General features: G+C 48.8%; 1 protein-coding gene across 2 annotated transcripts; it reads left to right on the plus strand.

The window, feature by feature from the left end:
* The first annotated feature begins 410 nt into the window (after positions 1-410).
* On the plus strand, positions 411-172,473 carry Sobp (Sine oculis-binding protein). 2 transcript variants are annotated; one of them, XM_075695603.1, is made up of 3 exons: positions 411-1,743; positions 84,111-84,441; positions 169,937-172,473. In XM_075695603.1, exons 1-3 carry the CDS (start codon positions 1,597-1,599, stop codon positions 171,655-171,657), a joined length of 2,199 nt encoding a protein of 732 aa, XP_075551718.1. In that variant the 5' UTR covers positions 411-1,596; the 3' UTR covers positions 171,658-172,473. The 2 variants fall into 2 exon arrangements, with proteins under 2 accessions (XP_075551718.1, XP_075551719.1); XM_075695604.1 differs by lacking the exons at positions 411-1,743; positions 84,111-84,441 and adding an exon at positions 159,616-160,542.
* Positions 172,474-288,358: the final 115,885 nt, after the last annotated feature.

Raw genomic sequence — 288,358 nt, forward strand, 5'->3', positions numbered from 1 at the left:
GTGCTGCGCGCTTGGTCTCGGCAGCTGCAGCGTGTATGACTTGAACATTCTCTCCATCACTGTGCTCTAATTAAAGACGAAAAATAATTTTAAAAGAAGAAGCGGCGCTAATGTCAAAGTGCAAGAACAAAGAAACCGAAGGAGGCGATCTGTGGAGGAGATGATAGAAAGGAGATGAGTGAACAAGAAAAACGTATTCCCAAAAACTCGATTGCAATCTTTTCTTTTTCCCCTCCGCCTTATTTTGAATCCGAGCCTGCCTCCGTCACCTGACACCGGAGGGCGCTTGCGGCGCTGAAGTTTCGCCGCACAATGTTCTTCGTTCTCTCTTCATTTCTCATTTCTCTACTCGCTTCGGGACAGAAGTTGCGAAGTTTGGGGGGTTGTTCCTTCTCTCCTTTTTTTTCCCTGCAGTTGGTTGTTTTTTCGCCGTGTTCACACTGCCTTTTAGCAGGCAATAAACAATGATGAAAAAAACAATAGGACTCTGACGTCATTCGTACGGTGCTCGTTAATGGCCGGAATTTCCCTGTGAAATGTTTGTGAGGGCGCCTTTGGTAGCCTATGGAGACACTATTCAATGGCAGTATGATAGGACACCATGTTGCCGTTAAATAACCTGCACCATTAAAACATAAAAACATAACGTCGTAATAATAAACATTCCTCGACACAACGAGACAGAAATTGAAAGAAAGCACTGTGCTGACTGGCTCTTTAAAGAGCGAATTAGACATGATATGCAACATGGTCACTTGATACCACTTGCATGACACTTGTAATGGTCCTTAGAGGATAAAGCGAATGAGTAGGAAGAATATCGAACTGATGAGGATACTGATCGCACTGTGAGCTTCCATTCACGTAAACAGGTCATGATTTGTTTTACGCCTATCTTCTTGCGCCCAGTGGCCGATACTGAGGTCCTGCGTTTTATCGGCACGAGAGTGGCGGTTGGCTTCACTAATCAGATGTCACCTGTTTCGCTATCAGGTGTACACGTACCTACATCTATATATACTTTCTAATTGAAACAAGTCCATCCGTCTTCCGTAATCATTCCACACGAACGCATCACGGACAAGCGGATGACTTATATAAACGAGCTGAATTCTGCTTTGAACATTAATTCAAAAATCGCGCGTTCTCTCTTTTCGCTTTAATTTTGGTTTCTTTTCGAGTTTGACGACGCGGTGTTGCAATGAAGGTCTCTGAGGCCTTCTCGTCATGTCGGTAGACTCGGCGCGCCGCCACAACGCGGCGCCACAATTTCTCCTCCGCGCGCCGGAAGCTGTAGCAGACGACGCCGACACGACCGCAGCGCCCCTGTGACGCGCGCGCCACATCCGGCCCGGCTCGGCGTCGTCTGTTCGCGCCGCGCGTCGTCTGCGCTTCGAGGTGGCAGCGCTAAAATCGAGCGGCCGTTCCGTCGCGATGGTGGCCGGCGCCGCTGGCGCTTCCCTAGCCGTGTGCGTGTCGCCCCGTGTGTCCTGAGCAGCGTGTCGCGAGTGTTACTCCCAAAGGGTGCGGTGTCTTCTCATCGGGGTCGACTCGCGTACCCGGGAGCCACGCGCCATCCGTTCGCGTCCCAGTGAGATGAGTGCCGGCGCTGTGGGCGACAGCAAATCGTCACCGTCGTCCAAGCGACGCCCCAAGCACCGCCGTCCGCCGCCGCAGCCACCGCCGCCGTCGACGACGTCTGCGACGGTTCGAGTGAAACCGGAACCCGTGGACGACATCAAGGTGGGCATTCACGAGCGAGCTTCCAGCCGCGCGCATCCGGCCTCCCCTCCCGGAGGCTGTCGTTTATTTTCTGCTTGGCGCAGTTTCGAGTGTAAGACGATACTGGGACCCGCGTGAACCGCGCATCGGATGCGCGACGTCGGGTTCGCCGCTGTCTGTCGTATATAGCGCACGTGCGTTTCTGAACACCCCCCTTCCCCCATTTTCTCCCCCTTCCTCGCTGGCGCGCGCCTGTCTTCTAGTGAAGCGCACCCGGCCGCCCGTCATCGACGACCCTAGCCTTTCGTCGGAGGTATTAATGACCAAGATGACTGTGCGAATACTGAAATCGTGCGAGTTTTGCTGTTCTAAATCGAACAAGGAGACGTCGGGGCGGATTTTGTTTGTTTATTTCTTTCATAGAGCTTGAACGCGCGCTGAAGCCGGGACCTGTTCACGCTGCAAAGCGCTCAACGGGCTCGGAAATAGCCTTAGCTTCTGTTTTGCTTGTTCAGACTTTCTCTGGTGCCGCCACGGAGCAGCTGATTCCGGAAGCGTTCTAACCGCAACTGCCGCCTATAAACGCGCAGCGTTTGGATGTTTCGCATCCCCTTTGCAAGAAATTATTTTCCCAGTCAATATGAAGTTATATAATCACGAAGTTATGTGGAATACTGGAAATATGTAAATTTTCTATGTCAGATGGGCTATCCATAGAGCGCACGCCAGCTTACGCATGCCTTACCTATTCGATCAGCTGTTGTTTGTACAATGTCTCTAGATTAGATGTCGGCAAAAAAAAAAGTTTTAAACAGGTGTAGAGAACTAATAATACTCGGAAACACATTCTGTAGATTTCCTAAGGTTACTTTTATGAAGAATATCTTCGCTTAGCTTCACCACATTCGTAGCGAATATAGAGAGAAATTTTTCAAGATGGCGGCGCTTATCGTGGAAGATTAAAGCGCTCTATTAAACTGAGACTCTGCACATGGTTCCAAGGCACCCTGCAGGTGACGGTGTCGGTGCTGTACATCATCGAGCAGCGGGTGAGCTGCGTTAGAGTACGCGGACGCCTCTGATCCCGGGTTTAGCGCCGACCACGTGGTCGGACTGACTGCCTTACACGCCCGCGTGTTCCCCGTGAGCAGCAGGAACGCAGCGCAGAAGTTTGCAACGAATGCAACGAAAAACAAGCACCCCCTTGAACAAAGTGTCAAGTAACGCATAAATTTGAATTCAGGAGGTCATATATCATTAGGAGGTCACCTACGCCTAAAATCTGAGTGCTTTACGAGAATAATGATTCAATAAAAGTTAAAATTGCGCGTTGCACGCATGACTCAAGGAATAGGACTAGACACACGAGCGCTAACTTTCCACTGACAATTGCATGAAAACACCGGAGATGGCAGGGAGTGATAAACGTCTGATGGGATACGGGAACGTGTTGCGCATGCGCACGCTGCACCAACGCGTATAGTGGAAATCTCCATGTAACCGTCGCCGCTTTCGGATGACCAAGTCATCTTCATGTACCCATATTTCGTTAAATGAGACGACAGTATGTTAGCACAATCGTCTAACCGCATGAACACGAACTGCACCAGTAAACATGAGCAAGAATGCGCGGGTTTGTGTTTCTATGCTTTAATGTCCGATCAACAGCGCAAGAACACCAGAGAGGACAGAAGAGAGTTCTCTCTTCTGTCTCCTCTGGTTGTTAATCGGACTTTAAAGTACGTTTCACCAACAAGCCCAATCTTACGCCATTCTTGTTTATATGCACGGTCTATCGTGTTAACAGAAATGCACGAAGTAGCCGATCGAGATTCCGCACTCAAAACGGCGATAAGCTTATCAGCTACATGTCGGTTCTCCTACAAATATAGTTTTTTGGTACTTTTCTTCCACTGCGCACTGTCGTTTGTCAACACATTCCAGCTCAATTCAAATGAGTTCTGGGGTGTTGCGTGCCACAACCACGATACGGTTATGATCGAGGCACGCCGTAGTGAGGTACTCGGTATTAATTATGACCACCTGGGCATTTTTAACGTGCAGCCAACGCACGGTACACGGCCGTCCTTTTTTTTTTTTTTTTTTTTGTCGAAATGTGGCCGCCGCGGCCAGGATACGATCCCGCTCCTTCGCACTTAGCAGCGCAACGCCATAGCCACTACGCCACCACGGCGGGTAATATTTTCCCATCAACTCCTCGCTGTTGACTCCCACATCTTCTTTTCCTTTTCTTTTACAGGCCGGCCTCGTCGCGTCTTGTCAACAGAGCTAGACTTAATTCATTGCCTTCCTATGACGTACACGCTATCGCCAGCCATTCACACGGGCTGATTAATGATCAAATCGTTTCCTCCTGAACTCTACGCTCCTCGGAGAACGAGGACGTGTGCGCCTCTCAAGTTACTGAAGTCTGTGGCCTTACTTGCATTACTTTGAGAACGCTGCCTGTTGCCGCTGGGCTGTGGGCGCGTTTTTCGTATAGTTTGTGCTCATCTCCCCTCCTTTTGTTTGCTACGCCCTTCACCACGTACAGGGCAGTCAATCAGAACTATAGCTCTGGTTAGTGCCCCTGGCTTCTTATGTGTACGCCCTTTATACCTCTTTCTTAACTGTACTTTTCCGTCTCGTTGTACGCATTAATCTCGGGACTCTCATTTCAGACACGTGGATCTTTCGAAGTTTGCATTTTTTTCTCGTCGCTACTCTCTCATTCCCGTACATGACTGCTGGTCGTATACCAGTCTCTCGTATTTGGCCCTGAAACTGACTGTGGATTTGATGACTCAGAGCCACAGCATTAGCAAAAGTTTCTGCTTAACACCCTGCTTGATTAATTTTTTTTCCCCTCATATTACCGTCGTGTAGTTTACGTTTGAACGAAGATGCCTGAATCGTCTGCCCAATTTCCGTACGGCGCCCTCTAATTTCTTCATGTGTCTGACTTCCTGTATTGCGGGCAGTTCACTCAACGTCCCGCCTTTTTCCAAACAGTTCATTTTCACAACCAACGTTACTTAACTGATTTCTTTGTATGTCCCGACAAAAGTTTCAGGCGTTGCTTATCTGTAAAATAAAATAAGAAAAAGAAGGAAATGAATCTTCACGAGGAAACGTTGGAGGAACGCTCCAGGAATTAACATATACCGCTGACGTTCGTGCTATGAAAAAGGAAGCCGCATAGGACGAACGGACGAGCGATTCCATCATGTGGCATCTATTTATCTATCCATTTTGTTATTGTCATGGCAAGCGGAGTGTCTCAATGTCTCCTACATGTTATACAGAGACTACTAGGCCTGGATGGTCTGGACCACCATCTCACACTACAGCGGTGCGACGTCCCTGCAGGCTGGAACGCACGCGCGAGGGACGAGCTGCTAACCATGGCCTCCGAGATTACCTCCGAGGTGATCTCGGAGGCCATGTAGCAAAAAAAAAAAAAAGACAGAAATGTAGGGCTAGATCGCGCGCGCGACAAGACGGGAATAGACGGGAAGGAGCAGACCGGCACTGCGCCGTGCGCATTCCACCTCCCACTGTGTGCCACCTCTTCGATTGCATCTGCTGACGCTGTTTGGCCTCTGTATAAAAAGGCACAGCACGATAATAAACGCGTGCGATTTGCTAGTCAGCGCAGCGTTTGTATGCGTCTCCCTGTCCCGTCCCGTGGTCTTCCAGCGCTGCATCTCCGTGATCGTGAACCAACTAGCCCCCGCCAGTCAATCATTGCTGTAGATTCACAGAAAGGCAGATTAAGTCGGCCTGAGCTGGGACTTGCTCTGGCATCCTGTACTATGTACTGGAAAAAAAGAAAAGGATGGGTAAGGAATGGAGTAAACGAGATGCGTACATATATAGGTGCATTAGCGCTTCGGTATTTCTAAGGACACCTTTACATTGTGCACAACGCCAGAAAAAAATTGTACGTTCACAGTACGCCTCAGTACTTTACATACATGTGAGAAGTCGAGCAGTATTTTTTCAACTCGCATACGTGTCTGAAAGGGAAATATTCACATCAACCCGACAGCATGCAGCCGAAGGTGCAAAGGAAGCCCACAGCAGTTTCTCAGAAAACAAACCTTCATATTTGAAGAAAGATTTGTCCCGATCCGCGATTCGAGCCGAGGACCAAACGACTTTCCGGAGTGGTCGCTCTACCATCTTAGCTAACCGGGAGGCTAGCAGGTCGCGGAGCGCGGGCGTATTAATTGACTATTCGAAGCACAGGGACACAGAGTATATTGCAAGTCAGTCCCGTAGAAGCCCGCAAGGTGGAAGAAGACTCATAAAAGGAAAAAAAAAATCCTTCCTTTGTAGCTTCGGCTACTGTCACGTGGACGGCAAATTTTTTTCCCCTTTCATGATTCTTCCTCCACCTCGCGCTCTTCCGCAGAATTGATCTTCCGCAACATACGTGCCTATGCGCTAACATACGCCTTTCATTTACTTGTTTTTTGTTTATTTGTTTTTCTTTATTTTCGTGTGCGCTCTTCTTTCATAGGCTTCGTTGTGACTGAACACAGATATTTCTTTTTTTTTTTCCCTCAGCCGCGTGTTCCTATTTACAATGGTCTCGCAGTTTCAGTGTATGCAGACACACGCGCGCACGCAGTAAAAGTGCACAGATAAGCGGTATAGTAGACCCGATATACGACGAAATTGCGAGAATTCTAGCTGTCCGTCACAGCGGAGTATGTTCACTCTGTCCGGTACCACTTATATCAGATGCAGTCCGTCCGGGATTGTATGAACACTCTGAACACTCTTCAAAAATTGAGTCAAATTAACACGGGACCAGCGCGGTTACTCCATCAAAAAGCTAGCGGCCTGCACGTTTCTCGGACTCCAACCGGTCGAGAATGTAACTGGAAGAAATCAAAGGCGGCAGCCTACGCGATTTATCCTGAGAGGCATGAATTTGAGGCACGCTGTAACGAGTCTCGAAAACTCTCTATTTCGTTAAAGAAATCATTCTGATTTTGCGACACCTTTGCTTGCTGTTCCCGAGACTGATGTAATGTTGCGGCGTCGAAAGCTCCCGTCGTCGTAGCTCAGCAATATGGCGCGTTCTCTCGCTGAGCACGAGGTAGCAGGTTCGATCCCCGCGGTCGCCACGGCCCCATTTCGATGGTGGCGACAGCAGAAAAACGCTCGTGTATACTTAGATTTAGGAGTAAGTTAGAGAAGCCCGGTAGGTCGAAATTGATCCGGAAACCCCTTACTATACGTGCGCGCACACACGCACGCACGCACAACGCACGCTACGGAGTCCATCATTGTCAACTGCGGCATTTCGGAACGTTTTAAACCTGCACAGTTTCACTTTTTGATCCTGCGCGAAAACCTTGGAAACGCGGGTGGAGTCGGTGGTTGAATGTCTAGCAAACAACAGTGGGTGAAAGAGTAGGAGTCGGTGTAATCCAAGAGCAGGCCAAAGGAACGTCTACTCTGGTAAGCGGCGTATACGACGGTATAAGGCAATACGAACTGCGTGATGAAAGAGACGCAGGAATATGCCAAGCAAGTTTTACTGGGCTTGCTCTGTCGCTCGTCCCATTTACGTTTGCAAGTTTCTAAGTATGCTAACGTTACCAGTATACGTGTAGGTTTACACCAGACTCCTTGTCAAAAGAGAAACAAACTGAAATGTGGAACAGAAAGATAAATTTATATTTATTTGTAAGGCCCACGCGCGATGGCAAGAAATAAAAGCTATTCGAAATAGGAAACGCCCCGCATAATACCTGACACCGATCGAGCACTGGTGCGCCTTACTGGTTGAAAAACAGAGTTACACACACATACATTATATATATATATATATATATATATATATATATATATATATATATATATATATATATATATATATATATATATATATATAGTATACAGCGTTAGAGGTTGGACCAAACGTTGATAGAATTATAACGAACTGAGTAGCGTCGACTTCTACTAAATGTACTCCTATCTGAGTTGAAATGTAAAGATAATGTCAGCACCTGCCTCTCGCAATAGTCTACATCTAAACTAGATAAAGCATCGATGTTAACAGCGCTGTTCCCAAATTAAAAGCCGCGTTATAGTGAGCTTTAATCTAATTTCCGATATCTTGCCTTTTTTGCAACTGTCTGCTACTCCCCTTCGTTACGCTTCAGATAAGAGGTACACGATCCACGCCCGGTAGCTCAGAACGCTGCATAGCAACGCGAAGGGCAGCGATATTATGAACGTGTACACGAGCGCTTATACGTCGAGTTGTGGCGAAATCCTCCCTAAAACCTCCGCGTAAAACGGCAATTACGCATCCGTTAAAAGCTACCCGCATGGACGAGTATATAAGTGCATAAGTTGCGTTACTCGGTGTGATTTACTCATCACACGTGTCATTTAGCATGCTGCTCAATTATCGAAATGACTGCAACTTGTGGCTCCTCGACAGCTTCAAAGCTAGTGGAAGCTGATGCAATGTCAGCGTAATGTACTTTCTTTTTTACTGATTCGGGAAGATTGTTTGAGAGAGAGAGAGAGAGAGGCAGTGAATTCTGCCGACGCATACGAAGCCACCTACATGCATGAGGGAAGGAGATTGGGGATAGAAAGGCCCTATAGAAGGAGAAGGAGGGGAGGCGCGAAAACAAAAACAAACAAGAAAATGTAGGATCATGGTATGCACAGGTGAGACAGATGCGATAATGTTTATGTACATAGGTTAGAGCATGTAACTTAAGGGAGCGTCTCGAAGGAATGAGAAAAGGCAATCGTCAAGCTTTGATCCTGGTTTGAAGGAGAAGGCTAGGGACCTATAGCATTCTTTGTATAACTAGTATTTTAATGTAATTACGTGTCTGTAACCAGGAAATCAACAAAAAAAAACACTTTTCCTCGGCCACGAAGGCACTATCACGGTATAAGAGTTCGTGGTCAGCCCGCGTCAAAGCAACGCACTGACACGGTCGCGCTGTAACGGTTTAGCACTTTGAAGCACAAGCGCTCGCGTTCCAATGCTGCCGTGGCGCGGACTCTGGGTGGTGCCGTACCTATATAGCCGAGCATCTCTACAACTAAGTGGCCCGTACAACGAAGAAATAATTTTGTCTCGCTTCTATTGCGAGCTGTGCGGTGCGCGACCTTTACAACGAAGCGGCCTGCATAACGAATGATTCAGGAGGCCCCGTGGCACTTCGCTGCAAAATGCGTTCGACTGTATAGCGGAGCGCTCCGGGTTAGTTCTGGCCATCCGGGGTCCCTGTACCCGGATCCAAGGATACAAGCCTCTCTGCATTTTCTATCCCGTCGGAATGCTGTCGCCGGGGCTCGGAGTCAAACCTGCGACCTCGTGTGCTTAGTTGCAGAGCGCCACAGAGCCAGCGCTGCGCGTGCTTATTTCAATTGTTGTTCGCTGAATAAGAAACAGTCGCATGTGCAACTTTATTCCAGCAGATCACTATTTAAATAATATATCTCGCTTACCCTAAATTTATACGTCAACTGAACACCGCATCCATTTAGGGCATGTCCCCTTAACGAACGATATATATATATATATATATATATATATATATATATATATATATATATATATATATATATATATATATAGCCTGCAGTGCGATTTTGTTTCGTGATCTTGAAATGGTGTGACGATGCGGCGAAGTGCCTCGACGTGTTTAAACGAAACGATGGCTCCGCGTATTGAACTGTCGCGTTGCTGACAATGTTCTCGCCGTCAGTCAGTGGCCCACAGACCTCAACACTGTTGTTGGCGCTGAAAAAAATGATTCTCAGTAGAGTCGAAAGCAGTAGCGCCCTCTGGTGAATTTCTTGTGTTTTCATGCTTTTATAGTGACCGCCGCGCGCATGATGGGCCACTGGTGGGCGTTGAACTAATCGAAGCGGCAGGTTTTTCGCGTTCAAACTAAAAGAGTTTTCTTTCCAATGCAATGCGTGGGAGGCGTTCCAGTGCGTTCGAATTAAGCAAAAAGTCGAATGAAACATGACCGAATTATCGGGAGTCGACGGTATATAACCTCTACCAAGAGCGGAGGCCTGGTATACCAAGATCCCGCTCCGAAATGAACAGGTAACCGGCGACGCCAACTGTTAAGTTTTAGCATGCGCTCCCACTGACGTACGTCGCGATAGTCTTTGAGCGCGTCGTCCCAATGAGGGATGATACATTGCTTTCGAAAATGAGCTAACGAGAGCTGGCTTGGCAACCTTCTCGGCCTTTTGTTTCCGCAAACAAACTCAAGAAACACGTGACTTAGAAACGACGTTAACGGCCCCAATATTTGGGTGGTACCAATTTGCTATTCGGTTGCTATTCAGCTGCTCGTTGTGCATCTCCAGAAAACAGCAGGTTAAGTGGATTAAGACCATTCGCTGGTCTTATATAATCATCGCAAATGTCAGTGCGGGCGTGTTGCATGCAATCATTGCTATTGAAGACCAATGAATCAATAGACGAACATACTGCTTGAAATGGTGTGATGACGAGCGCCGCCACGGGGACATATGTGCTCACAGTATAGTAGATTTGGCGAAAGCGGTGGCGGCGGCGGTGGTGGAAAAACAAATGTGAAAAATGTTGTACGCGCGTGAAAAAGCGTTTCCGGTCGCCTTTGGCGTTTTCGCTCTCTTTTCACTCTCTTTTCGCCTTCCAAGTGTGAACGGTTTGCAGAGGCTGAATGGATTTCAGGCTTCGCGGACTAAGCACACTGGAGCTGCACGGTGCAAGGGCTCCGTAGCATAGGGCAGTGAACTCGTTCGTGAGTCCAAGAGTCAACTCATTCAGACTCGGAGTGGGGGGGGATGAGGTAGATGGTGATGATGATGATGATGATGATGATGATGATGATGATGATGATGACGACGACGACGACGACGACGACGACGACGACGACGACGACGACGACGACCCGCCGTGGTTGCTTAGTTGGCTGTGGTGCTGGGTTGCTAAGCACGAGGTTGCGGGATCGAATCCCTGCCATGGCGGCCGCATTTCGATGGGGGCGAAATGCGAAAACGCCTGTGTACTTAAATTTAGGTGCACGTTAAAGAACCCCAGGTGGTCGAAATTTCCAGAGTCCCCCACTACGGCGGGCCTCATAATCAGAAAGTGGTTTTGGCACGTAAAACTTCATAATCTAATTTTAATTTTAAGAATGATGATGATAATAATTTATTGACTAGAATAAATGTCGTACCAACTATTTTCCGAGTGGGGGACAAGCCATATATATACGTATATGGAGAGAGAGATAACCTTCGTTACGGAAATCTCTCTCCCTCTATCTCTTTAAATATAAGAAACGGATACGATTTGTACGGCTTCACGTGACCTTGCTCAGCCGCTCCAATATTTACGCCTTTCTAAATGTGATTCTGTAGTTGACCTGGCTTATTCACATGCTGTGTTCTTAATCAGAGCAAAAAATTTATTTCAGTTAGTTCTGGGAAAATAGTTTGCTGCTACGCTTGCGAAAGCCGTGTACTTAGATTTAGTTGCACGTTAAGGAACCCCAGGTGGTCGAAATCTCCGGAGTCCTCCACTACGGCGTGCCTCATAATCATAAAGTGGTTTTGGCACGTAAAACCCCATAATTTACGCTTGCGAAAGCCCACCTATCGGATTCATTTAGTGATGCCGCAGAACCCGCAGCGTTTCAAATCGTTTAAATCGGTTTCGTGAAGAATAAGAAGACATCAGTTTAGTGAGAACAACGTGAATGAAGTCTATGATTGACGACTGTGCTGCGAAGCCCAATTACAATGTGAATACTACCAATGTGAAGGCAAGCGTGGCTTCGCCATTGTCATGGAGCTTATACGTCGTACAGCGAGTTTCGGTCGTTTACATAAGGCTTACGAATAATGAACTGCGTTCTAGAAACTCATTTTTAAAACAGATTTTCTTACTTCTAAGTCGCTAAAATGTCGCCAATTGTTCATTCATGTCGCCAAAAAAAGACGATGGCCCCTAGGCACGAGACAATGTCGCCAAATCTAGCGACAACATTGCTAAAATCGGAAACTGATTTTGTTTTCCCAAAGATAAAGGTTTGGGCTAGACGGCCCCAACAAACGCGGAATGACGCAAGCGACCGAAGGCGAAGCTTGTTTCCTACCGCTCGGCGACAGACTGTTCTTCAATGCAGGCGCTTTCCGCAGACGACTCGCACCGAGAAGAACCGTACTGCTTAGTTCTGCGGGCCGAGCGTCTTCTGCTACAGCATGGAGTGGCGAGCGCCGAAAGACAATCCTCGCGGCCTAAGCAGAGAATGCGCAGTAAGAAAGCACACTTATACGAGGCCGCTGTTTTGAAAGACAACTTGACCTCAGCTCTTTTGTTGCTTTTTCCAGTGTGCAGCCCACAGTGGAGCGCTCTCGAAAGTGAGAGGGGTGTGCAAACGGCTTAGTTTGCCCCCATCCCCCACCCACTTCGTCCTGTGGTAGGGGACAAGTGCCCGCCTGGTACGCCCATGACTAGAGTGCTCATCGTGCATTTCACACCAATTTAGCTTACTGGTGGTCATACCGCAGTGGTATTAGTACACACTTGCTTTGAGTGAAGGGCTGTGCTGTATTTTGAGCGGTCGCTGAATGTGGGTATACGTGCCGGGCAGCCTTATGCAAACTCACCGCTTCTGGCTTTTCGGCCTACTCAACAGGCCTCTAAAAAACGTCCTCCCTGCTGAAGGCGTTCATGCGGAATACCGCGATCGCTTAGCTATAGATACGAATGAGTTAAAAAATGAAAATAAAGCGCCAGCCGGAGTCGTTATAGCCCTTTTCCCTCTATTTCTAACAGCACGTCTGCAGAACTTCGCTCCAAAAAAAGACGGACCCTTATCTGGTTCCGCCCGCGCCGTAAATAAGTTCTTGCGACTTTTGCGCGCGCTGTTTTCTGGGTTGACGGCGCACAGCAGAAACATTTGCATGCCTGGGGCGCCCTACAATTCAGGTATATATATGTAATGACAGCCTTCGTTCCCCCCCTTTCCCTTCTTTCTTTATGTTACCGCCTTTGTGATCGGGCCGTTTTTATTTGCCTCTAGGCAACATCTTCTGCATCTATGGACACTTTGAGCTGCAAGAGCAAAAAGAAACACGGCCGAAAGGGATAGCAGCGGAGTGAGCCATAATTGGCGTTGAACGACGCTAAGCAAACGCGGTTCGCTTGCGGAGCTCGCCGCAGCTTCGCCAAATCTGGCTCCCTTCGAGAATGGCTAACACGTTTCGTTTTGCTTCGTTCTATTGGCGCATATAAAATCTCGACGAAGCAAACTTCTTGGGGCATCGAAATACATTCGTATAATCCGAAATTCGTGTGATCCGTAACAAACCACAAACACCCAGCACCGCAGTGAAAGTATGACATTCTTGTTCGTTTATCGCGATTAAATTCAGTTGAATAAGAACTCGATGACTTCGGAATCCTTTATTCCCTCAATCGTGGCCGAATAGAGAACTAAAAAATGAAAAAAAAAAAGAAACCTGGGGTTTTACGTGTCAGAGCCACCATCTGATTACGAGGCATGCCGTAGTAGAGGAGTCCAAAATAATTTTGACCACCTCGGGATGTCGAAATGTGCGCGTAATACGCGAGCGTTTTTCTTTCTTTTTTTTCTGCATTTCGCCCACGTCAAAATACGGCGATTGCAGCCGGGATCGAACCCCCAACCTTGAGCTCAACAATGCAACGCAATAGCAGCATCGCCTGTGCAATACCTCGGAGGGGATACAGAGCAGAGAATTCCGGAATTCGTGGATGGGGAATATATATGATGCTGACTTGGGAACATGAAAAAAAAAATCACTGCCCCCCTTCCAGTCCATGAAGATCGTCGAACAGCAAAGCTGTGTTAGTTACACCGAGTGTTACACCATGCAAGTCAGACTTCGCAAGCACTCCATATTGTAAATCTTTTGTTTCACCATTCTTTCACCTCATTTTCACTTTGCGTGCTTCGCGTGGTGAGCATGCTTTAGGAGCGCTTTTTTTTTTTTTTTGCGGTTCTCTCAGTGTTTCTTCCTTTGTTTTTGCGCACGTGAGGCAGGCCCTACGACGACACGCCCGTTCACGAGCCGGCTCTCGCTGACGCTCGCGGTAGGCAGCAGCACGCACTACTCGTTGTCTTCCCGTATAGTTGTAGCTGGGATGGAATGTGCGGAACCACTAATCAAAAGCTCCGTACATTGGGCGCAAGGCCCACCACTGGAGATGCGGGCGCTGCAATCGTTCTTACGATTGGTAGCTTTGGTTTGACGATTGACGTCTCTGTGTTTCTTAATGAGGTTACACACACGTTCGGCTGCGACGGAGAGAACGACGTCAGTGGCGGTACATATGGCCGCAGTCCGCCGTTGTCGCTTGCGTTCGATGTCTAGAGTTTGCTCGGTGGCGTGGTTATCAGCATCCGCCCGGCATTGCCGCTTGCGATTCTTCAAAATTAAATTGCTTCAAAATTAAATTTGTCCGTCACATCAGACAATGAATGGCTCATACCCCCTTAAGCAATGGCTCATACCCCTGTAAACGTAGCCTCCCCATTACGACGACAGAAGAGAAGTGAAACTGAAACTGGATTGGGATGTACGGTGGTGCGGGACACCGCATGGCACACGAAAAAGACATCTGATTGTTGTCACCTGAGTGATACGGTAATAGAGTTCAAGGCTAGACATGCAATAATAACACGTTTCGATTGCGAGCAGAGCTAGCTGCGGCAGTGCCTCTAAGACCGTCGCCATTAGATATTGCGGCTCTATCGCAGCTCAAAGCTTAGTAACGCCAGGCTAACAAGTTCCCCAATTGCAAGAACTTGTTGAGACCTTTCAGGAAAACGCGAAAACTTGCCACTCGTCGCCAACAGCATGTTCGTCCTGCACCTTCCAGTGCGGTCCCACATACCAACATGGCGCCGGACGATAGACGGAGCTGTGATCGCAAAATGGCGACGCCCTCAATGAAACGGTCTAGAGGGTGCTTGTATATCGAAGGAATGAATTGGCATTGAGTGAATGAACGCTTCAGCTCCCCCGAAACGTGGGTGCTGCGCAGCTGTGAAGGCCGGAGCTTTCTCGGCTGGGACGAGCGCCAGAGAATGTTGGACATCGGCCTTCTCTCTTTCACGCGCCCGCATTTCCGTTAACCTTTATTTTAACCACTCTTTCATTCACGGAGCGCAACACCCTGAAGGCCGCGTGCTATTCGCTCGCGGAGCAGAACGCGGGGAGACGGGGGATTTGCGGCAGTTCCGAGGTAATCGGATATGGTTCTGTTCTCGAGTATTTTGCTCGAGATTAGAGAGCGAACTCCGTATAGTCTAGCTGAGATTGAGAGCAGCGAGTGGAGCTCGGTAGGCCGCGTAATGTCAGCGGATTGATGGATCCCCCACTAGCGCGGTCTGTGTGTGCGTGTCAAATGTGCCTTGGTCCTTGTCGTTCAACTTTTGCTACAACAAAATAGGAGATGCCGTACCAACAAGCCCCTATAGCTACCCTCATCGTGTAGAAAGGCGATGTTGTAAAAGAGATTGTATGATTTCCGTTTGCTGTTGCGTATCAGTTTTCGCATCGTTGGGGAAAGGAGAATAATAGAAACATTGTATATCTATTACAAACTCGGTTCAAGTGTGTGAGCGCTCCCTCTCTGTTCCCAACAGGAACTTCATTTCAGTTTTTAGATGAAGAGTGCCGTGTGTACAGTAAGCGCGATTACCTTGAAGTGGCTTGCAATATGCTTTCACGCATGCTTCGTTTGGTCTAGTGGGGTGTCGTTTCCACGAAATAAAGTCGGTTGTCAGTGGCAGCACCCTTCTTTTTCATTTGTCTGTTTCTTCCTCGTGGTCTTTCCTGGTTTCCTTCCCGTTTGCCGGCATTCCACTACATAATACCGCGAACCAAGTTACCCAAAAAGGTCACCCTTATGAGGCTTAAAGCAACAGTGTACGTTGAAAAGGTAGCCCAGGCGAAAAGTTTGTCCTGCTTCTACTATCGAACCTCGCGCCGCCTCATTGAACGGTAAACTCGCTCGACTCTCTGCACTAACCAGGTATTTGGCTCAGATATGGTATAGCGCGAGGGCGAAGCAATTTATAGATGCCAAGCTGAGCGTAGAATGAGTAGCGAAATGAATTCGGGGCGGAGATTAACAATGTGGAGAAGGTTGCGCGAAAGGGATGTGTGTCGTCCAACTGACAAATTACGCTATAGTAGTATCAGAAACCTCCTTGCCACTAAGTATTTACAACAAAGCTCATTTCGCCACTCTATTTTTGTTACCTGTGCTAAGGAAAACGGGAAATCATGGGTATACACGCACACGCAGATTACTTTATCCTACCTTTCCCTGTACATCTGCGGCACGGGGAGATGGCTCATCTTATGAATAAGAAGAAATGCAGAACAAGCTTGTCTCGCTCTTCAAATTTTCGCTCAAATTGCAGTGTCAAATAAGACAACACAACATCACATACTTCGCAGAATCCTCGCGTATTCGAGTCCTGGTTGCGCAAGAGAAAGCAGCAGAAATTTTCAGGTGTATAAAGTATTTGATTATTTTGAACGCAGTGTCACCAGTCGATGAAAAATTTAAGAAGCGCCGTAAACTTATGACGTCATGAAAAACTGGTGCGGTGCTTTCAAGGTGCATGCGTCGCCACTTTCGTTCTTTCCAGACTATGCCAGGTCTCCGCTGGAGCATGAGTGACCTTCGTAATTGCAGAAATCGGAATCTACCGGTCTCGCTTTGTTTGTGCCGGACGTCCGATTGATGTATTTCTTGGTCGTCCTTTTGTATTTCGGATTCTGGCAGTCTGCAAGCGTGTGAGCTTTGAACATTGATTGATTGATTGATTGATTGATTGATTGATTTATTTATTTATTTATTTATTTATTTATTTATTTATTTATTTATTTATTTATTGATTGTAATTTTCCAACGCGCACACTAGCCTTCTTGTACTTTGCTTTGGGGGTTCCAAGGAGGTCAAAGAGAAACTGCTGGAGTGGAAACTATGTCCCGAAGGCGAAGCCGTACAGGAAAGGCCCGATAAAACTATAAATAAACGATAAAAATGGTGAAGCAGCGCTTTTCGCACACTTCCCACGCGTTAATCAACCTCCTTGGTTAAATATTGGCTTATTTTACCAGGCAGATACTCATGTGAGTGTATCTCCGCATTACTGGTTTTAGTGTCAAATCAGACTGTCCTGGCATAATGTATTGGACAGAACGTCATCAACATTCAGAAGTAACTATTTTCGTCGGGAACAACCAGCTTTTTCCTAATTAGCCTAGCATGACAATACCAGAGCCAAATCACTTAATCTGCAAGCGGACATCACCCGACAAGGCTCTATTTCAGGTGAAGGAGGGGCAAGCACTGGCTTCATCCTCCCTGATTAAGAAGCTAAACGGGAGCTTCCACTCCAGCAGCTCTTCTTTAACCTCCTCGGTGGGGGACTCGCTTTCAGCAGGGCACTGCTGCATCCACTGCGCAACCGCGAGTGCTTTGAACGGAAACGAGCAGCAGCATATAGAAGGGCGACGCATCAAAGTCGCGAGTGCAGACGGCGACTGCGCGTCGTATATGGCTAGCGAAAATCGACGCCGCACTCTCGCGGCAAAAATACAGACGGTGCTGGGCCCCTGATTGCGCGCTGTCCGGCAACAGGGGGCAGTGGACGAGGCGCGCCGCGCAGTCTTGCCAGCGCGTGGTACGCTATAATTCACCCATAATGCTCGGCTACGCGTCTTGCCAGACGTGCGCCGCGATGCATGCAAATGGTTCGACACTCCTCCCGCCGTTATACTTTCCTGTTTCGCGTGGTTGCCCTCCCCCCTCTCCGCTGGCACAGTGCCGGTCGGATGCGAGGGGGGGGGGGGGGGGGCTCCCTCCGTAGCGCGGGCATTTCGGCTGCAAAATATAGAACCGTCGCTACTTCGAATGAGCGGGGGGAAAAAAAAGAGCCGTTAGTCCGGTCGGGTAGTCTCAGCCTGATGACACCTGTCTCCCTATTATGTACATGCATGTGCGCTCCCTCTCCGACAGCGTCGCCCCGTTTCAACAGAACACTATTTAAGTCTCGAAAGCTGGGTTGGACGGGATGGATAGACATCCTTTTCCTACGTTTCGAGCGGAACCATAGCACAGTGAAAGCTTTTATATCCTCAGGGGGCTGGTTTGTCGCATGGGTAACGGCCTTAACTTTTAGCTGTAAAAGAAAACAAGAACAATAACATTGTGCACGGCATGGAGCTCAAACTAAACCTGCGATGAGGAAAGCCGTAGTTGAAAGCTGTTGACCTAACTATTCTGAACACCTGGTGTCGCGCCGAAATGTCTGACACGACAGTTTGACAGTGATAGCTGTGAAATGTTATTTAGTTTAGCTTTTGTGCCGTATGTCGCAGCTATTTATTCGTTAATAATTAATTAACCAATAACATACTGCAGGCCCCGGTAAGGGCCCGAGCAGGGGGGACACAAGGCAAAAAAAAAGTTCTTTCACGAAAGCCGGTCTTTTATGAGGTGGCCAGAAGGAAAATCGGCAGGGCAGGATGTTGCGGTGGCTGCTACCGAACTTGCACTCATAATAATAAAAAAGAAGGGCACTCTAACACTACCATACATACACACTAACTATAAACACTGAATCAGTTTACGCCTGTTTAGTGATAGGCCTAGGTACTTGGCCAGTAGAACTTTTCGAGACTTGCCAAGTTCAGTCCTTGGCTCCTTTGTAATACAATCCAGTTCATCCTGTAGTACAAAAAAGGCAAAAAAACACACTGATCCAACGAACACGTTGGAATCTATGCGAGTCGAAGCTTGCGTAAAGAGGTTAATTAAATTACTTACAACTAACGGCGATGCGTGCAAGTTTAATTGCTTACTTTCATCTGCGCAACGTGTAATATTATGGAATGTTGCTGTTTATCCACCACAGAAGGTGACGACTCCATTGTCATGCATATTTTTTATGTACTGCATCGTTCACAAGCTATGCGGAACTACAAACTACTGTGTCAGATACACACGCAACGATGTCACGAGAATGAAAGGCGATGTATGATACGCTTGTCGAGGGAAGAATGGGGATGACAGGTGTATGCGCAGAAAAATACGGCACGTATGAAGCAACATTTAGGGATGCTGCACCTTTTGTGTCCCTGTGGAACATGCCCGTTTTGGAGGAATGGCCAAGAATGGGCACATCCCAGTGACACATACATGTCTGATGGCTAAATCGCAGAAAGTAAAGCAAATCAAATGATCGCTGACATATAATTCGCCGTTCTGTTAACAGATCGGTGTACTTGAGGGATGCCTATGAGTCGACGTTCTGTGTTCAGGTTTTACGTAGGAAGTTATTTTTCTGTACGCAGAACAGAGGTAGGCATACTTGTTCAACATACAAGGTCAACATACAAAGGTTATATAAACCACTTCGCGGGAGACTTTCATAATACATCCGCAAATACATGCGCCGAGATAGCGACCGACGTTCTACCGCAATAACTTTTCAAATTGGTCCATTAATAGCCGAGATAGAAATATTTCTGTGTCGCGAGCCCATGATTTCAGGAGGCGAGGGTCACCGCCCAACATAGACATTCTCTCCACTTGCCCCCGTCTAGCCTCCGCAAGCGAAATTTGTTCCCTGCGTTCTTCCATACTGGAGCTGGAGGATCGCATGAGGCACGCGTCACGGGCCCTGCCTTTTAACGCGATAGCGTTAAGGAGCTCGTGTCGCAGAAAAGCCGGTGTCGTCGGCGTCGGCGTCCGCGGCGTTGGCCGTGAGCGATAAATCACGGCAGGCACTTCATAAATAAAAAGCAACTTCCAAGATGGGCTGGGTGGGAATCGAACCAGGGTCTCCGGAGTGTGAGACGGAGACGTTGCCACTGAGCCACGAGTTCGATGCTTCAAAGCGGTACAAAAGCGCCTCTAGTGAACGCGGTGTTGCCTTAGAAACGAGCTGTTTCTAAGGCTCAGGCGTGCGTCGCTTGCTCAGGCGCACATTTCGTTGTCGCGCCGAACGCTGCGTTGCTCGACGCTCACCGCGCCCGATGCGGGGCGCGTAGTCGCTGCGCCGTAGCCCATTGTCTTACACCCCTTGGCGGGTCGACGGGAACGCTGTCGCGTTCCACTCTTGAAGGCGAAGCTTAAGCGTCCTCCAATTTTTTTTTCTTTTCTCGCTTTTCTGCCGCGTGACGCACTTGCGCTGACGGTCTCGCGCGCGAGCTGTGTTGCATTTGTCTCGTTTCGCTCAGCGCACGATTTCGAGCGCTGTGCACGAGGACACCTGACCATCGGTATAAGCCAGTGCTACACGAACACTGACTCAGACGCAAGGAGATCACAGAGCAGGATCGCGCGCTGGAACACGGTACAAAATGACCTAGTTTTGCTCTAGGCGCGCGCGACTGCACGACATTGAACAAGCCGACGAAACAGAAGTACATCTCTCTCGCTACGGTACGAAGTAAAACAATGACACGCAGACATTCGGTTTGTAGGTTTTATTATTTCTCTAAACTTTAATTGGTCTATTGAAGCAACCGATCGAATAAATAACTCTTGTTGCATTGAATAATTCTCAAAGTCACAGGCCATTGTGAGTGACGTCACGGTACGGCGAATTACGTAGGCGCACTTGGGCGATTGACGTCGACTCTCCGGCTGGGAGCGCGGCGCCCACGTGGTGATCGAAGGGCGCAGGGCGTGTGGCTTCAAATTTCAGCACTTTTCGCGGCGCGTGGCGGGGTAATACTTTGCAGGCACAATCGTTACCGCGCATTGTACGCACTGCGCTTGTGAGTTCGAAAGAACCAGATCCGGTGAGGGGCCCTTTAAGGAAACCTAGAATGCGGCGTCGACACCCGTACGTACTTCGTTCTCGCTTCTTTTCTGGCCTTATAGCAAACCTCCTTTCTTTACGATAAGAGTGTCCGTTTTGGTGTCGCAGAAGTTCATTCTATACTAATACAGCTCGGCTTACCTTACTCCCACTTTAGAGTGCCCGTTAATGTGAGACGCGGACTAAGGGAGCAACGCTTTCATCCGACCTCGCCCGACACGAGGTGACGCGTAAGGAGGCACTGGCCCCCGGCTCGCGTACATTGTCCCGGTGGTGTTTCCGCAGAGCGCGCGAGAGCAGTTTCGCGTAAGGAACTTCTTGGAAACGGCCCTCGCGTTATGCAAGCCTGCCGAGGGATGCACGCCTGTAAAAAAGAGGAGGCCGTGGCCCCCCCTCTGGCACCCAACGCGGCGTTTCGCGCGAGCCGAAGCAAGCGCCACCGATTTAGCCGCTGCCGGTGCGTGCGACTCGCCGAGCTGCAGCCACGACGCGCCGGGCCCGCTTCGCTATGAATAGGACGCCGTGCGGCCCCCCCTCCCCCCTCCCACACACACACACACACACACAGATGCGCATCCGTCGTCCCCTGATCGCCGTCATTCCGCCCCTCGCGTTCTGCACAACGTACGCCATGGGGGAGGGCTTCGAAGGGCTTTGGCGGCCGTCGTCGATGGAACGGGACGAGCGAGATATCCCGTCCCGTGAACGGAGAGCACTGTTCGGCGCATTCCCGTGTCTCCCGATCAGGTGTCGGTCACATCTAACTGTTCTCCTGTTTGGCTGTATGTTTGGCACGAATACTTATTAGGTGATACGTTACGCTGCCTGGTGCACTCTGGCCTCGATGAAAGAGAAACTAAACTCGAGGAGAGGAAGGCAAAATATTGTGCAGATCACGCGCACCGTGAGAATCGAGGTTATTACAAGCACTTTGCAGACAGTTGGCTATGCGGCTTTGTTTGGGGCTCCGCAAAGCGTTACCAGGTTGACCAATGTGTCTGCGTGAATCCAGTATTTGCGCGTGTGACTAGAGTACGGTGAACTAGAATTAACGCCAGTGCGTGTTTTTGACTACAGCAGCAAGACGGCAATGACGGCAATGACAGCGATGACGACGGCAACGACGATTTGCGTGATTTGCACGAACGATCGAACTGATGTGCGCGAGCGGTACGGAGGTGCGAGATGAGCAAGAAACGCAGGAACTCATTGTTCACTGACGGCGGCTCGTGGTCATCAGAGGACACACGTTGGTGACATAACTGCGAAATTGTAGCACATTCTGAAAACCGTGTCATTAATGACGACCATCATGGCATCAAGAACTCAAACATGCCTACGCAGTCATCGACCCAAGTTAGTGGACCACTTGGTCCACAGGGTCTGCGTAAGTTCTTGTCATGTTAATGCCATGCCGTGCGTGCATGCATGTCATGGCATTCATGGGAATCATCTCATCCCTTACATATAGAGCATGGCGTTCATGCCAATAACTTTATGACATACATGCCATCACATGACATTATGTCACACATGCATGTAATTCAATCCATTGTAGTCCTTTCATTGCGGACATTCATGTAATGACATGATTGTCATTCACGTCAGTTCCATTCTCTGATTAATTATATATCAGTTATATTCATAACATGACACCTGTCGCATGAATTACACGACACGCATGTCATGACATGATTATCATGAATGACACAAATGACGTGAGGGGATGGCATCGTGGTAATTTCTTTAATTGAACATGTATCAGGATATGTGTGGCGAGACATGCGTGCATCACCTGACAAGAATGACATGGGTGACAAGCTCATGCATGTCTTCTCATTAATGTTATGTCATTAAATTTATGGCATTCATGTCACGACACGGATGTCATTCATGTGATAAAATTAATGTCCGATCATGCACGCATTCCATATTAGTCATATCTGGATATATGAGTTAAAGAAACGACCACGACAGAATCATGTCATTCATGCATTTATGTCATGGCATACTTGCCAGGACAAGCACGTGATCTCATCGATATCATGGCGTGACGTGCGCTTGCAAGTCTTGTCATTCATGTCATTTCATCCATGTCATGCATGCGTTTAATTCATATCCTGATATATATTGAGTTAAACGACCACGATGGCATCACATCATTCATACCATTCATTGCATGACAAATATGTCATGTCATTGAGGTCATACTGTGTCATTTATGCTATGTATGCATACATAATATTCTGCCCCATGCCTTCTCTGATATATACAGTTGAAAAAACGACCACAACGGCATCACAACGTAGGAGACTAAGTAGATACAATGAAAACGCCTGATGTTCGCAAAGTATGCTTTGAATTAAAAAAGACAAAATCAATAAACAGAATGAATGAATGAATGAATGAATGAATGAATGAATGAATGAATGAATGAATGAATGAATGAATGAATGATGTGCCGATATGACCAGTGTTTGCCGAAGTAATCATGTAAATCAAAATTAACCCGTGCATTATTCACATTTCAGTGAGAACGGCAATATTCCTCTATTAAGTGCACGATCGCTGACTCCGGTAGTCAATTTCAGGGCCGGCCAAGCCGGTACAGTCAGCCGCGTGCTATCTTCCCACTCATTTTCTATAACAATAATCAAACATCTCAGTGGTTCGTATACGTTTCTGCGGCTACTGGCAGAGGTGTTCCACTTGAATACAAACAGTGACCGAAAAGTGCAATCGCCCGAGCCTCAGCGTCGAGAAAAAGCGAAAAAAAAATAAAAGATGCTGCTGCATACCGTCCCGCGAAAGACGCTTCCCTTATCTCCTGTAACAAGACATTTGCCCAAGGAAAGCTTGCCCCCATGGCATCCGATCCCGCGTCTTCCTCCGCCCCTGTCGACAGAAATGCTCGCATGCAGACCCGAACGCGTCACACGCGTGACGCAAACAAACAAACACGCGCGCTTGAGTGCGCGCAGCCTTTCTCCAGTTTGACTTATCGCACATGGGGTAATCTCGTGCGCCGAGCAGCCGGGGGAGCAACCGGCAGAACTGTTCGCTTGCATCGCTCGCATTGTCGGTTAACGCTTTTACGCCTCTGGGTAGCGTTACGTGGCTTGACTCCTGGCAGGCCTCGGGCTCCAGCGCTCCGCACTGGGCTCTTGGTGTCGCCACGTTGGATGCACTCTCTCTGTCCACGGCAGTCCTCGTGGAAGCCTGCTGCTGCGCCCGCGGCGCACGTGCTGGCTTTTCTTGACGTAGTAGCTGGTGGGGGCTGCGCCGTCTCGCCCTCGAGCAGGTTTGTTTTCCGTCTCTCGTCGACACGCACCGCGGAGGTCGGAGGCCGGACGGGCGAGGGTGCGTATACCTGCACTGTGTCACTCGGCCTCGCCCTGGAAACGCGACCCGCCTGCTGAGCCGCTGGTGAAATGCCAAGCAGGCCCGGCCGCGCTTCTTCTTAGGGATTTTGGGAGGGAGGGGGGGGGGAGCCGCTGGAAAGAAGAAAAGCAAGCTGAAAATGCGAGTCTCCATGCTAAGAAGGTCCTACGGCGTACATCCGAGCCGCGAAGAAACAGTCTTCTCTGCCTTCTTCGGCGTCCTACCTGCTAAGTTACTCGTTTTTAGTCTGATCGAAACGGCCGGATCGTCATGCTATTGGGACAGCCGAATAAAAGTTGTTCAACTGAAAAGCCATGGTACATGCAGGTCATTCCAGTGTGTCAAGCTGAAAGGGCACTTCGATTTAAATGTCCATGGGAGGGGAGAGGAGATCTGTCGCAGAAAAACGAGCAAGTTGCAAAGGCCTAGCCGTAAGCTACCTCTGTCATAAGAAAAGAAAATCAACGGCGATAGAAATGCGAAAGAAATGCGAGAGACATGCGTTAGCCTTATGTCGCGCCTCCTTGACGTCCCGATTCTCATTTAAACCGCGTTCACCCCATTGCAAGGTGTTGTTCAGGAGATCACTCGACGTACGTCCTGCCTCTTTGAGGAGTGTGGTGCAACTGACGGTGGTCCGAAGGAGCAGACCAGCGCGCCGAAGCAGTCCTTATACGTGCAGTCCGCACAGAAGCGACTTGTGACGCGATTGAGTGCCGTGCGCAGAGACTCCGCCCGACTCGCAACCCCACTCACTCGGGCAGATGTTGTCTTTCATCAGCTTCAACTAGAGGTTGAATTGCTTTACAACCTGTCTTTTTTCTAATGCGTTAGCATTAGGAGTGTCAAAGTGAAAAAAAAAAAGAAAGTATGTGCGGGAAGTATGGGAAGCCGGTTACGTGGTAGAGGATCCACTTCGGACGAATTCACTGGATGAAACCAGTTTCGAAATATTAATTCTCTAACCCTGCGGGAATGTTCTCCAATACGATAGCGCATGTACGCAGTCACCTGGTTTTATTTCATATTTCGCGGGCTTTCTTTAAACGCCGAAAAAAATCGCCACGCAGCATGTGCGTTGTCACAAAAAAATTGGTCGTTTCTGAAACTCCTCTACAGCACAACGAAACGCACTTGGCCCTATAATGAATATTAAGAATTTTGCATAATTCATCTTACTTAGTTAACTAAGCGGCCGAAACGTCAGTAATGTCGCGTTATTAAATGCGAAGCATTTCTTGGCGAACATGCGCGTCAGTATCTATCTAGCCACTTACGTCTTGCTGCGCTCATGGTCGTTTCGTTAACTTCGTATGTACCAAAATTGGCATAGTATGACAAGAGCATATGACGAACATAAATGATAGGTCATGACATGCGTGTCATGTCGGTCATGAAAAAGCCGCCTACGTCTTGGTAGGTACTAAAATTAGCATAGTGTGACAAGAGTGTATGGCGAACATAAGTGATAGGTCATGACATGAATGTCACGACATGCGTGTCATGTAGGTCAGCATACATGCACATGCCCTTCTAAGCTCTCCCATCCCCTCTCTACCTCCACCACGTGACCGGCTTCCCACACTTCACTCACGCACTTTTTTTATGCTTTGACATTCCTAATGCTAATGCATTGAAAAAAAAAAGTTGTAAGCCGATTCAATCTCGAGTTGAAGTTCATGAACGACAATAACTTCCTGAGCGAGTGGGGATGCGAGTCGGGCGTAGTCACTGCGCACGGCACTCTATCGCGTCACAAATCGCGTCTGTAAGGACTGTACGTATAAGGACCGTACGAATGCTTTACAGCGTAGCCTTTCGAACCGCGTTACGCTTGCCCTTAATACTCATCGTGCATCCGCTCTCGTGAAAAACGATCTGTGGCTGTGCCACCGTTTCCGATGTCTTCATCTGACGTCATCGGGAAGGTCGCCGTAGTCTCGTTGTTGACCTCAGATGCTCTTTAAGCGAACGGACGCGCTGACGAAGCCCCAGCGTTATCGGAAAGCAACGAAAGATACCGGCCCGTACGATAGCGCAGAAGTCCGAAAGAGAGGACGGCGCAAGAGTGGAGATCACCGACGTTATGACGTCACCGCCCGGAAGGCCGCAAATTCTGTGCTGCCACCTTCTGCACAGACGCGAGTGGGACCCATAGCGGCGTTAATCAAAGGAAGAGTCAATGGTAGGCAGTACTTGTGGTCGAACGTAACAAGTAACCGCACGGACCTTAGAATGTTTAGCACGCTGCTATTGTTAGCAGTTCTATTCTAAGCACGGTATGCTGCCTTATTATGTTTATTGCTATCGACTCGTATTCCCGAGGAAGCGTTGTCCACTGATGCAGGCTCTACGCTTCAGGAACCAGCTTACATAACTGACAACTTTTAATGACAAGGCATTCGTATGTTGCTGTTAGGTTAGTTCTGACGTCTCTGGATTCAATACGTATCAGTCTGAGGATGCCCGTGCGCATTTCTCTTTATATGAAGTTGGAATTTTCGCATTTGTTGTTCTTGCGAGCTTCAATGCTTCTGGGTGTCTAGCCATACATAGATTTATTCCCAACTTTCTTGTTCACCGTTTCTTGGACTTCATAAAAAAAAGAAATAGTTTCACAGTTTCTCAGATGGGCAGCGCGTTCTCACTTCCACGGTCTGTAGTGCTGAGTAACGGGTTGATTACGCCTTGGCCGCACTGTATTGGTTGAGGCACCCTTACGTACACCCTATTCGCCCCAATCCTCTCTGTGCTTGTCTTGCGGTTGTATCATCGCTTTCCCAGGCCCAAACAAGACACGTTTCCCTCAGCCTATACTTCCTATTTCACTGTTGTGGCGTTGTGATTTGCGGCGAAGCTCTCATCTTTCATGCGATGTACCAAGCAGGTGGTGACGCTGTAATAAATGATTTGCACTGATTGCAGTTAATCTAACCGTAGTGCAGAACTGTCTTACGGTTATTTTTCCTGAGCATCTCCCTGTAACTCACGCAAAATGAAAGTGGTGCCACTGCTGGCGTCCATCGGAATCACTGGCCCATAATATAAGTATGTCCAAGAGGTTAGTTCGAGATGAGTGTTGGCCGTTCTGCCATGCCATCGGTAAAGGCGTAGCAATGTTATGCCAACTCTTATTACTATTATTTTTTCTGTCTTTCAGGTTTGGTTGCATGCGAATTCTGCAAGCTGGTGCAGGACAGGGGTATTTGTAGACCGCTGTAAGAGGGCCTTCGTCTTGCGCACTGGCCATAAAATATGAGAATGATAATGATGATGCTGATTTAATGCAAAGCTGAATGCACCTGTATCGATTTAGTATTTTTTTTTCATAAACTTCTTCCTGGCAGTGACGCTCACAGGACGCGAGCTGCGCAGTGAAGTGCGTCTACGGCATGGAAACTTAATCAGAAGGGGGGGGGGGGAAATGAGCTATTTACGGCTCGTCACCAGTGCACGCGTTATGCAAAAGGGACCTGCGGTCGCTCGAGGTTCGGGTTAAGGCGCGGGTGTATCGGGTTTCGAAACACGTTCTCCGAGCCACGGGACGAACCGGAAGCCTTGGGCGTGGAGGCAGGGGGTGGCTCCAGGAGAAGGCGGCTGGGTGTAAGCGGAAAGAGGAGACGAAGGGTCGTGTTGCCGCAGCTCCGAAGGGCTCCTTCTTCTTCTTCTTCCTGGGCTCTCTCGAAAGACGGACGAGACGTGCACGTTATTTTGGGGGCCGGCAAGCCAAGCCAGCCGGCCTGCACAGACCGGCGGCCGGCTTCGGCCAACGTCTCCTCTCCGGCAGCGGCCGGCGCGATCCGCCCCTCCGACGAGCCGAGCTCACGCAGCCCGAGCACCTAGGACGACGGAGTTCGACGCTGCCGCGCTGCCTAGCAGGCGTGGACCACGAAGAAGAAGGCCTCCTACTATATACTTGTACGGGCATACTGCCGGGCAGGAGCGTAGCCGTCGTCCACCACGGAAAGGGGAGGGGTCCGAGTCGCCAACTGCCGCGCGCGCGGCCGTGTTTATTTCGTTCTTCTTTTCGGCGTTATTTCTGCGGCTATACGGCAGCTCGTCCTCTACTCCCCCCCCCTCCCTCTCCTTTCATTTTTTTTTTTTTATCCACGGCTGCCGCTGCTTGTTTTGTATTATATTTCCCGTGGAACTTGCGCACGTTCTCGTGTGCTTGAGTGCGCCGCTATTTTCGGAGCTCCTCACGTGCTGCCAGAGCATTATTATTACGCTTGTCTTCTTCCCAGCAAGATATAGCCTTATGCTACGCTCGGCACTGTTTGGGCGCGCTTTTCCATCTCCTCCCCGCAATCCGGCGACCTGTCTTATCCCACCCCAACACACACACACACACATACACAACAGCCTCGCCCCCTTCTTCTAATCCTCCCTCGTTTCTTATATCTTGTCCCTGGCGGGGGCTTTCGTTTTATCTTCTGCTGCCACTCCAGCAGCCGACCGCGTACAGTCAAGGGAGGGGCACATGCTCTCTGCCTCGTGTTTGTGGCCAGCCGGCCGTTTTCGCGGCAGACGCGTAGGGGAAGAGCGAGAGTCTTTTTTTTTTTTTTTTTTCTCTGTCTCTCTCTCTCGCGACGGGGCTATCAAACGACGCGCGCTTCTCCATTAAGCGGCCTAAAGGGGGCGTGTTGCGGGACGTCGTCATCATTGTGGTTGCAGCGGTCCGGAGGTTTGTTCGCCGGCGCCGTCTGGCGGCCAGCACAAGCGGCAGCGTGCGTATACCTCACTGCAGGCAGGGGGCGTTTCACTATACGTAGTTTCACTTTTGTTGCGCTCTGAGGAACCTGAGGTAATGCGCCCTGGAGGTGAGGGTAGGTTACACGAACCGTCATGAAAGGTAGCTCTAGCGGCGACTTATGCATATTCTCGCGCGCTTTTTCGAACGAGCCTTCTTCCAAGTCAGCAGCGTAAGTCGTCCCCTGTGCTCATATATCCAGTACGTGCTCCGGCGCTGCACTATGGCTGCACTATTAATTATGTTATACAAGCGACAACAGGTATCGAACGCCGAGTTGCTTTGTGCTTCCCTTCCCACTTGGTCACTGTGTTCGATCCTGCCGCAGGGTGTCTCTTCAAGCGCAAACGGCGCACTGACTTTCTTGGCAAACGCCCTGGGCATTTTCCGAAAAAAACGGCTCCGAATGCAATGCTTGTCGCTAACGCAGAAAGTCTGCGAGTGCTTCATACACTGGTCAGCTTCGTCACGTGATCCCGTCCCTATAAGACTCCGAACCACGCATATCAGCGCAGCGCAGTCTTTCAGGGAGGCGCATAGAAAGCTCACGCGCGTTTATGTTGCGCTGAGCTGTCTTTTTTAGTCGTTAGAGAACTAGGCACTTCGCACACGTCAACCGAGCACCGCCTCGTTTTCTAGTTCCTTCTTTGTTTTTCACTTTGCTTCGTTCATCACCGGCGGCATAGTGTCTTTTACCATTCTGCAGACGCCCTACAGCGCGACCACGTTGTCGCATTTCATTTGATGCGCGGACCAAGAGGAGCAGAGGCCATTAATCATTCACCTAAACCCGCAGCTTTGAGACGGCTGCGCAAGTGTCAGCGTCATTCTCGGACGTTGTGTGTATAGCTCGACTGACACTCCCCGCATTTTTTTTTCTTTTTTGTCATAACGAAAACAGATGCGAGAACACGACGAGCTCACAAATAACATAGCTCGCGGGCGGTGACCGACGCTTGCCCCCGTCCTGCGCGCGCCTCGGATATCTTGTTTCACGTAGTAAGTCGCCGGGAATTCTAAACTGACTTAGCGAAAATGCTCCGAGTCGAAGACGCGCGGTTGTATTATTATTATTTTTTTTTAGAGTGGTCGCGCGCCACAATGGCGCGTCTCTGTCGCGCGCACTGCACGTCAGGCAGGCGTGTTATTAGAACATCTCTATTTTCGCCCAAGCCTTCTGCACTCCCTCGGCTCACCTCTCTTTCTCTCTCTTTTCTTTCTTTTTTTTTTCAAGTACGCTTGCCAAGGAGCGTCAGCCCTTCAGGCGCCCAAATCATCTCTTCCCCGCGCTCACGCAACCAACCAACCAACCAACCGCGAACCCTCGCGTTTTGAACGGTGTACGCGCGTGGACGCTGCTTCCCTCTCCCGTCGCATGCTGCTCCGCATCGCACCACGGAGGAGGCCTGTGGTGCGCTCGGGTTCACTGGACGCGCGGCTTAAAAAGAATGCTGCTGGCGCTGACCGCGTGCGCGCGCCTGGGTTTGTTTGTGTGTCCGGCGAATGCCGGCTTGAGGGCAAGCGCCGAGGCTTCTCGCTTCGCGAGCCGAGCCCCGCTTTTAAACAAACCCTGCGGTTCACGGCGTTTGCGACACCGGTCGAGACATGTATACCAACCACGTTCTTGGTGTTATATGAGGGCCAGTGGTACGGGAACCTGACGCTATCGCATCAGTGGCGCTGCTACTGAACGTGTCGTTAAATTGTCAGACGGACCTAGGTTCTCGATTGTGAGTCGTTTAGCTTCGCTAGATGTCGGCGCACGTAATTGCAGTTGTTATTGGCGAGTGTGCTCGGCATTCTAGAGATAGAGAAAGAGAGAGAACATGTTTAAAATGTATTTCGAGGGCTATTTGGGGAAAGGGTAAGGTGAAGGGAGATCGAATATAGTATGGCTCAGAGGCTTCTAGACTCCGAGCCATACTAAATATAAGTATGCGAATATAAAAATTTCGCATTTTAAGCGACACCCGGAACTTTTACAAAAGAATACCAGGACAAAAAGTCTGGTATATGAATTGCGTAACCTCGACCATATCTGCGGCGGCATTGTTGCCATTACACTATAGCTGAAGACTTCACCAACATTGCTTTGGTATCCGGAAAGACGAGTTCTATATACGTGGTCGCGGGCTGCCCGTCACGACAATCTCGAAAGAGAAACGGCAAGTTGAGCCCGCGCAAGTTCCGTGAAATGCGGCAGGGTCGGGAAAAAAAGGGGGATCCCTCGCCACACACGGGGAAACGCATCGCGTACGTTCCAGGTGGAACAAAACGCGCCGCGCCTTGCACGCCGCTTAGCGTAAGACAAAAGGGGGGCGCCCGAATAAACGGAACGGGGGAGCGAACGGGGCCACATCGAGGGGCGCTGAAGGGCCGCCGTGCGCGGGAAAGGGGAAATAATAATTCGCTCCGCGCCGCCATCTGCGCGATGGGGGCGTGAGGCGCACGACGATGGGAAATAAGGGAGCGTATAAAAGAGGGAGGGGGGAAGGCAGAGATGGGGAAAGCAGAAATAAGTTACACTTTGAGTGGCCGTCGCTTGGCCGCCGCGTGCTCGAGAGGGTCATTGATTTCTCATCAGTCCCCTCTTTGCGAGGTCGGGAAGTGAGAGGGTAGTCGCGTAGGGGGAAGCGGGGAGTGCATGGGGGGGGGGGGGAGTGAGAGCGCTTCCTCGAGCCCTCGCTGAGTCTAGGCGGTGTTGCCTCGCTCGACGTCGCGCTGGGGAAAACTGGAAAGGTGTGGCGAAAGGGGCCGGGAGGAGAGAGAGACCCTGGATGACGGGAAAGGAAAGTTCCCGATGATGGCTGAGTTGTGTGTGCGTATGTGAAAGCACGGGCAAAAGAGGGGAAAGATAAGGCATAGCATAGAGGTTCAGGAGCACGCGAGAAATTTGTCGAAGGGACCGTCGGAACAAGGAATGGAAAGGGGAAAAAGGTATTCAAACGTACGCAAGGAAAACGAAAATAGCTATCGCGGGTCGCTGAATCCGTGCTTCCCTAAATGCACAGACAACTGCGCAGCTTGTGACGCGCATGGTTGGTAAAAGAAAGGCACAAGGTGGCGTCGATGATTAGGGAGCATGTGGAGGTAGAGTTGGGACGTTGAAAAAGAAAGCAGTTACAGCACAGGATCAAAAGAATAAGGATGGTAACGATGAAAATTTGATAGATGGATATACTTTAGGTGGCACACAACAAGGAGAAACATGCCGAGACTGGAACTGGCTATACGGAAGCGTGGCTTGTGCGGTAAGGGGGAGCACGTGCGTCTCCCGCTGGTCGTCGTGGAGTAGGCGGGAAGGGCGCGTCGTGACAGTATATGCGCGGGGAAAATGGGGAAATCGGGAGGCGCGTGGTTGTCGACTCGCGCGGAGGAGGAGGGTTGCTAGGGGCAGGGCGTAAATGCCGCGTGAAACGGCACGACTGTCAAGCGCCAGGACGCGAGTGCAAGGGCCGCGAAGACGCGTATACTTTGTCATCTTCGCAGGTCGCGGATGTGGCGCCACAGCGAGCTCAACGACTTGAGACTATGTGAGCGCGTCGCCGCGCGCGGCGTTGCCGTCGTTTCCGCTTGTCCCTGCGGCTCCATTGTCACCCCCGAGGGCACGAGCGGGAGAAAGACGGGCGCGGCTAATGACTCGAGAAGAAGAAAAAGGGAAGCGTAAAAAATGCCTAGTGGCAGCTCTCTGCCGATGCTTCTTCCTCGTGCTGCGTCAGGCACTAAGTACAATGCGCACCGTTAGGGTGCAGACTGCGCTTTCGCTTTTCTTGCTGTCGCTGTGAAACTAATGTCCGTTGCTCATGTCCGAGAGCTGCACAAATTATTGCGTGGCGTAAAAGTTGCACTTCCGAATAAATAAAGAAGACGCGAGAGAAATGAAAGAACGGAAAGAGGAGAACTATCTCCCGCCGAGTTTTCTGACAGCTTTCGTTGTTGGTTCGATTCTAAAACGTGTAGCAGCAGTATTCTTCCTGCGCCACCTTGTTTGTTCGACTGCTACTGGACATCTCCAAGAGGCAGATTCGCTCCCCATGTCTCGCGGGTTTACGATCCAACGCGGGCGTTAACTGCAATTCATGACATCGACTAGCCTCTGCGACCGATTGTAGGCAGCCCATCACGCCTGCTCGCACTGCTAATGCTTCGCCCGCGTAGGGTATCAAACCGAACGTGCGTTCGGTTCACCTCACTACCGTTTCCATCTCTCCTCCTCCTTGATCGTTACTGGTCTAAAATAAAGTGTAAGTTTTTTCCCATCACCCTAGCGTATTGGGATGAAATACGGAGCACAATTGGTGTTTTTACGCGCGTTGAATCAATATTCAATGTGTCTGTCTGGCTTTCCTCTTGGCTCCGTGGAGCTCAGCATCCGCATACCGTGACACTTAATGGCCCCCAAGTGCCAGTCAGAGTACACTGGTACAGCACGGAGTAAGTGATCTGGTATGTTGTCCTTGCGGTCGCTCAGGGCATGTAACAAAACAGTATGAATAGCTAAACATATAACGCAATTTATTGCGAGGGAGAGTGGCGAAAGGTTTTAGGGAGGGGGATATATACGCGTCAAGTAGTGACAAAATCAGGTGCCAGGTGCTGCTACGATAGCCTGTTAAGTGTGATCGGGCTGTTCCTATGGTTGCCAGCTACCTTCTAAAGAAGCCGAGACGACTTTATAAGGGCGTATGGAGGAACGTTAAGTGAATATAGTAATCGGAGGGATGTGCTAGGTAGCGAAATTCGCGTATTTTCTTTCTGGAGTTCTCGCTTTGTACATCAGGACAATTCTGGCTATTAACCGCCTGCATTGTGCATATGTTCAAATGCGCGTCACTGGAATGCGTTCCTTTACGCAGACCATGGCTATATTAAATACACAAATGATCCTTTAGACAGAAATATGATATCGCGGGTCAGCCACTTCGCGACATGTTATTTCTCTTTCTTAGGGCCCTGCGCTCAAAAGACGCGGAAGCCTAACGGAGCGCTGCTGTATGCTTCCCGACGCCCAACGGACTTTGTCCGCGACTACGCGCGGCACTGATTCGTCAACGGTCACGCGTTTGCTTGGTGCGTGCGTTGAGCGTCGTTTCTTTTCGCATGTGTGGCCTTCCCCGCTCCTCGAGAGTAGAGAAGTCAATCGCGTTCGCCGCTAGTGAATCTGTCCATTGGTTTTCCTTCTATGCCGTCGTAGGAGGTTGTTCTAATTCAGGTGAGTTAAAGAGTTCGTGGTGCTCTGTCACTTAAGCAGCACTTCGCTACCTTCAGTCTGCATATCTGGAAGCACTGTGCTATCTGGAAGCACGTGCGCTGGATATATCGGGAAAACGAATGATGCAGTCAAATATAGTAGCGCATCCATCCCAATTTAGAGCGTACTCGAAAAATAACGGTCTGGCTCAATAATTCGCACAGCTAGAAACCAGCGTTTCTTCACTTGACCGAACCTCCAGTGTCAAAGACTGCCAAAGTATATTCATAAAAAAAGTCGGGGAAGTTTTGGAAAATACTGAAGATGTACACGATATTGCAAGTACACGATATCGCAAGTACACGAATATCGCGAGTACACGAATATCGCAAGTACACGCCGTGTATAGCTGAATTGTTAGCAGTTCCCACCTGGCGGCACGCCTATTCGTCCACTTCCGTTTCACTTTACTTTCGCAGCTGTACGTTTCGTTTGAGCGTACCAATTGAGTCCCTCTATGTTTTTTCTCTGGATTCATTACATGTTCCTTCGTACGATTGTGAATAATAAAAAATATAGACCCGAAGTACTCCGAATTTTTTTCGCTCCAAGAAACGAAAAACAACTGAAAAAAGGAATTGCCCACATAGTAGACACCTCCAGGCTATTGGCTTACGATAAAAACAAAGAAGGCTTGGTATACACTAGGAAATAGTGCAGTCTCTGGGCTCCTTCGCGGACTGGTCGTTTCTGCAGCTCCGCGCCAGTGACACTCCTGCGCTCATATTCTTTTGTCGTCGTCGTTTTGCTCCTCCAGCGCCCCGATTTGTCCTTAGGTCGCCACTCCAAGGCTTTGTTTCTTTTCATTTCGTTTTCTTTTTTTTCCCAACATTTGTTTCATCTGTTCTCTCTCTCTCTCCCCCCCTCTCTCTCTCTCCCTCTCTCTCTCTCTCTCTCTCTCTCTCTCTCCGAACACCGGCGCTATACGAGGACCGGAGCGCACGCTGTCCCGTCGCCCGAAACACCGCTCGACGAAGTGCTCGACGCCGGCTGATGCGAATGTGGCGTGCGCCACACGTCGCCGTCGGGCTCCACTTTTGCTGCTGGCGGCGGTGCGCGTACGCCGCGGGTCCCGCTAATTCGATGCAGCGAAGTGGAAGGCTGCGTGCGCGCGCGAGAAGGTGCGCGTGCTTCATACGGTGCGCCGCTCTCCGGCTACAGTCGCGGGCGCCTTTTACGCAGCGTCGAGGTGACGCGTATACGGCGAGTGGTTCGCGAATACGCATTGCTCGCCGGGGCTATCGGAGTGCAGTGCGCAGGGAGGCGCGTTATGAATTTAGTGGCAGCTGGGCCCGAACGCGGAAGCGTTGTCTGTGTGAGAACAGAATCAGGATTGGTGTAAACTAGCCGTACGATTGTCGTAGCACGTTTTGATCCGTCCGTCCGTCCGTCCGTCCGTCCGTCCGTTTGTCCGTTCGTTCGTCCGTCCGTCCGTTCGTTCGTTCGTCAATCAATCAATCATGCACTCGTCGTCATGGTCACGTCGTCGCAGTGTCATCGTCGCGGCCCCGGGGTCATGGCCGACCCTGGTGAGTGTGTCGATCATAGAAAGCAGGGTTGGTCTCATATAGCCGAGGCGATGGAAATCGCAACATTGGCCACTACAGATTGTAAATAAAGGCGTCCTCGGCAATACGGCGTGCCGCTACATTGTTGGAATGCTAATCGAACAAAGTCGACATTCATTGTGAGATGGGTTCTGCGGGAATTCTTTATTATTAATATTTTACTTATTTCAGTTTTATTTTTCAATTTAGCCTACTTAGCAAGTGTCCTGCGCATTGTCCCATCATGCCTAGATGTACCGGAAGGGACATCTTGCTTGATTCATATTTTATTTATTTAAGTCTTATTTCTCATTTTACCCGCTTAACAACTGTCCTTATCGCATTTCTACAAGCTGGGCTTAGTTTTTTAAATTTTTTTATAGAAAAGCCTGAAAGCAGTCTTCTGTAGCAGATCAAGTGTGGGGGAGACAGGGATTCTACAGACACGGACAGCGGACACACATGCGATGGTGCTCCATGGAGCCAACTGCCAGCTGAGTTTTATTCAGAAGAAAAAAAGCATCGGCTTCAAGCATACACGCCAACGATCATGGAATCGCGCAGAACATACCCGCTATTGAAAGGAACAGAAAAGCGCGCGCTAAGCAATATGTTAACCGCCGATTATGTGAGTGTTGTCTCCATATATAGTTGAAGCGAATGTTTTCTTTCTGTTCTTAATAAACCTCAATTAACAGTTGACCCGCCGTGGTTGCTCAGTGGCTATGGTGTTGGGCTGCTGAGCACGAGGTCGCGGGATCGAATCCCGGCAACGGCGGCCGCATTTCGGTGAGGGCGAAATGCGAAAACACCCGTGTACTTAGATTTAGGTGCACGTTAAAGAACCCCAGGTGGTCCAAATTTCCGGAGTCCCCCACTACGGCGTGCCTCATAATCAGAAAGTGGTTTTGGCACGTAAAACCCCATAATTTTTCTCAATTAACAGTTGGCACCCATTCATTAGCACGTATTCTTTGTGCCGTCACGCTGTTCCTGAATTACTCGATTGTGCATCACTACATACAAGTGAAGCGAAGGTTCTGCGAACGATCGATAAAAGGACGCAAAAGGCGCCCTGCCGGCTGGGCATAAAGCATTATTTTATTCAACGCCTACCCTCAAACTTGTGGCTTTAGGTTATAGAAGCTGGAGTCGGCATTTATTTCTTCTTCTTCTTCTTCTTTCTTTCTTTCTTTGTTTCTTTCTTTGTTTCTTTCTTTCTTTGTTTCTTTCTTTCTTTCTTTCTTTCTTTCTTTTTGTTTATTGCAAATACGGCCCGCGCGCTGTTTCGTAAGATAGGTCTGGATACCTTCGCTGTTGGTTCACCGACATATGCTATAAGGAACCATGCACTTCGGCGTGCGAAGTACCTTGATAGTGCATTTATGTGCATTTTCGTATGACAAACTATCTAACTATATCATAACCTTTTATGATACCAAGAGTCAGTAAAACAATCCGCAAGAGCCACGAGATTTAAAATTACAGGTCTAAGTCGCATCCAATGTCCACTTCAATAGTTTGAGAACCTCTGGTCCAGAACACTCTCAATGTTCACTGGAGGAGTTCGAGAAGCTCTGGTTTAGGTCTCTCCTAATCTTCATTTCGAAAGCTTGAGAACCTCTTGTCTAGGGCATTCGTAATGTTCATTTCAACAGTTTCGGAACCTCTGGTTTTGAGTACTTCAAATATCCATTTCAGGTGTTCAAGTTCTTTGGGCAAGTGTTTTTGGAAGTCGTACGCATCCTTTAAGTTATTCCAGCCGTTTGTTTCGCCTGTACGTAACCAGCTACCGCGCTCAACCTTTTTCCTACGCATTTTAGACATGACGTAGCTGGACATCATCGCATCCATTTCAAATTGTGCACTGACCACGTTGAGTGAAGCTGATACCTGATTTACATACAGTGACCACGTTTTGCGTTAACAACAGCGTGGCACGTCTTGACATTGATTTCCAGGCAGAAAGCGAAGCCACCTGCGCGACGCTAAATATACGTCGTAAATACGTACACGGTATGCCGTCGACACCGTGAACACCTTGGACGGGAAGGTTATAAGCAGGGATAAGGCGCCTCAGGAAGGCTGGCCAACGTTTCGATTGGAGGACCTATCTTCGTCGAAAAGTTGGTAGGGGGTGCGCAAATGGAGCGCCCAGTCGTTGGTTTCTTGCGCCATGAACGCTTTCGATGGCTGCTTTTGCCATTTGTTGAGCGGGGCATCGCGCTCTCTACCAGTTATACTTCGATTATTCAGCTATTCCTTTCTAAAGAGGCGAGGACAGGATGCTCAAAAGTTAACACCTTTACTCAGATGAGTTAATGCCTACCAGCATGAAAAGCACAATGCCAGATCTTTGTGGAGGTTGGTGCACGTAGAAATGTTAAGTGAGTAGTAACAGAAGGAATGTGCTAGCTAGCGAAATTTGCATGATTTGCTTTCTGGAGTTCTTACTTTGTACATCAGGACAATTCTGCTGGCTATTAACCGCCCGCATTGCGCGGATGTTCAAATGCGTCACTGCACGTTCCACGTGCATTCTTGAATTCCACCGACGTGAATTTCTTAAGATAACGCATTGACACGTAAATTGATGCTCACATTTCTAGAACCATGGCACGTCTTTGTCGTGTCTTTGATTGTGCTTTAACGAGCATTGAAAAGAAATCTACACATTTATGTTTTGATAGGTCCTCCTATTGTAACAAAAGCGAACTTTTACTTAGATTTCGTTGCTCGTTGAAAAAAATCCCAGATAGTCAAACCTTATCCAGAGACCTGCACAACGGCATCTCTCAGATAACCTCACGGTTCCTTCGGGACATTAAGGCCCTGGAGCCAGTCAATCGACGAACACATTAACGTCGCTGTATATGGTACCTCCGCGACGGCAACGGCTGCGTCTAATGACCACTGCACAGAACTAGTGAGACGTCGTGTAAAGATGGCATGTACTGCGCGTGCGCTAGCCATGTTGTTCAAAAGCGTATAGGCAGCACCTTGGACAAGAGGACGGGCACGGCTCTCTCTGCAGTACTCGGTTCAGCGTTTTGTGTTACCACGTGCCGTGAGTACCACGCGCTGCAGTTCGCGGTTGAGTGTCCCCGCATTCGTTCCGCGATTGATTTTCTGATGTTTTGTTTCTCCGTTTTTCGCGCCTACAGTCATTCGTTTCTCTGTCATGTATTTGTCGCCCCACCCCCTCTTCCCCCTTTTAGGATTTTTTTTTTCTGGCGCGCTATTAGCACGCGCTTTTTTTTTCATATTCAACGCCCTTCTATATAGGGCCTTTATTCCACCCAGACCGGCTGATTAATAAGCGCTTAGACGTCGCGTTTCTTTGTCTAATTGTTCTGCGTCGACCTGTTCGCGTCGCTTCCATACTTCCGCCGTCTTTAGCTTTCGTTTCTGTTGACGTCCGATTTTCAGGCATACTTGAGCTGATATTCAAGGAAACACATTAAACCCGATAAAAATAAATAAAAACGCGCTGACATCTGCTTGAGGGGTACTGCCTCTGAAGACCTCGCTTGGCTTCGGCAGGAGCACTCTCGTATTTCGGTATTGCATCTAACAAACCTTAGTCAGGAGCAGCAATCATCTGCTTACATATACGAGCTCTCTTAATGAGGCTAAAAAACAAAAAAAGAAAACGGATCGTTATTGCGTCGTTTATTATTTCCTCATTCTCTTTGTGTCCCCTTCTTTTTTCTTACATAAGTGGGGGGAGGCTTTCTTTTTTTTATTTTTGGCGTGAAATAGCCACGATCACCACGTTGCCATAACGGCGATGCTATTTTTTTTTTTTTTTGCTATAGCTAACTAAAGATCAGTGAAACATCCATGATTAAAGAAAGGAAGTCTATTGAGCTGGTTTGGAATTTCGAGGCTGAAACCAAGTCATCCAGATTCCTTAAATTACATTTCTTACTGTGGGAAACAGTGTCGCGCATCACACCGAAATGACCCCAAAGGCACCCTCCACTGTGATCACACTCGACTTCCTCGAAAGATCATACCATACGGCATAGCGTGTGTAGTAGAAAAACAATAAAGACTGCCGAACTAATGGATACATGTAATAACGACTCGCATCAGCTGCAACGAGGGAGGGAAGAGAGGGTCACGGTGTCAGGAGTTATGAAATGTCGGCAAACGATCGCGAGCTCAGCGGGGGCCAGCAGTACGTCCCTCCAGCAGAGAAGGCCCACTCATTTTGCATTCCTCGCTTTGGAGTGCGCCAGCGTGCCTACCTGCGTCTCGTGTCTTCGGTTGCCGGGCACGTGCACATTTAGCGTTAGATAACTGCGAGCATGTCTCCACCGCCTGCCAGATGATAACGTGCACAGGACCCTTCCTCATCCGCGTCGATCGTCGAGGTCACGTGACGTCCCCCCCCCCCCCCCCGGAGCGGAGTCTCGAGCCCTCTCCGACCGGTTCCTATATTCCGTGCAGCAGTGATCGTCGCGCTGTCACAGGACCTTGACTCGTATTCCCGAAGCAGTTCTTACTCGAGATAAGTTTGCAACGGGAAGTACCAGCCAATATTGACAGGGAAGTATGTTATTAGCAAAGGGGCTTACTGATGAGAAACGGCTCGTAAATGAAAGGCGTTATGAATTGGGTCCCTGGGGATGTTTTATCTCGGCGTTTCGGAGAATACATCATTCGGGTTTGTGCAGGTTATCTTGTGAAGATTGCCCTCCATTTTTGGCAATCTTCATTCCTTCTATGCGAAGTCGCTTCGTCGCATATATATTCGAGAGCAGTTAAGCTTCTTCAGCGTTGCCATATCTGCATTGCGAACAATTGCCCGTACGGAACGCTGAGAAGTTAAGTTTCATCGATCGTTGTGCGGGTGAGTGACAACACTTATACTTCCTACTCCATTGCAGTGGCCGCGATCAAGCCACACTGGTCAGGCGGCACGCTCCTCTCTCCCCCGCGCTTTTGTGGCCTGATCGCGGCTCCATCCTACCAGTTTAGTATAGGATTCAATATGATCACGCGGCATCATATTGTATGTGTAGCTCATGGAGATATTTTACACTGGAATCCTTCGACAAAATTTCATCTGCGTGTGTGCGTCCCGAAAACTGCAGCCTTCAGAACCGACACGGAGACCGTTTTGCGCGACGTTACTTCGCGGCAATGCTTTCAGCCTTTAGAGCGGCCCATCTGAGTTGCCCTTTGTCCTGTCCATGCGTTCGTTCAGATTGCTTTCGATAGATTGTTTTCTTATCTCTCTCTCTTTCTCCCTAGCTCTCCCGTAGGCGAACTCGCTTTTTAGCCCGTGATTGAGGGCGTCTCCTCGTCATCGCGCGCTGTGCGGATCACTCGGCGGAGAATCGTCGCGCCCTGCACACACGTAGACACACCGGCACCGCCCGCCCGCCCGCCACCGTAGTAAAGACCCCCCCCAAACACGCGCATGCGCACACACGCACGAGCTATAGGGAGTGCGGAGCGCTCACGCCATATCTGACGCGGCTGCGCCGCGGTGCCAGTGCTGAACGGAATGCTGCAGGAAAGATTCTTTGGGGAAAAAAAAGAAGAAAAAAAAAATACGGAGAGAGAGAGACTGCAGCAGCAGCAAAGCTGGCTCTCAGCAACGACGATGACGAGTAGTTTGAGACAGCGGCGGCCGCTTCGAAGAGGAAAAGGGGTGTGGGAGGCACGCCCCATCTCGCTGTCCACCCACCGTCGTCTAGATCGCTTGTTTTTCTTTATACTTATTCCTTCACCCCCCCCCCCCCTTTCTTCTACTCCTCTTCTCGTCGTCGTCGTCGCTTGGCCCTTTCAGGCACCCCGCTTTTCTTCCTTTCAGGCCCGACCGGAGACCAAGAGTGCTGGCCTCACAACCGCGTTTTGTCGAATATAACACAATCCGTGGCTTTCCTGCGCGACTGTCTGCGCCCCGTGCCGGTTTTCGCAACTTGCAGGTCATGGTCCATACAATCGTTATGCTGCTGCTGCTGATGCTGTCTGTTGAGAATGACGCCGTTTCCGTCCGTCAAGCACCGCGCCCGAGGCCCTGTGACACGGGACTGTCGTCGTCGAACTTGGGGAGGCTCGTCCATGGTATGGCGTGACGGCGTGCGTGTCGTGCGGCGTGAGAACCCGATCACCGTACCTCGCAGGGCCGGCCTCTCGGAGAACGAGAGGAGTACAGTCGACCAGGAAAGTTTACGGGACACAGCATTCGAGAAAGAAAGCTGAACCTCCGCGAAGCCTGGACACATAGCTTGCAATTCAAATTTTAAATGCGTAACAGTTTTTGCGACCTACGCAGTGATTCGTTAAGTTAGAAGCGCCACGTCCTGACAAAGCAGGCATTTACATTTGCCCTTGAACCTGTGTCTGGTGAACTTTTGGGGCCGTCTGTGCCTTCTTGTCTGGCATCTATTCCTGGTCTGAGTACTTGGCGCTGACTTATGCTTTGCAGGTCGCATATTAATCACGATATTAATCTGCGTATTCATCTGTTAATCTTCTATCTTGCTGTGACATTTTGTCGGCTAAGGTTTGTTGCAAGTGACCACTAGCAATGCAGAACAGGACAACGCTATCTGCAAACCGTAGGTAGCTATAGATATTCGCCGTTGATCTTCCATCCTACTCCTTCCCAGTCTAATAGCTTGACTTATAGACGTACAGGGGATGTCATGAAATACTACAACTACACATATTTTAGTGCATACTTAGACGAGGAAAACATAATAGAGATAAACACGCACGATGGGCGCTTGCCGTGAGTGTTTATCCCCTTTTGGGGACGGTATAGTACACAGAGCTTGCTGGTACCTCTTTTCCCGCTCTCCCTTTCTTGGCGCAGCGACGCGCTTTCTTAAGCGCGTCAATTGGTAGCTTACATAATGGCGAATGAATAAATGGCGCGGACTTCAGCGTTGAAAACAAAGAAATAGAGAAAGAAAGAAAGGCACAGGCCCTAACTCGAAGGGAAAGCCCGCGACGCAAATTTGAGGCGCGTTATGCCGCCAACCTGGCAAATGACGCCACGATATGACGTGTGCCGTCGAGCAGTGTGGCCGTAGCGGCCGCAGGAGAGCAACAGCACACGAAAGAACCCAGATTCATTTATAAAGATATACGACAGAACCCGGAGTGTGTAACATACGGATGCATGTTTCAAACCCGACGCGACACCCAACAGTCCTTATGCTCCTAACGTGATGATGCTCTGCATTGGATTCCCTTTGATCTCTCAGTACATTTAATTTAATTATCGGTAATCTCATCCCTGTAGATGTAGTCATCCGAGGTGCATGGGTAGCGGCACCAAAGAATAATGAGAGGAAGATAAATCGAGGCCGATTACTTTGGGAGTGGTTAGGAAAAGAAGTTACGCGCTGTGCATGAGATTCAAAGAGTCGCGGCAGAGCACCTCTTCGTGTTAACCTCCTCCCGTTTATGTCGTGGCAGTAGGCGGATTGCAGGCTGGAAAAAGACGAGCGTTCTCCACCATCGTCATCGTCATTTCGCAGTGCCTGGGGCTTAAAGAAATTGTTTAACTTCACGCAAAATCGCAAGGTCCGACGGTTTCGACTTCTACTTTTGTAAATGTACGCTTACGCTGCTCTAGAACTACTTCACTGCTGTAGAACCTTTATGCCTTCTATAAAATTTCTAACGCTACCAAGAAGTCTGTAAGTCAGGTCCAGAAGTATTAACACGTTGTGAACATCTAAGAACTTCTGTACGACATGGCTTCTCATGTCGTGGCTTCTATATAGGGCTGCCCCATCAGAAGGCTTACAGCTGTCCACAATGCTTCTGAACGCAGTCCCGTAGAAGTCCTACACCTATGGAAGTCTAAGCAGAAGTTTTGTTTCCACTTCGTCAACCGAATCGTAAAATTCAAGTCCTGCGACCATGTGGCCGTCCATTCTCGGGTGACAGGACACACGGGGCACTCCTGGCGCTATATACGGACTCTGCCGGCAATCTCGAGTGCATCGTGCACAGTCCGCATACAAGAACGATGTGGCGGGACCTCTTGCCCCGCGAATCGGTGGTGCGCTGCCGGTGCCGGGCTCGCAGACGCACATGCGGCCGCGCTGCTCGCATGGCGGTGAAAGCGGCGCTGGCAGCGTCATTAGGTGAGCGCCTGCGGCTCCACCCAGCGCCAGCTGCGGGAAACACCACGCCCTCTGATGACTGCACGAGCTGCTAGATCTTCTTGTGGCCCACCCCGCCCCCTGTTTCTGCCGTGCGCACAATTCCCTCTTCTTTCGTTTTCTTCCTTTTTTGTTTTTCCTTTGCTCAGCTGGTGTCCGTTTTCTTTTGCTCTAGTTCGCGGCGTCGTCTCTGTCAACGTTATATAGCCGGTAGTTCTGCTGCTTCTAGCGCGCAACGCGAGCCTCAATGTGACTCTCAACCCATCTGCCACGTTCATTCGCCCACACCCATCACCTGTGTGGTTCGTCGGTGTTCGTTTTATTCTGGCGCTGCAGCTCTCTCCTGAGTATGCGTGCGAGTTACAACACGAGTGGGGATACCATTTAGGACACCGTCAAATTGCGCCGTAAGGTTGCGGTGACACAAAGAACCAAAGAAGACGAAGAACTGATTTTACTGGAAACGTCAGTGGCTAGAATAATAATAATAAGAAGAAGAAGGTTCTGTTGATGTCAGTGTTGGAATGTTACAAGAGTGACATCCGCCATCTTGTCGACTCTGATTGGCTGATAAGGCGGCTACGCCTTCTTTGATTGGTTCATAGAGCTAAAATGGCGTCATTCGACAGTGTGGCGTAAGTTTACAGTCATCTGAATTGTCAATTGAATACTGGCGTTTTACGGGCCAAAACTACGATTTTATTTGAAGCAAGCCGTATGTGGGGGATTCCGGATTATGCAATGTTAGGTTATGTAATGGCTATGTTACTATCCAATTAGGTTATGCAGCGCTGTAGTGATCTTGCCTCACAGCACCTCGTAATTCTTGTACGCTGCTTCAGAGTCCATTTTACTATTTTTACTACGTGATTAAGCCGGAAGCTGGTCGGTGCAATATGCATGCGCACCAGCAAACGGAGTGTGCGTTCTAATACTCCGTTTCATGCATATCAGACAACACTACGAAGGCTGCAGAAACTTCTCTCACGTACTGCTCCCATTTGCGACCAAGAAATAAGGCGTTACTTTAAAGGAAGTATATATATGTGTACACGTCCTTTAATTCGACGAAACATCGTCTCCCACTCTTGTGTCGCAAAGTGCGACAACTCTACGTGGAAGGCGTCGCAGATCGGAACCGATTTTGCATCGAACGAGCGGAGTGACACGTTTCTGTGACCAGCGGCCAAAGTGCACCGCTCGCATTCGCGACCAGAACGTAGTGCGTCGCATACTAAAAGCGCAGAGGTTCGCAAATCATGCGCACTTTGACGTAACCTTGGGTCCGCAAGTTGTAGTTGTGATATATATTAGGCAGTGAGAGAAAGAGAGAGAGAGCAAGGACAGGAGAGACGCGGAGGTCAACCAGACGAGCACCCCGGTTTGCTACCCTTAACTTTCTATAAAGCGTGGCAGGTCAAGAACAATTGCACTGCGAAACGCGCGGAGTGAGACCTCTACGACCGCACCACTCTACATTGTTCTTACGCCGTGGGCCGCAGCGTTGCCTCTTAAGTACGAAACGGAGTTGCAGACGCGCTTAAATGCGTCCTGACCTGTTCTGTGCTGAAGAAACTGACGGCGCTCTTCAGAATGTGCCGCCCTTGCAGATTCCGCCGGAGAGAGCTTGGCGAAGCGAGAAGAGGGCCAGTTCGAGGGGGGGAAGGCTGCTGCCTTCGCCTCCTCCGCCTTTCTTGCATGTAACCCGAACCCAGGCGCCGACCCGGGGCTCGGCGCGAGCCGCTGCCGACCTGTCCATTGCCGCGCTCGCCCTCGGCGCTTCTGAAAGCAACGCGTACTAGAAACACGGGTCGGGCCCCGCGGCTCCACTTGGTCCCGATGTTTGGGCTCTATGCGCAGCGCACGTGCCAGCGTTGCTTCTCAGAACCGAATGTATACATCGAGGGTCAAGCGAGGAGGAGTGGGGGAGAGCGTGTCGCGATATACCATGCGGGATGCGCGTTCTAGGCACTTACCCTCTCTCTATCCCCCCTCCTTTCCAGTCCAAGGCTCACCATTTACGCTTCCCCATCCTCCTCCTCCAGAGAGCCTGGCCAAGTTGAGTGCTCGTAGTTCCTCGAGGAAGTTGCACGCAGGATTAGTGCGGTGCAACTTTTGTTCGCGATCTCACGTTGCGTAACAGTGTCGGGTTCGGCAACGTCGCTAAATAAAGAAAAAAAAAGAAAAAGAAAGTTACAGGCATGATGTGGCGATGTAAGCCCATGACGCATCACAGGCACACACGAAGTTCGCATGAGAACATCCTTACGTGGCGACAGAGCTGGTGCAAATGCACCAGTACTGCATGGGATGAATGTTGGCGACAATTGCGCAGAACTTATGCCCTGCGAGTATTGCAATATTTCTTATGTGCGCCTCCACTGATGGACGTTCTACAGTCAAACACTTTTATAACGTAGTGCTCGGGACGTCCAAAATACTTCGTTATACAGGTCACTTCGTTGTAAAGATCGCTCTCCGTACCGTTCCCAATGAGGCAGGCTAAGCATGTCCAGCAAACTCAAACATTTACTTAAACGAATTGAAAAGACATCGAGTGAAAGAAGTCGCTAGTTTTCTTCTGCACACTTCCGATAGAACGCACAAGGTCGCCCGAGCTTACTGCATGGAAGTTCGTGACATGGTCCGTGACAAAGCGCGGGAGCGAAGCACAGTACAGCTGCAGGGCGTCAAATGCCTCTATTGCCTCCATTGCCAGAGCTCTGGGTTCGCCTGCAGGCTGCTTATCACTGGTGCCTTCGTTGACTTGCGCGTCCCTTTTAGTCATTGATGGCTTCGACGATATCGTCGGTCGTCAGTTCCGAGCAACTCGCGTCGTCGTCACCCGCGACGCATTCGTCAGCCGTCACACCCGCTGCCGTGTTGCAACAAGCGGCGTATGAGTTGAGCCATTTCACGCGCTATGCAGCAGGAATAAAATACTCGCGGTGAAGGCACACTTGTCAACGGCGCCGATAGTGCTGGTCGCAGCTCAGTGGCGGTTGACAAACGCGGTGGCGCCACCACTACCTGTATTCGTTGTAAAGCAACAAATTAGCCGAGCGTGAACGGCTAGATTCATTCGTTGTACCGGCGGTATGGTTGCAGTGGTCTTCGCTGTAGAGGCGTTCACAATGCATGTGAACCTTCGTCGTATAGGTAATGTCGTTGTAGTGGCGCCCGTTGTAGAAGTGCTCGACTATAGTGTCCACTAGCTTTCCATGCACGCATGACTATATGCCTGGAAGACGATATGAAAAGAGACGTGAAAATGTGTTCGGCTTCTTCCTCGCACATCGCTCACAGGTTTCGCCTGACTAGAGGGTGTCGACTGTTGGTGACGTCATTCGGACAGCCAAAATAACGTTACGCAACAACGCATTCGGGTGGCACCGAGACTAAACATCCCGACCGTTGTCCAGGCGTATCTCGTCTCCCGCACTTTTGTAAAAACTCCCGGTGAAGAGGACGGCCAAGTTTGCGGAAGGCCGTCAAGCAAACAACAGATACGTCACGGCTTCTGGGGAGGTTACTGCTGCACCCCGCAGGCTGTGCCGCCTCCCTCTCTGCCGTAAGGCTCGTGTTTCCTATACCACGGCGGCAGCAGCAAGCATTTCCTTCCAAGGCTAAGCGCGCACGGCGCGGCATGGGTTTCCTTTTTTCGCGCCCAGCAGCAGGAGGCTGCAAGGGGAGCGGCAGCACAACCGGGGTGGGCCTTGTGCTTGGCGCGCGGACTCGTGTGGTCTGTTTATGTCTCCGCGCGGGTCGGTTTAGGGTTGCCTTCGCGTGCGATGAACGGCGCCGCGGGTGCATCTTACTCGAGCGCCCAGCGCCTGACATCGGGACGCCCGGAGAGGAAGGATGCGCGCATCCCGGAGCGTCGTCGCCGACGAGATGACGGCGATGCTCGCGCGGGCCGTGTCCGCGGCTCGGGTTTTGCGGGGTGCAACCCGTGGATGCTGTAGTCCGTGACGACCAGCTCCGGTTGCTGGGTGAGAGCGAGCTCTGGGTGCGCCCTTTCGCCCTCCTCATTCGTCTCTTACGGCCATCCCCGCCACGGTCTTGCCCGTCTTGCGCATGGCTTTACTGTCAGCGACCCCCTTTCCCACAAACATAGTTTTTATCTTTCTATTTTTTCTCGTTTTTTTTGTTTCGTGATTGCACCGCAACCGATGTTCTCTCCGCATCACCGTGGCGATCTCGTAACGGTAAACTAACTCGGCGTGGGCGTGGGGAGAAGGTTTGTGGAGGACAGGACTCACGGGGGAGGGTGGTAAACACCGCGTGGCAGGGAGGTTGAGTTGAGAGAGAAAGAAACGGCGCCGTCTGAGGAAGGCGCACTAAGACGAGAAAGAGAGAAAGAGAGAGAGAGAAACAACAAATACGGCAACCATAGTATCTGCCGTCTCCTCGGAGCAGAGAGAAGGATCCCTCGCCCTAAGGGAATCCGCTGTTATAGACGGGCTTATATATAAACGGGGCCCCAGAACAGGAGAAGGGGGTTGCAGGAAGTGCATACCAAAGAAAAGGAGTATAGTAAAAGACGATGACGACGCTGATGGAGGAGTAGTAGAAGGGAGGAAGGAAGTGAGGGAGGGAAAGAGACGTGGTGACCGCCGTAGTTTCAGAAGGGGAGAGGGAGCCGCCGTCGAGAGAGCGAGCGAGAGAGAGAGAGAGACGTCGTGTGCGGGTTTGGATTACAATCTCGGGGGCCGCCCGCGTCGGATTACACCCCAGCAGCGGCGTCCGCGGTAATCCGAAGCGACTACCGTAAGCGCCGCTGGCTTGAATTCCGGTCGCTCGTCGCCGAAGGCCCTCCGCCGTGCATCTTCTCTCACTCTCCTCTTTCGGCTGCGGCTCGCGCGCGCGGTCATCCTCCTCGCCAGGCTCGCTCTGCAGCATGGCCTGGCCCGCGTCTTCGCTTTCGGTTGCTCGCGAAGCCGTTTGCTCGGCGCGCAGAATTTGACGCGTGCGATCGGGTAGAACGGCCGCCGCCCCTTCTCTCGCGCAGACTTTGCTTTCTGCTCGGCCTTTGCGCTCGCTGAAACACTGCGCCAACGAAGGCGCGATGGCTTGCGCAGGCACCGTTGGAGTTCTTGCTGATCGCTATCACATTTTGGCTGACGAGTTGTTAAGGTTGGCAGCGTCGGTTATGCAAAGAACCACGAGCGGGCGCGTCTTGACGGCGCACGCGGGCCCGAAAGAGCCGTCATTCACCCGGGCTCGTTTTATGGCTTGCGCAACATCTTCGGCTCGGCTGAGACGGGGAACGTGTACTTTGCGCCCGTAGGAAACGTGAGAAAGAACTGTCGTGAGATGGGGCGTTGAGGGGCAGACTACGCGTGTCTGTGCTCAGTCTGCGCGCGCGTGCACTCAGGAGAAAGCAAGCGCGCGTATATAGGATGCGCGCATAACTTGCACGGGATGAGGTGCCTTTTTGGCTCCAGTGAGTTCTGCTTCCGTTTCGGCTGAATTGTACTGTACCACACACAGTTGTGGCCATAGGTCGGCAGTGTAGGGTAATACTCACTCACACTCAGTCACCTCAATTTTTCCAGTTCCCGCACTCACTCACGTTCACGCTCACCTCCACACACACTCACTGGCACTCACTCGCACTCACCTCCGCTTACACTCACTGGCACTCACTTGCACTCGCACTCCTCTCCGCTCACACTCACTAGCATTCACTCGCACTCGTCTCCACTCACACTCACTGGCACTCACTCGCACTGACATTCACACTTACTGGCACTCACTCGCACTCACCTCCGCTTACACTCACTGGCACTCACTTGCACTCGCACTCCTCTCCGCTCACACTCACTAGCATTCACTCGCACTCGTCTCCACTCACACTCACTGGCACTCACTCGCACTGACATTCACACTTACTGGCACTCACTCGCACTCACCTCCGCTTACACTCACTGGCACTCACTTGCACTCGCACTCCTCTCCGCTAACACTCACTAGCATTCACTCGCACTCGTCTCCACTCACACTCACTGGCACTCACTCGCACTGACATTCACACTTACTGGCACTCACTCGCACTCACCTCCGCTTATACTCACTTGCACTCGCACTCCTCTCCGCCCACACTCACTAGCATTCACTCGCACTCGTCTCCACTCACACTCACTGGCACTCACTCGCACTGACATTCACACTTACTGGCACTCACTCGCACTCACCTCCGCTTACACTCACTTGCACTCGCACTCCTCTCCGCTCACACTCACTAGCATTCACTCGCACTCGTCTCCACTCACACTCACTGGCACTCACTCGCACTGACATTCACACTTACTGGCACTCACTCGCACTCACCTCCGCTTACACTCACTGGCACTCACTTGCACTCGCACTCCTCTCCGCTAACACTCACTAGCATTCACTCGCACTCGTCTCCACTCACACTCACTGGCACTCACTCGCACTGACATTCACACTTACTGGCACTCACTCGCACTCACCTCCGCTTATACTCACTTGCACTCGCACTCCTCTCCGCCCACACTCACTAGCATTCACTCGCACTCGTCTCCACTCACACTCACTGGCACTCACTCGCACTGACATTCACACTTACTGGCACTCACTCGCACTCACCTCCGCTTATACTCACTTGCACTCGCACTCCTCTCCGCCCACACTCACTAGCATTCACTCGCACTCGTCTCCACTCACACTCACTGGCACTCACTCGCACTGACATTCACACTTACTGGCACTCACTCGCACTCACCTCCGCTTACACTCACTTGCACTCGCACTCCTCTCCGCCCACACTCACTAGCATTCACTCGCACTCGTCTCCACTAACACTCACTGGCACTCACTCGCACTGACATTCACACTTACTGGCACTCACTCGCACTCACCTCCGCTTACACTCACTGGCACTCACTTGCACTCGCCTCCACTCACACTCACTGGCACTCAGTCGCACTCGCACTCACTGGCACTCACTCGCACTGGCATTCACACTCACTGGCACTCACTCACACTCGCACTCACTTGCACTCACACTCAGTGGCACTCGCTCGCACTCAGACTCACCTCCTCCCACACTCACTGGCGCTCACTCACACTCGCACTCACTTCCGCTCACGCTCACTGGCACTCACTCGCGCTCGCACTCACTTCCACTCACACTCAGTGGCACTCGCTCGCACTTAGACTCACCTCCTCCCACACTCACTGGCGCTCACTCACACTCGCACTCACTTCCGCTCACGCTCACTGGCACTCACTCGCGCTCGCACTCACGCCTTTAAAATGAGTGTGAGTGAGTGCACTTATGAGTGAGTGCGCCGACCTATGGTTGTGGCACGTGGCTTGTACTACTGCCCCCGCCTGGCCAATTTTAATTCGAAGCATTCTTTGCGAGAGATAGAATAAACTTTATTTTCCAACGGATAAGGTGGTCTACCCACCCCCCGACACGCAGGTCAGGGGGCGAGTGCCGCCGCCTCAGATCCAGGCTGAGCAGACACGCGTAGTCCCAGCAGCCTCTTCAACCAGTTGGACGAGCCGGAGCTGGAGCTCAGAGTCCGAGCTGCGCAGCAGCGTCTCCCAGGTGTCTCTACTACCTCTTTTGTGCGTTCCCACGGGAGAGTACGGACATTCCCATATTATGTGGTCGAGAGTCCCTCTCGCCCCACAAAGATTACATCTATCGCTCCTGGCCTCGTGGAACATGTGGTTCGCCATAACCGAGTGCGGATACGTATAAGTTTGTAGTCGTCTCCACGTGACTGCTTGTGTGTTGTTTAATTTTGGGTCTGGCGGGGATACCATTCTATGAGCCAATCTATAATGCTGCGTGATCTCCTCATATTTTAGCATGCGCTCTCCGCTCCCTCGGTCATCGAGGGGCCCCGTAGCGGCTCGGCGGTAGAGATCTAGAGCCAGCTCGTGGGCCACCTCGTTGCCGGGGACGGCTTCGTGCGCCGGAGTCCAAATTATTTGAATTTTTCTATCCAACTTTCTCTGGCTTAGGATTCTGGCCGCTAAGGGCGAGATCCTTCCCTTGCTAAAATGTTTTATGGCAGTTTTGCTGTCACTGATCACAAATTTCGCGTCCGTTCCAGCGCAAGCTAATGCGATCGCAATTTCCTCGGAAACTTCTATGTTGCGCCCGCGCAGAGTGACAGCGGTCACGGGAATACCCCGGCCGCTGACGGCCGTTGCCACCTTAAAACTGCCGCTACCTCCCGCCGCGTCTACATAGGCCACCTCATGTTCCGAAATGTTACAGAATCTAATTTTTAATGCTTCGGCTCGTTTATGCCTCCCGTCTTTGCTATGTTCCGGGTGCATGTTTTTTGGCAGGGGGGGGGGGGGGATAATCAGATTTTCTCTCACTTCCCTATCTGCTTCCACCTTTTGGGTGGGGCCTCTGTCCGGATTTATTCCAACTTTGGCCAATATGGCTCTTCCTGTCCTCGTGGTGCTAAGTCTCTCAATTTGAGAGGTTCGCACCGCTTCCGCCAGTTCTGCCCGTGTGTTGTGCACTCCTAGAGCCAGCAGTCTCTCTATTGATGTACACATGGGCAGTCCCAGCGCTCCTTTTACGCATTTTCTCATTAGAGAATCAATCTTTTCTCTTTCCACCGCTTTCAAATCGAGATATGGCGTTGCATAGCTCACCCGACTGAATATGTACGCCTGTATTAGTTTAATTAAATTTTTCTCCTTTAGCCCTCAGCCTTTGCTGGCCACCCGCCTAATTAGGCTCAGGGTCTGTATTGCGTGATTCTGCAGCCTCTTGAAGGTCTCGCCATTGTGTCCGTGTGACTGTAGAATCAGGCCCAAGATTCTAATTTGCTCGACTATTGGTACCTCCTTACCCGCCACTTTAATTTTGATCTCCGACGGTGCCTCGCACCTTAAGTGTTTCGGATTGTATATAAACAATTCTGATTTCTGCGGCGAGCATGCTAGGCCTCTCTCGGCCGCGTAATCGACTATGATGTCGGTGGCGGCCTGGAGCAGGCTTTCGACGGCTGAATCACTTCCCCGGTTGACCCAGAGGGTGATATCATCCGCATATATACTAAATTTTAATCCCTCGAGCTTTGCCAATTGCTCGGGAAGTTCTCTCATAGCCACGTTGAAGAGTAGGGGAGACAGCACTGATCGCTGGGGCGTACCCTTACTCCCAAGCTCAACTGTGGGGGATTCCAGCGCTTGGAACCTCATGCAGGCAGTTCTTCCCGTCAGGAAGTCCCTGATGTATCGATATGTCCTGGTACCTACATTAATCTTGTTCAGCCCTTCCAGGACCGCCTCATGCTTTACGTTGTCAAAAGCCTTCGTGAGGTCCAGTCCCAGAATGGCTTTTGCATCTTTAGACCTTGAGTCTAGTATATCATGTTTGATATGGAGCATGACGTCCTGCGTACACAAGTGAGGTCGTAACCCGGCCATCTCATGTGGCCACAGATCGCCCTGCTCCATGAAGCCCATCAGTCTGGTCTGGACGACGTGCCCCATCAATTTCCCCACGCATGAAGTTAAGGAAATTGGCCGTAAGTTTTCCAATTGCGGAGGCTTCCCGGGTTTCGGTATTAAAATAATGCTTACCGTCTTCCACTGTTGTGAGAGCTCGCCTTTATCCCAACATTCCTGCAAGTACTTCTTAATCTCATCCACCCACCTAACTTTCTGCCGCCCTCTGCTACGCTTCACTTCCCTTGGAATCCATTCCGTAACTCTTAATGACCATCGGTTATCTTCCCTCCTCATTACGTGTCCTGCCCATGCCCCCATTTCTTTTTCTTGATTTCAGGGTGTCTACCAACCGGAAAAACGTAGAAAACCGGGAATTCTCAGGGATTTTGAGTAGTCTGGAAAAAGTCAGGGAAAACTCAGGGAATTTGGGCCTCTATCAGGGAAAATTAGCGGCAATTTTATTGGAAGGGTCGAAAGTCGCGGTAATGCTGGCTCGAGCAACAGACAGGAATCGCAATGAATCGTCTTTGACGCCCTGTCGTCGGCTGGATGAGTTGCCAGTGTGCAGTCAACGACCAACTTTCCAGATTCCCGATAATTTGGACGGCTTCGCGGCACTGCCACGTACCCCATAGAGTCAACGTATCAGAACGTGTGAAATTTCGGACGCAAGAACCCTTCGCCGTCCGATTTTCCGGACGTTTTGCCGTGACCGCAGGTCCGTAACGGCAATAATCAAAGGCACCACCGCTGCCGTTTTGATTACTTCGCCACCTCTAACCGGCACTCTCGCACGCAGATCCGCTGGCAGCCGTTGCCACCACTGCGGCAACGCTAGGCCTAGCTGCTTCGACGTTCGCTATGAAGCTTCTTGCCGTTGGGTGCCGAGTTTTTTATTAAAAGAATTATCTGCTGTCAGCAATGGCACGGACACCGCTTTTGTGGTCCTCGTGATTGGCTTAGAAACTTAGAAAACACGGTGCGTTGCATAATGCCGGTGCCCGAAAGTCAGCTTCGCCTCTTTACAGAAATGTTACATGGTGAAGCATACGCAAAAGTATTGCAGTGAAGCATAACAAGCGTGGGAAGGGGCTATTGCCACGGAAAACAGTATGTATTCCTTAATTATACACACGTGCACCCGGTATTTCCTGTCGCAGTACGAGCGCCGATATGCCTAATATGCGTACCGACAGGCCTTCAGAATGCTTTCGAACGTGCCTGTGACGGTTTGAGCCCCTAAGGGCAGTAAATGACACGCATTTACTTTTTTCCAACTGGCCGATTTTTCTAACGTTTTCGCGACCCCTAGGGAGTTCTAAAAATTGGCCGTGGACTGTGCAACTGACCAAGATGCTTCAAATGGTCCTTGGGGCGAACGAGTAGCAAAAGGAGGACAAGAACAGAATTGATGTACGCATTGAGGAATAAACGGGAAAGGAAGCTTGCTGCCGCCGTTTTGAAGGAGCTTGAGCTCAAAAAACAAAGTTTTGGCTGATGCCGAGATGCAAGTGTCCCGCATGCAAACCAAAATAAACTCTTTAAAGCAGTGAAACACAACACTCAGGCATCGTGCGCGGGCTGAGAGTATGTCAGGACAGTTGAGGTTGACTTACGAGCGGTTGAGAGAGAATCTCAATTGTGACAGAGTTCGGGCCTCATACCACTGAGCTTGCTATCAGTTGATAGAAATAGCTCATCTTCGAATATATTTGCTTCTATGTGCATCTCCTTTTTATTAGTATTTGTGAATGTCCGACTTATCTGCAGGCTGCTGAGCACGAGGTCGCGGGATCGAATCCCGGCCACGGTGGCCGCATTTCGATGGGGGCGAAATGCGAAAACACCCGTGTGCTTAGATTTAGGTGCACGTTAAAGAACCCCAGGTGGTCAAAATTTCCGGAGTCCTCCACTACGGCGTGCCTCATAATCAGAAAGTGTTTTTGGCACGTAAAACCCCAAATATTATTTACTTATCTGCAATTTTTTTCGAAGACACTTAATTTGCTGTGCATTTTACTAACCCCTGCCTTCTATTCTCTTTTTGACTAACATAAACACTACTCCTTAGTATTCAAATTGGATTAAGTCGCTTTTAATTTTTTTTCATGTGCTAACTCGAGAGTGACAGCATCAGGCGATATGGTTTCAGCCCGTCTTGACATAAAACATAGTTCTGCATCACTCAGGGAAATGGGCAAAGGCACTCAGGGAAAACCTGGAAAACTCAGGGAATTTGGAAATGTCAAGTTGGTAGAAACCCAGGACTTCAACTAAGATATCATTAACTCGCGTTTGTTCCCTCCCCCAATCGCCTCTTTTCTTATCCCTTAACGTTACACCCATCATTCTTCTTTCCATAGCTCGTTGCGTCGTCCTCAATTTAAGTAGAACCCTTTTCGTAAGCCGCCAGGTTTCTGCCCCGTACGTGAGTACTGGTAAGACACAGCTGTTATAAACTTTTCTCTTGAGGGATAATGGCAATCTGCTGGCAATCTGCTGCTTGCTGATAGCTCCGTTGTTAATTTCAATTTCTACACGTGTCGCCGAGGCAGCGGGGCAGTGGCGTTTCCGTCGCTTCCTTTTGTACTCGTGCCGCTCAGCTGCAGCCTTGAGGGTAAAGTGCGGCCGTCTCTGGTTACAGCGGCTGTGGATGGGACGATGTTGATGCCACAACTGCGCAGTGGGGCCGGTTATCACATGCAGTTGCATACGTTCGTGGCAAAATGCGCGTGCTCGGGCTGACAAACAAAAGTCGGAATTAAGGGAGTAAGAGAAAATAGAAGTTCTCTCTGTGCACGTGTATGCACACATATGAACACATACCGAAGCCACGATATATATACTTTTGTTAGTCATGCCATAAGAATAAACAAATACGCCAAGGACAGCAAAGGGGAAATCACTTGTAATGCCTAATTGCAATAATAAATAAATAAATAAATAAACAAATAAATAAATAAATAAATAAGTGGAAATGTAAGGGGATGAAAACCAACTGGCCGCTGCTGGGATATATGGACGAACGTCTTCGCATTATGAGAGATATGGTCCTACCAACTGAGCTACCGTGGCGCCGTTTTCCCATCCACTTTTTAGGGTACTTATGTTTACCTACTAGAACTAAGAAGTGTTACACATTGCCACCGCTCAGAATATATATATATATATATATATATATATATATATATATATATATATATATATATATATATATATATATATATATATATATATATAACGGATTCTTCAAAGTTAGCATGCGACATATGGTATAGCACATATCTAGTTCTCGAGATGGAATACTCAGGAAGGAGACATCATTTGCGCAATAAATCAAAATGCATAACTGTTAACTTCACTGAATTTTAGTGATAAACGTTCTTAAATAGCGACATTAGGGCACACATTGCAATTTACGAATTCAAGCCAGTGAGTTCTCAAGCAATATCCACACGGAACGAATTTTGAAAGTTTAGCACCAGTCTTGAAGTAAGCGCTGTCAATGTTGCTCTAGAACACACTGTTAGCAAGTTAATTCGTTAACAGAGCGTCTTTATATGAGCGTTGAAGCGCTAAGATAGCTGGAACGCCAACGTAGTTCTTTGCTCATTTTAGGAACACGTGCATCAAAACTGGTGTCATCCTCAGAATTCATAACCAAGGGGATACACCTTACGAACTAGCCGGCTACCGCTCCTAGTTAGAAACATAATTGGCGAATATTTTTAATTAGTTCATTATGAATTTCGATTTGCCGCGTAAATAATGTCAACCTCTTAGAGTAATCCTGCGCAAGGAGTGAAATTTTAAAGACATTTTAAAGATTCTGTTTACTCTAAATGAAAGAGAAAATGGAAAGAAAAGCGACTGATATACTGTATATTTATCGTAAATATGGGTCTGGGCTGCGCACCCTCCATTGTTCCCACGTTATCTAAAATGGCATACCACTTTCCCCACAACCTCACTCATCTCTATGTATCCCTGCGCAAATTCAACAATTTTCACTGACGCAGAAAGCTTACTGCTGTTCGTGAGACCGTATGTCTTCCTTTCCCACTGTTGTGTCTTTTGTATCTGTTGTGAACTGCAATTTGGAAACGATCAACGTCAGATATCCACGAACTTCGCGCGACGTGTCATCCAACCCTCTCTCATTGTCATCTGATTGGCTGTGTCTTGCTGCTCGAGAGCGGGTTTGCAATTTCTTGCCGCACTGTAATTGAAGAGAATTGGGGGAGGGGCGAGGGGTATTGGCAACAGCGTTCTTGCATACGGTAACGTATACATAGCTTTGGGTGAATGTTAAGAACTCCAGCTGGTAAGAATGAATCTCACTCAATGTTGGTAACATAGAAATACACATACATTATGGGGCTTTACGTGCCAAAACCACTTTCTGATTATGAGGCCCGCCGTAGTGGGGGACTCCGGAAACTCCGACCAGCTGGGGTTCCTTAACGTGCACCTAAATATAAGTACACGGGTGTTTTCGTATTTCGCCCACATCGAAATGCGGCCGCCGTGGCCGGGATTCGATCCCGCGACCTCGTGCTTAGCAGCCCTTTAACTTTGAACTTAGAAATAAAGTCGCTGAATTTAGCGAGTTCTTATAGTGACCTCAACGACGATTTCGCATTCTATCGTGATGACAATTATGTGTACACTCCAGACGCACTTCTGCCGTCGGGATGCCGTGATGACATCGTCGCCGCACGCCGTACTGTGTATATGCGAGTGAAAGCGTGAGAGGGTGAGCCGACGATAGCTAAAGCCCCTTAAACTTCGTAAACTACTGCTACGCTTTCAACAATGCCGCCTCCTCCTCGCGCGCTCTGGCCGAGGCCGACCCCGCGTCGCTATTGGCCTAATACCATCACGTCGGCCCTCGCGCCGTGCATCAGCGCCATTTTTGCTCGAGCAGCGTCTACGGAGTGGCGAGGAGCGCATGTTGGCGCCGTTGCTACGCTCGAGCAGTGTAGGCGGCGCCACCGTCGAGGAGGTAGCGTGAAAGAGAGGAGGTACGAGGAGGAGGGAAGGCGGAGGAGGACAGTATCACTACTTTACGAAGTTTAAGGGGTTTTAGACAATGGCGGCTCAATCTCCCTCGCAAGGCTCCGGGGAGAGGGGGAGGGACGGTTATACCCCGGCTGCTGCCGCGTATGGGCTGTGTTTTCACCGCTTAGTTCGAGTTAAAGCCAAGAGGCAGCGCGAAGGTCACTTCGCTCGCTGCTGCTGCCGCGCTTCCTCACTCCAGCGATTTCACAGCGAGTGTCCGCGGACATCGAGTGAGATGTGTTCATGTGTGCTGGTGCGCGCGTGACACCATGCTTGTTAACTTAGTCGGCAATCAATGTTGACAAGTTTATACGGCCGATAAAGCTACTATTCTTACTTCATGTAGCTGTCGACTAATCTATTGCAATCAATCCTCGCCTTTCGGGCGAAACTGCGACTTTATGTTGTTTTTGTTACTTTTTTGATCTCTTTAGTGACGCAAATAGCTAGTACATTATCATAGCTAAATTTCTCTCTCTCTCTCTCTCTCTCTCTCTCTCTCTCTATATATATATATATATATATATATATATATATATATATATATATTATGGCAAAGAAGAGGGCTTGAGCTTTGTGACGATGACGCAGTTCTTGCCTCGGGAACTGTGCCACTCAGTTTTCGGTGTTAGCGGTAGAGGGACGTCGACGCATCGGGGAGAGCGAACGACGACGAGGAGAAGGAGAACGGTGGTCGGAAACTGGGCGAAGGCTTGGGCGGGGAAGGCAGCTACTGGCAAACTCCTGGAAGAGCTGGACGGCAGGCTGCTCGTGTACACGGATGGCTCCGTGCTCTCCAACGGCTCCGCAGCGGCGGCATGTACCATCCCATCTGAGGGCAGGAGCAGGCAGTGCCGACTTCCTTTTCGCGCGAGCTCTACAGCAGCTGAGTTGGCGGGACTCCACCTGGCTGCAGACCTCCTGGCTGAGGATCCCCCGACAAAACCAATGGCGGTACTAAGTGACTCGCGACCGGCTCTCCAGGCACTCTCCGATCACCACCGACACGGAGTCACTGAGACCCTCCTGAGAGCAAAAATTTCGGCCCTCTCTGCAGTGGGGGTAGCCATCTCCTTCCACTGGCTGCCTTCCCACGTAGGGATCGCTGGAAACGAGGAGGCGGATGTCCTTGCTAAGGCCGCCCACCACCCGACCGTTCCACTCACCAGAGCAGTCGCAGCATCGGACTTCTCCAGGCAGAGACTCAAACAGCTGCTCACATCCAGCCACCTGGTCCGGGGCAGCTACCAACCGCGCCCCAAAACACCTCCCTGAGAACGGCCTCTCGCGACGGGACCGTTCTACACTCCTTCGTCTGCGCACGGGCTCCGTGTGGACGGCAGCTAGGCTCCATGCCAAAGGACGCATCGCCTCGCCGGCCTGCAGAAGGTGCGGTGACGCCGATACCCTTGAGCACCTACTCTGTACCTGTCCTGCATTAGCCCAGGAACGCGCTCCAGTCACTGCCACCTACCGACGGTATGGACTTCCGGCTACGTCAGAGACACACCTGCTCTTCCCGGCCCGCTACCACCTCCCAGCTCTGGCAAGCCTGCTTGAATATGTTTACACAAACGGGCTTCTAGATCGCCAATAGACTTCGGCCTCACACGGCCTCTGCCCGAGCGCCGGCCATCGCCCCTGGATGATGCTGACGTCTGCTGCCTGAAGCCTACTCTCCCTTTCCCCCTCTACCCTCTCATCTTTCTTTCCCCGCCCCCATTCCCCATTACGCTGCGCCGTGCTCCCATATGGTCTGCAGAACTGAGCGTATTTTCCCTCTCCTCAAATCACGAAGAAGAAGAAGGGGTAAATCGCGGTCTGGAGCGTAAGACAGCGGATGGTCGTACGCGGCTGTGCGTGGGTCGTCACGTGGACGAAGTGGGCGGCGGCGGCACAGTCGTGCAACGTGTCCGGGAATACCGCACGAATAGCAGATGGGCCGATTGTCCGGTGTGCGCCAGGGATAAATTACTCGATGGGCTGGAGGTCGTGGCGGCGTGGGGGTAAAAACAGGGCTAGGCATCGGAGGCGGAGCCCGGAAGGTCGGCGTTCGTGGTCGTGCGACGGCGTCGGCGTAAGTCAATGGGGCGGTTAGTTGAGGCGCCCGTTCCAGAGGAAGGACCGCGGACACTTGCTCTTCTATAACATGTCGTAGGGTCGGACTAAGGGACGAACTTGACTCCAGCGGGTTGGAAATGAGGGAGAGCTGGCGAGGTACTTCTTCCCGTACGAAAGCCTTGATCTGCGAGAGGAGGGTGGAATCTTGAACAGGGGTGGTCAAGCCGGACAACGATTCCTGATGGGGAACAGGATGGCGGAGCTCGTCATAGCTTTGGCACAGTTCAATAACTTGTGCAACAGTAGAGTGGCTCTTTGAAATGAGCATCTGAAATGCGTCCTCGTCGCTACCCTTCATTATATGCTTGATTTTACTGCCCTCAGTCATGGATGCATCGACGCGTTTACAGAGATCGATTACATCTTCGATGTAGCTGGTAAAGGTATCACCAGGCTGCTGAGAGCGCGACTGCAGACGCTGTTCCGCAAGAAGCTTTTGAACAGCAGACCTCGCTGAACTTTGTCTTGAATACCGTCCAGCTTGGGACTTCGCTTTCGTAGTTCCGAAACCACAAGTGGGCAATTCCGGTGAGGTGAAAAGGGACGGTGGTCAGTTTCGTGATGTCATCCCATTTGTTGTTCAGACTGACGCGTTGGTATGATGAGAGCCAGTCATCAACGTCGTGGTCGTCAGTGCCATTGAAGATGGGAGGATCCCGCTGACGGAGTGTGCCGGGGCATACGGAGGACTGGGGAGCAGGTGGTGGTAAGCTCGTGGCGCTTGCGGTGGTCATGATGGCAGGGAGAGTCCGGCTGCGCAATTCCAGGATTAGAGGAGACCCAGCACCTCCACCAATTATGGCAAAGAAGTCCTACAGGGCTGTGGACAGCACGATGGACGCGGACAAGAAGACGCAACAGCGTAGGCTTAGCCAGTCACACCTGGAACAGCGTCTAGCCCGAGCCCCACTTCAGTAGCATTGGTGATCCGGCTGCGGAGCTCTGCGCGGCGCACTTCTTCCTTACAATATATATATATATATATATATATATATATATCATTCCGGCCGCCCGTCCGGGGCTACTGTACTCAAGAGACTATGGCTTAATTCAATGCACCTCAATGCACATTGCCCTTATATTATTTCCAATGGGAATATATGTGCCTCCATTTGTCATTACTTCTAAACGAATGCCTAATAGCCTACTATTGAGCTAACTGGGTGCATAAAAGCTGCTCCTCTAGGCGAAGCAAAATTTTGAGATATGTGATACGGTTTTAGAAAATCTGAAAATGTTCTTCCGCTTCCCATGCCGACCGCTGGCTCGCCGATATGGAGGATACATTAACGTTATATATCTTAAAAAACTGATACAGAAGATAACCGAGAGCTGCCTAAACATCTGATATATACAATCTCTGTCAAGTCATAGTCATCACCATCCCATAACGACTTTTCACCAACAATGGAGTGCTTCGGGCAGCGACCTGGCTACTTCCACGTGGGAGTAGCCTGGTGGCGCGGGGCAGCCTCCGCGTCTGCGGCTGACCCTTAATAATGTTGCACTCAGTTCAACAATTCGGTACAACGCTGCCTTCATTTCGTTGTATGTCGCCGCTCGTCCCACTCTGGTCGTCATTTTGGGACATCGCCCCGCGAGAATAAATCGATCTAACCGTCGATTTAAAAATGGCAATTGAGGTCGCGACGCCGTCAGCGCTCCGGCACTTGTGGCGCTATACAATTTAAACTCCTCGCTCCGCTCCTCCGCCCCGGAGACAACATGGCGGAGAGCTCTCGTGACCGCCTTCGCTGCACACTATCAAGAAGGCGGAGAGAGCCGGTAAATGAGATGTACGCTCGAGAAGATGGCGAAACAAGAAATAAAGTAAATGAGAAGAAGGCCGCCTAGGTATCAAATCTCTCGGCGAGAAAAAGAAAGAAGACACAAGCACGGTAGCGGACGAGCGAAACGCAATGCCCAGTTTATATCGGGTGAAAGCTTAGACGGCCCGCGAAAATTTCTCGGGCAGGGCTAGGCCGCCGGGCTTCGGGGCGGGTGTAGAGTTTCCTCGGACACCACCGAAGGGGGGGCAGCGCGATCGGATTTCCCGCAATGCTAGAAAAACAAAATGTATATGTGGGAGCGTAAGCAAAAATAATAATGACAAGCAGGCGCTGAGACAAAAAAGAAAAAAAAAATAGAAACACGAAGGAAGTACGGACGTAAGGAAACTAGACGGCCCGAAAGGGGGTGAGGCTGGAGTTTCTGGTTTGGCGTCAGCGAGCGGCGGCGGGCGGCGGCCGTGGATGCAAGCGGAGATCGGCCGAGAAACCCGAGCGGCTGAGTTTCGCAAATAAGTATAGGAATGAAAATGAACGCCACTGCGGATAGGCGTAGACGCCCTTTCCACCCCTCTCGTTCATTCACGTGCTCGCAAAATCCATTCTCTCCTCTCTCTCTATCTCTTTCATGACGTCTTCTTCGCTCGAAGTACGTTGCCTTTCATACGTACTACCTCCTCGTGCGATCATTCGTTCTTTCTTTTTTTGAGATCGCTGATACCATTTCTGTCTTGCTGTCTCCTTTTCAGCATTTCGCATGATAACGTATCCTCTGCTGAGCACACTGCTAAACGCACGCTTTGCTGCTGCCTGTCTCAGTCGCTGTGTTTGTCTTACTTTTCGTAGTACATATCTCGTTCCTTCGTTAGATTGTACCATCCAGTTCCCTCGGTTAAAGTGATCGTTCGGTGGTGTCATATCCACCGCGAGGTTTCGAGTGCTCTGCTGCGCATAGAACTACTGAGGGATAGGGCGCCCATCTTTTTTTTTTAATTAACTAACGGGTCACTGAACTTTGTGCCACAGGCTTTGCTTCGTGGAAACGAAACCTTATGCCATGTGCGTCGACTCACATGTGACGTCACACACGGCTTATGGTGCCTTACGTACTTGGTTCCAAATGAATGAATGAATGAATGAATGAATGAATGAATGAATGAATGAATGAATATTGAACAGGAGAGGGAAATACACTGCTCTACTAGAAAGAAAATAAATATACGGCGATAAGAGATTAGCGACAGACATCTTGGAGGCGGTAGGGCGTAACGTCGCGGTTTGCTCTGCAAGTGGGCAAAAAAAAAAAGTTCTCAATTTAAGACGTTCTTGGGATATTCCCAGCATGTGCACAGCTGCTGTTGCCGTCCAATCGTTGACACCATTATTTATTTGATGCATGGAGTGTCTGAGTTTGTTACTACATCCGCGCGTTTTGGCCGTTCTCTGTAACATCAACCATTTGGGGGTGTCATATTTTCGGGGCTCATTTTCGACGTTGCGTCATCCGGCGTCGATCGACGCGTCAGTTAGAAAGCGCTCAATAATAACGCCACTATCACACGGCCGAGGCATGCGTTACCGGGCGCCTACTTTAATCGGTGACCACGTGAAACGCATTACCGCCGTAGTTATGGTGTCACGATGGTCAGCTATATACAGGGTGCCTTTCTTTAGCTGCACCAATTTTTTAAAAAAAGTTGTCTATGGCAGATAGCACAATTTTAACCCTTGATCTAAATTACTCGATGAGGCGGACATTACTTCTACGAGAAATTAAAATGTTAAATTTAATCATTAACGTTTTGCGCAAAGTAACTTTTATTGCGATAGCAATTACATGGACACTCCAGGCACATTTCTACCGTCGGCGTCGCCGTCGCCGTGAGGTTCCGTATGATTGGAAGCGTGTGAGGGTGAGCCGGCGAACGCGGTTCAATCTCGCGCGTGCGAGCGAGGAACGCAGCCCGGATGCCTGCCCTCTACTGTGACGCATGAGGCAAGGGGGTGAGGCGAGGGAGGAGGGTCGTTCTTCTCCGGTGGCTGCAACGGCGCCTCGATGTCCTCCTTGCCCACCACTCCGTACAGAGTGGAGGCAACCGCGGCGTTTGCTAAGGCGTTGGCAACGCGAATCGCGGACGCCGTAGTAGACGCCTTGGGCGGACACCGTAGGGAGGCGTTGCCGGCGCTCGTGTATACCTTGAAAGCGGTCTGCTATACGTGGCTAGAGTGCGCGCCCGCGCGAGCCTCATCTTCAAAGCGACATGGGAAGTTCGCAGAGTGCGCGTAGTGCCGGTAGCTTCGTATGCGCTGTGCTTTCGACGTTTACTCGTTGAAGCGACTGATGCATGGAGGCCAATTGACTCGCGGCTGCTGCCACGATTCCTAACTCCAGCGTTTTCACAGACAGCTTACGCCATCGTCGAGCGATGTGTGTTCATGTTTATCTGTGCACGCGTGACACCGTGCTGGTTAACTTAGTTAAAACACGTCGACGGGCTAGTTTGTTTGAATCCATGATAGAATGTGCAAGCGCGACTGAACAAGGATGCAGAAAGAAGCAGACATACAAAGGCAGCGCTGTCTCCGTGTGTCTGTTTCTTTCTACGTCCTCGCTGAGTCACGCTTACATATTCTATCATTGTTTTAATTTAGTAAGCGAATGTTTACAAGCATATATGTCCGACAAAACTACTATCCTTACTTCGTACAGCTATCTGCTAATTTGCTCGCAATCGGTGCTTCGCCTTTCCGGCAGAACTGAGATTTTTTAAATTAATTATTTTACGCCAAATATTTCAATCTACTAACTACAGCCGGTTCGCACGGCGTATCCGCTTGGAGCGTATTCTCTGGGCAACACCAGTTCCGAGATATTGATTTTCAATGTGTCCGTCGAAATGCATTGGCGTTCCAGTTGTGGGGTTCTCACCTGTGCTCTTGGAACAAAGGAATGACAACTCAGTAGTGCAAACAGTCACAAGGGAATAATTTGCTGCACGTTTCATACACTAATGTTTGCTAGACGAGTTGCTAGCCACAAAACACGCCGATGGGCGCGCGACAAATCGAGGAAGTCCGACTCACCGCGACCGGATAGCGAGTGAATATGTTTCAATCAATCAATCAATCAATCAATTTTTATTTTTGACGAAATCAAATACAAGGTGGGTATAAGTACACATTCGGAGGTCCCGAAGTAACAACTGTCGGGGAGACCTCCGAACAAGACATGAAAAGGGGATGATAGGATCATGGCAAACAGTGAGTCATGTCATATATTATACAATGTCTGCATCATCATCGGAAATAAACGGTAAGAGCGAAAAAGAAATCTTTTAAAATATCACAAGTATAATCACACAGTTAAAAAGAAGAAAAGTAATTGAAGAAATCTTAAAGATAACTTGCAGAAATTCAAACGAGGGTAAGTGGCACGTAAAGCTAACAACGAGAAGCATCAATTATAAGCAATATTCAGTGACTCGGTAGTTGAACAGTACATTGCATAATGGTGAAGCAGAACAAAATCTAATTAATTCTAGGTTCGTTAAATTATACTATGCGTCAGATAAAGTGTTTATGAAATGTTCCTTCGTTCTACGCTTGAATGATAATAATGTAGATGACTTCATATCAGATGGTATTGAATTCCAAACAGAAAGGCCTGAAAACGCGACGGTAAATTTCCCATAATTAGTTTTTTGCTTTTGGAAGGAGAAGATTGAGTTGTGCTGAAAATCTTGTGTTGTTATAATTGATGAGGCTAGGGCGAGTAAAACCTGAAATATTAAACTCGGTAGTTATAAGACGAAACATAAGTAGTGACGCCTCATGCTGGACACTAACGCCTGGTCACTCACGCATATGGCCACGCGAACGGTGGCGCTTTCGAACGATCGTGTTCTTTCATTCTGGTGTAGGCATCGTGAGACGTTCTCGCAGAAGCATGGATCGACGCACACGCGGAACGTCTGCGCCGCTTGCCGATCCGGAGCCAAAGGGGAAGAGCCTACTCCCTGTCGCGCCCAACCCTGTCGTTAGGTGGCGCTAGCAGCGCAACACTTCAGCCATCTCTCGTAATGCGCTGAAACCAGACTGCGCCGGCTCTAAGCTACGCGGAGAAGCCGGATCACAGGAGACGCGAGACATGCGGAGAAAACAGCATATTAGGGGACGCGTGACAGTCGACCGCGCATCCCCACACAGTTACTTTTGCGCTTAAATGCATAAAACAGCGGTCTCTTAAAAAAGGTTACTGGAATGCCAGCGCATATTGTCGGACATATTGAAAATTAATATCTCTGGACTGGTGTTGTCCAGAGAATTATTTCCAAGTGGATACGGCCTGTGAACTCGGCGGCTTTACATCGTAGATAGAAATATGTGTCGTAAAGTAATTAATTAAAAAGTTAGATAGCGTAATTACGTTAAATATTCAATTGAGCATTTTGATTTTTCGTAGAATTGATGGCCGCTTCATCTAGTAATTTATATCAAGGCTTAGAATTGTGCTATCTGCCATATAGGCAATCTTTAAAAAATTTGGTGCAGCTAAAATAAATTAATAAAGCACCCTTCATATGTGCGCCGATGCCCTGCGACGCGGCCCCGCGAATACACTAAACGCTCGTAACAACGAAATCCTTTTATTCGAATTATCGCGTTATTCGACGTCATGCGAGGTTCCGACTGCAGTCCATGCACATTATGCCGGATTGTTCGAAGCTGAGCGGCTCCATGCATGCTCCTTTGAGTACAAAGTGCGAAGCGGGAAACCAGACGGGAAAGCTGTTAAAATTAATTCGGAGTCCCCCACTGTATCGTGTACCTCGTAATGATATCGTGGTTTTGGCGAGTAAAATCGCGGAATTAATTTTTTTTTTTTTTTTTTTACGTTCTGCGAGCCCCCGGAGACTGCTGGTTCCCACGCTATAGGAGGTCTCTGTAGAGCCTCTCAGTTCATACCGGAATACTTCTTACAATGAAATTAATTTTCTGTGCCGAGGATTTCGTTATAACGAGGGTTTAGTGTACATCGCAGGTGCGCTTGTTATGTATACTGGCGCTTAAGGGGACGCAAAGAGGAAGATCATAACTGTTTATGTTGATGAAATATTCTTGAGAAACCCTATTTTAGTTCATTATGCGGTAATAGGTACTCGTAGGTTAATGTGTCGCTACGGATATTGAAGTGCTTTTTTGTACTTTGGCCGTATAGTAGCTGAGTAATACTTCTTGAAGCTTGCTCAGTTCAAGCTTTGGCTCTTTCAGAAAAAAAAAAAGAATAAAAAAGACTGGGGTTTCACGTGACAAAACCACAATCTGATTATGAGACATGCCGTAGTGGGGCGGTCCGGATTATTATTTTGGAATTAAATGTAGTCCATCTTTACCGATAACAAGTTAAAGGTCCGTTCAGACGCTGAAAAAAATCCATGACGTCACGGCGACCTGCCACGGGAAATTCACAGTGGCGTCAGCGGTCTGCAAGTAACCTGAACAAGCCTTTTCTGGCTTGTTAACCCTCTTCTCGATGTTAGAGAGGCTGTTTTTGGAATTGTCGATCGGCGATTCACTAGTATACAGCTCCAATTACTTTTGTTCGCAGTGTTCCTTCAAGGAAGGCGAAGTGGGTCGTTATCGCCCGCGCGACTACCCTGACTAGAAATTTATAGTTGATCATACGACAATGAGGGCGGACCGGTTCACAAAAAAAAAGGAAAAGAAAGAAAAAAGCGTACTGATTGCCGTTCTTCAGTCCTGAAACGAAAAAAAAAAAGAAAATAGCGCAGTCTGGTGCCCACCTGTAGAAACAGCGTAAGAAACGTGCACGAAACAACAGCAACATTGACGAAAAGCAGTAAAGACAATAGGTCTGGGGAACGAGCTTTTATTTTATTTTTTTGCTGCACTTTCGCCCAGTCTTAATAACAGAGGGCGGCTCGGATAATGGTCCGGCCACAAGATGATGAAGACGTTGAAGCTAAAAGCGTCCCGTTGCGACGACTCGCTGTGCGATTTCACGGAGGCGCGGCTATAATACGACGGCCGCGTTGATGGAAGGGTATATAAACGCGCACCGGCGCACCGCGTCTATAGCGACGCGACAATCCAGAACGCGACGACGACAGTTTACGTACGACGACGCGTCTCGTTGCGCAAGGTGTGGCGGTGGCGCCTGAGACGAGCTAAATTTTGCGCCTCGCCAGCTCCAGGCGTTTGTCCACGCACGCACGGGCTGCGACGCCGGATTTGGGCACACTTTGCGAGGAGCATTCGCCCTGCAAGCTTGCACGCAACGACCAAGGAAGCCTGCGCAGAGCGAACGCGCTATAGGCACGGAGCAAACGTATAGGAGAGGACCTGCCTGCTCCTTTTTTTTTTTTTTTTGTCCTCGTAATTTTCTTCAAGTGCAAAACAGCGCAGTGCTCTGCAAATCAGGCTAATCTCTCTTCGTGGTAGGGCTTTTGCTTTGTTGTGCTTCCTACTGAAGTGCGTGCGAAACGAGATGATGTACTCAGTATACTGCTGAAGCCGTTTCAGCATTCGTGGCATTTATCAGGAAAACGATCCTTCTAAGGATTGCTGGGAGCAGGTATACATGTTATATTGCGGAAATTAGAACTTCATTCCCTCTCTAATTAATTAACGAGTGTAACGTTACTTCAAACTGCGAGGGCGATAAAGAGAGCAGCTCACCAAATGAGACTCTGAGAGAAAGGACTGCACATGAGTCCTGCGCTTGCGTAATTTTCTCAGATTCGGGGATTTTCTTATTTAAGCCCAGGCTCCCAATGAATCAGTGTCAAACTCCCGAGACTTTTGGTTCATAAGATATGAGTGTCGTTGCCTGGCTACCTTCTCTAATACTAACATGCGCAGATCACGATTTGCCGCCTGTCGTCAGCAAGCGAACTCCTTTCAACATTACAGGCCCAGCCAGTTTCTTGGTGTCGTCGACCTGCTAACAGTAACCGCGATCAGGTACCGCCATTTTGGGATTATACTGCCCGCCATCGGTGGCGGAAAGCGCACGATTTTTCCTCGTCTTGACGCGCAGTCTTTGTATAGACCGTGGAGTTTCCCGCTAAAATTACTAGCGCGAACTCCGGTTTGACGACCGTTCAGCCACCGTGCATGCGTGGCGGTTGTTAGCACGCCAATTTCTCTAATTATCGTACTTGTGGATTCAGACGTTACTATAGCTGTACTCAGTATGCTTTGTAAGCCTTTATTTCCCAAGATTTCGAAGTGGTTCTATACTTCTAAACGAGAAGGGACTCGGTGAACGAGCATAATCACCGCCGCAGTTAGTGCATTTATAACGCAATACCTTGTCGAAAACAATCAGTTTTCAAAGTCACGAAGCCGTCTCAAGCCACATGAGGAGACGTTTTAGACAAATCTATGCACTAGGCATCGTTCCCGTGCTGGCCGAACAGCCATATTGCAGTTCCCATAAACACTAACACCACGTACACTATAGTGCCAAGAGTTCAGTTTAGCGATTTGTTATGAGAAACTCTAAATAGTGTAGACCAGCGCACAACTCTGCAGCTCGGTCGATGGCTTGTCGCACAAACGCGTCGCCGTCGCGTGTCTTCGTGGAAACAAATAAAAAAAAAAGAGGAGGGGTGGGGGTGCGATGCCAGAGTCGCGTGATTGCCGGGGTGCCGCCTTCTTCCCTGTTGCTTCCCACCGTATACGTACCCTCTCGCCTCCATCGATTGTTGAGCGCCGCTGCGTAGCGACGTCTCGACCCGCGTCGTGGACCCTTCTTGGCCGCGCGTTTACGCCTCTTCTCGTCTCCGCGAGTTGGCCTCCGCGCGTAGAGATGATGGGGACGCGTCCGTTCACGCAATTTTGTCGTTAGGCGCGCCCCTAATGAGGCGCCACTCGCTGCCTTTGTTGTTCGACGTCACGTGACGCGCGAGGAAATCGACTGCGTGCTATAACGCCGCGCGTTTGGCGTGTGACCGCGTGCTGCTCGAGGCTGGCTGGCTCGCTGTACGCCGCGTCGTAGCTGTATACGAAACTGCAGACGAGACTTCCCGCTCGACAGCGGCGACGCGAAGTCAGGCCCTGACCGCGTCGCAAAAAAAAAAAAAAAAAAAAAAAAGAGCGAGCGAGCGAGAGAGAGAGAGAGAGAGAAACACCTAGGAGCGTGAGACAGAGGTGTCAAGCTTGCGCGACTGAGCCGACGTCATCGACACAGCGTATATTCGAATCGCTGGTGAGCTATGCTTACATAAAGCAAGGCGTCTTAACCCCGTGCAGGTGTCGTCTAAATAGCGACATCAACTGTAGGGTCCGCTAGATGGTGCCGCTTCTCGCCTCGGCGACGGCTCCTTCGGAGTAACGGAAGCCGATCTCGAAGGCGACGCTTTTGTGTGCTGCAGGCGCCGGAAGCGTTTGCGGAAGGAGAGCCGGAATACGTCGTGGCCGCTGTGCTTTGGGCACCATCTATTGTTGGACGTTTTTTCCACTTCAACTCCGCCAAATGAAAGTCAAAATGAGACGAGGCAAGACGGCAGGGCAGGAGGGAGAAACAGACGGACGAAAAAAAAATTGAAGAAAGAAACAAACAAAAAGTCAGCGAGGTAATTGATTTTCAGCGTATTCTTCCTTAACAGCCACTTTAAACAACAATCATCGGCAAGGCATATCTACAGAAGCTTCCCTTAGCGATTATTACGTGTGTGCGTTTCCTTATGCTATTGTTTTTTCTCGTTTGCTGCTTGTGTAGCTTTTAAATTATGCAGGGTACAAATAAGGTGCATGTGCTAAATTCATTTCATTTTTTTTCCTTTTTCATCGAAAGTGTGATCTGTTTGACTCTTTAATTCATCTGCTGGCTATATGCCCAGGGGGCCCAGATCTCTGTCAAGTGGAAATATTTCCCCTTTTTGTTCGGGCCATCCTACATTATCATGGAAACAAATTGAAATGGAAATTATCCGTGTCGCCACTTCGTCGAAAAACAACAGGAGGGATTGACAGCTTCCAGAAGTGTTCTGCCGCAGGCTGCTATTCACTGTGGCTGAGGAAGAAGGATAAGTTGGGTCGATTGATTCGCCCGCTCTTTCTAACAGTACGTACCGTTTCTGAACGTAACGAGACACTTCTCTACGCATGTGCAAACATGGCCGCGACCGTATTGCGGCGGTCGCGCACGCAGCACTACCTTTATCAACCCCCTTGAGAGTAGATATTGACGCGTGCACTTAATTTATCCTTTAGCCGTTCGCAGTGTAGGAGAACGTCTTTTTTCACGCCTGTGCTAGAGTTGCGCTCACCATCTGCAATAAATTCTTGAGAGAGAGAGAGAGAGAGGTAAGGGATGAGGCAGGGAGTTAACCAGAGGGGAAGTACCCTACATTGGAGAGAGAAGTCTAGACGCTGGACGTTTTCACGCAATCGCATGGCTCAGAGCAAAAATTAATTTGCGGTAGGAATCGATGACACTTTTTTTATGCCAAGTGCCATTCCTCAACGCTAGATTTAGCAACGTAAAGAAAACGGGGGCGGAGCGTTGGTGCGGTAGGCACTTAAATTTCTCCGAATGTGTGATTTGTGTCGATATCTACGAGCGCCACGCCGTTTTCAACCGCTTGGCGACCAGAGTGCGCGATTCTTTTGATGGCGTCGCACCGTCTTTGAAGCGTGCCTTTGCTGTAGTGCTCGCATGTGCTGGCGTGTAGCACGCTGTCGTTCGGTGTACGTCGTGGCCGGAGCCAGTACGATAACCTCGTGACTCTCTGCTGCGCGCTTGACCGCCGGTTAGACGAAGTTCTCTAACACTCTATCCTGGAAAGCTGCGAGCCGCTGTGATACATTGTTGCCAACAGTACTCTACGTGTGTCTGATGCGGTGGGATTGGAAGAGGGGCGTATGGAGAAAGGAATGGATGCTTAATCGGCTTTTTGCTTCCCTTATTAGGGTATTTTAATTTTGTTAAGGTGATACTCATCTCGACTACTTGCTTGTTTCTTCGCGTGGTACTGAAACAGACGATCTCTCTATGAGATTTAAACGCGAAATTCGTTGCGTTTTAGATTGATGTGCACTGAGCTTAAAGAGAGACTGAGTTGCAACCCTAAATCAATACAGACTGATTAAGGATTTTTTTTTCATAACCTTATTTTCATTCATTTAGAGGGACAGGAGTCAGTATTACCGTAGAAAACGACGACCAATCTTACATTTCATGAATTTCGTGAGGGAGCCTCAGCTTCGGTACGTCAACGTGACGTCACAGATTTCAGAACATTTTGCCGTATTCAGACTTCGAACTTTTTTTAGAACCAGATAGTAACGATTGAAACGGGACAGTCGCTCGGTGTACATCTTTTCTTTTCTTATCCACAAATAGCGCTTTTCTACAGAGGACAGTTTGGGCACAAGGCTCCTTGTTCACCCCGCCCCTACTCTTCCTCTCCGCTTTCTTCGAGCTGCAGGTTACTGCTCGAGATTACGAACTCCGTATGCTCACGGGCGCTCCAAGATGAGCTAGGAACAGACTGCACAGAGGCTTCGGTCGAGAATTGAGGGGCGGTTTCGCGGAAGAGTGTACGGGATACGGATATGGGTACGAGATACGGGACCCCCCCTTCTCTCTCTCTGTCACAAGCACACACACACACGCACACACACACAAACACAAACACACACACACACACACACCACACACACACACACACACACACACACACACGCGCGCGCACACACACACACACACACACACACACACACACACACACACACACACACACACACACACACACACACACACACACACACACACACACACACACACACACACACACACACACACACACACACACACACACACACAAACACACACGTGCGCTTGAAGGTATACTAAATTCTGAGACGCTGCTCTTAACGATGCCGACTCGGCTTCGAGGCAAGTCCAAAACGAACCGCGGATTCCACGAATGTCATGCGAGAGCTGCCACCGCGCTGCCACCCGCCCGCCGCAAGCCGGCGCTGCTGTGTGTAGCTATACGTCGGCAGAACCGATTTAGTGCACCGTCCACCTCACCCATCTCTCCGCTCCTCCCAAGTTCTTGCCGCTGCGTTTGCTCGAGCGCCCGAAGCTTTGAAACGCGTTAATTCGTGTTTCTTGCCTCCGTTCGTGAGCCATGAGCTTTGGCGCTTTCGCGCTCAAAGCGACAGAGCTCGGGTGATCAAGATCTCAAGTGACGTCGCGCGCACGAGAGAGAGAAAGAGAGAGAGCCACGACATCACACGACTCCTTCCGAGGTTATAAGCTTCCGCGAGTGTGTATAGAGGGGATGCTTGCCACGTGGCCGGGTGGGTGGTGTATGCGTTTGTATTTATACGCACTTACAAGTAATTGCTCTTCGAAACGTCGGGTTCAGAGGAAAAGGCGAGGGGAGAGGCCGCAGGAGATGGGAGTGAAGAAGAAGGGCGATGAAACCGGACCATCTGTACGTGTGAGCGCGTCACACGACTCCTGCGCATCCACAGGAAAGTAGAGCCCCGTCCGTAGATGGCTCCCCACCGCCCCGTGCCTTCGTTTACGCCAAGGAGATCACGTGGCCGCTGATGGCTGAGCCCCGTGGCTCGTCGGAGTCGCCCCCCCCCCCCCCCTCTCTTCTCTGCCCCCGTCACGCGTGGTCGACGGGGAGAGGAGGGGGACAAATGGCGTGAGAAGGGTGTGGGATCTGGTCGATGTGGAGGGATTCGAGTGTCCGGCTTTGCTTGCGCGTCGTGACGGTGTACAGTGTCCAAATGTCCCCCGCCGTCGGAACAGGACACTCTAGTTCGATTCTTTTCTGTCTTTCTTTCTTTCTTTCTTTCTTTATTTATTTCTTACTTTTTTTATTTCTGCGCGTTTTCCCCAGCAACTTTTCTTGTCCATCAGCACTGCTAAAGAAATGCCGGCTCAACCTACGCGAACCAACCCAGACGTTACGCAGGACCAACCCAACTTTCCTAGAAAAAAACAAAGAAAGGCGCGTGCCCCCTTACTCGGTAAGGAGACGAGGGGAGTTGCAGGTTGCACAGTTCTTTCCTAAAGCGGTATTGCCAAGGAAACTTATTTTCTAAATAATTTTGCATGTTCCTCCAGAAAACTTGCTCTGAACATATTGACAGGACAGGAATTTACGACGTCATGGCGTCCCAGTAGGAGAATCCCGAATTCTCGCTTCCTATCAGCCGAGCTTATGATACTCGGGCAAGGATAACGCCCGAAGAAACGACGACACAGAGATGGAAAAACACGCTCAAAGCTCTTCTTCCGACCAGCCTACATTAAAATTATTATCAAAATTCCTATTCTTATTCCTATCAAACTCATATTCCTATCAACACTTACATATTGACAGAGCAGGTGGCTTTCTATGCCCTGTTTGTTACGACTCGCGCTCTCTAGGTGAGCTTATTCGCAGGTCTCGCCAGCCTCCTCCTCCTCCTCCACTAAGCTTGGCGAGCAGCAGTTGCACACAGTAGAAGCGGGAAATGGTTTTGATTCAGCATTCTTCATCGTATATGTCTTAATGAAAGAACTGGAACAAACTGAGGATGTGTTATTTACACAGTGAGGACCTTTAAGCAGACTGCCGAGTTGAAGAGCAATGCAATTTAAGGTGTCTTTTAGTCAATCTATATTGGTGCGTAACGAAAATCAACCCATTTACTTCACTGTCGAAGTAATAAATAGCAAGAACTCCATGCAACTTAGCACTGATTTAGCCAACACGAACTATGGTAAGGCTACACACTGGGCTAATTTATACGTGTATCCGTGTCGCCTTTACATCGGCTTGTTACGTTTGTGCGCGTCCTTTAGTGCCATAGGCAACGCGCTTTGCCGTGGAATGCGAGCTAACCAGCACAGCAGAACGCAATATTAAAATCACTGTGGCGTTTGAGGGACCGCACCTGATCAGAGAATCTCGATGAACTCATGTATTTTTCTCCACTTGTTTCATCGTTGCGCATGCCCGACTCTCGCTTATTTTACCCGTGCTGCTCAGATCGACGTTGGTCAGCAGTTGGGGGCGGAGGCGCCGTCGTCTCCGCTTTGCGTTTCCTCTCTGTAGACACCGATCACGGTGCCTGAACACCGGGCGCTACTCACGCTTGACTCCGAGAGCGAAGGAAACGAAGAGGCGCCCATTTTAAGATGGGCGTGAATGAAAGACGGGAGCGAGTTCGCGCAGCTTCCAGGAGAGAAAGGAAAGACAGAACGAAAAAGAAAAGGGGGGGAGGAAAGGAAGGATGGCAAGGACGAAAGAACGAAGACGCAGCTTAAGAACCAACACCACCGTTATTTTCGGCAACACACACGAACACACGACGCTGATGTCGAGGTAAATGGGCACAAAAACCACAAAGGGCTTGACTGAATCCCGCACAGCCAAATGCGCAGGAAAATGAACCGCGCTATTAAATAAGAAGGAACGAAGAAAGGACCCGCGAAGTAAATAAAGAAAGAACGAAAGAGACAAGAACGAGAGATCTTTACGATCGGAGAGAAAGAAACAAAGGAAGAGAGAAAGCGAAAAAGAGAAAAGGAAAGAAAGAGTAAAAGAAAGAAAGAAGGCGACTCAGAGGAAAGCCTCTGGTTTTTCGGACCCTGGAAAGGCGCACGGCGGCAAACGCCGGACGTCGGTAGGAGTTGGTTGCCGCCCCTTGCGAGAGGAGCGTTTGCTCGAAACGAGCGGTACGCTTCGCGCGAGTACGGAGGTAACATAAGGAAATATAAGGCAGCCCGGAGCGGATGGCTGCGGATTTGCACCGAGCCATGGGTGTCTTCTGCGTGGGTTTCGACCGTTCGTCGTTCGCGACGAACGGTCTCTTGAGTCAGAAAAGACTCAAGACTAAGCTCAAGTCAAGAGCACGAACCGAGAGAGGTCGGCGGCGAGTGCTCTGGAGCGGCATTCTTTTTCGGGGATTGGATCAGTGGACTATAATAATGGTGGCACCGGTTCGCCATGATAATGATAGTGGCACCGGTTCGCCAACGTTACTGTCATTGGGTTTACCGAGACCCTTTCGGTTTGATCGAAAGTTGCAGTCTGTTTTAGACGCGCAGAAATCATTATTACGTAGTAAGCAACGAGTGCGAAGACCATCCTTGGTGAAATCCAATGCTTAACTGAAGCCCGGAATAAAACAATGCAGACGGTAAAACGACGCCGACTACGAGAAATAATAATAAAAAAAAAACGTGCGCAGTTTGCACTAGTGGTGCAAGGCTGGATCGAGTCAACAGCGGAGCTTGTGATCACCTAGCTTTTACGTGGCTTGCCTAAGTTGTTTGTAGGTTTTTCGAGGTTATGCTAGGTTTTGATAAGTTATTCTAGGACTTCCCTGACCACTCCTCCTGGGACTCAGCGCTCAGAAGCACATAGCTCATCGCTCGGCTCAAGGCTGTCCAGAGGGTTCGGGCCGTCGCCGAAGGACCCTGTCAATCGTCTCCGACCTGGGTGGAGCCGCCGGATTGATTTAATTCCAGGACCTAAATAAAGTTCGCACTCACTCACTCATTTCTAGGTTTTGTGAGGTTATGCTAGGTTTTGCTAAGTTGTCTCGGCGGGCTTGACGCTGGAAGTTTTCAAGCAGTCGCAGGCCAGGATCGCTTTCTCGGCGACGTCGAGTGTTCAGACGTCGACTCTCGCGTTCCCTCGACTGAAACTCGAGATCCTCGACACGGCGTCGCCTCTTCCCAGCCGCAGCTTCGGTGCGGTGTTCCGGATCAGCTCGGCGGCGACGCATCGCTACTCGCTTGGCAGTACGGCGCTCTTCCTGGTAAGCCGCTTCTTCTTCGGGCGTCCGGACATTCTTCGGTCTTCCCATGGCAGCAGCACGTACGCGCGGAGTAGAGAACGCGAGAGGTGTGTCGCCACGCCGGCTGTTCCGAACTTTTACTCGCCTCTGACGTCACGACTCCGCCCTACGCGCGTATGGTGCGAGGAGGTTACGTGGCTCGGTGCTCTCGCAGGTGGTTGCTAGGCAACGCGAGTCGGCGCACAGCTGGGCAGAGTTTTCTGGTAACGCTCCACAGCGGAACTAAAAGCTTAAACAGCTGCGCTGTTAAAACTAATGTAAAGATCTTACCCATACTGTCACGATGCCACGAGAGTTTCCCAGGCTATCGTGTTGACCTCACTATTCGGTTCCCAGGACTGACAGGTAGCGGTCCTCCGCGCTCCGAAACCGGACACCGGATGCTCTCGGCAGCGCAGACCGCAGACGCTTCCGCTCCAGTCGGGGAAAGCGCACAATCAGTCCGTGCGCCGTTGCGCTTGCCTCCAAGCATTCGCCGTGCTTGGGTTCGTCGTAACAGCAGCCCCAAACTGGTCGACGTGGTGACAGTGACTGCGCTCTCTCTCTCTCTCACACACACACACACACACACACACACACACACACACACACACACACACACACACACACACACACACACACACACACACACACACACACACACGCGCACACACACACACACACACACACACACACACACACACACACCGGGGCGAGGACCCGGGCAGCTCACTCTCACGACTCCTCCCATCACGATGAGCCGCAGTTGCGACGCGGCAGGCTCGACCTCGGCGGTGCCACCAACGACAGCGGCAGTCTCGCAAGAGAAAACAAACTCGCCGCTCCAAACGTGGCCCGCTAGCGCCGAGCCCCGTTCGGCAAAGCAGCTTAGGAGGCGTAGTCGTTCGTCGCCGGCGTCCTCAACTGGCGTGGCCGTCCCTGGCTTGACGGCAACTACGGCAGCACCGCCAAACAGCAGTGGTGCAGGATCAGCGAGCGCTGTGTGTGTGTGTGTGTGTGTGCGCGCGCGCGGGACAAATTATAGAGTGTAGGACCGGGCGCGTCCGTCCGTCCCCTCCTCCCGAAGCTCGCCGCCCTGACGAACGTGTACGACGGCGGCTGCTGCTGCTGCTGTGCTCTAGAATTAAGGGATTTCTGCTCGCCGAGCCGAGCCGAGCCGGTCGGCCCCGATGCCGCCGTCCGCCGTGTGTGGGAGGCACCGACGCCCAAGACCCGACGCGCCCTGCCGTCGAGCTCGGGCGGCGCACTCCTAACTCTACACCCCGCGACTTTTATCTCGTCCTATACTGCCATGTCTACGTCCTTCCGAGTTTCTTTCCTTTTATTTCTTCCCTCGTGTATTTTCCAATTCCGAACTCTTTTCTTTCTTTCTCTTTCTTTCCTCGAATACCTACTCTGTGTCACTCGTTCGCGCTTTTCTTTTTCCCACTCCAACCTTCTGTATAGTTCGGGTGCCTGTCTGTCTGTCGAGCCGGCGCGATACATGTGCTGCAAAGGGGCACTTCACTTCACCTCGGGGCAGAGAAAGAGACACGCCCGCCCCGACGCTGGACGCAATACTCCGTGCGAGGGAGAGCTATATAGCTAGACGGTCGCCGTACACCCCTCCCTATCCCCCCCCTCCCCCGCCTCGCGCCTACCTCCCTGGCATTTCGAAAAACGGGATGCGTTGCGTGTGCGCGCGTGCGTGTCAAGTTTTAGTACGAAATGCTCGGGAGGCACACTGGTTCCACCCGAATAGGCGGCATTGAAAAAGCCCGCAGTAGGAGATGGAAAAAAAGAAAAAAAGAAACCATACTTCGCAAAGACTATGCCCCCCCCCCCCCTTTCCCCGCTCCTACCTGCGTGCACAGATCATGCGGAAAAACAGCATGACCTTGCGTAGCTGCCTGTCTTTGGCGCGGTAATTTCTGGAAGGAGGCGGCGTGTCACGTATAGTGCTTTAAGAGGTGGCGTGTATTGCTGACTTCAAGCTGGCTGTGAACCATGGTGGTTTGTGTGTTTGATTTTAGACTTCGTGGGCCACATTTCATGGGTGATTGGCAGATTCACGGCTACTTGGGAGAGCCGGGCTGCAGCCATTGGTAACCGTCTCGAATGACAGCATGGGAAACCGGCGTGTTGGATCTGACAGGCGCCGAGGTGGGAGGGGCAGCGGTAGCGGGTTTCTGCGACACGCAGAATGACCACTGCGAACACACATCACCGAGAGACACAGGAAAGTCGAGATGGGCAATGACCTGCAGTCGCGGCAGCCTCTGTGGCGAAAGCCGCACGAGGTTGAAAAACCTCGTCCGAAGAAACGGGAAGAACTCCGCTTCAGACAAATAGCGCGGGTCCTATTGGCGGCAAGAACTTACGGAGTCGCCATCTGTCGGAAGCGTATAGTACGAGGGATAATGCGGCGCGCTCCTCATATGTTTGGCTGTCGGCGCTGAATAAAAACACCACACGGGAGCCCTCCCGGACATTTCTGTAAGTACTCTCGAAACGACAGGAGTTATTTTCTGTCAATATAATAACTTTGGGCACACTGAAAGCACAGAATGGTTTGCAGATGCTATCGCTTTACCGAATGCGTACAGAGAACGCCCACTGCGCCGTTGCCGCGATGGAGTCTCCCGAACCGGTTTCTTCCGTGAAAGGTACAGGCAGTAGCTGAGAGCATACTATGTGAAATATGTTCTTATAGTGGGCGTTCTGTATAATCGAATGGAGCATAACAGCATGAAGCCTCAGTGCAGCGATCGCACGGGTTCGCAGCGACCGACTGCGCATCTGCATGCATGTCCGCGCACCATGCTTCGCTTTCGCTGCCAGCGCGTTTTCGCACCGTGCCGTGAGCTTTAGGCCTCAACATATGAGCATTTGACAGTACGCAAGCAACAACTGTTTTGTGGGAGAGCTGTTCAAAATAATTTCGGGATAACTATAGGGACTTCGACGTCTACGGCGACTTGTGATGTGCCGCTGCGTCGGTTCAATCTTTCTTTTTCTTTTTCCTCTATATTCTTGGACGTTTCGATATAATTATTTCGCAAGTTGCATCGCCCTGTATATTTATCGGCTTTCTCGGCAAGCAATTTCCCGCTGCTTCTTTTTCTTAATATTCATTGTTTGGTGCTAGCACAAACATGAGCTTAAGCCATGCCTTTCTTTAATATGCATCTTACCGTTCCCTTTCCATTCCAGTGAACTTGCCAGGTATCTAGTATCAGCAAGTTCACAGATGAAAGCTTCATGATATTAGCCAGGCAGCGCGCGCAGGCGAGCATCTCAGTGCGCTCTTTCTGCTACTCACTGAACAATTGCGAACATCTCAGCTCCGACGCCGTAGCGGAAACCTTCCTCGCGGTAATGCTTGCTGCACACCCAAGTCGTAGCCGATGGCTACTTGCGGGTTCTAAGTTTTGCGATCCAAGCTTCAGGCAGCTCCTTGCCCTGCGGCCACGTGCGAATAAGGCTGACACCGGGCTCCTTTGCGTACAACCGGCACTGTGGCACCGAGTAGTAGCCTACCATATTGGACGTCTTCAAATGCATCCACTACCTATTATAGTGCTTTCAACTGTTGTCAAGCAGACACCCGCAGCGGAGAAACCTCTCCACTTGATCAGAACCGCAGCGCAGGTGGAACTTTCGTTTTTTACTCGCTTCGGCGCTTCCGAAGCAGCCGACGCGGCTGCTGTGTCCGCGGGATCCCTCATACCGCGTCACGCCGACGGTGGCGCCAGCTTTTCCAGTGGTGGAGCTCGCCCGCCCCCAATACAGATAATCAAGCATGAACAAGCGTGCATACATGTACACAGCCAAAATACGTTTAAAGCATGCGTCCTGTGTACACGTGTTTCTTAAGACTGTGTCTGTTCGCCTTGACTAGGCTTGAACTTGGGAAAGGCTTTTAGTTCCAATATGCACGTGCGCATACGGACTTTCCGTAGGTTTGTGTACCGTAATTCTGTAAGTCTAATAGACCACCAGTTATCTGCCCTACTTATTACGTCACCCGTTCAGGCAAGCGAAAGAGGAGTCCCGCTGCAGTACACACCTCCTACATAACCAGCTTCTACGGTGGCAATACGTTGTGTTGCTATAGTTATTTAATGCTAACGAATTGCCGTCCACAGTCATAGTGAGATGGGTCTCGCGGAATTACTTTTTCTTCCTTCATGGCTGTGATGACGACGACGACGACTACGACGATGATGATATCCTCAAGTGATGCTTCCTAGACCCAGATTACTTTTTGCACATACCTACCACGACAGTTATTGTCACTGACGCTTACCGAAATGAAGAAAAGTGTGGTGGTGGTAACAACTTTATTGACAATCCGGCAAATTCGTGGCCTGGGCCTAGGCCGCCCCCGAGGTGGTCTGGATATCCTGTCTCCTCGCCGCCTCACGGGCTTGCTGGATGGCCCATAGTTGATTTTCGAGGTTTGAGCTGCGCAACGCGGCCGTCCATCGCGCCGCAGCTTCATCTGGGGAAACTGCATTTTCTCTGCATATAACCTCACGTTCCCAGAGAAAAGTGTGGAGGAGGAGGAGAAACATTTATTAAAAAGAAAGGACAAGCAGGTGTCTTTCTGCTTGTGCGGGAGGCGCCCTTAGTCCAGGGCTCCTGCGGCTCTTGCTGTCTCCCGGGCCCGCCGCACCAGTTGCTGCTGGTTACGAGGGTCCGAACTAGTCAGCACGGCCTCCCACTGCTCGGGTGTGGGTTTGGGTATTTGCGGGGCCGCCTTCACGTTGGGGCACGCCCATGTGGTGTGATATAGGGAGGCGTAATCATTACAAAGGGGACATTTGTATGAATACAGTGTAGGGTGTATTGCGTGTAGTCTGCTTAGATGGGGGTATGTGTTGGTTTGTAGTTGTCGCCATATGTTACGGCGTCTTCACGTGAGAGGGTCTTGTGTGGAGGCGGGTATTGTCGTCTGTTCAATCTGTGGTGTTGTAGTATGGCGTTGTATTGTAAAGGTACGGGCTCCATGGAGGCGGCCGTATCCCTCTCTTGTGGCGCCCGGGAGGCATGAGCTCGGGCTACAGCGTGCGCACGCTGATTTCCACGGAGGGACTCGTGTCCTGGAGTCCACACTATTTCAACGTCCGGCAATTGGGAGGCTTGTTTGAGGAGTCGGTGGGCGATTGAAGATATTCTGCCTCTCGCGTAGCTACGGCAAGCTGCCTGGGAGTCAGTAATGATTGTGACGTACTCGTTGGTCGGACTAGAGGTGATGGCCAAGGCGATGGCTGTCTCCTCCGCTACGAGGGCGCTGGCAGTGCGGACCGTCATCGAGACCACCTCTTGTAGGTTACAGTCGACAACGCTGGCCGTCATGGCTGCCTTTTGGGGGTACTGCGCGGCATCTGTGTATAGTGTGGTGGGGAGACTGCCATATTTTGTCTGTAGAGTTTTTGCGCGAGCTTGGCGACGATCGGCATGATGTTCCGGGTGCATGCTTCTGGGGATAGGGGCTACCTTGATGTGTTCCCGGAAGTTGGGGGCCAGATGAATTGCTTGTTCGTGGCCTTTGCCGTGTGTGGGGTAGCCTAAGCGCGCTAGGACTGTCCTTCCTGTTGGTGTGAGGGCTAGTCGTTCTCGTTGGCTTGTGAGGTGGGCGTCTATAATTTCTCTTATAGTATTATGGACTCCTAGGGCTTCAAGCTTGAGTGTCGCTGTTCCTGGTGGTAGGCCGAGCGCTTGCTTGTAGGCTTTCCGAAGAAGTACGTCTAATTGATCAAGTTCCTTGGGAGTGAGGGGCAAGTACGGGGCAGCGTAGGCAATGCGGCTGATTATCAAGGCCCGGACGAGCTGTATTATGTGTGGAATCGGAATATATTCTGCTATTTTCGATTTGTCGTTTTCTTTTCGCCTTCCAGACTGCGTACCGTTTTTTCTAGGAGAACATTTAGCTGTAATTCTAGCCCTTCGTAATATAAATACATCAACATGTTCCTCAGTGGTCGTGACGGATTCTCTGCCTCTGCGCTTCTCCCTCACTGCTTCTGATGACTACCAGGTATTTGGAGCTTTCAAATTGCTAGTGCCTCCTCATTTAGCTTTGAATAGATTATTTTGGGTACCAGGACATAAGGGACTAATTCTAAACGAAATGGCAGATTTATTGGCGAAATTGCCTGAATGGCCCACTCATTGAAATCCTACCGGCGTCAGCTTACATCACAGGGACGAGATTTCGGAGGCAAATGACGCTGCGTGAATTTCACGCCCATTCTTTAACAACCACTTCAAATTTTCGGCACTTGTCACATTATTGGGATAGTAAATTCTGTCAAACGCGAGCACTTGAAGTCGCAATCATTGGACTACGCTGCCGACTTCCATTTCTAAATTTTTACCTACACAGAGCTGGTCTGGCTGCCTCACGGAACTGTCCTTGCGGGGAACATGAAACAATAGACCACTTATCATTGATTGTCAAAGATATTTTGAACTACGAAAAAGAACAGTAGAAACGCCGTTCAGCCTTCTTAGATAGACTTAAATGTTCAAAATTTACTACCTTTAGGGGCCTCGACCCTTGGGCAAAGCGACAGGAAGGTTGGCGATGCCATCCAGGATTTCATTGCAGGGTCAGAAAGATTATGACTATAAACTCAAAACATAAGGTTTTGTTATAATTCTACAAGATCCATTATATTAGCTGTATCTTTGTTTTCATTTAATCCTACATTCTATTAAAATCACAAGGTAGAATCCACCTATTACTTCCCATATACCTATTCACCAATCTTGTTCACGGTTATTTTATCATTACCTTTTTCTTTTCTTATTCTTATATGGAAATACCCGGTTCTTGACCAATCCGCCCAGATTGCGTATAATAATAATAAAAGGCCTCTCCCATACTTCTCCAACTACCCCTGTCATGTGCTAATTGTGGCCATAGTGTCCTTGCAAACTTCTTGCTTGATCTCATCCGCCCCCTGCTACGCTTCCCTTCTCTTGGAATCCAGTCTGTAACCCTTAATGACCATCGGTTATCTTCCCTCCTCATTACCTGCCCTGCCCATGCCCATTTCTTTTTTCTTGATTTCAACTAAGATGTCATTAACTTCTTATCCCGAAGTGCGTATGCCCCCACTATAACGTCTAGGACCTAACATCCCGCATCTGCCGCTGCAGGACTACGCGGAGACGACGATGAACGAGCTCCTCGGCTGGTACGGCTACGAGAAGGTGGTCGACCGGCGGGACACGCAGGGCCTGAACCTGGGCCACTTCGCAGCGTCCAGCTCGGAGGACGAGCGCAGCGGCCAGGACTCGGCCGGCGAGCAGCGGCCGCGCCACCACCACAAGCAGCGCAAGCATCGCCGCTCGGCTCGCCTCACGCCCCTGCACCACCAGAGGCTCGCCACGCCCGTGGCCGTCGCCTCCTCGGTGGGAGCGGGCGACGACGCGCTGGTCATCGCCGCGCCCCAGCTCGGCGAGCCCGGCACCAGCCCCAGGGACGACGGTGAGCACCCTTAGTCTTTTTTTCCCCCTTTCTTCTCATTCTTCTGTTCCGTGTAGCAGTTCCGAGAGACGGTCCCGAGGAACGTCACGGAAGAGAGCGTCACAAGCGCCCAAACAAATTTGTTCCGTGCACCAAGTGCAGAATGGGAACTGTCGTCATATAGTGTCTCGTGACAGTGCCGATCGAGACCCAGGGGCCGAATTCACAGAGCGTTTCGTTGGTCAAGTCCTCTTTACCCTTGACCGGCTGCCTTCGCTAATACTGTATTAACTATTCCCACAGCAGGCCCACGATGCGGCCGAGAGGCTCGGCCTTCCGGTTCCCACGTGGGAGCGGCCCGCTTCGTGAAGACTCACGATCTGCAGGACCTTCATTAAAGTTTTACCATACCATACCATACCCTCTCGTTTACCTGGCAGCTGCGCTTACGAACAGACTTATTGAAATAGCTTCTTTGTGAATACGGACCCAGAAACGCTACGAAAAGTGTGAGTTTATGATCTAACTCTTTAATGGGCGAACTTGCCCCTGAAAAACAAGGAATACTGATGTCACGATAGCGGTGTGCACGGTCACTGAATGTATTTCTAGGAGGTGGGTGGGTGCACTCCGGAAATTTTGACTACCTAGGGATCTGTGACTGCCTGGAACCACGCCGCTTCCTCGTTTGAAATACAGAAGACAGGTGCCATGCAGGATGCCCCGAGTTCCTTGCTGGCCTGAGTTTGTTCGACGGCAGTCAGTGAACAAAAATTACGTGGAACGCGGGAATGCGGCAGATAACGATATGTCGATATAAAGCCACATTTGTCAACACGAGCGCACCCTACGCACGCCACTACTTCGTCTCAAACTTAGAAGACTGGGCAATGTTACGCGCGAGCGATGCTTATTAATCGTGAAACGATTTGAGCTCCCGTTGTTGGCGACCTTCAAGTGGCCTTGAGTCAAAAGCCAGAGCCGATATCCGGGCATTCAAACGAGGTCATCCGAGCAGCCAGTCAAAACTAAAGAATATGCGGTGTCTGGCCCCGAACCCTTTCTATAAGACAGCATTACATACGCTAGTTACTGCTCATACAAGTTACAAAAGATATTGCTTCCGAGTTCTTCCTAATGTTTGTTCGCAATGTCACTCAAGCAGTGACTTCTAGTACGCTGAAGTTTTATTTCACTTCCATTAGCGACGTTCAAGAGGCAGATACAGGCAGCATACACTTCACTTCATTGTCATCTTTTAGCGCTGAGACAGGGTTGCCTGTTCTCTTTTGAACGCCAGCGGTCCGTGAGTTCCGCGGCGCGGGTTTTGCGTCGCCTCGGGAGATGGCGCCACGCTCCTTCAGGCGCATTTTTTTCTAGCTGGGAAGTGCGCTCTGTCTCCCCGGCGTCTTTCGCTTCCTGTCGTGCCACCTTCAGCCGGTTTTCTTCTTCTAACTAGGCAGCGTCCATATGAACCAGCGCACAGTATGGCGTGGTGTGGTGCGGTGGGGTGGGGTGTGCCGTCGCAAACACACAGCAAACTCATTTTAAGATTGTGGCTAGTAATCTGCTTTGCCGGTTGCCATTTCATGCTTACATCTGCTCTCGATTACGGGAGATCCAGCAATTTTGTTATCAATGCATATTGCAATACCGTGACTGTTCCGCTATCTATCTACGCGCTCGGTGCAAGCCGCTTGCCACGCCTTTCTGGGGCGCGTCACGGGCTCGAGCCTTTCGGCCATTATCTCTCCACTGCCGAATGCGAACAGTAGGGATGTGGAGCATTCTCATACCGACCCTCTCCTTTCTGTCGATTACGTTAAAGGAAACATTTTTTTCTATAACTTACTTGCACAGGTAATGCACTGGGTGGAACGATAAACGAGTGAAAGAAGGCAAAGACGGTGTGACCACGTGACCCCTTCTTTTTTGGCCGCTCTTGAGGTAACGCCCGAGTGATGACAACCCCAGAGGGAATCTAGATAAGCAAATGAAACTGGAGGCATGCCGAGGTTTGGATTTCATGTCTTTCTACCATTAGCTCATTCATCTGAGGGCGTCGCCAGAGTTTGCGGATATGCCCGCGAACTTTGACCAACACGGGCCTTCCTGCACAGCACCCCTGCAAGGCACCTACAGTAAAAGCATCAATTTATTTACCTTTCCGATCCAGTGCTGCTGGAACGTTCGTTGTGCCCAAGGAAGGTTTTAAAGGGAATTCGCTGGACTCGCTGCCCCGCACCTTCTTACTAGCAGAGCTGAAGACAGAGCTCACCCCTGTTTCGCCTCTGAAAGTCAGCCGCGACAGCTGGAGTCTGCTCGCGCAGCTTAAGCGCCTTTGCTCTGTTAACGCCCAATGCTAGCATAATTTGAATATAAAATCTATCCGTCTCTGTCTAAAATACTACCTTGATTTTAGCTGATATAATCTGTCATGAAATTTGCCGCGACTTTCAGGTTTCATTCTCCAGTTAGTGACAAAAAGATACATGCCCACTAGGATCGGTACGGAAGACACTCGCCATCATATATGTATACGCGCACGGAGTAAACAGAAAGCGCTTCCTATATTTTCCAACGTTCTTTCGCGCCTATGGTAACGTGGCAGCGGCCATCTTATCCAAGGTGGTCATTGGCCCAAGGTCGGGCTCAGAATTATTACGCGTTTTTCAACTGCGCCTTTTCTCGTCGCACACGTAGAAATGTTTATTGTAGCCTTAACTGTAGGGGTGTTGGTCAAAGGACAAGCCAACACCCTGAAGAGCGTAATAATTTTTAGCATGTATAGCGCAATGTTTGCGCGGGAAAATGTTCGCGCCCTATGGAAAAGGAAGCGCATATTCCACATGCTCCATAATACCGTATTAATATGGGCGGGCCCTATATGAAAGCCCGTATGTTTCCATATATCACATGGGGCATGTAGCGTGCGATTATATGGGAGTATGTGGGTTTTGATTTGGCAAAACCCATATGTTCAAAACACAGGGAGCATATGTCCCGTATGATTATATAGCTTTTCATATAGGAGACGCCTTATGTTGACATTGCATTATTTGATATGGGGCATAGGGGCTTTCTTTCGATACGGCGCCTGTGCGCGGATTTCGGAGGCTGCACAGTGTAATACCGAAGAAGACGAGGACGGCGTTGCGTGCGCCGCAGAGAAGCACCTGAAAAGATGACGGCGTCCGCTGGGAGAACGTGCTGCATTCGCAGTGAGCGGTTTCAGAGTCGGGAAAGGTATTAAAATCTGTATAGTTTACTATTATTATTATTTTCCTGTTTGCATACTGCAATGGCCAAGAGAGGCTGGCGGTAGCGCCCTGCTTATACTACAAACCAAGTAGTCAAGCCCAAGCCAGTGATTTCTCGCGTCGAATGCTGCCTTGAAAGGGTAACATACTGGAGCTCAACAACGTAAATGCAAGGAGTGATATATATATGTACGGCCGCCAAGGCCGTGATTGGTCTCTCAGGGTTAGTTCTAGTAGACACATAAATACTCCAGAATGTGGACGGGAAAACGGTAAGAGCATCGCACGCATAATGCGAAGACGTGGGTTCGTTACCCACCTGCTGTCCGTTGCTTTTTATCTACTTTCATTTTCATTTACTTATAAGTTCTTTAATTCAATGAAGAACTGCAGATAATTTCCCCTGGGCTGTCCAGCTTGGCGTCCTTGTTTGTTGGCTTCTTATGATATGACTAGCTAAAATCGGGCCCCTCAGTTTCCGCGGTCTCCATCTTATTACATAACTTTATTATATATTATTAGATAACTTGTCGCCGTTGTGAGCCGAGCCCGCAAGCTTCGCATTATGCATTCGTTGCACTACCAATTGTATTACGTGACGGCTATCAATCGGTCCACTAACTTGGGTATGTATGTTTGCTAAATCTAGCGCTGTGTTAGTCAACGTGACCCAGAGCCATGGTGCGCGCATGTGTGGAGCGTCTTTTCTTGCCCAATGACCTCACGCAACACGCGAACTTAGGAGAGCAGGCTGGTGGCTAAAGAAACCCTCGTATGCTACCTAAGGACATCAAGGCTGCCAGATCCTATACCCTCGCGCTATGAACAAACGAGAGAAGAAGGGAAACCGAGGGCCTCGATTTTGTTAATCATGATCATATAAAGCCAGTAGACAACGAAGCCAAAGGATGTGTGTGTGTGTGTGTTTGAGAGTGTGAGAGTGCGTGTGTGTGAGTGAGTGAGTGAGTGAGTGAGTGAGTGAGTGAGTGAGTGAGTGAGTGAGTGAGTGAGTGAGTGAGTGAGTGAGTGAGTGAGTGAGTGAGTGAGTGAGTGAGTGAGTGAGTGAGCGAGCGAGCGAGCGAGCGATCGCGTCGCCGGCGAATTTCGTCAAACGGAGCGGCTCAATTTGGGCAGATGCGCGAAATCTTTCTCCTTCTCCTCCTCGCCAACCTGCCGCTCTTCTCCCTTGCTGAGCCCGAGCTATCTGTAGAGCGGGTAACATGTAATCGCGAGGGAAGAATAATGGCTGCTTATACACGCTTGTATCGGGCGCCGCAGCTCGTGAGAATCCACACCCACCTCCTCTTATAGTTTCTCTTTTAATTCGCCCACCTCCCCCTTCCCTCCTTTCTTTCTCCGCGTTTTCTTTTCTTGCGAGATTATCCCTAAAACAACGCCCCTTATAGAGAAGAGGAAAAAAAACGAGAAAGAAACAGCCGAGATAGGAAAGCGGGTTTTAGCGCCTATCTAGGAAGGGGGCGGAGGAGACGACTGGGAGGGGTTCGTCGGGAACGGGACATCAAGCAGCCACGCGCTCTCACTCTCTCTCAAACCTGTGCCGTACGTGTCCACCGCCATCATCGCACCGGCGGCGAGATCGGACGGGCGAAGCGAAGAAGAGAATAAAACGAACGAACCAAATTAACAAGGAAGCTGACCACGAGAAACGAGTCCGAGCCCATACGCCTAAAAAAAAAAAAATACAAGAGCAAAGAAACATACAGGCTAAATATAAGCGTAGTGCGTACCTGCGCAAAGGGGAGTGTGCCCGCTCTGTTGCGGCGGCTCGTGAATTCCAGAGTGACGCCCTTGAAGCACCACCGCCCCTTCGCGGCGCGGGCACGCCCATTGGGGTATCGGGTGTGTGCGTGTGTGTGTGCGCGCGAACTCGCGGTGTTCGGCCGGGGTCTTGAGCGGTTCACTCTTCGTGGGCCCCGGTGAGGAAGCGCGGTGCATGCCGCAACGCCGGCCGCAGTATCGGATGGCCCGGCAGGCCGCCGAATTGTGTAGGGAAGAGAGCTACGCGTCTCGTCTTCGGTACTTCTCTTTTTTGTTGTTGTTTATTCGGTCTTCGTCGGTTGCGGAGACCATGACCGCCTGACGCGAAGCCAGATGCGTTGCCGGCGGCGCGGTCACCGCCCATGCTGGAAGGAAGGCAGTAATTAAGAATCCGTGTGAGCGAAATGGGGGCGGGGACCGGGGGGGGGGGGTGAAAGGAGGAGGACATCCTTGCTTTTTTGTACGGTCCATGTTTCTCAAAGAGAAACACCAAATCAATTAATTTAGTCCTCTAAAGCATTCTTTCGGAACTTCATTTCCGTTAATTTCTTGGAAATAAGTTGACGTGAGAATACGAATGGCTGACTTTAATTTCTCGAATGTTGAGACAGAACTGCGGCGCCAGTCCGTCAGCGTGACGGGGTAAAATTTCCACCGTATCCTGGTATTTTGAAGCGTTGTGGTGCAGTCAATGTTCTCGAAACTTGTCAAATTGAGCCTCTGGCTCCCTTACGATACTGTGTTGACCGTCTTTAACAATTAACCGCAGTAAAACTTGGTTGTAACGAAGTTGATGAAGTTGATGGGGGAGCCACAATTACTTCGTTATATCTGTTACTTCTTTATATCTCGTTTCGTTATAACGAGTTTTGACTGTGTGGGCCCGAGAAGGCGCCCGCAATATCTACGGCTTCACGGCGCGTTGGTGCGGGGAATTCAAGGCGAATTCATCATCCGCCTTGCGCGTTTGCGTCTTTTTCGGCTTAAGAAGCCTCGCGTAACGGTATGAATGACCTCACTTGGTGCTGTGGAACCATGGTTTACTAATACAGCACAACTTATTTTTTTTTTCTCTTTAGTATCACGTTGTCGAAGCAACCACGTGACGTTATATTGAACCTGCAGTGACATTCCCACCGTAGAACCAGTGAAATTTAAGTTCGCTGACATTATTGGAAACCTATGGTGCTCGCGCGTTCAGCAGTCTCGGCCAAGTACGGTTTGCCCGTAATTGGTGGGGCAAGTTGTTGTAAATAAATAAAATAACGAACGAACGAACGAACGAACGAACAACTAACTAACTAACTAACTAACTAACTAACTAACTAACTAACTAACTAACTAACTAACTAACTAACTAACTAACTAACTAACTAACTAACTAACTAACTAACTAACTAACTAACTAACTAACTAACTAACTAACTAACTAACGATAACTAACGAACGATAACTAACTAACTAACTAGCTAGTTAGACTTTTCTGAGGAGCTGCTCGGGCAATCGGTTAGAGACTGGAAGCATGGCAAAACCGGGGGATATTTCGGCAAGGAAATGTTACGGCGACTTTGGCCACACCGGGAGAGCTGCATGAATTCAGCTGTGAAGGTCTCCGCGGAGGCGACTTATTTTGCGCGCGCCGCGCATCGTTGCTGAACTTATACTGCACATAACTTTCGTCCCGACCTACGCCTTCGTTACCAGTGGGTTTCATCTGCCAGCGCTCTTTTCACCTCCTCGAGCGTTCCCAAAAGTGGGCCACGTGGTGGTAAATGAAAACCAGAAAAAAGAAACAAAAAAATGGAGGGGGGGGGGGATGGTTTGCGGTCACTGTATGCTGCGCCTAGATCCTCACCCCACTGATCGCCCTGGTCGCCCCAGTTTTCGATTTCTATTTCTTCCGGTAGTACAACGCCTAAAAAAAAAAAAAAAGAGAAAAATGAGAAAACAGGAAGGTCGTCAGCGCTGGTGCGGACCACCAAAAAGAAAAGAAAAGAAAAGAAAGAAAGAAAGAAAGAAAGAAAGAGGCAGAGAACGGAATCGTGCCATCTCCACGCGCGCCACCCCATAAGGGTGTGAGCGGGCACGAGGCAGCTGCGTATTGAGAGAGAGAGAGAGAGAGAGAGAGAGAGAGAGAGAGAGCATAGAGAGCACGACGCTGGAAACCAGGGCTCTCGCTATGCAGGCTGCCCGCGCCATGCCTGTGCCCACAAAGGACCGCATATAGTTAATCACCGCCAAGTGGGGAGCGCGCCAGGCAGAACTGCTCATTGATTAAACGCTAAACGCGATGCAACGCCCACTCTCCCGGCGTGCAACGTGCCGGCGGCCCCGGTCGGCCGCGCTCGCTCGTCGAAACCCTGCGAACCTTTCCGTCACCGCTCCGCAGCACCGCTCTTGTACTTTCCGGTATTCTTCTTTCATTTTATTCTTTGCCGCGTAGGGAGCATGATTTTGTTTCTCCTTTAATTTGACACGTGCTTCGGAGCAGCATGTTCAGCAAGTTCCAGGCCGAGTTATAATAACCGCGTTACATAAAAAAAAAAAAAGAACTACGACGCGCACAATTGGCGGTCAGGGTGCTGTCGAGTGACCGATTGCCAGGAGAAGCATCGTCCACGATAATGGGCCGGTCGAGAATACGAAGCACAAAATTAAGCCACGTGCTTCTGGCGTCGGTGGCGCTACGTAGAGATGAATTCCCAGGGCAAATGGAGTAACGACACTTATCGGGTTGTGTGAGCCCTCTGCGTGATGCACCGGCTTCTGCGCTGGGAACGCCTTCCATTCCTTAAAGAGAGAGACAAAAACAAGAAATGAACGTGGAGGTTAACGAGATTGCAACTGGTTGGCTAATCTACACTGGGGGACTGAGAAGCGCCGAGTAAAGAGAAAAGGGAGAAGAAAAGGAAGGACACGTGACGCGCGTGCGTTCTGAGATTTAATTTCGTGTAGATGACCTCGTGTAAAGGAAACGCATGAGTGGCCAAACTTAACCAGTGCCACCACCACGTATGTGTCAGCATGGCCAGCATAGCCAGAATACTCGTTGTTACTCTGCTCCCCGGTACTTTGTTGTCCCCTCTCTGGACAGGACGGCGTTCGAAAACGGTGCACTGCTTATAGGACTTGCACGAAGTCTTGCTAACACTGCTTCGTTGCGGTGCCTGTGGCGACTCGCAACTAAAAAATTCTATGTTAGTTATGACGCAAGTTATATAAGCAAAAATGCTGTTCAGAGAAGCCGGAGTCACCGAGAGAAAACCTGCATTTCTTGATAGTGCGCATTTCTGCAGAGAATGCTTCAGATTGCTGAGAATATATGGGATTCGAGACAAAATTACGATCCTTCTTTATCATGATTCGCAGTAGCGGCCGGCGTGAGAATTTGCGCGACAATTATCGCAAGACGTGGAAGCAGGCTACTCTGTATTCTATAATGACAATTCTTGAAGCACAAGAACGGGACAGGGAGCAGCGTGACATACACAGATAGGGCAAGACAAAACAGACACGGGCGAGCGCTTCAGCACTATATATAGTCCGTTTCTGTTCTGCCATTAAGTCAATGAGTGAGTGAGTAAGTGAGTGAGTGAGTGAGTGAGTGAGTGAGTGAGTGAGTGAGTGAGTGAGTGAGTGAGTGAGTGAGTGAGTGAGTGAGTGAGTGAGTGAGTGAGTGAGTGAGTGAGTGAGTGAGTGAGTGAGTGAGTGAGCGAGCGAGACTATTTATTTATTTACAATACCACTGTTTAGGAGTTTTTACAAGAGGGGTGGGCAACAGTTTAACAGAGAAAATGAACAAGACGAAACACAGAGAAAAGAAAACCACAGGACGAGTTTTATACAATCGGCGCTTCTCCTGTGGTTTTCATTTCTCTGTGCTTCGTCTGTCACGCTGTCATGTACCAATGGAACCATACCTAGTATCCCAACTTTATACCTTGTAATTGTTGTGAGCTGATAATTTTCCAAAGGATGGTACTAGGCGTACATTGTGGCGGAGGTAGCGAAGAACACGGTTAGCTTCCTTGGTTATCTTGGTTACGTGGCGGGACCAGGAAAGGTTTCGTGTCAGATCAGAAGATCAGAAGAAAATGTAATAATACGAGGTTACAGATGAAACTCCGTAGTCGCAAAGGAGGTGTTCTGGTGCGTGGTAGTTTTGCCTGTGGTGAAAGGAAATATGTCTTGTTAGCGTTCAATTCTGTGAGCCATTGACTACACTACTCTTTAACGTGATTAAAGTCGAATTGAAGTGTTCGAATGTCACTAATGCTGTTAATTGGCCGACAGAAAACGCAATCGTCTGCGAATAAGCTGATAAGTTTGATGAAATGTTAGTATGTAAGTCGTTAATATAAATTAGAAATTGCAAAGTGCCGAGCATTGCATCCTGAGGTACACCCGACACAACGGGGGATGATACAGAAGAATGGTTGTTTGCATACAGAAATTGCTTTCCGTTGCTTAGAAAATTTTGTATCTAGTTTAGAACGAGCGGGAGATGGCTGAGTATCGAAGAATGGAGTTGGGGCAGGGTATCGCCTGACTTGTCGGTGAAAACGTAGCAAAAAGCTGCGTTCAGCACTTCGGGTACATTGCGATCAGATATCGCATAAGCATTGCGGTCTATTCCCGATCTCAAGTTTTCACTCTACGCCGATGACATCACTCTTTGGACGACTGGCGGCTCCGACGGAAAGATTCAAGACACTCTACAGGCCGCAGCAGACGCCGTCGTGGCTCATGCCGGGGCTATGAATCTCACATGCTCCCCTCAAAAATCCGAGCTGCTACTTCTGCCATCCCACCGGGGGAGCGGAAAACACATGTCTAGCATAGAGGTAATCCTAAACCACATCCCCGTTACTAGAGTGGACAGGCTCCGGGTGCTCGGTTTACACATTCAAAGCAACCGGCTCAACACATATACTCTACATACACTCCAGACCACAGTCGATCACACCCTGCGTCTTCTAGGGCGAGTCTCCAATAAACATGGCGGACTAAAGGAGGCCGAACTTCTCCGCTTGATTCAGGCCTTCGTTATCAGTAAGATTACATTCGCAACACCATATCTACATTTCCTTAAATCAGAATCAGATAAGATCGACACTCTTTTACGCAAAATATATAAATTCGCTCTCGGGGTCCCCATACGTACCTCCACTGAAAGGCTAATGCTTACTGGAACTTTCAACACACTTTCTGAACTCACAGAAGCCCACCTCACATCCCAATATAGCAGACTTTCCAATACCGCAACAGGTCGACACATTCTACAAACTCTTTCTATCACTCCGGCACCCATCATCAAGACTAAATACACCATTCCATATCACATACACGAGAACCTCTGCATCCCCCCACTTCCTAAAAACAATCACCCTGTGCATCACAAACAGCGCAGGAGGCAGCGAGCAAAGGCTCTCCAAAAACAATTCTCCACCTCTAAAGACGTGCTCTATGTTGATGCAGCCGAATATGGGAACAGAAATCATTACGCAATATCAGTCATTAACTCTCACGAGCAGGTCGCTGCGGCCGCCTCCATTCCTGGCTCTTCCTCGGAGGAGGCGGAGGAAGCGGCCATAGCCCTGGCCCTCACAATTCCAAATTCATCAATTATCGTTAGCGACTCCAAAGCAGCCATATATAACTTCGGAGCGGGTAGGGTCTCTAAGCCAGCTTTTTCTCTCCTCTTGGCTCATCCTTTCAATCAAACTGTGGCATTAATCTGGACTCCCGCGCATGCGGGCCTTGCCGGAAACGAGGCGGCTCATGCCAGTGCCCGAGGATTTACAGTCCGGGCTCGGGCATCAGATGCGTCGGACCTCGCCACGGAGGAGGCGCCGTTTACAGCGCGGGATCGACTTATTACTTACCACGAAATCTGCACACACTACCGATTAGACCGCTTAACCTTTCCGCCACTCATGGGCAATTCCCCGCGTAGGTGTGAAGTTCTGTGGCGACAGCTGCAGACTCGCACCTTTCCGTCCCCTTACCTCCTCCACCGCATTCATCCCGCCATTTACCTTTCTCCCTCTTGTAAATTCTGTGTATCTCCCAGAGCAGACTTAAACCATATCATGTGGGAGTGCCCTAAGCACCCCCTTCCCCCTTTCCTCAAGCAATTAATATCTAGTGAGGAGCAGTGGGAGGCTGCCTTGCGCAGCTCCAGGCCCGATCTTCAGGAGGCCATCCTGGAGTGGGCTGAGAGGATAAAGGAGGCCTACTTCAAGTAGTTCCTCCCCCCACCCTCTATTCCATTGCCCCCTTCCCTTTAAAGAGGGATAAATAAAGTTTTTCATCATCATCATCATCATGAGTTTGGCGGGTTGCGGGTTTACAGTTTTCCAGAAACCCTTCGGGTTTGATGTTCAGCTTATGTTAGGTAGGGTAGAAAAAAACGGAGGTGCGCTTTGTTTGAGCTGCGAGGGACTCGCATTGTTCTTTTTTTTTTTTTTTGCTGTCGCGGTATTTCTGCCAGGCTTAATGGGGTGTTCAGTGATTTGGCCGTACGGAATTGCCATTGTAATTTTTGTAGTTGTTGATGCATTTGATTGATAGATTGAATCATGTGGATCCAGACCGTCCAGCAACCCTAATAGTAGGAATGCGAGTTTGGGTTTGTTGCGGCAATTTTCGTTTAAAAAGGGCACCAGTTATTCTCGACGCCTCATCTGAAGACGTCAACGAGGAACCATTTACAGAAAGCAGCTAGTTCGTCATTGATTGCTTTGTAATTACCTTTGTCGGAAAGCATTGTTGTTTTCCTTTGGTTTGCTGGTTGTGGTGGCTGATACTTGTAAGTGGTGAAAATAACGGCATGATGATCACTCAGAGCAGTTCGATGTGCAAGGAAATACTTTTAAGATGTGACGTTAATGATAAATCGAGGATGTTTGAAGTGTAATTAGTCTGGCGGGGGTGGGGGTGGGGTGGAGGGAGCGTTGCTGTGTCATTAACTTGTGACAAGCAAAATGTTAGGCATCAACAGGCAGCAGGAATCGAAGCAAGTTGATCCGGGGCAGCGTGGTCTGTGACGCCGGGCGGTACCGTAGTCGAAGGCGCTAATGGGGCAGCTCACTGTCAGCTCACTCGCTCACGTGACAGCTTACGTGACAGCTCGCTGTCAGATGCTTGAAACAACTGCACCTTCAATGCAGATTCGAAAAGCAGCATTATTTCAGGCTGCTTCTTTATGTTCTCGCAAACATTTCTTCTGTCTTCCTGCGTCATATGTTCGATTAATTACCGGCCAGCGCGGATCCCAATATGGCGCCGTCCTCAGCGCGTCGCACAAGGGCGTTTCGCACCACCATGCACTACGTGAAGGTAACACAAGTGTGCTAGCTCATGTATAAAGGAGCAGGCACAAAGCACGAAACGCAAGGGGCGGGTATGTTCCGCTTCCGACGAACGGGCGAATTAATGACGTCACGTCGCAACGCCAGGCCAAGAGAAAGAAAGAAGGCGTTCGAGAAAACGCACGGTTTCACTTCTTCCTTTCTTTCTTTCTTTCTTTCTTTCTTTCTTTCTTTCTTTCTTTCTCTCTTTCTTTCTTTCTTTCTTTCTTTCTTTCTTTCTTTCTTTCTTCTGATCGCGATGCATCCTTCATTTTTTGGTCTTCTCCGTGTTCGATAGCTGCAGGCTCACCATCGCCACGTCCGGTTTCCTGGACCCGGACCATCGCTCGCTTTTCGTCCCTCTTTTAATCGCATTTGCCGACGCGCCAAGCGGGCTATATAGGCAAACTTTTCTAACGCGATCCGCCGCGCGGCCATAGCTGCGCGAAGCTGCCGGAATCAAAAGCAAAAATTGCGGCACAGAAGGCGGCTCGGAGCGACGCACGCATCGAGCAATTAACTCTCGATGGGCCGGGCCGCCGGTCACGCCCCTACCGGTGTTAAGTTTCCGAAGCGAAAAGTGCGGCCGAATCAAGAACAAAGCGAGAGGAGGGAAAAGTGAACAGCGCTATATAAAAGGAGTCAAGAAGAAGAAAAGTGAACAGCACTCTATATGCCCTGATTGTTTTCTTCACGCCACATCGGTTTTACTTTTTTAAAAAAAATGTTCACTGCGTGCTTTTCTTTTGTCGCGTAATTTTTTTTTTTTGCCTTTTGTTGTTGTTTCAGTGCCAGGCTTATTTATTAGTGTTATATTCTTCCCTCTTCTTCGAGTCTCTCGAGGGCTGTGGCTGCAGGTCAGCGAATGCGGTTTTTCGGCGTTGGCATTGTTTGGGATCGGACCGCTGGTACGATCTGTTGGGAACTCGGCGCTGACGCCCGTGGTTGTACCTGGGTCGCAAGCCCCAAGGGTAGCGTTGGCCTGGCGGCCTGGGGTACAACTGGAAGCATCCGAAGGTCCCGGCAAAGCATGAGTCGACTGGTAACAACAAAACAACTTGTTTATTTTAACATCGCAAAGAGTTGGCGGTCAGGTTGACCGAAGTAGAGAGACGGGAGAGCACTTCACTCAACAGAAGAAATCGGAGCCCTCCTTTTGGCGTCCGGGGCAGCTGTTTTTATACTCTCGCAGTTGAGGGCAAGAAGGAACCCCTCAAAAGACGAGCACGTGAATGTACAATGGGCTAATGGTGACGCACACTGTCGTAGCGCTGCCGTAGCACCATGTCGAGCACGATCTCGTAGCACCCTGTCGAGCACGATCTCGTAGCACCCTGTTGTAGCGCTGCCGGTCGGGCACAATGACTGTAATGAGAGGATGATCCCTGCTTTGGCATCGCCTGTTTCGGGCACAATGACTGGAATGCGAGGATGATCCCTGCTTTGGCATCGCCTGTTTCGGGCACAATGACTGGAATGAGAGGGTGATCCGTTGCGGTCGCATCGCCGCAGTCGCGCCTGGAAACACCTGGCGGGGAGCGTTGCGGCGACGACGATCGGGCCAAAATGTCTGCCGCCCCGCCGCAGTCGCGCCGGCAAAACCACGTGTCGCAGGCGAAACGCAACAGACCGCCCCGCCGGGGGAAGGAGATCCCGATGGACAGGGGACTGCATCCGCTGTCCGGAGGGATGTCGCTCGATGATGCTCATAACCGAAGTCGGGCGTCCCTCGACGTTTCTTGAGCGCAGCGCACAGAGAAGGCCTCGTTCTCTCGTTCAGGTTCGCACGGGACACTGCAAAGTGACTTCGGGAGAGTTCACATTTTTGTTCTCGTTCCCGGCAAGCGTTAGAACTACGCTGAAACTCAACCGCTCAGTCAGCAAGCACGGCACAACCCTCACTAAGCCCTGCCAGGCTCTTTCCCCTTTTTATACCACTGCCTAGTTCCCTACAGTAGTCTAGCATCACTCAGAACGCGTCCACAAATTGAAAAATTGCACTAGAAAGCATATCGTCACTTTGAAACACTAAACAAAAGCAATATGTTAAAAAAAAATCCTGCCTCAGGAAAAAAAACATCAGTAACAAACAATTTTGAGGCTGATTCCTACGTTAGGGGCTTCGACTTAAGCCATCGGCGTTACCGTTGAGACTCCCCTTTTTGTAACGCACCTCAAAGGAATATTGTTGTAAAGCGAGGCTCCAGCGCAGGAGGCGGCCATTTTTGGGAGAGATGGTCTGCAGCCATTGGAGAGGGCAGTGATCCGTCTCAATGATAAACCTCGAGCCGGCTAGATAGCATGACAATTTCTGAACGGCCCACACGAGACACGCACACTCTTTCTCGGTGGCGCTATACGCCTGCTCACGACTGGTCAGCTTACGACTAGCATACAGGACGGGGTGTTCTACTTCTCCATTTTCCCGTTGGCACAGTACAACGCCCATGCCTCGCTCACTAGCATCGCACTGAACAATGAACCCTTTTGTATAGTCTGGCGATCGTAGCACAGGCTGGCTTGTTAGGGCACTCTTTAGGGCGCTAAAAGCTCTTTCCTTTGTCTCGTCCCAGACGACTGTTTGAGGCTCTGTTTTTCTTAGAGCATCCGTCAGGGGAGCCGCGATATCAGAGTACCTAGGGATGTACCTCTGATAGTAGCCGGCGACACCCAAGAACGACCGAATATCGGTCTTGGTGCGCGGTTGCGGAAAGTCTCGCACAGCGGCCACTTTTATTTCAGAGGGGCGGCGACGACCCTGACCAATCACGTGACCGAGGTAGACAACCTCGGCCTGTGCTAACTGGCACTTAGGAGCCTTGACTGTCAAGCCCGCTTCGCGCAGGCGGGTTAGCACTGCCCGCAAGTGTGCCATATGCTCAGACCAGGATGCGGAGAATATCGCTACGTCGTCTAGATACGGTAAAGCGAATTCTTGCTGTCCCCGCAACACTTTATCCATGAGGCTTGAAAAACAGTATGGCGCGTTCTTCAAACCAAAACTCAACACTTTAGGACGGAATGTTCCCATTGGTGAAATGAACGCCGCATACCTACTAGCCTCTTCTGTAAGTGGAACCTGCCAATAACCCCTGACAAGATCTAGGGTGGAAATAAACTGAGCGCTACTAACTTTCTCAAGGCGCTCCTCGATGTTAGGGATCGGATAAATTTGATCCTTAGTGATGGAATTAAGCCTGCGGTAGTCGACGCAAGGACGAGGTTCCTTGCCCGGTACCTCAACTAAAATCAAAGGGGAGGTATAATCACTCTCACCTGCCTCAATAACACCGAGCTGTAGCATTTTCTTTACCTCAGCCTCCATAATATCGCTCTGGCGGGGTGACACCCGATACGCCTTGGATCGTACTGGCTCTGGGGAGGTAAGTTCTATATCATGAGTAAGTACAGAAGTCCTACCAGGCCTCTCAGAGAACAGACCTTGAAACTCTTGTAATAGCTGGTGTAGTTCGGTTTTCTGCTCGGGCGACAGCGGTGCTCTACTGATAAGGTCACTAATGACTTGACCGGTGTCTTCCCTGTTCGTCACTGAGCCTAGTCCCGGAAGCTCGACCGGAAGCTCTTCAGGAACGTTTACCATCATGCACACCACTGCTTCCCTTTGTCTATAAGGTTTGAGCAGATTACAGTGGTAAACTTGCTGTGCTTTCCGCTTTCCTGGCAGACTTACCACGTAGTTAACGTCCGACAGTTTCTGAACAATTCGTGCTGGGCCCTCCCACTGCACGTCTAGTTTGTTGTTTAGCGATGTGCGCAATATCATGACCTCATCGCCAACCTCAAAACGACGGGCCCTGGCTGTCCGATCATAATAAACCTTGGCCCTCTGCTGGGCCTTTGTCATTGCTTCACCTGACAACTCCTGTGCCCTTCTTAAGCGTTCGAGGAGCTTAAGCACGTACTCCACCACGACTGGGTCGTCGCCCCTACCTTCCCACGATTCTCGAAGCATGCGAAGCGGAGATCGAAGCGAGCGACCGTACACCAGTTCAGCTGGCGAAAACCCCGTAGCCGCATGCGGCGCGGTCCTTAAAGCAAACATCACCCCAGGCAGACACAGCTCCCAGTCAGTTCGATGTTCAAAACACAACGCTCTCAACACGCGCTTCATGACGGAGTGGAGCTTCTCAACGGAATTCGACTGTGGGTGGTACACTGAGCTGTGTAACAGCTTTACCCCACACCTTTCGAGAAAAGTTGTCGTCAAAGCGCTAGTAAACACTGTGCCCTGATCTGATTGGATTTCCGCAGGAAAACCAACTCGCGCAAATATGGACAGTAGTGCATTAACTATCTCAACTGAGCTGAGTTCTTTAAGCGGCACTGCTTCAGGGAACTTTGTCGCTGGGCAGATCACAGTCAAAATGTGTCTGTACCCCGTGGCTGTTACCGGCAGAGGTCCCACAGTATCAATAACGAGCCGTCTAAAAGGCTCCGTAATGATAGGTACCAATTTCAACGGCGCCCTCGATTTGTCCCCTGGTTTGCCCACCCGCTGACAAGTGTCACATGTCCTCACGAAATGGTCTGCGTCCCGAAAACACCCTGGCCAATAGTACTCTTGCAAGAGACGGTCCTTAGTTTTCTTAACTCCTAGGTGTCCGGACCACGAACCCCCGTGTGACAAGCGCAACAGATCCTGACGATAGCATTGAGGCACGACCAGCTGATCGAACTCCACTCCTCTGCGGTCTAGATACTTCCGGTACAGGACTCCACCTCTTTCCACAAAACGCGCAGTTTTCCTGGCGATACCTTCTTTGACATAGCAGCGCACGTTTTCCAGGCTGCCATCCTTTTTTTGCTCGGCTATCAAAGCCGACCGGCTGACTTTTAGCAACCTATCAAGTCCGTCTGACGTAGGCGCGATGAGCAAATCTGTAGATAGCTCTTCTAACTTTCCCGTGTCGGGCGGTTCCTCTCCAGTATCTGGCGCCTTCAACGCTACAGACTCAATTTTATTCAGTTCGGGCGTGCTCTGAATATCAGCTTGCTGCGCCTCTGACCCTTTTTCGTTGTTTGATAACGTCGGCCCCGCAACTACCGCCTTTGCAGCGAGCTCCCGAACCTTCGATCTGGTTAAGGCCTGAACGCTAGCTTCACCAAACAAAAGCCCCTTCTCGCGCAGGAGGTGATCGGACCTGTTTGAAAATAGGTACGGGTACTGGGGTGGCAGCATAGATGACACTGCCGCCTCCGTCTCAAGCGCTCCGAAAGGTCCTTCAATAAGCACTTTTGCTACCGGCAGACACACGCTATGAGCTTCCACGGCTTGCTTGATCCATGCGCACTCGCCCGTGAACATATGGGGTTCTACGTAAGACGGGTGAACTACATCCATCGTTGCTGCGGAATCGCGAAGCACTCGGCACTCTTTCCCGTTCACGAGGAGGTCTCGCATGTAAGGCTCGAGAAGCTTCATGTTCTCGTCAGTGCTGCCTATTGAAAAAAACACAACTTTTGGTGTTGTTTCCGGACACTGCGCCGAAAAGTGACCCGGCTTCTGGCACGTATAACAAACGCGCGCTTGCCTCATCTCGAACCGCTTTCTGCGTTCGGCTTCGGCTGCCGCCGTCTCCTTAGGTTCGGTCGCACTGCTTCCACTCGCATCCGCACTACGCGTGTTCCCCTTTGCTCTCATGGGTGTGAACTTCGGCCTCTCAAACTTCGAGCCAAATTCACCCTTTTGACCGTCCTTAGCTCCGCGAGCTCGACGCGTCACAAACTCCTCGGCTAGCTCAGCGGCTTTAGCCACCGTACAAACGTCTGGCCTATCCAAGACCCAGTATCTCACGTTCTCAGGTAACCGACTATAAAACTGTTCTAGCCCGAAACACTGCAGAACTTTATCGTGGTCACCGAACGCTTTCTCTTCTTTGAGCCACTCCTGCATGTTTGACATAAGCCTATACGCAAACTCTGTATATGACTCACTTCTGCCTTTCTCATTTTCCCGAAACTTCCGACGGAACACCTCCGCAGACAGCCGGTACTTTTTTAGCAGACTCGATTTTACTTTGTCGAAATCCTCTGCCTCCTCTCTATCCAAGCGAGCGACTACGTCGGCCGCCTCGCCGGGTAACAAAGTGAGCAAGCGCTGTGGCCACGTTTCCCGAGAGAACCCCTGCTTCTCGCACGTTCGCTCAAAGTTAACCAGGAACAAACCAATGTCCTCTCCAAGCTTAAACGGCCGCATCAGGTCAGTCATTTTGAACAATACGCGTTCTCCTGCACCGTGTGCCTGACTTCCATTACGAGCGCGTTCCATCTCTACCTCAAGACGCTTCATTTCCAAAGCGTGTTGACGGTCACGCTCTTGTTGCTCTCGCTCTTTCTGTTCTTTAAGTTCGCGCTCCTGTTTCTCTTTTTGCTCTTTAAGTTCGCGCTCCTGTTTCTCTTTTTGCTCTTTAAGTTCGCGCTCCTGTCTTTTTGACCTCTCCTCAATAGTCTCAAGGCATTCCGACAGCTCGTCATCCTCAGCCTCTAACTCAAGAATAGCCTTTAGCAGTTCAGGTTTTCTTAGTTTGTCTGAGACATCCAGACCCAACTCTCTTGCAAGCTCCAACAATTTCGGTTTGCGCAACGACTTCAAATCCATGGCTGCTCTGAATGCTGCTTTCTCTACTGCTTACTATTGTCTTGCCGCAAACTAACCCGGCAGCAACGACAACCACAATTACCAGCTCTGTTTCTGACACTAACAAAAAGCCTGGCAAAGCTCAGAAGAAGAAAGTCCCGCACTCACCAAACCTCGCAGCCAAGAGTCCAGCGCAGTCGTTCCGCTGCAGGCAACCAGTCATCACACAGGGCTCGTTGCACTGCTCCCGGATCGTCGTTGAGCTGCTCAGCATACAGTCAACTGCATCTCTTTGCTGCTGGCCTCCGTTGTCGCGATCTCACCGCTGGCAGACAGTTGTTTGAAGTCGGAGGCGATCTCACCGCTGGCAACCAGATGTTTGGGATCGGACCGCTGGTACGATCTGTTGGGAACTCGGCGCTGACGCCCGTGGTTGTACCTGGGTCGCAAGCCCCAAGGGTAGCGTTGGCCTGGCGGCCTGGGGTACAACTGGAAGCATCCGAAGGTCCCGGCAAAGCATGAGTCGACTGGTAACAACAAAACAACTTGTTTATTTTAACATCGCAAAGAGTTGGCGGTCAGGTTGACCGAAGTAGAGAGACGGGAGAGCACTTCACTCAACAGAAGAAATCGGAGCCCTCCTTTTGGCGTCCGGGGCAGCTGTTTTTATACTCTCGCAGTTGAGGGCAAGAAGGAACCCCTCAAAAGACGAGCACGTGAATGTACAATGGGCTAATGGTGACGCACACTGTCGTAGCGCTGCCGTAGCACCATGTCGAGCACGATCTCGTAGCACCCTGTCGAGCACGATCTCGTAGCACCCTGTTGTAGCGCTGCCGGTCGGGCACAATGACTGTAATGAGAGGATGATCCCTGCTTTGGCATCGCCTGTTTCGGGCACAATGACTGGAATGCGAGGATGATCCCTGCTTTGGCATCGCCTGTTTCGGGCACAATGACTGGAATGAGAGGGTGATCCGTTGCGGTCGCATCGCCGCAGTCGCGCCTGGAAACACCTGGCGGGGAGCGTTGCGGCGACGACGATCGGGCCAAAATGTCTGCCGCCCCGCCGCAGTCGCGCCGGCAAAACCACGTGTCGCAGGCGAAACGCAACAGCATTCGGCGTCGCAAAGTGTACGCTAAAATTCGCCGTCTCGGAGCCGCTGCGCGACCGTTCTTTCGGCAGCAGCTGCTACGCAGGCCGCGCGTCTGGCCGCACTGCGCTTGGTTATACGATGTTTCGTCATCGGCGCGCCGCATGCAGGGAGCAAGTTCGAAACGACGGCGATGGCTGCTTCTGTCTCCCCGATTGTTACGGTAAGCACTGTCTCGTCAAAAAGCTAGGCGAGCTGACGAGTCTCGTAACCGCGAGGCACGGGCGATACAAAGCCCTGTACATATATGCTCGCTGCGGTATAGCGCGCTCGGTCTGACGTTGAGCTGCCGAGTTCGCGATTTGGTGAATACCGGCCGCGGCGGCGACCGCATGCTATTGGGCAATGTAAAAGAAAAAAAAAGATAGATAGATAGATAGATAGATAGATAGATAGATAGATAGATAGATAGATAGATAGATAGATAGATAGATAGATAGATAGATAGATAGATAGATAGATAGATAGATAGATAGATAGATAGATAGATAGATAGATAGATAGATAGATAGATAGATAGATAGATAGATAGATAGATAGATAGATAGATAGATAGATAGATAGATAGATAGATAGATAGATAGCGGGAACGCCCTCTTATACCGTACGTTGGGTGTGCGTCAAATAAACCCAGGTCGTCAAAATTAATCTGGAGTCTCCCTCCTCTATGCGGCGTGCCTCATGATCAGATCGTGGGGTTATGGCACGTGAAACCACAGAAGTTAAAGCGTTTAACTAAAGTCCTACGACTTAAAACCCGTTCTTTTACTCTCAAGGACTCCTTATCCGATGCAGTTTCGTCGCTGACGTACGGCACGGCGCGCGGTCTCCTTCAAAGGGTTTTCAGTAAGCGACGCAACAAAACGCATGGCGCTGTTTTCTTTGAGCCTATAACATGACAAAACGAAACACACACAAGATTCTGCATCCCGACAAATTGCGTCACTGCGGAACTATCAAATTGTTCTTTTGCAAGCGCTAAAATTATTAATGAGACATCGTTGTGTTTCGTCAAGTTTTGTGTCGTTGAAGAGCTGCGCACGAGGTTGTGTACCCGTTTTGGGTCTTTAAAGAAGTTCGGATATCTTCCCTTCCGCGAGGGACCGTCGCGACATACTTCACTGTCGTGTGTCACTCCACGTGAAAGACTTTCCGGTCGATGTCCCTTAGCCCGAAGGCCTTTGGAGCGCCCCCGTGGGAAGGGTATTACAAGACAAGCTGTCGGATCCCATTATGCGTGTGTGTGTGTGTGTGTTAATCTCCTTCTTCACTACTCTGTAGCCGACTTCTTCCTGTTGCCGACTTCACTTCTTGCTCCTTGGTCTGACAAGATCATCAAAAAAGTAACATTAAAACAGTATCATTACTACACAGCACCAGCGAACAAAAAAAAAAGCATTGCCTCGAAGAGCACGCACAGCAGTAGTTAATAAATAGCAGCATCCGTAGACCTTTCAAAGCACGGCTACATGGGCGCTGCCATCTTTAAACACGTGACCGCGCCGCCATTAAGCGCCTTCTGGCTTCCGCTTCCCGACAGCAGACGACGTGTGAGTAAATTCAGAAAAGCTCTGTTTTCGCTTTCTGGGTGAATCATTATTCACCAGTGGTGCGATGCGTTCAACTGAAAGCCCAAACTGAACGTTAGTGCCTTATGATAATTTACACAAGGCCTCATTTTGGCATTGTACCGGTTCTATATAACATATGGGGCAGAAACTTGGAGGTTAAAAAGAAAGCTTGAGAACAAGTTAAGGAACGCGCAATGAGTGATGTAACGAAGAATATTAGGCGTAACCTTAAGAGACAGGTAGATAGCGGTGTGGATCAGAGAGCAAACAGAGATTGCAAACAGCTTGACAAGTCGTCTCCCTCTGTTAATAAATATGCGCATTACCGAAAGCGAAATCTTCTTAGGAAGCACGACAGCGTGGCGGCATCGAAAGTGTTTGAGAGGACACTCAAATGTTCATATAGCTCACTGACCCTTGTAACAGTTTTGTTTTTTTAAAGTTCAATAGCCTTATCTTATTCGTATTACTTGTTCATCCATGACAGACAGCGATCTGTTTGCTAAAATGCACTGTCCGCACAACACGCCAAGTTACGTTTCCTCTTATTGGTACTGCACAATACGTTACTGCCACACAGTGTCGGAGAATACTTTCAGGTGTACCAAACCACACTTTGCATAATATGAGCAATATGTTATCATATCCGATGAAGAGCTTTAGCACTTTTGCGGCAATACATGCATTCGGCTGCCCTCAGAAGGTGCCGTATGGCGTCCGAACCGGTAGCACAGCCTTTTTAGCGCTCTGCAAGCTAATCGCTGTAAATGACCTATAAGGACGGTAGGATTCGCGTTAACTTGCTTAATTCATCCGCAGTACAGAGGAAACAATTTTTTATTATTTAGCTTTTTAATTGTGGGGAAAGAGGAGCTGAGGGTTATGCTTATCTTTATTTTACTTCTTCAGGGGAGTATTATAGATGCCGTCACTGTCATTATCATTTTGTCATATATAAAGGAAATCCCCCCTTCCCACCCCGCTATCGCCCCTTTCTCATTCGACCTTACTTACTCGTAAACTGCTAAAGAAATTTTGTTTACGTCGACCTTCTTGCCCTTCTCATGAACGCAATAAATATTAATCAAACGGATACTGGGCAGTTCGCAACTGTTTTTTTTTTTTTACTCTGGTTTCACCTACTCTTTCGTGGCCCGTTCTTTTCTGTTTCATTTCATTCGACTGTTTCTTTTATTTGCCGCGATCAAAATTTGGCAAGACGAGAGAAAGCCATTACAATCCCGTCCATTTCACGGGTCGTTACGCGGACTTCGTAGCGCTAGTACATAGCAAGGCGAATTCGTTCGTCGCTATCGCATCACCACGTGCATGCGTAACTGGTCTGGAAAAAGAGTACGTACTCACCGGGTTTCGGCAGAACGTTTCGTATTTTCTTGTTCTGTATCCTATATTGAACGAAACAACGGCTGTATAATGTGATTATGCCGTTCTCGCGTTTTCATATCGCGTTTCACTAAGAACACCGCAATCCAATACCGACTTTTTTTTTTCTTTTCTGGTGGCTGAGATGCGTTAGCATTTATGAGCGCAGCTCGTTCAACTACCCGCTGACCTATTGTGCGAATCGCCCCAAAACCCATCACGAAACCTTCGTATAGTTTCTGTAATCTACGTGGGCAGACGCGTGAGTTTCGGATGGGACCGGCGCCCTTGAGCCACTTTCGTATTTAAAAGTTTTGATTACTCATGGCGTCACACTGTGTGCCTGTACAGAAGAACCGAGTGGTCCACTCAGGTGACATTATGCCAGAGCGAATGGACCGAATGCTGTGGCTACTGTGATTCGAATCTTGTTACTGGAGCGTCCACGGATGGGCCAGTATTCGGCTCGTAATCAATCTGCATTATTATTTTGTGCACGTCTAATTTAGCTTTTAGTGCGAGTAAGGTCTACAGCGCTGTATCCGTGGCATCTACAAGACCTTCTCTCCTTCTCTTTCTTTTTGTGCTGTTTCTCTCTCTCTCTCTCTCTCTCTCTCTCTCTCTCTCTCTCTCTCTCTCTCTCTCTCTCTCTCTCTCTCTCTCTCTCTCTCTCTCTTTTTTTTTTTTTTTAAGCGAAGCTTTCCTTACGCTGTATCCAAGTGGGGTTGTCAACATGTTTAATCTCGGAGGAAGATCATTCCTAAAGATAGCGCATTGAAGTGAAGAAAGGATTGTCCGGCAAGACGCCATCCGTAGTCGCGATTTCTATAGCTGCGAGGTGTGCATAAATGAAATATTATTTAAAAAAAAGAACACTGATTGCTGTTTTTTAGTTAATTACCACATGCCATGCACCTTCGGAATCGTAAAGTTCAGGCCGGTCAGTATACTGAAGGCCACTGACATGAAATGAATCAAGACGAATTCCGCGCGTGACTCAGCGATGTGTCACTAACATCTCAATTCCATCCGGTGCTAAATCCACAAGGGGACAAATCTAGTATAAGTTCATAAATGCACAGGGTAAGAAATGCACAAGATGGTAAGCATACACGGTGCTAAATCTACACGGGGCCAAGTCAAACTGTTGATAAATCCAGGGAATGATCAATCCTCGTGGTGCTAAACCCACGCGGTGCTAAAACAGATGGTCGATAAAACACGAAGTGTGCTAAATGCACACGGCGCCTCACCCAAAGGTCGATAAACTCGTAGTGCGATAAATCCAATCGGTGCTAAATTCAAGGAAACTGCGATGTTTCATAAATTCAAAATGCGATAATGTCACGTGGTGCCGTATCCAAACGTCGTTAAATTTACGAAGTGGTAAATCGGAAGTTTGATAAACCGACGCGGTGCTGAACTCGGAGGGTGTCCACTCGGCGTGGTGATAAATGAGAAGTTTGACAGGTCCACGCGTTGCTGAACTCACGGGGTGATAATTTCACTCGGCAGCAAAACCACATGGCTCCGTCTACCAGGAATGCGGAGGCTAACGCCATTGTTGAGATATTCGTCGTTGAAATTGCGCCGAAATACGCTGGTGCTTAAAGGGGAACTAACGAGAAAAAAAAAAGATTTCTTCTGTATTAGTAATTACCCTTTTCCAATACCAAAAATGCCACTCTTCACATGAGAGGCCGTTTGCTAAGTATTGGTAAACCGCTTGGTAAAAAAGCGCGAGAACAAAAGACGGGTACCCACGCCTCCTCGAAGCTCCCGCACCAGCTCGGTGTGACGTCACAAATTTTGATGACGTCTACTGGTGCCTAGTTAATTTTTTAGCGCTAAAGATAAACTACATTCTGTTCTAAAGGAGCCAAAGAGTGAACCTGGCAGGTGTCGGAACCGATTAATGAGTCAACACAACCCAAATACGAAAAAAAAAAAAAACTTTGAGACCCATGACGTCACACTAACGTACTGGCGTCGGGATCTTGGCGCTAAATAAAAAGAAATATATTACCTTCATTTTCCCTTATAAGAATCAGCCTATTATTTCAAAATTTACGACAACGCAGTTTAAGAAATGCTTTATTAGTCTAAATTAGGTTAGTATTTTGCATTAGTGTCCATCTAAGGACAATCTGTTCCTAGGCATCTCATGTTGAAATAAATCATAACTGTTCTGTGCGCATCGCGAATACACGGCCAGACTTTTCTTTCAAGAGGGAAGCGAGCCTTCCTTACTTTTATTGCTTTCTCTTTCACTGGCCCCCCCGCGAACTCCGAGCTGTGCGCGAGAGAAAGGACCCCGCTCCCTCCGTTCGGTTCCTGGAAATGACCCGGTGACGACGCTTCGGGGTGTCGGGTGTTGTTTCCCGGGCCTGGGGGCGGCGACGGGGATGGAAACCGCGGTTGGAAAAGCGCGGGACGGGCGGACTCGCCCCACCGGCCCTAGAGACCGGACCACTTTTTTACGGGGCAAAAACTGAACGTTTTGTGTATTTTTAAGTTGCTTTTTTGACCTTCTCAGTGTAATTAAAGTTTGTTTTAAATGTTCAACTGCGTTCGACCCGTTATCTAGCTGGACAGCGGACGCTTTGATCCCGTCAAGTGCGATCCGCGAGGCCAGCATAATAACTGTAAGCTTGTTTTGCCTGATATCCACTGAACTAACCTCGCAATGGTCTGTTACATTTAAAAGAAGAATCTAAAATCACCCATTTGACCTAACTCATTTTTTGTTACCTACAAATTACTTTAAAAAAAGTGATAATTAGAAAACTTCAGAAATTTGTAGCAACAAGTTTGCTACTCTGTAACGCTTCAGTAAGAAGAGGCTTCAAAATAAATTGAACATTATGAACTAGCTAATGCAAAGCGGACAAAATTGATTCGTTATAACCTGTAAGGATACGATGACATAGAAGTTGTATAAATAGGGACAAAGTGCCTCAGGCAGGCCAGCTTGTTTGAGGCACTTCATTCATGTTCTTACGACTCTGATGCCCCCGTGTGCTTCCGTCTGTCGGCCCCGATGACTTTGGATTACAATGATGCCAGTAATTATAATTATAACTTATGGAAATCTGGCAAAAAAGAAAACAACCACAGATGTGTCTTGCCGAATACCGATAACATTTTAAAGGAGAATTGCGGGATGCTGAATTTTTTTCCAACTTTACTTACCATCCGCAATTGCTGCGAATTATTTAAACTCCTAAATAAGAACCTTTCTTCCATCAGTCAACGGAATATCTTTTCTCTTTAGATTCGAACAAATATTATTCAGCTTAGTTCAGCCGATTGACCAAATGAGGCAAAGATCCCGGGTGCATGGCCTGACCCATCATCAACCGAGAAAACTACGCGCGCTCTACTCACTCTCGTAAAATCACCGGGCCTGAGAAGGCGCTTACACACACCCGGTGTCGAAAACAGCGCGTCATAGCTACCCCTATCGTTTTTACTTTAGGTTAGCCGAACGGACATCCGTATGGTTAACCTCCTTGCATGCCTTTCCTTGTTTCTCGCTCTCTCCTGTGCCTATATCATGCATTTGTATTGGAAAATCAGAGTTGGTGCCGACCTAAATATGCGTTTGAAAAGAGAGGCTGAAAAGTCAAGTTGGTCACGACACTGTACGGTCGGTAATAACCTCAGAATAAAAGGTTTATTTGTGCGTTATCCAACTCAAACGCAAGTTACAGAGATGCACCAGTCAATTAAGATCGCTTATTTCCGTGAGGTCAAAGGTTTAGCTTGTTTAAAACGGCTGTTTTCTCCGCGCATATGTCTCTTTGTGTTACTGGTTTTAGGATGACGCCTGAACGTCTTCGCAAAGTTTGTGTATGGGATCCTGGTATCAGTGTCCATTAAAACGTAATATTTTAGATTGAAAAAAAAGAAACGTGATTTTTTATTTTCCGATTAGCCTAATATATACGTTAGCAGATCGAAGCCATTGATTTGCGAGCGCACTCCAGCTGGATCGACTCTCTTGCAGAGGTGAAGGGAAGTCGCACTGCGTTTTTGTGTTTGTAACTTGTACTAGAATTGTTAAGTTGTCACTGATTTCTGAAAGTCGAGACGCACGCATTTGAGTGGGCGGGGAAGGTAAAGGTGGAAGGAAGGGGGTGGGCTAGGCAGACCGAATACTAACACAGAAATTTCGGGGTTCGGGTTGGGGGCACGTTTTCGGTGTGCCGCTCCTTGTCTACACCACTAATCATATCGGATTTCTTCGCCGCAAAAAAGCATCCGAATTTCGACGGAACCGGCGCACTTCCGGGCATGCTGTAAGAACGATATTCCGTGTAGCAGGAAGTTATGTACGCCCCGTCGTAGTACGTTGTCTGTTAAGTGTCGACGTTCCTTTTTTCTTTACTTATATCGTAGTGCTGTTACGACTCCGAAATGTTTCTACGGGGCTGTGAACTAGTCGAGCTCTCTTTAAAAGAACTTTTGTTTTCGCAGTCCTTCTTTCTGTATCTTGACAGAATGAAAATAAACTTGATTTGATTACTATTAAAAAAGAAAAACGATACGCTCTAGTTTATGCGAGAAATAGAAAGGTTTCGGAGCTTAGTGCTAGAGGCGCAGTCACTGTTCACGTGTACAGTGTACAGTGTACAGTCTTTGACAACTGTTTGCAAAGCACTCGGCAATAGTTTCAAAATGTGCCTCCTCGTCGACTTGCGCTCTATGGTAGGCATGTCGTTCCGAAAATCAGAAGAGCGAGGGGTTCTTTTCCTCTCAACTTTCATGGTTGGCGCGCAGCCTAACTTACAGGAGCGCATCACGCGGGTAGCCACGTGGAGTGGTCTTCCGCTCAGCGGCTTCGAGAGATTTGACAAACGAGGTGCCCGCAGAACTGTGCAGTGTGGATGCTTGAACTATGTGTGAAATGCACCAGTGTGTGGTTTCTTCTTTTTTTCTTTTCTGTTCGCTTTACCCGTGTTTTCTTGCTTTTAAATGTTGCTCTCGGTTTCTTTTTTTGCCAGTATACTTATTTCACTTCAACACATAATTTCAGCGCAGCTAAGATAAAGCGGGTATCCGTCATCGCCCATTATTCCTATGTCTGCGTAAATAATAATAATAATAATAATAATAATAATAATAATAATAATAATAATAATAATAATAATAATAATAATAATAATAATAATAATAATAATATACATTTATTACACAGTCTTCCCGCTAGCGCGGAGGACAGCATCCGGACGATCTCTCCACCATCATGCCAGCGCGTCATCGTTTCCGCGGCAGCGTTTCACACTAGGCGCACTGCAGCGCTGTGACCGGACTATCGGTTACAGGTCGTTGGGAACAAGATGCCAGGAACGGCTTTCGCTGCGAAAGCAAATTAGAGGTTCACAGGCGTACATTGAGCGCATATATTGACGTCACGGTTATTCGCACTTCGCAACATTACATACGGGGATTCGAGCCTTTCTTCATTTGCTTGTTTGTTTCTTTGTTTGTTTGTTTGTTTGTTTGTTTGTTTGTTTGTTTGTTTGTTTCTTTCTTTCTTTCTTTCTTTCTTTCTTTCTTTCTTTCTTTCTTTCTTTCTTTCTTTCTTTCTTTCTTTCTTTCACACGTCAATTTCGCGTCGAAGTGAAGCGGGGCGTACAAGACACCCCGATCGCGGGCAGAGCGTGCAGATCGCGCTCAACTCCACGTGACGTGTGTATCGGCGTGTGCTACTTTACTCGGCGCCGCTCGAGCGCGTGGCGCGAACGGCCGTAGCGAAAATTAGCGCGCCTGGAAGCGCGCGTGCGCACGCGGACGTATACACACGCATACAACAACAGCAACGCGGAAGTCGTCATCTGTGCTACTGCCGCAAACTGCTCCTTCCTCGGCTGACGCGAGCTATACGCTGCTTTGCCATCGGTTGCTCGCTTATTTCTCCTTCTCGCAAAACAAACAAGATAATAAACGCAGCGCGCAGGCCTCCTCTCGGAGGCGCTGCCGCCGCCTTGGCCGACGTATGGTCGTTGGCTGGCTGACCGCCTTGACGCGAAAATGATCGGTTCTCAGCGTCGGCTGCCGTTCGCTGCTGCTCCGATTTCGTGATCCGCAACCACCACCATCACCACAGATGCTGTGCGCGCGCATGTGTGTGTGTATGTGCGTATGTACGTGTGTGTGGTTGAACTTTTACGTGTTATGTGTGTGAACGTTTCTGTTTGAGGGTGAGTGCGTGTATGTTTGTCTGTGTGTTAAAGTGCGTGCGTGCGTGTGTGTGTGCGTGTGTGCGCGTGTGTGTGTGCGCGTGTGTGTGTGCGCGTGTGTGCGCGCGTGTGTGCGCGCGTGTGTGCGTGCGTCTGTTACAGCTAGCCGCCGCTGCAGCATGCGCGAGTATTAGCTCTGGCGGGTCGACTCTTGTAGTGTCGGCTCTTCGGCATGTCAATTGGTGCTTCTGCTGTCGCGCTTGACAAGAGGTGCTGCACCACAAGATGCGAGGACGGTGTACTCGGACCAACGGAGCAGCCTTGCCGAATCTGCACTGTTAATTGATGCCGAGTACTGCCTATATATACATTGAGCGCTAACAAAGTACTATACAAGCGCTAACGGTCGATATAACGATTTCGTATCTACGACTTTCCGAGAATTCGACTCCATGTGCACAGGGAATTCCGAATGCAGCGCGTATTATCGATCTTAGGCACCTCGCACGACTTTTCGGACCATAATCGTCACCACCGTCAGCCCATTTTAGGCATACCGCAGAATGAAAAGCTCCCAAGGATCTTCGATTACCGAATTGGCTTGACATGACATGCCCAACTCCACTTCCTTCTCTTTTGAAGAGAATCTTTCCCTGTGCGAATTACCGCCACTTTTCCGCATCGGGTTTGTCTGTTTCTAACCTTTTAATGCAAAGTATTCTTGGCGAAACTTCATGCACTTTTTGTCTATCTAACTATCTGTCTAGTCTTCTTCTACATCGTGATGCTGTCGTGGTCGTTTCTTCAATGGGGTATGTATCAGAATGGACAAGAGGGGGGGGCACGACATGCATGCATACATAATATTAATGACGAGTCATGACATCAATGACATAACAAGCTATGGTGCTGGGCTGCTAAGCACGAGCTCGCGGGATCGGATCCCAGCACTGCGGCCGCATTTCGATGGGGGCGAAATGTGAAAACACCCATGTGTTTAGATTTAGGTGCGCGTTAAAGAACGCCAGGTGGTCTAAATTTTCGGAGTCACCCATTACGGCATGCCTCATAATCAGATCGTGGTTTTGGCACGTAAAACCCCAAAATTTAATTTTTATATACCATAACATATTTGTCACAGCATGCATGTCGTGACATAAATGGTATGACTGACATGATGCCGTCGTGGTCGTTTCGTTAACTCGATACATAGCAGAATATGAATTACATGCATGCATGACATAAATGTCATTGATTAAATGACAAGACATGCATGGACATGTCATGTCACGACATCAATGACACTGCGTGCTCATGACATAAATGGTATGAATGAAGTGATGCTGTCATGGTCGTTTCTTCAACTCGATATATATCAGGATATCAATGACATACATGAATGACCTGGCAGAGATGACATGAATAACATGCATGTCATAACACGAGTGACTTAAACTGCACGGTATGTCATATGCGTCATGACATGAATGACAAGACATATCAACGCATGTCACATCACATATGCTTGTCATGGAAGGTATGTCATGATATAAATGGCATGAATGACATGATGTCGTCATGGTCGTTTCTTTAACTCTATATATTTACTTATACATACTGCAGCCCGTTAGGGCTATATGCCTTGATATGAATGACATGACATGCGTACATGACCTGACATGAATATATGACTTAAATGTCATCACATGAATGATATCCTTACCATGACATGAATGCCATGAATTACATGAGCATGACTGGTCATGTACGTCATGCCATGTCATTCTTGTCATGTCATGCATGCATGTCTCGTCACACATATCCTGATACATATCCAGGTAAAGAAGCGACCACGATGTCACAGACTCATGTCATGCATATCCTTCATGACTATCACTTCATACCATGCATGTCATGTCATTCATGGCATGCATGTTATGTCATGTTTTCATTTGCGTCATAGATAGCCTGATACATTCCTTTTTAAAATGGATCTGACATGAATGACAATCATGTCATGACATGGATGACATGGCATGCATGTCATGACATCAATTTCATAAATGAGATGACATGATATCAGTTGATTGAATGACATGAGATGCATTTCTTTAATTGAATATATTCTGGATATGCGTGACATGACATGTATGCGTGACATGACATGTATGCGTGACGTGAATGTTGTGACGACTTGCACGACGCGGGCTGCAGATTGTGCTACAACGTCGCCGTCAAGTCGCCCGTTTGTGTACTCTAAAAGGATACCACGAGCTGCTGTCAGTGAGCGCTTAGTTTCTCCGTTTCTTACTCATCTTGCACCTCCATGCAACTTGTTCACATGAATTCGATCGTTCATATAAATAATGTAATCGTCGTTGCCGTCGTCGTCTTGTTGCTGTCGTCACACTCACGGACTCTCGCGTTGTTTCTAGTTCACTGTACTCGCGTCACACCCACGATTACTGGATTTACACAATTACGTTGTTCAATCTGGCGACGCTTTGCGGAACCCCAAACAATGCTGCATAGCCAGCTGTGTATCTACATCACACAAAATGCTTCGCATAACGAAGATTGCCACAGTGCATGATACCTGCAAAATTTTTGTAGCCTCTTCCGCGGGCCTATCCCGGAGTTGGTGCAGATAAGTGCTACTGCGTATGGTTCACTGTGTGTGTACCGCTCCTTCTTGAATCTCTTCGACGCGAACTTGGGTATGTGCCACGGAGTATGTGAAACTGGGGCCACGGAGTATGTGATGACAGTGAAGGTAATGATAATGATGATGACGACGACGATGATAATTATTGCGATGACAATAAGGATGGTAACGACGACGACGACAACGACGATGATGATGATGATTATTATTATGATGTTAGTAATTGATGAGAAAAACGTAAAACACGATTCAACCTCTGTAGTTGACGCCGATCTACCGTTAGCGCTCCAACCGAGGAAGATATTGTGATTCGGTGACTACTATAGACGTTGAGTCGCCTTCCAACTATTTAGGTCTGTTAGAACATCGTTCACGCCTGTTTGCTCTCTTACTAATACTGACGTATTCATAACTATTAACGCTCGCGCTGTAATTTTTGTTCCGTCCCCCGTTGCGACTTTCAGTCCCGCAGATTAGTGTCGGTAGCGTGCAGTAATCTTAAGCTTTCCTTTCGGAGCATAGTCGCAAGCTTCCGGTCATGACTCGGGCGTGCCTGCCATATGGCACCGCAATCTGTCTTCTAGCCTGAGCTGCCAGAAAAACGTGGGCTCGAAAGTATAAGCTGGTATGGGGGTCATGCTCCTTGCTCAGCCCTCTATTTTCATTTGGTTGCGCGAGGAGGAACAAAGAAAGGAAAGAGAGAATAGCGGCTTTTAAACTTGAGTGAATACGGTAGATGGTTCGGCCAATAATGGTTAATTGGTTGTTTACTTAAAACAGAAGGGAAGCTAAAGAGATTTCTGCTGGCCGTATTGCAACTATATAGCTGCGGCGGCTGACACCTAAACAGCGGCCAGCAGAGGGGCGAGGAGTTTGTGTGGGGGTAAAGGACAAGGAGGGATGTGATTAGAGAATTCCATCCATCCATATAAAAATGCATGCATGCATGCATGTATACATACATACATACATACATACATACATACATACATACATACATACATACATACATACATACATACATACATACATGCATGCATGCATACATACATACATACATACATACATACATACATACATACATACATACATACATACATACATACATACATACATACATACATACATACATACATACATACATACATACATACATACACCCGTCTGTCTGTCTGTCTAACTAACTAACTAACTAACTAACTAACTAACTAACTAACTAACTAACTAACTAACTAACTAACTAAACAAACAAATCCTTTCGGGCACGAGTTGGTCTTGTATGACACCGCTGCACTCTGACATGTGCTACGTAACAGTGTTCCTGCCACCTATATATTGCATATATGTTAAGGTTGTACTGTAATTACATCGGCAAGCATAAACAAATGTAAAAATGACGTGCTGTGCTGCATAATGTACACTGGGAAATACATAACGCATTCTTTCAACACGCATAGTTTCCTTTCATTCGGTAGAACAAATTAGGTGATGTGGTTTTATTACATTTCAGCTTTCTCGCAGTTCCCGTACGCGGGACATATCTTGTAAAAGAGAATAATTGTCATCCACGCGAAAGTGGGACAAAGCTACCATAAATACTCATGCAGGTTTGCCGAAAAGAAAGTACCGAACCAGGTTTGCGAAGATATATTGAGAAAGCTCTTTAATGGAGATGCATATAATTCTGCCAGCATGCGTACAGTCGACTACGTTCTAATCTGCATAGGGAAGGGGATGAGGGATTGAAAAACGCTAGGAGAGTGAGAAGGGGTCAGAAGGAAAATAAGAAAAGAAAGGGCAGAAAGATGGGCTTGATATCTATACATATAAAATCAATGCCGACTTCATATTTACACGCAAAAGCTTTACGGGTTAGATGCAAAACTAAAGCGATGGAAAAATGAACATCAGTCATTTTAGTTTATAAAGCATTTCCTAAAGCTTATAAAGGAAGTCATTGTTCCGAAGGTAAGCAAAAAAAGATGTAAAGCATGATGCTGCCTAGAAGGACAATGCAAGGGACCTAATATACATCTCAGCGTTCATTGACCGGTTCGTGGTCTGGGAATGAAACGCCATGCACTTTCGAGGCTGTAGATCTACCATCCGAAGTAATGAGAAGAGAAAGGTGGCACTGCGAGGTTAAATAGTTCGGCAACTCGAAGCCCACGATACAGAATGTATGAAATTAGCTTAGTTAAGATCAACAGGGCTGAGGAAGGTTCGTGAAAGACCGGTTGTAATTCGCATTTACGCAATGCACACTGATGGCTGGAACACAACGAAAAAAAAAAAGAAATTTTCTAACCTCTCCACATTTGCGAGGTAAAGTTATCTGCCTCACGTGATACCGCTCCACTCGAAGCTAAAGTCTGCTTTCCGGCGGGGCGAGGCGCCGCGTGGGGAAGCCGACAAGCGAAAGACAAACCGAGAACTGTGAGCGTGGGTTGATGACTGCCGCCACCTGTCGTAGAACGTTGGTACCCTAATGTCGTTTTCAGAAGCATTGCCTCAGAGACTCGCACTTGTGCCCGCATTTCTCGTTTGTTTTGATGTGAGAAGCGAGGTGGAAGGCGGAGCTAGCGAATTCGCCCGTAGTATGTCGTGGTGGCGCGTGTTTCAAATCTTGCGAAATGCTGCTTCTTGGCCGAATTGGTGGTTCATACTGTGCAAGGATTGCGCTAGGAGCTGAAATGGAAAGTGATTGGAAGGTCAACCGTCGCCACATGTTTATTGGCAGGATGCGTCACGCATAGAAAGGGGCTTCCCTGTTCGTATTGCCGAAAGATTTGTCGTTTCCTTGAGTTTCATTGCCGCTTTCCTTTTCTTATTTAAAAAGAAGAATATGAGTCTATTTGGTGCAATCAGGTTTATCTTACATATTGAAGGCGAAGAATGTCTAGTTCCTCTTAAAATTTGACGTACGCCTCAGTGTTCTCAGAAAGTTTCCGTAAGCGTCTGCACTTAGTATAAGCGCGGATCTCCTCGGAAACTTAAGAGGAAGCTTTAGCTCGGGCCCAACTCCGACGCGGCCTATTGAAATACATGTAAAAGGCAAAAACCTTTTCCTGAGATAACCCTTGGGCCGATTTTAATGAAGTTTGTTGCATTTCAGAGAGAAAGTTAAATTCTAGCGATTGTTGGAAGCAGAATTACGACATATGTCCTGATTTTTCTTAAAAAGATTTTCAAATATTCGACCGTTTGAAAAAAATAGAAGCACGAAGTTTACAAATTCATAGCTCTGCAACAAGAGAGATATCGTGATTCTGTAAACGGCATTCGTTGGATCATTCAAAGCGGACAAATTTGATGTGCTATTTTGCATGTTACGTGAATTTGTTACGTTGGTTACAAGGGTTCTGCAAAAGCTGTATTTCCACATTACAATTTTTTTTAAATTTTCATATGTAACATACCAATTTTGTCCGCTTTAGATGTACTGTTAGATGCAATTCACACAACTCTATTTTTTTATTGTTGTTGAGTTACAAAGTTGTAAACTTGATAGTTTCGTTTTCTGAAAATTTTCGATTTTTGCCAATTTTAATAAAAAATTGACGACCTAACTCAACAATTCGAAACCGACAGTCATTAGATTTTAAGTTTTTCTTTTAAATGCAACAAACCTCGTCAAATTTGACGCGGGGCTTGCCGAGAAAAACGAATTCTCCTTTTATATGTATTTAGATAGGGGCACCCGAGCTAAAGCTTCCTCTTAAATGGGATTTCCTTGGGGGCTTTTCGAATGCGTGCCCTCATTCGATTCCCGTGCTGATGATAAGCTAACTTGTCGAACCATGTAAGGAGCTTGTCGTCTGTCTAAAAATTCGGTTGCTGTCAGTTGTAGTCCGCGATGGACAACCGACGGTATATGGTATATTGTGGAAAGGGGGAGATGGGAAGGATGGAACCATTGAATCCGCTCGCTTGTACCGAAACGGGCGTTTGCCGGCACAAATGCGTTATTTTTGTAGTCTGGAAGGAATATAAAACACGTGCCTATACGTTCCGCGCACTGCCGTTCTAAGTGAGGATTTCTCTAGGCATGTTCAATTCTAGTAAGTGAAAAAGCGGTGGTTGGGGGAGGGGGGCTCCGAGTGCCTAGTACGGGCGGCTGAACGCTAGTGCACGACAGTATCGGCATTTAACAGCACATATACGTCGTGGATGAGGGAAGCGAAACCGATAATTGACCGTAGTAATCGCATTTTCCCCGCCGCGTTATTGGTTCTTTCCGCATACCGCTGGCGGGGCATCGCCACCGAATGAGCCCATCCGTCACAATAGCTGTACGGGATACATGACCCGCGTGCTGACTGGTGCTGGGGCTCCTTATTTTCCCATCGCTCACTCCGCAAACCACGCTGGGCGAAGCTCTAATTCGTATACTGCGCAGCTCCATCATCGCTAACGCGGTCAGTACATAACGCGTGTAACGCTGACTCGTCTCGTTTTCGTTTTTGTTTTGTTTTGTGGGTGTTCTCTTGCTACGCAGATGCATGCATCTTTTTGTGCGCGAAGTCCGGAAGCGGAGGGAGAGGAGGTCAGGGGCGAGGAGGTTGCGTTGTACGTGGGGCGTACATGCGTTGCTACGTGCACCGTATACAGCTTTCTCGTCGAAAGCGTACACACGTCATCGCCATTCGGCACTCGCTAATAAACGCTCGACAGAGAGTTTCTGAGCCAGAAATTCGCGTTTGCGTTACTTGTAGAAGCACGACTCCAAACAAGGCTTGTAGCTGAATTGGCCTAATAATAAAAAAGAAAGAAGAATATAAAAATTGTACGAAAGCTGTACCGGGGCTCGTACTCCGCTTTCCTGTAGCACATTCGCGTTCAGTTCTGCAGTATGCGGGTTCGCGGAAAGCCGGCACGCGATGTTTTCACGTTCGCTTATCTCGTTTTGTTGCTGCCTGTCGCCAGTTCCGAACACGTGTGCGTGTGCGCTACCTGGCCCGGCTGAGAATTTGCGTGCATGACACGACGCACGCCCGTCTGGGTAGCGTTTGAAGCGAGTACGTACGCTCGAGAGGGAGAGCGCAGGCTCAGCGGCGTAATTGGACCGCCCGCATGGCGTGCTGGGTCGGAAGTAAGTGGGACGCTTCTGCTGGCGGTTAAACGCTCTGATCGCTGCTGCGCGTGTTGCTTGCACCTAGTTTGCAAACAAATTCAATTAACTATTTAAAAAAAATAGTAACTGCGGATTCGACGCACATGCTAGAATCTGTGGGGGAACGAAGCTTTTAGTGATGGCGGTTAACTGCCACATACAACTAACGGATGTGCGTACAATTGTGCTTATTTTCATTCCGCGCAACGTGCAATTCAATACTTTAATCTACTACTTTTAACTACTACTTAATCTACTACTTAGTTACTACTACTTTAATGCAATTTTTATGTTCATTCATTACACCGTTCACAAGCTGTGGCGAAACGGAAGCGCCAAGTCAGACGAACGCGATATATATATATATATATATAAATAAATATATATATATATATATATATATATATATATATATATATATATATATATATATATATATATATATATATATATATATATATATATATAATGAAATAAATGATGAATTAATGTTAATGGAAATGAAAGTGGATGAAAAAACAACTGGCCGTAAGTGGGGCGCGAACCCACGTCTTCGCATTACGCGTGCGATGCTCTTATCTATTGAGCTACCGCGGTGCCGTTTTCCCATCCATTTTCTGGAGGCTTACGTTTACCTACTGGAACTAAACCTGGGAGTGTTAACCAGCGCCACTTCTTACAGCCTTGACGGCGGGTGTGGAACATCCCCCCCCCCTTTTTTTTTATGGTCGTAAGCGTAACGTGTACTACGCGGTCATCTTGGGTGAAGGCATCTGGTTAATAAACCCACACGTGTTACCGGAAGGCATCAATGTGCTGCTGCGTAAGAGCATCACACGCGTAATGATACGATGATGCGAAGACGTGGGTTCGTGCCCCACCTGCGGCCAGTAGTTTTTTCATCCACTTCCATTTCATTAATTTATCATTTCTTTAATTCGCTTAATAAGTGCATATAATTTCCCCTATGCTGTCCTCGGTCTCTTTGTTTGTTGGCTTCTTATGATGACTAATAAAGAGCGGGCCCTCGGTTTCCTTTCTTCTGGTTCATTACATAGCGAAGCCTGGTGCGCTCAGCTGCGTAGCATGTGTGGGTTTAGTAACCAGTTGCCTTCACCCAAAGATATCACGTACACGTAGTGCCTTGTAGGGTTTAAGTGGGACATGAAAGAAAAAAGGACCTTTGAGCTGTATTACTAAAGTATCCCTTTACAATAAAAAAATAAAGCCACCCTTATCGCGAGAAGAGGCTTGATAAGCGCGGGCATAGTTTCTTTCTTTCTTTTTTTTATTGTCGGTCTAGGCTGACGTGGTAGCGGACTTTGCTTGTGCAGCTTAAGGGCAGGCGCCTCTTTTCGGGCTGACGTACTTTTTCTTGAAGCCAGAAAAGACGCATAAAGGAAAGGCAGGTGGCGACGCCGCCTTGAAGTTCACGCGCCAGCCATCCATGTCGTCATGGACCTTGACGGCGTATTCTCGGGCCTAGTTATAATGTAATTCTCGGTAAAGATCGACTATGTTTAACATAGCCAAATTGACTGAACTTAGCATGTTGCGACAACTTTTACTGCGCGAGAACGGCCGAAATACGAGGAGGTATTTCGAAATCTGTGATGTAACACAGACATATCGCGGCGCTGGAGTTTCGGAATTTAGGAAATGAAAGTTTGAACTTGATTTTCTCTTCTAACATTCAACCTATTACTGCGAAATTCAATAAGTTTCGAAAGATCACTTTGTCAGTTTAAACTATTTCATTGTTTCTCTTTAGTGTCCCTTTAAAGGCGCCCCGAACCACCTCTTATTCAAGTGGAGAAATGCATTTGCAGTTAAAAAAATTCTATTTGAGAAATGCCTTGCCGCAAAAAAGTACTTCAGTGCGTTGAGCAGAGGCGGAGTTACTGAGAATCGGACATCCCGTTCGGGGTGCTTCCGCTCCTTCTTCGATGCCTTTCACTTCCAAGGCTACACAGCGGAGCGGGCTGTACCCACAACGCTCCGCCCACTGAACGTCACCGTGGCGCGCAGTTCAATTTCGATTTTGCATGTTCAACTAGACGCCACGAGTTCCGATTTTGGCGCCTACGACGCGCAAAACGCGGTTGTCGTCTGCGAACCGCAGTGCTCTCGATCAGCGGACTCGTCGCGGCAACTAACGGCGGCCACGGTATCTACGCTACGTAGCACATGGCCTCCGTGATCACCCCGCATGCGTGTGGGAGGTCATCTCGGAGGCTATGCGTAGCAGACCGCACCTACAGGCAACTGTACGCTGCGTATGCGCAGCGTTTGCTTTGCGCACAACAGGGCTTGAGTGCGTGCTCGCGCTCATATGCTCCAGCCTGCAGTCATGCCACCTAGTATGGATTGGCTTTGTCCTGCACCAGCTTTGGCGACCGATAGCAGCCACATTCCACTTGCGCATTTTGAAGCGCTATCAATAGCTCACTACGAAGCGAAGTCTACCAAGGCGTCTTAACCAGGAGCAGCCAGGTGTGAGCGTGCGTGTGGTCTGCCCTTAAGTTTCGTATCGTTTGAGGCCAGTTGAGTGTTCAAAACTAGCCGAAATTAACGAGAACCGACGGCTACGGCACCAACAAGCAGGGTGGCGAAAGTTTAATCACTAAGCGGCGGGCGCGGCCGATCGTGAGCAGGCGATAGCCGCGGCTTCTTCCGGAAGTACGTCATTAGTGTCGAAATTCGAAAGCAGACTTTCGCTTTCTTCAGCCTGTTTACTAAATTTCGTCAATAAATATACGCACTAACAGTAGGAACAAGCGCACTGATTGATCCAAACACTTTTCTTGATTGATGTCACCTATTCGCCAATAGCGGCCGCGTATGTGAATCTGTTATTTTATGAAATAAATCGTCAACAAAAGAGTGAGGAGCAGGCCTCATGTTGAAAAGAGCGCGTTTGAGACAAAGCTGACTTCGCGCTGCGCTCGCGAGCTCCACGTGTCGCGCACGACTGCATAATTTGGCTGAGACGTTCGCAGCAGCGTGTGCTATCTGTGGACTGTGTTTTTTTCACCACGCCCGAGGGGTAGTTAAGGGCCCCTTTAACGTCCTGAAACATCAGGGAGGGATGCAGCATGGGGTGGGGGCGTGCTTCGGATAAATTTCGACCACCTGGCGTTCTTTAATGTGCACATTAATATAAGTACTCGAAGATTTTTGCATTTCGCCTGCACCGAACTCTCGTCACCGTGGCCAGGTATCGAACCCGCTACCTTCTGCTCTTCATTCAGTGTTAAACGAGAAAAAAAGGAGGTTAACCTAGGGGCCCGATTTTTATTAGTCATATCATACGAATCCAGCGAACACCGACGCCAATGACAACATAGGCGAAATTACTTGTGCTTAATAAATGAAATAAAGAAACGATAAATTAATGGAAATGAAAGTGGATGAAAAAACAACTTGCCGCAGGTGGGGAACGATCCCACGTTCCCAGGTTCCACGATCCCACGTTCTGCCGCAGGCGTCACGTTCTCGTGACGCCTGCGGCAGAAAGTATGTTCCACATCCGCCGCCAAGGTCTGTGAGTGGTGGCGCCGGCTAACACTCCCAGGGTTCTACTAGGAAACATGAAAACCCAAGAAAGTGGATGGGGAAACGGCGCCGCGGTAGCTCAGTCGGTAGAGCATCGCACGCGAAATGCGAAGTTTATGGGATCGTTCCCCAGCTGCGGCAAGTTGTTTTTTCGTGCACTTTTATTTCCATTAATTTATCGTTTCTTTATTTCATTTATTAAGCACAAGTAATTTCGCCTATGTTGTCCTTGGTGTCAGTGTGTGTTAGCTTCGTATGATATCTTTATTCAGTGTGTAGCATAGATGGTGGTCTCCTTCGATGAGTTAACCGCCCTTATGCACATTGTTGAATACAGAAGACGACGGCCGTGTTTCCCGCATACATCATCATCATAATTTGCAATTGGAGCATTCCGTTGAAGGAAGAGGGGCTGGGCAGCCATGACGCCAGTCTCGGTTGATTACACCAACTGTGTCGGCTTCTTTCACATTTTCGACTACGTTTTCCCCCTTGCTTTTGTTTTGATTTATTTATCATATTACTACCCGTTTCGTGGCCTATCCCCGAATGTGGGCTTGTGCCATTAAATAGGAAATCATCATCCTCATAGTCTTTGATCGTCATCCTCCCGGACTGTTTCTGCATGCGCATTTGCGCACTCGTCACAGGCTATTAGTGCACTTCGCCGTGTTGGTCCTTCGTCGGGAGTGCCCGTGCAATGTAAAATAATTTACGCCCTTAAAACTGAAGAAAGGGTGTAAATGTGTCTATAAATCCACCCTTTGGGTGTCCATTATATAAATAACACCGTAAGGATGTCAGTTATAGACACATTTACACCCTTTCTTCAATTTTAAGGGTGCAAATTATTTTACAGTGTGCCCGGATCGCGCACGCTATAGGTTCGTGCTTGAAGTCTCCCTTCTCATGTCGGCGCGTGTGTGAGCTCTGCACTGCCTGTCATTCTACTGTTGTTGCCTGCATACACGATTCCGGCTTGTACATACGCGCCTTCTTCTATAGTGGACATTTTAGCAATTTGCTTAGATATTGATTGGCCCACCGCGCGAACGCTTCCGCACGGTTCTGACCTCCCCGATGGCTTCGCCTTACTAAAAGAAACCTCGGTCCTTAGTGTGTTGGGCAAACGCGGATATTACAACGGCCCTTCAGACCGGCTCAGGTTCGCCTGCCGTTTTTAAGCCATCGCTGGCCCCTCGAGCTGCTTCAGTTATGCTCATTAGTGAGAACGTCGAGTGCTAAGCAGTGAGTTAACTCCTTGAGCGAAACGACTACTTTGTGCTCGACAGCTTGCATGTCCCCTCCAGCCACACTTAACAAGCACCATTATTTATATTGCTCAGAAAAAACAAAACAAAAAGAAAGCATGCGGAGAAGAGAAAGGATGCTGCAGCAGCGCGCAACAACTTCCTCACTATAGGCAGTGGTCAGCGGAACTGTATGAATGCTCGAGTGGGAAGGAAAGGTGCTAAAGGAAGGAAAAGGAGGAAAGAAAGGTTTGGTGAGAATAAAACAAGAAGTAGCTGATTGATGAGAGCTGTGACCCCGGACTTTTTCTTCGTGTCCATACCGTGCACAGCCGCCGTCTTTGGCCTTGCTTGGCCCGCAGTCGAGCTGCAGGAGAACCGAGAATGCTGTTCACTGTTGCGCTAGCTTTATTCACGATTAATGTTGCTTAGCGGCTTCTGCAGAGAAGTCGCATCATCTAGTGGTCCACTGCTCTCTGGGCTTCGGACTTGTTTTCCGTCAGACGATATGAACGCGCCCTGGCCTCTATACTCCGTGCCGTTTGCGAACGCGCACGTGTTGAGTGACGGAGTCCTGCGCTGAGTGAAAACGCGACGTGGGCGCACTGCCTTACTTCTTCCAAACCCCACCACTTCCCTCACACCGTGTCTTCTTTCCCTCATTAAGTTACGTCGCCTAGCGCCACTGCTACGTACCACCTCCACTTTTTATCAACATCAGCCCATCGTCGTGCGCAGTTCTGGGATTCGCTGTTTACAACACATTTACACGCTATTTACTTGACATGACTCCTGCTCCCAACAATGCGTCTTTGCAGTGAGGTGGTTCTCCTCAACACGAAAACATCTCGGTGAAGCAGCACCGCGGAAGTGCGGCGTTCGGACCCCAAACAAAGGCTCCCGCAGCCGTGTACGTCCGCTCGAACTCTGCAGTCCACCGAGAACTGCTTACGCCAGCTCTGTGGTGTTTGTAACAACGCAGACGTAAAACAGCCGGAGACCCGTTGCCCTCGCGTTGCGTTGGTCTTGACACCCTCCGACTCCACGAAGCGGTTGCCACGCAACTTCGTTCGCATAAACGTGCAGCTATGCGCGCGGTCGGACGGTGGGGCCGATCGCCGCAGAAATGGTGAGGACCATCGCGTAAACTTTTTGCGTGTTCCCCGCTCATGCTTACGGGTACCCGTAGTAGACAAGAACCCGCCTCTCTCCCTCCCTCCCTCCCTCCCTCCCTCCCTCCCTCCCTCCCTCCCTCTCTCTCTCTGTCTCTCTCTCTCTCTCTCTCTCTTCCATTGCTTTACCCCTTTTATTCGTAGCGTATTAAAGCGAGCGTGCGTCAGGTTGACTTCCCTGCCTTTCCTTCACTTTTCTCTCATAGTGCTCAGAACTGTAATGTCCGTGCACATGCTTCCCCTGCGGGGAGCGTATGCCGGTAGACACGTCAGAAAAGGAACCGCACGCCATCTGTAAATCACGTACTCGGTGACACCAGTTCGCGTTTATGCTCGTTCAACAGCCCCTTCCGCGCGTTGCCAGAATCAGTGGCCCTCAAGGGACAGAACCTTGCCCAGAGTTTACATCCGCCTAAAACAACGACCGCCGTTAAACAAAAAATGCTGTCGCGTGTTCTAGCGGATTCGGGCGACGACTTGTTTGTTTGCTGAACTGGGCAACTGAAATGAACGCTTGAGATCCGCTTGTGCTGCGTGGACTGTTCTTTCGTCATGTTTCGGTCCTGTTGTTTCCCCAAGGTAATGAGAATACACGGAGACGGGCTCGCACGTGGTGTAGGGTTACGCACTGCGACCTCGTGCGGCGATTTCAGGCAGTGCGGTAGATGAAACGGGCAACGTGCGCACGATTAATAGAAACTCCTGCCTGTCTGAACCCTTTCGCAAGACGCTGTACCATAACGTTGAAGGATGCACGTGTCAAGGAATCAGGTTTCTGCCTGGCGTTCTTCGGATGCAATCAAGGAGAAGAAGCAAAAAACAAAACAAAAAACAAAAGAAGGACGTAGCAGCGACACTCTTTAAACACACGTGGCGCAAAATATTTTCCACCTGGTTAAGGTTTCACGTGTACTGAGCGAACTTTGGCGCGGGTATACGTTATGTAAGCAAGTGAGCCGTCGTTCAGGGGCAGCTATTGCTTTTGAACAATTGTAGGCGGTGTTTCAAGGAGGCAGCGGGGGAAAACGAAGTGACCAACAGCTTTCAGACTGCTGTAGGGACGAGAAATGGATGCGATGCTAGGAACTTCCGTATAGTTCAGAAGCATATCAGGCAACTTGAAAGGAGGTACGAAAAGGTTGCCACCGCAAAACAAGGTCGGTCTTCAATATGGAACGCTTACCGCGTTGGGTACGTACAAAGAGTTGGTATTAGAGTGTTTATACTAGTATACGTACACCTTTATTCAGAATACACTGAAGGCTGCAATAATGAGATGAATGTGGGCCAATTACAAGCAGATAGCCCTCTTTAAAAAGCTAGAACAAGCGACAAGGCTTGCGCCCTTACTGTTTCCTATGAAGCGCTGATTCAATGGTCAAGTGCAGGCCACCGGGAAATGTGACCACGCGAAAGAGAATCTTGTGCCTGAAAATATTGCGTCAAAATATGTTGAACACCAACGAGGCCCATAAAACAGCGACAAACGACAGAAAAGCTTTACAAGCGGCATATATTACATTGCAAAGCATGTCACAAAATACATTGGCGATCCTATTGCCTTTGTCCTTCGATGCATAAAACCATTTTCTTAAAAAAAAGGTAAGTGGAGTAAATAGAAAATAAGTGCATTTTTACCGCAAGTTTGACGGCGCATATCTCGAAAGCGGTGCCGTCTTCAGGATTCATTCCAAGTCGATATGCCTTGCAAACATTGTAAATTACCTAAATTACCTAAATTACAAAAATTAGGTAAATTGCGTAAACAATTCGTAAAGTACGTCATGTGCCCTCAAGTAACTAATAAAAACTTCATGAGTAAACGTTGGTTCAGATACGCATTTTTATTTGTCTTGGAAGTAACGTTCACCTCTTCGAGTAACCCAGTCGAAGAATTAGGAATGTGCTATCTGCCACATGTTATTTAGAAAAATTTGGTATAGTCACACACACTACAATATTAATAGATTTAGATGGGCTAGTTGGTTTCTGGCTTGATGGAACATGATTACAACGGCGCGTTTTGAGGACAGGACACAGGAAGAATGCGCACAGGACAGTCCACGGAATGCACACAGGACCGGCGACTATCCTTTCTTTCTGTGTGGGGCTGGCTTTATTCCACATACTTCTGAGTTACCTAATAACAGGACGTGATATACCTCTGAATATCTCTTTGAGATGTTGAATAACCATACTTTCTTTCACTTTCGCGTAGATATTCGCCCTTGACCACACTGTACTGAGTTTTGATCTTTCTTATTGATAATTCCGTTGTCTGTATTGACCTATTCTGCCTCCGTATAACCACGATTGGACGTAGGTGCATATGTACAGTGTACTACCTTGCATATGCACCTCTCACTGAGCTGCAGTGCAATATGACTGCTGCTCTTTCTTTAGAGTGATAATTTAATGGATGTTGGCCGCTATGTCAACATCAATAAGGAATCAAGACTGTTAATTGGGTTAGTTGGAATGTTGTATTCACATTTACGAATTCTTAGTACGTGCCTTGTGTGCGCGCTGAACTTTTGTAACCACGAATCAACAAGGAAGCCTATTCTGCGTTCTCAATACTCAGGCAGGCCTAATTGTAGCATAGAAGACGTGATCCTTGAACAAGAATTTGGGACCATGGCCTCGCATATATCGCAGCTACAAAAGGCCACAAAAGCGCTGCTGCGATATTTGAACGCTACCGGATTGAGTCAGCGTCTGTAATCCGGACTGAGTGACCCGAATGATATCCCCAGTGGACTTTCTCTTCTTCTTTTAATCTTTCCGTCCCCTTTTCTCTTTCCCCGGCGTAGGGTAGTCAATCGGGCTCAGTCATGGTTCACTTCCCGCCTTTCATTTATCATTTGTTCTCTCTCTCTCTCTCTCTCTCTGTAGAAGACGTGACTGTATACGTGTCTCTTCACATAACCTACATAACTTTTATGTGGGCGACTTGGCTCGTGTTACTGACAGCGTTCTAACCACCCAGAGCACAAAGACGAGAAGGAACGCACACGAACACATCCGGCGCATGTTCTATATGCATGCGTGTTTCTTTTCGGCTTTGTCATTTCCGTTGTGAGAACGCCGTCCGCACTGTGCCTAACCTCGCCAAACCCTTAGTAGTATCAGGTAACCCGATATAGTCCTTTAGAAAGTCCTTCGAAACTACGGTTGTACTTGATAGTGCTCGCATGCTGAACGTTACCAGACTCACCTTCCAGGCTCCGTACGCCGTCGCGTTTATTCGAATCCGTTTCTGCGCACTTTCAGTCATGCTGGCCTCCGAAAGAACCAAACAACGAACTTGCGTATATGGTCTGCTCATTACGCGCGCTTATACGAGGCTCTTGCAATGCTCTCTCTTACACGCAGCACCGCGTTCGTGCGGGCAAACGCTTCTTGACCCCAGTCTTCTAGCACAGTCTCAGCATATGCCAGGACTTTTTCAGCCCCGCTGTTGCCTGGCCAGAACGTTTGGCAATGGCCACCTAATAACCCCGCCGGCCGCAATTACCGAAACGCGGCTAGAAAGAAAAAATCGGCACCAGTACACATGTGGCGTGGACTCGTGTATATCGCGGGGGATGATCGTCGTCCGCCACTTCTCGTAAACCGAGCGCCCCGAGTCCACGCCCCGAAAAAAGATAAAAGGGGCAGGATATATGTGTCTCTGAAGGCAGGGTCCACAACGCGATCGCACGCCCCCTTCCTGACACGTACGAGGCGTATAACAACGACAACAGCAGCAGCAGCAGCGCCGCGGCAAGTAACAGCGTCCGCGGAGAAACCCGCTAAACTGTGCCTCTCCCTTCCTTTTGAGCAACCGCTCTGCATTCTTTCTTCTTCACGTTGTTCGTTCTAAACGCCGGAGTCAAAGCCAAAGGACGAGCGAAATGAGCGGCGGGCCACGCGGTTCTGCAGCAGGCCATGCGAGAGCTTTCTGCAGAGGCGCGCGGGCCATAACTCACCGAGGCCCGCCTGCATATAGGTGGCGTGCACACCCCACGGAAATGCGCGTGCTGCAAAGACATAATTACAGAGACATCGCCGAGGCCCGTGCTGTCGATGCTGCCGCCATATAGGTTTGGTCGGGGTGGAACTGCAGCAATGACCACTGGCTCTCGCGGTCGCTTCTCGGCAAACGAATCGCGCATGCTCCGAACGCGCTCGCTCGCGAATGCGAGCACTCTCGGACGAGGCGTGTGCTTTTTGTATTAGCCGTATTTGTATTTGTATTGTATTTTGTATTAGCCGCGGTGCTTGTATGGGAAGATGCGCGCAGTAGCTGTGCAGGTTCCGAGGCTCGGCTCGGCTCGCTGCAAAACGACCGGCAAAGAGGAACGTTTGCGTGAACTCTTAACTCGTGAGGGCTGTCCTTGATTGGGCCGGTGAAAACAACAGCACGGTGGCCTATATTTATATAGCTAGCTTGCTAGGATGTTGTCACGGTTTCATATTGAGGACCGCAAGCTAGGCGAAAGGTGACATCTCCGATTTTACGGCCGAGACGCGTCTGTCAGCCTGGCATCAAGTTACTATGACGATTGTGCGCGCGGGCCGCTGAGTCTTCACCTTTCTTGACGCTGACTCGTTTTTTATTATTATTATAGAACGTTTGGCGTTTGCCATGTTGCAGCTCTTCATAAGTTGTAGATGAATTCACGATCCTATCCAACCGTTACCTTATGCTATGTCACATTTTGCGTTGGGTCCAGCATGGCGAGCGTGTGTGTTTTACGAAACAAATTGCAAGCCGCGACACCGCATGTAATGACAAAGTGCACTGGACCCTTGCTTCAGCTACTCCTGCAGTTAATCCTTCGGCTACTCGCAGTTCATTCACCCGTATACGGTATCCTGCTGCACTCATTGCACACCGGCTCCCTGACGCGACTACCCCGTATCGTAACTGTATAGAGAGCTGACACGAAGGGCTGTGTATGCTGTGATGCATCACAGCATACACAGCATGCGTGTCGAAACCGTGGTTTCGACAACATCGACAAATACGGTTAAATGACGGGGCGCTCCGTACGCACGCGGCCTTCGGGTTGCGGGCTTGAGACCCCTGCGCTTCTGCAATGCTAGTCCATGGCAGTTGCTACTACCGCTAACACGGCTACTGTTGCTACTACTGCTGCTACTGCTGCTATACTATACTGCTGCTGTTTCCCAAGAGGGCGTCGTCTCCCGCTGCAAAGCGTGTCCACTGTCGCGTGAGCGTGCGCCTCCTGAAGGACTCGAGCCGCAACTCTCTCCTTCGCGTCGAGGTGATCCTTCATCGCAGCCCCGGTCGCGAAAACGGTGATTATCCCGCGTCCGTCGCCGGCGGCTCGCCCGCCTCGGCGCCAAGCAGGAAGGGAACTGGGCTAGCTGCCGCGCTTTCCGCAGTGTCAGCCACCTCCCAGTGCCTATACCTCTGCCCGCCTCCCACCCCCGGCCTCTCTTACGCACACGCACACACGCACGTACGCGCCTCACCCGTATTCTCCTATTCAGCTCCAAATAGTCCGGAGCTTCCGCAGCGCTCACTTTCGCAGTGATCTACAAGTAGAATAGTGGCCTGCGTCCGGCTACAGGTGAATCGTCACCGCTCGTCGAGACTGTATATCGCAACACAAACTATACAGGGTCAGTGCCACGCTTTCTGTGGGTTCGTAACCAGAGCGGTCATAACCCAGCGACGCAGCTTAAAGAAAGGAGTCTGGGAATGAAAATCGCGGGGGGGGGGAGTGCAGGGGGGGGGGGGCGTTAGGCAGAGAGTTGGCTCGAGGTTTAGGCGAGAGAACGTTGTGTACCCTGTTGGGCGACAGGGGGAGCGCTATGATTTAGAGCGTCTCATTAGTCCTCTAATGGCGTCTCATTAGAGTCACGGACAAGACCGAATGTGTCTGCCCTTGCTTTTCCTTAGTTTTTGTTCACGCGTACGTTTCGCGAGCCGGTTGGCAATTCGCCCCTGCGTTTTCTGTGTGCAGCGGTATGTATGCTGTGCATGGAAGCCGACCGATCGCCCCAAATGCTGTCACGCTTCGGCTGGGACAAAGTGTGCGATTACCTCTCTCTGCCTTTCGGGACACTGAATTGCAAATCATGTCACGTTGAAAAATGGGCGCCGGAAGATATGGCCTCTCTTGCCGGTTCGTATATAGATGCGTCTACCAGGGGCGCGCGCGCGTTCGACGGGTTCGAAAACCTGACGCATTTATTGTACACCGCGTTTCCGCCGCGTTCCTGCCTCTACAGCCTTGCAACCGCAGTTTTTTTTTTCCACCACCTTCTGTCTCACAATGACTTTTCTGTCAGTGTGGTTCTACGAAGCTGCGTACATTAAAGCGGGGAGTTGGCTTCGAGTGAAATTGCACAACCACGCCATTGTTGCCAGAATATCCGACAAAATCGCGCGGAGCATTCTCAAAGGTGGAGCGTGCTCAAAACTTCCGTGGTCCTTGAACAGCTTTGTGGGTAATATGCCATGTCGATGTTTCGGCTGCATATAAAGTAAAGCAACCAGCGGAAGCCAGAAGCACTCCATTGCGGTGGAAGCAACGACCTCAAGACGATTAGCCGTAGAATAAAAAATGCAGTGCCCTTACACTCTGTGAAGAATCGTGACCAGCGAAGCCGTCAATATGTGCCGCTTAATGGGCCACTCTGGCGATTTTTCGATGACCACTGATCTTAATAAAACTTTGAATATATTTTCTCTCTTGCACTCTGATTATCTGTGCCAAACTATATGGCTGCAAGTCATATAGTCTTCCTTAAAATGAATTTTAAGGATTGGGTGCGTTCCCGACTCATGACTTCCTACTGGCCACCCTGTGTTTGCGACGTCAGAGACTACACCGCTACTGCCGCTGAAATCGTCGCTTAAATCGCCGCTGTCTAGTTTGGGAGATCTGTAAAAGCTCCCTGTGTCGTCAGGAGGCATCATCAGCTTCGCTTCTTCGGCGTTAGCGCCAAGTATACTGCGTGTTTACATTGTGGCAGCGTAGGCTCTGACGTCATCGACTCATCGTGCCTTCTCACGAATCAGCTACCCGTATCGGTTTCGGTATCTCGTTTATTGGTTGTTTAAAACTATTGATGAATGCCTAAGCAGATTGAATCACCCTACGCGACAGGACTGTCAATGCCATTTGAATATGACAATATCCTAATATCGTTAAACAAACGCCGGAGTTGCCCTTTAATGGCGAACTGCATGCACCTACGGCGCGGGTCGGCCCGGCATGCATTGCACTATCTTCAGGATCGGCCCACGCGTGAAAAATTGTTGGTCCACGGAGACGATCAGCCAAAACCTAGCCATAAACGGCTTCGCTGCAAAAACGAAACAAAAAAAAATTATAAAAGGATCCCACTCACTGCGGGAATCGGTCTAAGCGAAGCCGTGGTGAGCTGACAAGACGAAGTGGCGCATTCCGACAACAGGCGCAGTGCGGCGCGCTTCGGTGACGAAGGAGCTCCGTAGCCCGTCAGCCAAGATTGAGGTGACGACGACGACGATGATAATGATGATGAGTCTCGACATCGCTTTTGAAATGGGGCAGTGACAAATAGTTCCCTAGACTGCTTAATTTAACCCTTGTTTCCCACGGACATTGAACGTAGTGCACGTAACCAAAGCTGATATTTTAGGCTGTTTTTGTTCGAACTATCAACAAGAAAAAAAAGACACAAGAATACATATACATGTCATAGGAGCTTTATTACTACCACATATGTAGCAGTCAGCAGTGAGAAGGTGAAAATATAAAAAGAGGTGTTGATTTCTGGCGGCTCTCGAAGCAGTTGACCTTTTCTGTGTGCACCCTTAAATAGACCGACCATCTTTTGCAGAAAGATCGGGTGCGCCTTGTGCATGAGCTCAGCTTGCACACGAGAGTGTTTTTTGAGCCACTTTCAATGTGGCCAACATTGTCATGCCTCACAGGCAGCTCTACACGATGAGATATCTGATACTATGGTGTTACCTGAGAATCTGTTTTTCGTCTGTTTTTCACCGCAGTCGATGTTGATGGCCTTCTTTTCCCCGGCCCATATTTCATTCTGCTTGTTCTTCTGAGCCAATGTTACCTGCATTTCTTGCTCACGCCCTGTAGAGTTCTCACTGGCATTGTGCGACTGTCTCTGCGGCAGAGTGTGCTCTCCGTCGCATTTTTTTTTCACATGTAAACTAAAATAACAGCAACAACAAGCGCGGAATTCACTTTACGGGAAACGAATGAAAACGACATAACTACACAGCATTGGAAACTGCATTACACTTATCGCTACGCAAAACATGGACCTCATGGTCCTGAGTGCTACAAACATGTACGCAAGCCTGAACTATAGGAACAGTATAGGCAATAACAAGCGGTACCGTAATAAAACTACCTAGGCGCGTTCTGCAGACTTCGTAGAAGAATATGTCCGTGTTTTCAACTTCACATTGCCAGAAATAGACGCAGAGAAGGACGAAAAAGCTGCACACCGACCGTCTTATAGCCGGCCGCACGTAGAATCGATGTTTGCAAGACACGAAGCGCCCTTCTGTGGTACTCTTAGCGACCTCTATAAATCCTAAATGGAAGCATCGACTTCGACATTTCTGGCATCTAGGGAATAGGGGTTATACGGTTGAATTTTCGCGATAAGAAAATTTACAACAAAACTACCGCAAACGTACGTGGCACCTGGGATACAACAAAAGGTTAATCAGGTTTTACGACATCTCTCGCTATCTAGCATTTGTCATGATCATGATCTCGACTTTCGTATTCAAAACATCCGTCACTGTACTGCACCACGACCTACGCTTGCAACGAATACTAGGCACGTTGACATGTGATGGCTGCACGGTATCACCAGTACTAACTGCGTTTAGAAAAACAGATTGTGTTGACCAATGATGACCCGCATTCTGTGAACTACGACAACGACAAAACACTTACAGAAAGTTCTGCATTACTGTATATGACTGGAATCATTCTTCAAATAAGTCATTTATTTAACATCTAAGGTACGTCACAGAGGAACATGTACAGATCGGTTATACACACAAGAATGCTGAAAGGAACGCAGCGAGACAGACTCAATACTTTCAGGGAACAAGTAACGATAAGTACAGCTAATGCACAGTGCCTTGTGTGACTGGTGCCTTGTGTAACAAGGGGCACACGTCTGCTACTAACAGATGTAAGAGGAGTTGATTAACGCCGCAGATAAAGAGAAATTATGCCGACATAGTGCTTCTAGCATAGGGGCTGTAAAGGATATAGAATATAGAATGCATCGCGCGCGCGCGATGCACACACACACACACACACACACACACACACACACACACACACGCACACACACACACACACACACACACACACACACACACACACACACACACACACGCACACGCACGCACGCACGCACGCACACACACACACACACACACACACACATATATATATATATATATATATATATATATATATATATATATATATATATATATATATACATATATATATATATATAGTCATATCATAAGAAGCCAACAAACACTGACACCAAGGACAACATAGGGGAAATTACTTGTGTTTCATAAACGACATAAAGAAACGATAAATTAATGGAAATGAAAGTGGATGAAAAAACAACTTGCCGCAGGTGGGGAACGATCCAACAGCCTTCGCATTTCGCGTGCGATGCTCCACCAATTGAGCTACCGCGGCGGACACGACACGATTGACAATGGACACGATTGATTGCACACGGACACGATTTACAATGCGAGGCAAGATGAGAGGATGGCGCGCCGTTTAGCGAATTTGTGTGCTCTCGCACGCGTACGTCGACACAGCGGCCTGTTTTGCCAACGTTAAATTATGGGGTCTTACGTGCCGAAACCACGATTTCATTACGAGGCACATGGTAGTGGGGTACTGCGGAAATTTGGACCACCTGGGGTTCTTTAACGTGCACCTGAACCTAACCACACGGGTGTCCTTGCATTTAGCCCCCATCGAAATGCGGCCGCCGTGGCCGGGGCACGCCACAACGACACTCGGACGGTACAATGTTAGCAACTGTGCCTCCGAACAACTGAACACGACAAGTGTTCACATAAATGTTGCAGTCAGTTGGCGCTGTGTACTGTGCACTGCTGCTTACTGCAACAGAAAACACAAATCACTGTTGCACATAAACAAATCGTCACATATGCATACATGTGCAATACATGTGCATATGCATACATATGCAATTGGATGATGCCCAAGCGGCTATTTACATAATGCAGCAATGTCATTAAATGGTTTATCTACGAAAATTAAAAGATATACTAGGGCGCGCACCCACAGAATATACGAATGCATGCATTTCTACATACGTTCACTAAATGTATTTCGATAGCCTGGTTGCGAGAACTATACATAGCGGCATGGACGCTTAAAGCGGCACGGTAGAGAAACGTTGAGTCAGTTTAGACTGACAAGGTATTTTCCTAAAACTCACCTTTCATTAATTTCGCAGTAAAAGGTTCACTATTAGAAAAGAAAACGGCGAAGATCAAAGTTCCATTCTTTCAATTTCGCGCCGCAATACCAGCGCCTGTACGTCAGTGTGACGTCACTGAAAACGAGTTTTTTTTTTTTCACGTATTTGACCTGTTGTGACTCTAAAATGTTCTCGAGACTTCCCAAGTTCGGCATTTGGCACTTTTAGAATATACGACCTAGGCAATCTTTACCGATAAGAAATTGACAATGCCCGAGCAGACGGCGTCGAAATTTGTGACGTCACGGCAAACTGGTGCTGGAAATCGAAGGCGGCGGCATAGTCAGCCGTCTCTCGTGTTTGCATCTTTCCTGGCTTACGAAACCTCCTCTACTACTGAAGTCGCTTTTCCTCTTTCTCTTTGCATTGTAAGATGGTAATTTCTTAATACAGCTCAAACGATTATTCTCTTCATGATCCCATTAAGAGAGAACGTTCTTCTTCTCCATGTTGCTTTTAGTGCCACGAAACAGTTGGTATACAAAGCACTTTGGCGTGGTCCTGCAAGCGCTTCTGTGTTGAAAGGAAGGTGCGTCTGGGCAGAAAGAGAGGGAGAGTGTTCCCTCCCGTGCGTGCCAATCACTTAGCCTGACCGAATGGACCGCGGGTAGTGTGCAAGGTGGAGGTGTCGCGCATTCCTGCTCTCATTCCTGCTCTCATTCCTGCTCTCATTCCTGCTCTCATTCCTGCTCTCGTTCCTGCGAGAGGCTGAATTGGTCGACTTGTGGCGACCCGCATTCGTGACACTGAGAGAGTTGCTCAGGCGGAGCCATTGCGTCACAGTGTGCTTGGCTAACCCCGCCTGTGGCGACACCGCCAGTATACCGCCACTATAGTCTGTATAGCTTAGCAATACCAGTAATATACGCTATTAATTGCACGTGCGTCGGGCGACTTATGCGCTCAAGTGAAAGTTCACTCAAATGAAGCGTCGGTATTCGGTCTTCGTACAAACATTAAGTGTAAAAGGAGGTTACAACGAGCACAACGAGGAACGTATGCAGGGCCGTATGCGAGTTCCTCGGTGACACAAGGAGAATACCTAGTTAATTTTTACTGATTTATTATTCATCGTTCTACAAAATTGGAATTTACGTTAATTTACTGATTTATTATTGATTTATTTACGCAATCCCAACTAATTAATTGATTAAAATTTATTTCCTGCTAGCTTGCTTTCCTTTCAAAAACACACGTTCTCCTATAACTGTTTTCAGTTTAACCGCCGGCTTCTTGGCCAATTGCTCGTAGTAAGTACGCGCCATGGTATAGCAAACAAGAGAGTAAGCAAGCTGTGGTGGCCAATCCTAACTGAACAATTGTGCGGGAACTAGGGACGATAATTGCCCATGTAAGCGATAGATGAAGGAACGAGCGACAAAACGAGGAGAGAGAGAGAGCGCGCAATCGAATAAGCGTATTTCTTGTCGAGTCCGACGACCGACCTTGACTACCAACCATGAAACGGTTGAAACTTGCCAAAGAAAGCTATTAGCTTTAAAAAATATCCGTGCACGATAATATAATCACATCATATGAATTTGTATGGGACCATGCCGGGGGTTCTTACGTTGTTTCCCATACGATGATACGGGATCACAGATAACGACCATTAAGCGCATACGGTTTTTGTTCAGCTAGAAACTTCATACCCTCATTTTCTATGCATTAGACAAAACCAAAGTCTTTGAAGCGAGAGTTCTTGATGCCATCATGCGCGTGCATGATGCATCGACAGGCAAGGAAATATGCAAAAGAAAAAAAAAAGTATTTCGTTATATGCGCGAGTGCCGCTTCCTGGTGGTTTTGCGTTCTTGCGCTTAACGAGCGTAAGTACTGTCCGCCGCAACAAAAGTTCACAGGACATGGGTTCGACGGCAAATATAAATTTCTGCTAAGATAAGCCAGTGCCTGTTTAATTTATTCGATGACTATTTAGTTTGCTAAAGCTACTACGGACTGCAACATTGAAATCGAGGCTATTTGTACAGTTTTGCGGGAATCTAGTTCTTCTTTGTTTTCCCCCACAGATCTCGTATCCCGTACAATATACTTTAATATTTCCGACTGTACATGCAACGGGTGCGTGTATGAAGATTCGGACCGGCGTAGCGCGTTGCTCGCAATCTTAATTTATCCACTGTCCACTGACACAAGTTCACGTTCGCGCTTTCTTTTTTTAATATTGCGAAATCATGGCCACGTGTTCAGTATAGGAGGCGCGTATACAATGAAAGGCGAGGCGCATGCGTACTGGCGGGGGTTTCTGACATCGAGAGAACGCAGACTGAGTGCATTGGTAACGGAGCCGATCTCTTAATGCGCGCAGAATGGTAGCGCACTGGTGTACGCAGTAGTTAATTGCCGCTGTGCATCCGGTGTTTCGGAAGTTCCGAATTTCGGGGACCCTTCGCCTCGGTATACGTTCCTAAAGCCCCTCCATAGACGTTTCCGTCGACCAGGTTTCGAGACGCCAACTGGCGCCACAGGGACGCGTACGTGGGTGAAAGCTCTCATCCCGAGAGCAGTGATCGGCGATCGCTAATCGTCGATATTTTCTTTCTTTCTCAATCGATTTCTTTCTGCACATACGCATAAATTGAAGTAAGCGCGAAAAAAAAAAAAGAAACAACAGCGTGGCGGAAACACTTGCTCCGAATATACAGTTCGGCACGCAGACCCAATAATTTTACGCGCACTCGTTTGAACTACAGACGAACCATTTTTTATATAAGACCTACGTTGCCTTCATGAATATAAAGAATGTGTAAAATAGATGTTAACGAAAATTAATGAAATCCACAATACTGTATTATTACTACTAATGAAAAAAAAGAATAAACGTATGTGTGCATTACTACTCGAGAGAAGAAAAAAAAATAATTTCCAACGTTTTCTCAGAGCGCAGCAATCAGTACATCTGCGTCATTCCACGCGATTCCCACGCTTGATTGATGCATTTCATGTAGTCATCTTGGAACTAACGCGGCAAACGCGTAAGGTGCACTTCAACGGTAATTACGTAGCGCACGCATGGCGTGGTCTAAAATATTAATCTACTGCATGCTGTGGGTAACTAGCTATATTCGAGATTTCCAGCACTAATGAAATAAGTCTTGTTATTTGGTTACTATTCGACATCAGGAGTTTATATTTGATGTTTCAGAATATTGTATTTGGCCGAACGTCGCGTGTAGAGCCTCCACGAGCCAACATTCGACTAAATGATGGGTGTTTAAATTGCGGCAGGTTTTGGTGTGCACTTAGGTAAACTCGGGCCACAAATTCTTTGAGATGCCTGAAAACTATTCTACACGAAGACGTCTTCTTATTTTTCTCTTTTTTTCTGCAGGAAATACTGCGCATGTATAAGAGAAGGTCCCTGAGCAAAAATGGGCAGAACTTAACTTCCGGTGCCACTTTCCTGCTGTTGCGTCATATAAAAAAAGAAAGAAAAAGTGTCTGCACGCATGCCTGTCGGCCAGCTGCAAAATGTCTGCAGCTGGCCAAACAAAACAGGATTTTGGTAGCTTGACTGCTCGTTTCGATCACGCATTATGTGAAACCAACCGAACTTCTTAGGGTACATACATCACATCCTGTACATCTAATACGTTTTGTTTTGTTTGGTTCTTGGTTTAGTCATGCACGGGAGCTGCTGAAGCTACTGCGCCAATACTGCAAAATCACCACAGTTAATCTTGCTCCTCTGATAACTGCCATGTACGAAAATTGATATGTCTTGAAGTAATTAGCTGCCAGATCCTATACAAAGGTGCAGAATGTGGAGTAGTAGAAACATATGCGGCTGATAAGAATGATGATGATGACGACGATAAAAACATATTGTCACAAAGGAAAATTAAGGGTGCTACATACGAGTACAAATGCTACATGCAAAAATAGATAAGGCCAGTCGATCACCGACGAATAAAACGGGCTCTTGAGTTACCGAACGCTCTTCGTGACGTAATGAATGCGTCTCAACAGAGCATGCAACTTACGCATGCCGATAATGTGGCCAATATGATCACGTTTGTAAAGCACGCGCGTTCTGGCTGGAAACAATAATAATATTTGGGGTTTTACGTGCCAAAACCACTTTCTGATTATGAGGCACGCCGTAGTGGAGGACTCCGGAATTTTTGACCACCTGGGGTTCTTTAACGTGCACCTAAATCTAAGCACACGGGTGTTTTCGCATTTCGCCCCCATCGAAATGCGGCCGCCGTGGCCGGGATTCGATCCCGCGACCTCGTGCTCAGCAGCCCAACACCATAGCCACTGAGCAACCAGGGCGGGTAAACTGGAAACAATCATTTCATATATTTACACGAGCGGGCACGATGTTCGGTGCATATTTTGCCAAAATAACTCGATCGCGCAGTGAGATATGGAACTCAGTTGAATGACAAAGTGTCTTGAGGAAGGTTTTTGGGAGCAGATGCAGCTGCTGGTTCTAGGATGTCTGACAAATCAACACGCCGTCATTGTTGTCTGGATTCAATTCCGCAGTCGCAGAACGCGGAAGCTCCTTCTGTCTCTTATTATTGTTTCTTTGTTTGAAAAGCTTGCACAGCCAAAAGGCATTCTTCCAGGAAGCGCTATTCAAATTACAATGAACGAATTCATGTGCATACAGAAGAGTAATATTACTAGCAAAGAAAAAGAAAGAGAACCGAAAGCATAACGCAAAAGCTTCATCACGCAATGACGCTCAGGTAGTGATCACAATACTGCGGCTGCCGGCAACCTACGCGTCGGTCTGGCAACTACATATGTTATATTAAAGCTCGTTCCACTGTGACATCAATAAGTATATTGTAACTTGAAGCTTGTCCTGCGCGTAATGTCATACTCTTCAAGTAATCCGAACGATGAAGTGGAATTGGCCTATCTGCCACAAGCAGACTAAAAAAAAAAAAAAAAAGATTCTGACTTACATGAGGAGAAACCTAGAAAGCCGAAAAAGTTCAGGAAAATTCAGGTGAAAAAAAACATATTTTCGTCCTGCTTGCATGCCATCGCGGAAATTTATACCTATACAGTGGTTATGGCGAAAGTAGTGGCATGCGTGAAGCGACCAAAGCTTGCAGCTGAACCTACGCTGTGCGCAAATAATGGCGTGCTTTGCTGGTTTTGTGAGCGTCAGCCTAACCAGGTAACTGGAACATCATGAAACACAGTCAAATCTGATAGCTAATCCCTCCTAATTCACAGCTTACTGGCAGCTGTTGTTGAACATTTTTGATTGGCACAGTAGGCAAGCTAGAAACCATCATATATTTTTCTTGTCCCTGCACCTAAGCAGTGTGATCGAGTGCCAGGAAATTTTCGCACGAACAGTCAGGGAAAAACGGAAAATTTTGGGTAGTTAAAAGCGCCGCTCTATTAGACACCGAGCGATATAAACGATAAGTGGAGATGACACATATCGAATCTGAGTAGAACACAGCCACCGACTGAACGAGCTGGCTTTTGCTTTTCGTGGTGTCAGGCGGATTCCTATTTGACTTTGAGTCAGCATCCGCGACAATTTGAACAATCGACAGACACTCCTCAGCTTTCATGAACATTGTGCTTGATTATATACGGGTTTCGTGCGCAGGTCTAATCGTCATCACTAAAGTATAAAGAATGCTGCGCGCTTTTTAGATTGTTCGCAAGATCAACTGCGCTATGCCGGCTGTCTTTAGACTACACTAAATTTTTAAAAATTGCCTGTGGCCGATAGTCTAGGTTTAGTCTTTGAGCTGGAGTACCCATAGGCGGTCATGCACAAGAAATCGAAATGAATATTCGACTATTATTCTAACAAAAATTCGCTAATAAAATTTTTAATTAGTTCCCTTACGCCATATATTGTAATTCACCAATTGTAGCCAGTGAGTTCGGAAGGCGTGTCCTCGCGTAACGAATTTTCAGCGTGGCAACAGCTTCGCGATTTTCATTCCTAAAGTACGCAAAGAGATGCGTTTGGGTTTCAGTAGTTACCTTTAAGCTTCAATGCATGAAAGGGCATTTTGTTAAAAAAAAAGGTAAGTGTAACAACAGTGCATATTTACCGCTAATATGATGGCGCATATCTCGGAATGTAAGCAAGCCCTTGGTCTCCCTGTGAGCACCTCTACAGACAGCTTTCTCCTCATGAGTCTCCCTAGGACGGTTGAAGGACTAATAGAGGGCCACCTCTCCAGTCAGAAAATGTGCCTGGCTATGACCTAAACAGGACAGAAATTTCTTAAGCAATTAAAGTGGGACTCCCTCACAGATGCTAAAACACCCAGACAACTTCTAGAAAATTTGCGACGTCACGTCACGACCCATCCCTTACCGAAAAATATTCACCCTGGCCACCATCAAGGGTGGCGCGAAGCAAGAGCCAAGGCTCTGGGCAGAATTTACGGGTTCCTCCAGGAAATGGTCTACACATATGCAGCCGCATACCGTGGCAGAAGAGACAAAGCCGTCGTGGTGACGACATATACGGATCTCGTTAACGCCACCGTACCAGATGCAACAACACAGGAAGCAGCGGAACTATAGCCCTGGCATTAATCCTCACACAGACTACGGCAGCAATCATTATAACTGACTCTCAAGAGGTGTGCAGGAGTTTTACGTCGGGCTGAGTGGCACTAGCGACTCAACGCATACGAACAGCCTAGCTGCCAGAAAGAAATGTGTGGACACCCACTCACATTTTCCCGGAGGGCAACGCACTCGCCCACTCCAAGGCCCGAGAAATTATCGACCAGGCCCCCGAGGACACAGATGAGCTCACTAGACTGACAACATAGCAAGGAATGGCTCAACGCTACAGACTCAACCGCAGAACACTCCCACCACCGCATCCACAGCTCACGAAGACGCAAGAGGCAACAACGCTCAGATCGGTGCAAACCAACACGTTCCCGCACCAAAGTAGGCTACATCACACGTTCCCTACTCAATATTAAGAACAATGTAATTACTATGAGCAGCTAGGAATCCTCCCGCACATTGTCATAGATCGCAAACAAAACCCAGTCTTGCCAGCTTACCCCCCCCCCCCCCCCCCCCAACTTCAAGAGCAGTGGGAGACGCTGCTGTCCAGCACCCGCCTCTCGGACCAGATCATGTTGGTTGAGAGGGTGGTCACAGCCAAGACGGCGCAGGGATTCCCTTGAAGAGGGAACCACACCTGCAAATCGAGCCACCTTTAGGGTCATTAAAGATGCTTTTTATCACTCTCTCGAAAAGCGTGCCATCCTCAGAATTCATTCCAAGGTGATGTGCCTTGCGAACTTACCGGCTACAATTTGTAAATCGCAATATGTGCCGTAAAGTAATGAGTAAACAATTAATTCGTCATTCTATAGTTTATTATTTCATTAATCTTCTCGATTTCTCGTGCATGTGATGTCAGCCGCTTCGAGTAATGCAGCTCAAGGATCCCATTAGGCTATCTGACACAGGCGATTTTTCGAAGTTCAGTATAGTCAGGAGAAAAAAAAAACACTTTGTATGTAAAATTATCTGCACAAAGGATATTCCTTGTTATTGACGGAAAGTAACACAGAAATAATTTTTCTTGAGGCATTTAAAATTGCTTTCGCTTCTGGGGTGTCATGTAACTTGAGTTAATACACGTCTGTGTTGGGTAATATCACCGAGTGTGCAATTTTTGATCATTGATTCGATAATATCGCTCCCTTGAAGATAAAATGAAGGCATCTTTTTTCTTCGGCCTAACAAAATACAGGCATCATGAACAGTTAGCTAAATTTGATAAAAAATGATTCTGCTACGTCCTGCAATTTGCTGTGATGTATTGATTTGCAATGTCGCATGATCCTGGCAAATGGAGAAAAGCCGTATGCTTTTGCAGTTTACTCCAGCTGTGCAGGTGTCCAGCCAAACTCTTGTTGACAAGGAGCTGGGCTATGAGTGATGAAACTGAGCAAATTAGTTTTTTTAGTCAAATAACGAAATTCATCTAAAAATAAATTGGCAGATTATGGTTCACGGTGTACAGCAACCGCCGCCCACGACCCGCAGGCTCCTCTTGTACATTTGCATAGATTTATTTTCTGTTATACTTTATTCCCCTTACGCCCTTTCCCCAGCACAGGGTAGCCAGCCGGTCTGACAACTGGCTAACCTCCCTGTCTTTCCGTCTATTCCTGCTTCCTTAACCATACGCAGATTGAAGGTCTTCGCACACGGAACTATAGCGACGTTTTCCGCGAAACATCGGCATGCAAACAAACTAAGAAGTATAATAATTTTATGGCTCTCGAATCCGGACCATGGCTTTCACCGTGATCCCCAACATGTGGTACCACAGCCGTAATTATTGTGAAACTTACCAACATTAGATACTCTTGCACCCAGCTCTTTACGTATTTTACTCTTATTTTAAATTATGATTACTGCTCTGCTCAGACTTGCACTAAAGATAGGCATCTTTTGGGAGAACAAAGCCATAGAAATGAAAAAAAGCGCTCAAGGATGAGTTCTCGCGCGTGTAGTTCACAAGCCGTGACGCATAAGCTACAAGTTCGGAAGACATGTTCACAAGCTGGAACGCAAGCCCAGTGCAGAGCGTGTGAAAAAAAAAGAAAGGAGAACATAGGCCACCACAATATGCCACAGACCGTGATATATTAACACACAATGAACATACAAATGAAGATATAAGTGAACATCTCTGGGATGATGGACTCTATGTTGCCAACATTTTCGCATAGGTCGATACATATTTCTGAGTAAGTGTAGCATAGGGTAGAAATAACTTTATTAAAATGCCGGCAACCGACGGTTGAACGCTTCGTGACATTGGCAAAGCGTCGACCTGGGGATATGCCCTACTTTGCAATACCTCAGTTCGGCCCGTTTGTGGTGGGTCGTGAGGTTTGTGCTTTTCGAGCGCACCCCGGGCCTGCTGGACGGCCCATAGTTGAGTGTCCTTGTCTGCAGACTGCACTGCACTTTCAAGTTCGGGCGGGTATGTCCTGGAGGTAACTTCGGTCGGGAACCTGGCACAGTCCCACATGATGTGTCATCGGTCCGCCGGACCCACTGCACAAACACCGAACACAACCCTCGGATAGGGTTCTGGGTGAAGCACGTGTAGCACTGCCGGGGCGAGGAGTGACCCGGTCTGTACCTGCCTTAGAATGACGGCCTCCTCCCGACTTAGTGCCGGGTGGGGAGGCGGCATTGTCCGTCGAGCTGAGCGGTGACACTTGGTAACTTCGCCATAACTGGTCACTCGGTCCTTGGTTTCGAACCACCGCACGGAACGGTCACTCTCGATGGTGCGGAGGGCAAGCGCACGCGCCGCCGAATGGGCCATCTCGTTGTGGAGCATAAAAAGTCCAACACCTTCAAAGTTATTTTGCTTGCTACTCATATTGTATATTTCAGTACTCATTGATTTTCGATACGGTGTTTCCTTTTGCTTTTGAACCCGCTTCGCGATGATGTGTCTGCAACGGTGCTTACGGGAAAGTATATTAATATTGTTGACGTGCCAAAAAACAGAACACTTTTTGTTAACTGATTATTAATAATATTATTTGTTTTGAAAACATATATACATTTGATAGGAAAGGGAAAGCGAGGAGCAGGCTGTCAACTGCCACCGGAAGGGGCACAACGCCTAGCCTACTCTCCAGAAGGGAGGTGACAGCAACACAGAAATGGAAAATAGGAAGGAGGGGAGGAAAGAGGAAAGAAGGAGAAAGATGACAAATCTCAAAGAATAAAACAGAACACACTAAGTACAGGTCATGCACGGTAGGGCTGGTCACTGCTTCTCACGCTACTGAGCTCAGTTAATAAAGAAAGATGCATTGAATCTACTGGAGGCGCAGTATAGGATATGATAAACAAAGCTTTCATTGTTCGACGTATACTTAGGTGTCAGGCATGCTAACTTTGTCACATGCGAACCAATTACGACCTTTAATTTGTCACTGATATCGTAACTGCGCAGGTTCTAGACGAAAACGTGGAATAGCACTTTCTTCAGAATTGGAATAAGGCAAATAGACAAACCCGCAAAACAACGCTGACTATATCTTAGGCCCAAACGTGCAGCGCTGTCCGATTCCTACCTGTACGAGGCTTTGGACGGTTTGTCTCATTGCAAGATGAAGCAGTTACCGGAACTTTATTTTTTTTCTTCGGTCCATTGGCTGCGTTCATGTTGTTTGTTTCTTTTCCATTTCACGCTGTCTCGTATGGGAGAGATCAATGCCGTGGCCAAAGGCATGCTCTGAGAAGCTGATGGGACATTTAGAAACGCGTGCATGGTTAAACGGTTGCATGTGCACTGACAACACATAGCACTAGTCAAAGCTTTCTATCAGGTTTAGTACGCGCAGCTGTGTGCGTTACTTTTTTATATGCTCTGTATTTAAATGTGAATATGAGGCACTGGCACCGTGTCAACAGTTACAGTCTCACATAACACGAATGGGTGACAGGAAGACAGAAACTTTTAATTGAAACGCAGGGGTCGAACAAAGGGAGTCTCAGCGGGGAGCCAGCGTTTTGACGATGGGACTTGTTTTCGCCAGGAAAAGTTACCCTAACGATGAGCCTTGGTCGAGGCTTCTCTTGTGCGCCCACTGCTGATACATACTCGTATTGTGCTACGGAAAAAATTCACGCACGGTTACAATACTTCCTAATGAGAAATTTGAGCGCACCTCACTACGTGTTTTCATTTCGCGATATATTAGGTGGCGCGGCCAATCTGTCTCGTGCTGCACGTTGCAAACGGAGCTAGCTAAGCGTGGCGCGACTGTCTCGTTAAACGAGAGATCGTGAGAGGGAGCGCATGGTTGACGCGAGCGCGCGATTCACAGCAGCCGCCGCACACAGACCTCCGCTCACGCAGCGCTTTGTTTCCATATATGGTATCGGTGGACGCGCTCGCCGCATACCTTATCCATGGCGTCATCGGTGAACAGACGACGCCCGCTACTATGGCGCTATCTCGTAGCGATCATTGCCGTAGAACATGTCTCACGCTGCACTACGCTTTTCTTTTCACGCTTTCGCCATACCATCCTCCTCCGCTTTCCAACTCATGGTACCGCTAGACCGTCCTCCTCCCCTTTGCTCCTCGCGCTTTCTTCGCTATCGCGGACTTTCATCCTTCGCTGTACTCGTTCGCTCGGTTACGCGGAGGGACGCCGACGCTCAAAGCAGCAACGGGAGCCTAACAGTTGCACCCTAAAATAAAGAAAGATACAACAGCAGAGTCAAAATAATTTGTTTAAAATCGAACTGCAGACGTGCGAGATGCGGGGGCAGTATGGACACTGCGCATAGCACATCGCACATTAGTATTTCTTCCAAAATGTTGACGCGCGCGTTCGATATATGGTGTCTTAAACAAAATACAGTCTAGTGACAAGTATTCGCCACACCAGGGTCCTGTTGGTAATTAAGAAATAGGTGGCTTGGAGATAGCCATCCTCTCCGCGGATGCGTTTCTCAAAGTTGCCTCACGGTTTCATCGCAACGCTAGGGCAGCGGTCAGTACACCTCGAGCTACGTCCTTGAGCTAGGTGAGCGTGGAAACGCAGGCCCAAGGCAATCTGTACTAGCCTTTGCATGCGCATACAGTCATCGCGGGTGTCCACTCACTTCGGGGCGTCGCGGCGTAACCTTACACGCACCGGTCGCTGCGTATCGCGCACCAGACGGGCCCAGCACTTCCTTCGGGCCGTTGGACAAGGCCCCTCCCACCCAGCGGGGCTGGCTCCTCCTACCCCGCCGCCACATTTAAAACCACCTACCTGGCCGTTCTGCGGACTTGCTCGGGCTTTCCTCACCCCCTCCTCGAGCAAGCCACCCGCCTCTCTTTCTCGTGCTCACCTCAAGGCTGGCTCGCCCCTCTTTCACAACTGCGCGCACCCTCGCCTCCGCCGTCTTGTTGTTGTTCTTCGCCGGAGCCGCACATCCACTCGTAAGAAATGGAAAATTACACTGTGTCATTGCGAGCCGGAGAAAGATTTATTTTCCTCGACGCCGTCTCCGGTCTGGCGCGGAGGCGCTTTCTCGGCCCTGAACGGGCGGGGGACTCTTTAGCCGGCGTGCTCTGTGCACGCGGGAGATGGAGATAGGAAGAAGGCAGCAGGGCGAGAGCGAGCTTTGCACTCGTGTGGGGCTCGGAACGGAATAACTCTAATGCCGAGTTTCTCCTTCTTCGAACTGGCCCGCTCGCTGCTGTTGCTGCTGCCGCCGCTGCTGATCTCGCCGCTCGAACTGTGTGTGTCTCGACGGTTGCGTGAGCGCGGTATTCGTCTTCGCCGCGACTCCTCGCACCACCACCAGCACCGCGGCGTTGTTCGTGCGTCGTCTGCTCGCGCTGGCAGCGAGCGAAACTTTTTGCTCGCTCGGTCTTTTCATTTCTTTTTTTTTTTCTGTGCTAATGTGTCGTAGTCCTTGGCGTCCCCTCGGAGCTTATTTCTCGCTGATAATTCTTTCCGCAAAAACGTCCTGGTGCCCTCACTTCGGGATCGCACCTCTCCTGTGCCCCGCCCATTGATTTCCTTTCTTTTTTTCTATAATCTTGTGAAATCATGAACTGAAGGAAGCCACTAAAGTACAAAGCCTCAGTTTGTTTGTGGCAGTCGAATTTAAAACACCGAGGATGTCTTTCCCACAAGCACAGAGGTTTGGCTAAGCGATGTCTGTTCTGTAATGAGTTAGCTGCCTTAAAGTTTGATGACCACGCGCTGTTCGTGTTCTCCACGTTGCAGCGCCTCTCTGATGACATGCCTACGACCTAGTTGCCATCTGCTCTGTGACTACAACAATGGCGGCACCATTTAACCTCACATACGCATCGCATTAGGAATATACTGTTGACATTTTTCGTCCTGAGATGCCGTATAGTGAAGAGCCCATAATTCATTTTGAACCCAGTAATCATTTTAACCGCATCCTAAAGTCGGGCTTATTACGTGGTGTAGCGGTGGATCCCGCCTTGCGTGGGCTACCGCGATGATGATGTTGATGATGATATAAATATTTCCTTAGAAACGTGGTGGTGACATTTGTCACGGACTTTGCTCACTCACCCTTGCTGGCATACAACCTTAACAAACGCCATGACCTCGCGACGAGTGAAATCGCAAGCGTAGCGCCAGTTGACAACGCACGAGAATCTGCCGCAGGAAATAGCTGGATGTTGCACAAAAAAAAATGACAAAAACAAGCTGCTTGATCCGGACACAAACACGCGGACACAAGCAGCAAGAGACGGACGGCACAAGTGCCTACAACAGCAGCTTGACGCGATATGACACAGGGCACAACGATAGCAGCCGCTGACACGGCCAGTGTAAGCACGATTCGTTGTGGGCAAATTCTCCGAGACCCCTCAGAAATGTAGCGCAATTATCCATCCAAATCTTGGAGACATCTTATACAACCTTTCGCTCAGGTGCACCGACGTTCAGTGTGCCTGTGTGCGGTTTCTGTTTAGGAGGTCGCGTTTCTTCGCTTCCCATGGTTCATCTTCGTTTCGTTTGATTGTCTCGCTTTCTGTTGCGAATTCTCGGCTTACTCGCTCTCGTTCCACAACCGCGCCTCCGATCACATTTGAAAGCTCGTTTTACTTGTCTTGGCAGTAGCAAATAAGTTGTCCTTAACAATGAAACTTTCAAGACAAGTAGAGAAAGCGTGAAAGTCTTTACGATTCTTTCAGAGCGGATCAGATGGAATACGACGACCGCAATTCGAGATTCGGAGAGCGCCGTGTTTCGCTTTCCTTCTTCCACGCTATCTCAATAGTACGACTAACAGAAAAAGAATAATTAGAAAGATGAGAAAAAATGACGGTGGTTGTGGGAAAGTTGCACTTAGGAGAAAAGAGGGTGAGTGGGGCGGGGGATGAGGGGGAAGGGCATGTTAGGCCGCATCCCGTTTCTCTATGCTGAAGATCTGGCTCTCCGGTTTCCCGTCTCCACGTTCGGACTTTGGTTTCGTGGTGGGCCGGCGTTTGGCAGACGGTGAACTCCCGGGTCCGTTTCTGCTTGCCCGCTGTCATTATCTGTTCGTTAATTCTCGCTAATGTCTCTGCTGCCTCGTTGGCGAGCCACGTCTGCTCGCCGGTACCGATGTTTCTTCTTCCTCCTCGCCACCATCCCTTCCTCCTTTCTCTTGACGGCTCAGCCACTGGCGTCCGCGCGCACTTTCAGACCCCCCCCCCCCCCCACACACACACAACACGCTCAGCAAGCTCGTGACTGTTCCCCGTCCCCCTGTGCAGAGTAGCAGGCTACAGCGCGTTAGCTCAGGCCGACCTCTCTGCCTCTTTCAAATAAATCCTCTCTCTCTCTCTCTCTCTCTCTCTCGTGACTCTTCAGAGCAGAGATATCTCGCTCACTCTCCCCTAGCTCGTTCTATTCTTCTGTTTCATTTCGAATATCCGTGTAGGTGTCTCTGCTCGACTTGGAGAAAGGCGACTGCTTCACTTTCTCAGCAGCCGCAAGATCCGCGTTGAGGGTCTCGGAAATCGTGACACGGCGTTTTTCTTGCTGGTTTTCCTCTCGTTATGTCATTACCGGTGTCGCCCTCACGTCTGCGGCGCTCCGCTCTCTCGTTCCCTTTTTCTTGTGCATCGCAACTGGAGCAGACAGAGAGGAGGTGGATGAGAGAGGGGCCCACAACTGCTCTCCCCCTTGAATCTTTGTTTTCGCCTCGCGGTGCCCTGTGCATGCACGATGCACGATGCAAAGCTGCGCTTTTCGGAGAGCGTGCATTTGTGACACGTGACTTGTTTCGCGTTCTTTCTGTGCCAGACAGCCACGTGCGAAAAACCGCACGGCGGGTGAGACCATCGCTTGGCTGGAGAGGGCTGCGGTGTTTCTGCCTTGGACGAAAAGAAAAAAAAAAAAATCTGGGGTTTTACGTGCCAGAATCATGATCTGATTATGATGCGAAAATTAATTTTGACCTCCTGGCTTTTCTTTTCTTTTTCTCTCTTCTTTTTTCTTTTTTTAACTTGAGCCCAAGTCTAAGTACGCGAGCGTTTTTGCATTTCGCCCCCGTAGAAAGGCGGCAGCCGTGAGCGCGGGATTCAGTCCACGACCACGAGCTTAGCAAGTACAGCGGCGGGTTGTATTCGCCAAACAAGCAGCATATTTCAGTGCTGATGAAGAAGTACTGTTTGTTGAAGGTTACTTTTATGGAAGCTCAGGAAACGGTTTTCTACGGTATTGTGTACTTCTGCGGGAGGACCAAAGCAACGAGCACCCGTAGAAGATTTGGTGTACGTGATCGTGAATGTACCGGATATGCAATTATCAAATTGACGAGCACCGATTTACATAGCACAATAAGAAACAAATGATAGTGTTTTAGCAGTGGGCGAACGAGCTAGACCCCAGCCTGAAGTCATTGTTTCGACCAGGAAGATTGCCTTCGTCAGAGGAGCCAATGTTTTGACAAAGGAACTTCGCCGCGGGGAAATCAAGTCGTGTTGTGGAGAAGCCACGCCTCTGAAAAATGCAAGTTGCCCGGTCGAAATGCTTGCTCCAGGCTGGTGCTTCGTTCGCCTTGTAGTGGCCACGTTTAGGCGGTGGCCCACGATAAGCTAGCGCGCATGATAAAGACGATGTATTTAAGTGAGCGACGGAAGAGTATGCTAATGAAATTGACAGTCACTTAAATATCGTTACATGATTTAAATTCGAAAGCATTATGACTTTTCTAATTAATCGGTTACGTCCATGATACGTGACATCATACATTGTCACGTGTCCTTCACAACTACACCTTATCCAACTTAAGCCACTGTAATCCACTTTAATGCACCTTGCTGTAATTTGTGCCAACCTTTATTCAAATTAATCCACCTCGCTCTAATTTGTACTGACCTTAATACACCTTTATCCACTTTAATTCACCTTCATTCACTCTGCTTCACCTGAATTCCACTTTGCTCCACTTTAAGTCACCTTACTCTAACTTGATCTAACTTACAAGACGCTGATGATGATCTTTGTTATCGCTATTCCGCCTCATGGAAAATATAATGCTTTTGCATTAAAAAACTGCTTACAGCGAATGTCGGTGAAGCTCGTCTCTGCCTCGCCCCTATAGTACGCTACAGTGGTGACCCAACCCAGCACTTCTACGTTAGCCTGGGGCGAAGAACGACGACACGCAACCCGTCGATAACGCGCGCCTTCCACAGCATGCTGCTCCTGCCATCGACGCACTTCGGGTCGAGCTCCCACGCTTTTGGTCCACCGAATTTGGCCTGTGGTTCTTGCAGGCCGAAGCACGTTTTCCTGCGCGGCGGCTTACTTCTGAACAGACACATTATTTTTACGTCGTCTCCAATCTGCCTGCGGACGTCATCACCGACGTTCGTGACCTTATTGCGACGCCGCCGCTCGAGTCTCCTTACGCAACGCTAAGGAATTCAGTGAATCGGCGCATTTCGTCTTCAGAGCAGAAGCACTTGCAGCAACTTCTCGCGGCCGTAGAGCTCGGCGACCGCACTGACGCCCAGTTCCCGCGCCTCATGCAGCGCCTGCTGGGTGAAGAGGCAAGAACCACGGACGTCTTCTCTTCTTCGTCAGCTTTTTCTCAGCCGCTTGCCTGTCAGCGTTCGCCTGATACTCGCCACCGCAGAAGATCTTGGCATCAGCTAGATTGTAGACTTAGCGGATAAAAATCATGGAAGTTACAACGTTTTCCGCGCATAACTGTCCCACCTTGCTGACCCCGTGGCCAATCTGCAAACCCATTCCCATCTGGATAACTCCCGTCTGGATAACTCCGGCTCTACCATAATATGTTGGTACCATCGTCGTTTCCGTGACTAATACCCACAACTGCATTCCCCCGTGCACTTGGGCGGGAGACAACAGGACCAGGCGCTGACGGCGGCAAGCGCCCCAGTCCCTCCTATGAGCCGCCCACTTCCATTCTTTGTTTTCGACCGCGGCACTGCATGGCGCTCGTTTCCAGATGGCCAAAGGTGCCGAGGTTAGCGTCCTACCGGCCACACCCGCCGACCGCAGATGTCCGCCGACTCCCCCACGCTTGGCTGTAAACAACAGCAGCACAGCCACATACGGCGAGAAGTCATTAACTCTGGACTCGGGCCTTCGCCATGCATTCCGCTGGCTTTTCACTGTCACCGACATCAAGCGTTCCATCACTGCAGCAGATTTCCTCCGCCACTTCGATCGCCTAATCGACGTCCGTCAGCAATGCCTTCGCGACGCCGCCACCCAACTCAGGGTACAAGGCGAGCGTTCGGTGGTGCCTTCCACGAACCTGTCACTTTCGCCTTCGCCAAGCCAGGTGCTACTCAAGTTTCTCACTTTGACACCGGTCCAGGTACAAGGAGAAAGCAGTCAAGCACTCCATTACACTCTCCATTACACTGAAACCAATGGCTCGCCGGTGCACGCCCGCCCACGCCGGCAGACTCCCGAAAAGCTTCGCAAAGAACAGAACGAGTTTCAACATAAGTTAGAGCTAAGCATCATTCGATCCTCGAGCAGTTCTTGGTCCTCGCCACTACTCATCGGCCAGAATCTGCGCGTGGTGATTGGAGAGTGTGCGAGGGCTACCGAGCGTTCTACCAGGTTAGCGAGCCTGGCCGTTATCCCATCCCGCACATTTTTTACTGCATGACAGGTTCGTACGGAGCAAGATTTTTCTCGAAGATCGAACTAATTCGCGCCTACCATCATATTCCTCTGGCACCAGAAGATATTCAGAAGGCAGCAATATTTGACATGTACGAGTTTGTGTATACGGATGCCGTTCGGCCTTCGGGACTCCGCAAAAAAGTTTAAGCGCTTGATAAACGAAGTGCTGCGCTGCCTGGACTTCTGCCATGCGTACCTCGACGACCTGCTCGTCTCGAGCAGTCCGCCACAGGAACATCGCGATCACCTCCTGCTTCTCTTCGAGCGTTTGAACTACTACGGGCTCGTCATCAATGCTTCGAAGCGCGAGTTTGGCCTGTCGACCCTGAATTTCCTGGGGCACACAATCTACGCTTCAGGCGTCCGCCCACTATCAATCAAGGTTCAGGCTGTCAGAGGTTTTCCACAGCCATCCACGCGACACCAGCCGCGATAATTTCTCGGCTTGGTGACGTTTTTACCGACGTTTCATGCCGCATTGTGCGCACATCTTGCAGCCTTTGCACCACCTACTGGCCTCATCTTTGAAGCCAGCGGAGCTGACGTCGACAAATGAATCACCGCCTGTTTGCAGAAAATCAATGGCGCACTCATTGGAGCTGCGCTTTTGGTCTACCCGAAAATGAACTCGTGCCTTTTGCCTTACGGTGGACGCATTCGACTCCGCTGTGGGGGCCGTTCTACAGCAGCGCAGTGAGCAAGGTTTTGCACATTAAGGTTGACCTGAACGACCGGGCAGAAGTGATCGCCTTAAACCGTGTCAAACCCGCCCACATTGCTGCCGTCCATTGTCGCCGTCACTGACGTCACCTTCCTGAACCTGTAACACGTACTGCGAACGTCCAGTGTACCATCGGGTAGTCACCGTATACGCCTCAGCGTGTCCACCGGGCGCACGCCTTAGCACAGCGTTTGAACCGCCATATGTCAGTTCCCGCTAGGGAGAGACATATGCAGTGGCCCGCTAGGCGGTGGTCCACGATAAGCGAGCGCGCTTGATAAAGACGATATATAAGCGAGCGAACACCATATAACAGATGCTTCCAGCGAACGTCGGTGGTACGGCTCGTCTCTGCCTAGCCCCTATCTGCGCTACAGCCTACTGCTGGTCACCTATATATACGCCATGCTCCTGTTATCATTTTGCGTTGACAGGATAGAATTTGTTCAAGGTTTAGCAATAACTTCGTAAAAGCATTGACACCACACGTACGTTTCCTCTTGTCGAGGACGCTCGGTGTGCGCATTGCGTGCGTACAGCCGAGGGAACTTCGCTACTTCAACATACAGAGAGTTACAAGTCCCGATGTTCTGGGCTCCGTATACCCGACATGAATGAAGGTCTCTTTTCCACATTGCGTGGTTCCGACAACATGGCATTCCTCACAATGTTCGGTCAAGCTTGACCACCATTTCGCGAATTCCCCCTGCCGAAGGTCAAAATTAACTGTTTCGTTGTGGGCATGGCCATAAAGGCCCACATAAAATTGTGAATTGCTAATCCAAAATGGCGGGTGATCAAAGGCTATTTAAGCGCAGATGAAACGCAAATGAAATGATTGTAAACATTGGAAGCTCTGTACCTTCAGTTTTCAACACATTGAGCTAAGTTGGCCCAAGACAGCCATGATTTAAAAGGTTTCGTTTGTTTTCGCAGCACATGATTAGTATTCTATACCAGTGCTTCTCATACTCTTTAAGTACCGACATCACATTTTCTAATTTTCATTTATTTAGCGCTATACGATGGTCCTTGACATCAAAGCCACAGAAAGAAATACTCTCAAGCATCAGAGCGTACTAACACAAGTCCCAGAATGTGCTTTCATGTTTGTCATCATACCAAGCGTTTCTCTCGTGGTATCAAGAAGGCAAAGAATATCACTGCCTGCGAGCACATGCACATTGTCATATATACGTTTGCGAGAGACTTCGCCCCAGACCGGAGCTATCGCCATGTCATGTATAGCTTGTGTTGCGGAAGTACTTCTGACATTACAAGTTTCTCGAGACTTTGGAAGAAAGTTCCCATCTCGTGTCTTAAACTTTTGGACGTTCAGAAATGCCAGAAAGAACACACGACGAAGCCTGAAGACAACCCTCACCACGTGCTTGGCGGCCTGTGAGCTTTTGATAAACTGCACGTTGGTACCTCATGTCGGCTGTATATGAACTCAGCGGCTTCAGAATGTTTCAGGTGCATGTCTGCGTCGTAGTGGTGATCGCTGGCGCGTGACGTCGCTGACTCCACGCTGCAACACCTTTGTTCATGTATTCGCAACAGCTGTTGCTGCAAATTTGAAAATTATAAAGAAAATTGAGCATACGTAGCTTCCTGCTGTAATGCCAGTGCTGAGAGACAATAACCGCCAATACGCCAGTGGAAGGAGTCATATATCTATGGAAAGATGCCGGCAGAGACTCCTGATCACGTCACTTCGCCTTTCGCTAGCACCAAGCACGCACCAAACGCGTGATGCGCTAAACAAGAGCAATCTCTTCTGCAGAGTAATATCAAGCCGCTCCATCTGACGCCATTTCTCGATTATCCCTCGCGAAGTCAAATCCTTTCGCGTAGAACCGTGCGCGAGCTCCACGCGTCCCGTGTCCACTTCGTACCTCTTTAAAAGAAACGGTCCCTAAAAGTCACCCGCCCAGAAGAGTATAGCATTTACGGCGGTGCCAGCCTCCGCGAATCTTCTTTCATGCCAAGTACGTGCAGGGACACTGCGCCAACCTTCCTTTCGAGGCTGAGCCGAACGCAAAGGGCAACATTACGCGCATTTTTCAAGGAGCCACAGCCCACATCTTTGAGCGGGCTTTCCTCGTGCATGCGTGTAAAGCGGCCCCGGCAGAAATTGGCGTTATTTTAGCGAACGGCGCCGCCCGCGCTCAACGCAGTGCTCTCACGCGAGCCACTGCGAAACAACAGTGTGTCGTTTTGAGTTTTCGACCTGCTGGAATCGGAACGAAAAGGAAAAAAAAAAAAGCAATAAGATAGAGAACGGCGAACCGGGTGTTTAGCATCTCCGGTTTCCGACGACGATTCGACTGTTGGCCCGCTGTTTCTTTTCCTTTTTTTTTCCTTTTGTAATACCCGCGCACAGTTGAGGGGGAAGGCGTACACGCAGGCATTAACAAACACGGCGTCACGCACGCTCAGGGTTACCCTCACTTCTCTACTACTCCGCTCAGGGCGCCAAAGTTCCCGGACAGAAAGAGAGCGGCGCGTTTCCGGAGGAATCGGTTCCGAATTGGAGTAAATGGAGCGCTCAGGAAACCAAAATGCCGCCGCCACTGCTACCCTCCCCCCTCTCCGAGTATGCGAGAACTCAAGCCTGGATTGCGAGCGTTTGTGTGTCCACTTGCGGAGACCTCTCGTGCATAGAAGACACGGAGGGAGGGGGAGAAAGACCCGGCATACGCAGCAGCAACAGCAGCCGGTTGAAGAGGAGGCTGCCGTTCAGCCGGCGCATGGCCACCGCGCATCTTCTAAAAAGCCACGCAGGCCACTGCACACCCCTCCTCAACGCCGCCGGTGTACCTTCCCAAACAAGCGGATCGTTACTGTTCATTAGCAGTGGCGCCGGCCGGCATTTTGTCTCTGTGCCGAGCGCGCCGCGATGGTCCTTTTTTCTCCGATTCCAGACGGAGGGCGAGGAGGTTCGGGCGCTGGACTTTGCGAGCACGCGTTCGCGCTGCCCACCGCCGACCCTCGCAGCCGCCGCAGCATCCATGCTGCCTCATTACGGCCACCGCTAACACCCGAGCCGCTTTCTGTGTAAGAGACACGCCGTGGGCACGCCTCCTGCTTATTTTAAACGGTGGGAGTTCGTCCCCCTTCCTCCTCTGCTCATTCTACTAGAGGGAGAGAGAGTGAAGAAGCCTCGAAAGAAGGTGTGGGGAAAGCATATTCACGCACAGGTCTTGTAGACTGTGTGTGTACTCGAAGGGACTTACACGTCCTTCGAAAGGTTTCATACGGCACTTGCACACAACACGCCCACGCCGCTCAACGGGCTCTCGCCGGGAAGTTTAGTTTCGCGTTGAGTGCGGGATAGAACGCGTCTCGTTTCATGCGCCGGTCGACTTCATATTGGTCTCCTACGCAGCGTTTGCCTGCCACGTTTCCTGACGACCTACTGAATTGAGCGCGGCGTACCTATCACGAAGGTTTTATTTCTTTTCGTCCACTGAGGAGCTTCGTCGCAGGTCAGCCAACGACATTCGCTTTTCCCGCGTTCAGTACGATTGAAATCGGTACGCCGGCAATGTGTCATGATTAGCCACCGGCGAAAACGAGTGCGCTTGCTGGAATCTGCGCCATTCGTTCCAAAGAAATAATCTGCAGCGTCCGAAACAGCCAAGCCGGTTGACCGGTCAAGATCCCCGTCAAATGTACCTGCGCAAATAGGTACGGCCACAGCAGCGCTGATCGACTTTCACCTGTAACTTCCCAAGACATCGGCGGGCATCGGCTTGGCCCTATGGGACTTTCAAGACCCGTATTCTCCAGTTTTCGTCCAAGGACCCGGCGCTGAGATTGTATTGTAGAGCGCAGACCACTTCTTACCTGCCGTCGACAAGAGTGCCAAAACCAGCCTTCGCTCCGGCCTCGTCCACCGGGGTCGGCTCCCTGTCGTCGAGCATCCCCGAGGACATGTGAAACCGCGGGGTCTCGCGGTCTGGAACTAGGTACACGTTGTCCGGGCTCAGTCCACGCCGCGCCCGAGGGTGGCGCCGGGCCTACACTCGGCAGCGCGAGTCCCCGTGAATCGTGCGTGCCATGCCTGTGCTGCCTTTCCCGCCGTCGTCCATGATCTTCGATGACCTGCCACGGCGGCCTTGGTGGAGGGGTTTGGGTATGTACGCACGTCCAGGTGCATCTTCCGAAGCGATACGAGGTCCGCTCGTGCGCCGAGTGCATACTGCTGACTAGAAACGCGGAAAGTGAAGCATGTCAGTCGCGTGGGAGAGCATACGTATAGCTTGGAGCTCGCATGCACTGTATCGCTCGACTATTCCGCAAACTACATTTGCATATTTCTGGAAGCAGCTCCTTTCTTATTGGAACATGTGACTTGCAGAACCTTAATTAATCGACAGGCCTTCTTGCAGGTCGTGTGTCTTAAAGCTCACACCACCACCTGTCTCGTTATCGCCTCTGCAATTGCCTGCATGTTCGAACGATGACTCAAAATTGCCTACCCTTTATTTTCTCTGTTATATACCGCATTGCACTTTTTATCCTATTTACAATCTTGACACTTAAATTATGATTGGCGTAGCATTTCGCACTTCGATGGCACAGGCATGGCTGTTTATGCTTAGAGACCTGTATAATTATGATTCCGTATACTGACCTGCTGTCAGGTCAATGGATTATCGTGTCATGAGCATTTGTCGAGACTTCTTAGAGCAGGGTGTGAGACCTGGCTAGTTGGTATTTCATGCTGAAGTGACTAGCGTAAGAGTGGACATGGGGCACAAAAGGGCGACAAGGACAGGCGCAACTTCCATCAACTGGTGCTTATTACAAAAAGGTTATGAATATATACTCTCGCGCACTGATCGCGATTAGTTGCACACGTGCAAGACAACACGGTTATCACAAGCAGACAAGAGCGCACCATGGCGGTGGCAGGGCTTAGGTGGTCTCCCACAGACAGTCCCCTGAAAGGCAAATTCTTTAGCGGTCACTGCTATATGGATGGTTTGCTGACGCAGTCGCCTTCTGCGATAGCCGCCGTCTCAATGATGAGTCTGGTGTTTTCCTGTCCGTGCCTTGCTATTATTGAAATTGCTATTACTATTATTACTTTGAAAAAAAAAAAGCAAGCATTCGAACTCGGTTACTTTACATGCTTAATCGCCGAAGTTGAAGTGCTATATGTTGAAAGCCGAAGTTTTCGCTTCGGTGTAAGAGAGATTTTATTGCGCGACAGGTTGCGCGGAGCAAAGCGTCATTACTACACAGAATTCGGCTGGGCGTTGCTTTCACATGTCGCCACGCGCACCTCATCGGCCAGTCGAACAGCCCTGATTCTGTACACTGCCAGGTGCTTGAAACACTGGAACACATACTGTGCGATTGCCCAGCATATATGCCGGAGCTAAGGACGTTGGAAAGTTTCCTAGCAAGCGTTGGCAGGCAACCACCGTCGGAGGAAGCTATCCTCGGCCCATGGCCTGACACTGCAACTTCAATGCGTGCCACTAAAGTGTTGTTGAAGTTTCTGCACGACACCAAGCTCGACGAGCAAGGCAACTATCTCATATACATAAGCACTCATCACTTCTCTTATCATCATCATCCATCCCAGCCATCCCAGTACTTTTATTCCCCTTCCCTCTTCCCTAGTGCAGAGTAGCAGACTAGGGCGCACTATAGCTCAGGTCGACCTCTCTGTCTTTCCTGTGAATAAACTATATATATTTTATTGAGCGACAGCCGAGAGGTAGGCCTGACTCTTCAATCTCTGGCCGGTTGCTCACTATTTCCTTAGGTGTTGCTCCTGTGTAGGCGTCTGAAAAACTGGTGAAAAAAAAAACGCAAAGGGAACTAATAAGCAGCCTAAAAAAAAGTTTACACGAATGCCTCTAAAACATATATGTGATGTACTGCATGGACGCAGGTATTCTGCTATAGACGTTATAGTATACTGCTATTTAACATTCGAACATATAGACCAAATTAAGTTCACGTGCCTCCTACACAGCATGTGAACAATGCATAAATACGGTAACGCAGAAATGGATTTAGCCTGAGCCCACTGGATGCCGTCATTTACTTTGGACCTTACCTTCGGCATTATGCATAGATCACATCCTCGTAAACATTAAACGCTGGCCCACCAATTCACTATTTACAGTTTCTTATGCTCTTTCCGTTGGAAGAATGGTATCGACTGACTTCTCTTTGCGATCTGGTAGAAAGTAATGTATAGGTTGGTGAAACAGTCCGATGAAATCAACATTATTCCCAGCTTTCTTTTATATCGGAGCTCAGAGCTCGTCAATATTAAGTGCGTCAACGCTGCAAAGTGCGTGTAAATTTGTGCACGTACTGAAACATTGGAACGCAACGAACAAAGAGCCAGACGCAATATGCACCGTCAACCTCACCCCCCCCCCCCCTTTTTTTTTTAAAAGTATTTTCTTACCTTCCTTACGTACGGAGCATATAGAATGTCGTGTCATTCTTTTGCACGTTTCATAGACGCTTTCGTCATGTGCAACCGTTCGTCATGTGCAACCAGTGATCTTTCGCACAGGGCCTCAACACCCACTCGCGGAGGAGCGGTCATGTATATGTTTCCGCAGGACAAAGTCAAGTTGCGAGAGACCCATCAAAAGTTTCACTAGCAACGAACACTATCCTTAGTGGACTGCTCGCTCGTATTACGAAAAAAGTGGTTGGCGTAACAGTGATTAGCTAGCCTAACCTATATAGTGCAATGTCAGAAAATTTTGTCCTACACGTAATTCTACACATATTAGAACTCGGGCGCGTACTAGTTGGAGCATCGTATTCTGCAGTTTCCACCGCCGTGATTTCAACATCGTTGCGCGCTCGTGTGCCCTTTTTTTTTTGGCCGCCTAACTTTCGCCACCAGCTATAGGAAAACTGCCGGCGAGTAGCGGCGTGAAACTATTTTAGCTGAGCGACACAATGAGAGCCTCCCTGTCGGCCCTGCCTCTTTTTCGTGTCTCTCTTGCTCGTTTACGCGGATATGCAGGGTGCTGGTTACCGATATATAGTTATGTCGTATATACGGGAGCGTCTGGCTCGTCAATGCAGTCGGGCGTATCAGGTGCGTGTCGCGAACCTCGAGCGTAACTTGTTGCTAGGCAACTTGGCTTTGGCAGCGCGAAAAGCAGGCACCGCGCAGGGCACAGGACGCCCGCAGGCGCTCGCGTTCGCTTGTGTCGTGTACTCTGCGTGGTATCTCTGTGGACGTCTCGTGCGCGTGACGTGACGAAAGACAACTGGGGAAACGAGATTTAAAAGTAAATTGTTTCTGTTATCGTCTGTTCTGCGTCGCGCAGAACGTTACATTTGCGACTCTGATGCAAACGAGTGTGTAGTGTCTTACCAACGAAGATGATGTAATGAAGTCAGGTTAATTGAGTTAAGCATGAAAAAAAAAAAAAAAGTCTCCGCCGGGTGTCGCCGCTCTGGCGCGTCCGTTCTGAGGAAACACTCGTATAATTATCCGCTTTAGACGACCTCTTTAATTCATTGCCAGAAAAAAAAATATAAATGCAGGTGGGCAATTCTTTCCTACGGTAAAGAAACAACAACTATGTAATGTTTTACGTCAGAAGCATTTGACCAATTGTGACTCTCAACTGAAGCCAGCTACACGACCTCCCTTTCGCTAACATGCGTGCCCTCCTCTTTTAACGCCGATACGGGCAACTAAGTGAATTGCGGACGCATCTGCAGGAAAGATACCTAACTGATTAAAGATCAAATTATGGGATCTTATGGGCCAAAACCGCGATCTGATTGTGAGGCACGCTGTAGTTGGGGGCTCCGGAATAATGTTGACCGCCTCGATTTCTTTAACGTGCACCCACAATGCTCGATACACGAACGTTTTTGCTACCGCCCCCATCGGAATGCGGCCGCGGGAACGAACCCGCGACTTCGAGCTCAGCATAGCAACGCCATAGACACTGGGCCACTGCGGCGGGTTGCCCGACTGAACATGGCTTTGTAGCCGCGCTGGTTTGCTATCACCAGGGGACACGGTGACGTAATCCTTCACGGATGATCACCATCACCACACAGCGTAGCCGCTGCAGACAACTGCTGGATGTTCTCTGAAATTTTCGCATCTTGTGGCAGGACGAAGATTATTGTACTTGTATGTTTTCGCGCAAGCTATTTGTACTTTACGCGAACAGAAATTTACAGTTGTTCAAAGTACTCGGCCTGTGTCAACAAGAAGAAATACTTGCGCGTGTCGCATGCATGCTTATTCGAGATGCGAATAGCGCCCCTTTGTTCACTAATCCACCCGCCGTGGTTGCTCAGTGGCTATGTTGTTGGGCTGCTGAGCACGAGGTCGCGGGATCGAATCCCGGCCACGGCGGCCGCATTTCGATGGGGGCGAAATGCGAAAACACCCGTGTGCTTAGATTTAGGTGCACGTTAAAGAACCCCAGGTGGTCAAAATTTCCGGAGTCCTCCGCTACGGCGTGCCTCATAATCAGAAAGTGGTTTTGGCACGTAAAACCCCAAATATTATTATTATTCACTAATCCGCCTCATATAGCGCTTACTCAGAGGCACTTCTGCGCACAAATCAAAGCACCGCTACAGCGCATCACTTACTCTGTATCCTTCTCGTGCCGTGGCGGTTGAAGAAAAAAAATTATGAAAAACGAAATTCGAAGGAATATCTGATCGGGACGAAGAGGTTGCAAGAAACGTACGCGACGGAAGACTGGAAATGGGACTCGCGGGCTGAGATCTGACACTGTGAAGAGCTCTGAGCTTGCGAAACGTCTATGGCGTCTTGACAACTGTAATACTATCTCTTTGTCACTGTAGCTAAAGGAGACTCGCCTTATCTTTATTTTATTTTATTTTACAACATTGAAGGCAGGTATACGCTGCCCAAACAGAAGCGGTTACACAAGGTACATTTGTAAGCACTTTTCAAACAGTGAAACGTTATTACGCTCAATACGTATTGCACGTATTGCACGTTATGCACGTATAGAATCCCATATATAGCTCAACGGCGCTAGGAAGAAAGTATGTTTGAAGAAAGCATTGTCCTGGCGAGGTATGGGCGTTCAATCACGCTATGATTTAGCTGTGACGACCGTTTTAATGGAGCAGGCAAGTATTTGTCCCGTTCTGGACATGTCTTAAAATAATAGAGCTAATAAAAGAACTTTATCGTTGTTATATCTGGCATGTTCTTAGAATGATTGAAGCTCAAGTTAGCGCAACATATCGGAAACCGACGATGCAGCTCGGTCGTTTGGTAAAATGAAGCTAGCTGCCAGTCGGTGGACGCGCTAAATCCTCGCGATATCTTTAGAAAGACACGGATCCCACATGATAGCAGTGTGCTCAAAGATTGGGCGAACGAGGGTGTGATATGCCTCAAGCTTAACATACGAGGGAAAATTTTCTGGCTTCCTTCGCAAAAAGCACAGCTTCTTATGGGTCTACGTGCTCGTGTTATTTATACGCAAATACCAGTTGAGTTTAATGGTAATTGTTAAGCCGAAGAAGGTTGCGTAAGAAACTGACTTTGTATGCTGGCCACGAGTGCAATAAGAATAAAGAAGAGTAGTCGTTTTAGTACCTATAGCCATAAACACGGTGTTAGTAAGATTAATCTGCGTGAATTCCCTTGTGTTTGCAATAGTCCGAGAGCTTACTGTTTAATAGAACTTGCGTTGCGTCGTCGTTAATAACAGAACAGATTATACAACGAGCAGCGAACACCATCATGATCGCACACTCATCAATGTATTTAGCCTATTTAGTCATTTACATAATTAAAAAGGATCAACGATTCGAACGCGGAGCCTTTCAGAACACCTGATAACACTTGTAATTTATTAGACCGCGACCATGTGCCTTCGATTTCCACAAATCGCTTGCGGTTATTCAGATATGCTTGAATCGAGTTAACGAGTGTGTCAAGAAGCTCCACTTTCCTCTGTCTGACAACCAACAGATTATGCTGGACACGGTCGAATGCTCTAGATAGATAAACATAAATGCGTCAGTATGAAGCTGCATGTCGACTGCGGAGCAGAGGGCATGGATGATTAATAAGGCGCTGTCTCGCACGGCGCTGTCTCGCACGGCGCTGTTTTCACTCAGCGACACAGCGATTTCCGTCGCTTCGCGACTGCCGCGATGGTCGCCGCTATCCGCGACTGGGTTACGCCAAGTTGGTCGCGCCGCCGCGGAGTCGCCAGAGACCAGCGCGATTTTCGGGCAGACCGGCAACAGGCGTCGTCGACATTGGGCGTTTCTGCTGACGTCTATACTACGGCATGTTGTACAGGTGTCTCCGCAGTTGAGCGCTAAACAATCGTAAATGTGGAACGTTATTATTAAACACCACGAAGCATACTATACTTAATCTATTTTTTAAAATAAATAACAACATTGAAACGTATATATTACCATTTTCCGTGGTCTTTTATTGGAACAATCATCATCATCATCATCATCAGCCTGGTTACGCCCACTGCAGGGCAAAGGCCTCTCCCATACTTCTCCAACAACCCCGGTGATGTACTAATTGTGGCCATGCCGTCCCTGCAAACTTCTTAATCTCATCCGCCCACCTAACTTTCTGCCGCCCCCTGCTACGCTTCCCTTCCCTTGGGATCCAGTCCGTAACCCTTAATGACCATCGGTTATCTTCCCTCCTCATTACATGTCCTGCCCATGCCCATTTCTTTTTCTTGATTTCAACTAAGATGTCATTAACTCGCGTTTGTTCCCTCACCCAATCTGCTCTTTTCTTATCCCTTAACGTTACACCTATCATTCTTCTTTCCATAGCTCGTTGTGTCGTCCTCAATTTGAGTAGAACCCTTTTAGTAAGCCTCCAGGTTTCTGCCCCGTAGGTGAGTACTGGTAAGACACACCTATTATATACTTTTCTCTTGAGGGATAATGGCAACCTGCTGTTCATGATTTGGGAATGCCTGCCAAACGCACCCCAGCCCATTCTTATTCTTCTGATTATTTCCGTCTCATGATCCGGATCCGCCGTCACTACCTGCCCTAAGTAGATGTATTCCCTTACGACTTCCAGTGCCTCGCTGCCTATTGTAAATTGCTGTTCTCTCCCGAGACTGTTAAGCAATACTTTAGTTTTCTGCAGATTAATTTTTAGACCCACTCTTCTGCTTTGCCTCTCCAGGTCAGTGAGCATGCATTGCAATTGGTCCCCTGAGTTACTAAGCAAGGCAATATCATCAGCGAATCGCAAGTTACTAAGGTATTCTCCATTAACTTTTATCCCCAATTCTTCCCAATCCAGGTCTCTGAATACCTCCTGTAAACACGCTGTGAATAGCATTGGAGATATCGGATCTCCCTGCCTGACGCCTTTCTTTATTGGGATTTTGTTGCTTGCTTTATGGAGGACTACGGTGGCTGTGGAGCCGCTATAGATATCTTCCAGTATTTTTACATATGGCTCATCTACACCCTGATTCCGTAATGCCTCCATGACTGCTGAGGTTTCGACTGAATCAAACGCTTTCTCGTAATCAATGAAAGCTATACATAAGGGTCGGTTATATTCTGCACATTTCTCTATCACTTGATTGATAGTGTGAATATGGTCTATTGTTGAGTAGCCTTTACGGAATCCTGCCTGGTCCTTTGGTTGACAGAAGTCTAAGGTGTTCCTGATTCTATTTGCAATTACCTTAGTAAATACTTTGTAGGCAACGGACAGTAAGCTGATCGGTCTATAATTTTTCAAGTCTTTGGCGTCCCCTTTCTTATGGATTAGGATTATGATTATTGGAACAATAGAGGCTCGAATATATTGAGAGCTGAGTTCAATCCTGGGCGTTGCTCTGATGGAAATCGCGCCGTCGCCGTCGCATGTGAAAAGCGACACGACGGGGGAACCCTGTCCCGCTCTCGTGTTGCGGTGCGCAGCAACCACATGGGCGCGACATCGCGAAAACAAGTAGCGACAAACTTCGGTTGTTACACGTATAAGTACAATCGTACGCGCGCAAACAATGCAAACGCAACATAAATCGCACGTTTTAACCACAGTGTACTATACAGTTTGAATATATGTCGTCATTGCCAGTGAAGAAACGTTCCACGTCTTCCTCGTTAAATTCTATATGGTGCCATCTGGTAGGGAGAAATCAAAGCACTTGTACGGCTCTCGCTGACGTCTTAGGCCTACAGCGTCAAAACGAATATCTGATTTAAAAATAGAAGAGACACCATGATACATCGCAAATTTCTTGTACTAAGCGAGATTATACAAAGCGAAGGCTGATTTTACCATTGAGTTCCCGCGGTCGCGTCGGAGCGCAAGTATAGCAAGAGCGAATTCAGATGAAAGCGGGCGACCTGGCTGTTGCCATGTTGCTACTTGTCGTCGGAAGCTGCTGGCAGGACTTCGGGGGCGACAAGCGAAATTTTCCGGCTGGCCAGCAGTCGGCGACGTGACAAGCGACGGCCATACTTGTTGCTTGTCGCCGTCGTTCGAAAATCCTGTGCCTGTGGTCACGGCTTTACTCCGGGCTGTTCGTAAATTTCGGTCTGTGGCCGGACACCGAAACTAACGTCGTGACATACCTTTTGATTCGATTGTTTTTTTTTTCAGATACGTTCACTGCATAATACACAATCCACATGATGCGGGATCAAGACTGTATCCGAATAAGCTTCTTTCTCATCAGCTCAACCAGCTCATCATGCCAGTTATACGGGGTGCCCCAGCTAACTTTAACCAGAGTTTAAAAACATGCGAATGCCACGTAGCTGGACAGAACCAAGGTAACCAACCAAACTGCCGCGCGACTGGCCGCTAGAGGTACTTTGAGTGTATTCGGGGGCTTCTTTCACGCTCGGAAAAACACTTTTATGTAGCACGTGTTGAGCAACAGAAAGCTGTATCTGAAGTTTCTCATGTCACTGCACAATTATCTCATTGACGCTTTTTATCTAATTGTGATATTTTAGAAGTTGATTAATTAAATAAGACTATATATCTAATTACGCGAAATGACAAAAAGATAGTTTGGGTATCTCCAAGCGACGGCAAACAAGATTACCTTGGTTCTGTCCAGCTACGTAAAATTCGAGTATTTTTTAACTCTGGCTAAAGTTAGCTGGGACACTCTGTATATACGTCATTGCTTTCAGGTGCAGTAATATACAGTGTATCATTTCATTAATATCTACCGAGCTTATATAATAGCTGGTGTAAGGTATGAACAGGACCACTTGGAGTGAACGCAAAGAATTTCCCATTAACATTCGGCTAGCATAGCGGCCAGAATGCTACCCGAATATTAATGAACACAGCTGTGCTTTTGAACTGCAGGTATTTCGATTTCCTTCGCAATTTCCTGCATATCCAAGTGGTATTGTGTTTTGTTTGTTACGTTTGATTGTTTGGTGGATGTTATGTTCGTTACGCGACCCAGGAGTCCAGTTCACTTACACTAGTGAGCAAGCGTGATATTTACTTCTGCCTCCGACTCTCTTTTCCCGTGTCGCAGATGGGGCCAACCTTCCACCCAACTGCATCCTGTGCGCCTGGTGCCAGAAGGTGGGCATGAAACTGTTCACGCTCAAGACGACGAGCGGTAGCAAAGCATTCTGCTCCGAGCTGTGCTTCACACAGTGCCGGCGCGCCTCCTTCAAGAAGAACAAGGTGTGCGACTGGTGCAAGCACGTTCGCCACACGGTCAACTACGTTGACTTCCAGGACGGCGAGCAGCAGCTGCAGTTTTGCAGCGACAAGTGCCTCAACCAGTACAAGATGAACATCTTCTGCCGCGAGACGCAGGCGCACCTTCAGATGCACCCGCACCTCCAGGACGCCGCCGCGGCCTGCAAGGTCGCCTCGGGGCTCATCACGCCGGACCTCTGGCTCCGCGATTGCAAGAGCAGCCAGCCGTCCGGTGCAATCAACGGAAACGACGAGTCGTCGGAGAGGGAGGACGACCAAAAAAGTCCTCCACCTCCTCCGCCAGTGCTTCCGGTGTTGCCCCCGCCACCACCGTCGTCTTCGGCGCCGCCTCCGTCGAGGCAGTCACAGCCGTCGCCGGATTCCGGAGCCAGCGGGGACCCCGTCAACCTTTCGCAGAAGCCAACGCACACCAAGCCGTCCTCCTCCAAGAGACGTCGTTCCCTGAGGTCCTCCCGATCTTCGCACGCGAGCAGTTCCCAAGATGCCTGCGGCGTTGGCTCCTCGTCCTCCGGTCACAACCACCAGGCGCACACCGCACGGTCGCCCACCAGGGCCACCAGCACAACTCCGCTGAGCAGTCCCGGGGCGTCGGGGAGCTCGACGCACCACCTCAACGGTCACCACCCGCCGCCGCCGCACTGTCCGGGCAGCCCGCCTCCCCTAGCACCCGTAATGCCGCCCCTAACACTGCCGTGCAGACCCGGAGCCGCACTGCCGGACCCGGGAGGAAGGCCGTTTCTGCCTCCTCCACATCCAGCGTTCCACATGTTCCCTCCAGTACCGCCGCCACCGCACTTGAGAATGCACTCTAACAGTGCCGCTGCGGCCGCTGCAGCTGCAGCAGCGGCCGCGGCAGCAGCCGCTGCCCCATCCGCTGCTTTACCGCCTATGCGCGCCTTTCTACCACCTCCGCCCCATTCCGCCGCCGGTCATCCGGCACCGACACCCCCGACAGGGGTCGTTCCTCCCATGGGTCTACACCGGCCGCCTCCCCTCGCACTGCCGCCGGCTCCGAATCCTCTGCTCCCTCCTCCCACGGTCATGGTGCCGTACCCAATATTCCTGCCCATACCCATTCCCATTCCGATCCCCATACCACTGCCACTCAAGTCTTCAACTACGTCCGTTACCGCGCTACAGCCTCCTTCTGCGTCGTCATCTTCCTCGACGCCAGCGCCGCCACCACCACCGCTGCCGGCGAGGGACCATCACCATCATCGTCACCACCACCATGCCGGCGGCAAGAAAGGGTCGTCGTCCGAACACCGCGTCCGCCGGCACGAGAAGCGGCGGCTGCGGAGGCTGACCCCCGAGCACGAAGACATGCGCGACTCCGTGGACACGGAGGACGAGGGGAGCCCCGGATCAAGGTCGTCGCAGTCTTGCAGGACGGCGCCCCGCCACGGCGCTGGCACACTTCAGCTCAGGATCGTCAGAAGCCCTCCAATCATGGAGCAGGACAGCAAGAGACCTCTCGACGAAGAGGACGAGGGAAGGGACGCTAAGAGAAAGTGCCCGCGGGACTAAGCTCCGGAACGCGCGAAAATGAGACTCTGCGCTTAACTGGCGCAGATCACGTGGTTCAAGCCTATCTGTGATGTGCACGTCTCAGTTCCTTCAAGTATGCTCCACGGAACCGGTTACCGATAGCGCGGATGCTTCCGAAGGACTCGCGTGAGTGAACCTTCTTAAAACGAAACTTCTAGTGCTTGACGCCGATCGCGGGGTTCAAGTCTTGCTGTGGTGTGCACGGGTCAGTTCCTTGATGCCGTGTTGTGCAGTTCCGGTTCCTGTGGGCCTTCGGACAAACGGCACAGCCATCTGCCAAGGAACCATGTACACGGAGTGCATCGCACAGTCGCAGGCCGGACACATAGATTGCTACTTTTACATAAACTCGTTATTGTGCCGTGCTCGTCAGCCCTGGAAAACGCTACAACGCGGACAGTAGCGAGCTGCATGCACAAGAGTGTTATAATTGTTGATGGCCTATCCGGTGTAGAGTCCTTTACGTTGCAAATTTATTGTTGTGCGCAAACGTTTATTAGTATTATTATATGTCGTTTATTTCGCAGTCACTGTCATCTTAAAGAAAAGTTAGTCGCCTCTAGAGAAAGGTGCATTTGTTTCCTGACTCGATTCTAGTGCTCTGCAAAACTGACTGAAAGTGATCTCTATAACATGACTTCTGCAATCGCAATTGTGAAGAACTTAATACCATGAGCTGTGCGTACAATACATCGTGAATACCATCTTCACCAGGAGCCTTAGATGTCCGAGTGGTGTCGTTGGTTCAGGGCATCATCATTAACGAGCAAACAATCTTAAAGAATACCAAAGCGATTTGCTCTATGATCATCTGTAAGGTATGTCGGTATGAGCTACTAGCCTGGAAACTGCCAGCTTCGGTGATCACGAAGGTGATTTTACACTCGTTTACTTGCTTACGCTCGAGGCACATTTTCTTTTAACACCAGCCCTCTGTCCATCTGTCTACTTCAAAACAGCGCCACATGCGTGGGCCGGTATGAAATTCTAAATTTCATCTCGTTCACAAAAGGCCAATGGCGTTTATTTGTTTATTCAAAAGTGTGTAGAGTGGTTTGCGGACTTCTGTTTGCTAAATGTTGGTCAATGAAGTTGGCGAGGTTGTGTTCTCCGGGTATACACTTCGCGTTGAAAAAGCATGTACTGATCAGTAACGCAGTTGATGCACTAGCTTTTAGTCCCGCCGAACATGACGTTGCAGAAAGTACATGGCATAATGACTTTGGTTACAGCTAATGTGATGCCGTTAGGGCAACAACAGCCTACGTTCTTGCAAACTATGTGCGTTGTGAATGCGCTGCGCGCCCAGTGGGCCTTGGTGTGTGGCCAACCACGATTTTTCCTGGACGCGAGCGGTAGCTGCTGTTTGGTACTGTTGGCGTAATCATAATTTGCTGCAAAACGACATCCCGCCATGAAGGCTGATTTGCTGCAACTTTTCTGCTATCGAACGGGGTGTCTCATTCACACAGTGGCAAGATAGCACCATGATTGATTTGTCTTGTTTTTCTTTTTCTTTTCCTCTTATACACTTTCTGAAACCGTTCACATGTACGGTAACAAACAGCCATAAGCTTCACAAGCCGCCATGCCATGAAAGAGCCGATCAATCGAAGACAGTCATGCAGTTTTTTTTTTTGTAGAAAAGTTCTCTCATATACCTGCACGACCATGAGAGACCACGAACATTGCCGTTTGTGTTTTGGGAGGTGAGCGTGGTGTTTTGTCACTGCACACTTGCCGTTGAGCCGGCCTCGAGGGTTGCTGCGTTAGCAATAGCACAAGACTTGACTACGGCGAAATCGGGACGATATTGTCGCACTTGCACACTGCGTGAATTTTTTTTTCTTCTTCTTCTTCGCCTGCACCCAGCCATAGCGCAGGCGTCTTCGCGAGTGCCATGAATCCTGTCGCATAGATTGACAGTGGTGGGCGCAGGGAATTCGTCAACGCTGTACAGTCCCACTGTAAGCCGAATGCCGATTGGATTGTACGAGAGCTCCTCTGATGCCAAACAGCGCAGTCGGGAACAAATTATTCCGGCAACACCATTCCGCTAGGATGGGTCATTACATGTAAGATATATAATCGCCTAATCTTTGTGTATACCAGTTTATTTTTTGTTGATATCATCGTACATTTTCGAAAAGCACAATTAAGCGAATGGATTCAGCTACAAAGCACGGTTCGTGCTCGCCAACCGCTACGTGAAATAAAAAGAAAGGTCTTTATAACGTGAGGACCTCTCACATTCAGTATAGCGCTATTCACTATTTATGTAACACAATTTCTCCGTGCCAGGAGTGTTGTAGCGACGCATATTCGAAGTAGCGACATCATGTCGCGCTTTGTGATCGCACACTGTTTTCTGTGCCCACCATTGCCCACCCATGCACAAGCAGCTCTTATTTTCGTCTGTACAAAGATGTACAGCACCATATATGTGCGTTGGTGCTGACATTGAAAACTCTATTATATATAAACTTTGTTCAAAGCAGCGTCAAAGTGCCCGAGTCCCTGCTTCACTCGTACGTTATTTTATTTTTTCATTTTATTTTTTACTAGTCGGGTGAACCGGAACTTGTTTCTTGTGCGTGGCAGACCCTGTCCAGTTGGCTTAAGGATAGAAGCCCTGACTTTCCCGCTCTGTATAAGCATACTTGGGTGCTGAGCACTTAATTCAACTGAAGCACCCGACCTTCGTGTGTATCAGCGTCTATGGCGTTCTGGCGTGGAGGACGTGAGTTCGATTACCTGCCGCGGCGGCCTCATCCCGTTGTCAGGTCGGATGCAAAAACGCTCGAGTATCGCGGTTTGGATGCACTTTGGCCAACATTTATCGGGGAGGGGGGGGGGGGGGGCTTCCATACGGTGTCCCTCATAACCGAGTGGGAACCTTTGGTACGCTGTGTAAACCCCACAATTTGAACTAGACTTCACCACCTTTGATTCATGCTGCATGGAACCGCCAAGGGCTGGACACCGACAGGCAAAGAAGGCATGCCAAATTACCGCGGTTTCTAAGTTGTTTCTCTTTCTCTCTTTCTCTCTCTCTCTCTGTCTCTTCTAACGTTTATCGCGTGCGGCTCACGCATTCGAGCAAATGCGTTCAAGGCGTATGCTCTTTTCATCGCGATTTCAAGCCAGAGGATTCTTGCAGAAGCACTTAAGCATTTAAGCAGCTGCACCGCTCATGCTTTTCGCCTGTTCATTGATTTCAATTCACGGCGTTTCGAGAATCATAACGAACACTAACGATTGCACCCGTTGCTACTGGCGATGATATTGCCGAGCCCTGCGCAGAAATCCGAGGGGCGGTGCGCGCAAGGCAAACTGTACATCTGTTTGCAGCACGAAGACGTCGAACCTTATGCGCAAGAAACATTCACAGCGCACGTCGAACCATGCAACTGCCGCTTGTTTGTTTGGCGGCGCCGCATCGCAGACAGCTAGCGCTTCTGGCGGCGGCGAAAGCAGCCAGAAGTAGGGAAACGATATACAACGGAGGCGTACAAAGTTGCCTCTAGGCGTTCAGAAAGTTTGTCGATAAGAATACTTCGTGGGTCTTTTTCTTCCTTTTCTTTTCTTTGTTTTCTTTAACGCATGTTGGACATTAGGCAATATAATAAAAAGGGCTAGATGGCACAACCCACCGCCCCGCTTCAAAGGGGCGCTCATAGCGTCCATCCATCCGTCCAGCAACTGCATAAAGCACGCGGCAACCGATTAGGCGGAAACTCGTAAATTCAACGGCGCTTGCTCGCATTGAGCCGGTCTCGTGCAAGGCGTTATCGGTAGGTGTTAGTTTGCGCTGCGCTCAAAGTGAGACTAGTGCTATAGTACTTGCCTGAAGGGCGCTACAGACAAAACCAGTGCAATTGCGAGCCCAAGTACGCAGCGACAAACAGCTAACCTATCAAGATAAACGCGTCAACCGTGCAGAGGACAAAGTGTAATTAATCTAGAACAAGGCGCGACCTGCCGCCCACGCAATCCCAAGCCCGAGAGCACAGCTCGCGTGTTCTATATAGACTGACATTGTCCTCTGTACGCTTAAAGTGTTCATCATGGTAAGTTAGCTGTCCATTGGCTGCCCCAGCAAGATAGAACGTGTGACTGGTAAGCGGATTCTTAGGGAACAGCGTACCGTGCAAGAACTGTGCGGAAACATCCGATAATTCTGAACACTGGCAAGCTATAATGAACCATGGACACCGTAGGGGAGCCGCTGGATAGTGGTAAGTAGAACATTTTGTGACTGCCACATTCTATGTAACATATTCGGGATTTGCCGATGGGACGATAAAATTAAAAGCAAAATGGCTTGCTTCGCAACTGAACGGCCGAATAAACAATCGACTCGTACGGTGGTGTTGCTAGACCAGGACCGCAAGCGTCGAATTTGTCCTGTAGGAGTAGGACGGAAAGTTGGGGCCAGCTGCATTTCGCTCATCGTAGTTAAACAGCAGAGGCAAGCGATCGAGGAGCATACTGCAAGATTGCACTGTAAGATCGATCGCTGTATACGATAGTATGGCCTCGTGTGAGTACTGCGCACATGCACTTATATCATTCTCTAATTGGACATGCATCGACCTAGTGCAGCCGGCTTTCGTAAATGATCGTCGGATAGCTCAACGTTGCGTCGGTTCAGGTTCGTCACGTCAGCTACGTTTGCAGAAGCGATAGCGATGAACGTGCCGCGACGATAACATTCGTCCGCGACTGATATTGTCACGCACTGACTATTCTATGGAACAGACCACAAAATAAGCCTTCCCTTTATTCGGTGGATCCGACCGCCATTGTTATAATCACTTGGAATAAGCTCCCTGTCGTTCATGTTCTGTGACCTCGTGCAAGAGCATTGGGCTCATGATTGCTAGGTACTCGATTTCCCTCGCTAGTTCGATAGACGTTTTTCCTTTCTTTCTTTTTTCTTTGGCATATTGCTGTGTTATTAAAATTTGGTGTTCACCTTTCAGGTCGAAGCCACCGTTTTCAAATCAAAACGCGTTTTTAAATTTTCATCACTGCCAATGCCAGGGTGTCACTATACTGCCAATGCCAGGCACCGGCTCTAGTAACGCTGGCCGCACAGTGAGAGCGTCGAAGCGTTTACACCTTGTGTTACGTGCCACCTGAGGACACGGGCCAACTGACGACAAAAAACTTCCGCTTTGCCATGTGTCGGCCACTGATTTCGTGGCCTGGTCTAGAGAATACAGTGCAAGTTCGTCTTGTCGTCTGGTCAACAGAATACACACTGCCAAGAATAAACCACTGCCAAAAGCATCAGATAAAGATATAGTTCTTTATGTTATTTTTTTTATTAATTTTGCACAATCTCCCGCTTAGAAAAACAAGCAACACTGAGAGCACAACGACAGCGGCGAGCACAGCCATCGAAGTCTGAACTGACGAGTCAGAACCGCCAGCTATTTCGCAAGTATTTCATTTATTAATTTATTATACCTCAAGTGCGCCGATGAGGGGTGTATTACATGAGGAGGTAGGTGGTAGAACGAAATTTGCTCGATGAAATGGATGGCAGTTCACTTTAATTTATTGCAGCCAGTTGTGTGTACAGCGTCTGTAGGCAAGCAGTTCCAGTCTCTTGCTGTTTGGAAAAAGAAAGAACTAAAATGGGCAGAGCTGCAAGCTGACGGGGTATAGATGGCTTTGTGGTGACTGATGCGTTGAGAAAGACGGTTAGAATGAATGACATTGGAAATGGAACGAAATGTGTCATTGAGCTTAGAAAATAAACAGAGGTGAGAAACCTTACGCCGTAGGGCGAGTGGTTTGAGATTAGCCCTGGATTTAAGAGTGGAGACACTGGCTAAATAGGAATAACCTGAGTAAACTAATCTAACTGCACGATTTTAAACGGCCCCTAGCATGTTAATATGATTGGCTTGGTACGGGTGCCATAGAACAGGTGTGCTCTAGTTTAGGGCGAATTAGAGTTGAAAAAAGATGGAAGACACTTAAGCTTCCCCTTTAAGAGGAAGCTTTAGATCGCGCCCAACTCCGACGCGGCCTATTCAAATACATGTAAAACGCAAAAACGTTTTTATGAGATAACCCCTGGACCGATTTTGATGAAATTTGTCGCATTTGAAAGAGAAAGTTAAATTCTAGTGACTGTTGGAAGCGGAATTTCGATTTATGGCTTGAACTTTCTTAAAACGATTTTCAAATATTTGACCGTTTGAAAAAAATAGAAGCATGAAGTTTATAAATTCATAGCTCTGCATCAAGAACCGATATCGCGGTTCTGTCAACGGCATCCATTAGATCATTCAAAGCGGACAAATTCAATATGTCATTTTACATCTTACGTGAATTTGTTACGTTGGTTACAACGGTTTTGCAAAAGTTTTATTTCTCAATTATTAAATTTTTTTATATTCATGTGTAACATATCAATTTTGTCCGCTTTAGATGTACTATTAGATGCAATTCACAGAATTGTATTATCATTTTTAGTGGTTAAGTTACAGAGTTGTAAACTTGATAGTTTCGTTTTTTGAAAATTTTCGATTTTTGCCAATTTTTAACAAAAAATTGACAATCTAACTCAAAAATTCGAAACCAACAGTCACTAGATTTTAAGTTTGTCTTTTAAATGCAACAAACCTCGTCAAATTTGGTGCAGTGGTTGCCGAGAAAAATGAATTCTCCTTTTACATGTATTTAGATAGGAGCACTTGAGCTAAAGCTTCCTCTTAAGAGTGGAACGCGATAACATTCAAAGATCCCTGACTGCTTCTCACGCTTCCCGGCAAGTGGAGTGTGTGTAACCGTAATGTTTACCGGGATACATTGGCCGCAAACGCTATGACCGAAGGCGGGCTTTCTAGTAGAAACTCGGCCTCTTGCGTGGGCCGCGATGCGGTGGAGGCGAGCGCAATATGGACGTATTGCAAGGAACCGGGCACGGCGTTCCGTGGCCCCTGATATATGCGCCGGCGCGCGCAAATGGCGGACGCCGTGGCCGGTCTATAAATGGTAGAAACGCTCGAAAATAGTTTTTTAACAGAACTTAACAGGATTATGTTTTCTCGTATTGTAAAATTACAGTCGGACACTATCATGTCTGTAGGTTGTGTGCAAGTCGTACCCTACGATTTTTCTACGTATTTTAGCTTGAGAAATTCAATTAGTTCAGTAGCTTCCTTGCGCCACATGGAGGGCCTGGGCATGGGTGGTTAAAGTTCTTTTTTTGTCGGAACGATGTCTGGCATCTAATGTACTACGATAAGGGGCCCTTGACGCTTTCGCTGTAATTGTTTAGATTTTAACTGAAAGACGGGCGAAGCTCAAGTTATGATTTAAATGTGGCCAAGATGACGATTGTCTTCATTCGTTACGCGTGCTACAATATGACCAAGACAAATCATACGTGAGGTTAGTGCCGACGTATTTCAAAGCTTGCAGACACGTTCGATGTATTGACGGCGTACTTGTGCGACTGGTATAGCGCTGCGTGCGATGCAAAAACAGACATCTGCGGATTTCTTTACGTTCAAGCACATTAATCATTTTTATACGAGGTTTGGATACAGTTTAAGTCAGAGTAAGACTGAAAGGTCCAAGCTGTCGTGTATAGAACGATAAAGAACGCACTCGCCTGCGAATAGGCGGATGCTAGCTCGTATGGAAGAAGGTAAGTTATTTGTGTAAATCAAGAAAAGAGGACCGAGGACTGTTTCCTGTGGTACGCCTGAAAGAACTGGAGATAGGGTAGGTGAATGATTATTAGCAAGAACAAACTGTTAAAGCTTAGTTAAGAAAGCTTTTATCGAGTCATGAACAAGAGTGTTTACGTTTTTAGACAGGGAAGTTTCAAGACGATACGTTTGTGAGGGGCTTTATCAAAGGCTTTTTCGAAGTCAAGCACCAGGGCATCGACTGAGATGTTAGTATCTAGGCGGGAGCTAATGTCGTGGACGAAAAGCGCCAGTTGTGTTTCGCGAGAGACGCCCCGCTGAAAAACATGCTGATTAAGATAAGAAAGCTAGCTCAATTAAGAATATTACTTCATTGGAATAAGTTACGTGTTCCATTATTTTCGAGCAGATGCAGGTTAACGATATGGGCCAGTATTGTTTTTTTTTTGCAGATGAAGAACCTTTTTGAGGAACTGCATGGGATGATTTTGCCAACTTATACATTTTTTATCTTACGTATCACTCTTATATTATATTGTCGTCGCGAGAAGAAAAGGCAAGCAGTGAGTTCCAAGCCAACGGTCGTTTACTGTTCGTTTCTGCTGCAGCTACCACACACACTTCTTCGTGCTCGGCTTCAAGCGTTACTAGCGCGCGGAATTACCCCAACAAACAAAGAAAACAGGCCGCCTCGATTCGACTGCAAGAAAGTTAGGCCAAAGAAAGTTGGGGACGGGTTAAATACAACAGGGAGAAAATAAAAGAAATGAGAGATGAGTCAATGCGACTGGTAGGGCTTTATCCTGGTGACGTGAACAATGTCAGAGGAACGGGGTCTACGAGAGTGGTGTGGTGTTTCGGCTGGGACAACTTCGTAGTTGACAGGACTTAGGCGATGCAAAACTATGCGGGGCCCAAAGTAACGGCGCAATAATTTTTCTGAGTTGCCTCGTTGACGTATGGGGGTCCAAACCCATACGAGATCTCCCGGGTTGTATGTTACGTCTCTGTGGCGGATGTTGTATCGACGAGCATTTTGACTTTGTAGAGATAGAATTCGTCGCCGTGCAAGGTGCCGTGCTTCTTCGGCACGCTGAACAAAAGTGTCTGTATCTGATTTGGTCGTATCAGACGAAGCATCACATCGAGCATCACATCGAGCATAGACCAGACGAAAAGGAGGAAACCCGGCCGTTTCTTGAAGCACAGTGTTACACACAAATGTTACATACGGGAGCAGTTCGTCCCAGTTTTTATGATCCATGGCGACATACATGGAAAGCATATCTGCATTCGTTTTGTTGAGATGCTCAGTTAACCCGTTGGTCTGCGGGTGATACGCAGTTGCCGTACGGTGCGTTGTTCCCCTCAGCTGCTGGGTATGTCGCACCAACTGTGCCGTGAAGGCCGTACCATGGTCTGTGATGACGACAGTGGGAGTACCATGTTGAAGGACGATATTTTTGACAAATAAGTTGGCTACATATGAAGCAGTAGCTCGCTGAATGGCTTGGATATCGCGGTATCGAGTGAGGTAATCGGTAGCGACAACGATCCAGCGGTTATCAGCCGAAGACTTGGGAAACGGGCCGAGTATATCCATTCCGACTTGCTTGAAAGGTAAGCAGGGAGGTCGTACAGGTGGAAGCATGGCCGGTGGGCTCCATTGGTGGAACTTTGCGACGTTGGCAATCTTGGCAACTTCTGACGTACTGCTTCATGATTTTTACCTGGGCACCGGCGGATGCACATAGCGTCGCAGCTGGCTCTGCTAATCCACCCTCAACCACCCGGAATCTTTCACCATCGGCACGAGATTGTACAACCATCGTCACCGGCAAGTCACCAGCTTTTACTTGACACCAATATTTCCGGGCTGGACTCTTTTCTTAGCCCGACACGGCCGTCTCAAATCCCTAAGCGGCGGTCACCGCGTTAAGCCTAAACGCGTGACCGCGACAGCGGCACGACGGACGCGGACGTCGCGTCTGCATCCGACGCACCTTGCCACGCAGCTCCCCAGCTAGGGGCCTGAGCCACCGAGATGTCCGCCAGCAATTCCGATCCGGCAGGCCAACTGGACTGCATGGATGCAGAAGGCCTGGAAACCGAGCGCGACATCGAGTTCTGCGACTAACGCCCCGGCCTGAGTGGAGCAGCCGACATGTCCAATGATACACATCCTCAGCCACCCGTGCCTGACACTCCACGGTACCGGGTGGTCGAAGCTCGTCGATGGAGGGTTGTCGCCGAGGAGTCTTTCAAGACTCCACCCGCCCCATTCGACTCACGCGAACGTCGACACGGACCCGGCTGGCCTCGACTGCCGTGCCTCCCCACAGGGACCACAAGGTAGTTCTCCGAATAAGAGGAGGTATCTCATTACAACAAGAAGCGGTCTCACCGCCGCAAGACGCGAGACAAACCGCACTCCGAGCCCCGCTGCCTCCGGCGGCGCGCATACGAGTACGCAAGACACAGAACATCGCCCTGGTCAGCACCCCGGACCCTGACCTGGCGGAACAGCTTTGCCACATTCAGACGCTCCTTCTCGGCAACAAATCGTATCAAGTCTCTGCGTATGTGGCTTCCCCGGACAACTCCTGCAAGGGGATAATCACAGGCGCCCTACCTATACCTACCGAGGAAGCCCTCATGAACGATATGGTCACCTACCTCCATGATATCAACATAATCCTAGCCGGACCCTTCGGAACGAACGGAGCACCTTCGAGGGCAGGCGTGTTCCCAGCTACGTATACTTTCAAGGCGTAGAATTTCGATGCAGACCATTCCGCCCAGTCACCCAAGTGTGCCCCTGCAGCCTCCGAACCAGACATCGACATGACATCTGCTCATACCCACAAGAATGGCGGTGTGGGAACTGTGGCTTGCTTAACCCAGATGAACACCACGAAGGTTGCCTTCCACGCTGCCTTACCTGCGGATCAGATGACCATCCCACCATCGACTTGAGTTGCCCGGCTCGTCAGAGGGGACTCGGGCCCTCGAGCGGTGAAAGAGCGGCGCCAGCGCCCAAAGGGACAGAAATATGACTCCACCGAGGCGCATTACCGAGGTATCAACGACAAACCAACAACCTGACGACATTCGTAAGAATGCCTGCAGCCAAGGACCTCACAGCACCGCCCGACCCAAGGAACCGAAGATATCATACCACGAAAAGAAAATCAAACAAGCACATGTTCAACCCCGAGTACCTCCTGCCATACGGACCCCTGCGACACCACTCACGAACCACCCGCCGCTCTCTCCTGTGCAGTGCGGCACGAGAAGCGACGCCACGTGGCCGCCACTCCCGCAACAAGAGCCCACCCATGCGCCTGGCTCGTCGGCAAGAGGGGGTCTGAAAATTTCATCTGGTTTGGCAACCAGAGGGCGCCTGGATCCAGACCCACAGTTGCAGCAACGGCAGGAGTCCCTGGCCGACACTGGTAAGTCACCCGTTGAGCAGGCCTCCCCAATACCTCCCCACCCAGCGCCGCCCCATGCACCAGTCCTCTCACAACAGACCTGTAAACAATATTTCCAAACTCCAGAATTCACACAAGGCCTTACGCAACTAGTTCTAAAATTTGTAAGCGTCAGCCTCGAGACTGTTAAAACGCAAAGGGTTAAGGAACAAGAACAGGCTCTACAAAGAGTGGAGACCGCGTTTAATCAACGCACTGGCAAAATAAAATCTGCAGTCACCTCTTCGATTTGCATGCCCAACCCGTAAGCATAAACAGCCCTCCTCCTCCGGCCGGAAATCAAACTTTATCTGACCGAATCATATGGCAATGGCATTGTAGAAGCATCAAAAAGAAACTCGCCCAATTGGCCGCATACATTCAACATTTCCCGAAGCCGCCAGATATAGTGGCCCTGCAGGAAACAGGGTCCGCGTCTCTATGCGTGCAGGGATATCACGTGCCATACGTAACATCGCGTACCGCTATTGTTATTAATAAAACCCTCCCCTTCATAGACCGAATCACTACCGGGGTTCCTTCAGAAGGAGGAACCGAGTACACCACTCTCGAGATGATCCCGTCCAACCCCACACCGGGAATAGGACTTGTCAATATATACAGTCCCCCTAAAGATAAGGGCACAAGAATACCGGAAATTCTTGCTCAAACAAGCTATACCTCATGAAATCATAGTGGGCGAATTTAACGCCCGCTATACGGCATGGGGTTATATAAATAACACGCCGAAAGGCAATCTTATACATAACACTATGATGCACCACGCATTTACTTTAATCACAGATCCTGCTATACGAACAAGAGTGGGCACCAGTACGGCAAGGGACACCACGCCAGACCTCGGACATCAGATACTCCATGCTCAAAAAAGTGTCAGACGTTCTCAAGGCTCAACATTATGTAATTTCGAAGGATGTGAAAGCGCTGAATGTTCGGCTGTACGAGTCCACGCGGCGGACACCTGTGGACGTTGAGCGGTTGCGTATACCCTAAAATCCCCAGAGATACCTCATCCCCGAAAAATAACCCACCCCGGTTTATGGCATGATTTTTTAGGGTTTTCTATTTTAACACTGATCGACGTAAGGAACTAAATTAGGCCAGGAAACCTCGAGAAGGTGCGCGTTTGCCAATGCTTTCATAAGGTTTCTTGTTCTGTCAAGGCAGACACCCTGCAGCAATGCTGCAAGGGCACACACTTACGCAGTATTTTCATTGTTTGCTAAAGAAAGATGCTTAAGAAACGTGCTATACAGTGAAAAAGCTTCTCGGGAAGCAATATGCATTAGTAGCTATATCCGCCTGCATATGCCTGTGTGTGCTTAAACCGCACCTTTTAGTGCCTATTATAAGCGCCTAAGGCAGCCTTTTTATTGCCTAAAAATTCGGTCTTTTCATAAACATAGGTGGACAAGACAAACAAAACTCGTTCAGATTCTCTCACGGCATGTACTTTTAGCTTCGGACTCACCCAGACTCAGAGAGAGAAAGAAACATTTATTGTACGAAACAGTGTCCCGAGCGAGGACGGGGATCACCCTAAGGTGGGAAGGCTCCTTAGTCCAGGAACCCTCTGGCTTCGACTGCCCTCTTGGCCCTGGCGACGAGTTGTCGTTGGTCTTCCAGGTCCCCGAGGGTTAGCTTGGCCTCCCACGTTTCGAATAGGTCGTTTGATTCTATTGCTCGTTTTGCGTGCGTCTCTAGTTGCATTTCGCTGCCTTCCTGCCACGGGCATTCCAGGATCAGGTGTGCCAGAGTGTCGGGTACGTTGCAGAGTGCGCAGAGGTATCCGTAGAGCGTCGGGTAGAGGCGATGCATTATCATTCCGTGCGTGTACGTATTACTTTGCAGGCGTCTGAGGATCAGGCTTTCTTCTCTGTCGAGTTTAGGGTGCGGTGGAGGGTACACTCGACGCTCGAGCCTGTAATGTTGCAATATGGCCGAATAGTTGGTGGGTACGGCCTCCGTCTCTTCTGTCGCGGGTCCGAGAGCGCGTGGGGAGAGGGGAGCCCGGCTGACGTGCTCGCGGGCAGCGGCGTGGGCCGCTTCGTTCCCCTGTAGTCCCTCGTGTCCGGGTACCCACGTTACGGAGGTGTACGGGAGCGGAGTGCCTCGTCGTTTTAGTATCTTGAGTGCCTCGGCCGAGATGCGGCCCCTCAAGAAGTTTCTGCAGGCGGCCTGAGAGTCAGTGAATATAACCACTGAGTCTGTGCATGTAGTGGTGGCGAGGGCGATGGCCGCTTCTTCAGCCGTTTCCGGGTTGCGTGCCTTGACGGTTGCCGATGCTAGCTCGGAGCCTTGGTAGTCTACCACGCTGAGAGCGTACGCGTTTCGATGCGGATACTTGGCCGCGTCGGTGTAGCGGGCATTCGGGTCATGCTTGAAACTTCGTTGGATGGCGTTGGCTCTAGCCTGTCTTCTACTCTTGTGATATATGGGATGCATGTTGCGCGGGACACGTGCGATGCATATGCACTCTCGAACGTCCGGTGGTATTCGCTCTTTCTTGTCCGTGTCTGCGACATACGTCTCGCTGTAGTTCAGGTGTCGCAGTACTGATCTCCCTGTGGGCGTGAGCTTGAGGCGTTCTAGCTGGCTGTTCTTGTGCGCTTCGGCGAGCTCTTGCCACGTGTTGTGGACGCCCATCTTAAGGAGACGTGATGTAGAGGCCATGACGGGTAGTCCCAGGGCGACATTGATTGCCTTCCTTATTATGATGTTGAGCTTTTCTATTTCACCGTTCTTTAAAGCCAGGTACGGCGTGCCGTATGTGATGCGGCTGGTGAGCAGTGCTTGTATTACGCTTAGAGTGTCTTGCTCCTTGAGCCCGCTTCTTTGGTTTGAGATCCTCTTGACAAGGTGCGTGAGTTGCGAAAGGGTGCGTTCTAGTCTCGGTAGGCTTGCAGCTCCCGATCCGTCTTTGTGGATGTGGAGTCCAAGTATTCGTATGGTGTCGACTTTCGGGATTGTTGTCCCGTTGAGTGTGATGGTAGGGTCGGGCTCTTCGTAGTTAGGTGGTCGGCCTCTCGTTCTTGCTTTCAGGACTAGGTGCTCAGACTTCTCTGGGGCGCAGCGGAGACCGCAGTCGCGAAGATAGCTTTCGATGGTGTCGACGGCTTCTTGTAAGCTACTTTCTTGCCTTCCAATGTTTGTAGCTCTGGTCCAGAGCGTGACGTCATCAGCATACATCGCGTGACGCAGATCTGGTATGGTCTCGAGGAGTGGGGGTAGCTTGATCATAGCTACGTTAAAGAGTAGCGGTGAAATGACCGACCCCTGCGGGGTGCCTCTGTTTGGAAGTAGGAAGCTTTCACTGCGGATGTTGCAGATTCCGACTGTTGCCGTGCGGTCCATCAGAAAGTTTCTGACGTATGCGTAGGTCCTAGCGCCGCAGCCGGTGTCTTCGAGATTGGTGAGGATGGCGTCGTGGCTAACGTTATCAAAGGCTCCTTTGACGTCTACTGCCACTATGGAGTATTTGCTTCGATTGTTTAAGTGATCTAGAAGGCCTTCCTTTAGTTGTAAGAGAACGTCCTGCGTTGAGAGGTGCTGCCTGAAGCCGAACATGGTGTCTGGTAGGTGACCGTTGTCTTCCAGGTACTGGGTAATGCGATCGTGAACCATATGTTCGAAAAGCTTTCCCGCGCACGAGGTGAGGGAAATTGGGCGTAGGTTCTCCAAGCTGAGAGGTTTGTTGGGCTTGGGGATCATGGTAATGTCCGAGTGTTTCCACACAGCAGGCAGTTCTCCTTTCTCCCAGCACTCATTGTAGTAACGGAGGAGAGCCTCGGTGGCCTGCGGCGGTAGGTTGCGTAGGTGTTTGTTAATGATCCGGTCTTTACCAGGGCTAGTATTTCTGGTCAGCTTGGATAGGGCTACGTGAATTTCGGCCTGCGTGAAGGGTCGGTCGAGTTCTGTATTCGGTTTTCCAGAGTATTCTTTGCTGCGAGTTGACGCGGTAGAGGGTGCGTCTCCGCATAGTTTCTTTTGTAGTTCTCGCAGGAGGTGTTCTTCTGATCCGGCGTGGTTGTGGATAAGACTGTGAAGATGTTGCTTCTGTTTCGTTTTGGTGGGTTCAGTGGCCAGGAGTGCGCGTAGGAGGTGCCAGGTCCTCTTCGTGCTCAGAGTCCCCTGTAGCTTGTCACAGAAAGCGTGCCAGTTCTGCCTGGCCAGGTGGTCCGCATAGTCTTGAGCCTGCTTGGTCAGGAGAGGAATACGTGTTTTTAGCTTTCTGTTAAGCTTTTGTCGCTTCCATCTCTTCAGGAGGCCACGTCTTGCCTCCCAGAGATGGAGGAGGTGCGTGTCGACCGCGGGTGTATCGGCATCGAGTTGTATGATCTTGGTGTAACGTTCTGCTGTGTCTAATACATTTTTGAGCCACTCGTCAATGTCAGTTATGCTTGCTCCGGAATCTAGATTGTCCCTAAAGGATTTCCATTCAGTTAACCGTGCAGTTTCGGTCTTGTTCTGTTTACGGGTGTGTGCTACATCTAATTGGAGGATATGGTGATCGCTACCTAAGGTTTCGTGGAGTCGACTCCACTCTGCCCAGGGGACGTCAGCAGTAAAGGTTAGATCGGGGTTGGTGTCCCTCGAGACGCTGTTTCCAATTCTTGTGGTCTGGAGAGGATCATTCCAGAGGGTGAGTCTGTGTTGCTGGGCAGCATCATGCACTCTAGCACCCTTCTTTGTGGTGGTATGATAGCCCCATGCCGTGTGCGAGGCGTTGAAGTCTCCCACTATGACGAGTTGGTGTCCATTCGTGGATTTCCTGATTTTTCGCACAAAGTGATCGAAGTCCGGTAGCTGGTCGCGAGGCGGGCTGTACACGCTGGCCACGAATAGGCTTTTCTGCGTCTTTCGTTCCGGTAAAACCTCGATTAAGGTGTGTTCGGTCTGGGTGTCCTCTACGTCATGTTTTTGGGCTGTGAAAGTTTTCTTCACCAGTATGGCAGTTCGTCGGGTTTGTGCATATGTGGCGTATCCTTGCAGTCGAACGTTCTGCGTGTTGGTTTCCTGTAGTGCTATGACGTCGGGTTGATTCAGCTTGACGAATTCTTGTAGATTGGCGTGTCGAGGGCGGTATGATCGACAGTTCCATTGCCATATGCGTATAGTTGAATGCTGGTTCTTTGCCTTGTGGTTAGGGGTCGCCATCGTCGTAAGATTCGAATTCGCGTCGGCGATCGCGAGTGGGCGAGACCGAGTGAGAGTCGCTGTGGCTGTTCGCCCGTGCCTTCTTCCGAGTCGTGGGGCGCGAATTGTCGAGCTGTGCTTTAGTGATGTAGTTGTTCTTTACATGCGCGATAAAATTGCTGAGCTGTGGTGCGATCCCATCAATTTTGGCGTTTAACGTGGCGATCTTGTTTTCGAAGGTAGCGGCTGTTTTTTCGACAGCTGATTGGACAGCTTTTTCCATTGTGGCGTGAATGTTCTTCATAAAGGCTTCTTGATATCAGGCACCTTGCATCTACTATGGCTTCAACGTCGGCCTTGGTCAACGTCGTTCCCGACTGTCTGTTTATGTTTTCGAGCTCCTGGCATTTTTGATGCAGCTTGTCTGTGAGTTCTTGTTGCTCTTTGCATTTTTGAAGCAGTTTGTCGGTGAGCTCTTGCTGTTTCTGTTGACTGCGGAGTAGCTTGTCTATGAGGTCTTGCTGGCTTTGTAATTGGCTGTGCTGATTCTGCAGTTTGCTCTGTTGGTTCTGCTGCTTGTTTGCTGGGACCCGAATGACTGCCGCTTCGGCCGATGCATCCAAGCTGCTCGTACCAGCCGAGTCGCTCGAGCCGTTTACCGCATCGGCGTAGCTCGCGCGTTTGACTGAGCGGGAGCGAGAGCGGGAACGTGAGCGCGAAGCACTTCGCAGTATTGGCTTGGAGCTGCTGCGCCTGGGCGAGCTGCCCGCACTGACACTGCTCGAACTGGTGGCCGAGGTGCCCAGCTCCGGGAACTCTTCACTGCTGGAGCTCCAGCGGTTGTCTCTTTCTTGTAGTCTGTTAAGGCGCTGTTGCCGTATATTGTAGGGTGGAGGGCTTGGCTTCAGTTTCTTCTTGCACTCTGTACTTGCAGTTTCGTGCGCTTCTCCGCAGAGCTTGCAGGTCGGTTTGCAGTCATGGTCTTGTGGTTGTCCAGTCTTGCCGCACTTGTAGCAAAAATCTGGGATGGGTTTCGGACAGACGTCTTGGCGGTGTCCCGTGTTGCCACAGGTGCGGCAGTACTGCACTGACTTGCGATATGGTCTGCAGCGGAAGTCTACGCTCTGGAAGATGATGTAGTAGGGAACGTGCGGTCCTTCGAAGAAGACGACTGCCGCGGTCGACTGACCCATCATTCGGGCGTGAAGGACGGTGTATCGTGCCGGTGCTCGGATTCCTGCCATAAGTTCTGCGGTGCTTGTTCCTGGTATGAGGCCATTGATGACGCCTCGGGATACGTCGTCAGGGGTTCGTATGTTGCCTTTGACGTTGTGGTAAGTGCCTCCGAGCTGTATTCTGTTGATGCTGACCAGCATCTTGGCGTCTTCCTTGTCGGCCGTGCTTGCGATGATTAAATTTTCGATTCTCTGTACTTGTACGCGTACTTTATCATTGAAGTCCTGCTGCGATAGTCCACTCGCTCTACCGATGGCGTGCATGACTGCGACGGTATGCCATTTGGCGAGGTCGAGGCCTGCTTGCGGGCGGTAGACGATCTTAAAGTCGTCAAGTTGCAGGGGCGGCATCCTGGGTCTGCGTTGTTGCTGTAAAGGTGCTGCATTGGGCGTTTGCTCATCGGTTGGTTTTTTTGCCGGCGTGTTTGAATTCGAGGTGTCCTTCTTTGCTTTCTTGTTTCTTGTGATCCAGGTGCTTTCCGCTTGGATTGTTCGGCCGCTTTCTGCATCATAGTTCCAGGTACCTTCCCCGGTGTTTTCTTCCGTCCGGTCTGTTTGCATTGCATTTGCTTCATCTTCTTTCTGGTTTGTCATTTCGCTTGCAGCAGCTGCTTCTCGGCTCATCGTAGGGGCTCTTCGCCGCGGCGTGGGCGAGCGCTCGTGTGCTCGTGCTCACGCGGCGCGTGGCGCGCGGCGCGAGGGTGTTTCTGCCGATGAGATCGCGGGAGCTGGTTCTGGCGCTAGGCTTAACCGGGCGGGTGGGTGGTGGTCGGGAATAACGCTTTATATCTTGAGATAAGGTGCACTCACCCGAAAGTGGCTAGTGTCCGCCGGTTACTCTGGTCTTGCCGGCTGCACCGGTGCAAAACTTGGGTTCGTCACTGGCCTTTTTCCGGGTTGAGAAGCACGAGAAGCGGGAGCCCATGTGAGACACTGCTGAACTCCACGGCCCCCTGGCGGGTTTTTCCTCACCCAGACTCAGCAGAAATAAATTCAACTGGGCTCATTCGAACTCTGTCGACACCAGAGTTGGGAAAGTAGGACTAAGCTTCACTTCATCGTACTAGCCGGCTCCTGGATAGATACGGAGTCGGGATGAGTCTGATTCGCGGGATCACAGGCTCAGACATGTTCATGGAATCATGGACGCTCGCTTACTCAGACTAATGGAGTCACGGACTCACTCGAACTCTCGGACTCACGCGAGTCAGTCTTGCAGTGTAATAACTAATGACTAGACTTTTTTTCTATCAGTATCACGCGACTCTGGGCCATTCCCCACAGTGGGCATGCGCCATCAGTGAATGAAAATCAGACCATACCATACCGCAACCACTGGGATTCCAACTCGTATCACTGCAGCGATGTGCACATGCATGGTTAGCCGGACGCCGCTCAGCTGCACTGTGGCCCCAACAACAGCGCTTGGCAGTTGATGCATGGTATATTGCGCTACGCACAGGCCGCGAGAGTACTTTAGGGGCCACAACAGGCAATAATGTAGCGGACGAGGATGGCATTGTGCGCACCGCATAGAAGTCGTTTTTCACAAGTTTAATGCCGTGTGATTCTGCGTCCTCATACTCGGGGAAATAGCTTCAACAAGAAAAAACTGGCGCGCATGACAATGGAGGCTAAGAGCCTCAGACATAGCACCACGCAACTACAGCTGGCAACAAGGCTGCAAGGAAGAAAGCTAAATATAATCTTCTAACATCATAAATTTTACGTTGAGATCATCAGCATTCACTTACGCGCGTGACTAACTTGTATTTTCACACTCGCTTGTTCATTGTAGACGCGTACCTGCTCGGTGGTCACAAAAAAAAAATGTCTACGCTTCTGAGCTTATTCTCTTCTCTAAACACTTCCGCAGAAATCTATGAAAGGAAACGCGTTGCGCCGTCTGTTCATAGTTAACATGTTTCGTGCCTTTAACCATGGCAATCAGTCATGACAAAAACGAGTGCTCTGTGATCTGCTCTTGACGCCACGTTTAATACTCTGTTATCACTTCGCGCCTACAAGAACCGCAACACGCCGGCCACTCTTTCTCCAATTACTCTCCAGACCCGAAGCGGCCCGGCACAGTCACGTGGGGCGCTGCTGCACTAGATAAGTCTTGCGCTCCGTGACCACTGGCTGCGTCGCGCTTGTGACGCCCTGGACACGTTGCAATGGCACTGCCGACGTGGCCACCGGTGATCTGCCAGCTGCTAGACGTGTCACCGACGTCTGCGTCACCACATGGGATGATTCCTGCAGCGGCACCAAATTCGTGCGGCCCGGTTGTGGCGAGATCGCCCCCGCGTATCCCGCTCTGGTTGGGTAGACTGCAGGTACTGCAGTCTGCGCGTACGGCCATGAACCAAAGCCACCTCCAGCACCGCCACCGTATACGTTCACGTTAGTGTAAGCGACGGCCGACTGTTGATTTTCGCCAGAGCAGCTCGTCATCATCTGCGGCATCGGTGGCGGGTCGGTTGGTGGAGGCGGGAGCGCTGCAGGTGCCATCGGGAACGGCGGCATTGGGCCCATCATAGGCGGCGGCAGGAAGAGCGGCGCCGGCATAAGCGTTGGCATCGGAAGAGGTGGCGGCTGTGGGTGCGGGTGCGAGCATGTTGGCGGCGGCATCACGATGACGGGCCTTACTGGCTTGCGGCGACGCCGCCGGCGGCTCACGGGCACAGGCACCGGGATTGGTTCCGGAACTTCCAACTCGATGTGCACAGGCTCGGGCGGAGGAGGCGGTGGAGGAGGTGGTGGAGGAGGCGGGGGCGGACTAGGTGGCGGGGACTCTTTCTTTTTCCTCTTGATGCGTTTCTTTTTGACAACCTTCTTGACAGTCTTCACTTTCTTCTTTTCGCCGACGGCCAAATATATAACGGCGAGCGCGATCGCCGCGATTGCGCCGAGCAGGCCGAATATAGCGGACACTACCATCGCCGTCCAGTGGGCTAACAGGTCGTCCGTGAACAGCGGGCATACTGCCGTCATGTCCGTGTCGACGATCTTGTAAGGATAAAAGCAGTCGCCGATGGTCTTATCTTTAGCCTTAGAGGCAACTGCGGGCTTCGGTTGTGGTGGAGGCTGCTGCCGAACTTGCTCTAGCACCACGGTGTCTTCGGGAACGTCAAGAGTCTTCTTGCTGTCCTTGCTAGGACATGCCGGCAGACTCTTGATCGGCGCCTTGCCCTTGGTGGAGCACTTGGTGGTGACTTGGCTAGGCACCAGCCGACAGAACGGATCGGGTCTGCTACTGAGAGGCCAGACACGGGCGACTCCGTCGTCGATAACAACGAACGAACCGGCTCGGTACGGTGCGCACAGGTACGTGTCAGCCATCACGCAAACGGGCAACCAGCGCGCTATCATGGGTAGAGCGATGGTGAGGTGTGCGAGCAGCAAAATTGCGCTGGCTACGATCACAGTCGCCACGAACATGGGGCCCTTGCCGCCTTTCTCCAGGCTCTTCGTACGCCGGCTCCAGGCGGCGCATCCCAGCAGGGCAGAGGAGATCGCTGCCGCCGCGGCAAGGCCAAGCGCACCCATCTGGAGGAAGACGAGCGGACCAGTGACCATGCTCTTCAGCGCGGAGTACCCGGCGAAGTTGTCTTCCCACGCTGTTGCGTTTCCCTGGAGCCACTTGATGCTGTTTGTGGTCGACGTCAGGGTCTTGTCGAGGTTCTTGTCCGGGTCCTTGGCCTCCTTGAGCATCTGCACAGTAAGCTGGGTATAGTTGCGCAGCAACGCGAATGTCCACTCGTACGCTTCCGGTGCCTTGGATCCCAAGCCGTCGTTCATGCCGTACCAGGTGCTTATCATGGACATGAGGCAAAAGAGCTGGATCGCGGAGCAACCAACAAGCATCAGCACGCAGATCAGGCACGGTAAAAGGCCCACGGCAGAAGTGTAGCGACGCAAGGCCAACAAGGCTACCGGAAGCACCACGAACAGCATGACCAGCGCCAGGGCCAGGAGAATGTAGAAAAGCAGGGTGGCCTTGCCCACGGCGGGCTGCTCCGTGTCCAGGTAGGATACGAGTGCGCCCATGCTGCCTTCGGCCGCCAGCTCGGTGAACAGGTCGGCGTTCACAGGCTCCGAGGTCAACATGGCCACGATCGAGCGGCCCTTACTGTTGAACCATGGGCTGGTGCCGCCCTCGGTGGATTCCATGTCGAGCTGAACCAGCACAGGCTTCTTTGCCGCCGTGGCCGTCATCGCTCTCCAAGTTTCCTCTCCGTGAAGGAGAGGCCTGTCTTCACCTTGCCGGTTTGTTCTTCACAAAGATCACGGCCGATTCAATCCTGCCGCGCGCCGGCTGGCACCGCGGGTCTCGGGCCACGAGAGCGTGCGTTGCTTCTTCTACGGTGTAAAAAAAATCGCACGTTCTGTCGTGCTGGCGAGTAGGACTAACGCGATGATGATAACAAAAAAAAATACCTAACCAGCGATACAGCGCAGACTTCAAGAACGCAGTTTTTCGAAAGCACAGCAGGAAGTCTGTCTCGCACGCGAGCGCTGAAGAACTCCAAATTTATTTACCCAGCCTTGCGACGCCACGACTCCCGCGACACGAAGAATGCCCCGCTGCCCTCTTGCTGCACATTCTGCATATAGGCTTACTTTCCACGTTCTCCAAATTCGGGTAGCGGGATCGACAGCGCGCGGTAACTTCGAATCTTTGGCAGTCCTTCATGCTGGCCACGTGAAAATTTGTGATCTTTACTGCCGGTGGCAATCGCGCCACTGGCATGGATGGATAGATGGATGGATGGGAAAACTTTATTGACAGTCCTGAGATACGGGATTACCGCGCAGCGGGCCGCTCCCACGTTGGGACGGGCAGGCCGAGCCTGGCCGCCGCATCCTAGGCTCTCTGGACGGCCCAGACTTTGTCCCGGTAGTCGGGACTTCGCAGTGAGGTATTCCATCTTGACGTGTCTGCTTGATCTGTACCTCGGAACAAGGGGCTCCGCCAGAGCAGATTTTCCAAGTTGGCTGAATCGTCGCACTGAGGGCAGGTATTGCTAGCATATTTGTGTGGATAGATCGAGCGTAATAAAAATGGGTTGGGGTATATCCCCGTTTGCAAAAGTCTGAGGGTGATTGTCTGCGCTTTGGTCAGTTCCTGGTGTGGGAGCGGATAGACTCTTCTACTAAGGTAAAAATGTTGCGTGACCTCGTACGTGGTTGTAGAATCTCTATGGTAGGGAGTTGTGGGCTGGGGGGATTCTCCACGGGCATAGTCAGGATTTTTTTGGCGAGAACGTTCTTTCAGTTCGCTCAACCTATTAGGTCGCTTGCCAAAAGCGAACGAAGCCACACGTTTTACTATTGCCGTTTATATTTTTGCAACCATGCTAGCCATGTGCCTTACTTTAGTATCGTTGTGTAGAGGAAATAAGCCATTACTCGATCATGCATGTATCGCTTACATAGATGGCGCCGTTGTTGCGCCATACATGACAGAATCGGAGCTTAATTTTTGTTCAGGTAGGCCTAGCTTTGTGGGGCGTTTGTCAATCCGAGGACGTGTGGTCGAGTTTGAGAGGTGACTCAGCCCAACGTTACTAGACTCGTTGACTCAGCCAGAGTACTTATAATCTATCGAACTCAAGTCTGCGCTGATCAGAAGGTATAAGGCCTACAAGTGCGTATTTTTTTTTTCAGATATTTCACGCTTGATATTCCACACAACGCACCTAGTTTGTTTCACCGATCAACCGCGGTAACCTAATACGAATCTCTTATGGGGCAGGAAAATAAGGAAAAAATATGAAGGTTCAGTATATTGTATGCAAAAACTCTAATTCAGTCGCAAACGTTGCAGTTCCGCCGCATATTACACTTAAGATCATCCCCTTTCACCCAAATGTAAAATCGGTGTAACGTGTAGATTCTCCCGGGACACTGAGAAGCATTGACTAACGGCTGTGTGACGCTTCCGAACATTTACTTAATATTTTGTTCGTAAAGGCTAGCCATGGTAAGGGAACAAGAGTTCAGCATCGCCGGTCAGCCTTTAGAGTCTGCGAAGACGTATGTTTACCTAGGTCAATTACTCACAGGGGGTGCTGATCATGAATTCATGAGAAGGAAACTTCCAGAAGAATAAAAGTGGGCTGGAGTGCATTCGGCAGACATTGTCAGATCCCGACTGGAAGCTTACCACTATGATTGAAAAGGGAGATGCACAATCAGTGCATTTTACCGGTGCTGACATATGGAGCAGAAACTTGGAGGTTGACAAAAATGCCCGAGAACAAGTTAAGGACCGCGCAACGAATGATGGAACGACGGATGTTAGGTGTAACGTTAAGAGACAGGAAGAGAGCGGTTTGCACCAGAGAGCAAACGGGAATAGTCGATATTCTAAATTACATTAAGAGAAAAAAATGGAACTGCGCAGGCCATGTTGCGTATACGTTAGATAACCGGTGGACCATTAAGCGGACAGGATGGATGCCAAGAGAAGGAAAGCGCAGTCGAGGACGGCAGAAAACTAGGTGGGGTGAAGAAATGAGGAAATTCGCAGGTGCAAGTTGGAATCAGTTGGTGCAAGACAGGTAATTGGAGATCGCAGGGTGAGGCCTTCGTCGTTTGCAATGGTCATAAAATAGGATGACGACGACGACGACGACTACGATGATGATGATGATGATGACGATGGTGGTGGTGGTGGTGGTGGTGGCATTAAACAGACAATCTTGATAATTCGCGCATGCATCACGCTCAAAATGCTCCCCATTTTTAAAGTTTCAACTTTGTAGACCAATGAGTTCCTTAAGGGAATTGGGCAACTTTCAGTGCGGTTCGTAATATATGCTTCTAAGGTTGTCGCAGGCTTCTACACGTAGTTTTCTACAAATGGTGTAAAGCTACCATACACATTTTAAGCTTTCAGTATACGTTACCGTTAATACTGCCCCCATTGTCTGCAATACTGAATGGCTGCCACTTTTTGTTATCAGAGGGTAGCAGGGAAACCACTTTCGCATTCCAAACTTCCTTAATCATTTTTTTCTGCGCACATTAATTAAGTGGAATCACTTACCTGCTGACATAGCATCTATTGGTGATACTGAATATTTTCATGATGCACTATGCAACATTGTATACAAACCTGTTACTTCAATTGTTTCATTGTTATCAGGGGCGTGCGAACATCAGAATTGTCGAGTACGAATCAATACGAGTACTGCTTCGAATATCGAACCGAATATATTATAATGATGTGCACATGCATTTGCTAGCAAGTTTAGTTAATTTGTTATTTTGGAACAATGCAATTACATCGCAATATTAAAAGACTAGACTGTGTATTTGCATGGTGTATTTGGCTCATTTTGGAAAATTTAGCAGTTTCCACTAGCTGTCCTCACCAAATCGTCAATCGTCGCGTTTGCTGTCGAGCAATAAGCTCGAAATTTGGAGTGACTCTGCAAAAAAAAAAATATATATATATATAAAAGTGCACCCTTGCTGCTCGCAAACCCGTGCCCCTTGTTACTGAGAGTCTGACTTTTCCGCAATGTTCAGACGTTTAATAGCTAAGTGTGCTTTAGAGGTGAAATTTCGCTAGCAGCACGAAATCAACGCAAAATTCAGAAAATCGCCACAATATTCTTGGATTAGATAGAAACAAATGCTAAGAACTGTGTTTGCTCCTGCACAGCCAACAATATATTTGATTTGATTCGAATATTCGTATCCAACGAAATATTCGAATTCTCGAATATTATAGCTTCGGTAGCCGAAAATATCCAATAGTTGATTTTCGAATAAGAGTACGAATAGTTAGTGTGTAATATTCGATATATTCGGAACTTCGAATATTTAATTGCAGGCCCTTATACAATTTATTTTCTTACGTATCGCTCTTATTTGATATTGTCGCGAGAGGAAAAGGCAAGCAGTCAGTTCCAAGATCGTTTGCTGTTCGTTTCTGCAGAAGCTACCACAAACACTTCTTCCAGCGATTCCAGCGCTATTAACGCTTCTAGCGTTACTAGCGCGTAGAATTCTCCTCCCCCCCCCCCCCCCCCCCATTCCCGCCCAAATAAAGCAAAGAGACTATCTCGATGCGACTGCACGAAAGTGACGCCAAAGAAAGTTGGGGACGAGTTAAATACAACAAGGAGAAAATAAAACAAATGAGAAATGAGACAGCGCGAGTGGTAGGGCTTCATCCTGATGACGTGAACCATGTCAGAGGAACGGGGTCTACGAGAGTGGTGCGATGTTTCGCCTGGGACAACGTCGTAGTTGACAGCGCATAAGCGATGCAAAACTGTGCAGGGTCCAAAGTAACGGCGCAATAATTTTTCTGAGTGGCCTCGTTAACGTATGGGGGTTCAAACCGACACGAGATCTACCGTGTGGTATGTTACGTCTCTGTGACATATGTTGTATCGACGAGAATCTTGACTTTGCAGAGATAGAATTCGTCGCCATGCACGGTGCCGTGCTTCTTCGGCACGTTGAACAAAAGTGTTTGTATCTGATGTGGTCGTATCACACGAAGTTGGTTGGAGCATTACGTCGAGCATAGTGGTGACGTCGCGTCCGTAGACTAGACGAAAAGGAGGGAACCCGAGAGAGAGAGAGAGAGAGAGAGAGAGAGAGAGAGAGAGAGAGAGAGAGAGAGAGAACAACTTTATTGAAAATGCCTGCAGAATCGGTTAGGCACCCTCCACGCAGGGAGGACAAGCTTTTACCACGTTGTGTCTCTTGATCATAGCTCCTTGTTGCAGCCTCTAGCTGCGGCGGGATTGTCGTCTTCTCGCTGGCTTCTCGCGGATTTACGCTACAGTCCCAAAGGATGTGAGCCGCGGTGGCTCTTTCCTTCGCGCACAGTCTACACACGTCACTCGCGTACACGCTCGGACACACGTGCTTAGCTAGCACCGGGGTGAGCAGGGACCCCGTCTGTAACTGTCTAACACTGCCTCCTTCCGGGTAAGCCCCGGGTGAGTTGGCGGCGTAGTCTGTCTGTTCAGTCTATACCACTTCACTATTTCGTTGAAGTTGGTCATCTTGTCCTTGGCACTGCACCGCGACTAACACTCCGAGTCGGTCGTGCTTGCAGCTGCGCGGTTGGTTAGTCTTCGCGCGGCGAAGTTGGCCGTCTCGTTGTGGTTCACGTTCCCGCGTTCCGACACGTCGCTGTCCATGTGGACTGGAAACTACTTGATCACCACAGCACTTTTGCGTCCGATGTCTTCGGCCTTGCGCAGTATGCGCGTGGCCTCACTACATAACCTACCCTTGGCGTAGTTCTTCACTACCGTTCTAGAGTGACACAGCACTGTATTCTCGAGTCCGGACGCTCGCCGCGGTCTTCGTTGCACCCGTCGATGCTCCGACAGCCGCCGCCGCGTATGCGTCGCTGCTCCCTCGATACTCCGCCGCGTCCACGTAGACGGCGCCTTCTTCTCTGGCGTGGAGGTCCACGAGAGCCCTGGCCCTCGCCAACCTCCGCTCCTTGTTGTACTCGGGGTTCACGTTCCTCGCGATCCTGAGCTTTCTGTTGATGTTATCCGGTATAGGTACGTCTTTCTGCTGCTTGCCTTCTTGACTTCTTGAAGCGCAGTGTTATACACAAATGTTACATACGGGAGCAGTTCGTCCGAATTTTTATGATCCATGGCGACATACATAGAAAGCATATCTGCATTCGTTTTGTTGAGACACTCAGTTAACGTGTTGGTCTGCGGTAGATACGCAGTTGCCGTACGGTGCGTTGTTCCCCTCAGCTGCAGAATATGTCGCACCAGCTATGCGGAGAAGGCGAAGGCCGTACCATGGTCTGTGATGACGACTGTGGGAGCACCATGTCGAAGGACGATATTTTCGACAAAGAAGTTGGCTACATCTGAAGCAGTAGCTGGCTGAACGGCTTGGATTTCGCAGTATCGAGTGAGGTGATCGGTGGCGACAACGACCAAGCGGTATCAGCCGAAGACTTGGGAAACGGACCGAGTAAATCCACCCCGACTTGCTTAAAAGGTAATCAAGGAGGTCGTACAGGCTGAAGCAGGCCGGTTGGCGTCACTAGTGAAACTTCGCGAGGTTACAAATTTACGGGGTTTTACGTGCCAAAATCACTTTCTGATTATGAGTCACGCCGTAGTGGAGGACTCCGGAAATTTCGACCACCTGGAATTCTTTAACGTGCACCTAAATCTAAGTATACGGGTGTTTTCGCATTTCGCCCCTATCGAAATGCGGCCGCCGTGGCCGGGATTCGATCCCGCGATCTCGTGCTCAGCAGCCCAACACCATAGCCATTGAGCAACCACGGCGGGTTTCGCGAGACGTTGGCAATCTCGACAACTTCTGCCGTACTGCTACACTGTTTTTGTTAGTTTTCGCCAGTAGTGTTTCTGCTTGATCCCTGCCAGAGTACGTGTGAAACCAAGATGCCCGGACGTTAGTTCGTCGTGGCATGCACGTAAAATGTCGTCTCGGAGAGAAGCGGGAGCAACGAGTAGAAAAACGGTTTCCGTAGGATGAAAGTTGCGCTTGTACAGGATGCCGCTGCGTAGGCATGCAGAAAGGGGACCACTGATGCGTGAACTCCCGCGGGGGTTGTTGGCGTCGTCGTTCAAGGTATTCAATCAAGGGCTGCAGCTCGGAATCTTGGTGTTGCTGTTGAGCTAGGTTTAAAGACGGAAGAGTACAAAGAAAACCATAGTCGTCGTCAGCATATAGTGGTGTGGGTTCGACGGGGGTGTAGGAGAGACAATCGCCGTCGGTGTGTTTCTGACCAGACTTATAGGCGATTGTAACGTCGAATTCCTCCAACCGAGGGCTCCATCTTGCGAGACGGCCTGAAGGATCCTTGAAATTCGCCAGCCAGCAGAGAGAGTGGTGGTTGCTGACGACGCGGAAGGGGTGTCCGTACAAATATGGCCTGAACTTCTGGATAGCCCACACGATCGACCGACCGCCAGACATTCTTCTTCAGTTGCTGAGTAGTTTTTTTTCAGCAGCAGATTACGTGCGGTCGGCATAGGCAATAACGCGTTCCGCACCAGCTTGAAATTGTACGAGTGTCGCTCCGAGACCGACGTTACTAGCATCAGTATTCACTTCTGTGTCGGCCTCTTTGTCAAAGTGACCAAGGATCGATGGTGACTGTAGACGTCGCTGAAGGTTGTGGAAAGCACCGGATTGTGCTGGGCCCCAAACAAATGTGACGTTGTTCTTGATGAGTCGTTGCAAAGGTTCGGCAATCTCAGAAAAATTGGGCACGAAACGGCGGTAATACGCACAAACCCTAAATATCGGCGCACATGGTGCTTTGTCTTCGGTGTCGGGAATAAAGCAACTGCCGTGACTTTGTCGGGGTCAGGGCGAAGACTGGTACTGCCGATAGTATGACCAAGAAATTTAAGCTTCTCGTATCCAGAGGGACATTTTTCGGGCTTCATGGAGAGTTCGGCGGTGCGGATAGCCTGAAGAACCGCATCAAGCCGCTCTATGTGTTGCTCAAACGTGGTTTAAAAAAACAGCTACATCGTCTAAATAGACTAAACACGAGTGGCACTTGAGGCTAGATAAAACTGTGTCCATCATGTGTTGTGTCCATCAAGCGCGTGACAATATATAATTTCGAATACATTCTAAGCAGTTTGAGCACTGATTAATTGTGCCGATAAGTGTCTTTCTCAGCGCTCTAGTCTAATCTGATATTAAGGGCATAAAATGATTCTTTCCCAGTTTTAAGGACTTGTAGAAGCGCCGTTTTCTCTGCTTTGTTTAGGTAACGCTATTTCGCGCATTTTAAGTTACAACAGCTATCAACACTCGCGCTCCTACTCAGCCTTTAAACCAGCAACATCTAGAGGAAACGTTTTTGCACCTCAGCATTTCTTGTCCCACATTGTGAAGTAACTGTAGTTGCTTTCTCGCTCTATTACTTACTTTGTTTCCCCTCGCTAACCCTTAAAAAAAAGTGACTCAAAGGCAGCCCTACAGTCTTTCCTATCAGCCCTGCGGCGTGGACCACACAAACAACTGGTATTCGAGATTAGAGAACTAATCCATACCTTGACTGAGAAAGGACACCACGTGACATTTCAGTGGCTTCCCAAGTCACTGCGGTGTCATAGGGAACGAAAACGCCGATAACGCCGCTCGTTTGGCGCTTCAAGGCGACGAAAAGGAGCCGATACCATTATCAAGGACCGATGCTGCTAAAAAACTTCGAATGCTCACCCGTGATGTCACGTTCTCCTTGTGGAACGCAGGAAGCTTTGAAAACAACGGGCTGCACAACCTAGACTCCTCTCTACGCCTATGCCTTCCAGCTGGCGTCTGCCGTCACGAAGCTACCCTGCCTTATCGAATAAGGCTAGGGGTGGCCTTCACCAAGTCCTTTCTTTGCATTCCGAAACGGATGGGCTGACGATGCCTCATGTGATGACTGTGGTAGCGAGGAGGCTCTTCAACATCTTCTCTGTGACTGCCATCGCTACAATTTACAAAGACGATCGCTCGTAATCACGATAGCGCGATTCGATCAAAGATCTCTAACAGAGGAACTTGTTTTAGAATGCCGAAATCACAAACTGTCGCAGCGGAGGGCGACAGAATTAGACAAGCGGCTGTAGCCTGAACAGATGTTTATAGTGCTGCAAGTGCTACTGTGCTGTGTGGTGACGGTATACGGTCACAGTATTTAACTGTGATTATATGTCTATGCTCCTTTCATTCTTTACCGATACTTTGCTATCAATATACCTCTCCTTTCCCTCTCTCCCCAGCGTAGCGTAGCAAACCGAATGTACCCATCTGGTTAACCTCCCTGCCTTTCCCCTTTATTTTGTCTCTCTCTCTCTCTCTCACTAACAATCAATCTACATTAAGTGCGCGAAAAATGTGTGCGAGCAAACACTATCATCATCAGGAATGACTCATACCCCCCTAAGCAAGCAAAAGAATGCAATGGCTCATAGTACCGCAAGGCAGAGGCTACAAGCACTCGGCAAAGTGATACGAGCAGTGCTTACATTCTTTCTAATTACGCATACAACATAGAGAACGGCATGTCAAAATCTGTGATCATCAATGGCTCATATTCGTGGTAGCAATGGCTCATAGCCTCGTAAGGTTTAAGTCGTTTGCAAACAGCTAATGGACCCACGAGCAGGAGGCGTTGTCACATACGCAAAGGACACAATGTGTGCACATTTCTCCTCTTGACTCGCAAGAGGACAATGCGAGTGATGATGATGATGATGATGATGACCTTTATGAGTTTGGCGCTTACCCACTCGCGGGGATTGGCCAAGAGTCGGGCAGACTTTGCTTATGTGTTCAAAAAATGGAGGTAAAAATCAAAACTATTGTTACATGAATTTAGGCGAGGGAAAATCGAAACGGTTCAGTAGACTGTCATGCTACGAAGAAGAAAAAAATAATTATCTATAATATATAAATGAGGCAATAGAGGAGGAATGAAAAGAATAGTACGGTCATCAATGAAATCGGTTTGATTCAATAATAAATTTTTTTCTAAGGCGAAGCACACATTCCTGTGTGAGTGCCCAAGCACAGACGCTCCGAAAGACAGCAGTACCGGAGTGTTCAATGGCAGGCCAAGCTGTCACACCATGCGACAGCTAACCCATGCGAGTGACTCTGCATGGGTTAGCTGTAATGCCACTACACCTGTGATCATCGTTGAATACTTCAATGTAGACATTTCAAAACCAAACAACAAATTCTTCACTCAGTTTGTGCTAGAAAAGTTTGGTTTGGAGTGGCACACCAATCCAGGTCACTCAACTACTCAGTAGCGGTCTTGTATACATTTTAATTTGACCGAAATTTTGTCTAAGGTTGTAACCGAACCAATCAGTGTATATCACAGTAATCACAAACCTATCGTCACTGCCATTACCAAATGATGAAAATAAATACATTTAACTTTGTCCAACCCTGTGTGATGTGCGACAGCGTCGCTGATCATCCACCTTCACAGAGTGGAATGGCTCCTCCTGAATTTTTTATTGATACGATTGAGAATCTCGAAGATTCTGGTGAAACTATGGCACGGAACTTCAGTCTCACCATGGCAGTCGAGAGGAGCTCGCCGACATGCCTAAAAGACCGGTTACCAAAAGAGTTTGCAGAAAGTCAGTTGTAACATCGGATACTTCACGCCCAAAAAAGTGTCAAGTTCTCAGGGCCCAACATTATGTGATTCCGAAGGATGTGAAAACGCTGAATGTTCGGTTGTACGAGTACACGCGGCGGGCACCTGTGGACGTTGAGCGCTTGTGTATATACTGTAAGATTCCCAGAGATGCCCAATCCTCGAAAAATAACCCACCCCTGGCACGATTTTTTAGGGTTTTGTAGTTTAACACTGATCGACATAAGCAACTAAATTAGGCCAGAAAACCTCGACAAGGTGTGCGTTTGCCAATGCTTTCATAAGGGTTCTTGTTGTGTCAAGGCAGACACCGTGCAGCAATGCTGCAAGGCCACACACTTACGCAGTATTTTCATTGTTTGCTAAAGAAAGATGCTTAAGAAACGTGCTATATAGTGCAAGAACTTCTCGGGAAGCAATATGAATTAGTGCCTATATTCGCCTGCATCTGCCTGTGTGTGCTTAAACCGCACCTTTTAGTGCCTGTTATAAGCGCCTAAAGCAGCCTTTTTATTGCCTAAAAATTCATTCTTTTCATAAACGTAGATCGAGAAGATAAACAAAACTTGTTAAGATTCTCTCCCAGCAAGTACTTTTAGGTTCGGACTCACTCAGATTCAGCAGAATTGAATCCCACTTGGCTCACTCGGACTCTGTCGAAGCCAGAGTTGGGAAAGTAGGACTAAGCTTTACTTCATCGTACTAGCGGGCCTGGATTGATACTGATCGGGGATGAGTCGGATTCACAGAATCACAGGCTCAGAGAGAGAGAGAGAGAAAACATTTATTCGAACCATCGAGGTGGTTGCTCTTGAGGTCGAGTGGGTGGTGTCCTCATTCCAGGACTCCACTGGCCATGGCTGCTCGACGTACTTGCTGGACGAGAGCTTCTTGTCCCGCCAGGGTATCGCCGGTCAGCTGTACCTACCACCGCTCAAATGACGTGCTAGGCGTCTTTAAGTGTTGAGGCTCAGACATGTTCATGGAATCATGGATGCTTACGTACTCAGACTAATAGAGTCACGGACTCACTCGAACTCTCGGACTCACGTGAGTCAGACTTGCAGTGTAATGACTGATAACTCGACTTTCTTTTTCTATCAGTATCAACCGAATCTTGGCCATTCCCCACTGTGAGCATGTGACATCACTGAATGAAAAGCAGACCAAACCATACCATACCGCAACCACTGGGATTCCAACTCGTATCACTGCAGCGATGTGCACATGGTTAGCCGGACGCCGCTCAGCTGCACAGTGGCCCCAACAACAACGCTTGGCAGTTGGTGCATGGTATTGCGCTACACACAGGCCGCGAGAGTACTTTAGGGGCCACAACAGCCAATACTGTGGCGGACGATGATGGCATTGTACGCACCACATAGAAGTTGTTTTTCACAAGTTTATTGGCGTGCAACTAATGCTTCTTCGTACTCGGGGAAATAGCTTCAACGAGAAAAAACAGGCGCACATGATAATGGTGACTATGGCCCTCAGACATAGCACTATGCAACTACAGCTGGCGACAAGGCTGCACGGAAGAAAGCTAAATATAATCTTCTAACATCATAAATTTTACGCTGAGAACATCAGTATTCACTTACGTATTTTCACACTTGCTTGTTCATCGTAGACGCATACCTGCTCGGTGGTCACAAAAATATATATATATATATCTACGCTTCCGAGCTTATTCTCTTCTCTAAACACTTCCGCAGAAATCTATGAAAGGAAACGCATTGCGCCGTCTGTTCATAGTTAACATGTTTTGTGCCTTTAACCGTGGCAATCAGTCATGAAAAAAACGAGTGCTCTGTGATCTGCTCTAGACGCCACGTTTAATACTCTGTTATCACCTCGCGCCTATAAGAACCGCAACACGCCGGCCACTCTTTCTCCAATTACTCTCCACACCCGAAGCGGCCCGGCACAGTCACGTGGGGCGCTGCTGCACTAAATTAGTCTTGCGCTCCGTGACCACTGGCTGCGTCGCGCTTGTGACGCCCTGGACACGTTGCAAAGGCACTGCCGACGTGGCCACCGGTGATCTGCCAGCCGCCAGACGTGTCACCGACGTCTGCGTCACCACATGGGATGATTCCTGCAGCGGCACCAAAGTCGTGCGGCCCGGTTGTGGCGAGATCGCCCCCGCGTATCCCGCTCTGGTTGGGTAGACTGTAGGTACTGCAGTCTGCGCGTACGGCCATGAACCAAAGCCACCTCCAGCACTGCCACCGTACACGTTCACGTTAGTGTAGGCGACGGCCGACTGTTGATTTTCGCCAGAGCAGCTCGACATCATCTGCGGCATCGGTGGCGGGTCGGTTGGTGGAGGCGGGAGCGCTGCAGGTGCTATCGGGAACGGCGGCATTGGGCCCACCATAGGTGGCGGCAGGAAGAGCGGCGCCGGCATAAGCGTTGGCATCGGAGGCGGTGGCGGCTGTGGGTGCGGGTGCGAGCATGTTGGCGGCGGCATCACGATGACGGGCCTTACTGGCTTGCGGCGACGCCGCCGGCGCCTCACGGGCACAGGCACCGGGATTGGTTCCGGAACTTCCAACTCTATGTGCACAGGCTCGGGCGGAGGAGGCGGTGGAGGAGGTGGTGGAGGAGGCGGGGGCGGACTAGGTGGCGGGGTCTCTTTCTTTTTCCTCTTGATGCGTTTCTTTTTGACAACCTTCTTGACAGTCTTCACTTTCTTCTTTTCGCCGACGGCCAAATATATACCGGCGAGCGCGATCGTCGCGAATGCGCCGAGCAGGCCGAATATAACGGACACTACCATCGCCGTCCAGTGGGCTAACAGGTCGTCCGTGAACAGCGGGCATACTGCCGTCATGTCCGTGTCGAGGATTTTGTAAGGATAAAAGCAGTCGCCAATGATCTTATCTTTAGCCTTAGCGACAACGGCCGGCTTAACTGCCGGCTTCGGTTGTTGTGGAGCCTGCTGCAAAACTTGCTCTAGCACTACGGTGTCTTCGGGAACGTCCAGAGTCTTCTTGCCGGCCTTGCTAGGACATGCCGGCAGACTCTTGATCGGCGCCTTGCCCTTGGTGGAGCACTTGGTGGTGACTTGGCTAGGCACCAGTCGACAGAACGGATCGGGTCTGCTACTGAGAGGCCAGACACGGGCGACTCCGTCGTCGATGACAACGAAAGAACCGGCTCGGTACGGTGCGCACAGGTACGTGTCGGCCATCACGCAAGTGGGCAGCCAGCGCGCTATCATGGGTAGTGCGATGGTGACGTGTGCGAGCTGAAAAACTGCGGTGGCCACAATTACAACCGCCACGAACTTGGGGCTCTTGCCACCTTTCTCCAGGCTCTTCGTACGCCGGCTCCAGGTGGCGCATCCCAGCAGCGCAGAGGAGAACGCTGTCACCGCGGCAAAGCCAAGCATACTCATCTGCAGGAAGACGAGCGGACCAGTGACCATGCTCTTCAGCGCGGAATACCCGGCGAAGGTGTCTTCCCACGCTGTCGCGTTTCCCTGGAGCCACTTGATGCTGTTTGTGGTCGACGTCAGGGTCTTGTCGAGGTTCTTGTCCGGGTCCTTGGCCTCCTTGAGCATCAGCACAGTAAGCTGGGTATAGTTGCGCAGCAACTCGAATGTCCACTCGTACGCTTCCGGTGCCTTGGATCCCAAGCCATCGCTCATGCCGTGCCAGGTGCTTATCATGCACATGAGGCAAAAGATTTGGATCGCGGAGCAACCAAGAAGCACTAGCACGCAGATAAGGCACGGTAAAAGTCCCACGGCAGAAGCGTAGCGACGCAAGGCCAACAAGGCTACCGGAAGCACCACGAACAGCATGACCAGCGCCAGGGCCAGGAGAATGTAGAAAAGGAGGGTGGCCTTGCCCACGGCGGGCTGCTCCGTGTCCAGGTAGGATACGAGTGCGCCCATGCTGCCTTCGGCCGCCAACTCGCTGAACAGGTCGGCGTTCACAGGCTCCGAGGTCAACATGGCCACGATCGAGCGGCCCTTACTGTTGAACCATGGGCTGGTGCCGCCCTCGGTGGATTCCATGTCGAGATAAACCAGCACAGGCTTCTTTGCCGCCGTGGCCGTCATCGCTCTCCAAGCTTCCTCTCCGTGAAGGAGAGGCCTGTCTTCACCTGGCCGGTTTGTTCTTCACAAAGATCACGGCCGATTCAATGCTGTCGCACGCCGGCTGGCACCGCGGGTCTCGGGCCACGAGAGCGCGCGTTGCTTCTTCTGCGGTGTAAAAAAATCGCACGTTCTGTTGTGCTAGCGAGTAGAACTAACGCGATGATGATAACAAAAAAATACCTAGCCAGCGATACAGCTTGTTATATAAGGCGTCGCTGCCTACCGCAGAGCCATTAGAAGGCGCGTGCTTGGAGCCGCCGAAGAGAGAGGAAAAAGAGATGGAATAAACGCAGAGAATGAGTAATATCTCCATTGCTGTCGTACTGAGGCATATGCACGATATAACATAATTGGCGATGAGGATTTAACAACCCATGTGCTACCGGCTTGCCCTTCATCTGTGCCGTCGATTGCTGCATGTCATCCTTTACGATGAGTATTTCAGGGCTACAACCGCCACCCAGTCATCCTATGGGAGCAATGGATTAAAGCGTTCAAGGACTACATGGTGGCGTCGGGCGCCTCCGACCTACCTGCCATGCGTAGGAAGGTGATTCTGCTCAACTGCTTGGGCTTGGCGGAACAACGTATCTTCCAGACTCTCACGACGGAGGGCGACCCGCGCTTTTTGGCTTCGAGCGCCACCGGAGGGACGTTGACGACTCCTGCCCCAGATGAGTTCGACTGCGCCGTTGCGACGCTTGAAGGCCACTACAAGAGCTCTGTCAATGTCACCGCAGCGCGTCACCGTTTCCGTCAACGTGCACAAGCCCCAGGTAAAACTGCGGTCGATTACGTCACCGTGCTACGAGGTCTCGTAGGAGCGTGCAACTTCGGTGACTTGGCGGACGACATGACGCGCGACCAGCTTATAGAAAAAACTACTAGCGAATATTTGCGTGAAAGTCTTTTACTGGAAGAGCCTCTTACGCTTTCTGGGGCCGTTACCATTGCGAGACAGCATGATCAGGCGACTAGAGAAGCGAGGGAACTTGCACGACATGAAGCACAAGTGCATCACGTTAAAAACACAAACACGACAAATATGATAGAAAAGCACTGTGGCACATGCACGTGCTAAAAGACGCCAACGGAAAGTCTTCGAGCTCTGAAAGAGCAAGAGTGTTATCGTTGTGGCTCTTTGGAACATCTGGCGAATAGCCCTCCCTGCAAAGCTAAGACACATCAGTGTCGCAGATGTGGAAAGACTGGCCATCTGGAAAAAATGTGCAAGTCTTCCTGAAAGTGTGAAAAAAAATTCTGCATGTCACAGAACATGGCGCAGATACAGCTGACACGGACGATCACATAAGTATTTGTCACATCTGGAGCCATAAGAAGGAAAATTATGCAGTGTTGGAAATTGAAGGAATTTCCGTGTCGTTCCTGATTGACACTGGATCATCGGTTTCAATCCTAGCCGAAGAACTTTACCGACGCCATTTCGATACTGTTTTTCCTCTGACATCAACATCCGTCCAGCTCCTCAATTATTCTAACTCAGCAATTCCTATAAAAGGATGTTTCATTGCTCCAGTTTCATTTCATTGCCGATGCACTTCTGTCCTTCTGTACGTTGTGTCGGGAGGAACAACCATTCTTAATTTAGATGTTATCGCGGCTCGGGATATGAAGATTCAAGGGTCACCTGTCAGGTCTCTGCTAATGACGAAAGAAACTCCTGTGGTCCCTCCTGAATTAGGTTCCGAGTTCGAGCACTTGTTTGAAAAGCAGCTAGGAACTGTCAAGGGTTTCACTCACAAGGTCAGAGTTCGCGCATCTGTTCAACCAGTGGCCAGCAAACTGAGACGACTACCACTCGTCGTTCGTGAGCAAGTCTCGGCAGAAGTACGAAAATTAGAAGCTCAGTACATCATTGAGCGCGTCGATTCTTCAGAGTGGGTCTCACCAGTTGTCGTAACCAGAGAAAAGTATGGCTCGATTCGCATGTGCGTACACCTACGAGAGCCAAACAAAGCTACAGTAGTGGACAGTTTTCCCCTGCCACAAACTGAGGAACTTTTGAACAGCTTGGCTGGTGCACAGCGATTCTCCAAGCTAGATTTAGCTTCTGCATACTATCAGTTATCACTAAGTCCAGAGAGTCGTGATCTTACGACGTTTATAACGCACGACGGACTATTTCGCTTTAAGAGGGTTTGCTTCGGACTGGCATTGGCACCGTCAGTGTTTCAAAAGATGATAAATATGATCCTCCAAGGATGCAAATGCGTTTTGTTTTACATTGAGGACATAATCGTGTACGGACGCTCCAGGGAGGATCACTTGGTCAATTTGCGCACTCTTTTGAAACGGCTCTCTGACGCTGACCTCAGGCTCAATTATAAATGTGTTTTTGACGTCGCAGAGTTGACTTTTCTAGGCCATGTTGTCAGCGCCAAAGGGTTATTGCCACTGATTTTATCTATCGAGGCGATAACCAAGGCACCATCACCTACAAATATCAATGAACTTCAATCGCTGCTGGCACTCGCAGGATTCTACTCCAAGTTCATCCCGAATTTTTCTGATCTTTTTTTGTTTATATCAAGATAAATCAAATAAATAAGGGTTGTGGAGCCAATGCGTGTTTTGCTCCGAGGAAACGCGCCTTTCGCTTGGACTGCGGCAGCCCAAACCGGCTTGGAGCAGCTGAAAACGTTGATAACATTTTGCGAAGTTCTTCATCTTTTTGATACTCAGTTACCTGTGTACGTTACAACTGATGCCTCGGGATATGAATTAGGTGCTGTACTGCAGCAGGATAACGGAACATCACTGCAAACTGTCGCGTTCGCCTCACGCACTCTTAAACCGCATGTACGGAAGTACTCCGTCGGTGCACGTGAGGCCCTTGCCTGCGTGTGGGCCTGCGAGCACTGGCACGTTTACCTGTGGGGCCGACCTTTCATCTTGCGGACAGACCCGGTGCTTTGGTTGCGCCCCTCTCAACGAAAGGCACAGGTCACCGTCCGTTAAGGATTGCGCGCTGGTCACTGCGGTTGCTGCGCTACAACTACATCATGGAATACGGGAAGGGTAGCGAAAACGTCGTGGCTGACGCACTCTCCCGGCTGCCCGTACAGCGTTTCATCCAGGATGCACCCGAAGAAGAATTTATATGTATCTCGCCCCAGTAGTTACCATGCAAGAGCTTCAAGAAGCAAGTGCCGCCGATCAGGCTATCTCTCAAGTCAAGCTGTTTAACACTACTTCTTGGCCTGACAAGAAATCCTTGTCAAAAGAGCTGATAGCTTACTTTCACGTGCGATCTGAACTCTCTGTTGTTAGCGACATTCTTTGCCGGGGTGGCAGGATTGTCGTGCCTTCAACTTTGACCCGCCGTCTTATGGATGTGGCTCATGAGTCACACCCAGGGATTAGTCGTACCAAACTCGTCTTAGGGAGTCATATTGGTGGCCGTGCAGGGCCAATCACATTGAAGAACTTGTACGCACATGTGTAGCCTGCCAGTCATGTGACAAATCAGCACGTACATCTGCAGCGCCGATGCAACCCGTCACTCTTCCCGAGAAAGCCTGGGAAAAAGTTACTATCGACATTGTGGGACCTTTCGCGCAAGATTCAGCTGACTGCCGATTTGCCATTACACTTATTGATTATTACAGCAAGTGGCCAGAGGTGACTTTAGTGCGCCCCCGCAGGGGCGTCTGCGTGAGCAGGCGTTTGGTGTGTTGCGACACCACGTACCCGAGCACACGAGGGTTGGACCCTCCCGCGTGTAGCCGTGCGCGGCTTAGCCGTGTCTGGGGAAAAGGGGATCCTGGGGGTTGAGCCGATGCTGGGTGTCTGGACCTTTAAGGCCCCCCGGCGGAGGCAGCACACCTCTTCGGCCTCGGCTTCACATAGACGGCACCTCCAGACTGACCCACCTGGAGGACATCGGCAGTCGCCTTTTCCTGTCTCTCCCTCCTCGAATCTTCGTCTTTATGTCTCACTTTATGACCTTTCCTGTCTCCTTCTCTCTTCTTTTTACTTCCTTTCTCCTGGCGGCAAGGGTTAACCCTGTGTGGCTATCCAACCTTGGGTACACCATATTCGGTTATAGTGACGGCGTACGACTGGCGTCGTGCAGACTTGTACGCAAGCTCTGCCGCGTCCCCTCGTTGGGCTCCGTGGTGGGCGGTCGGCGCTGTTGCCGAATGCATACATTTTTTCATGGAAACTTCTTTCCCCTCCCTTACTGATCGCCCTCAGAAACGAGGGCGCACCGAAGATGTCTTCAAGTTTTTTGGACGCGAAACCCAGAACTTTCCCCACTTCCATGTTATTCATTCCGAAAAGCCAAACAAAGCAGTGCGAAACATCTCACCATTCCTTGTTTCAAAGTCCCTAACTGATATTTTTGGTCCAGGTTACAAGGTGTCGAGGATGGCAAGCGGCGACCTTCTCTTGGAGCTCCGTGATGTAAAACAGTATGAGAAACTACCGCAACTAGTGTCATTTGGAGAGACCCCCATAACAGTAACCCCGCACCGTACAATGAATACCACCCGCGGCGTTGTGTCAGACGATGACTTGCTTGAGCTGACTGAAGCAGAACTCCTGGAGGGCTTCAGTGAGCAAAATGTTATCAATGTTAGAAGAATAAAGATCAGGCGAGATGGTAAAGAGATTCAGACGAAGCACTTAATAATCACCTTTGGTTCAAGTTTCTTGCCCGAGTCAATCGAGGCAGGGTATATCAAGCTCCGTGTCCGGCCGTACGTGCCAAACGCACTCCGTTGTTTCAAATGCCAGCGCTTCGGCCACAGCTCGCAGAGCTGCCGAGGTCGCCAAACTTGTGCTAAATGCAGTGCCCAAGAACACACCACTGAAACTTGTGAGAACGCTCTCCACTGTGTAAACTGTGATGGGGAGCACGCCGCGTACTCGCGGTCGTGCCCCTCCTGGAAGAAGGAAAAAGAAATAGTAAAGATCAAAGTAAAAGAACATATCGTTCAAAGAGGCACGCAGGCGGGTTTCATACCTGCCCAAGAAAGGTTTTGCCGATGTGACGCGTCAGGGGGCAGCGACACAGCGGCCACCGGCGGCTGTCCGACCCACATCCAGCGAGTCGGCAGTTACGCCATCTGCCCCCGCGGCGGTTGCAGCTAGTGCTGCTCCGTCAACCCAGCAGACGGGCCCATCGACCCCGAAGGTGGGCGCAGCTGAGGCTGCCCCAACCTCCCCGGCCCCTTCCAGCGCTGGCAACAGCCGGCGCAGCCAAATACCTCAGGGAGCCCCACCTACCTCCGGGCTGGTGGGCGCAGCGGTCTTGCCCTCCAAGGCGGGACCCTCGCTGGTAACTTCCCGCTCGCAAGAGCACGTGTCCGGCGCCTCACAAGAGGCAATGGACACTACACCTATCCCCAAGGCGCACCAAGCGCCTAAGGAGCGCCGAGGCTCACTCGAACGCTCCAGAAAGGGCAGAACCCCTGTTACAGGGCCTCGAAAGAGCTCTGTAACCTAAGGCATCACCTCCGTTTCCGTAAACACAGCACAAATTTTCTTTAAATATGGATACAGAAATCATCCAATGGAATGTCAGAGGTCTTCTTAGGAACCTTGATGACGTGCAAGAACTTACCCGCCGTGGTTGCTCAGTGGCTATGGTGTTGGGCTGCTGAGCACGAGGTCGCGGGATCGAATCCCGGCCACGGCGGCCGCATTTCGATGGGGGCGAAATGCGAAAACACCCGTGTGCTTAGATTTAGGTGCACGTTAAAGAACCCCAGGTGGTCAAAATTTCCGGAGTCCTCCACTACGGCGTGCCTCATAATCAGAAAGTGGTTTTGGCACGTAAAACCCCAAATATTATTATTATATACGTGCAAGAACTTATCCAAAAACACAATCCAAAAGTGCTGTGTCTACAGGAAACACACTTAAAACCACAACACAAAAACTTTCTCCGACCTTATGTTAAATTCCGCAAAGATCGCGATGATGCTGTCGTATCATCCGGCGGTGTTGCCATTTTTATTCATAAAAGTATTTCCTGTCAGCATTTACAGCTACAAACGCCCCTTGAAGCAGTGGCGGTTCGAGCTGTACTTCTAAATAAACTCGTCACCATTTGCTCGCTTTACGTACCCCCACATTACAAATTAACGAAGCATGAATTCCAATCCTTTATTGATCAATTGCCAGAACCTTACGTTGTTCTTGGCGATTTCAATGCGCACAGCTCCCTGTGGGGCGACTCTCGTATAGATGCGCGAGGTCGTCTCGTTGAACAGTTCCTTTTTTCTTCTGGAGCGTGCCTTCTAAATAAGAAAGAACCCACATATTACTCTCTTGCAAACAGATCCTTTTCGTCAATAGACCTTAGTATAGTTTCCGCGTCTATACTGCCCGAACTCAAATGGGAAGTTACGAGCAATCCTTACTGGAGCGATCACTTCCCCGTACTGCTAAGAACATCTAAAAAAAAAATGAATTTCCCCCACAAGCTCCTAGGTGGAAGATAGATACAGCCGACTGGGAGAAATTTCGAAATCTATCTAGCATCTCATGGGCTGATATGTCTTCTCTAGAAATTGATGCCGCTGTGGAGTATGTTACAGCGTTCATAATAGATGCCGCATCTAAATGCATATCTGAAGGAAGTGGTTTGGCATGCAGACGGCGTGTCCCGTGGTGGAACGACGAATGTAGGATTGCTCGTAAGAAACAGAACAAAGCGTGGGGGTTGCTACGTGCTTCCCCCACTGCAGAGAATCTTATCAACTTTAAGAAAGTAAAATCTCAAGGCAGGAGAACCCGCAGGCAGGCCAGAAGAGAAAGTTGGCAGAACTTTTTATCAAGTATTAACTCGTTTACAGATGAGGCGAAAGTCTGGAACCGCGTAAATAGAATCAGAGGGCGACAAACATATTCACTCCCTCTGATAAACACACAGGGTGATATGCTGCAAGACCAGGCAGACTCACTTGGGGAGCACTTTCAGAGCGTGTCAAGTTCAACAAATTATTCAGAATCCTTCCTCAAATACAAACAAATAGAAGAATGTAAGCCACTAATAGGAAAATGTCGAAAGAATGAACCATACAACTGTCCATTTAGTATTGCCGAGTTCAGAGCTGCCTTGAGATCATGCAAGAGCTCCGCACCGGGTTCTGACAAAATCATGTATGAAATGATCAAAAACCTACACAATGACACCCAAGTTACACTACTCACAATTTTTAACACTATTTGGGCTGCAGGATACTTTCCAACTGCATGGAAAGAAGCAATTGTGGTCCCTGTTTTGAAGCAGGGGAAAGACCCATCCATGGCGGCAAGCTATCGTCCGATAGCTCTTACAAGCTGCCTGTGTAAGGTTTTTGAAAAAATGATAAATCGGCGACTCATTCATTTCCTTGAACAAAACAAAATGCTTGATCCCTATCAGTGTGGCTTCCGAGAAGGGCGCTGCACAACCGACCATCTTGTACGTATTGAAGGACATATTCGTGACGCGTTTGTACACAAACAGTTTTTCTTATCGATATTCCTCGATATGGAGAAGGCGTACGATACGAGCTGGCGCTATGGAATCTTGAGAGATTTGTCAGAAATGGGCATTCATGGTAATATGCTAAACGTAATAAAAAGCTACTTGTCCAATCGTACCTTCCGGGTGAAAGTAGGCAATGTGCTGTCACGTCCTTTTATACAAGAAACCGGTGTACCCCAGGGTGGCGTGCTCAGTTGCACACTCTTTATAGTTAAGATGACAACACTTCGTGCTTCCTTACCACCGGCCATTTTATATTCTGTCTATGTGGACGACATTCAAATAGGCTTCAAATCCTGTAACCTCGCCGTATGCGAGAGACAGGTACAGCATGGTTTGAACAAGGTGTCAGGGTGGGCAGAGAAAAATGGTTTTAAAATCAATCCTCAAAAGAGTTCTTGCGTGCTGTTTACAAGGAAGAGAGGCCTGGTTCCGGATCCTTGCTTGGAAATGTGTGGACAACAGATACCTGTAAACAAAGAGCACAAATTTCTAGGTGTTATACTTGACAATAGACTCACTTTCGTCCCACACATTAAACATCTTAAAGAAAAGTGTCTAAAAACAATGAACATAATGAAACTTCTCTCCCAGACTACGTGGGGTAGTGACAGGAAGTGCCTAATGAAGCTCTATAAGAGCCACATCCGGTCACGATTAGATTATAGTGCCGTGGTATATAACTCTGCCGCCCCGAGCGCGCTAAAAATGCTAGACCCTGTTCACCATCTGGGTATCCGTTTAGCCACAGGAGCTTTCAGAACGAGTCCCGTACAAAGTTTATATGCAGAATCGAATGAGTGGTCACTTCATATGCAGAGAACATACATCAGCCAAACATATTTTTTGAAAGTCCACTCTAATCCTGAACATCCCTGTTTCAACACCATTAATGATATGACATATGCTACACTATTTCGTAATCGTCCTTCCGTAAGACAGCCTTTCTCGCTGCGTGTGAGGGAGCTTAGTCATGAAATGCATGTTCAACTCCTCGAACTTCGCCTAATGCATCCAGCCAAGCTGCTACCTCCTTGGGAGTGGCAGTTGATACAATGCGATACATCTTTCATGGAAGTTACAAAAAACGCTCCAGAGATTGAAATCCAAATGCATTTCCGGGAACTCCAGCACAAACACTCCTGCACGGAGTTCTACACAGACGCATCGAAGTCACACGACGGGGTGTCCTACGCAGCCGTCGGGCCATCCTTCTAGGAAACCAATGTACTGCATGCGGAAACTAGTATCTTTACGGCTGAGGCCTACGCACTATTGTCGGCTGTGAAGCATATCAGGAAATCAAAACTCCAGAAAGCAGTCATATATACGGATTCCCTTAGTGTTGTGAAGGCCTTGATGGCATTCTCTAACCACAAAAATCCGGTAATTAACGAACTCTATTCTGCTCTGTGTAAAGCGTATATAGGTAATCAACATGTCATCATATGCTGGGTGCCAGGTCATAGGGGCATCGAAGGTAACGTTGTGGCGGATCAGATGGCCACGTCAGTTGCATCACATTCTGCTAATCCCACCGCTGCAGTTCCTGTCACAGACCTGAAGCCCTTCTTACGGAGGAAACTACGGAACCAGTGGCAACGCCTATGGGACGCGGAAACAAATAATAAGCTCCACGTGATAAAGCCACAGTTAGGATTCTGGCCTTCCGTAACAAAATCACGCCGGACAGAGGTCCTATTCTGTCGTCTAAGAATAGGACACACATTTGGTACACATAACTTTTTACTCACCGGAAATGAGCCTCCAACCTGCGGTAGATGCGGGGAGAGGCTCACCGTCCTCCACGTCCTTCTGGAGTGTCGGAAAGCCGAATCTGAAAGAAAGAAACATTTTCCCATTGCATACCGGCAGCAGATCCCACTTCATCCAGTAATGTTACTCGGCCCAGAACCACTATTTGACACCAACGCAGTCCTAAGTTATCTGAAAGATGTTGTGTTGCATGTTGTTAGCCCCGTACGTTCATAGCGTCTCCTCTCTTCAGAGGATGGCGCTGTGATAATAATTTTTGAATAGCACATGCCTCTAGGCCCTTGTGGTTCAAGGGCTCTGGCGAGGCAGCAGTGCTCCAAGTAATTTTACCATCTTATATATTTTATATTTTGCATCATCCTTCTACGACGGATTTTAATGTTCATAGTACTCGTCATTAACCATCGCCATAATTTTATAGCCCATAGATTTTACGCACTCTACAGCGAATATTTTTAGGCCACTTTACAGCCAAGTCACATCTTCCATAGTACATCGTCAAAATTACCACGTGTCATGGCGCTCTTTGGCCAAACCTGGCCCTTGCGCCACAAAACACAACACATCATCATCATCATCACTTTAGTGCGCTATGCGACCACGTCTACAGAGAGAAAATTCATACTTGAACTTTTCGCAAGAGAAGGATATCCACGTGGTATCGTATCCGATCATGCATGGACCACAATTTTCTTCAGCGAATTTTGAAGATTTTCTCACAGATCGCGGAATCACATTACAACTCGTCTCTGTATTACCCGCAAACTAATGGCTTGATGGAAAGATTTAACAGGGTATTAAAGTCCTATATTCAATTAGCCCTGTTAGAACGTCGCGATATAAGAACAGCGATGTTTGATTACCTGTAAACATATCGCTGTACGCCTCATGCGACTACTGGTGTTGCACCCGCTGTTCTTCTTCATGGACGCCAACTTCGAACCAAACTTGACATTGTCGGATTGCCTGACATGTTTCAGCACGGACCCTTCAAAGGCCATACAGCAGTTGAGAGAGCGCATCAAGATCAAGCTAATGACGTCGAAGCGCTACACCGATGAAAAACGCGGTGCCAAGAAACCCAACTTCGTCGTTGGTGACTACGTGCGGATTAAATTACCTGCAGTTCATGGGAAGCTATCTTCACAGTTTTCGGCGCCCAAGAAAATTATTGGAAAGCGCGGTCGCGCCTCTTACCTCTTGGAAGATAGGCGGCTGTGGAATGCTTCTAAATTAGCGGCAGTTCACCGTGAAGCTATCAGCAGAATGAAATTAGGTACCATTGCTTTGATGAACTGGCCACCGGCATCCGGTCATTCAACTAGTGCGGCTGTAAGACATCCGTCACAACCTGACAAATCAAGCGCAGATAATGCACCCCTGAACCCTGAACCACCTGCTGCAGGGCGCACGCAACAAGCTTCATTCCAAGATGCGAAGAGCGCGTGAGGAGAAGTGCCCGCAACAAGAAGACACCGAAGAAGTTGCAGGACTACATCCGGAAGTAACGGGCAACCATTTTTTTTTCCAAGAGGTGATATGTTATATAAGGCGTCACTGCCTACCGCAGCGCCATTAGAAGGCGCGTGCTTGGAGCCGCCGAATCTGAACATTGAGCTAGCTAGTGGCACTGCGTTATCACGCTTTCAAAATTAAATTTCATTTAGCCCAGTGCGTCATCCGTATTACCCTTATTTCTCAGTGCTTCCATGTGTGTGTATATATGTTTAAGCTTCTGGGAACAGAAATAGTCCTTCTCCTAATACAGTGCGTTGGAGACAGACCACACTGACGGAACAAAGGTTTACAGCCCAACATTAAAAGAAGCCGAAAGAAACATAAAAACAGAACTTCAGTAGTGGATTAGGAATGACTCGTCGTCTAATTCAAACGAACCAAGTCAAACTTAATCGCGATAGCGGCACCGTTTCCTTTCTTTTTTTTTTCTACAGTGTTCCTGTGAAGGAAGTATTACGAGAGCCAAATACAGAGTCACTAACTTGTGCTGCCTGCCTGCGCTATATAATCGCGTGTGCGAAATTAGTCGTCGATTTGCATAGATATATCCTCAATAGCTCGACCGTTGTTCCGTACACGTTATGTCCACCTTCACTTCCTTTCCTTTACAACCCCTCCTTTCCTCTCTAAGGGCAGCAGCACAACAGACACTGTAGCTCGCTCGACTGACATCTGTCGTTTTCCAAAGTCAAAGTATTTTACAGCGAGAACAAACTGGGGACTCGAAGCTTAGTTTGCTGGGTGTATCCAGTCTGTTCAGCTATGCTGCAGCGTGGGTCTTCAATCCATGATCATTGCATTGTTTAGTTACCATAGGCAATACCTCGAAAAAGAAAAGCTTTCTCTATCCTTCAGTCCGTTTCCTGACTACTTGGGTCATCATCGTCGTTGTCGTTGTCCATGATTCGACTAGATTGTCTAGGGTCGCAGTAGCTTAGAGCAAAGTTGGAGACCCTTGTATGTGTACGAGTGTGTCGGTTGGGGGAAGGAGGACAGGAGTAACTGTTCTCAATGTAAATAAGTTCAATGCTGAAGATTAGTTGAAATATGCCGCTATTTCTTTCTATCTACCCAGTTCATTTGTCGACAAAGACTGCTTTGTGTACGGTGGTGTCGCATTCCTGCTACACGAGGCGAACAAGTCACCAGCAGGCATCCCATTAAGACATCGGTTCTCTCTGCCTCTGCATGACATGCAAAAGCAGAGAGAACGGCATTGCTGTCACACTCACATGGCGAAAACCTCTGTCGTTATGCCATCCACCGCGTATGCGTGGACACTATAGCATCGTCATCGCAACCACTAAATCCGGCCCTTCATCTCTGTAAGTGTAGTCACCCCTAGGGCCTCGATCTTTCCAGTGATTATTCTGACAGTGGCTACAGACAGTACCTCTACGGTGTTGTTCTAGCCATGGTCGGGGCCTGTCGCTATTTGGTGTCCGTGAGCCCCGGCGAAATTCATTCCTTGACTTGAGAAACCAAAACCAAAAGGCAAGGAAATAAGCCCACACTGCGCAAGGTTGAATGACTTAAACCAGTTAAGAGGAAGCTTTAGCTCGAGTGCTCCTATCTAAATACGAAAAACTTAAAATCTAGTGACTGTTGGTTTCGAATTTTCGAGTTAGGTCGTTAATCTTTTATTAAAAATTGGCGAAAATAAAAAAATTTCAAAAAACGAAACTATCAAGTTTACAACTCTGTAACTCAACCACCAAAAATTATAATACAATTCTGTGAATTGCATTTAAAGGTACATCCATAGCGGACAAAATTGATATGTTACACATGAATATAAAAAATTTTTAATCATAGGGAAATACAACTTTTGTAAAACCGTTGTAACCAACGTAACAAATTCATGTAAGATGTAAAATGACATATTGAATTTGTCCGCTTTGAATCATCTAATGGATGCCGTTTACAGAACCGCGATATCAGTTCTTGATGCATAGCTATCAATTTGTAAACTTCGTGCTTCTATTTTTTTCAAACGGTCAAATATTTGAAAATAGTTTTAGGAAAATTCAAGCCCTAAATCGAAATTCCGCTTCCAACAGTCACTAGAATTCAACTTTCTCTTTCAAATGCAACAAATTTCATCAAAATCGGTCCAGGGGTTATGTCATAAAAACGTTTTTGCGTTTTACATGTATTTGTATAGGCCGCGTCGGAGTTGGGCCCGAGCTAAAGCTTCCTCTTAAGTATGTGAGAATAAGGATGTGTAAATGGAAGCCAAAGCGCATATGTGTGACAAGCGCAATGTGCGACACGGTAACCTGGCATCGACGTGTTCAGTGAAGGCAGCAGGTCCTCGCATAGAGCGTTTATTGATAATGTAAGAATGAAAATATGTGACATCGGTGCCATATGTGCCCAGAAATCGCGATAAAAAGGTCCGCTTGTGCCGGGCAGGGATGTGATGCAGCATCTGGTAAGAGAAGATGTAAAAAGGAAGGACAGAGGAGGCAACTGAAGTGATTAATTTATGAAAAGTAAAGCAAAGCGCACTGAAAAAAAAAAAAGAATGGTCTAGAAGGTAAGGAAACAAGCGATACCTTAAAATTATGTAATGAAAATCAAGTTTTTAATAGTCAAATGTGATAAGAAGTGCCCGCGGGCCCGTTCAAGCTGTTTAATTTGGTCCCGACTCCCGCTCAAGAAGATCGGAAGACCACCCGAAAGTGCTGAAATGTCCACTGCATCGGCACACCTCAAGCCAAATATTTCGTTACTGTTACCGTCGCGACGAAATCAGAAGTTCAAGTTCGTAACAGAACCACAGCTCCGCGGTCTCTCTTAAGTGTACGTCAAGCCTTGCGAAACACAGCGCGAATAGAGACAAAAATATTTCTACGTATATTAAAGTGCTTCCTCTTTTGCCATTGCTAGAACGTCTTTGAACTAAAAGGCATACTCAGTTATAAGCGTAGATTTTTTTCCCAGAAAAATTTATGTTGAATATCTGGGTTTTTTTTTCTATCTCTCTGTGCGCATCAAATATTAAAGTGACCGAGCAGAACGGCGTAGAATTTGCATTTTTTTAAAGGAAGGTATTATCCCAACAAGCTTAGCAGAAATGGTAGCATTAAGAACTGTTTATGCAATATCGCACTGGCTCTTTACTTTCTTTGAGCTTTAAATTTCATTCAGTTAATGCGTATTGCTTGCAGCGGCCGAGTTTTCGTCAGCCCTTTTAGCGGAACATCTCGCCTTTAGTCCGACGTTGTCCAGATTCAAGACATCACGCTACGCACTATACACCACCGGCGTCTTCGTATAATACATTGAATGGTGATGTGGACGAAGCGTCGTACCAAGTAAATGTTTTCTCTCTCTCTGTCCTGTCGGTGTGCCTGTGCCACAGTATAGGGGTCATCATCACGCGTAGAAAGGGCACGGACGCCTCGGCCGTCTTTGACGGAAACAAAACCCGTAGCGACGATGGAATGACGACGGGTGGCGGTGTGACGACTACCGTATGTCAAAGACCACATAACAGCAGCAACGTAATGATGACAGCGTGAAGACAACGACGCAATGACGACGACGGAGGTGACGGCAGCAGCGTCACGTATACGGCACGACGGCGACGGAATAAGAACAGAGTGACGAAGTTGGCACGACGACGGAACGACGACAGCGCGACGATGACGACTACGGCGTGACGACTGTGTGTGACGACGGCAGCGTGACGATGACGGCATGAACGTATAGAGTATGCCACGAGGAAAACGGAATGACCACAACGTCTGCGCGGACCGTGCGCCGCAGAGAAAATTCACTAAGTCCAGTTGAACCGCTCAGGAGGAACCGGTGGGCTAGTTGGTTATGAATGTCTACTTGAACACAACGCACAACAAATCGCCAGGGACTGGCAGAGTAGCGGCACCACAGAACGCTCTGTGGTGTCGGTACTTTGTCAGTCCCTGTCGATTTATTGTGCGCTGTGTTCAAGCAGACAATTGATCCGACGGCGAAAGGGGGAGAAAGCGCCAAATAAACCTGTCGCCTTTAAAAGCCGCAGCCATTAATCCCCTTCCCGCTTTCTTTCTTCATCGCTAGTGCCCGCGTAGCCCTGCTGGCACTGAGCATAACGTTGCGAGCAATGAAACTGCGTATCCTGAAATTGAAAGCAGAAGCAAAAAACACTGAAGCTTGTTTTGACGTTCCACAACAGTTCGTTATTAGACAAGGAGGGCTGCCTCCTCCCGTGCAAGCAAATTGCGAATAGATTTCCAAAAGGAAATCGTGCCACCGGGGACACGATATTCGCGACGCGCGATACTGGACATCTCAATTACACTGAAAACATTATATCACTATTTTATCCGTAACCGGAATTTGAATTCATGTCACTGCACCAATGGACAGTTGGCAGACGGACGCGCTGTAATTTTTAAGCGATCATGCTATGCTCTGACGATTCCGCTAGATTATTAAAGATTAAATTAAATTAAATGTTAATATGACGGTCTCCCTGTAGCAATGACGTGCTCATGCACAATTTGATACTCCTCCTTTCGGGTTCGGCTAAGGGTACTTGCACGAAAAGATAAAATATTGAGCACTGAGAGGGGAAGGCCAATACGCGGCAGGGAGGATTGCTCAAGTAGGTCTTTCTTTCGGAATTATATTTTTGGGAATACAGGAAGAAGTGGTCTGGTGATTCTATATCCCCACATAACGCATAAAAGTTCGATGGTGCGAACTCACACTTACTCATGTGCAGATTCAATTGCGGTATTCGACATCGTGTAGAAGCGTAATTGGAAGTTCGCATTGCTTCGAGGTGCACTACCGGACATTACAGAAAAACACAATCTTGTTAATGCACAATTGTTTCTTCTTTTTCGTTCCCTCTAGTATTTTCAATGTTGTGATCAAGTTTTGATATTTTTACGTAAAGTGAAGTCCCCCCCCTCCCTCCCTTTACGTAATGCCTCCGGACCGTTAATAACAATAACTGAAATGAAATGTCTTGGATTAGAGAAGAAACAGAGGACAAGGAAGGAGTTTTTGACGCGGTTTCTTTTGAATGCACAGTCGGAAGTACGATGCAGTACAGCCAGCTTCAGCGGTGTCACGCAGCTAGCCTCGAGGGAATGCAGTGTACAGTGTTTAGGTGATTTAAACGCGATACTCGAAATGCATAAGGGCCGGCATTTGTTGCGCCACCGGTGAGCGCTGGGAGGCCAAATGAAGACACCGTGAATACCAGACATTATCACTCTCACAATGCATCACTCAGCTCAGTTTCCACAGCATTCGCCGGCGGTGCACCAAGAACCGGCAGCCATGCACCCCCCGTACTGCGCTTGAATCTATGACCATTGTGCACCTTTATTTAACTTCCCACGACGACTGTTTGCACTAGTTCCACACGAAGCCAAAGCCATAGGTGGTGGGGTGAAGCTTGCTTCCAGCATTCCCGGATGTTTCCGCAAAGTATTGCCTTCCTTTCGCTAAACATTCTGATTCTCGGTGTGTTTTATATATTTCCACGAAAAATAAGCATTCTTTCCTTTTCTTGATGTTTCATCTTCATATATGGTTTAGCGTATATGCTGGATGTTCATTCTTGGGGTTAAAAGAACTTTTTCTTTAGATTACATTCGGCAACGTTCCCTTCCTGTCAAAACGTTGTTGACGAACACAGGGCGTATCGTGCTGCCCCATCACGCACCAACACCACCTGGAAAGCATTGCAAGCTTATCTCTCCGCAAAGGTTCTCTGAGAGTGGTGGCATCTGTGCATCATTTCGGGCAACAAGCACCACCGTAAGCGAACGAAAATCACATTAGGCGCATCTCATAAATGTTGTTTTTGAGAAGATGGGCGATGCAGTTACATGCGATTCTTCGCCTTCATGCCCTTGAATACAGAGCATGACGCGGCAGAAAGAGGCGCGCATGAAAATGACGATTATTTATAGCTTCGAACATGACTCGACGCTCGTGCTGAAGAAAAGGTGGACGACGCAGATCGCGCACCATAGTGCACGAGGTTGCTGTCAGGCGTTCGCCGCTTCGTCGAACGTTGCTTTCCCGCAGTCATGGAGTGCCACATGACCTGCCAAGGCTCCGTGGGGCGTCTTCCGACCTATCGGCTGCTCCAGCCCGTAGCGGCGGTGAATTGCGGGCGAATACCCGGACGTCCAAGACCGAAGGCCACCGCCTTACGAGCACTGCAGCCGGCTGCTCGCTGCAGCTCGTCGTATGCTGCCTGCAGGACTGCTCCACTCGGCCAGCACCCCGGTCGTCGCCACCTTGCTGCACCTGACCCGCTTCCCAGCCACGGCGCACGTCATGGACCACTGATGTCGGCTGCCGGACGAGCTCGCCATCTCCGCCAAGTCCACCTGGCGGAAGGAAATGGCCATTCCTCTGGCGTAGGCAGCCGACGGCAGCCGGGGTAGAGCCAGTGCAGCCTGCGCGTGCCACGGTTTCCACGGCGGTGCGTCGCCTCTCGTCTCCTGCGGTGCGTGGCAATTCGATCGGACTCGGAAGAGGCGACGCCACCGTCCCCGCAGGTTGTGGCCCCGTCTGCCACCGAGGCTGGCTGGCCGGTGGCGCAAGAGCGACGGCTGTCTTCGTCGTAACCTTGGTGGCGGGCGACAGCGATGGATACTTCGTTACCGACGAAGCCTTCATCCACTTCATCAGTCGCATCACGGTGGGGGCCGCCGGCGTCGTCGCCCACTGTGCTGAGCGATTCGTCTCGCTCACGGTGTACATTCAGCCCTACTTTAACGCGTTCATAATCATCTCTGCCCGCCTCTTTCCCTGGGCTTAGGCGTGCCATCACGCACGCGTTCTTGCTCATTGTTCTTTAATTACATTTATACGCAGCGAAAAGAAAGGCGCGGTTTCTTTGTAACTGTGAAGCGCTGAAAGAATCAAATCGTGTGAAAATATTCTGTGGCATCTTCTTTTCTCAAACTGGAATCACGCTTCTCGCAGGCAAACATTGTAGACCATTGTCCGCACGTTAGCCAGCGCCGTTGTTCATGTATAAGCGCTGCAGAGCGAGAATGTCCTCCTTGCATCTCTGCGGTCTCGTAGCGGTAGTATTTGCAAAGCTGGCCGTATTAGCCAACTGAACACTTAGCTGCACGTGGCGCTGCGTGCAACTACAACGAATAAACCAAGTGGCAACAAAAGGTAGCACTCGCCGTTGCCGCAGTCTAATGGAAGAGTGCATATTTGCAATGATATCTACGGAGAGCGCCATGCACGCAACGGTCGAAAAACGACGTCTTACGGCAGCTTGCTCCTTGTGAGCGCGTTAATTTGCTATTACAATTTTCAGCACTCAACAAGGCGGCTGTCTTAGACATGGACAAGACGAATTGCACTATCTATATATAGCGTTTTCCTTTATTATTTATCTTTACTGAGAAGGAAGTTAAGCGCACAAAACACGATTTGCATTTTCCGTCCGTGCGTTGAACAGTATTTGTGGTTGTCGACAACATTTTACCGTCGTTAATCCGCCTCGTCATCCTCAGCGCGGCTCGTGTGCCAACCACAATGCGGGGGTCGGTGGGGAGCCTCTCGCTCCCTGCGACGCGTGGGAATTCGATCTCACTCGAAGAGGAGGCGCCACTGCCGACGCGAATTGTGGCCTCGCCTGCCACCGATGATGATGATGATGATGATGATGATGATGATGATGATGCCTCAATGGCACAATCGCACTATGGGGGATAGGCCACGAATTGGGTGGTAATATGATTCAATAAATAAAAGAAAATGGTTAATAAATAAATAGCACAAGAAAGGAAAATAAATATATAATCCAAGATAAAAATAAACTGTGACTACATGAGATGAAGTATTGATCAATACTATAGTAAGCCTTGCGTTGATAGGAATACTAAAAGAAAAGAATAAATAAATAAATAAATAAATGACGATATACTTAAACTTGACTAAGTTAAATTCTGAATAATAACAGTAAGATTTAAACTGTCAATTTGTGCTACCGAAGCTGGCTGACCGGTGTCGCAAAAAGCGAAGATTGTCTTCGTCGTCTTCCGGGTGTCTGTCGACGTGGACAGCCACGTGTGGTTCGGCATCGACGAAGCCTTAATTCATCCTCTTTCTCAGTCGTGCGACGTCATCGCACACAGCTGCGCCATTCGTCTTGCTCCCCCCGGCGTTCATTCAGCGCTACTCGAACGCGTTCAGGATCACCTGTGCTTCTTGCTCGTTACTGTTTATTTACGTTGATACGTAGGGAAAAGAAAGGTGCGGTTCGTTTCTAGCTGTGAAGCGCTGAAGCAAATAAATTATTTGAAAACATTCCATGGCTTCATTCTTCTTCGTTCTTCTTGGAATTAGCAGAAACTTTTAAAAAATCATATGATCGACTAATTAACCAATTGTCGCTAATCAATTTCTTTAATCTAGTCACGTTAGGGCACATATTCTAATTTACGAATCATAGCCGGTGTGTTCGCAAAACACATAATTTGAGTACACCAGTTTTGACATTTGCGTTCCAAAAATGCACTACAATATACATCGGCGTTCCAGTAAATTTAGTGTTTTAATGTACATGAAAAGGTACGCTGAAAAAAATTAAGAAAGAGGGGGAGAAATAGCGCATATTTGCCGTAAGTTTCAGCGCGCTTAGCTCAGAAATGGTCGTTTCGAAATTTGTCCCAAGAGGGTCTTTCTCGAGAACTCACTGGCTTGAATGCGTAAATTGCAATATCCGCCCTGATGTAATCAATAAAATAAAATATATGCAGATCCAACACACAAGTTTGAACCTAGGTAAAGTGGTTAAATAAATGCTTAACAATAACGGTGATGCGTACTATTTTGTTTATTTCATGCATATGCAACATGTATTCTCGCCAAATCTTTATTTTCAACACTACAAAGGTCACAACCTTATTGTTTGGTTATTTTGTATGTTTAAGAACTGTGTCATTCACAGGCTATGCCCAAATGCGAACTCCAAATCAGGCGGAGGCACAATGAGAAGAGTATACGTAACGATGTCACAAGGACGAAGGCGATATGTGTGATGCTTGTCGAGGGAAGCATTGTGACGACAGGCGCATGCGCAGAAAAGTACGACAGGTATCGAGCAGCCATTTTGGAATTATTCACTTCTTGTGTCACAGTCAAACTGGAGGATTGGACAGAAACGGGCGTGCGCAAGTACTTATTGTTTAAGTCAAAGAATTTAAAGTTAAAGAAAAAAACACCGGTGAAGTGTAATACTCCATTCCATTCCCTATCGGTGCGCTTTAGAGGTGCGTGAGAGCCGTCGTTATATGTTCAGGATTTATGTAGATAATATAATAATTACTACAGTTATTATCCGCGTTCTTCGGTCAGCACACATTGGTTGTATAATGCACTTCGCCGGTAGTTTCACGTAACATTTCATAAATGTCCACAAATATATCTGCCGAGACAGCGACAGATGGACCGAGCAGCCAGGCAGCCACACGAAACCGCGGAAGTAGGCAAAGCTTAGCTTTGAAATTAAGTTAATTAGTGAGAACTTGTTAATTATTCAATTACATATTTTAATTTTCGACCCGAGTTATGTCCGCCTTATCTAGTTATCCAGCTCGAGAAGTAGGTTAGAAGGTGCTGCAGGTTTGTCATTTTTTGATCCGAGCTCTTGAAGAAAAGCTGGAGCCACGAAAGTTTGTACGGTTTCTTAATCTTGTTCCTTTGTTGGCGATTGAGTGCCCGCGACGCCGCCATTATGTGCCGGCTTAAACTGTAGCCGCCTTGACGCATTGCGCCTTGCCGAACTCGTACTTGCACTCCTCCTCTGGAAGCCCACTATACAGTACAGAATAAAATCGAATTGTGTCGTTTAACGTTCCTAAGCAATACACTGTCTTTGAAAGGCGCCACGGGAGGGACGGCTACCCACTAATTTCTAGCACCTCTGAATCTATAAGTACGCCAGCACGCGTGCTTTACCCTATAGGAATGCGGCCGCTGCGTTCGGATATCGAACCGGCGACTTCGTGGTCATTAGCCTCACATTTTAGCTGATGAGCAATCGAGATGGGTTCAATAAAGAATTTTCATTGACATGCTTCGGTGGATCTAAAACGGTGCACTCTATGCACAATGAGAGAACGCCCCCGGCAACTTGTTTATTCGTTAATTGTTGAGAAGGATAAGTGGCGAAACCCGCTGTGGAAGACCGGCCAAGAATCGGGTGAAAGTAGGAAAGAAAGAAAGGAAAATGATTTTAAAGAGCAGCTTTTTGTTCCCCTACGTCTCTCTCCCTCCAGCCCCCGAAGGGGGCGCTGAAGTCTGCCGTCTTATATCCGCCCTCCTTTTTTTTTTCTTCTTTCCTTTATGAATCTACCATTTGATTGCGTAAGAATTGCAATTGACCTACTTGCAGGAAATGGCGCACATGGACAAAATGCCGCACATGAATATCGGACAAAAAAAAATCAAATTGTCTCAGTCGCCATCGGCGAGCGAGACATTTCGCTTGGAGCGTCCATTTAATTGCTATCGCAAAAAAGAAAAAGATACAGCAGTTTTTCCAGAAGGCGAAACACTGCAACTGACAGCAAGACTTGACGCTGCGTTTGGGCTACAGGCGACTAGGCGCGACGCTACACACCCAACAAAACCCCTCTGCTATTCAACAGGCATGGTGCCATGACAGAACCCGGAAGTGCCGCACCGCTGCCGCGATGAGCAGCGCCGGCAGCTCGTTACACCGGCATGGCTCCTATGAAACGATTCGATTGAATTAGCTTAACGTTTAATAACGTTTAATGTACGTTCCTCTTTTGACGGTGAGGCGTCCGCACGCTGATCCTCAGCACAGACGGTAATATGCGTGCGCTCAAGCATCGCGCCAGCAGCGGAAGCCAGAACGCTGCCCTGGCTCCGGCAGAGCTGACTGAGCAGAGCGAGGCTAGCTGTGCGATCCACTCGGGCTTTGTCGTATTTGCGGCCAAACCGAGTGCGCGTCACTGGAGAGCTTCTGACCCTACACGCGAGCACCGCGCATTCTCCGTTAATATGAGGACGTCCCGAAGACGGCGGAGTGCACTGTCCGTACAAATGCTATCGCAAGATTGTCAGTCACTTAGGCATCCTTGCGTGATTTGAATGCGAAAAGAATGCCCGACCATCTTTCCGAACATCTACCCTCCCCCCCCCCGCACACACGCACGTGTATGTATATATATATATATATATATATATATATATATATATATATATATATATATATATATATCCCTGGAATAATTGTTCACTGAAGTGACGGCCTCGTATGAGTATATACAACATCTCATAGTATAGGAGACAGTTCAGTTTCGTAGCCTGAGTCCCCTCGCATCACCAAGAGACTGGCGTCTCTCGCATGAGCCATACGACAAGCGGAATCAGTTAAACACGTTAGGGAGATGCATGTGTTTTGTGCATATTAGGTCGCATAAATATACACACATCAATGAAAAAAAAAACACGTAACGCCTTCTGAAAGCTTTAGTACACATAGATACAATCAAGAAATCTTTTCCTGACGAAAGCTCATCTGAGAAGATAGGACATAACATACTGGTATATAAAAATTGTACAATACATAACAATTTCTGAACACAACGTGCGACGAGAATTATTAGCATAAAGCAATTTGACTCCGTAACGCAATAGTTTAATTGCTTGTCAATGCATCCGTTAAGCCATTGGTTTCTTTCATTTCCCGGCGGCGGAAAAAGGATTATAGGGTAACAAATTATCAGGCGCACAAATCAACAACCATATTGACAAATAAATCAATGAGTAATGAGATAAAGCGACATCTGTGACTTGTTATTAAACAGATCTTAAAATAATGGGGTTTTACGTGCCAAAACCACTGTCTGATTATCAGGCACGCCGTATAGGAGGACTCCGGAGATTTCGACCCTCTGGGGTTCTTTAACGTGCTCTTAAATCTAAGTACATGGGTGTTTTCGCATTTCGCCCCCATCGAAATGCGGCCGCCGTGGCCGGGATTCCATCCCGCAACCTCGTGCTAAGCAGCCCAACACCGTAGCCACTGAGCAACCACAGAGGGTAACATTAAACAGATGTCACAGCGACATCTATGACATCCGTTTACCCAAGCATCTGTGTAAAGTTCGCGTGATATTCAATTGGATAAAATTACTAGATTGTATCACTGACTAGTTACAGTTAAGATAACTCGTTGCTTTTAATCGCACAGTCTCATCAGTCACAGTCACACCAGTCGTGCTCAGGGCTCGGTGCTTAGGCCTCTGTTATTTGTGACTTACATTAACGATGTAGTAAATATGATTAACGCCGCCGCCAAGCTGCACCTATACGCCAATGACTGCGTCCTATACCGCACTGTTAATAGCCAACTTGTCTATGTGTTTAAAAAATCTGTGCAACCAACACATAGACTTTTACATTTTCTTTTTCTACGACTCACAGTTGAAATTTGAAAGAACGTGATGGTACGCTTCGCGCATTGCCTTTTAAAGAGTTTATTGAGCAATTACCTAACCATGTCCACCTCTTAATCTGTTTGTATAATCTTCGTGTCTGTTCTATTGTTTTGTAGTAAAATCAGCACCCGCTCCTGCTATTTCTCGGAATAGAGGCAGCAGTATGTGTAAATAAGAAAAAAAAAACTCCGTCCCCTTTCACTCTGTGAAGAAGGATGACTAGCTAAGCTTTGTATATGTGGGCCCCTTAATGGCGAACTGCAAGTCCGCCGCGGGTCGGCCCGGCATTGGACTATCTTCGGGATATTTTTCTACATGCGGACGCGATAGTGGGGAATGTAGCCCGTAACACCTTCGCTGCAAAAATCTCAAAAGCGCGAGACGACGCGAGAGCAAGTAGCAACAGCGTGCATTGTGTTACTGAGCAGCTGATAAGGCATATATGACGAATAAAAATTACTCAAGAAAATGGACAGCATATACTTAAGTTTTACAAATAGCGCAACCAAGCATCTTTGCGTATACCCAAAAGGCCTCACCCTGCTTGCGCTGTTATGTACCCGTTTTCGTTCCTTTGTATAATTTTTTTACGTTCTTTTCTAAGCAAGGTGGGTTTGCTTGAAGCTTGCCTCACTTCCCTGAAGCTTCCCTTACTGCCTCCTCGCCTCGTATTAGCGCCTGATAACTTTTCCCAACTGAATACCTCATGTATGCCTTACTGTAGAAGGAGCACTATGTAAAACTGGCACCGTGCTACAGAACGGGTCAGAGCTATGCGTTAGCACCCAAGTTCTTTCTTTTATCAAGACTTATCGCCACGCAACGTTCATGAAGGCGCACTCCACCATTACAATATGAGAGCAAACGACTTTCCGAATCAGTCAGTTACGCCGAACTAGATTCGGCCAGTTAGGCCGAATCAGTCAGTTAAGGGCGCGTTTTCTCTGTAGTGACTGCGCCTGGCTGTCCGTGCGCCTGAGGAGTACTACATACGTGGGTCACGCGCTTTATTTTGGAGGCAATCTTGCGCCGGGTTCAAGCTTGCAGCCCGAGATGGCTACAGTCCCTTTGCGTACTGTCTTCCCGCGCGCCTATTGTTACTTTTCCGCGCTGACGCTAATACTGTGGAAAATACGCTTCTTTCTCAGCGTAAGACGGGTTCTGTCGAACTACCGTTAAGCGACGTGCCCGCTGTTGGCTTTGTCGTTGTTGCTCATGCATGCGTTTGTAGCCGGTGCACACTGCGACGTCCGTTGCCGCGGTAGAACCGAGTTTGACGCATGTTTTATACGTCTCGTTTTATTTGTCGTCGTCGCCGTGATGTTCTGTATAAAGTTCAAAAAGCCATATATGAATGAGCGAACCATACATCGTGGATGCGAGAAAAATCACGCGACAGTGAGCCGAAAAGGATGGCGGCTGAGATGGGCATTACCTTCTCCGCGCTCAACGTTCGGGTTAGTCGGAGGCCACGTGATGAAACGCGCGCTTGGGAGAGAGAGCGCGCGTCTTCTATTCTATCCCTGCCGCAGCTGCGCGGCTGACGTTTACGCGGCCAGCGGGCCATATCTAATTGTTGGTAATCATTGGCGGGTGCAATTATAAAGGGCGAGCATGGATGGCTGTTAACTTAATGCCCGCTCTCTTCGTTCCCGGGCTGTCTTTCCGTGCAGACCGCGTAGTCTGAGAGAGAGGTAATTGGAGATATCGCTGACAGAGACCGCCTTGTAGTGGACATAAAATTAGGCAGATGATGATGATAATTGATCTAATTTGCCTAGTCGCTGTCAATCACGCGGTATTACGAACCGTTCGCTCCTACTGCCGCTGTTCTTCACAATGCCAGTTTTGGGACAGAGAGTGCTCGTAGTCATCCTGTGAGATATTTGCAAGTTTGATGGTCCGAACATTACTTTATGTTTGGTATTTTTAATTAGCAAGTGAATGCTTACTACAGATTATGTGGCCGATATAGCTAACATATGAACTCGTGTAAAGGCCGTACTTTTTTTTGTCGTGATTTTGATGGGCCGTACATGGGACCGGGCCATTTGACCTCATTTTTCTAAATATGTGTATGAAATCCGCCCTAAACCACCGCGATTGCCTCCTCTCGTCATCTAGTTGAGCAGCTCGAAAGTGCGCTGCGCGCGAAAATTCCCCGTTGAGCGCGATCTGAATCAGCGCACCGAAGATGATTGCTTCTCTGATGGATCTTTTTTTTAAATGTTCGCTACCAAGTTGGAAGTGCGGCCCTTACAGGGATTTATACGGTAAGAATTTTCGTTCATGTAATAGTTTTATACTTCGCTATCGCTAATACTATCACCACGGAAAACTTCGGAGAGGGCTCGGGCCCCGGAGTCCACCGGTAGTCGGCGCCTATGAATGGCATGCCATGCATGACAAGACAAGAATACCATAAATGAAATGACTAGAATGAATGACATAGCATGCATTTCTTTACCTGGATGTATTCTGGATATGCTTGCCATGACATGCGTGTGTGACTATAATGCCATGCCATGCCATGCCATATGCATGTCATACAATCATCGGCGTAGTTATGGTCTGTACGTCAAGCCATATATGACATGATTCCCATGAATACCATGTCATATGCATGACACGAATGAGATAAATTCACGATGTTAATACATGCACGCACACCATGACGTTGTACCGTGACAAGAACTGATGCCGACTCAGTGGTCCAAGTTGTCTAACTTAGGCCGTTCACCATACTCGCGTGTTTGTGATGCGCTGATGGTCTTTGCATCGTCATTCCATCTCCGTAATCCGACTCGGCTCTGATTCTCACGTGCCATCTGCGCTCGAGCCATGTGCCACGACTAAGAAGATCGCTGTATCTCGGCAGCAGAACAGCGGGTGCTGGTTGCAACCATTCAAACAGAGATTTAAAAAGCAAATTTGCGACGAGTGTCGATTTCCGAGTGCCGGCCCGCGACGGGGTCGCCTCCGCGTGACTCCCAAAAGCTCGTAGCCGACTTTCACGGCCCTTCTCGTCGTTACCGGGCCCGCTTAATCAAAACATCGGGTCGCGCTCTTTCCTGGTGCACATAATGTCCGAGTACGGCGACGCTGCATTGAATTCCACTATATGGCAGCGCCGTCACGGCTCGGCCAAGGCGAGCAGCTGCTACACGCCACTCGACCGAATGACTATAAAAGGACATATTTTTCAGGTTGTGCTACAACATGGACGTCAAGTCGCACGTTTGTGGGCTCAAAGTGATGCCGCGTGCTGCCGTCAGTGCACTTAGCTTCTCTGTTTATGACTCATCTCGCACCTCCATGAAACTCGTTCACGTGGATTCGGTCGTTCATGTAAATCACGTATTCGTCGTTACCGTCGTCCTTTTGCTGCTGTCGTCACGCAAGTGCACTATAGCGTTAATTCTAGTTCACTGTACTCGCGTCACACATACACATACTGAATTTACACAAACACATTTGCTGCCTGGTAAGGCCTTGTGGAATCCCAAACAATGCTGCCTAGCCAGCTGCCCGCAAGATACTTCGCATAACGTCGATTCCTACAGTGCGAGAGATCTGCAAATCTTTTTTTTTCTTCTCGTCTTCGGTCCAAAAACAAATAAAAAAAATAAAACACGCTACCCACAAAGGTTCGGCGCATTACTCAGGCTTGCTAATCCACGCTCGTGGTGAGAAAAAGGTGGACGAAGAATGTCTCGTGCCGATATGCGCGTGGCTGCCGTCGAGCTTTCGCACTGCCGCCATCGTTGCGTTCGAACGTTGTCCGCGATCATGGTGTACCAGCGGACTGGTATAGCTTCCGTGGGGCTTCTTCCGACCAACCGGTTGTTCGAGCACACAGCAGCGGCGAATCGCGGGCGACTACTTAGACGCGCAAGACAGAAGCCTATCGCCCTACGAGCATTGCTACCGGCTGCTCATACAGCTCGTCGTATGCTGCCTGCAGGCCTGTTCCACTCGGCCAGAACCCCGGTCGTCGCCACCTTGCTGCACCTGGCCCGCTTCCCAGCCACGGCGCGCGTCATGGACCACTGGTGTCGGCTGCCGGACGAACTCGCCATCCCCGCCAAGTCCACCTGTCGGAATGAAGTGGCCATTCCTCCGGCGTAGGCAGCCGACGGCAGCCGGGGTAGCGCCAGTGCAGCCTGCGCGTGCCACGGTGTCCACGGCGGTGGAGTGCCTCTCGATTCCCGCGATGCGTGGGAATTCGATCTCACTCGGAGAGGCCACGTCACCGCCTCCGCAGATTGTGGCCTGTCTGCCTCCGAGGTGGGCTGACCGGTGCAGCTGGTGCGACGACGGTGGCTTGCGTCCTCTCGATGGCCTGCGACGTGGACAGAGGCGGATCCGCCTCGTCACCGACGACATGTTCATCCTCTTCATCAGTCGCGTCATCGTGGGTTCCGCTGATTTCGTCGCACATTGTGCTGAGTCATTCGTCTCATTTCCGATGTTCATTCAGCACTGTCTCAACGCATTGACTGCCATCTTTGCCGGTCTGTACACCTGAACCTTGACGCACAATCACGCACGGCTTCATGCTCGTCATTGTTTGTCCACTTTTTTACGCATCGAAAAGAAAGCCACGGTTACGTGCGAACTGTGAAGCGCCGAAGTAATTAAACCGTGTTGAAAATATACCGTTGCATCTTCTTTTCTCAAGGCGGAGTCGCGCTGCTCGCACCCATAACCTGTGCGTCATCGCCGGCATGTCAGACAAACTGTTGGTCAAAAGCGTGGCAGTTTGGGCGAGTTGGTATGGCATAACTGTTTAAGGCTAGTAGCGCAGCTCAGGACGAGCAAAAAAGGAAAGAGGTAGGGGTAATCACCCTGTTTTCCGCTCGCTTTGATTACCCCTACCTCTTTCCTTTTTTGCTCGTCCTGAGCTGCGCTACTAGCCTTAAACAAACTGTTGGTCGTATTGGCTCAGAAGGCAGTGAAGGCACTTTTGTGTTTTCTCAGAACTTCTGGTTTGCTCGAGCGACTCTAACTGAAGTGCTGTCCGTACGCGTATCTACACCTTCTCTCTCCCTTCTTTCTCTTCCCCTTCTCCCATCCCCCAGTGTAGGGTAGCCAACCAGACTATTGACTGGTTAACATCCCTGCCTTTCCTGAATTCTCCTCTCTCTCTCTCTCTCTTGGTCGTATAAGCGCTGCAAGGCGAGGCTCCCGCGTCTCCGCGGTTTCACAGCGGCGTTGTTATACAGAGCGGGCCACGTTAGCGAACGTCGCACTGAGCTGTACGTGGCACAGTGTGCAACTAAAACGAATAAACTAAAGGTGGTGACAAGGAGTAGAAAGCGTCGTTACCGCGTTCTCATCGAAGAGAGTATTTTTGCAACTATTGCTACGGAGAGCGCCACGCGAAGGGTGTGAAGCCGACGTCTGTCATTTGTGCCAGCTCGTCGCGAGCGCGTTAATTCGCCATTGCAATTTTCAGCACTAACAGAGCGGCTGACCTGATACATGGAGACAGCGAATTGCTGTCTGTATACAACCCTTCTGTGCGTATTTTCTTTCTTTTCTTTTTTTCTGTTTTTACTGAGACGGAATTTGAGTGCGCCACACTGGATTCGATTTGTCCGTCCGTTCGTTCATTCGCCGTTGTGGTTGTCAACATTATTTTGTCATCGCTAATTCGCCTCGTCATCCTGAGCCTGAGCATCGCTATATAATAAAGAGAAAACAAGACATTGTTTACAATCGCGATCCCTGGGATTCGAACAAAAGTAAGTCACTAGACCATTATGCATCTGGAATTTTGGTCACTAATCATTGCACCCGCAAGAAAAAAAATACAGCGCAGGGCATTTAGAACAACGAATGGCCCTACACACACAGTCTGAAAGCGGTGGTGCCTGTGCATGGATCTTGGAGTTCAGACCAAGCAATGGTGACATTATGTGCATCTCATACAAGTCGTTCTTGGTAAGATGGCGGAGTGTTGGCGTGTTGAAGTGTACTTCGTCGCCAGTCATTCTCATGAAAGTAGCGACGGCGACAAGAAAGTGCTTGCGTCGCGAACAGACGCAAAGAAGTGTGCGTCTTTCACCTGCGACAAGCAACAACCAAAGAACCTTTATTATCAAGAAGCAGCGGCTTTTATAGACCGCATCGTGAGTGCCACGGCGGCGCTGTAACTGCTGACGCTGCCTAAGCTGGCGAGCTATCTTATAACACAGAAAGAGGCGTAAGTTGCAATGGTGATGATCAGCCTCAAACATGGCACATACCCGCACTCAACAATACGCCAAGAATCAGGCGTTTGGGGGCAAAGATCGTTGAAAACATCGCCGGCATCGCAAGGCCAACAACGACAACAGTAAGAACACGCCACGTAGTTTTTTTTGCATATATAGTACCTCACAGAACTCACAATTGCAGCCGCAATGTTCCCCTATATTCCAGCACTGCCGGCGGACCAGGCAAGCAGCTCTCCCACAAATCTATCTCGTAGGTGCCCGCGCATCATTTAATCCCTGGGATCAGTTGTAGACGTCATCGCCCTATAGTTGATGAATACATACCTACGACCAACGGTAGGAGTCACGAAGCAAAAAAAAAAAATCAGGGCGTGTTTAACACATCAACTACATAATCTTGCCGGCTTAAACAGTGGTTTACAAAAACACAAAATGCAAAAGTGGTGGGAGGAAACAGTTTATTGGAGAGGTAATCTTTAACGCTATGCTGCCGACATGCCAAGTAAGTGAGTGTTTAGGCGTTGTCTTACTGAACGACGGAAACAGAAAGTTAGACTGTTTTCACACAACTTTTAGAAACTTATCACAACTGTCCACAGGGTAGCCTTATTGTCATAACACTCAAACTAACGAAAATAAACATTCCCTGGTTAAATTAATACAAATATTTCTGGGATTTGAGGTGCCGGAACCACGATCCGATTACGAGGCACACTGTGGGGGATTCCGATATAATCTTGACCAACGGTAGATGTTGACATACACGTGATGCACGGTTATCGTCATGTGGCCACCACAGCAGGATCGAACCCATGACCTCTGCAACGTAACGCCATATACCTGAGCTACCGCGTCCAGTCATTCGCAAGTGCGTTCGAGCAGCCTCCTTTCGAGAAGAAAGCGTTAACCAGTGATACCTCCCTTCCAAGTCGTCTTCAAGCCGCCATGGTGACGTAGTGGCTTTGGCGCAGCACTGCTGCATGAGCCCGAGGTCGCCGGTTCGAATCCCGGCCTCGGCTGCCGCATTTCGAAGGGGGCGAAATGCAAGAAACATCATGCAGTGGGCGCACGTTAAAGAAATTCAGCTGGTCAAAATTAACTCTGCAGCGTAGCTATTAATCGTCACATGGTTTTGGCACGTAAAAACCCAGAATGTCATTTTTTTTTACGTCGTCTTCAAATCCGTAGGTGGTGAAGAAGCGAAGTTACTCGCTTCGTTTATTTTCTTTCACTGCGATGCTGGTTTATCTATAAGCTAAGGAGCGCGTATATCAGCCAGTCATTTTAACGAGTGATCGAGAGGCTAGGCAACGTATCGTCCAGGCTCTGTATTGCTTACTGAAGTATCAGCAGGAATATCTTTCAACGCTGAAAGGCTGAACCTTCGGCTGACATACCTGTGGGCCCGCAGTTTTAATTCTGGGGGAACACTGGAACCTTTTTTGTACCGATAGCTGCTTTGGGGTTTACTCAATTAGCCCTTCTGATGTCCTGAGCATTGATGGTCTGAGAATTTAATCTGCTGGCCCATGAGACTGCCAGTGGAACAGTTTTATTACTTTGAAAATTCTGGCTCCACGCTCTGGGATTCCAGCGAGAGACAGATGAAGGCCGACATATAAACGACTAGGTTATTTGACGCGCGTAACATCTTACCAGTTAACTTCTCGGTTCATCATGTGGTTCTTCTTTTTTCTCGCCGTCGAGCCCTCTTCAACAGAACAAAATTTTAGCTAGTTTTGGTGCATTACTCGAGCTTGCTACTCCACGGTGTCTCGGCGACGAAAAGGTGGACGAAGAAGATCCCGTGCCGGCATGCGCGTGGCTCGCGTCAGGCATTGTCGCCGTCGCCATCGCAGCGTTCGAATGTTGGCCGCGGTCATGGCGTTCCAGCGGACCAGCCTGTCATCCGCGGGGCGTCTTCCAACCACCCGGCTGCTCGTACACGCAGCGACGAATTGCGGGCGACTACTTGGACGTGCAAGACCGAAGCCCATCGCCTTACGAGCACTGCTGCCGGCTGCTCGCCGCAGCTCGCCGTATGCTGCCGGCGGGTCCGCTCCACTCGGCCAGCACCCATGTCGTCGCCACCTTGCTGCACCTGGCCCGCTTCCCAGACACGGCGCACGTCGTGGGCCACTGGGGTCGGCTGCCGGACGAGCTCGCCGAACCAGGCACGTCCTCCTGGGGGAAGGAAGTGGCCATTCCCCCAGCGTATGCGGCTGATGGCGGGAGGGGTAGCACCAGCGCAGCGTGGGCCGAACCATGGTGTTGACGCCGGTGAGGTGGCTGTCGAGTGGGAGTTCCACCTTACTCTAAGAAGTGACGCCACCTCTTCAGCCGTTTCTGGCCTCGTCCTCCACTGAGGATGGCTGAACGCTGCAGCTGGTGCGGCGACAATGGCCTGCGTCTTCCGGATGGCCTGCAACGAGAGCTAAGGTGGACGCTTCGTCGCCGACGAAGCTTTCATCCTCTTCATCAGTCTTGTCGTCGTAGGCGCCGCTGTTGTCATCGCGAACTCTGCCGCGTGACTTGTGACACTCACGGGATTCATTCAGCGCGCCACCAACGCATTCATAATCATTATTTCTCTCCTCTGTCGGTGTGCCTACGCGTTCAATCGAGTGCGCCATTTTGTTCGTTAGCTTTTACCTTGCGTTCGTGCCCAGTGAACACGAAAGCGTGATCCGTTTCCAATTTTTAAGCGCTGAAGTAATTAAATATGTTGAAAATAGTATATTGCGTCTTCATTTCACAAGCTGGAATCGTGTGAAAATATTCTGTGGCATCTTCTTTTCTCAAGCTAGGATCGCGCTTCTCGCAGGCAAACATTGTAGACCATTGTCCGCACGTTAGCCAGCGCCGTTGTTCATGTATAAGCGCTGCAGAGCGAGAATGTCCTCCTTGCATCTCTGCGGTCTCGTAGCGGTAGTATTTGCAAAGCTGGCCGTATTAGCCAACTGAACACTTAGCTGCACGTGGCGCTGCGTGCAACTACAACGAATAAACCAAGTGGCAACAAAAGGTAGCACTCGCCGTTGCCGCAGTCTAATGGAAGAGTGCATATTTGCAATGATATCTACGGAGAGCGCCATGCACGCAACGGTCGAAAAACGACGTCTTATGGGTGCCTGCTCCTTGTGAGCGCGTTAATTTGCTATTACAATTTTCAGCACTCAACAAGGCGGCTGTCTTAGACATGGACAAGACGAATTGCACTGTCTGTATATAGCGTTTTCTTTTATTATTTATCTTTACTGAGAAGGAAATTAAGCGCACAAAACACGATTTGCATTTTCCGTCCGTGCGTTGAACAGTATTTGTGGTTGTCGACAACATTTTACCGTCGTTAATCCGCCTCGTCATCCTCAGCGCGGCTCGTGTGCCAACCACAATGCGGGGGTCGGTGGGGAGCCTCTCGCTCCCTGCGACGCGTGGGAATTCGATCTCACTCGAAGAGGAGACGCCACTGCCGACGCGAATTGTGGCCTCGCCTGCCACCGATGATGATGATGATGACGATGATGACGACGACGACGACGACGACGACGACGACGATGATGATGATGATGATGATGAAGCCTCAATGGCACAATCGCACTATGGGGGATAGGCCACGAATTGGGTGGTAATATGATTCAATAAATAAAAAAGATGGTTAATAAATAAATAGCACAAGAAAGGAAAATAAATATATAATCCAAGATAAAAATAAACTGTGACTACATGAGATGAAGTATTGATCAATACTATAGTAAGCCTTGCGTTGATAGGAATACTAAAAAAAGAATAAATAAATAAATAACGATATACTTAAACTTGAGTAAGTTAAATTCTGAATAATAATAGTAAGGCCTAAACTGTCAATTTGTGCTACCGAAGCTGGCTGACCGGTGTCGCAAAAAGCGAAGATTGTCTTCGTCGTCCTCCGGGTGTCTGTCGACGTGGACAGCCACGTATGGTTCCGCATCGACGAAGCCTTAATTCATCCTCTTTCTCAGTCGTGCGGCGTCATCGCACACAGCTGCGCCATTCGTCTTGCTGCACCCGGCGTTCATTCGGCGCTACTCGAACGCGTCCAGGATCACCTGTGCTTCTTGCTCGTTACTGTTTATTTACGTTGATACCTAGGGAAAAGAAAGGTGTGGTTCGTTTCTAGCTGTGAAGCGCTGAAGCAATTAAATTATTTGAAAACATTTCATTGCTTCATCCTTCTTCGTTCTTCTTGGAATTAGCAGAAACTTTTAAAAAATCACACGATCGACTAATTAACCCATTGTCCCTAAGCAATTTCTTTAATCTAGTCACGTTAGGGCACGTATTCTAACTTACGAATCATAGCCGGTGTGTTCGCAAAACACATTCATTTGGAACGAATTTGAGTACACCAGTTTTGACATTTTCGTTCCCAAAATGCACTACAATATACATCGGCGTTCCAGTAAATTTAGTGTTTTAATGTACATGAAAAGGTATGCTGAAAAAAGATTAAAAAAGAGGGGGAGAACTAGCGCATATTTGCCGAAAGTTTCAGCGCCCTTACCTCAGAAATGGTCGTTTCGAAATTTGTCCCAAGAGGGTCTTTCTCGAGAACTCACTGGCTTGAATGCGTAAATGCAATATCCGCCCTGATGTAATCATTAAAATAAAATATATGCAGATCCAACCCACAAGGTTGAACCTACGTAAAGTGGTTAAATAAATGCTTAACAATTATAACGGTGATGCGCACCGTTTTGTTTATTTCATCCGTGTGCCCATTTAATCGCTATCGCAAAGAGAAAAGATACAGCCGTTTTTCCAGAAGGCGAAACACCGCAACTGACAGCAAGACTTGACGCTACGTTTGGGCTACCTAGGCGACTAGGTGCGGCGCTACACACACAACAAAACCCCTCTGCTGCTCAACAGGCATGGTGGCATGGCAGAACCCGAACGTGCCGCACCGCTGCCGCGATGAACAGCGGCGGCAGCTCGTTACACCGGCATGCCTCCTATGAAACGATTCGATTGAATCAGCTCAACGTTTAATGTCCGTTCCTCTTTTGACGGTGGGGCGTCCGCACGCTGCTCCTCAGCGCAGACGGTAATATGCGTGCGCTTAAGCATCGAGCCAGCAACGGAAGCCAGAACGCTGCTCTGGCTCCGGCAGAGCCGACTGAGCAGAGCGAGGCTATAGCTGTGAGATCCACTCGGGCTTTGTCGTATTTGCGGCCAAACCGAGTACGCGTCACTGGAGAGCTTCTGACCCTACACGCGAGGACCGCGCATTCTCCGTTAATATGAGGACGTCCCGAAGACGGCGCGGGGTGCACTGTCCGTACAAATGCTATCGCAAGATTGTCAGTCACTTAGGCATCCTTACGTGATTTGAATGCGAAACGAATGCCGGACCATCTTTCCGAACATCTACCCTCCCATCTATATATATATATATATATATATATATATATATATATATATATATATATATATATATATATATATATCCCTGGAATAATTGTTCACTGAAGTGACGGCCTCGTATGAGTATTTACAACATCTCATAGTATAGGAGACAGTTCAGTTTCGCAGCCTGAGTCCCCTCGCATCACCAAGAGACTGGCGTCTCTCGGATGAGCCATACGACAAGCGGTATCAGTTAAGCACGTTAGGGAGATGCATGTGCTTTGTGCATATTAGGTCGCACAAATATACACATCAATGAAAAAAAAAAAAGCACGTAACGCCTTCTGAAAGTTTTAGTACACATAGATACAATCAAGAAATGTTTTCCTGACGAAAGGTCATGTGAGAAGATAGGACCATAACATACTGGTATATAAAAATTGTACAATATGTAACAATTTCTGAACACAACGTACGACAAGAATTATTAGCATAAAGCAATTTGACTCCATAATGCAATAGTTTAATTGCTTGTCAATGCATGCCTTATGCCATTGGTTTCGTTCATTTCCCGGTGGCGGAAAAAGGATTATAGGGTAACAAATTATCAGGCGCACAAATCAACAACCATATTGACAAATAAATCAATAAGTAATAAGATAAAGCGACATCTGTGACTTATTATTAAATAGATCTTAAAATAATGGGGTTTTACGTGCCAAAACCACTTTCTGATTATGAGGCACGCCGTCGAGGAGGACTCTGGAGATTTCGACCCCCTGGGGTTCTTTAACGTGCTCTCAAATATAAGTACATGGGTGTTTTCGCATTTCGCCCCCATCGAAATGCGGCCGCCGTGGCCGGGATTCCATCCCGCAACCTCGTGCTAAGCAGCCCAACATCGTAGCCACTGAGCAACCACAGAGGGTAACATTAAACAGATGTCACAGCGACATCTATGACATCCGTTTACCCAAGCATCTGTGTAAACTGCGGGTGATACTCAATTGGATAAAATTACTAGACTGTATCACTGACTAGTTACAGTTAAAATAACTCGTTGCTTTTAATCGCACAGTCTCATCAGTCACAGCCACACCAGTCGTGCCTCAGGGCTCGGTGCTTCAACCTCTGTTATTTGTGATTTACATTAACGATGTAGTAAATATGATTAGTAACACCGCCGCCAAGCTGCACCCATACGCCAATGACTGCGTCCTATACCGCACTATTACCAACGTTAATAGCCAACTTGTCTATGTGTTTAAAAAATCTGTGCTACCAACACATAGACTTTTACATTTTCTTTTTTTACCACTCACAGTTGAAATTTGAAAGAACGTGATGGTTCGCTACGCGCATTGCCTTTTAAAGAGTTTATTGAGCAATTACCTAACCATGTCCACCTGTTAATCTGTTTGTATAATCTTCGTGTCTGTTCTTTTGTTTTGTAGTAAAATCAGCACCCACTCTTGCTATTTCTCGAAATAGAGACAGCAGTATGTGTAGCTTCCAAAAAAGAATCTTGCGTATAATCGAAAATGTTCCGCGCCGAACGCCTTCTGCTACACTTTTCCATAAACAGAGCATATTAATATTCGAAAATATATTTCATAAAAAAACTAGCGACAGTCATCTACAATCAAATTAAATCGGACACAGATATATTTCAGGATACCTACTCGCGGAAAACGCACACGTATAATCTTAGGAAAACCACCTATTACAGTGAAAGGATTCGAACGAACTACGGCAAGCAAAAACTAACGCACCTTATTACTTCATTTTTAAACTCTATCATGACGGCCATGAGCATAGTGAATGAAAGCCGATCTGTAGCAATTTTCAAAAAAAAAAAGATACATGCTTATCTAATGGCGCTTCAAACATGACATCTTTTTTCTCTTTCTCTTCCGTGTAAGACTTCCTTATATTGTATACTTTCTTCCAGAACTGTACTCTCAAAATTCAGCCATGAAAATTTCTTCTCGATAAGCTGGTCATATCAATTATGTTCTAGTTCACTTATTAAAACCACGGCTTAGTTCTTTTTTTCTCTCTTCTGCATTTATGTATTACATGATGTATTAGTGTTACCTTATCTGTCATTATGTAGTATTATATTTATGTATTATGTATTACAGGCTGAGTGTACTGCAATAATTCTGTTTTTCTTTTCTCTTTTTCCTTTTTTACTACATTGATGTATTAGATAGTGACTCGCTGAGTGTTGTGCAATATCGTGGTCTGGGCGGGGATTGGCGCATCGTCAAGCATTCAGTTGCCTTTTCGCCACCCCTTCCCGCTGTACCACTGGATATGTATGCTGAACTGATGATGAAATAAACCATTCATTCATTCATTAAATAAGAAAAAAAAAATCTCAGTCCCCTTTCACTCTGTGAAGAAGGATGACCAGCGTAGCTTTGTATATGTGGGCCTCTTAATGGCGAACTGCAAGTCCGCCGCGGGTCGGCCCGGCATTGCACTATCTTCGGGATATCTTTCTACATGCGGACGCGATAGTGGTGGAATGTAGCCCGTAACAGCTTCGCTGTAAAAATGTCAAAAGCGCGAGAGGACGCGAGAGCAAGTAGCAACAGCGTGCATTGTGTTAATGAGCAGCTGATAAGGCATATATGACGAACAAAAATTACTCAAGAAAATGGACAGCATATACTTAAGTTTTACAAATAGTATAACCAAGCGTCTTTGCGTATACCCAAAAGGCCTCACTCTGTTTGCGCTGTTATGCACCCGTTTTCGTTCCTTTGTATAATTTTCTTATACGTTCTTTTCTAAGCAAGGTGGGTTAGCTTGAAGCTTGCCTCACTTCCCCGAAGCTTCCCTTACTGCCTCCTCGCCTCGTATTAGCGCCTGATAACGTTTCCCAACTGAATACCTCGTGTATGCCTTACTGTAGAAGGAGCACTCTGTAAAACTGGCACCGTGCTACAGAACGGGTCAGAGCTATGCGTTAGCTCACAACTTCTTTCTTTTATCAAGACTTGTCGGCACGCAACGTTCATGAAGGCGCACGCCTCCGTTACAATGAGAGCAAACGACTTTCGGAATCAGTCAGTTACGCCGAACTAGGTTTGGCCAGTTACGCCGAATCAGTCAGTTAAGGGCGCGTTTTCTCTGTAGTGACTGCGCCTGGCTGTCCGCGCGCCTGAGGAGTACTACATACGTGGGCCACGCGCTTTATTTTGGAGGCAATCTTGCGCCGGGTTCAAGCCTGCAACCCGAGATGGCTACAGTCCCTTTGCGTGCTGTCTTCCCGCGAGCCTATTGTTTACGTTGCCGCGCCGATGCTTATACTGTGGAAAATACGCTTCTTTCTCAGCGTCAGACGGGTTCTGGCAAAGTACCGTTAAGCGACGTGCCCACTGTTGGCTTTGTCGTTGTTGCTCATGCATGCGTTTGTAGCCGGTGCACACTGCGACGTCCGCAGCCGCGGTAGAAGCGAGTTTGACGCATGTTTTATACGTTTCGTTTTATTTGTCGTCGTCACCGTGATGTTCTGTATAAAGTTCAAAAAGCCATATATGAATGAGCGAACCATACATCGTGGATGCGAGAAAAATCACGCGACAGTGAGCCAAAAAGGATGGCGGCTAGGTGGGCATTACCTTCTCCGCGCTCAACGTTCGGGTTAGTCGGAGGCCACGTGATGAAACGCGCGCTTGGGAGAGAGAGCGCGCGTCTTCTATTCTATCCCTGCCGCAGCTGCGCGGCTGACGTTTACGCGGCCAGCGGGCCATATCTAATTGTTGGTAATCATTGGTGGGTGCAATTATAAAGGGCGAGCATAGATGGCTGTTAACTTAATGCCCGCTCTCTTCGTTCCCGGGCTGTCTTTCCGTGCAGACCACGTAGTCTGAGAGAGAGGTAATTGGAGATATCGCTGACAGAGACCGCCTTGTAGTGGACATAAAATTAGGCAGATGATGATGATGATGATTGATCTAATTTGCCTAGTCGCTGTCAATCACGCGGTATTACGAACCGTTCGCTCCTACCGCCGCTGTTCTTCACAATGCCAGTTTTGGCACAGAGAGTGCTCGTAGTCATCTAGTGAGATGTTTGCACGTTTGATGGTCCGAACGTTACTATATGTTTGTTATTTTAATTAGCAAGTGAATGCTTACTACAAATTATGTGGCAGATATAGCTAACGTATGGACTCGTGTAAAGGCCGCACTTTTTTTGTCGTGATTTTGATGAGCCTTACATGTGACCAGGCCATTTGACCTTATTTTTCCCAAATATGTGTATGAAATCCGCCTTAAACCACTGCGATTGCCTCCTCTGGCCATCTAATTGAGCACCTCGAAAGTACGCTGCGCGTGAAAATTTCCCGTTGAGCGGGATCTGAATCAGCGCACCGAAGATGATTGCTTCTCTGATGGATGTTTTTTTTTAAATATTGGCTACCAAGTTGGTAGTGCGGCCCTTACAGGGATTTATACCGTAAGAATTTTCGTTCATGTAATAGTTTTATACTTCGCTATCGCTAATACTATCACCACGGAAAACTTCGGAGAGGGCTCGGGCCCCGGAGTCCACCCGTAGTCGGCGCCTATGAATGGCATGCCATGCATGTCAAGACAAGAATACTATAAATGAAATGACTATAATGAATGACATAGCATGCGTTTCTTTAACTGGATGTATTCTGGATATGCTTGCCATGACATGCGTGTGTGACTATAATGTCAGGCCATGCCATATGTATGTCATACAATCATCGGCGTAATTATGGTCTGTACGTCAAGCCACATATGACATTATTCCCATGAATGCCATGTCGTATGCATGACACGAATGAGATAAATTCACGATGTTAATACATGCACGCACACCATGACATTATACCGTGACAAGAACTGATGCCGACTCAGTGGTCCAAGTTGTCTAACTTAGGCCGTTCACCATATTCTCGTGTTTGTGATGCGCTGATGGTCGTTGCCTCGTCATTCCATCTTCATAATCCGACTCGGCTCTGATCCTCGCGTGCCATGTGCGCTCGAGCCATGTGCCACGACTAAGAAGATCACTGCATCTCGGCAGCAGAACAGCGGGTGGTGGTTGCAACCATTCAAACAGAGATTTAAAAAGCAAATTTGAGACGAGTGTCGATTTCCGAGTGCCGGCCCGCAACGGAGCCGCCTCCGCGTGACTCCCAAAAGCTCGTAGCTGACTTTCACGGCCCTTCTCGTAGTTACCGGGCCCGCTTAATCAAAACATCGAGTCGCGCTCTTTCCTGGTGCACATAATGTCCGAGTACGGCGACGCTGCATCGAATTCCACTATATGGCAGCGCCGTCACGGCTCGGCCAAGGCGAGCAGCTGCTACACGCCACTCGACCGAATGACTATAAAAGGACATATATTTCATGTTGTGCTACAACATGGACGTCAAGTCGCACGTTTGCGTACTCAAAGTGATGCCGCGTGCTGCCGTCAGTGCACTTAGCTTCTCTGTTTATGACTCATCTCGCACCTCCATGAAACTCGTTCACGTGGATTCGATCGTTCGTGTAGATCACGTAGTCGTCGTTACCGTCGTCCTTTTGCTGCTGTCGTCACGCAAGTGCACCATAGCGTTAATTCTAGTTCACTGTACTCGCTTCACACATACAGATACTGAATTTACACAAACACATTGGCAGCCTGGTAAGGCCTTGCGGAATCACAAACAATGCTGCATAGCCAGCTGCCCGCAAGATACTTCGCATAACGTCGATTCCTACAGTGCGAGAGATCTGCACATCTTGTTTTTCTTCTCGTCTTCGGTGCAAAAACAAATAAAAAAATAAAACACGCTACCCACAAAGACTCGGCGCATTACTCAGGCTTGCTAATCCACGCTCGTGGTGAGAAAAAGGTGGACGAAGAATGTCTCGTGCCGATATGCGCGTGGCTGCCGTCGGGCTTTCGCATTGCCGACATCGTTGCGTTCGAACGTTGTCCGCGATCATGGTGTACCAGCGGACTGGTACAGCTTCCGTGGGGCTTCTTCCGACCAATCGGTTGTTCGAGCACACAGCAGCGGCGAATCGCGGGCGACTACTTAGACGCGCAAGACAGAAGCCCATCGTCCTACGAGCATTGCTACCGGCTGCTCATACAGCTCGTCGTATGCTGCCTGCAGGCCTGCTCCACTCGGCCAGCACCCCGGTCGTCGCCACCTTGCTGCACCTGGCCCGCTTCCCAGCCACGGCGCGCGTCATGGACCACTGGTGTCGGCTGCCGGACGAACTCGCCATCCCCGCCGAGTCCACCTGGCGGAAGGAAGTGGCCATTCCTCCGGCGTAGGCAGCCGACGGCAGCCGAGGTAGCGCCAGTGCAGCCTGCGCGTGCCACGGTGTCCACGGCGGTGGAGTGCCTCTCGAGTCCCGCGATGCGTGGGAATTCGATCTCACTCGGAGAGGCCACGTCACCGCCTCCGCAGATTATGGCCTGTCTGCCTCCGAGGTGGGCTGACCGGTGCAGCTGGTGCGACGACGGTGGCTTGCGTCCTCTGGATGGCCTGCGACGTGGACAGAGGCGGATCCGCTTCGTCACCGACGACATGTTCATCCTCTTCATCAGTCGCGTCATCGTGGGCTCCGCCGATTTCGTCGCACATTGTGCTGATTCATTCGTCTCATTTCCGATGTTCATTTAGCACTGTCTCAACGCATTGACAGCCATCTTTGCCGGTCTGTACACCTGAACCTTGACGCACAATCACGCACGACTTCATGCTCGTCATTGTTTGTCTAATTTTCTACGCATCGAAAAGAAAGGCACGGTTACGTGCGAACTGTGAAGCGCCGAAGTAATTAAACCGTGTTGAAAATATACCGTTGCATCTTCTTTTGTCAAGGCGGAGTCGCGCTGCTCGCACCCATAACCTGTGCGTCATCGCCGGCATGTCAGACAAACTGTTGGTCGCATAAGCGCTGCAAGGCGAGGCTCCCGCGTCTCCGCGGTTTCACAGCGGCGTGGTTATACAGAGCGGGCCACGTTAGCGAACGTCGCACTGAGCTGTACGTGGCACAGTGTGCAACTAAAACGAATAAACTAAAGGTGGTGACAAGGAGTAGAAAGCGTCGTTACCGCGTTCTCATCGAAGAGAGTATTTTTGCAACTATTGCTACGGAGAGCGCCACGCGAAGGGTGTGAAGCCGACGTCTGTCATATGTGCCAGCTCGTCGCGAGCGCGTTAATTCGCCATAGCAATTTTCAGCACTAACAGAGTGGCTGACCTGATACATGGGGACAGCGAATTGCTGTCTGTGTATAACCCTTCTCTGCGTGTTTTCTTTCTCTTCTTTTTTTCTTTTTTTAATGAGACGGAATTTGAGTGCGCCACACTGGATTCGATTTGTCCGTCCGTTCGTTCATTCGACGTTGTGGTTGTCAACATTATTTTGTCATCGCTAATTCGCCTCGTCATCCAGAGCGTAAGCATCGCTATGTAATAAAGAGAAAACAAGACATTGTTTACAATCGCCATCCCTGGGATTCGAACCAAAGTAAGTCACTAGACCATTATGCATTTGGAATTTTGGTCACTAATCATTGCACACGCAAGAAAAAAAAGCAGCGCAGGGCATTTACAACAACGAATGGCCCTACACACACAGTCTGAAAGCGGTGGTGCCTGTGCATGGATCTTGGAGTTCAGATCAAGCAATGGTGACATTATGTGCATCTCATACAAGTCGTTCTTGGTAAGATGGCGGAGTGTTGGCGTGTTGAAGTGTACTTCGTCGCCAGTCATTCTCATGAAAGTAGCGACGGCGACAAGAAAAGAACTGTGCGTCTTTCACCTGCGACAAGCAACAACCAAAGAACCTTTGTTATCAAGAATCTGCGGCTTTTATAGACCGCATCGTGAGTGCCACGGCGGCCCTGTAACTGCTGACGCTGCCTAAGCTGGCGAGCTATCTTATCACACGCAAAGAGGCGTAAGTTGCAATGGTGATGATCAGCCTCAAACATGGCGCATACCCGCACTCAACAATGCTCCAAGAATCAGGCGTTTGGGGGCAAAGATCGTTGAAAACATCGCCGGCATCAAGGCCAACAACGACAGCAGTAAGACCACGCCACGTAGTTTTTTTTACATATATAGTACCACGCAGAACTCACAATTGCAGCCGCAATGTTCCCCTATATTCCAGCACTGCAGGCGGACCAGGTAAGGAGCTCTGCCACAAATCTATCTCGTAGGTGCCCGTGCATTATTTAATCCGTGGCATCAGTTGTAGACGTCATCGCCCTATAGTTGATGAATACATACCTACGACCAACGAAACGAGTCACGGAGCCAAAAAAAAAAAAAAAAAATCAGGGCGTGTTTAACACAGCAACTACATAATCTTGCCGGCTTAAACACTGGTTTACAAAAACACAAAATGCAAAAGTGGTGGGAGGAAACAGTTTATTGGAAAGGTAATCTTTAACGCTATGCTGCCGACATGCCAAGTAAGTGAGTGTTTAGGCGTTGTCTTACTGAACGACGGAAACAGAAAGTTAGACTGTTTTCACATAGAAACTTATCACAACTGTCTACAGGGTAGCCTTATTGTCATAACACTCAAACTAACGAAAATAAACATTCCCTCGTTAAATTAATACAAACATTTCTGGGATTTGACGTGCCAGAACCACGATCCGATTATGAGGCACACCGTGGGGGACTCCGATATAATTTTGACCAACGGTAGATGTTTACATACACGTGATGCACGGAGAACGCGCGCCATTGCATTCCCCCCTATATCGGCATGCGGCCACCACAGTCGGGATGGAACCCACGACCTCTGCAACGTAACGCCATATACCCTGAGCTACCGCGTCCGCGTTAATTCTATTCGCAAGTGCGTTCGAGCAGCCTCCTTTCGAGAAGAAAGCGTTAACCAGTGATACCTCCCTTCCAAGTCGTCTTCAAGCCGCCGTGGTGACGTAGTGGCTTTGGCGCTGCGCTGCTGCATGAGCTCGAGGTCGCCGGTTCGAATCCCGGCCTCGGCTGCCGCATTTAGAAGGGGGCGAAATGCAAGAAACATCATGCAGTCGGTGCACGTTAAAGAAATTCAGCTGGTCAAAATTAACTCTGCAGCGTAGCTATTAATCGTCACATGGTTTTGGCGCGTAAAAACCCAGAATATCATTTTTTTACGTCGTCTTCAAATCCGTAGGTGGCACTTTCCGATGAAGAAGCGAAGTTACTCGCTTCGTTTATTTTCTTTCACTGCGATGCTGGTTTATCTATAAGCTAAGGAGCGCGTATATCAGCCAGTCATTTTAACGAGTGATCGAGAGGCTAGGCAACGTATCGTCCAGGCTCTGTATTGCTTACTGAAGTATCAGCAGGAATATCTTTCAACGCTGAAAGGCTGAACCTTCGGCTGACATACCTGTGGGCCCGCAGTTTTAATTCTGGGGGAACACTGGAACCTTTTTTGTACCGATAGCTCCTTTGGGGTTTACTCAATTAGCCCTTCTGATGTTCTGAGCATTGATGGTCTGAGAATTTAATCTGCTGGCCCATGAGACTGCCAGTGGAACAGTTTTACTTACTTTGAAAATTCTGGCTCCACGCTCTGGGATTCCAGCGAGAGACAGATGAAGGCCGACATATAAACGACTAGGATATTTGACGCGCGTAACATCTTACAAGTTAACCTCTCGGTTCATCATGGTTTTTGTTTTCTCGCCCTCGAGCCCTCTTCAACAGAACAAAAGTTTAGCTAGTTTTGGTGCATTACTCTAGCATGCTACTCCACGGTCTCGCGGCGACGAAAAGGTGGACGAAGAAGATCCCGTGCCGGCATGCGCGTGGCTCGCGTCAGGCTTTGTCGCCGTCGCCATCGCAGCGTTCGAATGTTGTCTGCGGTCATGGCGTTCCAGCGGACCAGCCTGTCATCCGCGGGGCGTCTTCCAACCAACCGGCTGCTCGTACACGCAGCGACGAATTGCGGGCGACTACTTGGACGTGCAAGACCGAAGCCCATCGCCTTACCAGCACTGCTGCCGGCTGCTCGCCGCAGCTCGCCGTATGCTGCCTGCGGGTCCGCTCCACTCGGCCAGCACCTATGTCGTCGCCGCCTTGCTGCACCTGGCCCGCTTCCCAGACACGGCGCACGTCGTGGACCACTGGTCTCGGCTGCCGGACGAGCTCGCCGAACCCGGCACGTCCACCTGGGGGAAGGAAGTGGCCATTCCCCCAGCGTATGCGGCTGATGGCGGGAGGGGTAGCACCAGCGCAGCGTGGGCCGAACCATGGTGTTGACGCCGGTGAGGTGGCTGTCGAGTGGGAGTTCCACCTTACTCGAAGAAGTGACGCCACCTCTTCATTCGTTTCTGGCCTCGTCCTCCACAAAGGATGACTGACCGCTGCAGCTGGTGCGCTGACGATGGCCTGCGTCTTCCGGATGGCCTGCGACGAGAGCTAAGGTGGACGCTTCGTCGCCGGCAAAGCTTTCATCCTATTCATCAGTCTTGTCGTCGTAGGCGCCGCTCTTGTCATCGCAAACTCTGCCGCGTCATTTGTGCCACTCGCGGGATCCCTTCAGCGCGCCACCAACGCATTCATAATCATTATTTCTCTCCTCTTTCTCTGTGCCTACGCGTTCAATCAAGTGTGCCATTTTGTTCGTTAGCGTTTACTTGCGTTCGTGTCCAGTGAACACGAAAGCGAGATCCGTTTCCAATGTTTAAGCGCTGAAGTAATTAAATATGTTGAAAATAATCTATTGCGTCTTCATTTCACAAGCTGCAATTGCGTTGCTAGCAAGCAGATCTTATAGATAACCGCTGACACATCCGCCTGCGCAGTTGCACGCAAGCGCAGCAGAGCGAGGCTGCCCGCCTGACATCTTAGCGGTATTGCCGTGCTGGCCACTCTTGCGAAATATCCACTAGGTGGCCAGGCCATGTAATGTGACATAGTGTTCCTGTATATGCTGCCTGCGGTTCGGTAAGTTTCTGAACTTCGCGGTTCTGAACTTTCTGTAAGAGGATATTGCGGAGATGACTGTCACAAAGATGGATACGTGAAGAACGCAAATGAACGCATACCACAATGACGATACTGTAAGCATCATGGCGGGCCCAATAATTCGCCATCGCAATTTTCAAAGGCAACAAGGCGAGCGACCTGAGAAGATATAGACAGCGAATTTCGTTTTAAAAAAGGTCTTAACTGAAACTTCATTGCCCAATACTGTGTATGAGTTATTCAAACTTCAATATCACCTGTGTCGTATCGCGGAAGGCCTCTACATGAGTTGGACTACTCTAGGAGAGAAATTTATTTTGACGAGAAATATAAATGAGTAATCAACTTATTACCTAAATTGTGCGTATTACTTCTTTAGTTATTTATTTAGAGGCCCATATTGCGAATTGTACAGCTGTTGAGTGAGCAAAGCATATAACTTGGAACGAGCTCTGAGGATGACACAAGCTTCTGTTTCAAGATTCGATTCCCCAGATGTATAAAAGAATATATTGAGTTCCACTTATTTTATTGTTGCTATGCATCGAAAACCGTTATCGAAAGGAAAAAAAGAAAAGACAGATTCCGGGAGAGCGCATCCCACGATGAAAGTTGATGCTATCTAATGCGGTTAGCATTGAAGCAATGTAACGACACACCACATTTACAACGACGAAAGTTATCGTGTATCAAGCGTGTTTGCAGCCGGGCTTCTCTCCCACGCATTTCTTTGGACACGCTGCATACATACTCAGGCCGGATTATCTATGCTGCGCTTTCTGAATGGTGCATATCTTTGCTCAACAGAAGCGCTCGGGTGCGGCGATTGCCGGTATGTCTTGCGAGGCCAACGATATCCTCCTCCTTTTCCTACTATGACGGAGGTTCGATTCTGCCCGGCATTCAAGAAATTCTGAAGAAGAAGAAAATTCATTAAGAAGAATGGTCCGGCAGTTTCTGTTGTGGTGGTCTCAGGTGGCGGCTCGAAGTCCTTGGACTCGGGCGGCATCTTCGGCTTGCCGGACGGCCCAGAGCTGGTCTTCCAACTGCGAACTTGTTAGAGCACCGACCCACTGACACGTACTCAGTGACCAAAGTTGGCTTGACAGAAGAGCGGCACATACTTATAGTGTCACATATTTAGCATCGAGATTTCAATCGCCAGCAGTGATCGCCTTTTTTTTACAACATATGAACATGTTCCCGGGAGAAGTTACCTGGTATTTGCCTCACAACCGGCACTATGTTTATTTTTATTCTATGTGGTCTAGATTCAAGCTTCCTCGAGTTGTGCTTACGCACAGTCTTTTATGAAAGTTAAAGGTTACCCTACGATCAATGCAATGTGCCAGTTCCATTAGGCGTTGTAATACGTATAAGTTTGATTACGTTCTTCCAAATAATGCTGAGCTAATAGCCCATCAGATTCTTGAATGAGTACCTGGAATATTTTCCCTTCCCACTCGACAGTGTCAACCGGCGGCTTCCAGAAAGATGAGATACCGGCAATTTGGCAGTTGCTCAGAATTATTGTCATGGAGCTTTGCTACCCGTATTCCGGATTATACTCCAATTGTGTCCGTTGGATTCATGGGCATTGCTTGGCTGTGTGATGTGTCACAGAGCCAAGCTATATGTGTCACATATAACCATGCTCGTTGACTGGGCTCTTATTTCTTATGTCGCTCTAAAGTACGAATAATTTACTACATCATTAGCTACATTTTTTTTCATTCCACCTAATGTTGAAAAAAAAATCGTTTTTGTGGATACCTGAACACTGCAGTGGACTGGCGCTTAGTGACATTACAGACAACTTGCAATATGCCACGTACGCTTGGTGGGCCCGTAGTTTTCCTTAAATAAGAAACTTTGCCCTTCTGGTTGTCGCAAGATTCCGAAGACAACAACAACTTCATGGTCGCAAAAATGAGCCCCTCCTGCTTAACCGAACTACATACTGTTAGTTTTGCCATGAAATATCTAGTCGCGTCCATTACGACAATGCGAAATATCGATTACCCTTCAATGGTGTTCAGTAGCACAGCTAAACCTTCACTCGAACTATCGAACATTTGTGTGCCATGTGGGGATGCAGGACCGCTAAACAATTTCCTTCTCGTTTGCGAATAGTTGAATTCAGAAAGAAAGACATGTTTAGAGGAGCTCCTGTCGCCTATTTGTTTTCCTCTCTCAGTGTTTCCTACTTTATCTTTCGGTGCGAGCTCCCTTGGTCGTGCCTGAACGGAAGTGTGTCAGATTATGCTTCAATACATCGTTGCTACAAATAGGCTGACATGTTAAACACCTTCTTTTTCCCTCATTATTAACATTTGATTAGCGTCTATTTGTACTCTTGCGGCTTCACCCAAAATTGGCATGGTGACTTTTCACGTATTGTTTCATATTTATGATCATTATTATTAACAAATATAGCTGATACCAATGGCTAAGTTAGCGGGAACGAGGGATTTCTATTACGTTTCCATCGCGAGCCTCAACAAATAATGACCGCTCACAGGCATATCTAAAGTACACCGATCTGTTAATAGAATGGTGAATCGTATTTCACATATAATCTTATTTACTTTATTTTCTTTGATTTAACCATTCAGTATGCGCCACTGGGTGTTTGCCTGTCCTTGGCCAATCCTCCAAAACGGGTATGTCTCACTACATGTGACAGTATAAGAGGCAAACAACCCCTAAGTGGTTGCTCGATATGTGTCCCACTCTCCTGTGCATGCACCTGTCATCACCATTCCTCCTTCGACAAGTATCACATGCGTCGCCTTCGTCCTGACGACATCGCTACGTAGACTTCACACACTGTGTAGCCGCCTGATGTGGAGTTTCCATTTCGGCACAGCTTGTGAACGAAGCAATGCATAACACATAAGCATTGCAAGGAGAAAATAAACATTTTGACCTTTGTGGCAGGTATAGATACACATTCAATGAGAATACAGGTTTATTTATTTATTTATTTATTTATTTATTTATTTATTTATTTATTTATTTATATACAGTGGCCCAGAAAGGCACTAGAGAGGGGGTGGGTAGAATAACAGCAAGACAGCAATTAAGACAAAGTTATTTGCAAAATTTCAAAAATCAAACAAGCCAAACATATATACATATACATATGCATATACGTATTGCAAGTTTGCAATAGTGCATCACACATGTCCGCGGCTCACATAGAGTATGAAAATGAGTAATTCGTGAGAGATTCTTTAAACGGTGACACACCTACAATGCTGGCGATGTATGAAGGGAGGCTGCTCCAGTCAGAGCTTGTTTTAGGTATTAAGGAATGAAGAAGTAAATTTGTGTGGTAATGGGTAGCACCAACCTTGTGCACGTGAATGGTGCGCAGAGATAATTACGAGGGCCGCAAGAACGATTCTCGTCTGAGTACTGAGTTTTTGAAGTTCATCTTGTGGAAAGCGGGAGGTGGTGGTGGTGGTGATGATGAAGCAGGCAGGGTCAGCCTGGCATACATAGCCGGCAATTGTTCCTCCTGATCCTCCTTCGAGTTGAGATCAGGGGTGTGTCACCAAGTGTCGATGAGCCCCGTGTCTCGCAGGAAGGCTATCAGCAGTCGTTGCGCTCTCTTCCTGAATGCCGCGGGCCCTCCGGTGAAAACAACGTCTTCAAAGGTCCTGTGCGTGAGACCGCTTTTTTGTAGCTTGTCGACCATCGCTTTTCTTTCTGTGTCAAACTGCGGGCATAGCCAAATGAAATGTTCGATGTCGCCAATGTCACCACAGAAAACATAGAGTGGGGAAGCGCGAAGCCCAGTCTTGAATAACCAAGCTGGTGTGTACGCGGATTCGGTACTGATGCGGTATAGAAGCGTTGCTTGTTCGCGTGTAAATCCATGAGTCACACAGGATTCGTGTGGATTCTTGTGCATCTCTCCAAAGTGAAGGCGGATTGCACCCTTAGGGTTTCGAAAAGCTTTTGGAGCTTTCACTTTTGGGACACATGTCAGCGCTAGGCGTGCAAGGGCGTCAGCTTCCTCGTTTCCATCAATTCCTACGTGTGATGGAATCCACTGAAACCTTATGTTAAATCCTTTGCTCGTTAGGTCGTCAATCAGTGCCAGCGACTGCCTTGTAAATTTCTCTAGAGGTAGGCCCCGATGTAATCTCTGTAATGCTGACTTGGAATCCGTCAGCACCACAACATATCGTGCAGAAAAGGCCCGTAGTTTCCGCAAAGCTGCGGTGATTGCGGCGCTTTCTACTGTTGTAGAGGAAACTACGCGATCCAGTCGGCCAGACTATGACACATCAAGGGATGGTATGCAGAATGCCGTTGCACAGCTATCTGTTTGTGCGCACACCGAACCGTCTGTGTACACTTGTAGATGGCTTTCAAACACAGTGCTCAAGTGGTCCAGCACAATAAACTTGGCTTCGGCTGTTGAAATGGTGCGTTTCGTCGGTAGGTGGGGTACATTGAGGCTGCAGGTAACGTCCGGAAAAGACCATGGCGGGTCAAGGCGACTTCGTTTAGGCCATTCCAATCCTAAAAATCGGAAGGTGTTCAGCGCCGCATGGAAATGTGAGCGAGTTCTTGCTCTTAGCCGCCGGAGAAGCGCCGTGCCTGCACGTGACTCGTCCAGCCTTAATAGCTGCGTCAGCAAGGCCTGAGATGCCAAGAGGCGGAGTGGAAGAGACTCTGCCTCATTAGTGACTTTCATGTTTGAAGCCGCCGTTGGAACTACCATCGCCAAGCGAAGTCCCTTTCTGTGCACTGCCTCCAAGCGCTCGAATTGACTCGATGACGGTGATATCAGAGGGAGCTGATAGAGAATGCGGCTTGTTATCAGTGCAGCTTTCAGTTTAAGCATAGATATAGGATTGTTTCCCCAACATACACCTGCCAATCGACGAAGTGCGTTGATTCTTTGCACTGATGCAGCCACAACACTTTCGACCGCACCACGCCATAGTAGCTTGTTGTCGATGGTGAGGCCCAGGAATCGAACATGAGTTGCACGAAGAATTGAATGCCCTCTGATATTCAGCGGCAGACGTGTTGACTTGCGTCTCACTCCTGGCAAAAACATGAAAGCTGATTTTTCTGCTGATAAAGATAGGCCAAGCGTCGATAAGTGGCGATCGATAGTGGAGATTGCGGCCTGGGCTATCGGGGCCAAACGTTTGTGTTGGTACCCCGAGATCCAAATGCACATGTCATCTGCGTAGGTGGACATTTTAACTGCCGTCCGACCTACTTTCAGGACATCTGGAAGGCTGGCCATGGCAACGTTAAAAAGCAAGGGGGATAGGACACTTCCTTGTGGGACGCCGAGGGAAATTCGTCGCTTGTCACTTATTATACTTCCGAGCTTAACTTGGACACATCGATCACTGAGAAATTCATGGACGAATCGAAGAGCATTTCCCCAGACGCCCATGGCTCGGAGTCCGTTGATGATGCCTGTATGAAGCACACAGTCGTATGCCTTGGCAACGTCCATAAATATGGCGAGTGTGGAAAGGCCGTCTACGCGATGGTGCTCGATATGGCTTAGTAGATCCAAGACACTGTCCTGGGCACTCAACCGTAGACGAAACCCGGTCATACATGATGGCAGTCTATTTCCTTGCTCAAGATACCATGTTAACCTCGTACATCTTAGTCTTTCCATCAACTTTGATACGCATGATGTTAGCGATACTGGCCGATATGAGGTGAGGTTTGCAGGATCCTTTCCGGACTTGAGCACTGGCACCACACATGCTGTATTCCACGCTTCTGGGATCTCTCCTGTGCTCCAGACGTGATTAAATATGTCCAGAAGGGCTCGTTTTCGTTCATATGGCAGGTTTGTCAGCATCTGATTGCTGATCGAATCGGGACCCACAGCACAGCGTCCTCTTAATTTGCTAAGCGCCAAATCCAACTCACGAAAGATGAACGGCGTATCCATGGTATGGAATGCTTCAGACAACAGAAGGTTCGATACTCCTGCTGATCTGCCAGATGTGTATACGTCTGCAAAATCTTCTGCAAGGGTTTGCAAATCTTTTCCTTGCTTTAAAGCAAGTGCTTCGAATGGCCTGTGTAGGCGAATCTTTCCGGATAGGCTATTCATTACTCCCCATATCCACAGCCGCGGATGATGCTGACTTGTGTATCGCGAACGATGGCAAACCGACTTTCTTCAGACCACCAGATTCATGGAGTGCCATAGACCTCGTGATCCATTCTACAGACCTTGTCGTATCGTCAACAACGGCCCCAGACAGGATGGACAGTGACCACTTTCCGATCTTCACCAACATCACCGGATTCCACACTGCTGGGCGACAATTCTGTGCTGTGACCCGCTGGGACACATACAGAAAAGCGTTGGACGAATCCCCTGGTGAGCTGTTCGCAGATATGCTGCGGAGCAAAAAAGTGGCTACCTCAAGGTTGAAACTGCCAGATCATTTCCCTACTCCTGATTTGAAACTAAAGAACCTCTGCGCAGCGCGTAGGAGAGCGGAGCGAAAACTAATGAGAAAAACGGGAAATCCATCTGCGAAAACTGAATATAACAGGATAAACGCTGTCATCCGTCGTCACACAAAAAGGTTAAGACGAGATCAATGGGCTGCTTTCTGTGATAGTTTATCGTCGTTTACTCCCATGACAAGGATATGTGGAAAGCAGGAATTCGAGCTATTTTTACGCGTAGTTGTAAGTCTTGTAGTTGGAGGGCAAACTTCCTATGTCTAACCGCTAGTTGCAAGGGAGTAATTTGACAAATTAAATCGCGAGCCATTGTTTTAGACGCATTCAGCGATTAAATTAGGTTACGATGAAAAGGGTCCCACACCGATGACGCATATTTTATATTTGGTCGCGCTAATCTCTGGTAAAATGTCAGTTTTAGGCACGAATGGGCTTGAGAGAAGTTTTGTCGTAAGCAGCCGAGAGTGCAATAAGCGTTATTAATGATATAACGAATATGTGCGTTCTAAAATAAGCCATTATTATGTGTATCCCAAGATATTTGTAACAATTAAGACACTTGTGCTAGAGTAGCCCCGTTAATCATGTTTGTTACAATTAGGTCAGATCACTGGCAAACAGACATAGTTTTACATTTGTTAGTATCCAGACACATTTACCATTTCATGCACCAGCTGTAAACATTGTCTGGGTCATACTGAAGGGGTAAGCTTTACGATTGATCATGCTTTAAATTATAAATAACACAATCGTCTGCAAACTGTTTCATGGGTCATACAACGCCATCAGAAAGCTCGTTAATGTGAATGAGAAATAATAAAGGCCCTAACACTTTGCCCTGAGGGACACCAGATGTTACACCGCAGGAAGCTCCAACACAGTCGTTGACAGTGGCATATTGCTTACGGTTGTTAAGAAAGCACTCGATCCATCTTAGATGCAAGGATTAACATTTAATTTGCTTATCTTAAAAAGTAGTAAATGATATTGCACTCTATCGAAGGCGTTGGCAAACTCAAGAAAAGCTCTATCGATAATAAATCCGTTGACTAGGGCTGAAAGTATACTATTAGTCAAAGATTAGCTTCTCACAGGAGTAATGTTTACGAAAACCATGTTGAGTGCCCTTAAAGAAGAGTTAGATTCTATGAAAGCGACAAGGCGTGTACAAATGGCATGCTCCAGAAGCTTCCATGGCGCGCTGGTTGGTGATATATTGGCCTGTATGTTTAGAGGAAGCTTTAGCTGAGGCCCCAACTCCGACGGGGCCTATTCAGATACATGGAAAACGCAAAAATGTTTTCCTGGGATAACCACTGCACCGATTTTAATGAAATTTGTTTCATTTGAGAGATAAGATTTAAATATTGTGACTGTTTGAAGCGGAATTTCGATTTAGGGCTTAAATGTTGTTCAGGAGATTTTCAAAAATTTGAAGTATTGAAAGAACAGAAGCACGAGGTTTACAAATTAATAGCTCTGCATCAAGAACAGATATCGCGGTTCTGTAAACAGCATCCATTACATCATTCAAAGCGGACAAACTGGATACGTCAGTTTAGATATTACGTGAATTTGTTACGTTTTGTACAAGGGTTCTGCCAAAGTTGTATTTCCATATTACTATTTTTTTTCAGATTCATGTGTAACATATCAATATTGTCCACTTTAGATGTACTCTTAGATGCAATTCACAGAATTGTGATGTCGTTTTTCGTTTCTGAGTGACAGAGTTGTAAACTTGATAGTTGCATTTCCTGAAATGTTTGCCAATTTTTTATTTAAAAATTTGACGACCTAAATCATACATTCGAAACTAGCAGTCACTATATTTTAAGTTTTTCTTTTAAATGCAACAAACCTCGCCAAATTTGATCAGTGGTTGCCGAGAAAAAAGAATTCCCCTTTTACACGTATTTAGAGAGGAGCACCCGGGCTAAAGCTTCCTCTTATGACGGAACGAGGGCTACTTGATTTAGCAGCACGTTTTTTCCCACCTTCTAGTCACGTCGAAGTTCGGAATATTCTAATAGACTGTGTGTACAGGTACATGAAAAAAATATATATACCGACGAGTACATCGAAGCGCTTTTCAGAAACATTTAGTTAATTTCGTCAGGACCCGCACTTAAGGACAGCTTCGAACGATTGATTAGTTAAACAATACCAGCTAAATCCACTACAACAGGATACACTGAGATGTAATTGCGCTTCTTCAATAGCGGAATAACAGCGGCGACAGGAAATGACTTCGCGAAGACGTCGTTTAAAATCGAGGCAGTCTTTCTTCCGCAGATAATAACCACTGACATCCGTTAAGGCTGATTATGCCAATTTTGGTGGGATTAACAATATTCCAGAACTTGGACAAGTAACGGACAAGAACTGATCGCAGCATGTCGTTAAAGAAAACGTGCTCGGCTGCCCTCACCGCCTACTAATAAATCCGCGAAATAGTTCGGCATGCCGTACGTTGCAGAGGACGAAAGTAAACAAAATTGCTCGTATCATCGGCAATTGTAAAGCGCCTAATTGAATGTTTTACTAAAGCTTCGCATCGCAGATTTCAACATATACGCTGAATCCGCATACTTTTCGTTCATATCGGCGCTGGTTTATCTATTAACTGCGCAGCGAAGCCTCAGGCAGTCATTGTAACAAGTGCTCAAGAAGCTAAGCAACCTGTCGTGCGAGACCGGTATTGCTTGCAAAAGTATCGTCAGAAAACCTTTTCGACGCTGATAGAATATCCTACTGGCAATATTGTGGGTTCGCAGTTCAAGTTTTTGAGAGGCAGTGAGAGCTTCTTGTAGCGATAGTTGCTACCTCCACACTCTCCTAAAGTTGTTTTAATGTCGACCTGTGTCCATTAGTAGATGGAATCCCAGGGCCCCTTTGGAAAAAATGTCTAAAACAGTAGGCAAGAAAGTTCGTGTGATTTGCGAGAATTTGACCTTCGGACCCACGAGACTGCTCGTGCAGTGTTCCTTATTTATGTACAAAATTCTCACACCGTGCTCTAGGACTGCAGAGACGGAAGCGGCGGCGAAGAGAGTGAACGGGCATTACAGCTGTTACCGAAAACGAAATGGAAAATAGACAAAAGAAAAAACAAAATGTCCTTGTTGTTGTCTCAAAACAACGGAATGTCTTTTGCATAACCTCTTAGCTTATCATTTCTTTTTCTTTCTCGCTGTTGAGCTGTCTTCCAAAGAAGAAAATATTTAACAAGCTTTGGTGTATTACTCAAGCGTGCTAATTGCCGCTCGCGACGACGAGAAGGTCGACGAAGAAGATCCCGGGCCGACATGCGCGTGGCTTCTATTACGCTTTCTCCCCGTCGCCATCATGGCGTTCGAATGTTGTCCGCGGTCCTGTTCGGCCAACGGACCAGCCTGTCCTCGGTGGCGCGTCTTCCAACCAACCGGCTGCTCGGGCATACAGCGACCAATGGCGGGCGACATGCAAGGCCGAAGACGAGCACTGCTGCCGGCTGCCCGCTGCAGCCCGTCCTATGCTGCCTGCAGGCCTGCTCCACTCGGCCAGCACCCCGGTCGTCGCCACCCTGCTGCACCTGGCCCGCTTCCCAGCCACGGCGCACGTCATGGACCACTGGTGTCGGCTGCCGGACGAGCTCGCCAACCCCGCCGAGTCCACCTGGCGGAAGGAAGTGGCCATTCCTCCGGCGTAGGCAGCCGATGGCAGCCGGGGTAGCGCCAGTGCAACCTGCGCCTGCCACGGTGTCCACGGCGGTGGAGTGCCTCTCGAGTCCCGCGATGGCGTGGGAATTCGATCGGACTCGGAAGAGGCGACGCCACCGTCCCCGCAGGTTGTGGCCCCGTCTGCCATCAAGGCTGGCTGGCACCTGCAGCAGGGACGACGACGATGGCTTGCGTCCTCTGAATGGCCTGCGACGTCGACAGAGGTGGACGCTTCGTCGCTGACGATACCTTCATCTTCATCCGTCGCGTCATCGCGGGCGCCGCCGCTGTCGTCGCTCACTCTTGTGCGTCATTTGTGTCATTCGCGGTGCTCGTTCAGCAGTCCATCGAGTCGTTCCGAATCATTCGTGCACTCCTCTATGCGCGGGCATCACGCAAGCTTTATTGCTCGTTGTTTTTTGTCTACTTTCACACGCATCGCAAAGAAGGACGCGCTTCGTTTCGAACTGTGAAGCGCTGAAGTAATTAAACTATGTTGAAAAATATTCCGTTGTCTCTGCTTTCTTCAAGCTGTAATCACACTATTCGCACGCGAGCCTTATTGATCCCCGCTGACACATCCCTCGACGCAGTTCGTCATAAGCGCTGAAGCGATGAGAGGCGGTACATTCAATATTTACGCGGTCGTAGACTGGCTGCCGTAGATTGGCTGAAATTTTCTCTTACGGAGAATTCCAGTGTAACAGCTTTTTGCGAATACGGGCCCTATAATTTATATTTTTTATGTTCTTTCATGCCGCCGCTTCTCCTCCCTCCGGAAAATGTTTCTCGGTATTTGATGACTAGCAATCTAGGCTTCACTTTATCGACATGAAAGTTACTGCCCATTGGTTCCTGTCCGTTAGGTACAAGGCACGGGTCTATTATAACTGCTCTGCATAAGTTTGTTTGAAGCGAATCCACTCGTGTCTAACAGTTTGAGTATGTCGACGGATTCGCTGACTTAATTCGGTGGTGTCGACCACGCCGAGAAGGGAGAGGCGATTTCTGCAACCTTCTCCTGCCGCTCTTTTTGCCGTCTTCTGATCCTCCAAACAGTGATCTGTTTTTGTGCGTGGTACATCAAGCTGCCCCTGGTCAAGTCAAGCTGTCCATTCTCGGAGATTATAATAGCGAATAAGATCTCCCAACTCTGTAACTTAAGAGTGGGCTACTGTGACGCAGTGAAGAACCAGAAAACTTTTCTTGTCGTTCAATACATGTATGTTTCGTGCCTACTGTGTTGCGGATTAAGCAATAATTCGATGATTTTTTCGAGGTGATAACCGGAACTAAATTTTCAGGACTAATAAAGCGTAAGTGATGTTGAAAGGCGAAATTACATGTTAGCAGGAAACGAATAGCAACGGTAAGAATCGGTAAACATCAATTGAAATCTGCAAGAGAAACGAGATGCAAACAAGCGTGGTATGGCTTCTCCCCAAATCTACTGCATTCCCACTAGCGGGGGAAATGCCAAGAATCGACTGGAATTGCAAAAGAAATTTAACTCTCTCTGAAGTTTAAGATGATGATGATGAACTTCTATCATGGCTCGTACCCACTGAGGGGATAGGCCAAGAATCGGGTTACAGTAGGTAGCTAATGAAAAGCCTTATTCGAAAATGAGAAACGCAAAGTAAAAGAAAGAAACATAGAAGATTTTGGAGTAACTAGACTAGTATGCCAGCGAGCAGTCAGACTAACTGAAGAGTGAACATTTTAAAAGGTTGTAATCAAGGAGAGCTAGAATAAATAACGTGCTAATAAAAAATTTGGAGAAATATAAGTGAAATGAATGCTGATCTGATAGGTAGAATAAGGCTACAGTAATTAGCAAGGTAATCGTTTTGTTTCAGTTTAAAAATCGAACACTGCGCAACAAACGTCTCTGTGGCTATAGCCTGGGGTCGAGGCCCCAAATGATAATGTTATCGATATACTTAATCCTATTCCAGTTTGAAGGGTGGAACATCGGGTAATATCTTTATCTGCTTTGAATATCGTCGGCATGATAAAAAGTTGTGGTCTATTGATTCAATTTCCTTACAATTGTGGTACAGAGGGGACATCGCCAGACCAGCTCTATGAAAATAGAAATTCAGTTGCGGGATGCGACAGCATAATCTGGTGTACGTGACTTCCAACTGCCGACAAGGACACCCCTGTTTATTCCAGCAAAAACAGAGATGCCGAAAGTCGAGATGGTATCAGCGATAATTGCTTAAATCATTTTGTAGGCTAAATCTTCTGTATGTCGATGCAGTGACGTAAGATGTATCTGGTAAAATAGGAATCAAAGGTCCACTTAAAGACGTTTTGGCTAATAAATCTGCCAATTACTTTAAGTATAAACCGCGGTTTCCGGGAACCCTCAGCAAATTAATTATTTGTAACGATGTTGGAACTAAATTTTGGAACACATTTAAGACAGTCGTATTCGTTGCCGAGGAAAACGACGCAAATACCGGTAGAGAATCCGTAATTACGACAGCTGAGGATTGATTCCCGATAAGCTTCCGCAGTGCTAAGACAATCGCCAATAATTATTTTATAAATATAGGCGTGTAATCCGGAAGGCGAATAGAAAAGGACCAACCAGGAGAAGGAGAGAAAATGTCTACGCCAGCCTTCTCGTCTGACAGTGAAGCATCGGTGGCTATTATATTGTTTGTTCCGAGATGAGAAAGGTAACATGGTAATCGGCCATTAAAATATGGGAATGACATTAATTTAGCATTTGATGGGCAAATGTTGCCGAATTCAATATGGAGACTTTTCTCGGATAGAACTCTGTTGGGTGAATACGTTGAATTTACACATTCAGTGGTATTAGCTGCGCCTGTACGAATACGATCTGAGGGGTGTGTGGTCGCGACCGTAGACTATTAAAAAATGTGCTCGGTTCATTAATAAAAACATACATTGATCTTCTTTCAGGACAATCGTAAATATTTAGGTACGTTTGGACAGTCAGAATTCTGAGCCCACTTTTTAAACACGGTATTCGCGCTTCCATATACGGAACGGTGTTTGCAGCAAACTTGGGGATTCCAAGGCACAATCGCAGAGCTTCCTTTCCGATAGTATCAGAGGCTGAATTTTATAAGCTGGGCTGCCAGAAAACAAGACATACCCAAATTCCATGAAGGGTTGGGCATACATTTTATATATCATAATTAATGTATGTCTTCGCAACCCATGTCGTCGGTTACTGATCTTACGCAATCATCCCAAGGCATGAGTTGCCTTAGACGCGGCTTTCTCAATCTGGCTTTTCCAGTTTATAGTGTCCCATCATACGTGATTTCCAGGTATATAAGAAAATCACCTGGGGAATGCACTCTTGGCGATATAAGAGTGAAGTGTGAACGGGAACATGTAAAGGAAAGAGAAGAAGTGCACTTTTACTGACGTTCCGAGGCATATATATACTCTCCCTTGGAGCAACAGGTTTGGGATATAGCCACAGGAACGTTTGCCTAGCCATTTATAATTTCCTATGTGGCACAAAAAGAATGCCTAGTTAATAGTTTTTAGTTTGAAGAATTGATTTATTTCTACTGCAGTTTAGAAAATTCAAAAAGTAAAAGCACAAATTCACAGTTCAAATCTTACTATTACTATTCATAATTTAACTTACTCAAGTTTAAGTATATCCTTTTTTTTTAACATTCCTATCAACGCAAGGCTTACCATAGTATTGATGAATACTTCATTTCATGTATTCTTAGTTTATTTTACATCTTGGATTATTTCTTTTCCTTTCTTTTTTCGAGTTATTTATTTATTAACCAATTTATTTTATTTTATGTATTGAGTCATATTACCACCCGATTCGTGGCCTATCCCCCTCAGTGGGTTTGTGCCATTACCTGATCGAGGATTCATCATCATCATCATATGTATGTTCTGAACCCAAGTTTCAAGAGTACATAAGTAATCTTGTAACGATTGATAAAGTGGATGTAGATCTTCATTCCATGCAAAAATAAAAAAAGTGATGTCGTCGGCGTAAACGTGCACATGAATGTCCTGGAGCGAGGAGACGGAGCTTAAAAAATCAATATATTAAATAAAACATGAGATAACACTGGCACTTCTGCTTATACACAGTCGATGAACATCCGCTTTGAAAACAGTAGAATTATCTGTCCCTTGGAAATTCCGAAAGCCATCTCGCGATGTATTTTAGAAGCACGCGCTTCTCTAGTCGCTTTATCAGTATGCCACGTCCCACGGTATCATAAGCTTTAGCTAGATCTAGGGCGCAGCGTGATCTAGGGTCGGTCACCAATGCTGGGTATTCTCTTTGGCGACGAGCAAGTCGTATGAAACTCTCTAACGTGCGCACACCATGTTGAGCACCGAGTTCTAAAGTTAGCTTAAGTGGGGCTAAGTATTAAGTTTTCAGAAACATAGGTCGTCATTGGGGCAATTCAAGATTCTCTCCGCTAGTTTAGCCAAATTGGATGTGAGAGAAATTGGTTTAATATTATCCAAATCATATCCACTTCCCTGTTTTGTTTTTTTTTAAGTATCGGAATTACCTTAGCAAGTTTCCGTTCTGACGGTATCCAGGCATTTTTAGAGTAATTTATCATATTCAAAATTTTTTTGCGGGGGCAATTCATACAGAATCTTTATCAGGGCTGTGGTAATTAACTCCATCTGGCCCTGGCTGTGAAGAAGGCAGAGAGCGATCAACATCCGCCAATTCTTGTAATGTGACTTCCCTAAAGTCCTCCAGCGGTAATGGTTTAAGGAAACGTGCAATTGCCTCGGGATCTGATCATGTCATCCTCTTCATTTTCCTAGGGACTGTTCTTACGAGCAAGTGGCATTGTAAAGAAATACATGCGTTCAGACGGAGCAAAATTGTACTATATATATGCGCTAAACATTAATTCCACCAGAAAACACTTACATTTACGCACGTTCGTTAGAGTACTCCTACATGATTAGGTGATATTTGGGTCACAATAAGCGACACGGCTGTGCGCAGGCGAACTATAATTAATTGGCGACGAAGCGGCTTGAATTACATGGAGACGAGGAGGAGACTTCTGAAAACAGGTTGCAGCGTAAGAAAGACACGCGTTCTCAGTCTAGACGGAGCAAAATTATAGCACGCGTCAAACTTATAGCTCCACAAGAAAAAACGTGAAAAAGAAAAGACAGATTGATGTAGACGCAACTGAAAAACGCTTCCTGCGATTAGTGCGCTTACGCTAAGGTGCGCATAACCGGGCTTTCAGGTTAACAAAAAGAAGACATAGAAGTGTGGGTCCACGGGCGCGCGGTTCACGTTCGCATCAAGCAGTCGCGAGCCTCGGGAACGCCGAACAGACGCCGGAATATCTCCGTCTTACGGCCACGGCATCAATGTGGATGAAACTGGAAATCATGGGCTCGCTTCAGTGCGGTTTTCTTACGCGCGACGTAGCGACCAGTCATGGACGACAACTTGGGACAGGAAGACCGCGTTCTCCTCTTCGGCGGGAACCACTATCTGGAGCTGAAGGCTCTCTGCTCTGTAACGCTTTCTGCAGTCGTCTTCCGATTCATAGCAGACGCCATGGACTACGTCAAGTGGACGAGTGCTCCAACTTCAGTCACGGTATGCGTCATAGACCATTACTTCTGGCAGCCGGACGAACATGTGAACAGCACTTTTCAGGCTCGTGGCACATGTCATGGACCACTGGTTACAGCTGCTGGACGAGCAAGTTGATCCCTCGTCTTCATCGTGGCACACATCATGGGCTCCAAATTGGCGAGTATGCCAGCATCAGCCATGGTACCCTAGATGCACCACTAGTTCTGGCAGCCGGACGAGTGTGGCAAGTTCAGCTTTTCGAGTCGTGGCGCCTGTCGGGGACCACTGGTGATGGCAGCCGGACGAGCACGTTGACCCCTCGTCCTCGTCATAGCACGCGTCAGGGACTCCGTCAACTCCGCGAGTCTGTAAACCTCAGTCGTGGTGCGCGCAAAGGACCGCTATTACTGTCAGCCAGAGAAGTGCGGCAGCTTCGTCCTTCATGGCATACGTCATTGGCCACTAGTGACGGCAGCCAGACGGACGCGCTGGCACCTCGTCCTCGCCATGGCGCACTTCGCGGACTCCGTCAACGTGGCGAGCCTGCCAACCTCAGTCGCGGCACACGCCACTGCATGGTTACAGCATCGGGACGAGCGCGCCGATCTGTCTTCCGATTCAAGGCACAGGTCAGCGGCCACGGGATTCCGGCGCAAATTTTCGTCTTCCAAGCCGTGGCATGGAAGACGAAAATGACATAGACATAGACCACTGATTGCGGCAGCATACGCGGCAGCCTGACTGGTTTGGCAGCGTCGCCTCCCTGTACTAGATGCACTGCGCTACAGCCGGAGCCAGTACAGCTTGCGCCAAGCTACGAAGTTGCTGCACCCGCAGGTTGCCGCCTGTCGTACCTTGCGACGTAGCGGGACAGTGACCGGATTCAGCAGTGAAGCCAGGCGATCCTGATCTGCCGCCGTCCCAGCGAGCCGCATGCAGGAGGCATGGAGCGTCTGCTTGTCGTCCCTCTATGGTCTCGCGTTTATCACAATATATATTCCCCCTATACGCGTCGACGCCCGACAACATTCACGGTGACGGTCAACGCCATCGTCATAATCTTTTCCGTGTATTGCAGCAAACCGCTAATCGTGCGTCGTGATTGATTTACTGGCAGTTGGTCTATCTCATGAAGACCTATACACACTTCGTTTGCGGCCCTCTTCTTGTGATAATAAAACACTGTAGAACCCAAAAGCAAGCTTCAGGGCGTTTCTCCAAAAATAATAATCCCGTAGCAGTGCTCGCAGAGTGACTGCTGAGCGAAAGCAGGGTTTGACCGGTGCAACAGCAGAGACGAGTATAATCGGGGAAGGGGGACTGGCCGGCGGTCTTGAAAGCGAAGTTCATTGTCCTCTTCCGTTAACCTTGCGGATGCTGGATGCTGCTGCCTTGCCGATTATACAACTTAATTGGGCCACTGGATCTCTGCAGCTGGGCCATGTGTGACTATAGGTATGCGCCCGAATAGGCAACTTGAGCATTCGGCCAGCTGTTTATGTGGCATTAGGTATGTGAACATTCTTGACCATTACCCCAGAAAGGGCATGTGCCAGTGCGTAGGTGTCCGAATATATAAGCAGAACAAGAGGCAGAAAGTGATGAAGTCTGCATCAAAAGTAGTCGACTTCATAACAGCTTTTGATTCTTCGCACATCGTCTCATTTCATTTATATACGAGTATATATATATATATATATATTACTTTCTCTCTCTCTCTCTCTCTCTCTCTCTCGTATGTGTGTGTGTTTATCAGACTGACTATTTATGAAATAATCTTTGCATTCTACGCGCTTTCATTTATGTACCACAATTGCAGGTTTCTAAGTTTATAAGCCTAACATTTATCTAAAATCCGCGCCGCCACCTAAATTTGGTCTAAATTATCAACTTCTCAAATATTATAATTAGATGAAAAGTGTCAATGGGAAAATTGTAGAGAGACATGAAAAACTCCTGATACAGCTTTCTGTTGCTCAATACGTGCTACATAAAAGTGTTTTTCCGAACGTGAAAGAAACCCGCAATTGCGCGCGAATTTGCTGCGCGACTGGCCGCTCGAGGCACTTTGCGTGTATTTGCGGGCTTCTCTCACGCTCGGAAAAACACATTAATGTGCAGTGTATTGAGCAACAGAAAGCTGTCGGAGTTTTTCGTGTAGTTCTACAATTTTCTCATTGACACTTTTCATCTAAATGTGATATTTGAGAAGTTGATTAATTTAGACTAATTATCTGATTAGGAGGAATGAAAAAATAATAATTTGAGTATCTCCAAGCGACGGCAAACAACATCACCTTGGTTCTGTCCAGCTACGTGCCATTCGCATATTTTAAACTCTGGCCAAAGTTAGCTGGGACACCCTGTATACCGTATAAACCTCCCAGAAGTAAGTCACCGATGACCTCCGATGAAGGCCGGAACGATTATATATATATATATATATATGTGTGTGTGTGTGTGTGTGTGTGTGTGTGTGTGTGTGTGTGTGTGTGTGTGTGTGTGTGTGTGTGTGTGTGTGTGTGTGTGTGTGTGTGTGTGTGTGTGTGTTTCACATACGTGCATGAAAAGGGGAAAAAAAGCGAAGAAAATACTTAATCGTATATAGGAACCCGGTGCGTTGTTATGGGACAGAGCTAACACAAAACTGAAAATAGCCTGATGAAAAAGTATACGTTTCTTTGAAGGGCTTGATTTCATTAGCGCGCGTTTTAAAATTCTGTCCGTACTGTCGTGGACCCTCTATACATAGTAAATGCCGGCACATTTTTCAGAATTCCCCTTTCCTTCGTGTCGATGTGACGTCAGATCGATGAACATTTCAAAACTATATTGCGGATGGGGCGCCGCGCAAGAGATCGAGAACGGCGCTAGAGCCCTTTAAAGCAGTCCCTGGGCGTTCCCTTCGGGCCATAACGGTCATTCATCACCAGGCGCCGGTTGTGGGGTCTCTCACACCCGTACTCTTGGGACAAAGGAACGACAACACAGTAGTGCAAACAATCACAAGGGCATTTATTGCACCTTTCATAAATCAATGCCTGCTAGCCGAGTTGCTATCCACAAAACATGCCGATGGGCGCGCGACAGATCTAGAAGTCTGACTCACCGCGACCGGAAGCGAGCGAATATGTTCGCCCCATGCTGGATCCCAACGCCTGGTCGTTCGCGCGTACAGTCACGCGAATCGTGGCGCGTTCGAAGGCGGCCACGCGAGGCGGTCTCGTAGAAGCATGGGTCGCCGCGCGCGCGCGCGGGACGTCCCCGCCGCGCGCCGACCCGCCGGGGAAGAGGGTCGCTGCACGTGCGGCACGACCGTCCCGCTTGCTGTCTCGAACCCAACAGCCCGAGCGCCTTGTCTCCCGACGCCCGAGTAACCCCGCAGCGGCGCGACGCTCGCGCCATCTCTCGCACCGCGCTTGTACCACTCCAACCGCAGCGGGCGAAGCCGCCCTGCAGGAGACGAGCCATGCAGGAAAACTAGATCTCAGGGAAGGCGTGAGAGTCACGCATCCCCACATCCCCCCAACCTTATATCACTACATATTCCGGCGAGACATGTGACACGGTCTAACATCAAACTGTGCTTCGCAAACAAGGTAGAACATTAAACAGTGGTCGCGCCGAAGAAATGTCCGCACGCTGTCCATAACATGCGAGCCGACATTGTCCTTGGGTGCACCGCGGGCGTCCGCCGGTCACAGCGGCAGCTTTGCAGACTCGACGGCACGATGCCAGGCCAGGACTCCGGAGACGACGACGCAATAGTCGGTACGAACAAGCGTCGCTCGCGCCGACGCGCCCTGCTGGGAAGAGCCGCCGTAGCTGTCGGTGACCGCCGGCCCTTTTGTCCGCCGCCGAGGGTTGTGAGCTGGATGCAGGAGGCCGCCGAAGTCGCTGCGCCGAACTGGCCACAGCATCACCATCGCCCGGGGTGGCTCGGTCGTAGTCCGGGGCAGCAGCGCAGACGATGTGCAGGTGACAGCAAACCAGGGGTGACTCCAATCACGCTGCGTAAACTCAACACACTCGGCAAACACTAAAGTAGTGCAAGGGAGAGGAATTATGCATGCGCATCGCCCACGTGGTACGATGTTCAACTCGGCTAGCAAAAGATCGGGCGGCTACTCAGATGCTAAGTTCACGTGAACGAAGCTCGCTTTCTTGAGTCGAACGAGTAATTTCAATTCGTGCGAGGCTAAATAGAATGAGGGAAGCGAATTGCAACACCTCAACGCCACGGTCCACCGGGTTGTGACCCTCCACGTGCGACAGGCAGCTTCGTAAAGCCTTAGGCCTAAATCGTCGCTACCCTGACAACAACCGGCATCCAAAAACAACACCCAAAATGAGCGCAAAACAGGCAGCCGCGAGGAGACGTTAGCTCTGTGAGGTGGTCCTACTCCGCTCGGTGCACGCAGCATCCGAGTTGACGGCGCCCACCGTCCCAGACGGTGTCGGAGCGCCCGGTAGGCCGCAATACCAGTCAGCCCGTAGTGGCACCCGTGGCCCGCGGCCACCCGGCTCCCAGAGCCGCGACTTCATCAGAGTCAAAGAGATAGGAGAAGCTATTCACATGAGAAATTCGGACCACCCACGAGGCTTCCGTACTCACTCGCTTCAGGCTTGCCACTGCTCTGCGGGCGCTCAGCCTCGCTCTCCCAGGATGCAGACCACGTGGCTCTCGTACTGACGAATTTCATTAAAAAAAAACACTTGCGGAAAGGCTTAGCATGTTGACATCTTCAAACACACCACAGCCACCATCACCTCGCTCAAGAAAGCACGCCGCCGACGCTAGCGATCAAAATTCACGCTAGGCCTACGCTTCGGTTCAAACAAAGGTCTCGAACGAAGCAGAACTGTTAAAACTATCGTCCGATGCCCCAAGAGGTCCACGTTTGGCAGCCAGATGTGGGGGTCTCTCACACCCGTGCTCTTGGGACAAAGGAACGACAACACACTAGTGCAAACAATCACAAGGGCATTTATTGAACCTTTCATAGATCAGTGCCTGGTAGCCGAGTTGCTATCCACAAAACATGCCGATGGGCGCGCGACAAATCTAGAAGTCTGACTCACCGCGACCGGAAGCGAGCGAATATGTTCGCCCCATGCTGGATCCCAAGGCCTGGTCGTTCGCGTGTATGGTCACGCGAATCGTGGCGCGTTCGAGGGCGGCCGCGCGAGGCGGTCTCGCAGAAGCATGGGTCGGCGCGAACGCGGGAGACGTCCCCGCCGTGCGCCGACCCGCCGGGCAAGAGGGTCGCTGCACGTGCGGCACGACCGTCCCGCTTGCTGTCTCGAACCCAATAGCCAGAGCGCCTTGTCTCCCGACGCCCGAATAACCTCGCAGCGGCGCGACGCTCGCGCCATCTCTCGCACCGCGCTTGTACCACTCCAACCGCCGCGGGCGCCAGGCCATGCGACGGGCGAAGCCGCCCTACAGGAGACGAGCCATGCGGGAAAACTAGATCTCAGGGGAGGCGTGAGAGTCACGCATCCCCACATCCCCCCAACCTTACTCCTCTCGGCGTTCGAGGGCGGCCACGCGAGGCGGTCTCGCAGAAGCATGGGTCGGCGCGCACGCGGGAGACGTCCCCGCCGCGCGCCGACCCGCCGGGGAAGAGGGTCGCTGCACGTGCGGCACGACCGTCCCGCTTGCTGTCTCGAACCCAACAGCCCGAGCGCCTTGTCTCCCGACGCCCGAGTAACCCCGCAGCGGCGCGACGCTCGCGCCATCTCTCGCACCGCGCTTGTACCACTCCAACCGCCGCGGGCGAAGCCGCCCTGCAGGAGACGAGCCATGCGGGAAAACTAGATCTCAGGGGAGGCGTGAGAGTCACGCATCCCCACACGGTAGATCGTTCTTGAGAGAATGCCACGGGAAACGCCTCCAGTTCTTTCGTTCCGCCTCCGAGTCAAAGGAGGCGATGGACTCCCCCCGCCTCACACACACCTTTTTTTCTTCTTCTTTTCTTTATTTCGTTTTTTCATTCCCTCTCTCTAGGGGCCAAGTGTTCGTCTCCGCTAGAAGCTAAAGCAAGTATACGAAGGCAAACGCACACGAGTAGGCGTTGTTTGAGTTGGTCTGTACCGAAAAAGGCGGACGTTGTTTTCCCGATAAATCAAAACGCACATTCAGACACTCGCGAAACGCTGCTAATTAACTTTTCGAATAATCAGGAATAATAATTGCATTTTATGAATTGTAGCCGGTGAGTTCACACTGATTGTCCACTTGGAAACAATTCTGAGTACGACACATCTCCAGTTTCCAGATGTGGGTCCTTTAAACGGGCCACGAAATACATTGGCGTTCCTGTTACTTTAGTTTTTCAATGCAACGAGAAGCGCTTTTACTTGTTTTGAAAACGGTCCCCAAATAGAAAAAAAAAATATGCAGTTTCGCCCGTAATACAGACTGACCTGATAGCTGACACAATATTACACTCGCTAAGTATTGTAGTGATTCTTTCGCAATTCGTTGGAGTAAACATTCCCTGGTTAAATTATTATACATAGTTCTGGGATTCGACGTGCCCGAACCACGATGCGATCATGAGGAACACTGTGGGCGACTCCGATATAATTTTGACCACCGGTAGATGCTGACATACACGTGATGCACGGTGAACGCGCGCCATTGCATTCCCCCCTACATCGGCATGCGGCCACCACAGTCGGGATGGAACCCACGACCTCTGCAACGTAACGCCATATACCCTGAGCTACCGCGTCCGCGTTAATTCCATTCGCAAGTGCGTTCGAGCAGCCTCCTTTCGAGAAGAAAGCGTAGCCAGTGATGGTTCTTTCCCAAGTCGTCTTCAAGCCGCCGTGGTGACGTAGTGGCTTTGGCGCTGCGCTGCTGCATGAGCCCGAGGTCGCTGGTTCGAATCCCGGCCTTGGCTGCCGCGTTTCGAAGAGGGCGAAATGCAAGAAGGATCATGCATTGGGTGCACGTTAAAGAAAATCAGCTGGTCAAAATTAATTCTGCAGTGTAGCTATTAATCGTCACGTGGTTTTGGCACGTAAACACCCAGAATTTCATTCTTTTTTACTTCGTCTTCGAATCCTTAGGTGGAACTATCCGATGATGAAGAAGCGAAGTTACTTCACCGCGATGCTTGTTTATCTATGAGCTAAGGAGCGCGTGTGTCAGCCATTCATTTTAACGAGTGATCGAGAGGCTAGGCAACGTATTGTCCAGGCTTCGTATTGCTTACTGCAGTATCAGCAGGAATATCATTCAACACTGAAAGGCTGAACCTTAGGCTGACAAACTTGTGGGCCCGCAGTTTTAATTCTCGTGGAGCACTGGAAACCTTTTGTATCGATAGCTGTTATGGGGTTTACTCCATTAGCCCTTCTGATGTCCTGAGAATTGATGTTCTGAAAATTTAATCTGCAGGCCTATGAGACTGCTAATCGAACAGCCTTACTTATTTTGAAAATTCTGGCTCCATGTTCTGGGATTCCAGAGATAGACAGATAAAATAATCCCAATACCAAAAGGCGGAGATCTTAAATGTGTTTCCAACCACAGGCCTATTGCACTAACGTCAACACCGTGCAAGATTCTTGAACACGTTGTCTCCAAACACATCAGAGAATTTCTGACGAGCAAAAATTTCTCAGTGAGTCTCAGCATGGTTTTCGTAGCGGCCTCTCGACAGTGACCCAACTTGTGGAAACAGTACACTTCATCTGTGAAGTGCTAGATCGAAGAGGCCAAGTAGATATAATTTGTATATACTTTAGAAAGGCGTTCGAAACGGTTAGTCACATGAAACTATTATTGAAGTTAAGAGTCATGTTAGGTAACTGCAAAGTTGTCCAATGGACCGAAGCTTTTCTAATAAATCGCCGACAGTTCGTTAGCGTTAAAGAAAGCCAGTCTACAATATGTGAGATTGTCTCCGGAGTGCCGCAGGGCTCTGTGTCTGGACCCCTGCTCTTCCTTATATCAATTACCTGATAGCAGACCCATCGATTCAAGTCAAATTATTTGCAGATTGCGTTATTTTCACTGAAGTAGCCTCCGAAGCAGATCAACTTAAGCTTAATTCTTACTTAGATCAAATACATCAATGGTGTAGGAAATGGCAAATGTCCCTGAACTTGGATAAAACTGTATGCATGACAATATCGCACAAACACGCCCCTTTACAGTTCAACTACTCCCTATCGGGTACCCCACTAACTCGAGTGACCGAATACAAGTACTTGGGCGTAACTTTGACTGCAAATATGAATTGGACTACCCACACTGACAATATAGTAGGCAAGGCAAATCAAAGATTAAGATTTATTCGACGGACTTTCAAACAAGCATCCGCAGAATCCAAGCTTATCGCATACAAAGTGCTAGTTCGTCCTATAATGGAATATTGACACGTGTGCTTATCTTTATCGGGCGACCACGTTTCGCCGCTTAACAACTGTAATCGCACAGCGACGGACGCGCCTGCATGTACCCGACGTTTCTGGAAAGTTATCGATGCTTCTACCCGGCTGTCCGTTGTCGCCGAACCTTGTGTTATCTGATTTCATCGCGTAACGCGTATGGTGTAGAACTTTGTGGAAGGCACGCGGGTCCAAACGATTAGTCTGGAACATTCGACGACTGCTCTATAAAAGCCGACGCGCTTGACCCGCTGATCAGATTTCCGACGATCGCCGACTCGGTTCGCCGCTTTCGTTGTGCTATAAGTGTAGCCTGTTTTGTGGGCACAGGTTCGCCCAATAAAATCTAGTTTTGCCTTTCACAGTATTGCTACTGTGTTCTTAACGTCACCACCACGTGACAATATGCGTGCGAAGTCTGGGATCCGTACGACCAAAAGAACACAGTAAAATTAGAAGGTGTGCAACGGCGTGCCTTGCGCTTCATTTTTTTCCAAATATCGAAGACAAGACTCGGTGTCACCGCTTTATGAAAAGGCAAACCTTCCTTTACTTAAAATGCGAAGCAAACAGAAAAGGCTGAGCCTTTTTTACAGCATTATGAATCATATGGTACTGGTAAACAAGGAACGCTACATAACCGAGACAACGTGGCGGGTAGTAAGGAATAAACATTCAATGTACGTGAAAGAAGGTAGATTTTCTAAGTATTGCTTTAAATATTCTTACTTTTTGCAAAGTGTGAGAGAATGGAATAAACTGCCGGAGAGAGTGGTAAGCGCGACAGACTGCGAGAAGTTTCGGACCCAACTTCAACAATACTCTTCTTAGTTGCGCGTGATTTCAGTTTTTGTTACCCTATAGTGCTGCACTAAGTACCACAAGCTGATGCACTAGGTTTCATGAATTGTTCTTAATATTGTTCTTGTATACCTGATCATATATGCACTGCTGTGCGTTTAGTGTTTATTGTTGTATAGCATGTAATACGTTATTGTACTCATTCCTATCGTGGCCCTGTAAAGGGCTGATAGTACGTTCAAATAAATAAATAAATAAATAAATAAATAAATAAATAAATAAATAAATAAATGAAGGCTGGCATATAAACGACTAGGAGATTTGACGCGCGTAACATCTTACAAGTTAAACTCTCGGTTCATGTTTTTTTCTTTTTCTCGCCCTCGAGCCCTCTTCAACAGAACAAAAGTTTAGCTAGTTTTGGTGCATTACTCGAGTTTGCTACTTCACGGTCTCGCGGCGACGAAAAGGTGGACGAAGAAGATCACGTGCCGATATGCGCGTGGATTCCGTCTGGCTTTGTCGCCGTCGCCATCGCAGCGTTCGAATGTTGTCCGCGGTCATGGCGTTCCAGCGGACCAGCCTATCCTCCGTGGGGCGTCTTCCAACCAACCGGCTGCTCGTACACGGAGCGACGAAATGCGGGCGACTACTTGGACGTGCAAGACCGAAGCCCATCGCCTTACGAGCACTGCTGCCGGCTGCTCGCCGCAGCTCGCCGTATGCTGCCTGCGGGTCCGCTCCACTCGGCCAGCACCCATGTCGTCGCCACCTTGCTGCACCTGGCCCGCTTCCCAGACACGGCGCACGTCGTGGACCACTGGCGTCGGCGGCTGCCGGACGAGCTCGCCGAACCCGGCACGTCCACCTGGGGGAAGGAAGTGGCCATTCCCCCAGCGTATGCGGCTGATGGCGGGAAGGGTAGCACCAGCGCAGCGTGGGCCGAACCATGGTGTTGACGCCGGTGAGGTGGTTGTCGAGTCGGAGTCCCGCCTTACTCGAAGACGTGACGCCCCCTCTTCAGCCGTTTCTGGCCTCGTCCTCCACTGAGGATGGCTGAACGCTGCAGCTGGTGCGCCGACGATGGCCTGCGTCTTCCGGATGGCCTGCGACGAGAGCTGAGGTGGACGCTTCGTCGCCGACAAAGCTTTCATCCTCTTCATCAGTCTTGTCGTCGTAGGCGCCGCTGTTGTCATCGCGAACTCTGCCGCGTCACTTGTGTCACTCGCGGGATTCATTCAGCGCGCCACCAACGCATTCATAATCATTATTTCTCTCCTATCCCGCTGTGCTTACGCGTTCAATCAAGTGCGTCATTTCGTTCGTTAGCGTTTACCTGCGTTCGTGTCCAGTAAGCACGAGAGCGTGGTCCGTTTCCAATTTTTCAGTGCTGAAGTAATTAAATATGTTGAAAATAGTCCATTGCGTCTTCATTTCACAAGCTGGAATTGCGCTGCTAGCAAGCAGATGTTATAGATAACCGCCGACACCTCCGTCTGCGCAGTTGCACGCAAGCGCAGCAGATCGAGGCTGCCTGCCTGACATCATGGCAGTATTGCCGTGCTGGCCACTCTCGCCAATTATCCACTAGGTGGCAAGGCCATGTAATGTGACGTAGTGTTCTTGTATATGCTAAATGCTCCCTGCTGGAGCATATAGAGGAATACTAACGCGACGGATTGTTCTCCTAAAAAGAATAAGATAAAGCGATAACAATTGATAGCCATCGCTTCTAAACTCTAAGAGGATATTGCGGAGGTGACTGTTACAAAGATGGCTGCGTGAAGGACGCAAATGAACGTATTGACGATATTGTAAGCATCGTGGCTGGCCCATTAATTCGCCATCGGAATTTTCAAAGGCAGCAAGGCGGGCGATCTGAGAAGATATAGACAGCGAATTTCGTTTTAGAAAGGTCTTAACTGAAACTTCATTGCCCAATACTATGTATGAGTTATTCAAACTTCAATATCGCCTGTGACGTATCGCGAAAGGCCTCTACATGGGTTGGACTACTCTGGGAGGAAAATTTGTTTTGGCGAGAAATATAAATAGGTAATCAACTTATTACCGAAAATGTGCGTATTACTTCTGTAGTTATTTGTTTAGAGGCACATATTGCAAATTGCGAATTCTACAGCGGCCGAGTGAGCAAAGCATATAACTTGGAACGAGCTCCGAGGAGGACACAAGCTTCTGTTTCAAGATTCGGTTCCACGAATGTATTAAATATATGCTGAGTTCCACATTTTATTGTTTCAATTCATCAAAAAGCATTATCGAAAGAAAAAAAAGAAACTCCGAAACGTATCGATGCATCAAGCGTGTTTGCAAGTGGACTCCTTCTCACGCTTCCTTTTCGACACGCTGCATATATACATATTCAGGCCGGATATCTGTGCTGCGCTTTCTGAATGTTGAATATCTTTGCCGATATTGCCGGTATGTCGGTATGTCAATTGCCGGTATGTCTTGCGAGACTAACGACATCCTCCTCCAATTCCTATGACGGAGGTTCGTTTCTGCCCGGCATTCGAGAAATTCTGAAGAAGTAGAAGAAGAAACCTTATTAAACAGAAAGGTCCGGCGGTTTTTGTTGTGGTGGCCTCAGGGTGCGGTTCGAAGTCCTCGGGCGGCACCTTCGGCTTGCCGGACGGCCCAGAGCTGGTCTTCCAACTCCGAACTTTTGAGAGCACCGACCCACTGACACAATACTCAGTGACCTAAGTTGGCTTGACAGAAGAGCAGCACATGCCTAGCGTCACACATTTAGCGTTGAGATTTCGATCGCCAGCAGTGGTTGTTTTTTTTACAACATATGAACATGCTCCCGGGAGAAGTTACGTGGTATTTGTCTCACAACCGGCACTATGTTTTTCTTTTCTATGTGGTCTAGATTCAAGCTTTCTTGGGTTGGGCTTACGCAGAGTCTTTTAGGAAAGTTAAAGGTTACCCTACGATCAATGCAACGTGTCAGTTCCATTAGGCGCTGTAGTACGTATAAGTTTGATTACGTTCTTCCAAATAATGCTGAACTAATAGCCCATCAGATCCTTGAATGAGTACCTGGAATATTTTCCCTTCCCACTCGACAGTGTCCACCGGCAGCTTCCAGAAAGATGAGAGACCGGCAATTTAGCAGTTGCTCAGAATTACTATCATGGAGCTTTGCTACCCGTATTCCGGATTATACTCCAATTGTTTCCGTCGGATTGGTGGCCATTGCTTGGCTGTGTGATGTGCCACACAGCCAAGCTACATGTGTCACATATAACCGTACTCGTTGACTGGCCTCTCATTTCTTATGTCGCTACAAAGTACGAATAATTAACTACTACACCATTGGCCACACTTTTTCATTTCCACCTAATGTTTAAAAAAATTGTTTTTGTGGATACCTGGACACTGCAGTGGACTGGCGCTTAATGACATTGCAGACAACTTACAATATGCTATACGTACGCTTGGTGGGTCCGTAGTTTTTCTTAAATAACAAACCCTGCCCTTCTGGTTGTCACAAGATTCCGAAGACAACAACAACTTCATGGTCGCAAAAACAGCCCCTCCTGCTTTACCGAACTACATACAGTTAGTTTTGTCATGTAATATTTGGTCGCGTCCATCACGACAATGCGAAATATCGATTACTGTGTGTGTGCGTTCCATGTGTCCAATGTGTGCGTTCCAAAATAAGCCATCTTTATATGTATCCGAAGATACTTGTAACAATTAAGACACTTGTGCTAGAGTAGCCCCGTTAATCATGTTTGTTACAATTAGGTCAGATCACTGGCAAACAGACATAGTTTTACATTTGTTAGTATCCAGACACATTTACCATTTCATGCACCAGCTGTAAACTTTGTCTGATCCATACTGAAGGGGTAAGCTTTACGATTGATCATGCTTTAAATTATAAATAACACAATAGTCTGCAAACTGTTTCATGGGTCATACAACGCCATCAGAAGGCTCGTTAATGTGAATGATTAATAATAAACGCCCTAACACTTTGCCCTGAGGGACACCAGATGTTACACCGCAGGAAGCTCCAACACAGTCGTTGACAGTGGCAAATTGCTTAAGGTTGTTAAGAAATCACTCGATCCATCTTAGATGCAAGGATTAACATTTAATTTGCTTATCTTAAAAAGTAGTAAATGATATTGCACTTTATCGAAGGCGTTGGGAAACTCAAGAAAAGCTCTATCGATAATAAATCCATTGTCTAGGGCTGAAAGTATACTATTAGTCAAAGAAATGAGCTGTCTCACTGGAGTAATGTTTTCGAAAACCATGTTGAGTGCCCTTAAAGAAGAATTAGATTCTATGAAAGCAACAAGGCGTGTACAAATGGCATGCTCCAGAAGTTTCCATGGCGCGCTGGTTGGTGATATTGGCCTGTATGTTAAGAGAAAGCTTTAGCTGAGGCCCCAACTCCGACGCGGCCTATTCATAAAACGCAAAAATATTTTTCTGGGATAAGCACTGCACCGATTTTAATGAAATTTGTTTCGTTTGAGAGATAAAATTAAATTATAGTGACTGCTTGAAGCGGAATTTCGATTTAGGGCTTGAATTTTGTTAAGAAGATTTTCAAAAATTTGAAGTATTGAAATAACACAAGCACGAGGTTTACAAATTAATAGCTCTGCATCAAGAACAGATATCGCGGTTCTGTAAACAGCATCCATTGCATCATTCAAAGCGGACAAACTGGATACGTCAGTTTAGATATTACGTGAATTTGTTACGTTTGGTACAAGGGTTCTGCCAAAGTTGTATTTCCATATTATTATTTTTTTTCAGATTCATGTGTAACATATCAATATTGTCCACTTTAGATGTACTCTTAGATGCAATTCACAGAATTGTGATGTCGTTTTTCTTTTCTGAGTGACAGAGTTGTAAACTTGATAGTTGCGTTTCCTGAAATGTTTGCCAATTTTTTATTTAAAAATTTGACGACCTAAATCATACATTCGAAACTAGCAGTCACTATATTTTAAGTTTTTCTTTTAAATGCAACAAACCTCGCCAAATTTGATCAGTGGTTGCCGAGAAAAAAGAATTCCCCTTTTACACGTATTTAGATAGTAGCACCCGGGCTAAAGCTTCCTCTTAAGGACGGAACGAGGGCTACTTGATTTAGCAGCACGTTTTTTCCCACCTTCTAGTCACGTCGAAGTTCGGAATATTCTAATAGACTGTGTGTACAGGTACATGAAAAAAATATATATACCGACGAGTACATCGAAGCGCTCTTCAGAAACATTTAGTTAATTTCGTCAGGACCCGCACTTAAGGACAGCTTCGAACGATTGATTAGTTAAACAATACCAGCTAAATCCACTACAACAGGATACACTGAGATGTAATTGCGCTTCTTCAATAGCGGAATAACAGCGGCGACAGGAAATGACTTCTCGAAGACATCGTATAAAATCGAGGCAGTCTTTCTTCCGCAGATAATAACCACTGACATCCGTCAACGCTGACCATGCCAATCTTGGTGGGATTAACAATACTCCAGAACTTAGACAAGTAACGGACAAGAACTGATCGCAGCATGTCGTTAAAGAAAACTTGCTCGGCTGCCCTCACCGCCTATTAATAAATCCGCGAGATAGTTCGGCATGCCGTACGTTGCAGAGGATGAAAGTAAACAAAATTGCTCGTATCATCGGCAGTTGTAAAGCGCCTAATTAAATGCTTTACTAAAGCTTCGCATCGCAGATTTCAACATATACGCTGAATCCGCAGATTTTTCGTTCACATCGGCTCTGGTTCATCTATTGACTGCGCAACGAAGCCTCAGCCAGTCATTGTAACAAGTGCTCAAGTAGCTAGGCAACGTGCAGGACCGGTATTGCTTGCAGAAGTATCGTCAGGAAACCTTTTCAACGCTGACAGAATCTCCGACTGACAATATTGTGGGTTCGCAGTTCAAGTTTTTGAGAGGCAGTGGGAGCTTCTTGTAGCGATAGTTGTTACCTCCACACTCTCCTTAAGTTGTTTTAGTGTCGACCTGTGTCCATTAGTAGATGGAATCCCAGGGCCCCTCTGGAAAAAATGTCTAAAACAGTAGGCAAGAAAGTTCGTGTGGTTTGCGAGAATTTGACCTTCGGACCCACGAGACTGCTCGTGCAGTGCTCCTTATTTATGTAGAAAATTCTCACACCGTGCTCTAGGACTGCAGCGACGGAAGCGGCGGCGAAGAGAGTGAACGGGCATTACAGCTATTACCGAAAACGAAAAAGAAAATAGACAAAAGCAAAAACAAAATGTCCTTGTTGTTGTCTCAAGACAACGGAATGTCTTTTGCATAACCTTTTAGCTTATCATTTATTTTTCTTTCTCGCTGTTGAGCTGTCTTCCAAGGAAGAAAATATTTAACAAGCTTTGGTGTATTACTCAAGCGTGCTAATTGCCGCTCGCGACGACGATAAGGTTGACGAAGAAGATCCCGGGCCGACATGCGCGTGGCTTCTATTACGCTTTTTCCCCGTCGCCATCATGGCGTTCGAATGTTGTCCGCGGTCCTGTTCGGCCAACGGACCAGCCTGTCCTCCGTGGCGCGTCTTCCAACCAACCGGCTGCTCGGGCATACAGCGACCAATGGCGGGCGACTACTTGGACATGCGAGGCCGAAGACGAGCACTGCTGCCGGCTGCTCGCTGCAGCCCGTCCTATGCTGCCTGCAGGCCTGTTCCACTCGGCCAGCACCCCGGTCGTCGCCACCTTGCTGCACCTGGCCCGCTTCCCAGCCACGGCGCGCGTCATGGACCACTGGTGTCGGCTGCCGGACGAGCTCGCCAACCCCGCCGAGTCCACCTGGCGGAAGGAAATGGCCATTCCTCCGGCGTAGGCAGCCGACGGCAGCCGGGGTAGTGCCAGTGCAACCTGCGCCTGCCACGGTGTCCACGGCAGTGGAGTGCCTCTCGAGTCCCGCGATGGCGTGGGAATTCGATCGGACTCGGAAGAGGCGACGCCACCGTCCCCGCAGGTTGTGGCCCCGTCTGCCACCAAGGCTGGCTGGCAGCTGCAGCAGGGACGACGACGATGGCTTGCGTCCTCTGGATGGCCTGCGACGTCGACAGAGGTGGACGCTTCGTCGCTGACGATACCTTCATCTTCATCCGTCGCGTCATCGCGGGCGCCGCCGCTGTCGTCGCTCACTCTTGTGCGTCATTTGTGTCATTCGCGGTGCTCGTTCAGCAGTCTATCGACTCGTTCCGAATCATTCGTGCACTCTTCTATGCGCGGGCATCATGCAAGCTTTATTGCTCGTTGTTTTGTGTCTACTTTCACACGCATCGCAAAGAAGAACGCGCTTCGTTTCGAACTGTGAAGCGCTGAAGTAATTAAACTATGTTGAAAAATATTCCGTTGTCTCTGCTTTCTTCAAGCTGTAATCACACTATTCGCACGCGAGCCTTATTGATCCCCGCTGACACATCCCTCGACGCAGTTCGTCATAAGCGCTGAAGCGATGAGAAGCGGTACATTCGACGTTTACGCTGTCGTAGACTGGCTGCAGTAGATTGGCTGAAATTTTCTCTTACGAAGAATTCCAGTGTAACAGCTTTTTGCGAATACGGGCCCTATAATTTATATTTTTTATGTTCTTTCATGCCGCCGCTTCTCCTCCCTCCGGAAAATGTTTCTCGTATTTGATGACTAGCAATCTAGGCTTCACTTCATCGACATGAAAGTTACTGCCCATTGGTTCCTGTCCGTTAGGTGCAAGGCACGGGTCTATTATAACTGCTCTGCATAAGTTTGTTTGAAGCGAATCCACTCGTGTCTAACAGTTTACGTATGTAGACGGATTCGCTGACTTAATTCGGTGGTGTCGGCCACGCCGAGAAGGGAGAGGCGATTTCTGCAACCTTCTCCTGCCGCTCTTTTTGCCATCTTCTGATCCTCCAAACAGTGATCTGTTTTTGTGCGTGGTACATCAAGCTGCCCCTGGTCAAGTCAAGCTGTCCTTGGTGCCAAGCTGTCCATGCTCGGAGATTATAAGAGCGAATAAGATCTCCCAACCCTGTAACTTAAGAGTGGGCTACTGTGACGCAGTGAAGAACCAGAAAGCTTTTCTTGTCATTCAATAAATGTATGTTTCATGCCTACTGTGTTGCGGATTAGGCAATAATTGGATGAGTTTTTCCAGGTGATAGCCGGAACTAAATTTTCAGGACTAATAAAGCGTATAAGTGATGTTGAAAGGCGAAATTACATGTTAGCAAGAAACGAATAGCAATGGTAAGATTCGGTAAAAATCAATTGAAATCTGCAACAGAAACGAGATGCAAACAAGCGTGGTCTGGCTTCTCCCCAAATCTACTGCATTCCCACTAGCGGGGGAAATGCCAAGAATCGACTGGAATTGCAAAAGAAATTTAACTCTGTCTGAAGTTTAAGATGATGACGATGAACTTCTATCATGGCTCGTACCCACTGAGAGGATAGGCCAAGAATCGGGTGACCGTAGGTAGCTAATGAAAACTCTTATTCGAAAATGAGAAACGCAAAGTAAAAAAAGAAACAGAAGATGTTGGAATAACTAGACTAGTATGCCAGCGAGCACCCAGACTAACTGAAGAGTGAACTTTTTAAAAGGTTGTAATCAAGGAGAGCTAGAATAAATAACGTGCTAATAAAAAATTTGGAGAAATTTCAGTGACATGAATGCTGATCTGATAGATAGAATAAAGCTACAGTAATTAGCAGGGTAATCGTTTTGTTTCAGTTTAAAAATCGAACACTGCGCAACAAACGTCTCTGTGGCTATAGCCTGGGGTCACGTCGAGGCCCCAAATGATAATGTTACCGATATACTTAATCCTATTCCGGTTTGCAGGGTGGAACATCGGGTAATATCTTTCTCTGCTTTGAATATCGTCGGCATGATAAAAAGTTGTGGTCTATTGATTCAATTTCCGTACAATTGTGGTACCGAGGGGACATCGCCAGACCAGCTCTATGAAAATAGAAATTCAATTGCGGGATGCGACAGCATAATCTGGTGTACGTGACTTCCAGCTGCCGACAAGGACACCCCTGTTTATTCCAGCAAAAACAGAGATGCGAAAGTCGAGATGGTATCAGCGATAATTGCTTAAATCATTTTGTAGGCAAAATCTTCTGCATGTCGATGCAGTGACGTAAGATGTATCTGGTAAAATAGGAATCAAAGGTCCACTTAAAGACGTTTTGGCTAATAAATCTGCCATTTACTTTAAGTATAAACCGCGGTTTCCGGGAACCCTCAGCAAATTAATTATTTGTAACGTTGTTGGAACTAAATTTTGGAACACCTTTAAGACAGTCGTATTCGTTGCCGAGGAAAACGACGCACATACCGGTAGAGAATCCGTAATTACGACTGCTGAAGATTGATTCGCGATAAGCTTCCGCAGTGCTAAGACAATCGCCAATAATTCTTTTATGAAAATAGGCGTGTAATCCGGAAGGCGAATAGAAAAGGACCAACCAGGAGAAGGAGAGAAAATGTCTACGCCAGCCTTCTCGTCTGACAGTGAAGCATCGGTGGCTATTATATTGTTTGTTCCGAGATGAGAAAGGTAACATTGTAATCGGTCATTAAAATATTGGAATGACATTAATTTAGCATTTGATGGGCAAATGTTGCCAAATTCAATCTGGGGACTTTTCTCGGATTGAACTCTATTGGGTGAATGCGTTGAATTTACACATTCAGTATTAGCTGCGCCTGTACGAATACGATCTGAGGGGTGTGTGGTCGCGACCGTAGACTAATAAAAAATGTGCTCGGTTCATTAATGAAAACATACATTGATCTTCTTTCAGGAGAATCGTAAATATTTAGGTACGTTTGGACAGTCAGAATTCTGAGCCCACTTTTTAAACACGGTATTCGCGCTTCCATATACGGAACGGTGTTTGCAGCAAACTTAGGGATTCCAAGGCACAATCGCAGAGCTTCCTTTCCGATAGTATCAGAGGCTGAATTT

Source organism: Dermacentor variabilis, chromosome 6 (assembly GCF_050947875.1).
Source record: "Dermacentor variabilis isolate Ectoservices chromosome 6, ASM5094787v1, whole genome shotgun sequence".
Lineage (NCBI taxonomy): Eukaryota > Metazoa > Arthropoda > Arachnida > Ixodida > Ixodidae > Dermacentor > Dermacentor variabilis.

Excerpts from the sequence above, each read along its gene's own strand:
- Sobp (XM_075695603.1), top strand. The coding sequence starts at position 1,597 with ATGAGTGCCGGCGCTGTGGGCGACAGCAAATCGTCACCGTCGTCCAAG. Across the intron at positions 1,744-84,110 it reads AACCCGTGGACGACATCAAG|GACTACGCGGAGACGACGAT; the intron begins GTGGGCATTCAC and ends CTGCCGCTGCAG. Across the intron at positions 84,442-169,936 it reads CACCAGCCCCAGGGACGACG|ATGGGGCCAACCTTCCACCC; the intron begins GTGAGCACCCTT and ends CCCGTGTCGCAG.